This window comes from Lycorma delicatula, chromosome 1 (assembly GCF_047948215.1).
Source record: "Lycorma delicatula isolate Av1 chromosome 1, ASM4794821v1, whole genome shotgun sequence".
In the NCBI taxonomy this organism is placed as follows: Eukaryota; Metazoa; Arthropoda; class Insecta; order Hemiptera; family Fulgoridae; genus Lycorma; species Lycorma delicatula.
In genome coordinates this window covers 70,071,505-70,327,170 of record NC_134455.1, presented here as the reverse complement: position 1 = coordinate 70,327,170, position 255,666 = coordinate 70,071,505, and the positions used below count along the sequence as shown (strand labels likewise).

General features: G+C 32.2%; 3 protein-coding genes across 7 annotated transcripts; 2 read left to right on the top strand and 1 right to left on the bottom strand.

Moving 5' to 3' along the window:
• The first annotated feature begins 24,527 nt into the window (after positions 1–24,527).
• LOC142319235 (G-protein coupled receptor Mth2-like) lies at positions 24,528–75,734 on the top strand. The gene is made up of 6 exons (XM_075356278.1): positions 24,528–24,836; positions 48,814–49,923; positions 56,561–56,642; positions 61,216–61,361; positions 65,548–65,710; positions 72,440–75,734. The coding sequence occupies exons 2-6, from the start codon at positions 49,125–49,127 to the stop codon at positions 72,753–72,755; spliced, it is 1,506 nt and encodes a 501-aa protein (XP_075212393.1). The 5' UTR covers positions 24,528–24,836; positions 48,814–49,124; the 3' UTR covers positions 72,756–75,734.
• A 2,511-nt stretch (positions 75,735–78,245) lies between these two features.
• Positions 78,246–153,576, bottom strand: LOC142319211 (testis-expressed protein 10 homolog). 5 transcript variants are annotated; one of them, XM_075356257.1, is made up of 13 exons: positions 153,425–153,564; positions 148,755–148,822; positions 142,635–142,834; positions 131,376–131,582; positions 128,556–128,877; positions 124,572–124,750; positions 122,867–122,945; positions 120,791–120,900; positions 111,148–111,412; positions 103,895–104,120; positions 90,549–90,703; positions 85,162–85,354; positions 78,246–78,362 (listed from the first exon to the last, which is right to left on the bottom strand). In XM_075356257.1, exons 3-13 carry the CDS (start codon positions 142,824–142,826, stop codon positions 78,266–78,268), a joined length of 2,025 nt encoding a protein of 674 aa, XP_075212372.1. In that variant the 5' UTR covers positions 142,827–142,834; positions 148,755–148,822; positions 153,425–153,564; the 3' UTR covers positions 78,246–78,265. The 5 variants fall into 5 exon arrangements, with proteins under 5 accessions (XP_075212372.1, XP_075212358.1, XP_075212381.1 ...); XM_075356243.1 differs by lacking the exon at positions 148,755–148,822 and having other exon boundaries at positions 153,425–153,576; XM_075356266.1 differs by lacking the exon at positions 148,755–148,822 and having other exon boundaries at positions 103,997–104,120; positions 153,393–153,562.
• A 708-nt stretch (positions 153,577–154,284) lies between these two features.
• On the top strand, positions 154,285–178,272 carry LOC142318124 (uncharacterized). Its single transcript, XM_075354664.1, has 5 exons — positions 154,285–154,401; positions 155,792–155,954; positions 171,623–171,682; positions 174,544–174,747; positions 177,941–178,272. Exons 2-4 carry the CDS (start codon positions 155,815–155,817, stop codon positions 174,731–174,733), a joined length of 390 nt encoding a protein of 129 aa, XP_075210779.1. The 5' UTR covers positions 154,285–154,401; positions 155,792–155,814; the 3' UTR covers positions 174,734–174,747; positions 177,941–178,272.
• Positions 178,273–255,666: the final 77,394 nt, after the last annotated feature.

Genomic DNA, 255,666 nt, shown 5'->3' with positions numbered 1-255,666 from the left:
CAACATTCAGGTAGTAGTGATAAGTGTAGCAGATGGGGAAAGGCCAGTTTAGTTCTGCTGGCCTTTGTGGCGTGAGGGGTAGGGTCTTTGCCTTTTATCTGGAGGTCCCGGGTTTGAATCCCGGTCAGGCATGGCATTTTCCACATGCTACAAAAAATTATCATTCATTTAATCCTCTGAAGCAATATCTAACCCAGAAGTAAAAAAAAAAAACCTAGTTTGATTCCGAAAGGAATGAAATAAAGATCTGGTCTATTCCATTTTCTTTTCAACTTATTTGTAGAAGAAGTAATACAGTAATTGACATTTGAGTAATCATCCAAGGAGAGAAAATAATGATTAGGAAGATCATTGATGGCATTGTTCTTTGGGCAGAAACCAAAGTGACAGGATTACAATTTGATGAACTGATTGAATTCGATGTGGTCATAGGTGTAACTGTTTTGTTGTTAATTGAATGTTTGATTTTAGTAGATTAATTTCAGTTGTTAAGTGAAAAATTGATTTTTTTTATTAGGCAGTTAATTCTTTATTGATCTCACTGATTGTATGTATCTGCATTCAATATTGTTCTAGATCTTTTGTTTCTTGCCATTAACATAATCTCTTGAATTTAGTCACTGACCTCAATACTGATCTGTTATTAGAAAGTGATCAATCCCAGTATTTACAGTGAAATGATTCTTATATTCCACTCACTAATCATGTACTGAAATTCTACTCAATAATAAACCCACCTTCCTATTATAAAACACCATCTTATCACAAATAATACTCCAAGTTTTCTTATAGTTTTGTTATGGCTACTGGTAGTAGTCTACTGCATTGGCACAATAGTCAGTTCAGTAAAATTGGTCGAGTCCATTCCAGTAAAAGGAGGAGTGTTAGGTTTTTTCATGAATATTTGAAAAAAGTTATCTATAGAGTTGCCACAAAGTCTCTTTCCATGTAAAGAAATAAACATGAAGATAAAATAAACATTAGATTATTTAATATTTTTACTCTTGAAACTTGCTTTAAATTATATCTGTTTGTGCTCCTCCATTGTCCGCATACAGCTTTATTAGTCGCCAAACGCATTTAGACATTCTCTTCCAAGTTAAACAATCAAACTGATAAAAACAGTCTCTGGCAATAGTTCTCAGCTCATCAACTTACATTAGTCGGAAATATTTTAGATTATGCCCCAAAGGAAATTTTCACTGGTTAGTAAATCAAGACATCTGTGCAGTCCCTGAACTTCGTCTTACTAATCCACCTCCCTTCAGAATTTTCATTTAAAAAATCCTTTATCCAGTGAGCCGAAGTTCCATCATGACATAAAAGGCAGTTCATTCTACACCAACTAACCCAAGTTGAGGAATAAATTAATTTTCAAACACATAAAGGTATGAAATGCTGTTAACACTTTGTTCAAAAACGTTTGGTCATATCAGATATGCTGCCCCGATATCATCATCATCATCATCATCACATCATTACATGTAGTTGATGTTCTCTGATTTTCTCATAAAATTAGGAATTCTGTTTACACCAGAAGTATATCTTCCTAGATTAATTAATCAAGAAATTGGGACATTCGTTAGAGAGGAAGATTGCGAAACCCCTTTAAAAGAGCTTTGCAACAAGCTTCCCATAAAATCATGTCCGATTTAAAACAAAGAGTTTTTTAATTATTTTCTGAATTGTTAAACGGGAAATATTTAGCTCTGGAGACCTTTTTCTGGTTTATTTAAGAGGAAATCGTAAACAGGATTCCTTAATTATATCAGAACTACTCAGTCGACTGGAAGGATGTCCAGATAATTTCAAATCGAGGACTGACCTGGTGGAAAATCTTTCGAAGTCTTACTAATGACGATTGTACTTTCTTACCGAAACGCTGAACGATTCTTTCTCTTATGTTTTCGTATGTTTCATTCGTATTTGTACGCTCATGGACCCAAAAACTAGTTATAAGTCTTTTTTCAATTGAATACTCGTTCGTGTGTGCCGTTTTAAATTAACACTGCATAAATCAAAATTCTCACTGAAGACGTGAAAGTAAATCAACTTCTGACAAACTTGGCACTTTGTTGAATAAATAAAGGCATCAGATTACCTTAAAAATCACCTCGGGCGTAACCTGATTCAGTGTTACCAACCTGTATGTTATATCATTGAAAGGAACATCGTGGCTACTCTGTATGTATTATTGTTATATTAAGTAAATTTTTAACTTGTAAAATCTACTCACCGTTATTATTTAATGATCTGGAAATATTTAAAGGTTTTGAACACATCCATTGTATTATTGTTCAAAATATATATATATTTTATATATATATATATATATATATATATATATATATATATATAAAAGATATATATATATAAAAGACATGATAACAGCAGATTTTACTATCATTATAAAAGACTAATGTTCTCGTAGTTTGAAAAAGGTACGCCTACTGTAATATTACGTTCCGATTTGATAGCAGTTGTATGTAATGTATTATTTATTTTAAATAATATTAAAAAAGAGCAGTATCGCTAAATTTAATTGTGAGAGAAAATAAGTAGAAAGGGAATATAAATTTACCGGTTGAAAATAACAAATAAAATACAGTGATTTACAAATTCAATTTTTTAAGTATTTCTTTGCATGAATTATTTAAGTTTACAGTCATTTATAAATCTGTCATACACGTTCAATGATTTTTTTATATGAAGTGTTTTTTTTTAAGATTTTGTTTGAATTAGGAAGCAGTTTGCCTTGCTTTGGTTGGTATATAATTTTAACTTTCTCTTATGTATAGAGAGTAAGAAAAATGTAAATAAATAAATAAATCTTTATAAGATAACAATTATAATGCATCTTGATAAAATTAGGGTTGTTTTTTTGGAAAAGGTGTAATAGTTATTCATGACATATCTTTTGGTAAGATGTAATAGCTAGGAAAATATAAGATGGATCACAGAAAAGGCCCGTTCGTCTTTTCCGTGCTTTCCAATGTAGTTCTTCATTTAGAGTGTGCCTATAGATAGGTTTTGCAAGTTAACTCGCCATAACAGACACAAGATTTCTATGTTATTATTTAGAATATTGTCTACGAAGTGAATAAGAAAAATTGAATCATGAAATCATTGTTATTATTATTATTACACTGTTAATATACGTAGTCTTATTACAGGGTAAATTTATCAGCAATCTAAACTATTTATCGACTCATTATAAATATGCAATTGCTATAAAACCACATCCTGCAGTTTAATAAATAACGTTAGTTAAGTGGTATAGTTTTCTTTATCAAGAATCAGATAATAGCAAAAAAACGTTTCATACAATAAAATCCATCTACATGTAGAACTATCTGCAAACCAGGTTACTATATCAAATACAGTCCGATGAACTTGAAATTAAACTACATACTAGTAAATGACGGCAAATATTTTATTTAAAATTAAGACGGTAAGTCTTTTATAAATACTTAAAAAATATATTTTTTATTAACAATAAAGTATGTTATACGAAAAAATACAGCTAGCTATAGAAAAATTTTGATTTTTTTTCTTAAAAAAATTTAAATGAGAAAGCGTTTGAGGAATCATAATCTTTCCAATGGAAGGGGGGGAGGACATCAATCGCCTTTCGCGTGATTCTAAATTTTTTATGTTTTCATTATAGATTTTTTAAAGATTTTTCAATTTTTTTTAGTATTTCTTTGCATGAATTATTTAAGTTTACAGTCATTTATAAATCTGTCATACACGTTCAATGATTTTTTTATATAAAGTGTTTTTTTTAAAGATTTTGTTTGAATTAGGAAGCAGTTTGCCTTGCTTTGGTTGGTATATAATTTTAACTTTCTCTTATGTATAGAGAGTAAGAAAAATGTAAATAAATAAATAAATCTTTATAAGATAACAATTATAAATATAAATCATAAATTATAAGATAGGAAAAAGTTGATGTGATTTAATTTCATATTAATAAATGTTTGTATTAGGTTAGAATCTGAATAAGATGATTTTATTTTCATAGTTTTGGATTGAGAATGATTTTTAATGTAACTGAATATCCAAATACATGTGCTTATTCTCCAGTTTTATAATAAATTAAAGCCATTTTCAATTTGCATTGGTAATATACCAAAAGAGAATGGATTTGTTTGGCCTGGCGAGCTTCAAAATTTTGTGTCAAACCATCAGGGATCTCCAACCAAGGTTGATGAAATGTGTGAACATCATGAGATCGAAACATTATGAAAAATTTAACTAATTATATATGTAGTAATTACAAAATGGTGCTAATTTCTAATTATGCTAATTTATGTGTCTGTAAAATGTAAACCTCTAGACTCTAGATGATAATTTATAATTGCTGTAATTGATTATTATTTATGATTGTAAATAATTATTGTTTTTGATTTATTAAACATATATAAGTAACAGAAGTGTATTGCCATTTACTTTTTTTTTAAATGGTCCTTAAAAAAATGATACCATCAAATCACGTGTAAATAAAACGTTAAATAATTACTGAGGTTCAAGGGTAATAGAAATTCTCACGTTTCCTCAAGGCTGTTTACTTTCATGAAAATGTATTTGTTCTTACATTTATATAATCAAGCAGGCATCCAAAATTGTCAGAATGTATTTTAAAAAGTATTTTATTTAAAATTTAACAAAAATTTATACAAATATCTTAAAGTACACTAACACACATCAGGGTAGACACACTTAGCAAAATGTTTTTTATCAGTAAGGTCAAAGTATTATATTTTCATTTCTTACTCTCTGCGTACTTGATATATACTTTCTGTTATTCTGTTTAGTGATTTTTGGTCTTTAGTATAAAAAATTTGTGTAAATATGCTAATGATCGTTTTCATTTTGTTTTGCTGGGTTTGGAATTCAGAACACAATCAAGAAAGTCAGGTTATGAAATTTTGCTATTGCAGCCTGACAGTACTACTTCTGTTAACGGATTACATCATAAAATAAGAAAAAAGGTCTATATATTAATAATATACTCGTATTATAATAATATAATTATTTATCATAATTTTTATTTTTATTTATCTTAGCCAAACCTTGATACTGAAGGTTACATTTGCTGTCCTACTTCGAATGCATACTGGATTAAATGCGGCTTCTTTGGTTTTTTAAACTATCCTATTTTGAGTAATGGATTTGACCCGTTTCAGCAAAGTTCTGTTTCTTAGTATTTAGAGAGTTTTATTTTATTATTATCACTTATTTTGTAAACACCCAAATGGTCGAATAGTTTATTTCATCCTCAAGCGTTCATTTGAATGGGTATTCGATTAACATAATTAAGGTGAGATACTTTTTTTCGTCGGAGGAGGGGAAAGCCGCCGTCCGCTAGCCGCCATCTGCCCGCACAGACGGCAGTGTCGAGCTCTCACCGACTAAAACCCCTCCCCCCTATACAGCATGTCCCAATTCCTGCCTTTCAGTTTTACTTAGAGGCATGCTGCACTCTCACAGGACTCCTGCGGGTGGTTTGAAGAGTTTTGAGCGCATCAACAGCAGTCCCTAGGGGCTCCCAAATACCTCCCTGTCCAGACTGTTCCCTCCCCACCCGCATTTTTCTGTTCTGTTGCCATTCCTCGCGTATTTTTGTTTGCAGTATTGTTCTGCTCATATCTGCAACAGCCTTCCAGAAGCACACGTTCTCCTGCAACACCTTTTGGTTGGTAACGGTCAGCCTTCCAGTGACAGCTGTGTCCACCTGGCGCATTCAAAAGAGGTGTGCTTGACTGTGTTTTCAAAGCCGTGATCGTCTCGCCTTTTCCTGTTCTCCAGGCGTTGCAGGAGCCATGTCCTCAAGAGCTGGATGAGCCTAAAATTAACCTCTCCATGCCCCCGACCGATCCACCTTCTTTAGTCAGGAATGACTTCATAAGTACATCGTCCGGATGAGATTATAAAGGTGAAAACCTTTATAAGGTTAAAACCTTTCTAGTTAGTCCGCTAACTAGAAAAGTCTTCGGAACCGTCTTTAGGGTCTCTAAAAGTTTTTCTACGAACGCTGCACTGTAATCACCGCGTTCTACTGCCGGCTCTTAGACAAACTGAATTGTCCCGTCAGCCAGTCAGAGATGTAATTCTCCTTCACTACAACACCTAGTCTCATACAACGGTTAGCACTAGGGTTAAATTGTACTAAATTTACTGGGAAAACCTAAGAATATCCTCCGTATAGTCCAAATTTATCCCTCTGTGATTTTATTTTGTTTGGGCCATTGAAAGAGGCACGGGGAAGATACCGATTCCAAAGAGAAAACGAAGTAGAGGAGTCAATGCGGTATCGGCTCGTGACACGTCCACAAATCTTTTATGAAAAAGAGTTCCACAAGCTCCTACACGTTGGGAAATTTTTGTAGAAGTTAAGAAAAACTACGGAAAAGCGTTAAATATGGTTTGTATCTTTATTCTGTACTAGTAAATGTTAAAAATAAAAATTCTGTTTGTATTTGACCGATCTAGTATATAAACTTTGTTTTTCAATAAATACCCGTACTCGTATACTATAATACCTTTTGAAAATATTTAGAATATATTCTAAAATATTACAATATTTATCAAATACTAAACAAAAATATTTACCCCAATTTGTAAGAATAATTAACGTGAAGAAATTATAGTATAGGTAAAATCTGAAGGCCGGTCCTCCCTGCAAACTGCCTCTACTTGCCTCCTCTATTCCACTCATACAAACCGGTATGTGGAACACGCGCTATTGGTTGCCACAAAAGTAATGCGTACGTGTTATTTAAAAATAATTTTCGTAAATAACTACGCCACGTCAAAAAGAAATCATAACATTCTATAATAAATAAACAACTCATATCATATACTTTTTTATTACGTCATTTTTACTGTTTATTTATAGCAAAAACTTAGGTTAACATGCTTGAAAAAACATATACTTTTAATAAATAAATAAATTTCTTCATATACATCTTAAACAGAATATTAGGTAAATAATTTGATTTATAATAACAAATTACCGGAACATATTTCGTTAATATAAGAGTGACGTCATAATTAGATCTGTGCAAGTCATCGCAAAGTAATTGGTGTGACTTTGGGAAGAAGTCGCTGAGCGATGTAAGAGCAGTGGAGGGGATGGCATAGCTTACCATGGATCCGCCTTCAGATATTAAATACACTATAGTAATGATATTGAGGATATAACGATAAACTTTAAAAATCTTAAACAGAACAATTAAAATTTTAAATATAATATATATTATGTTAAAAATATGATCTATTTGTTGTGGAAAGCATTTTTTGGTAAAGAAAATTAAATACATTTTATTTATAGAATGTAAACATGAATAAAAAAAAAGAAGGTATTACGGTAAAAATTCTACGTTTACATAATAGTTTTTACAACGTAATAATTTTTTTTACAAAATAATAATTATATTAATGTTTTCATTTTTGGAATTACAGAATTTGATTTTGAATGAAGGTTTAAATATATCTTTGAATTGATCACATTTAACTGAAAATGAAGGTAATCGAATAGTTGTACAAAATATCTAACCGTTCTTTATGCGCAACGGTATAATTTACAATTGTTGAATAAAAGGCACGAAAAAACTAAGAATGCTTTCAAGGCCTCATAATTAATTTTTAGTTATATTTTTCACAAATCTTTCCGAAAATTAATCCGTACAGACAAAACAAAACCAGAAATTTGAACCCATATATATACATAACTAATGCAAGCGTAAAGATTTACATAATGATAAGAATTTAGCATACTCATAATAGAGAATTAAATTTAACCCAAACTAACTGTTATGTCTTAAAATATTAGTCTCTAACGTATATACCCAACCTTTATAAATATTCTTCAGTGTCAAAAAACACAAAACAAACCATCAGTATATGCCTATTTTTTGGTCTTAACCTATACATTTCTGGTCCATTTCTGCTTAACTCTCACATCCATATCAGAATTTAACAGCTCGGTGATACTGTTAGAATGATATAAATAATACATTGTAAATAAAATTGATTATCTATACCGTAACCTATCTTTTAATACCTAAAACTATTCAAAAAACCTAGTTGTGACAATACACAACTACGGTTGCGTATTATCACTTCTTTCGTTCAATATTTATTCTGAAACAATTTTTAGGAAGTGTTGACGGAGGAAAGCAGAGGGATCATGATAAATGTAAAGGTTATCAACAGCATCAGGTTTGCGGATAATACTGTTTGTCATAGCAGCTGAATTACCTACGCTTCAACCATGATAAAAGATTTAGTTCAGAGCGGTGATGAGTTTGGCCTAACTGTCAATGCTTCTATGACCAAGTTTATAGAGTTCTGTAAGAAGAATATCCGGGCAACCCTTTCAATAAAGGGCAATAATATCGAGCCAGTATCCTCCTTAAAATACTTGGGCACTGTGTTGAATGAGCAGTGTGGAGAGAGATTTTAAAAGAAGCAGTAAAAGAAAGATTTTATCTTTCTCTTACCACAAAAGAAAGATTAAATCTAGAATAGAACAGGCTAGGGGCAACGAAGCGACTTTTTTTAAGATCAGTTCTTAATCGGCAGCTGAGAATCCGAATGATTTGTTACGTCTTCTCCATTTTTCTCTATGGATGCAAAAGCTGGACTCTTGATCAAAGCGTGGAGAAAATAATTGATGCTATTGAACTGCATCTGTATCACCGTCTCTTGCTCGTACTTTCGGTGCTGAAAATTTCAAATGACAAAGTTCTTCACCGGATAAGGAAGCAAAAAGAACTGCTGCTCACTATAAAGAAAAGAAAGAGTCAATATCTAGGACATTATGAGAGGCGAGAGGTAACAGTTATTACTACTCATAATTGAAGGGAAGATACAAGATAAAAGATCTGTTGGGAGGCGGAAGAATTCGTGGCTGAGGATATTCAAAGACGGTACAACTGCACGTCGGAGGAAGCTTTCAATGCTGCAGCATCACGTTCGGAGCTGGCTACGTGGACCACCAATCTTCGCTAAGGAGAGGGCGCTTAAAAGAAGAAGAAAACTATACCTTCAAATATAAATTTTTTGATAGGTATTAATGTAAGAGCTTAACGTATGAATCGGTTAAAATTTTTTTCACAACTAAAAAACGTTTCATTTAAAAGGTGATTGTGATCCGCAATCATGTCGACGATTCCTTTTAGACTGAGTTTTTTTGATTACCTACATTTCATGTATTCCCACATTGTACAGAGTGTGCTGAAAAACCGTATCCCCGCCAGAATATGGAATATTAAATAGAACATTAACATCAGTAGTACGGAAATAGGGATACGGCGCCAAAAAAGACGTCATCCAAGATGGCGTTCATCCGCCATCTTGGAAAATGGAAACCAAGATGGCGGTGATCGGCCATCTTGGAATGTGACGTCAGTGGCGCCGTAGCCCGCAGTGTTGCCAACCTGATTTTTTTATCGACGTTCCTCGAGGATGATCCTGGTCGTCGAGGCGACGACAACAAGGTTCTCGCCGTAGATCGGGCACCGGGAGGCGGCGATCATACACCGGGAGGCGGCGCCCCCCGCCACCCGGTATACAATCTACGACGAGTAACTTGTCGTGGTCATGCGGAGCGAGTGATGTTTTCCGTGTGGGTTGCGGCGTTCGACTGAAGATTCGACCGTCCGACGCGGACGTACCACCAGGATGATCCGCGAGTCTTCGTAGTCGTTGCACCAGGAGGCGTCGCCCACTCCTCGCTTGAGGTCTTCGTTGTAGCTCGTGCACGGGAGGTGGTGTGAATAAAAAAAAAATTAGACGTATCTCGAGGATGATCCTAGTCGTCCAGGCGAAGTTCTCGGGAGGCGTAACCGCTCGAAGGAGAGAGAGGTTCTCGTTGTAGATCGTGCACCGGGAGGCGGTGTCTACTGCGCGTGTGTTTGCGTGCGTGCATCAGCGGAGCGACGTACAGAGAGATGTTTACCGTGCGGGGTGCGTCGCTCGACTGAAGAATTGTGGGTCCGATGTGGTCTGAAGTTGTCCACTCGACCAATTGCAGCGTTAGAATTCGAATCGGCGCATGCGCACTAGCGGTAGTGTGTACGTGCGAACTGGATTGTCGTCGTTTCTAATAAGAGCGGATGCGATAAGGAAAATTTTTTTTATAATTATCGGATCACTAATACAAACGTGTGTGTTGTTGTAACCGGTTAAATCCAGTTGTGTTTGGATATAAGCGAAAAAAGGTTGTGTGATTTCATCATTCGCAATCTGTTATTGAAAGTGCACGCACGCATATATTCATACATACATACACACACACACACACACACACACACACACACAAACACATTGTTTACGCCAATACATATAGCAGTTATAAGTTAATTCAACTAGTTTGGTATTCGACTTATTTTCATCTAAAATTTAACAGTATTTCGATGTAATGAATATTTCAATTATAAATAAGAAATTTTTCATACACTGAAATTTATGCATTTATGCAACGTACATATAAACATATGCTCAGCTGATTTTTATTTATGCTTTTTGTATTGATAATTTATTAAGATTTAACTCTGTATTATTTCATGTTTATAATGTTTAAAAAAACCATAAATATGTTCCGTGAACTCAGCTCCTGGTAGTTCACTCGGTTCCTGATGATTCACACAGTTCCTGGTGCTTCACTCGGCTCCATCTACACTATATAAGCCTGCTCCCCACTGGAGTCTGTCTGTCAGTCTCTCTCAGTCTGTGTGTGTGTGTCTCTCTCCGACCATCGTGTCTCTCTCAGTCTGTGTGTCTCTTTCTGCCTCTCTCAGTCTGTGTGTCTCGGAGTGTCTCTCAGTTTCTTGCCTCTCTCAGTCTCTGACCATCATTCAAAGAATCATTAGTGCGTCTTACAATTCTAATATTGTTTAGTCAAAATTTACACTTCATGTAGTAACAAGTAAATTACACATATTATTCAACAATGAGTCTTTTTTTGTTTGTTAAAAATCCTTTAAACATTATGTTTGTGTCTTTTCTTCTTTATAATTGTATGATAAAATATTAAACTTAAAGGAATTTATGTAGACATATATAAAATCCACGATTGTGAGATTATATTTTGCGCAAGTGAATATCAAGATGTCAATGTTTTTCATTCTACTGTAATTGTCCGTTAAACTCTCTGTTATGATAATCCAGATTACATCCTGCGTAAGTGAATATCAAGATATTAATGTTTTTCATTTTACAGTAATCGTGTGTTAAATTTTCTATTATGATAGTTCAGATTACATTCTGTGCCAGTGAGTATCAAGATATTGTTTTCCATTAACAAAAAACAGTAATCGTCTACTAAATAATAAGGTAATCCTCTGTTAAATAATAAGATATTATAATTATACTCTGTATTGTTATTATATACTGTGTATATGTAAAAGAAATATTTAAGGTATTAAGGTTACTTGTACTTTACTTAAGGATTGTTGTAGATAAATATTGCTGAAGGAGATTTTGTGCAAAGCATTTGTCTTAACAAAACAATAATATGTAATAATGTATTTATAATTTTTTTTGTTTTTATGAATATGGTTATATAATTCTGATTTTCATTCTGTTAAAAATAAAGTCCAACTTTTTTTGGCAAAAACGAGCTCTGTAATTATATTTTTTGAAACTTTCCCCAACACACATATACATATATACAACCCACACACATACATGCATACACATTCACACACACACCTACCTACCTACCTACCTACCTACCTATACACACCTACACACATCTACACCACCCCCAACCTCCACCCCCTGTGGAAAAATGAAATATATTATATGTGACAGCTTGTTCTGCGCCACTAGTTCTCCTGATGAACACTAGGAGTGCTAGTGTCGCAGCCGCCATCTTGGATTTTTTCCTTTTTCCCGCATGGGAATTTCCCTTTTCCCTTTTTTTGTATTGAGTGAAAAATGAAATATTATATATGTGTATGAATAAAAATTTAGACGTACCTCGAGGATGATCCTGGTCGTCGTGGTCGTTGCACCGGGAGGTGTCACCCGCTACCTTAGGATCCGGTCGTGACTCGTTCACATGGAGACGGCGGCTGCTGTGGATGTGTTCGCGTGCGTGCGTTGACGTATCGACACCGAGTTGTTGACAGTCCGAGATGTGGCGCGCGACTGACGAACAGCTGACGAGCATGGCCTAAGGTTGAGCGTCCTATTTCGAACAACCGTTACAGTGGTAGGCGCGAAAGCGCCACAGCCTTCCGACCAATCACAGCGCCGGATTAAAAGCGGTTGCGCATGCGTAACACTTAGACCGTTACTGCTGCTACCACCACCACCACCACCGCTGCAGACACGTGCCTACATAAAACTTAACACTAATCACAAACATATGAATGTGCTGAATCATCGTAATGCATATCTCCCTCTCTCTCTCTCTCTCTCTGCGTGTGTGTACGTAAACTTCCACTAATATATCCCGTAAACATTGATTCAGCATTAAGACTTTTTTATAAAAAATGAAATATCTAGGTGTGTGTGTGTGTGTGTATGTTAAAAGAGTCCCACAATCGACAGTAGCGTCATACAACACACACACAATACTCTAACTTTGTATTATTACAAATAAAGTGGTAAATTTACACCCAGGAATTAAATATTAATGAAGAACACAAAAATTGCAACAATTAATTATTATCTGTTAAGGAAAAAGAAAAAATCTCTTAACGCCTCCCAACATCTAATATAAATGTGATATATAACATGTATCATTGTAACAGAAGAAAAAATTAGAAATTTTATTTTATTTAATCGATTAAGAAATAAAAAAATTGAGTTTATGTAGTATTAATAATTTTATATATATATATATAATAGAATTATCTTACAAATTTATTTGCACTAAAATATAATGATTTCATTAAATTTTATAGATCTGAAAAATAATTAGAGGTATAAATACATACCAGGTCGGATTGAAAGCGACCGTTACTGCCACTACCATTATTAAGTAAGTATGGACGTACCTTGAGGATGATCCTGGTCGTCGTGGTTGTTGTATCGGGAGGCGTCACAAGACGCCTATGCCGCTGCGCCAGCACCCGGACGTTGCTCGTCCACAAGGAGGTGGCGGCTGCGTTTGTGTGTTCGCGTGCGTGCGTTGACATAGCGGCACCGAGTTATTGACAGTTCGAAGTGTGACGCGCGACTGAAGAACAGCTGACGAACATGACCTAAAGTTGAGCTGGCGGCTGCGACACTAGCGCTCCTAGCGACCACCAGTAGAATTAGTTAAATGAAGCCACGCGTCATTTTACGAGTAACCTTGTACAGTGCAATTCTAAGAAACGATTATGCATAATCAGCACTTTTAATAGCGTATGTAACCGGAAACAGCATATCATGTTACACGAAATGTAATTCTAAGAAACCATGACTATCGTGTAATTCCAAGAAACGATCACGCATTGAGTATCCGAAAGAATTACACGATCGCCACAAGGATTACCCTCTTGCACCCGAACGATTAGTACCAACCGATGATATGTTGTCCCCCTATTTGAAGGACGTAAAGAGATGTCCCGTAAAGAAATTAGTGACAACATTGTACGACAAACAAAAATACGTTTTACATTACAGAAACCTAAAGTTGTACACTCGTCTCGGACTGAAAGTGAAAAACGTCCACAGTCTGGAATTCTCCCAGTCGCCTTGGTTGAAACCGTGCATCGATTTCAATACTGAAAAGCGTGCACAAGCACGAAACAGTTTTGAAAAGGACTTTTTTAAGTTGATGAACAACGCGGTGTACGGTAAGTCCTTGGAAAACGTACGAAACAGAATAGACTTCCAACTGGTCTCTAACGAACGTAAAATGGATAAGGTGATTGCAAATCCGAGAGTTAAAGCTTGGTACATCTACAACAAGGATGTCGTTGGGGTAACTCTGAAGAAAACAGAGATATTCCTCAATCGTCCGATCTACATCGGATTTACCTATTGGACATTAGCAAAATGATCATGTACGAATTCCACTAAGACTATATGGTGGAAAAGTACGGTCATAATATAAATCTTCTAATGACCGATACGGACAGTCTGATGTATCATATCGTGACCGATAACGTTTACAACGATATTCTTAACGATATCCATCGGTTCGATACATCAGATTACCCTCGCGATCACTTATGTTTTAGTAATACCAATAAGAAGCGACTTGGTAAATTTAAAGACGAGATGAATGGAAAAACTATTCGTGAATTTGTCGGACTTCGTGCTAAGATGTATAGGATTCTCGGTTTCAACAAGAAGGAGAAGAATGTTGCAAGGGGTATTCCTAGAGTATCCATTGCAAAGGATCTTAGAGATACGATCTGTGCAAAAAAGTCTGTTTAATGATTCCGTTACGTACACAAGCGCGTACGGAATCATAGGCACAATATATTTTCTATTAACAAGTCAAAGAAATCACTTTCGGCTTACGACGATAAACGTTACATATTAGAAAATAAAATCAACACAGTTCCATACGGGCATTACAGAATAAACAAAAAGAAACGTAAACTCCCACCCAACAATGACGACAACACTCCAACAACAAAAGAGACCAAGAACCGTAAACGATCTGCTCATAGCCCACGGTCATGACTATTGTAATCCAAGAACCGTAAACAAAAACCCTAGTAGCTCACGACCATAATTATTGTTTTTTTTTTATCATGCGGATATATATATATATATATAGCCTTTCTTTTATTTAAAAAAACCATTATGTTTTAATTTTAACAAAAAAAAAATATGTATGTAATATAAATAAATTATTGTATTGTATTATATTTTGTGTTATTTTTTCTTAAGTAAAAAGAACCCTACATAACTCCTCATCTAATGTCTGAGAAATAGTACATTAAATTCCACTATAGTTTCTGATAAATATTTTAAAATAATTTGATTAAATTCTTTGGTATTGCCGTGCAGATATTTGAGTAATAATTCATAACATTCGTTTTCCATGTTGTCCCAATGAAGTGTTAACAGTGAATGCTATATATAACGTTTACATCAGTAATGTAAACTTGTTATGTCGGTAGGCGTTTCCGTTAAAAGCACTTGTATATTATATGTTATCAATTTCTGCAGTTTTAATTACAACTGCAGTTTTGTTATCGTATATATATTTTATGCAGTTATTTTATTTACGCAATAACAAGAAAAACAATATTTTTTCCTTGTTCATTTTTATAATAGTTTTCCTAGTTCAGTTTTAATACCTTTTACACTATTATAAGAATCGGTAATAAAAAGATTTTTGTTCCAAAGTGACCTTATATAGTAAATTATCTATTGTACCGATTGAATCGGTACAATAAATAATAGATCGGTACAAGTGGTGAGGCGGGTAAAATAAAGATCCTTTTTCTTCCTATTCCTATTCAAACACACAAAATACGGTCAGTGGAACAATGAACGTCAAGGCGTCAATAGCTAAAGAGCTCCATCGTCAGGCGCGACGACGAAACTACCCCACAAGACGCATTGAGTTGAAGGGAATAAACGATTTATATCAAAGTGATTTGGTAGAGATGATACCACATGCTAAATCGAACAAAGGTTATCGTTATATACTGACGATGATAAATTGTTTTTCTAAACTAGCATTCGCCATTCCGTTTAAAAACAAAACCGGTACGGAGATCGCTAAGGCTCTCAAACCCATATTGGATAAACACAAGATGCGTCATTTTCAAACTGATTTGGGGAAAGAGTTTTACAATCCGTCGGTTAAACGACTATTACATTCGTACAATATAAATCACTATTCCACACATTCGGATAAAAAAGCATCGACAGTCGAATGATTTAATCGAACACTGAAAACGATGATGTGTAGAAAATTTACCGAACAAGGAACTTACAAGTGGTTAGAATTACTACCAAAATTGATCGCAAAATACAACAACACCAGTCATCACACTATCAGAATGAAACCGAAAGATGTAAATAAACAAAACCAAGCCGCTGTTTTACAGCGATTGAACATGGTACTCTATCGAAAGCCTACTTTACCGAAATTCAATGTCGGCGATCGAGTGCGTATAAGCAAATTTACAAAGACATTCGCCAAAGGAAATTTACCGAACTGGTCGAACGAAATATTTATCGTACATAAGGTACACGATAATACGCGACCGTGTACTTTGCGATTATACGCCGATGTGTTCGGATTGAAGTACAACGAACGACGGGATCTGTTTGAAATTCAAAACGAAGATTTTCTGCGAAAATGGTGCGATAATGCAGGCGCGAAACCGGACGAATTTTGGTTGTTGAATAGCTATCTGTTGCATTTACATTCGGAAGGAGAACGTCATCCGATCAGACGACTTTCCACACGATACTTGACAAAGGTCCCACAACGCGATCACTCAACGGTTGTGGATATCCCGCTGTGGGTTGGAAATGCAAAAAGAGCTGTCGTCGTTAAAGACACAAACGTAAAACTGTTGATACCGTCTATTGATCAGGGTGTTACGCAATATTACCGCGAATTGTGCAATACTAATCGCCGTTTGGTGAGAATGAATATTTCGTTAATCGATGTTATACGTTTCCTACGCAGAAGCAAAAAACATGCAGTGTTCTTTAGATCGGTCGAACTAGGATGGTGATCGACTGTTTTCCGATCATTCGTAACCTCGATGTCGAACAAGAACGAGGTCGATATGCCATCGTCGTCGTCGTCGTCTGCGAAGTTGGTATTGGAAATCGATAGAATACGAGATTCGATTAAACGAAAACATCGCGCTATTACTCAAGGATTAACGGAATCGGAACAAGTTATGGAAAAGCATTTTAAGCCTATTGTCGATCCGCTTCGCGAACTAAATCAATCGTTTAAACAAAAGTACGATGTTAAAAAATAAGAAGAAGAAGAAGAGGATGCAAAGGGAGTGGGTGAAAAGGAGGAGGTGGAAGAGACACCGATGGTTATGAGAAGACTCTTTAAAACACCGCTGTCGGAAAAACAGTTCGTCAAACCTGTAGACCCGTTGACACCGAAAACGTTGGGTTTTCGTGCAAAAAATTTTTTGGATCTAGCCGTAACGGATAAAAGTAAGAAAATAGCCAACGTCTACGGAGAGAAAAACATTGACATGAGAGAAAAACATCGGTTTTGTTTCGATCAATGAATGATCGGAACAAAACCACTCGTTTTCAAAGGAAATAAAATAGTTATCAACAACAAGACGTATAGCGGTTCCAAACGTTTATATCAATTGATTTTTTTGAATGAACCAGTAGATTATACAAGCAAAGATTTAAATATATATAAGAAAATATTAGAAAAAACTGAGGCGCATAAAAGTCAAAATACCGGTCGCATAATTTTCAGTCGATCATTAAAGTACAAGAATATTATCAAAAGACTGTTTCCTCGATCGTATCTTTCATCGGAAAGCGGACAAGACGACGAAAGTCCAATAACCGGATCGGGTCTGTTAATGAGAGCGAAGAAAACGGTTAGACCGGATTACGTTTACTGGGAATATCTGAACGAACTTTGCGATAGACTTCGTCTATTAGTAGCCTCTAAGCGGTCCGGTCATACTGGTCATGATAACTAAATCGTGTCCATTGTAGAAGAATTGCAAGAAAGTGGATACATAAAGGAGGGTAGAGGAAACATTTTATTTTAATCAGTCTAAAGATGTGTATCGACAAGTTCGGACGGCTTCGTGGTGGAGCGTACGGTGGTAATAGACCACCGCGCACACGGATTGTTGAAACGTTTGACAAAAGAAGTGATGGGAATTTTGATATAAAAAACGTAGGTTATGCAATGTGGGAAGTCCAATAGAGGATGATGATGTTACTACTTTTGGTTTTGTGAATAAGATTTACGTAAAGCGAAGTGATTTGTACTTTATATATATTTATACTTGAAAAAGATAAACTCAATGCGCCGCGGTTGCTACCTCCTGGGTAGTGTGGAAATGCGACCATTTATTTTTATTTACGTACATTTTTTTATACACAGAATACAAGTCTCTTTATTTTTGTTCGGAGTAATTTTTATAGTATCCAACTTAATTTTTAGCTTATATTTTAAATCATTTGCATTTTTTGTACGAGTGTTTTGTAGGCCTATTGGGGAGAGATTTCACTCTAAAAATAATCTCAACGCGCCGCGGTTGCTACCTCTTGGGTGGTGTGGAAATGCAATAACACACTATACCCCCATTCAGTAATGTAAGATTATTTTTTTATAAATAAAATTTAGTCGATCGGCATTACTGGATGAAGGTTCCAAGGCCTCCGGCGTATTTCGACATCACATTCACCATCTGTTGTCGAATTACACTCGCGAATGGTGAGGAGAGTGTTTAACACATAAATGCATTTCGTAACTTTTTTCTTTTACAGAACCAGATACAACTGGATTTAACCGGTTACAACACACACGATTGTATTAATGACTCCATAATTATTAAAACAAAGTTTTCCTTATCGCATCCGCTCTTATTAGAAACGACGATGATCCAGTTCACACGTACACACTAACGGCTAGTGCGCATGCGCCGATTGGAATTCCAACGCTGCGATTAGTCGATTGGACAACTTCAGACCACGTCGGACCCACAATTCTTCAGTCGAGCGCCGCATCCCGCACGGTAAACATCTCTCTTCCTACTTCGCTTCGCTGACGCACGCACGCAAACACACCCGCAGCAGACACCGTCTCCCGGGGCACGATCTACGACGAGAACCTCTCTCTCCTTCGAGCGGTGATGCCTCCCGACGCCGTCGCCTGAACGACCAGGATCATCCTCGAGGTACGTCTAATTTTTTTTTATTCACACCACCTCCCAGTGCACGAGCTACAACGAAGACCTCAAGCGGGGGATGGGTGACACCTCCTGGTGCAACGACTACGACGACTCGCGGATCATCCTCGAGGTACGTCCGCGTCGGTCGGTCGAATCTTCAGTCAAACGCCGCACCGTGCACGATAAACATCACCTCGCTCTGCACGACCACGACAAGGTACTCGTCGTAGATCGTACACCGGGTGGCGGTGGGCGCCGCCTCCCGGTGCACGATCTACGGCGAGAACCTTGTCGTCGTCACCTCGACCACCAGGATAATCCTCGATGGCCGACCATCGCCATCTTGGCCACCATTTTCCAAGATGGTGGACGGCCGTTATCTTTGATGGCGTCATTGTTTGGCGTCGTACCCCTATTTCCGTACTACTAACATCATAAGATCGCGCACAGGACATTAACATTGAAAATTGGAACAAAGGAAGTGGACGTAAGAACTTCTTACGTAAGAACTGTCCTCCTTTGAGTCACGTGTAGTTCCTCCCCCTCCTTTTCAAGCTCCAAACTTATATAGGTCACTGTAGACGTTGGTGGGGTTATTTTTTCGTGGCCCACGCTGAGATAGATAGCTTATATTTATGTACAGTATCAGGTTTTTAACTTCGAATCGTCCTATTCATTCTTTCTCTCTAGTCTTTAAGTCATTTTATATGAGCCTGTTTTTTTTTTAAGAGAACGATCTCTTGACTTACGAGCAGCGTCTTTTTGTTGTCCTGTTCATATTTCCGCTTAAACGAGGTTACAAAACTAAAAAAATAATAAAATAAAAAATTTTTTAAATGAAATTGAACTCCATGTACTTAGGTGTATATATTGAACAAATCGCGCCGGCATCGATGTTCAATGAAATCTTTAGCTTGTTGATTTATGTGATTATCTATCCAAGTAATGGAAGTATGCGTACATAAGCATTATTTTTTTATTTTAATGTGATGAGTAATTGTTATAAATAATTTTCAAAATACAACAGTTATATAATATGTAATTATTTTCTGAATAAGTTGACACTTCTCGTGATAATTATTTATTGAATAAGAAAATATTTAGGTAAAAGAGGTGGCATATTATTTCATTTCCCAGTCAGTTATCAGTTAACGTATGCCATTTCATGTAATTTTCTGATTTTTTTTTAACCAAAACTTTAATTCGTGTAAAATTCTAAAAATATTACCTATCTACTAATTAACTAAAAACTGGTAGGTTTTTTTTGTATAAACTGGATAAAAAATATAAATTACTCATTAAAAGCAATCATTATTACAACGGGGTTAATTAGCAATAGAAAAAAAATTACTTTAAAATGACTCACAGTTTACAGCTATGAAGAGAAAAATTACTGTAAAATCAAATAATGTTTCGTAACACAAATAGTACGAATTCTATTGTGGATCGTTGGTTTTGACAGTATACTGGGTAATCTTTTTCTTGCGAGTTATCGTATATTTCCCGCATTGACGTGAAATATTTAATCATATTTTTATTTACAAATATCAGTATACCCACAACGTAATTAATGTAGTTTTGTTGATATTTACTATTTTCTTACTTAATTTATCAAAACAAACATTCAGTTACTTTTTTTAAGCATGACTGAAATAGTTATTTTTTTTTTAAATAGCTATTAATTCCGAAAAACTGGTAGAAAATCGGCCATACTTCATGTGGATAATGAAATTTATCGTTTCAAGTAATCCAAAAAACACAAAAAATTATAAAAATTTCCACGGAAATGTATGTACGTTTGTATTGGCATGTATTTTGATTAATATCTATGATCTGGCTCAATATAAATTCTTCTTCAAAAACGGACAAAAAATTTCTGTATATGAAGAATTAATTGATGGCATTAAATTTTCTACAAAATTAACAAACAGGGTGAAGTAGTTTTCGCTACTTTTAATTTTTTACTTTTTATAGTGTGGTTGTAGAAAATTGAGTTTTAGTACTATAACATTTTTTTAAATTCTTAAGTCGGTGAGATTTAGTGGTGGCGGATATTTAACATTAAATTAAATTAACATTCTTCCATCGTCACGAACCAGTCATACTACAGCATGTTGTCACGTGACGAGGTTTGCCATATTGGAAATTCCCTTTTTCCCTGTGGGAATTCCTTTTTCCCTCACAGGGTTGCCAACCTAATTTTTTTCCCCTTTAAATATTAATTCGAATATTTCAAAGGTTGGTAGTACTAGATCATTAGTTGTTTGTTGTAGCGGGATATTAAATAAATAATATTTATTTTTCTTCTTCTTCTTGCCCTGAATAAGCATTTAACCTGTACCAACTTTAAACAGAAATCATAACTACATCTTCAGCGGTCTCCCCACACTTCTCTTTCCTCTTGGTTAGGTTATCATTATCCGATTTAGATATATGCTGAAGCCAATAATTCTCTTGTAATGCGCAGTTAATTCATTAAGAGAAAATATATCTAATTCTCTTCTTATATCATCGTTCTTAAATTTGTTCCATCTAGAACAACCTTTTACCGCTCTAAGAAATCTGATCTCTGTTGCTTGACCTTTTGACTTAATCCTCGCGCGATTAACCCGTACCTCACTTTCATATATTGTCAAAGAAACAGTCATTAGTTTATATAACCTACTTTATATTAATTTATACAACAGCCGCTACTTTAAATAATATTTGAAGTGTAAAAAAATATCTGGTTTGTGAAATCTCGAGCTAGATCGCCTACTATGTTGGGGAAGTGGGTGATGCATTAAGCCGCGCAGCCACACCGTCTCCATGATTCGCCACTTGATGATGCCATTTGATGATTCGAGTGAAATTTATTCTATATAAATCGCCGGAAAAATTCATTAAAACGAACATATTTTATCAAATAGCTAGTTAGTCCTTTACAGTGTTACACCTATCATGTTTAAACAGAAAAATGAGTTAAAATGAAACAATTATGTACAATCCATTTTGATCAAACATTTCCCTCCCTATTTCTACATAATTTGACAGCGAATGCTCACTTCATTATATTTGTTACAAACCTTGGAATCTTTTCATCCAATAACATGATTAACTATTATTGTAAAAAAAACAAAAAAAAAACAGTAGTCGAACAATACTGTATGGGTTTAACATAACTATTTAAAAATATATGGTGTGGACTCACCGTGCTACTCTGTATCAAATAAGTTAAAGTGGCCCAACCCAAACAATCTTGAACCTATCAACAGCATCATCGAACATCAAAATTGTACGGTTATGATTCAAAATACAATCTATTAGGACATCTATTTCGTACATAATATGTTTAGGTTCTCCAGATAATATGTTGAGGAGAATGATGTTCATGTTGATAGCACAAACAACTTGAGGAGATGATGACATTCTTAAACTATGAAACAAAATGAAGAAATTGTAAAAACTTCTGCTGTATTAAACCAACAGAACAGATTATTTCATGAACACCACTATTAATTTTAAATCAAACAATATTCTCGCCTTATAGTTATCAGAAGATGAGTAAAACTCTGAAAACTGCTGATTTGTAGTTCTCTCCCAAAATCCAAAACAGGAATGATGAAATCGTGTAAAGTTGAACGAAAAATTGAATTAAACCGGTACGAACGTACATAACCGATGTAGGGAGAAAGCTGATTTTAACCGATGCAAACATATCACACCGGACGAATGATCCCGGATGTGGGTGGAGGTCAATGTAGCTATAATAATAGTATTCACGATTTTTATACAGTTAAATTGTTAATTTCGTAGCAATAATACTGTCTGATTTTTTGAATTGTTGAAAGTCAAATAATAATAATAGTAATATTCATAATTTTTATTTAAAATTAAATAAATTTTAGATAAAAATTTGATTTTATTGTATTACTTTATTTTAAAATGTTGTTGAACGTCAAGGGACAGCGCCTGGAAAGTTTTTATAATCCTTTGCCAGCTTTTTTAATTTTGTTACACCTTTCTCCGAAAATCATCAGCAGGTTACAAGTAATGAAAAAGAGGTATTTAATTTTATTTATATCTTTTATTCATTAAGTTTTTTTTTAATTTCAGTAATGAAATGAGATTGCAAATATGTAAACAAAAGATTTATAAGTGATTAAAGTAAGACTTTCCTTGATTTTTTACCAAAATTTTGAAGCAAGTTATTAAACTTAAAATTAAAAACAAAATAATAACGCGCTAATTACGGTGTATAGAAACTACCTCACAATGTTAAAGGACTTTTTTTAAATCTATTTTTACATCTTAATTTCTTGAAATTAGAAAGAGAATTTTTCTTTGGGTAAATGAGAAAACGATATCAGTCTCTACTCTTTTTAAATACAATGCATTTTTAATTATAGAAATCTTAATTATGAAAAATATTTACTTATGCAATTTAAGTCTCACACAAATATTAATTTTATTCTTATATTTTTCATTTAAATTATCTTTTTGTAATTTTTTATGAATTATTTTAACGAAACTTACCAGTTTCAAAATAATATCTTATTTTAAAAATAAAAGTAAAGACCTGTTTAATTTTGGCTTAGGTTGACCACACTATAAAATAATTAAAACTTTACATAAATTAGGCGCATTTTTTCAAATTCGTAATTTATTATTTATATTATTCTTTTCCTAATGCGTACGTTGCAATCTGTTCAATTAGTAAACCATAAACTACCCCTCCCCACCATGGCCCAATGTGATGAGGATGATATGTATGACATGTAAATGAGGTGTAGTCTTGTACAGACTCAGGCCGACCATTCTTATGAATGGTTAATTGAATCCAAATCATCAAAGAACACCGGTATCCACGATCTAATCCATATAAAAGTAAAAGTAACTTTACTAGGATTTGAACCCTTAGAACTCTCGATTTCGAAATTAGCTTATTTGGGAAGACGAGTTCACCACTAGACTAACCCACGGGTTATATGAATTTAACTTTTAGACTTTCTTTTTCAGCTTAGCCTCTGGAACTACCTTAAGGTATTACTTCAGAGGATACATGAGGATGATATGTATGCATGTAAATGAAATGTAGTTTTTTATAATCTCAGGTCAACCGTTCCTGAGATGTGTGGTTAATTGAAAAACAACCACCAAAGAACACCGGTACCCACGATGTCGTTTTCAAATCCGTATAAAATTAACTGCCTTTACTAGAATTTGAATATATGATCTCAATAACTGGCCCAATATAACCTTAGGGGGTCACAGGTACTGAGATCAAACATGTTGATCTCAGCACCTATGACTCCGTGTGGAGAGATGAATCGTTCTATTGATTTAGAGACAAATGATATATCAAAACAATTATTATAGAAAGAAATAATAAACGTTTACGTAATTAATATTATGAGAATACAAAAAGTGTTCATTACACTTAACTTTATAAAATAAAGATATATATAAAACAAAATAACTTACGTAAAACTTTGTATTATGTCTTCATATTAGGCAACACAAATATGATAATGAATTTATTACACGATAAATAAAATTGATGTCTCATTTCTCTGCTACATATTCTTGAAAAAAAAATAATACTTTAAAATGTTCTATATAAATAAATAATATTGTTTACAAAATAAAAAAATTAATTAAAGAGTTGTTTTATCCTCTTTGAGTTTGTGCTGATCATCTACTGCAGACAACATCGAACGGATTTCAAGGAAAGCAACTTCTACTTTTAACATTATCATTATAACTTTACGTTTATTAATAATGTTGAAAGTATTCAAACAGTTTACTCTATTGTATCTGAGGTTGGAGTTTGTTTTAGTTATATAATATTATATAAACATTGCAATATTAATTTTTTAATTTATAAAAGAAAACAGGAAGTTTTTTTTTTGTTACTTGTGTTAAAAAAAGAAAGTTAATTTTTATACATTTTTAAAGCATTATCAGAAGTTTTCGCTATTTTGTTGTATTCCTGTAAAATGGTCCAAAATAAAGCCAGTGATTCTATGATCTCAGGTAAGTTTATATTTGTAATTATTACAAATCTATGTGTTATTCACTTTATTCAATAAGTTAGATACTCAAACAAAAATTGATGTGATATGTTTGGCTATCTGACAAAATTTTGATTCTGCTATCACTTCTGCTCTTATCTAGTAATGCTGAAATCACGTAAATTTTTATTAATATGAATTAGTAATTATTAAATTTATTGATTTATTGATTGATTGATTACGTCACTGTTAATTAAAACGAAATAGTTTTAACAGTACTGAAATTATCAACATATTATATTTTTATTTTTCCTCATTAAAGTATTTTTTTAAATTGTTGTCTGTTCTATTTTTATTCTTTAACAATTATTTTGTTGATATTTATTTACACACGTATGAATATGTAGATCTATGTTAACATTATTTTCTTTATTTCAAATATTTACACTTTATTTATTTCCTTTTTTTATTGTTTAATTATTTACATTTATAAACCATACCCTGAAAGTGGGCCAGACCTACTGTAAATAAATTATAAAATCAGCGCAACTCGACAAAAACGTCGATATTAATTTTTAATTTTATTATTTTCAAAAATACTTGTATTAAATATATATGAATTTTCAAAAGTAGTGAATGTAATTTACAAAAATCAGATACAACATACGTTGTTTATCGCATTTATTTGGAACAGGATACTCAGGAATGAGGGGAGGACGTTTCATTGATAGCGCCTGTAACTTATTTCATACTCCCACGACAATCGACTTCGTCAATCGTAAATTCGGGCAAACCAGTACCAAAGCGATACAATTTGCTCGCTATTTAAGCTATTCAGATAATATCTCATTTGTACAAAATTAGGTATTAGCCCGTCGACCATAACCATAATGATCCCGTAACATTGAAGTATTTTCAAAGTTACGCGATCATTAACATATTTTACGTATTCAAGATATAAGCATTATTGCTGCTTACAGAAATATAGATTAACCAAACTTAACCTACGCTCGCTAACCTCGACTAATTAACAGTAATGTTTTGATTACACTGCTAGACAAAAAAAAAAATGTTTAATATTTCTCTAAGTGTGATACCATTTCTTGAATTGCTTTTTTGCGTATACTACAGATCTTTAAATACAATTTTTCTATCACCTTTAGTTTTAAATAAATTACGCTTCAAAAAAAAAATTAAGGGAAAATAAAGTTAAAACCTGTAAAAATTATAATTTTTCATGGCCATACCTGTGTTTGAATGATTTCGCTGATGCTTTTCTATTACAAATAGCCTCAGGCAAATCCCAAATTAATGTCCAACAGTAATCGGCTAGCATGTTAGTATTCCATTTCCTTTTATAGCGGCTTTCCATCACCAAAATGTCTTAGTAGAAACGTTTACCATGTACGTCACTTACGTCTCCGAGTTTCCGGAAAAAATCCAGATATGAGTGGAAGAAATGTATTTTCAAAGACATATTACATCCCACAGCTCTGTATGAAGTAAGAATTTGATTAAAAATATCGCGGTAATTATCGGATTTTTGTTTGCCATGAAAATTTTTGGAAACGTCTTTAAATGAAGCCCAAGCTGCACCTTCTACATTATTTAACATTGAGTTAAACACATTGTCTTTGACCAACTTTCTTATTTACCAACAAATAATCCTTCTTTAATTTTTCCTTCGTTTACGTTGGGAAATTTCTGCCTGATGTACAAAAATCCGGGACTATCCTTCTTCACTGCTTTTACAAAATTTTTGATTAGTGCTAGCTTGATATGGAGAGGGGGTAAAAATATTTTTTTGGGTTCAACTAAGGGCTTATGAATAATATTTTTCCCATTTGGGGTTAAGTTATCTCGTTTCTTCCACTCTTTGGTTACTTAATGTTAGTAGTTCAGCTGTCTCTTTCGCAAAGAAAACACATATACTTAGTACAACCTAACTGCATGCCTAACAAAATAGCTATTACTTCCAAATTACCACATATGTTCCAGCTATGTTTTTTATAATTTATTTTTTCAAGAATGTCTTTTATCACATCGTATGTCTCTTTCAAATTTAATAATATAAACGATTGGTATCGAAGGATATTTGTTACTGTTGTGTAGTAGAACCACTTTTAAACTATACTTGGACGAATCTATGAAAAGGCGCCAGTCGTCAGGTTTATAAATTTGTCATAAGTGCAGTATAAGCTCATCAATAATTGTGCAATAAACCAAATTATTTTCATCAATAAAGTACTGAGAAAGTTCTTTTTATCGGCTTCGAAAGCTCGAAATTTTTTAATTTTTTGAAGTAAATTCCAACCTTGCAGTCTTGATCCTAACAGTTCAGCTTGATTTTTTGATAAATTTAAATCTCTATCCAAGTCATTTAATTCACCTTATGATACAAGATGTGGCTTATTGGAAGATAATTAAAAATCAAAATCATTGTTGTCTTCTTCAGTACTGCCTGATTCTACATCGCTGCTTTCGAAACATACATTCACAGGTGGCTCAGCAACTGGGATAAGCTCACTGTGACGTACAGGCCTGATTGCCGATTGCAATGAAGGATATTTTACAATATGTTTAGATTTTTTAGAAATTCCAGGCCCACTTGTTAAACAAAAGTAATCGGTTACATGATTCTTTGGTCCACGACAAACCAATAGGTACACCAAATGGTAAACTCTTCCGTATACCTTTCAGCCGTCCTCTTAAATATACAGAACAGTTAGTGCATACTATATCAGGACCCCACGTCTTATCCTAATCACCAATTTTACAAATGATTAAAGTACAAATGATATACTTTTTTAATTAAAGGTAAAATGTTTTTTTCTATTTGATTTTATGGTAAACTCACCACATACATAACAAAAGACATCCTCATCATTTACACAATTTCGCGGCATTATGACACTGCACTGTTAAACTTAAGACAGCAATAAGACTGAACAAAACCAATTCATTCCTAAATCCAGTGCTTAATACAAACAACATAGCTGAACTGAGTTTTATTATTATTATTATTATTCTCTTGGGCAAGCCCAGTAAAAAGCATCCTGGCCGGCCCAAAGGCAAGGCGCAGGAGCTGTAACTATTGTTCTGACATGCATTGTATATGGTAACATGAACTATTGAATACTATGGGTGAAATATATGAATGAAAGACAAAATACCAGACATAAAAATGTATGAACTGCCAGATGTTAACGGCCATTGTCCCCCGTCTGCAGTTCCATCTGATGACGATCAGGTGGCCCTTCAAGAACAAGCGTTATCTTATCTCGCTCGAGCTTGTGATGTACCGACGGACGAAGCGGCATGTATCCAGCAACACAGCCTTCTGCATTGGTCGGAACAGATTTGCTGGTGCTCCAACGGATCTTAATGAACCATGCAGAGAACGTGGAATCTCTTCCATCGCGCCCAAAACCACCGGGACCACCATTACGCTCTCCTGGTCCCAAATCTCCCTGACTTGTTCTGCAAGATCCCTATACTTCACTAGTTTTTCCGTGTACTTCTTCACTATGTTGGTGGACAATGGGTTTGTGACATCAATCAGGAAGGTGATCTTTTCCTGCTTCTTGGTCAGAACGATGTCTGGCCTATTATGCTCCACTGTCCTGTCCGTCAGAACAGTACGATCGTAGTACAGTTTATACTGATCGTCCTCTAATACAGGCTGAGGAGCATACTTAAAATACGGGACTGAAACGGCAAGGAGACCCAGTCCAAAGCGAGTCTCTGATGAAGTATCTTCGCCACGTTGTTATGTCGGACTGTATATTCCCTTGGAGCTAAAAACTGACACCCGCTAACGACATGTTCGATGGACTCGTTGGTCGATCCACAAAGACGGCACAGGTCAATGGTTACAGCAGGATCCTTGACGACATGCTTTCTGTAGCTGAGTGTGCTGACGACCCTATCCTGTGTAGCAAATACAAGGCCCTCCGTCTCAGCAAACAACTCGGCATACTCCAGCCAGGCCACAGACGCATCTCGATCAACCGCTTCATCCATAAGCGCCGCTTAGTACATCCCATGCAACTCCCTCGAACGCCACCTATCCATCACACTGATCTCGGAGAAGGTATCCTCATGGGGCTGAACTTTCTCATCACTGAGGCGCAGTGGGGTTAGACTACTGTCACTTTTTACTATAACCCCGTGGAGCAAGCTGGATTGGCTCTTCTCTGCGAAGTATTTCCGGAGATTCAGCAGTTGTTTTGCATGAACCTCCCGCAAATCAACAACGCCTCTTCCTCCTCTATTCCTGGACAGGTGAAACCGCTCGACGGAGCTGAGCGGGTGATGGGAGCGGTGTCGCGTGAACGATACACACATCATTCTATTAAGCCCTTCAAGGTCTGTCCGCGTCCAATTTATCACGCCAAAGCTATAGAAAATCAACGGAACGGCAAATGTGTTAATGGCCTTTACCATTAGAACCACTCAACTGGGAACTCATGACGGCTCTTACTCTACTCTTGAAGCCAGATGTAAGGGCCTCTTTCGCTCGACTATGGCTAATTCCAATATCCTGCAGGAAACCAATGTTTCACCACGCTGCATTGCATTCATGAGTGCAGGAGCATCCATCTGCGGCACTTCACACGCCTCAATCTGCGACCATTTTCCTCTCTTCATAGCATTTACCCTACACTTGTCAAGACCAAAACTCGTGCATATGTCGACACTGAACGTCTCGACTAATTTGACAAGTTGCCGGATCCCTTTTTCAGTGTCAGAAATAAGCTTAATATCATCCATATAGATGAGGTGGCTAAAACTGTACTGCCCAAGAGGAAAACCCTTCTTGGACTTCTGTAAGATGGAAGACAGAGGGTTCAACGCTAAGCAAAACCATAGAGCGCTCAAGGAATCGCCCTGAAAAATGCCTCGGTTGATCTGTGTTACTCCGACCTTAACGGGGTTCTTATCTGGAATAATCAACAAAAGATTTGTGCACCACTTACCCATAACGACACTTAGGCACTCAACGACAACGGGATCGGCTTTGTAGAGACGTAAGACCTCTATCAACCAGGATTGCGGAACCGAGTCAAAGGCCTTCCTGTAGTCCATATAACCAGTATATAGGCTGCCCCGACTCTTCTTTGCCGTTACAGAGATAACGCTATCAATCACTAGCTGCTCTTTGCAGCCCCTACTATCCTGACGACACCCTTTCTGCTCCTCAGCTAAGATCTGATGCCACTCAAGATGCTTATTGATTTTGGCAGTGAGAACAGAAGTAAAAAGCTTATATATTGTAGGGAGACAGGTAATAGGTCTGTACTTGGATGGGTCTGCCTTCGCAGTAAAAGATTTCGGGATCAGATAGGTCATCCCCTGGATGAAAAAGGTCGGCATTAGACTTGCATCTCGCAAGATGGCAGAGTAAAATTCTGCAAGACGCTTGTGAACAGAAGAAAAGCGCATATACCAAAAGTTATGCACTCCATCAATCCCAGGTGCCTTCCAATTATGGGTTTTCGTTCGCCTGAGGTTGTTGCTGAGGTGAAACCTGCAACCGCTTATACAGCTTCTTTTGATCGGTACGGAACAAGTGAGGTTGTTCCCGGCGCATGTTACTCTGCCGATACCGCCGTAGCCGACATGACAGTACCATCAATCGTTGCTTTAACAAATCCAGGATTTCATGGCCGGTGGTGTTTTCCGGGTTCTCATACGTTCGGATTATTGACTCCGCCGCCGATCGGACCCTTCCACTGGGGTTAGTAGATGTTAAGAAACTGGACAAACTACCAATCTCTTTTCTCAGCTTATCGACTTTCCTACACAGTCTCTCCTCCCAAGGTGGACGCTGGGGACTCTTACGCATTGCAGGAGCGACGATTCGCTGGCCATTCGATTTGACTGCCGTGATAGCACCGATGTACACTAACTCATGGAGCTTAGTTATGGAGGATACTAATCTTACCTTTTCTTCAAGAATCTCATTAATAAGGCTCACTATGTTCCGCAATTAACCCTCAGCCTTGGTATACGATGTCTGGCCGACGGATCCATACCACCATACAGCATCTCGTTCTCAGCAAATTGATCGGAGAGGGGATTGTCGGCTCTTATCGTTTCTTCTACAGCACTTTCATCTGAAGATGGGCTGGACAACAACCCTAACTCCCTAGAAGCATCAGCTCGGATTAACGCCACCACATCCGCAGGAACCCTATTAGACTTACAAAGGGATCTGCGCTGATCCAGGATGTTTTGGACAGACTTACATCGTAGCTCAGGGAACTTCTCAACCATCGCTTGGTGCAGCGGAACACTATACGGTTTCATGTCCGATTCCATTTTTGTTATAATTAGGTAGGTACGGTAAAGGAAGGCATTATGTTCATTTGTCCATTTAAACTGCTTCCTACCCCGGGGTTGTACAGCACTGGGTGACTGAACTTCAGCCACAACAGAAGCCACAGAAGACGTTTCAGGTCTTGTGGTACCATTAGGTGAGGCGCCGCCACTCGCTCCAGCACTCCTCACCCCAGACTGAACATCACGACGGCTCCGAAGGGTGTCAGCCCGCAACACCCTACCGCCCCGGCATTTATTCACATCGTTGTACTCCATTAATTTTCAAAACAAATGGGTAACAGGATAAGCTCCTGCGGGCAAGGCTCCGACACCTCTAGAAACGGCCGTCCCTAACATGGGAAACAGACGCCGACCAAACGCCACCCAATCTGGAACAGACACGTTGGATTTAAAGTACCTGTTATGGTCCGCGGGTGGGCCTTTGAAGAACACCACCTACCCTGTATATCTACAAGGCCTTCCTCTATCCACCACCTTGAGGACGCGCCCAGTAGGGGGACAGGATCCCCCCTGGGTTATTATTATTATAATTTTTTTTCTTTATTTTTACGGGCATCGACTACTAAGGTCATTAGCCCTCGTCACAATCTTAGAAAGAAATTAGTATCACCATCAGGATCGTCATATGTAAGGGTGTAAAGGGCTCTTACATTTTATTTAAAAGCACAAACTACACAGAAACATTAAGACACAAAAGACAAGGACAAACACAAAATTTACGGGGTGTAAAGGGCCCCGATATTAAAATTTGAGATAAGGTTCTCAAAAGACCATGAGATTAAAAATACAAGACATCAATATCATTTCCTTTTTTTTCTACGTGTCTCGTTTATAGTTTGTTTAAGCACCCTCGGGGTGACCAGAACTGCCGTTGAGCAGTGTATCAGTTGCGCCAGGGTGCCGTGGCAGTTGACTCGTCCTTATAAAAAGGCTACAGGCATCCATTGCACTTACCCATAGCTTCGCGCCCTCAGTTTACCCTTGAGGGTCCCCCATGCCATCATTGGACACACCCCGACTCACTGCTCTTGAATGCAGACGAGCCAGGATGACCTAGGCAAGAGGGCTACCTCCCGTTACTATAGGTGCCACGCTTCGAGACTCTCTTATATATAAATCTATATAAAACTTCCGCTTAGAGATTCTTTTATCACAGCTTTATTTTCATTTTTATAGACTTTTAAAGAGTCCACTGGCGTGTAAAAATGCAACTATCTTTACTTCATTTCCATTATCCAAATCAGCAACAATATTATTTCTAAGACGGAACCTCTTTCTGAGGTCCTCATATATGGTACACTCTTCTATTAGATGCTTGACTGTCAGTGTTTTATTACAAGCACCGCACATTGGTCTCTCTTCGCCGGTTAACAAATATGCGTTTGTTAATCGCGTGTGACCGATTCTAAGTCTGGTCACAGCTACTTGTTCTCGGCGAGTCAACTTAAAGTCGCTTTTCCATTTATATGGAGAAGTTTTAACAGATTTTAATTTTGTATTTAAACTCCTCCATTCAGTATTCCACTTGTTTTTAACTACGTTACTTAGACAGTTTTTAACAATCTGCCACTCTTGCAGGAAATGCATCCAAATCATCGCAGACTGTTGCCTTTCTGGCAGCTTCGTCTGCGCTCTCATTACCTGTAATACCAGCATGCCCTGGAGTCCATACAAATACGCATCGCTGTCCTCGTTGATTTAAAACGTATAAAATAGACAGGATGTTTGAAATTAGGACATCCTTAATGTTTTTGTTCCGAATTGCAACAAATGCACTTAGGGAATCGGAACATATTAGCACTCTCTCTTCGCAATAGTGTTCTATGAAGCGAAGAGCTTGCTGAATGGCAAGCTCTTCAATGTCAATTACGTCTAACTTTCTTAAATGCGACTTCCTAGCGGATGAATATACAATACATCCGTAGTATAGTTTTGATTGAACCAATGCCTTATACAGTCTCAACAATATCTCTTTATCTGAGCCCCAATTAATATTCGATAAACATTTGATAATGTTTAGGCCTTTTTTGCATCTAACACTCAAGTCCTGTATGTGTAATCCCCATGTAAGGGATTTATCCAATACTAGTCTTAAAAATCTCACGTTGTCTTTATATTGTATTGGATCATTGCCGACTGTCAACGTAGGACTTTGATGAGGAATTCTCTTCCTACAGAAGTGTATACAGCACGTTTTTTTCTGGTGAAAATTGGAATCCATTATTCCTCGCAACTTCATTTAGAGCGTTGATCGCTCGTTGCAATTTGTATTTCACCATAGCAGTCTTGTTGCTGGCATACACAATTGCCAAATCATCAACATAGACGCTTTTGCTGTTTTCTACTGGAATGGCTAATATCAGTTTATTAATGGCGATCATAAACAAGGCACCGCTCAACGGCGAACCTTGTGGTATGGCATTTTCCAAGATTTTTATAGATGAATATTCGCAGTTGACACGTACTTGGAAAGTACGGTCATTCATATAGTTGCTCAATAAGATTGGCAGTTTGCCACGAATGCCCCATTCATGTATCTGGAGCATTATACCATGACGCCAGATCATATCGAAAGCCTTCTGAAGATTAAAGAAGACTCCGACACAATGTTTCCTTGTAATAAAGCTGTTATATATAACGTTCTCTAAGTTGATCATTTGATCAGTGGTAGAATGGTATTCCCGAAAGCCTGCTTGATATGGTGATATCAGGTTTTCTTTTTCCAGAACCCAAACGAGTAGATTATTAATCATTTTTTCGAATATTTTTCCCATAGTGCACGTCAAGGAGATATGACGATAGCTATTGGGATCTGTTAAATTTTTATTTTTCTTTGGTACTGGAACAACATGAGCTTTTTTTCCACTGCTGCGGGTATATTCCATCCCGCCATATTTGATTATACAATTCTAATAATCTGTGTTTTGCAGTGGTATTCAGCTGCCTGATCATATTATAATGGATTTCATCCGGACCAGCAGCTGTGTTGCCTGCTTTTTCCAACGCTTTCACAAATCCTTCCATTTTAAATGGTACATTATATGAGTAATTATACTCAGTTCTAAAATTTAGTAGGCCTTCGAGTTCTTCTTTTTTGGTCCGAAAACCTTCCTCGTAGTTGGCCGTTTTGCTGGCCTTCTCGAAGTGATTGGACAATAGCTCTGCGATTTCGTTTGGAGTGTCCTTAATTCCATCTTCATCTTGAAGGCTAGATATGGGCGCAAAATGTTTACGCCCACAAATCGCCTTCACTTTCCTCCAAACATCTGATGCAGTAGTGATTCTGTCGATGGATGACACGTATTGCTGTCAGAATCGTTTCTTCGAGTCAATCATGAGACGTTTTGCATACGCCCTGTATTGTTTAAAGGCAATAAGATTTTGTTGGGTAGGACGTTTCTTGAAGGCGTCATACGCTCTTTTCTTTCTTTTAATAGCTTCACTTATTTCTTCGTTCCACCATGGAACGGGTCGTTTCGTAAGTTTCCCAGATGTTTTGGGAATGAATCTCGATGCTGACTCAAGTATCGCATTTGTTATAGCGTCGACATCGTCCCCGATAACTCCAGTTGTTTCAGGGAGTATCGTTCTAGCTGTGAAGCTCGTCCAATCTGCCTTTTCAAACAACCATCTTTTAGAGATGGGATATATTTTTCTTGTAACATCAGTTACAATTTGCACCGGGAAATGATCGCTTCCATGCAAATCGTCTAAAACATGGAAGCTGTACCTCGGTGCTATCGATCCGATTATCAGTGTAAAATCTATACAGGACGTCGATCCATCTCTGGCATTGAAAAGGGTTCCTGACCCATCGTTTAAAAGCATAAGTTCAGAATTCATCAGGAACCTTTCCAATTCTCTTCCGCGGGGATCTACTCGATCCGATCCCCAGAGAGAATTATGAGCGTTAAAGTCACCCACCAGTAAAACAGGTGGGGGAAGCTCAGAAATTAATCTGGCTATGTCATCTTTATTCCAATAAAAATTCGGCAAGTATGTGCTGCAAACAGTGACCTGAAGCGGACGCTTCATTCTAATGGCGACCGCTTGCAGGTTTGTATTTAGATCAACAGCTTCGGCGGTAGCTCTGGTCGATGTTAGTATGGCTACTCCACCTCTAACTCTAATATTTGGCGGTTGATCTCGCCGAAATGTATCATATCCTTTTAATTTAAAATTTTCATTTCGGCTGAATTATTATTATTATTATTATTACGAGCGGGACCCAATCGTCCCCTTACATCCGAAGACACTAGTGAATTTCATCCGTCGACACTAGTAGGAAATAAGAACGGAAAAAAGAAGGGCCATAGCTCTGAAGATAAAGAGGTTGCATAGGAGCAACAAAAATCTTCCAGAGGTAGCAGAAAAAAGAAAACTGAAAAAGAGGAAGAATCTTAGAGAAGCGATTCTCATTAAAAAAGACCGAGGGGAAATCGTATGCCGAAACGCTCAGTCAAATTCAGAAGGGGGTGAAACTGGAGGAGACTGAAGCAGAGGTAGCGGCAATAAGGAAAACTAGGGCGGGAGATGTTCTGATTGAACTCGGCAGCGCTACCAAAGACAAAAAGACCTTTAGCGCTGTCCTAAAGTCTGTCCTCGGAGAAGGAGCCGTAGTCCACAATCTGGAACCTAGGGAGACACTCGAAATCCGAGATCTAGACTGCGTCACAGAGAAGGAGGATGTGGAAGCAGCACTGAGAAGAGATCTCGGAGATATAGGAGACTGCCGAGTTAGTGTTACCAGTGCTAATTCCAGGGAGCAGAAAGCAGCATTAATAGAAATTGGAGAGAAGGCTGCTTCCAGACTACTCAGCCAATTCAAGATAAGGATTGGCTGGTTGTACTGTCAAATCAGACCCAGGGGACAGGTCCCACGGTGTTTCAGGTGCCATGGGTATGGGCATTTGGCTCGTGGATGTAAGGGGCCTGACAGAAGCCGGCTCTGCCATAAGTGCGGGTTAGGAGAGCACAAGGCTAAGGAGTGTTCCGCCCCCCAAGATGCATGCTCTGCCAAGAAAAAGGGGTGAACGCTTCGCAGCTGGCTCATGCACCTGGAACAAGGGAGTGTCAGGTCTTCCGGGCAGCCCTGGAGTTGGCGAAGAGAAGGCTTCGTTAAAATGTTGAACATAATACAGGCCAACCTTAACAGGAGCCGGCTAGCTGATGACTTGCTGCTGCAGCTAGCCAGAGACAGGGAGGCCGATTTGGTGTGCTGATCAGCGAGCAGTACCGGGACCGTGACGACTCCCAATGGTTCCGAGACTCGCTCGGGACTGCCGCGATATGGATTCCGTATTGCAGCAGAGCCCAAGTTCGGAGGCACGGCGCAGGCGAGGGTTTCGTTTGGATCTGCTGCGGTAAAGTGACGATTTTTAACTGTTACCTCACCCCAAATGATTCGATAGCGGACTTTCGCCGGAAAGTTGACGCGCTGGAGGATGTCATCCTGTCTGCCCCTGGTGAGATGGTGGTAGCTGGGGACTTCAACTCCAGGGCGGTAGACTGGGTTATGGCACATACCAACTCCAGAGGGAAATACATTTTGGACATGGCGGCACGTCCTGGACTCGTGATTCTCAATACAGGGAACACGACGACGTTCTGCGGCCCAGGATATTTGGAAACCATTCCTGATATTTCCCTCGCCTCCGAAGGGCTGGTCACGCTCGTTCAGGACTGGAGAGTCCTCGAGGATTATACCGGTAGCGACCACCAATACATCTCATTTAGAGTCCTAGATGGTACACGGTAGCGCCCGGGGCCCCCACGGCTGGTGAAAAGATATAACGTCAACAAAATCGACGAGAATAAATTCAACAGAAAGATCTCCTCAGGGGTGGTAGCCCCTGAAAACTTCACCAACGGGGGGGACGCTGGCGCTGAAGCCGTAGTTGCTACGACTATGCGGCTGATCGCTTCTGCATGCGACGCTTCCATGCCCCACGGGGGGCCGGGGCACCAGAAGCGACCCGTGTACTGGTGGACACCGGAGATTGTGGGGTTGCGCCGAGAGTGTCTTCGACTAAGACGGGTGGCGCAACGTGCGAGGAATCGCATAGAAGCGAACGCCAGGTCAGCCGAGTATAAGACGGCAAAGAAGCGGCTCCGTCGAGCCATCAACGTGAGCAAGGCACGCTGCTGGAGAGAACTGACGAAGACCGTGGATGCAGACCCTTGGGGGCTAGGTTACAAGATAGTAACTCGGCGATTGGCGGTCTCGCGGTCACCAGCTCCACTAGACGAGGCTAAAGTGGAACACGTCGTTAAGACGTTGTTCCCGGCCCACTCGGTCCGTACCGAGCGGGACTTCAGCTACATGGGCGACTTCCCGCTCTTCTCGATGGAGGAACTGGAAGGAGTCCTACGGTCGCTGAAATGCAAAAAAGCCCCTGGTCCCGACGGTACACCAGCCGAGGTACTCAAACTAGTGGGGCGCTGCAGGCCCCCCGTCTTCTACTAGACATGTATAATGCATGTCTGAAGGCTGGGTCTTTTAGCACCAGGTGGAAGACCGCGCGTCTTGTGCTAATTCCCAAGGGAAAAGAAAACCCAGAGTCGCCGTCCTCCTACCGCCCATTGAGTATGCTTGACACAGCTGGGAAGGTATTGGAGAAGCTGTTAAAGAAAAGACTGGTTACGGCGATGAATCAGGCAGGTAGCCTGTCACCTAACCAGTTCAGTTTACGGCAGGGTCGGTTGACCCCACACGCAATTCAGGAGGTTGTTGAGGCAGTGCGGCGTGCAGAGGACCACAATCATTTTTCGCGACGCGTTGTCCTTCCCGTTACGTTGGACGTAAAAAACGCGTTCAACTCCGCACGGTGGAGCGATATGATTCGGGCCCTGGAGCATTCGTTCCATGTGCCTCAATACCTTCTCAGAATGGTAGACGCATACCTGAGGAACCGCGGTCTCATTTACTAGACCGCAGCAGGCTAGAGTAGGACTACGTTCACGTCAGGGGCGGCGCAGGGGTCGATTCTCGGCCCCGACCTTTGGAACGCCGGAAGGCGTTCCAAAGGTCGGTTGGAGATGCCTGAAGAATCTGCTTTGGTTGGGTATGCTGACGACGTTGCGCTACTTGTCGCAGACCGCGACGTGGAGCGCGCCCAACTGAGGCTCAGTTGGGCCATGCACAGAGTCGGTGCCTGGCTGGACGATCATGGATTATCTCTAGCCCTCAGCAAAACGGAGATCGTAGTTCTCACGAAGAAACGTATCGACACCCTTCTCTCCCTGCGGGTTGGGGTAGAGGTTGTCAAGACCAAGCCGGCCACAAAGTACCTCGGTATGATGATTGACCGGAAACTCAGCTTTGCTGAGCAGCTTCGTACAGCCGCTGACAAAGCTGCGAGAGCCGTAACTGCTCTCAGCCGGCTTACGGCGAATGTCGGCGGATCGAAGGCCAACAGACGGCGATTGCTGATGTCCACGGTGCATTCCATCCTGTTATACGGGTCGGAAGTGTGGGTCCAGGCATTAAGAGTTGCGAGAAACCGGAAGCGGCTCGCGCAGGTGCAACGCACCGCAGCCTTGCGAGTCGCTTCCGACTATCGGACGGTCTCCGAGCCTGCAGTACTTGTGGTCGCCGGCGTCATACCCATTGCTACTTTAGCAAGGGAGCGCCAGGCGATCTACAGGAGGCAACGGACAGGCGAAGACCGGGTGACCATTGCCAACGAGGAACGCACTCACACGTTCCTTGCATGGCAAGAGACCTGGGACCACGAGACCAGAGGACGATGGACCGCAAGGCTTATTCCTCTGGTCAGACCGTGGACGGAGCGACGGCATGGAGAAGTGGAGTACTACATGACCCAATTTTTAACGGGTCACGGGTACTTCCACGCTTACCTCCATGTCATAGGGAAAGCGCCATCCCCCGACTTCCTGTATTGTCCCGGTGTACGGGACAAAGCTGAGCACACCTTTTTCAAATGTGCTCGGTGGGCGGCAGATCGAGGGACACTAGAGGCGAATCACGGAGCACTGAGTCCCCACAACGTGGTTACGATGATGCTCCGTGACCTGAACAGGTGGGAATGTGTAGCCCGATTCGTCGGCAACATACTCAGGGCCAAAAAGGTTGACCTGGACAGTCCTGAAAATTAGGTAGCACCTAACAGGCTAGTATAGGAGGACTCGACCGGAAGTAATGTGTTAAACGGTTCCGGGTCGAGCCCTGGTAGAAAGGGGGCTGGTTTTAGTCGGTAGTCCGCTGATAGTGATTGGATAATACCATCAGCGGGAGCCCGACACTCCGTGCGTAAATGCATTTCCACCTCCCTCCTCAAAAAAACAAAAAAAAACAAAAACATTATTATTATTAAATTGCAATAATTACTGAAATTTTTTTATTTATTCTTTTTTTTAACCTCCGGGTTTACCATTAGGTATTGCTTCCAAGGATAAGATAAATGATTTGTAGCGTGTGTGAAAATGCCATGCCTGACTGGGATTCAAACCGGGGTCTTCAGGATGAAAGGCCGAGACGCTACCACTCGCGCCAAGGAGGCCGACGAATTTATCATTTAAATACTAAAAACATTACTGTGTTAATTAGTCAAGGTTAGCGAGCGAAGCGAGCGTAAGTTAGGTTTGGTTAAATTATATTTATAAAATAAATAAATATAAATGGTAATATAATGGTTATATCGGGTGATATTAACAATATCTCAAAAGTTTATTTATTTGGTCGACGGGCTAATACGTAAGTACCCAAAATTACAGTTACTTACCATTGGGAATAAAATAAAATTTAATTATCACATATTACAGTTAATATATTTAAAAAAAAAAAAATGTTTTTGAAGATCATTTTAACACACTTTTAGTACTGGGATTCCTGTCAACCGTAACTAATTGCAATACATATTTATTTATCTTATTTGCAATGAACATTTCCAAATAAACATAATTTTTATTTCTGATATGTTAAAGTTTTTAAATTTTATAAAACAGTTTAACGCTTTCTTAGTTATAAGCGCCATAAATAATAAAAATAAAAGGGAAATTATGTTTAATTATAGAAAAAAATAATAAACTAAGCAATAAAAGTTACGTAAATCAATGAAATTAAAATTTAACTGAAGTGCAGCTATGTATAAAACAAATAGAAATAAATCTCATTATGCGTAAAAAATATTAACAAACTTACACGAAAAATAAAGTATTTTAAAAAATGTGTAATATAACGTATTTTTTTAATATAATTTTGTATTTTGAATGATCAAAGAACATGCAGAATGATTAAATCTCCCGGGCTGTATAAGTTCAATTGTCACAATTTTTTTTTTTTTTTGTTGGTACACATGTCTCTAACGTATATTTATATTGGTAGCCATACTGGATGTTTAGTTTATTGTTAGCTGTTGAATATGTTACACGTGTTTTGGTATGATCAGCTATTTTAACTTGTGGAAAAATGGAACAAAACATTTGCTTTCTGATTGGAATAAAGTGTAGCACCGCATTGGAAACGTTACATTTTACTTTTGGTGATTCATCTACCAATAAAACAAGCGTTTAAAACTGGTATAAAGTTTCCAAACGGGCAATGAAGACGTTGAAGATGACGAGCGCCCTGGAAGTCCCAGCACAACAACCGATAACAACGTCGAAAAAGTGAAGAAAATTATTAGGGAAAATCGCTGAATCACTATCAGAGAGGTTGCTGATGATGATGGCATATCATTTGGGTCATGCTAAGCAATTTTTTCGGATGTTTTGAGCATGTATCACGCTCAGTGTATCATCAATTCTTGCCATAACGTCGTTCGGTCAATGGACTTTCTTTTTCCTGTTTAGCCTCCGGTAACTCTTCAGAGGATGATATGTAAAATAGTGATGAGTGTAAATGAAGTGTAGTCTTGTACATTCTCAGTTCGACCATTCCTGAGGTGTGTGGTTAATTGCAACCCAATCACCAAAGAACACCGGTATCCACGATCTAGTATTCAAATCCGTATAAAAATAACTGGCTTTACTAGGACTTGAACGCTGTAACTCTCGACTTCCAAATCAGCTGATTTGGGAAGACGCGTTAACCTCTAGACCAACCCGATGGGTTACGGTCAATGGACTACTACCTGGAAGTTCTACGCCGTTTGCGTGAAGCAATCTGAAGAAAACGCCAAGATTTGTAGCGAAAAAATTTATGGCATTTGTACCTGCTCACACTTCACTGGTTTTTTGTAAATTTTTTGCCAAAAACTACACTGTTACGATGTCTCAGCCTCCATATTCACCGGACATAGCCTCTTGTGACTTCTTACTATTTCCCAAGCCGAAAAGAACCGCGAAAAGACGATGTTTTGCCAATATTTAAGATTTAAAGACAGAATAGCTGAAGCAGCTAAACGCCATACCGAAAATTACGTTCCAGAAGTGCTACAAAAATTCGAAAAAGCTCTGGCACAAATGTATTACATCTGAAGAGAAGTACTTTGAAGTACTTTTTGGCAAAATCAATATTGATGAATAAATAAAGATCTTTTGAGAAAAATAAAAATTCCGCGTATTTTTTTATTAAACCTATGTATATAATATTCTACAAAAAAGCAAACTAAAATAAAGAAAATGTGGTTACCATTTAATTACACGTTGTTGTTGCAGAATGACCATTAAATTTTAGATTTATTTTTTTACAGCCAGTTACCGTTTAATCTTGCTTAAATCATTTCACTATTTTTAACAATGATACTCTCCCGGTTGTTGTAATTACTAAGACTTTTGCAAAGATAACTTTAAAATATTAAACAAATTAAATTTATCAAAAAATACATACTATAAATAATAGTTTATTTATCACATTGAATACATTTTAATCTCAACTATTTTTATTAACGTTTATCTAAAAACTTTCGTCCCCTTAATAATTTTATGGAAATTTCGGTTCCCTAAATTACAGTTATAAAATCTATGAATATTCATTTATTATGCCGCTTCACTATTAGATTCGGCACAATCCTATGAATCCATCTGTACTAACAATGAACACGTGAGGGCCGTGACTTCACCTATTGAAGCAAAAACATCTTACAGATGTTTTTGCTTCAATAGATCATTTTTGCTTCAAAAGCAAAAAAATCTGTAAGATTAGCATTGCAATAATTATCTTACATATCCTTTTAACACAAACAGAAAATACAACTTTTAGGTAAACTAGAAAGAGGTTTCACAATAATGCCGGCCTCCGTCGCGCGAGTGGTAGCGTCTCGGCCTTTCATCGTCCGGAGATCCCGGGTTCGAATCCCGGTCAGGAATAGAATTTTCACACGCTACAAAGCTGAAAATTGCCATTTCATATCATCCTCTGAAGCAATATCTAACCTGATCCCGGAGGCTAAAAAAAAGTGTGACAGTACATCATTTTATTAAATTGTGGTAATATGTGATGAAATAATTATGAAATTAATAATCCATTAATCCATTTAAAATGTCATTGCAAACCTCCTTAGATTACATGTTGTTTTATTACTATTTTTACTTCCTTGTACGAAGTAAAGGAAGTATTGTAATCGCGAAAAAGTCGGTCTTCAGATTTAAACGGAAATATCCATTCTGACCATCCCTGAATCCATTTTGACTAGTTTCGGCGTAACGTCTGTATCTCGCATAACAAAAAAATTAGCCGTAGGATGTTGAAATTTTGGATTTTGGATTTATTTGTAACAGCTAGTTATGCACCTTCCCTTTTGATTGCAATCAACTGAATCAAAAGTATCCATAAAAGCCCAAAATCAAAAAAAAAATTGGATTTTGGACTTTTTGTTAACCGCAGTAATAAGCACTTTCAACATTTGCATTTCAGCATTTCCATTGATAGCTTTTCAACGGTATACAAAAGTGGTACTTATTTTCATTGGCAACAGAGTTATAGCCAAATAAAATTTTAATTAATGAAATATTTGGATCTTACAAAGGCTACCTATTGTAATGGATACCGCGATTCGATTTCCGGAAAAGTTCGACATATCTTCGTGTTTCACATACCCCAGACCCCCCAAAACCACCGAAAGTTCAAAAGTTTATATATACATTTATATATATATATATTTCATTTTCTTGTGGACGATAACTACCGTAATTTTGCGCCAATCATTTTCAAGTTGTTACATAAATACAACGACCCAAAATCACGGTCGGGTTCGTTAATGGGCAAAATTAAACCTTGGGGGAGCTTTTTCGAAAAAAACAAAATATCGCTATAACTTTCTAATTAATAAAATATCGAATTTGTTTAAAAATCCTACTATTCTTTGGATAAGAAACTAAAAGTTATCTACGTAAAGTTTTTTGATATCACCAACCATTGGCTCAGGGAGTGGAAAAAATAGGGTTTCGAAGACCTTAATAGGCACAATATCGAATCGGTTTAAAGTGGTCGTTAGTCCTGTAAGCATTACTTAAAACTTTTGTCTGAAACAATTTTTGATACGACCAACCCTTACGGCAAGAGATGATCAAACGTGCTGGAATTGTAAGAAAATGGGGCTTGTCGTATGCTAAACATGTGAAACTTTTTCACATGCAACCATTGTCGTATTGTGTAAATTTGAAGTTTTTCTTAACTTTAAGGTGGAAATCTTTTTTATCCCCCCCTACTTAGCACCGGCGAAATCTACCTCCGCATTCCGGCATGCCGAAAGGTATTTTTTTTTAAAAGGTTCCATTAACTGTATTTTTAGTAGTTTTCAAACAATATCGGAAAAATGCAAAATATTGCGTTGAAAAAATAAACTTTTTTATGTATGGCGTTAAATAACTTTATTAAATGAATAGGTAGTAAAAATTTAAATTTTAAACAATACTTGTTCTGAGTAAAATGGTATGAAAAGAGCCAATAGAAACTAATTATCAAGGTAAGAATTTTCAAATCCATTATTAACAAAACATGTTAAAACGGGCAGATTTTAAAAATTAGGTGTAAAACGAAATAAAATGTTCAATATTATAAAATTAAAAAAATTAAATATTTTTGAAATATAATCAAAATTTACAAAGTTGGCAAAATACTGCATGACTTTCCCTGCTATTATTAATAACAATTAAAAGTTACAGCTTTTTTAAAGGTGGGGAAAAATAATTTTTAAAAAACATTTTTCTAAAAATATTTATATACAGATTAAGCTTAACAAATTTGCTTAAGTAAATTTTCTTCTAAATGTAACACCCCTTTCAATAAAGGGTAAAATAAGAAAAAGAAAATTTTCAAAAAAACTTTCTGGACTTAAGGTCCTCACGTAGACTAAAATTTAAAAAAAAATTGTAGACATCTCTTGATACTTTCTATAAAGACTACTGACTTTCAAAAAATATTTTTGAAAAATATTTAAACGAAGGGAGATAGAGAAAACAACAAAAAAATATATATTTCAGTTTTAATTGGTGAGGTTGATTTTTTGAAATTCTTTTGTTAATTATTGACATATGCATTGAAGCTAACAAATTTTCTTTAATAAAATATTTTCTAGAATGCCTTTACAGAAAATCGAAATTGGGGTTTTCCACGATATACCCCACTCTTTTAACGAATCTTGAAAAGAATTAATATTACCCCCTACTTCCTACATCCCTAACAATTTGTTTCCCATATTCCAAATGTTGCCTGCCTGCAAAACGTTTCTCATCTACCTGTCCCTCCAATATCAAAGCGACTATTCCAGTATGCCTTAAGATGTGGGCTATAAGTCTGTCTCTTCTTTTATTTAGATTTTTCAAATGTTTCTTTCCTCAACAATTTGCCGCAACACCTCTTCATTTGTCACTTTATCCACCCATCTGATTTTTAAAACTCCTAAAGCACCACATTTCCAAAGCTTCTAATCTTTTCTTCTTAGGTACTCCGATCGTCAAAGTTTCACTTCCACATAAAGCTCCAAACATATACTTTCAGAAACGTTTTCCTGAATTTAAATTAATTTTTGATGTAAACAAATTATATTTGTGATTGAAAGGTCGTTTAGCTTGTACTACTCGGCTTTTATATCACCCATCTGCTTCGTCCATCTTTGGTAATTCTACTTCCGAAATAACAAAATTCTTCTACCTGCCTAGTCTTAAATTAAACTAAAATTGAGGACATCGTTTTTAAAACTTGACGTATTTTTTAATGAATTTTCATTTAACTATGAACTTTTTTATATTCAGTGGACCATCTACTTTATTTTATTACTTTCATTTTGTTCTTGTTTATTTTCATTCGGTAGTTCTTGCATATGACTTCATGCACGTCATTCATTGTTTCTTCTAATTCTTTTTTACTCTCGGCTAGAATTACTATATATCATCAGCAAATCGTAGCATCTTTATCTCTTCACTTTGCACTATTACTCCGAATGTAAATTGTTCTTTAATTTCGTTAACTGCTAGTTCTATGTAAAGATTAAAAAGTAACCGGAATAGGGAACATCCTTGTCTGATTTCTTTCTTTATTACTGCTTCTTTCTTATGTACTTCGATTATTACTGTTGCAGTTTGGTTCCTGTAAATGTTACCAATTGTTCTTCTATCACTCTACTTGAACCCTAATTTTTTTTTAAAACGCTTAACATTTTATTCCAGTCTACGTTATCAAATACCTTTTCTAAGTCTCTAAATGCCATGTATGTTGGTATGTTTTTCTTTAAAATTCTTTCTACTATTAATTAATCTGAGCGGTAAAATCGCTTTCCTGACTTATATAGTACTTTTCCAGAAACTAAATTAGTCTTCTCCGAACATTTTTTCCACTCTCCTCTCAATTCTTCTGTACAGAATTCTAGTTAAATTTTTTGACGCATGAGTTAAGCTAATTGTTCTGTATTCTTCACATTTACCTGCTAGCACTAGATAGGGAAGTATGGAGAGCTGCATCAAACCAGTCAAATGCCTGAGACAAAACAAAATGCCCAATGCTCCCATATATAAAAATATTTTACCCAATTTTGAAGAAAAGCGGTTTGTCAGTCCTGAGAATAAGGCCAAAAGAAATGCGACACACATACGTTCGCTAATATGCACATACGTATGTTTTTTGATCTAGATGAACTAGTCGGAATTTGAAACGTAAAGATTCGCAAACAACCCGATACCCTACTTTTGCCACGATCATCATATTTTCCCCTTTAGTACAACAATTTTAGTTATATTCGCCGGGAAAGTAAAATGAAAAATCAAATAAAAAAACACTTCACATAAGACAAAACATTAATCAAATAATTTATTAGACTTCTTTAAAGGTAATAAAGATTAATTTTATTTAAATTTATTTGAAATAATTTATTTCATAAGTTGGTAAGACTGTTTCCGACAATTAGGTTTTTGTGCTGCATTTGAACAGCCACAAACATTTAAATAAGTGTATGGAATAGTGCGTGTATGTCATTATCCAATAATGCCTTATAAATTTTCCAATAAAGAAAAAGTAGATATCATTTTTGTTTATGGGTTCTGCAATGGAAATTCGAGAGCTGCACAATGAGAATATCATCAAAAATTCCAGAATAGGAGGATTCCAGGCCATAGAACACTTGCTTCAGTATTTCGGTACCTACGTTTCACTGGATACTTCTTCTTCATATATTCTACTGAATGGCAAGAATAACATCTTGTCGGGAAGAAGCAAACGTAATTCATTATATTGAACGTAGCGCAGGCTCAGTACCCGAAGAATTTGTTACCGCAATGGTTTAACACAAAGTAAGTTATAGAGAATAATTCGATAAGATAAATTCCATCCTTTTAATCTACAAAAGATAAAAAAACTACATCCTAGAGACCTTTCTGTTCGTTTAAATTTCTGTCACTGGGTTCTGGACAAGGTTAATAACGTAAATTGTATTTTGCTTACCGATAAACCCTCATTTACTCAGTGGAATTTTTAATTTAAAAAAAAGTAGCATATGGAGTCATGAAAATCCACTCGGCGCCGTCGAAACTGGATTCCAGACAGGTTCCACGTAAAGGTCTGATGCTGTATTATAGACAAAAAAATATCGAGATCATTTATTTTCAATGATAATGTTTTGGGTGCTTCATACTTAAATGTTTTTGCATATTATTGAAAAGTGTTACTCTGAAACAAGAAGGCAGATAATTTTCCAACACGATTGGACAACTCCAGCTGTTTAGTGATGTCTAGCAGTTAAACAAGAGTATTGGACGCGGCGGATTTATCAACTGGCCTCTAAGGGCCAGAGACTGATTTAACTAACATCTCTCAGAACTACTCACTAACTAATCATTATTATATCAATAATAATTTATTTCAAGAGAAGAATTACTTAATAGAAATTCAGTGCGGTACAACTAATACAAAAAAAACACTGTTGAAATACGAAAAGCCCCAAAAATAATGTTCGTCGGGCAGAATGCTGTAACCACTGTGGTGAAGAACATTTGCAGCAGTTTATTTGATTTTTTGTAAGTCGGTTGCATTCTTTTAGTTTGTATTTCTAATTTTTTTTAAATATTTATTTTTTTATATAACTTAGAAAATTTTTTTCGTTTAATACCTAGGTAAAATTTGCCACAATTTTATGTTTTGTTTTTAATAAACTTCGAAATTCTTTCGTTTGTATGTAGTTTCTGCGGACTTTATCCATACCGCTTTACTCAGAATCAAATTTTTACGAGTTTGTTTGAAACGTGTAAGTGTTGATTACCTATCCATTTAATAAAGTTATTTTACGCAAAATAAAATAAAAAAGTGGTTTTTCGACCACAATGTTTTGTCTTTTACCCCAGATTTCTTAAAAACTACTCAAAATACAGTGGATAGCACCTATTTTTTCAATTTTTCAGGTCAGATTTCACATAAAACCACTAAATTTACCTCTTAATCTGGGTACCAAGAATTACAGTTCTCTTTCTTTTTCTTTTTAGCCACCGGAACCACCGTAAGGTATTACTTCAGAGGATGAATAAGAATGATATATATGAATGTAAATAAGTGTAGTCTTGTACAGTCTCAGGTCGACAATTTATGAGATGTGTGGTTAATTGAAACCTAACCAAAAGAATATCGGTATGCACGATTTAGTATTCAAATCCGTAAAAAAGTAACTGCCTTTACTAGGGTTTGAATCTTAGAACTCGACTTCAAAATCAGCTGATTTGCGATGACGAGTTGACCACTAAACCAACTCTCAGGAATGGTCGACTTAAGACTGTACATGACTACACTTCATTTACATTCATACAAATCATTCTCGATCAGCCTCTGAAGTAATAATCCCTTACGGTGGTTCCGGAGGCTAAACAGAAAAAGAACAGCTAAACCAACCCGGTTGGTTTAAGAATTACAGTTTGGCTTAATTTTACTGAAGGCGCACAAATCAGAGTGAAATCTTTCGCAAGTCGACACTCGTTAACAAAGCGTTTCCGAACGCTTTGATGTTCATATGTTTATATGAACTTTATTCTTTATTTTCACCAATAAAAATGAAAATTTGTTAGATTTGTCGTGGATCACCTATATGTGTATGTATTGAGGAAAATTAACCTAGCAGTATAACTAGCTTATTGATATTTAAACAAATTTACTATTTCGTTTTTTATTTTGTTCTTGTATAACATTATTCAAATTTACTGAATAATTTTAAGGATTTTTGTAAGAATAAAATATTCATAAATTTCTTAAAGTTGTATGCATGTTTTGATTACAGGTTAAATACTTAATAAAAAAAAACCTGTTAGAAGATGCAGATATAATAAAAACGTAAAAAAAGATCGAATATGTTAAAAAGGCATAAAATTAATAATATATAAAAATAACTTACGAACAAAAAAAAAAACAAACAAAAATTACTGTTCTATGCAGTAGTAAACAATCGAATACAGCCATTCAGTTTAATTATTTACTAATAGAAAATTAAAACTATTTTCATTCAATCGTTGATTTCGAAGATTACAATAATATCTGTATAAGTTACACAGAAATTAATTTTTATAATACAAAGGGAAAAAAATTGTAAATATGAATAAACAGTTATCATTGTTTATCTTAACTATAATTCTAACTAAAGTTTTTAGTGAAAGTGATGGAAGACATTCTTGTAAGTTGTGGACGAGTACTGAATTACACAACGATACAACAAACAACGGTATTATTAATTTATCAAACGACGAGATATGTTCTTCTGATTTTACGTTTATTTTACGTCAGTGTTTATTGAATAAATGTTTAAAGAAATGTTGTCCATTAGGTTATTTAAAAGATGATGATGGTTTTTGTATTTTAGATGATATTTTGAACGATTTAAATAAAGATTCATTAACAAATACGTCAAGTTTTAAAAACGATATCCTCAATTTTACATTAATTTATACGGAAACAGAATGTGATAATTGTTTTTTTATAACATATTCTGATAAATATAATATCTATATTAACGAAACTCTTTTAATTAGTTTATCTAATGATTCTTTTTCTACATTCAATCTGGAAAATTATTGTATCTCGTGGATTAAAACAAGTGATATTGTTTCACCAGTCATATTTACCATAGAGAACCCGTTTTACCATAATAACGATAACTTTGACAACGACGTTGACAACGATAACGAATCGTCGATTAAAAATGTCAATATCGCCATCTCCATCATATCATTAGTACTTCTTTTAATCACTTTTATAACATATATCACAACACCGAATTTATTTAATTTGTTTGGAAAATGTTTATGTAGCAAGATTGCAAGCGATATTATACACCATGCTTCTGAAGTGATAGATTATTTTCAACTGGTTAAAAATACGTTTAGTTCATATACAAGTAAGTTAATTCCATAAATATTCTCTTTTAATAATATTAATTACTATGTGTTTTATGTATTTCATAATTTTTGTGTTCTCACCTACTTAATGTTGACCTTTTACTTTCCCATCTAGCGCTATAGCAGAGCTGTAATTCTAGAAGGAAAATTATTGTAATCGATCCGATTTCGGCATGTATAGTTTTCACCGGATTTTGACGTTTTGACACCTAAGGAACATAAAAAACCGGATGGAAATTTTTCGGATGTTCGTGTGTGTGTGTCCGGTGTTGCCCTCTAAATCTCCTTATATCTCCAGAACTACTAGACCGATTTTGACCAGAATTGGTCAGATAACTTCTATATATGGGGCACTGATGCCATTAAATTTTCAACTTAAAAGGTCAAGGGAGTGAGGCTGTAAGCAAGGTCTCTCTGTATCTCGAGATTTCGCCTAATTAAGGTTATATTTTTCTCAGGCATATTTGTTAAAAATTACAAAATAAGAATATTTGCAAAAAATATTTTTTTTGCAAAATCGCATCTCCATCCCAAAAAACGCTTAAAACTAGTGACTAAGAAGGCATATTCCGTCAATAGTGCCCCTTTTCACCACAAAGAACGATAATGTAGCACTGATGTACAGCTGCCGTAGTCGTTTGCTTTGTTGTGATCACAGTGAGCTGTAGAATTACCAGCAAATAAATGAATAAAATTTAAAATTTAAAAAAGTAAATCTCGTCTGGCTAACTCTCAAACTCGATCGCCCGGTTGTTTCGGTACCTGGTGCGTTAAGCCTTGGGGCTACACCTGTCTGCCGACCGCACAAGCAAAATTTGTTCTATGTAGGTTGTAAAATTACATTAGTTTCGTTAGTGCCGACGTCGCCGCCACTACCGCCACACCCGCGCGAATTAAATACTGTAAGCGTGTGCGCTTTAGTTAGAATCTTTGAATTAAATAAACAAAAAAAATATTATATTTATATAAAATAATAAATATTTTTAATTAAGTTGTATGTGTAAGCTGTACATCGGAAAAACTCACAGTTGCACGACTTTCCTGGAAAGCGGCTTTAGCCGTGTGACGGGAAAGTCCTACAACTGTGTTGTCAGGGTTTTTATGTTTTATCATTTCCATCTATTCTACATTAATATCAGCATAATAGTGCATAATGTATGTATTACCTTACCGATTGGGTTTAACGCATTCTTCAGATCATCTTGTTGCGCAAAATTACTAATGATTATACAGAGTGGCACACAATAAATTGATTTACTGGAATTTTGGATTACATATTTATTTTTAAATGTAATATGATTACCACTTTACATACCAAATACAGTGTTTGTAGAAAGTTATTTTACTGTATGACATGTTCAATATGCGCGCCGTTACGCATAAAAACCTCTGATGACTCTGTTTCTGATGACTCTGCGACATAAGACCTCTTGAATTTCACACAACTAAACTATCCGTGACCGCATTTCCATAAGGTTTGCCAGTCTTAACGGGAAACGTCTCTCTTTTAAATATCCACATAAAAAAGTCACAAGGATTTAAATCCGGGCACAAAGGTGACCAAAAGAAACATCCATTGTGGCGGTCTGGCTAGCGATTTGAAATTACGCGATTACCAAAAACTGAATTTAAAAAATCAAACACAACATTAGCGGTGTGAGGGGTTTCACCATCTTGTATAAAACATTGAGTTTCTATAGGCAATTCAGTATACAAAAAAATTATTCCTAGACATATCCAAATAGCGTAAAGAATTAACTGTACGTCGAAATACACTGGCCCTATCAATCCGTCACTAGATAAAGCTGTGCAAACGGTTACTTTAGAGACGAGAAAAAACAGTGAACTTTGTAAAATATAATGAACTCATTTACTTGTAATCAAGTATTTTGTATTCTTGCTTGACTGTGAATTAAATATATATTTTTATACGCATCGAATTAAGAATCTTCTTTTTTTTCTTGAAATTGGTTTAAAAAGATTATATTTCCAGTCCAAAGCCGAACGATAAGTTATGATTGTATTTATTTTAGATCACGTACATTCGATTATCCACAAACCTTTTTTTATTAATTACACCCTTCTCTCTTAGCCTGTAAAGTAAATATATTGTAATTATTAACTTAATACATATACATAATTTTAATAAATTGATCAAACTGTAAATGCCTGAAGATATGAAAAGAAAACACACACAGTGACTGTAGACCACCTTGTAGAAAAAGGGGATATACACATACAAAGATATTAGTCATAACATGCACATAATTGTCATAAACTCAACACATATGAAAAATTACAAGAACAGTAAATGTTATCTAACAAAAATTTATCTACAAAATGAATAAATATAGAGTCTGTCCTGAAAGAAAGGATAAATATAGAAAACACACTTTATTTGACAAAATCTTTCAATACACTTATTATTCGTCAAAACACGAACCTTGGGCATCGACACAGTGAGCCCAAAAAGTTTCTCATTGTTTTTAGGCGTCTTGAAAGTCTTTTTCTGGAATCTCGTTGAGCACCTTTGTCGTGGTCCTTTGGGCGTCTTCCATGGTGTCGTATCCGTGTCCTTTCAACGCGCGTTTCATCCTCGGAAATAGGAAGAAGTTACAGGGAGAGAGGTTGGGGCTGTATGGTGGCTAGAGAAGAGTGGTTATCCCATGTCCGGTGAAAAACTCCCTGACAGCGAGCGACGTGTGTGACAGAGCGTTGTCGTGGTGCAGAACCCATGATGTCGGATTTGCAAATGTTCAGTGACAATTTCATGAATTTGAGTTTCCCTAACTCTTCTACAATCATACGGACACTTAACGTCGATCAGTGTTCAATAAAACACCCATACAAGTAACATGAGCGTCTGTAACCGTCGTCGACGGGTGTCTGGACCGATGCTTGTCGTGGACGTTTTCTCGGCCGTCTGTAAAGGCTTTGTGTCACTTGAACAGTCGCGATCCGCACATTGCATCATTACTGTATAATGTCTTGATCATGTCGAATGTCTCGGTAAGGAACTTCCTCAGTTTAAGGCAAAACTTCACCGCGTAGCGCTGTTTCAATGTTCGCTCCATTGTTGCCGTAACGCAGCGACGAAACAGGGGTACACTCTCAAACCCACCGGGTTGGTCTAGTGATGAACGCGTCTTCCAAATCAGCTGATTTGGAAGTCGAGAGTTCCAGCGTTCAAGTCCTAGTAAAGCCAGCTATTTTTACACGGACTTGAATACTAGATCGTGGATACTGGTGTTCTTTGGTGGTTGGGTTTCAATTAACCACACATCTCAGGAATGGTCGAACTGAGACAAGAACTGTACAAGATTACACTTCATTTACACTCATACATATCATCCTCATTCATCCTCTGAAGTATTATCTAAACGGTAGTTACCGGAGGCTAAACAGGAAAAAGAAAAGAAGGGGTACACTCTCAAGCCTGTCCACTCGTTCAGACGGTTTGAAGCCAACTTAGCTTGTCCCGTTGTGAAGCTGAAGGTTCCGCCACCTTCCCCCGCCAACGGTTTCCCAATAGCGCACGTGTGCGCAATGCTACGATTTGTCTCCATACTTTCAGGACAGACTCTGAATAATACAGGAAAAATCTTATATTTTACCACGTATTGAAATTAATGATTTTCCTAAATTTAAATGAGCACTATCAACATCATTGCCAATTGCAATAATACTGAGAAAGGAACTGCATTATATTTTGAAAGAATATGTTCAGGTATTTGAAACCGAATTGTTTTATTTAATGTTTTATTAAAAAAAATAATAATAAATAAATCATTAATTTATTTTACATCATTTAAGAAAATTTCATCCAGATTATTAATTGTTGAAGATCTACAAAAAAATACTTTACATTTATAACGTATTACAATTATTACGTATTTTACAATTTTCAATTTTCTTAGATGAACATTTACTAGTGTAGAAAAAATATACAAAACATATTTATTGCTTTTCCAAGTAATCCATCTACCTAGGCTTCTAAGTTTAGTTTTAGTACTTTAGGTGTATTAGTAACCTGACAAATAATATTCTACGTAGTTTCTCTTAAGTCCTACACATTTTTAAGATTCCTTCTTCACAAAAGGTTTGAGGACGTATCAGGAGCGATTTGTGTACAATCTTCTAATATTTTTTACTTCGCTTTTCTCTGGATTCGATGTTCTCCTAGAGCCTATTTTAATAGCCCAAACAAAAAGAATCGCAGGGAATAAATCTGGACTGTGTAAGGAATATTATAAAATCCCCAGTAAATTTTGTCTAGTTTAATCCGTATGCTAATGACTGTGTGAAGCCTTATGTTGTGAATACGATCATATATCTGATTGACTAACGACCCGTTTATTTCTGTATAGGCGCCTTTCATTTCGTCCAAAAGCTGACGGTAGTAGGAGTATTTACAGTAAGACGATTGTGGAGAAAATTGACGAGCAATACTCCTTTTCAATCCAAAAAACGACTGTGAAAACTTTTCGTCTTTACAGGAATAGGCTCTTCACTTCTACGTCATTCCATACTCGCCGATTTATACTCGGGAGGATAATAATGAGTCCATATCTAATATGCAACTATTCGATGGTAAAAGTTATTTCACTCTCGTCAAAATATATTCAAAAAATTTGTCAGTTTCCTGAATCGACAACATTTGGATCGATCAAAAATTATCATCAGTCAAATTTGTCCTTGAAGCTTGAAGCTTAGGTGGCTCATTTTCTACAGCTTCACGCCCTCTTTTAAATTTGCTGGCCCAGTAGTTGATTTAAATATGTGACGTCATATTCCCGAACTGTATCTGCAATCTAGTCAAAATTTTGCAGAGTTGACGTCCTCAATCGTGAGAAATTTTACGATTACACGATGCGCAACCGTCGATGACCAGAGACCTCGACATACGTGTCGAGGCGGCTGAAGCTTCCTCATCCTCTTCCTATATTTTTAACGTCAATATCACTCCACCGCAGCCCTCATGTTCGTACGCGATTCGTGGAAATAAAACAGGTTTATATTTGACTGATCCTCCTATCTACTCAGAATGCATAATATTTCAGATGTGTACATTTTACATAATTACGATCACAAATCAGCAGAAATAAGCCATGTTATCTGTCAACAAAATATCTCCAAACTATTTTCAAAAACTTTTAAATCAGTTTATATAGTTTAAAACAGATATTAGGTTTTTACTCAGATTAGTATACCTTCTAACTCTACCAAGATTAACAAATAAAAAAATTGCAAGAAGTTTTTATTTTTTAAACATTTAAATACTTTCACTGTCAATATTTATTATAATTTTGGTTATTTTAACCTAACACAAATGATTTGATCTATCCTAAACCAAATGTATATGTTTTAAATGAAATACATCTGTAATACTTTAGTAAATATAACAAAATTCTATTTGTATAAAACATCAAAATTTCTATTTATATCCTCTGTACAAATTATTTTCATAACACAACAAAGAATGGTAAATTATATAATACTATCAAAATTTAGGTCCCAAATTAAATGAAATTTGTTAAATAAAATGTTCATATATAAACCCTTGCAGTCACTTCAGTAGCTGTTGTTGACTTCTGTATGCGCTAATGTTATTTCTGGCAGTTTGTTTTTCACTAGACAGCTGAACATTTGGTTAGACATTGTCTATTTATTAAATATATCATTCTTGTGTTCGAATATTTCATAATGTTCAGCTATCTTAAGATGTGATCCCTTTCTAGGTGAAGATAGAATATCACAGATGTTAATTGCTGTGAAGTTGTGATTTGTTAACTTGAGATGGTCAGTGGATTTTCAATTGACTCTGTATTGTTGTAGAAAGCTTTAAAATGTTCACTCATTTTATCTTTTTTTTTTTGAAGCTGTATTCTCTTTAAACAATGCAGAACACTGTGCAGTCAGTTTTCTACATTCCAGAGGCATTATTTTACATTTCCATCTAAAATTTTTAAATATGACCTGTAGTCTACAAGAATTTATTTAGGAATGTTGGAGTGAGGTATGTTTTTGTTTTGTTTGTCTTTACTTTCATTTTATTTATGAAGAGCTATGTACTTCCAAACCAGTATCGTATAAGGTTGAGTTCTCCTAAGTGGTCTTCAGGTAACTTATCTGCTGACTAGTCCCTAGATTTCATTCCTAAAACTTAGTTTATAATAGGTTAGGTGGTTAAAGATATTGTGATTGAAGATGTCTATAATTGTTGATTTTCTTATATTCTGAGGGCTTGTTTTTGTTTGTGATTGTAAGAACAAGAAAATTTTCTTATTTATTCTGTTTGAATTCAACTGTAAATTTTAATTTGAGATATATTTTTACATTAATAGTTGTTCACATTGTAGATTATTTTGTTGCCTTGTATAACTACACTGCCTTATATATGATAGTAACATCAGTGTATTTGTGGTAGTATATTATTTTGTGCAAATAGGTGTTACCTCTATGTGTTGCAGAATTATTTATGCTAGGATGCTAAAAATAGAAAAGCCCATAGGAACCCCAGGCTACGAAAGTATTTGTTTTATAACAATGTTTATTACATATTTATTATTATTAAATAATGTATTTATGTCTACAAAAATGTAAATTAAAAATTAATTCTTCATTAATCTTTTCCAGTAAATGTTCCTGCATTTTTTGGTTTTATATCAAGCTACTTCTGGATTAATGTGATGTGCTACATCATTTGGAAAATTTTTAGGTAAAATAGTCATAAGATTATACTCAAACTGCATCACAGTATTACCTACCCAACTTAGGTTAACCTAGGGCATAAAAATAGTCATACCAAACACTGATAAAAAATTGAAAGCATGTTTCCATTACACAGTTAATTACCAATTCAAATAATTATCCTAAGGAAGAAGAAAAATTTCAACTGTTTATATTTTGTATTTGAAGATAATATGAAAAAAAAGTTGTACAAACCTATATCTCTCATTCTTATTGCCACATTTTTTTTTCTTTGTTGATATTTTTTCAATATAAACTAAATGTACAAATATGATACTAATATGAATAACTTTTCAATTTTTAAGTTTATTCCAGTTTTTGTAAAGAATAAAAAATAATTACTAAGAATAAAAAATGTAATAGAAATACTTAATATTTTCATTACATTCATATGATCAACAAACAGTTTTTCCAATATAAAAACAATTTTTCTCATTAAATTATTCTTTGCTACTCAAGAGGAAGCAAATTATTTGAAACAGATTGTTTTTGATAAAAATGTGGTGGGGGAATTTCCCCTCTGTTATTTCAGATTGTGATGAAGGTTGTGGTGTATCAGAATTACATAATCCTTTGTTTATCACCATCTGGTGTTCTGTCTGGTGGCAGGTTTCTTACGGCACTACTTCTCCATCCATTAGGTCCGAAGCCTTCTGTTTTGTCCCCTCGTAGTTTCCAATCTTCACCTCATCAATTAACTTCATCCTTCTCTCCCGCTTCCTTTTGCCTTCTTCTGACCCTTCCTTTTAACCACATGTTCTATTCTTTTTTGTACATTCCTCTTAATCACTCTTTATTTTTTAATTCTGTTCATAACTTCTTCATACCTCATTATTTGTCTATCTTACCATACCAAGAACTCAAAAGTCTTTATTAACTCCCTCTCCTGCTTCCTCATCATCCATGCTTCATTCCATATAAAAAGACACATCATACACAGCATTTGGTTAACCTCTTCCTTAACTCATAGTTCAAACATACCACACTATAATTTCCCCTTTTCACTGAAGGCTTCCTTTGCTATTGCTATCATCCTTTTATTTTCATTGTGCACTTTCAGTCCTCTGTCACTATAATTCCCAAATATTGTAATTTTATACTTTTTATTTATAATTAAATAAATTTTTTTTAAATTATTATATGTAGGTTTAAAGTTCTTTACAACTTCTATTTAATTTAAGAGGACAAGAAGGCTAGAAAAGTTGTCGCTGAATCATTAAGCCCAAATTTGGAGAGCAGCTGAAATTTTTGTTGATGAATAAAAATTTATTATTTTTTATAAATATTCTACATCAGATGGTAATGTATTATATTCTCAGTAACAGTCCAGTCAATACAATAGAAATCTACAAAGTGCACAATAGCTGTTATAACAGAAAGGCCTGATTTTGTAGTGGCAACAAACAGATTTCTTAAACAAGATTTTTAAAATCTAAATTCAGTAATTAAGCTATTCTGCATTCTTCTGTTTGTTACCTGTTTCAAGGAAGATCTGCAGATTGCTGAAAATACCTTTGATTTAACACAATTAAATTTAAACTCTTCTTTACTACTTATCTACCAAAAAATATGTGTGGTTAATATAGACCCTACAATTTTTATGGGTTTTTCTAAAAAATATGCCCAACAGTTCCCAGATTAAGTTCAATAGTTCTTGAGATTTTCTCATTTATACAAGGCATGTTTTTTTTAAGTGCCTTACTGATATAAAAATGAAAACCAGTGTCAGAAAATACTTTGTTGCATTAAAATAAATTTAATTTAATTTACATGTATTTTATATTTTTATACAGTTACCACGCAATGCAATGCATTTTCATGTAATTTTAACAGCTTTATTATTCTGCATTTAAAGTTTTTTCCTGCCATTGATTTAAATTAATTAGTTGCTTTGCCTTTCAGATCCTCATCATTTTCAAACTTCTATGATGGAAACAAGTCACTGTTTTAAATAATTAAAAGGTAATAAATAGTGGAGAGTGAGGTGGGGACTGTTCAAAGATTTCATAGAGGAAAGTTACTTTAATTCTTTAACTAATTTTATTGCATTGTGCGGTTGAGCCTTGTCATGCGGAAACAAAATCTCATTGAACAGGTTCCTTCATATTTTGTTCTTAATGGCTTGTTGAAGATTTTTTAACAGTTTGTAAATACTGTATAGCATTTTTCAATATTACTCAAGTTCTATTACATTATTTTAAATGAAGATAAACTTTATTTTCAATTCATGCAAATATTACATGCAATAATTTTTAAAACAGTTGTATAGTCATTGGAAAATGTTGAAACTATAAAAAAAATAAATACTTATTTAATATTATTAATAATTTGTTATAACAAATTAATTAATTAATCATGCATCTAAGATATCATCCTGATAAACTACAATAGGTTTCTACACATTTTATAACTGCTGTAAACTGAACCTGCAGCATGTATAGCTCACTTAAAAACTTAGAGGATGAGAAAGAAAAAAATAATTTGATCAAAACAAGAAATCATTCATCTAGTCTTTCAATTAGCATGAAGAGATGTTCTGTAAAATGTGAGAAAGAATGAGTTTATTATGAAAGGATTTTTTTTAGAATGCTATCCTAAAATAGCAAAAATTTAAAAATCAACTCGTCGACTGCAAAGCATATCCGGAAACAGACATTGATAGCGACCATAATTTAGTGATAACGAAATGTGGATTTGTAGAGTGGGGTTTAAAAACCTAAAGAAAAGGTCTCAGACGAATCAGTGGAATTTAGAGAAGCTTGAGGAAGAGGAGGTAAAGAAGATTTTTGAGGAGGATATCGCAAGAGGTCAAGTAAAATAGATAAGGTAGAAAATATAGAAGAAGAATGGGAGAACATTAAAAAGGAAATTCTTAAATCAGTAGAAGCAAATTTAGGCAGAACAAAGAGAACTGGTAGAAAACGTTGGATATTAGAGATTATATTGCAGCTGATGGATGAAGTATAAGAATGCTAGTGATGAAGATAGTAAAAGGAACTATTAACAATTAAGAAATACTATAAACAGAAAGTGCAAATTAGTGAAAGAAAAGTGAATTAAAGAAAATTTTTCAGAAGTGGAAAGAGAAATGATCATTGGTAAAACAGACAGGGCATGCAGGAAAATTAAGGAGAATTTTGTGGTTCATAAGTTGAAATCTAATAATATGTTAAATAAAGATGGTAAATCAATTTATAATAAGAAAGAAAAAGTTGATAGGTGGGTGGAATATATTGAAGAGTTTTATGGAGGAAATGAATTAGAAACTGGTGTTGTAGATGAAGAAGAGGAGATTGAAGAGGATGAAATGGGAGACGATGTTGAGATCTGAATTTAATAGAGTATTAAAGGATTTGAATGGCAGAAAGGCTCCTGGGATAGACGGGATACAACAGTCTTAATTCAAAATTTCAACTTTCTGCGGCTAATTGTTTTTGAGTTATGCAAGATACATATGTATGTACGTACAGATATCATGCCAAAACTAGTCAAAATGGATTCAGGGATGGTCAAAATGGATATTTCCGTTGAAATCTGAAAACCAAAATTTTTCACGAGTACAATAGTTTCTTGTATAAAGTACAAGGAAGTAAAAATAGGGCGATAAAAGACTATGGAGGAAGAAGAAGTTTGTTATTTCTGAAGTAGAATTACTAAAGATGGACGAAGCAGGAGCAATATAAAATGTTGAATAGCACTGGAAAAACAAGCTTTCAGCCAGAAATATAATTTGCTTATATCAAAGATTATTTTAAAAATCAGGAAAGCATTTTTGAATGTATATGTTTATATGTTTGGTGCGTAGCTTTATATGAAAGTGAAACTTGGACGATCGAAGTACCTGAGAAGAAAAGATTAGAAGTTTTTGAAATGTGGTGCTATAGGAGAATGTTAAAATTCAGGTGGGTGGATAAAGAAACAAATGAAGAGGTTTTGCAGAAAATTGATGAAGAAAGAAGCATTTGAAAAAATATGGCTAAAAGAAGAGGCGGAATTATAGACTACATCTTAAGGCATCCTGGAATAGTCGCTTTGATATTGAAGGTACAGGTAGATAGGAAAAATTGTACAGGCAGGTAACATTTGGAAATGTAAAACAAATTGTTAGGGATGTAGGATGTAGGGGATATACCGAAATGAAATGACTGTCACTAGGTAGGGAATATTGGAAAGTTGCATCAAACTAGTCAAATGATTGAAGACAAAAAAAATCCTAAAATATAAAGATAAATTGTAGTATCTATGTAAGATAAATTTATATTTTAATGGTAGTCACTAGAACACTGACTACGGAGTAGTTATAGTGTTCTAGTGACTAGAACACTACAAAAGTAGTTTTTATTACTTTTGTAGAAATTTGTTTCAATTATATGTGTGATTATAATCGATATTTCTTAAATCCTGTCTAAATAATTTTTTGATTAAAAAAAATCAGTCATTAGTAAAATAAAAGATAACTATTGTTCAATTTTGTTCTAAAATGCTTTTATTCCATTTATTGTATGGAGGAGATAACTAAACTACCAATTTTTTATTTACAGGATTTCAGAATGCCACAAATTAAGTAAACAAAAGGAGAGGATGATTCTTCTATATTATTCAATTTATGCTTGGGGAATTTCACTCATATTTGTTATTGGAAGAAATCTACCAGATGCCATAACTGAAAAATATCTATCAATATATGGTAAGATAATTGATTAATTAATGTAACAATATTTGTTAATTTATATTGTTTAAATTATTCTACATTTATTTATCCAATCCCAAAACTCCCAGAATTTTTCTCTAACTTATCTCATTTATTCCTAGGATTTTAAAAGCAGCTGTATATTGACAAAGCATCAACTAAGTTAGATTTAAGTATGCTAAATAACTAAGGTAATAAGTTACTGAATTGAAAAAATCTGGATTCAAAAGGCATTAATTTTAATTTAATAATTTATTCAGGACTGAAATGGCAATAAACAGAAAAACAGTTTTATGTAATGACCATAATACACTAAGTTATGCAAAAGTAGCCTTGTCCATTAAGAAAATTTAAAAAACTAATAGACTTTTATACTACAGCAACAAACATAATACATCTTCAAGTTTAATTCTTAGACATTAAACATGTTCACTATTGTGTAATAATACACCAGGTGTCTCAGATATAAGCAATTTCATCTTAAATCATATGAATTACATTTGCAACTTTGGTTCCAAATAATTCTGTCATCTGAACCTATAACCTGTAACTAATCTAAACTTATAGCATGAGGCAAAACAAAATCATTATATTTAATTTAACACAAAGAGAAGTTCTGTGAAATGTTAAATTGAGTAACCAGGTTATTATTTTAGCCCAAGTGATCATTATTCGACCAAGAAAGAGGTAAATAATGATGGCAGTATGTCAAAGCACCATTTTATAAAAAAATTCCCAACTCACATTGCTAAAATAGTGAAATTATATAGTATTTAAGAAAGCACAGATAAATAATGCAAGTTGATGTTGGCTCAACATTAAAAAAAAACCATACCTGTATATATTTAAAAACTTAACATAAAAAACATTTATCTTTTGTGAGTCCCTTATAGGATTCGCTGTTTCACTAGTCATCTGGATTGTTACCACCGCGCACTCTAAATTAAAAATAATTTTTTTTTACCATTAAACAAGAAAGAGACTTCATCATAAAAAAAAATTACCATCAGTAATGTTTTAGTGAGTCACTTCAGCAAAAATTCATGATCCAAAAGTTGCATGAAATTACATTTTTTAAATTCTCCCCCACTTAACTTCAGTAATATTCATTAATAAGTTTATTCATTTTTACTAATTTAACATTGTATTTGTGGAATTAGTAAATCCACACCATATACTTTGCAATAATCTTCTGGGGACATATAAAGGTAAATTATGGGGCTTGTTAAATTATTAAAGAGAGAAATAGCAACAGTAGAAAAACAATACCTAATAAAATAAACTTTAAATGTTTTAAAACATTATTACCTACCTCTTTTGATTATTTCAAAATGCCAGCTGCACTTGAAATGTGTATTGTACAAGAACAATAAAATGTATATGCTGTAATAAAATTGTTTTCTCTGAAGGTGTTAAACTCGCCAAAATACACTCACAGTTGTTAAACCAATGGGGTAAAATGAGTATTAACTGTACAAATTTTTATAAATGGATTGAATAGTTTTAAATCGGGCAGAACAAGTGTCATTGAATTTCATTATAGCAGAAGACCAATGGAAACTTCAACTGGTACTTTGCAACATCACCTTAAACATATTATTCCCAAGAAAAGATGCATAAAAATTTGAGAAATTGCTGAAATTTGTAGTCCGAGTATCGGCACTGTACATTACATAATAAAGTAAATTACTGCAAAACTTGTTGAAGTGAATTCTAAAAGTTTACTCAAAATTACAAAGACATCTGAATTCACATTGCGCCTAACTTACACAATGGTTTTTAATGCTTTTTCAGATTGCATAACAACTTGCAATGAAATTTGGATTCATAAATTTGAGCTGGAATCCAAACATCAGAGTATGAAATGGAAACATCCAAATTGACCCACTAAAAATCTCACATCAGCAAGTAAAGCGAAGAATGTTTTGGGATTATAAATGCCCAATTCAGTGTGATTATTTCCAAGAACAATGTACAATCAACTGTGAGAATTATTGTGAGATGCAAGAAAATAAAGTGAAACCTGCAATAAGGAGGAAATGTCGGTTCTCACTCAAAAGGCATAAGCTACTACATGATAATGTTTGCCTCCATACTGCTCAAAAGAAATGGGAAGCTCTTTAAGACTGGTTGGGAGGTGTTGCCACATCCTCCTTACAGAACCAATTTCGCAACAGCAAATTTTTATTTGTCTGATCCTCTAAAAAGGTTTTTACATGGCCACAACTTTGACAACAATGAACAGGTCAAGAATGGCTCAAACATCAAGGTGAACAATTCTTTAGTAAAAGAATACTCACAGAGATGAGAAAAATGCCTAAATATAATTATTGGTAATGTTTAAAAGAAGCAATAGCTTCATTGTCAAAGAGTAAATAAAAATTTTTCAACATTTATTTCTCACTTAATATTGAACAACCCTTGCAAATAAGTTATCTTGTAGCTAAATTAGAATATTATTATTAGAATTATCTAGAATTAGAAAAGATATAATTATAAAATTTAAGGATTGTATTTCATTGTAAAATTATGTGTTATATTGTATTGTATTATGAATTATATTTCTTAATAATAGCAGTTTTACTAATCCTTGCAATCGTGTGTTTTTGCCTTTGGAATCCATATGAATCTAGTTTTTGTGCATGTTTTTGTTTATGTAGTACATATCTACTGTTACTGTATACCACTTAAGATAAGAATCGGTCTACATATTCTAGTTTACTTTTACTATATTTTGATATATTAGCAATTTAATTAATTTTGCCCATCAAAATTAAAGCCAAAGTGACAGTCGTCATGATCCACTACTCCCCACGTGATGAAACTGCACACCTATCATCATCCTTGCTGCTGTGTAAAGGGCATTCAGAAACTTCATTGGGGTTGCTGTCTGTCTAGTAACAGTAATTCTGCTTGTTCATGTAAGGCAGGAATGTGCCTCATCCGACAGCCACATCCTGTCCATAAATTTGTTTTCCTTGTTAATATTTGTCATCTTGTCCAAATCTTTTGACAGAAATCAAAGTGGAACTGGGGATTATTGTCCTTTAGTTCCTGCACGATCTGTAACTTGTAAAGATAAAATTTTAAGTTTAAATTAAGAATTCGGCGAACACTCTCTTGGGACAACCCAACCACAGCTGCTTGTTTACGAAGTGAACACCATGGGCTCTGTAAGATTGAAACGCATACAACCTCAATATTGTGTGGAGTATGAACACTTTTTAGTTGCCCGGTTGGTTTCTTTTTCAGAGCAGATACATTTTTTTCAAAGATTTTAATCTACATATTTATCACACGTTTTGATGGAATTCGCCTTAAATTGTAATGCCATTGTAACTCTTTCTGTGCACCTTCCAAACTATCATTGGTTTTTTAAGACACATTTTGTGAAATAATTTTGTCGCTAAATTGATGTTTCAATAAATCAATTGTTTTGGTAGCAGTATGAGGTGTGGCACCATCCTGATGAAACCAAAACTGTTGCAGGTCGATATCACGCAAATTTGGAAAAAAATAATCACTAATCACTGACCTGTAACGGTCACCATTGACAGTAACATGCGCTCTGAGCTCATTTTCGAAGAAATAAGGACCAACAATGCCTACAGCATGTAACACACCATACAGTGCATTTTTCAGGATGCAATGGAGACTCATAAATTTCCATAAAGTCATCAGTACATTGTTGACTGTTCCATGATGACCGAGTGGCAAGGTTATCTCTGCATAAAACAGAGCTGCCAACTGATATGGCTGCACTATGTATTTCAAAAGTGCCTGTTTCTTTGTTTTACTAGGCAAAGTTGATGATTGTAAAATAATGCTTACAGTTTTGTTTATTTTATTTCAATATTAATGAAAAACTGATGAGCTTCTAAATCTGTGCAATTTTTAATGTCTTTTTAGTGTTGAGAATTTTTTGGAAGCAAAAAAAACTTTTGCTGAATTTTTTGTTCTGTTTTTCTTTATAATGTGTATCTCTACAGAAAGTAATTATGCAATACCACTGTTACACATACCAGAAAACAACAAATAATGCAGATATGACCACTGAAGTACTTTCATTGTAATTACTATATTTCATTTTGATATGATCAAATTATTAAAGTTAAATGAAAATGTAGCTTCACAGAAACATAGAATATAAAATTATTACTCTTTTATTTTGTTTTGTTTTCAGATAGTATTTTCAATTACACATACATTAGTATTCTTCTAATACTGAATATTCTCAATGGACTAATGTTTATTTCTGCTTCATACCTAGTTAATCAAAATAAAAAACACATGAAAAAAATGAATTCGAGTGAAAGTCATTGTGCAAGTGCGCTAGAGAAAAAGGGGTAAGATCCTTCATAATAAATTTAAGATTAGATTTATACATTTATGCATAAATAAATGCACAGTTTGGTGTTGCAGGCAAAAATTTAACTATTGGATAAATTTTTCCCCTGCTTATCTGTACCTGGTGTTGATTGACTCAATAATTTCTCAAGAGTAAGCAATTTTTGATGCAGAATAAATTTGAACAGGTCAATGTAAAATAATTGATAAATTATGCACTTTTCTAAGAGTTTAAAAATGCCTCAACCTCATGAAGCTTAGTGGGCAAGATGGATCACTTAGTGGGATCATCAGTTTCACTCTGGTTTTATGTCACAGCGCAGTTTCTTTGAAAACAATTCATCATTTCCCACCAATACCCCTTTCCCCTCCAATATTAATTGTGTAGGTTTAAGTCTGACCCAGATAGGGGTTCATCTTGAAGATGATAGAAGTCAATATATTCTTGATATTGTCTCTAAGTAGTCTGGAGAATTACTGCTGCAGACTGACTTGGGCACTCTTGTTCCTCTCCAATGGCCACATAATATGCTTCCTGTCTCAAGCATCTATCAGTTAAACATGAGTCTACTAGGAACTTGATTATTTATGTTATCTAGATGAACTATGTATAGTACAAAACAAAAGTTTTATGAATAGTCTGCCAGATTTTCTCCTCCTTTCCTTTTCATCTAAAACCTTTATTTATATCAACAAACTTACTTAATTTAAAATACCTCCAATAAAACCACATTCCAACAGCCTTTCTTTTCTTACTGTTGTAAGAAAATGTTTCATTATCACACAATGCTATGCTTAAAACAAATATTTATTAGAATTTTTTCTATTTCTTATAAATATGTGTGATATAAGAAACCTTATTTAGTATGATAAAAACTTCTTTTTCGTACCAGCATGCTTTAAATTTCTATCCTTTGCAATTGTACTATCTAAATAACAAAAATTTAGCAACTTCCAATATATATGTCTTGTATAGATTTGAATTAATTTGTTTCCTTATTTCTCAGTCCAAGTTTCCTTTTGACTTTAAATACTACATTTATTTTCCAGGTCAATGAATTACATGTAGATTGCTTTATTCTTGATGTATCTAACTGTTAATATTAGTCTTGACGGCTAGAATGGCCTCTTTTGAATCCTCTTCTGAAATGTAATTGGTCTTTAGCAAATGAACCTTTTACCACATATTCTATTTTCCTGTAAACTATAATATTCTTTATAAGATTGTTAGATTGGTAGTGCAATAGTACCATTGTTTAACTGTCACTCATGCTTTCCTCATTATAGTATCTGTTAGGCTTTTTTCTTAAGTCTGAGCATACACCTGTAGTTTTAAAAATTTTATACAACAATCTATTCATCCTAATCCCTCTAAACAAGAGAATAATCTTGTATTTTATCATTACTCCTACTACTTTACTTTTATTTTAATCTTTTAAGATCTATCAAATTTAGATGTCAAAACAATCGGTTGATTTATCAAACTCCAGTCTGTAAATAGTCTCCAAGTGGTGGAACTCAGATTGGTTATCAGAAGTGAGTTCAAATCCCTAGAATAATCTGGCAATTTTTTACTTACCAATTCATCCATCTTAAGAGTACCTATCTTATTAAAATGTAATGGGTGTTTCTTTTAGAGTGATAGAACTTTGAATTGAAATAAAACACATAAAAAGGTAAGTTTGAAGTCAATTTTGTTTTTATCTGACATTTAATTTTTGAAAATAATTCCTGGCATATATCCACCATGACCAGCTTTAATTAACCAGATTTGATCAGTCCAATTTTGTACCACTTTTTCAAGTAATTGGGGACATATTTTGTTAACAACATGAGTTATTTTTGCTTCCAAAGCGTCAATTGTTGGTTTATCAGCACAAACCAGAGATGCCACACATCTCCAAAGAAAATAATCCACTAGCGTTAGGTCACATAATCTCAGCGGCCAATTCACTGGAACATTTGTGAAATAATTTTGTCATTAAATTGATGTTTCAATAAATCAATTGTTTTGGTAGCAGTATGAGGTGTGGCACCATCCTAATGAAACCAAAACTGTTGCAGGTCGATATCACGCAGATTTGGAAAAAAATAATCACTAATCACTGATCTGTAACGATCACCATTGACAGTAACATGCGCTCTGAGCTCATTTTCAAAGAAATAAGGACCGACAATGCCTCCAGCATGTAACTCACCATACAGTGCATTTTTCAGGATGCAATGGAGACTCATAAATTTCCTGAGGATTAGTCTTACTCCATATACGGTAATTGTGCTTGTTGACATAATCATTTAACCAGAAATGAGCTTTGTTGCTAAACATAATTTTTCAATAAAAAAGTAGATCAGTTTCCAGTTGATTTAGGCACCATTTACCAAACAAACGATGCTTATTATGGTCTTGTACCAATTTCATTTTGTATGGGTGTAGACCAAGATCTCTGTGTAGAATTTTTCATGTAGTAGATGGTTGTTGAGAAAGACGATGAATAGACACATTCAGATCTTCTTCAACACTATCACTGACATTTTTGTCTGTATGTAAAGATCCCTCCTCTATGAATCATGAGACCTTGCCGTTGGTGAGGGGGCTTGAGTGCTCAGGGATACAGAGTAGCTGGACTGAAGGTGCAACCATATTGGAGAGGTATCTGTTGAGAGCCAGACTAAGGAATGATTCCTGAAAGAGGACAGCAGCTCTTTCAGTAGTTGTTAGGGGCATGAGTCAGAATGACTTAAACGGCCATATCAACATCACTCAGTCCTCTGAGTACTGCGCAGCTGAAAGCAATGGAAAATTACAGCTGCTTTTTTTCCAAGAAAATGTGGCTCTGCATTTTCATGTAGCAATGATGGAGGCGCCTTCCTTGGTAAAATATTCCGGAGATCCGAACTAGTCCCCCGTTCGGATCTCCGGGTGGGGACTACTAAGGAAGGGGTCACCAGAAAATTAAAAAATAACATTCTACGAGTAGGAGCGTGGAATGTTAGAAGTTTAAAAAAGGTTGGTAGGCTAGAAAATTTAAAAAGGGAAATTGATAGAATATGTAAAACAAATTGTTAGGGATGTAGGATGTAGAGGGTATACTGAAATGAAACGACTAGCACTAGATAGGGAATCTTGGAGAGCTGCATCAAACCAGTCAAATGACTGAAGACAAAAAAACAGACAAAAAAATGTAGAGATCTTTGTCTTGTTGGTTTTTCATTGAGTAGAGTAAATGTTTTTCAAAATTTACCAATAGTTCAATGAATAAGTTGCTCTGATGGATGATTACGTGCACCATAAAAATTACGAAGTAATTGTATTGTACATCATTTTAGTACATAATTATACATGATAGTACATCATTTTTTGTACATAATATGTTTGGCAAACAGAACATTGATTTTGGAAATATATTCAATAATTTGTAAACGTTGTTGCAGCATCAGTTTTTCCATGATCATTTGCCATTGCTCACTGATATGAAATGACGAAACAAAATGTTATCAAAACAAACAAAATGACAGCTATCTCTATCAAAAATTCTATCACTAAAAAAAAACACCTGTTATATATATTACACTAAAAGTTTTATATTAAAATAAAAAAAATAATTTCTTTTAAATCTTCATCAATTTTTTATTCCTCCTCAAACATTCATCTAATAATTTTCTCCTGGTAAAGTCTCTCTCTATTTATTCTTGTTATTTATTAGCTCTATTTTCTCTCCTTAAACAGCAATTTTGGTTTACATCCCTTAAATATTTTGTTTATATTTCACAAACCTTTCTATAAATACATCTACTTTTCCAGTATACATATTTAACTGTCAAACAATTTTTCTTCTGCTGTTTTACAATCTCTATAAATTCTATTTCTAAATAGTCTGTACAGTTTTCCTTATTCAGTACCTCTTGAACTTCCTACTTTAAATCATATTTTCTATTTTCACTCATCAGTTTTAATTCATATCTCATTACCCATAAACATTACTAATGTTGATTTTCTGTTAGTCAAAAAAGAAGTTTCCTAACTTAATTACTTGAAATTTATAATGAAAATGAAAAAGTCTTACTAAAGATTATAACCATAATAAAAGATAAAGAAAAATTAAAATCAAAATATATGTATAGTGTTTCATTTTAATCGCCCCAGGCAATTTTCTTGTAAACCATGCATAATACAAAAAAATTACCTAAACAAAAGTTACTCAGATTGGAGGAAAACACCACATGGTGACTTTGGTCATTATTTCAAGGTTAACATGACTTTTTCAAATGGAAGGACTTATTTTTGACCCCACCAATGAAAAGAGCAGAAAATTTGATCTATTATACAGGTGATAGTGTTATACGAGTTACACATTTTTGAAGATCATACAATATTCCAGGAATACTTACATTCAAGGCCATTTATTTATCTCATATACTATGGGAAAGAGCATAAAAATGACTAACACTATCTCTAATATGACGTTCAATAAAGGTCCAACATCATATGTGTGACCATGTATTTCAATGTAAGATACTTTCCTTAATGAGATAATCACCTGGTGATTAAAGTGAAACACTCTGTATGTATGTATGTATGTATATGTGTGTGTGTGTGTGTGTGAATATATGGAAAGTTTTTTAAAGTGCATAAAATCATTTAATATTATGAATTATATTATCATTTTGATTAAAAGGTGTTATTTATATAATTCAAAAAATAAACATGCATTTTCACTTTTATTAAAAGGATTACAACATTCAATAATAAAGAAAATCAAAAGAATTAAAATTACTTAATGAACAGGTATGGTTTAGTAATGAACACACAAAACTGGAAAACGTATTTAAAAGAATGTTTATTCTACTAAATGTTAAACTACTTAATTAAATAAACCATTGCACATTTAACTTTTAATAAAAATAAAAGACAAATGTGCATGCATGCTAGGTATTTTAACTACGATGGCAGTTGTTAACAAGCCACAAAATAAAGTCATGCTCTAAAATGATATAACCATTCCCAACAATATGAAGGAATAACCATTCTTATGCCAGACTTACTAAGTAAAGTTTCTCTTTGTCTTTTAGTGTGCCGATTAAAATTGCTACATTCAATGTGTCAATGCAGTGAAATGTAGATAATATTCAGCTCAAAAAATTACGCCTTTATATTGTTCACCACAGGGACTGGCCAACACCCTCAATAAATCTAAAGGGATTGACAGAAGACTAAAAAACACGTACAAAATAACAAATTTATTCAAATTATTGTGTTTATTATAAATAAAAATATTTTTACAGAAAAAAAATGGGATAAGTAAAAGAGATCCATACCCTATGTGACCAATGTACTCCATCCATCTCTGTTCCAGCCCTTCTCCTGCATCACCTTGTAACACTCATCCAGATAAATAAAAAAAAAGTTTCCAGTCTTTACCTCATCTATTTTCCTCCTGTTTAGCCTCCAGGAATTACTATTCAGGTATTACTTCAGAGGATGATATGTATGAGTGTAAATGAAGTGTAGTCTTGTACAGTCTCAGTTCAACCATTTCTGAGATGTGTGGTTAATTGAAACCCAACCATTAAAGATCACCGGTATCTACAACCTAGTATTCAAGTCCATATAAAAATAACTGCCTTTACTAGGACTTGAACACTGGAACTATCAACTTCCAAATCAGCTGATTTGGGAATATGCGTTCACCACTAGACTAACCTGGTGAGTCAGACCTCATCTATTAACTTCATACTTTCTTCCCCTTCTAATGCAGAAGTCAAAATTTCACTTCCTCTAAATACACATCCAAACCAGCTTCTTTTGTATACTTACTGCATAAGTGCTCTTTCTTCTTTAATCTTGTTCACTACTTCCTCATTCCTCACTTTAACTGCCCATCTTATTTTCTCCATATCCATATCTCAAAAGCCTCATTCAGTTTTTCTTGCTCTTCCTCATCATTCATGTTTTACTCTTATACAAAAAAAAAATACACCATACATTTGGCCTACCTCTTCTTTAACTCTTAAGTCCAAACTTCTCTAAATAATAATTCCTCTTTCTTACTGAAGGTTTCCTTTGGTATTGTTATCCTTCCTTTTATTCCCATTACGCTCTTCCAGTACTTTATCACCAATTTATCCAAATATCTAATTTTCCACCTTTTCTCTTCTGCCTTCAATTGTCCATAACATTAAATCCTACTTGTTTACTTCCATTATTTTAGTTCTTCCTGTACATATACATATATATATATATATATATATATATATATATATATATATATATATATATATGTGTGTGTGTGTGTGTGTGTGTCAATTCATTCCATACTCTTCTTTCATCCCTTCCTCCAGGTGTTATCTTTGAAGCGATTGTGTGCCATCAGCTAGAATTACAATATCATCAGCAAACTTTACACATCTTATTTTTTGTTCTCCTATACTTATCTCTTTCTTGTGATATATTCCTGTATAAGCCATAATACATATTATGGCTTATTAAAAGGATTTAGGTTATTTTTGAAGATAGAAGCTCAGGGAAAACTATAATTTCTATATAGTTTATGAGTCTCAGACTTATAAAATAATTTTATAATGTGCCTAAGTCCCAAGATTTTTATAATTTGTATAAAGCTTTAGTATCTATTTGTTACCTAATAATTAGAAACTGAACGTTTTAACAAGAAACTGAATTATGTAAGTTATTATAGTTACTGAATAAATTGTTTTTATTTTAATTTCAGGATGTATTTGTATTTTATATTTTTCTTCATTATGGGTATGACTCGAATACCAGATGGAATAAGCCTTATTTTTGCAATACAGAACCTGAACCTGCAATGGATAAAGTCAGTTGCATCTATTGCAAGCTTAATCATTACAATGGAAGGAATAGCAATTTTTATTATATTCATTTGTAAGCCTAATGTACTTAAAATACTTCGTGACAAATTACTTCTATTAATGCCCTTCTTAGAAAAACCACATGGTACATTTACATCATACCAAACTCCTTCTACTGAATCGAAAGATATTAAAACAAATGAAACAAGTAAGTGAACTTATTAAGACATCAAACAGTAAAGGTACAGTTTTTTGCAATAAATATTGTTCAGTTTAATAATATACTTAATATACTATTTACAATATGTATTATACAATATATATGTTTACTATGATATGTATTTACAATACACTAAGTTTTTTAAATAACAATTATTTTATAAAAACTCTGTAATGATAAGGTGCATTCTTTCACCATCTTATTGCAAGGTATACATCAAAATTTGGAAACTTCCTTCAAAATTATATTTTTTGTTTATTTCAGACCTATGTTCATATAAATGAACTGGGATTAAGGAATTTTTTTTGTATACCAAGTAATAAGTATCACAATTTGGAAGGCCAAGTGGCAGAAATATTTTGGGTTTTAAAAACTATTAAAAAACTGCTAAAATTCTTAGTATTAGTTCTTTATTGAATTACAGTATTAGCTCTAATTGGAGCCATGATTTGAGCTTTCTTTTCTGATGACTGAGAAACAACACCTAAATTTTATCCTAATTAGAGATTTTAATGGCTGAATAGGATTCATTTTGCCAGATACTTTTCATTATGTCAAGTTACTTTTAGGTTTGCCAACTGCCATTTTTAAATCATATACCAATCACCATGGGTTCAAAATAGACTGAGGTTGAAAGAAAAGATCATAATTTGCCATTAATTCCAGAACTTAGATGAAAAATGTCAGATAAAATTACATATCAGCAGAATGTTTCAAGGTTAATTGCAAGATACAAAAATTGAGATTTACATCTAGATGTATATATATCCTTTTATGTACAAGGTAGTATGTATACAAATCCAATGGACAGAGTAATAATTATTGGAAAAATCCAAAATGATTTGCAGAAATGATTTGATTCTGAATGCTGGAAGCCACATGAAGATTCCATACCTCAGCTGTCAAAGCAGTATGTAAACATTTTGAAGTTATGCATTTTAGTAATTACGATTAACACTTATTTGTAAAAACAATTTAAGACCAACTCTGATGTCATCAGGGAGAATAAATTACAAATAAACTGTAAAAAGAAATGTAATTATTGAAATATATTGATAGTATATGTTAAAAATTCTTGTGAATTCTGGAGGACTCTTCTGGAGGATTCTTGTGATTCTGAGTTTCAGCAAATTTTTTTGTGCAATCACAGGCTGGGTATTGAAAGTCCTACTCATCAAGAGACAATACTGCCACTCTAATGAATATAAGTAAAATTAAATTACACTTAAAATGGCATGTATTATTTTTTAAGTTTACAGAGTATGTAATATCTACTAAAATGATCAGCACTTTAAAATGCTTATATACCAGTTTGACAGCTACAATCTGTATCTTAAGGACTAATCCGAGTGGTTCAAAATAGTAACTGGCACTAAGCAAGGATGTTTCTTTAGCCCTTTGTTATTTTCATTGTTTATCAGCAATGCAAAAATTATTTAGATGGTGGAATTAATACAAGCAGATGAATTATTCGTCTGTTAGCATAAAACAGACTTACACTACAGAAAATGATCAACTACCTCATAATCTATTGTATTGAAATGTTCCTACAGTTATACCTTGAAAATTAAAAAAAAAAAAAAACATTGTTTAGAAATCATGGTAGAGTTTGCTTGGGAAAAAATAAGATTGAAGTAGGTAAAAAATATAAATACCTAGAACCTGAACAGGTATGAATACCTGTTGTTTTGGCAACAAATATATCACTGAAAGGACATTTTTGGAAAAAAGCTACATTTACCTAAACAGTTTTACAATAAAATACAAAATAACATCTCATTTGATGCTAAACTCTAGGAACTTAATGCAGTCTCAAAGTCAATTCTGTACTATGGTGTTCGATTTTAAGAACAAGTGTAAGGTGTATGATACCATCAAAGCTGTGCAGTGATTGGTGATCAAAAAATGTATTCATACTACCTAATTATACACTTTCTTACACCTTGAGTCAAAAATAATTCCTATATTGCAGTCATTGAAATAGCACTTGCAAAATATTCAGAAATTTCATAATTTAACATCGAACAGATATCTAAAAATATTTTTCAAAGAAATTATTAATAGGAAAATTTACTGGTAAAAGAATGGGAGTACATATAAATTTTGCTCAATGTCCTATGTGTATAAATTATACTAGGAGCTATACATTCATTATGTATAAAGCTATTCATTATGTTAAAAGTAAATTTGAAGATAATTTTAAATTAAAGATAAGCAATAATCAAACTCAATTAAAGTACAAGGAATAAGCTTTTTATATGGATGTGATTCAAACTGATAAGGTATTTTTTTTAAAGCAACAAAACAGTCAATATACTTGAATAAATACTCAACTGCTGGTAATAATATAATTTGTTCATTATTTAGTGCGTTTGAAAAGTAAGATGTGATGCACTTCATTACAGGATGCCTGGTTCTAAGTTTTCAAATTTTAATATTTTAAAAAAGATATTCTTACTGCTGGTAAACAAATACGTCTGAAGGGCAATAACTGTACATATAAAAGTTATTATTATAAATTGATATGGCAATTTAGATACACCTTATATACCTAATTATATATTATTATTATATATTAAATTCTGATTATTTTTTATTCATTTTTTATAATACTAATTTGTTTTTGTCTTTCAAATACACCCTCATTGTAATCTGTTTAATTCTATGTAAGTGTGAGTTTTGTTGTTATACACTAATGTACGATGAAAATTGCTATTTTGCCTCTATTTTGACATATATAATATTATTTGGTGTATATAGTCTTATATTTCTTTTATCAGGCTATATAACTTTTAAACTGGAATACAAATGGGTATGTAGAGAATGGGAAATCGTTTGTTTTTGTTGTAGATTGGAATGCTTTCCAATCTACACTTATAAATTTCCTTTTTTTATTATTATAAGTCTTGTAAGTTCTTGTACATTTATATGTTCTTGTTTGTATTATATATATATATATATATATATATATATATATATATATATATATATATCAGTAATTATATCAGTAGTTCTATTTATTTTTCATTTTAAATATACTATTTTCATAATCACAAAGAATATAGAAAAAAAAAGAATGTATGAAATCAATTCTTTTATTGTAAATTGTAATATAATGCCTATGTATTTTCTATTTTGAATATTATAAGTTTTATAAGTTCTTGTGCTTAATTTTTTTTACTAAAGATTACTGTAATTATATTTTATAAGGATTACATAATAGGTGACCATCTCTCAGATGGTCTTTACTGAGTAAACTGTAAATTATTACTGGTCAACTGTATTAATTATCTATTAAGTTTGTAAATATTTTATCTGAAATTCAATTGACACATTATTATTATAATATGCATAATTTTTCAAATTACTAAACTGAACTAACTGCATCTGCCTTTTTTGACTCCACAAACCCTTCTACTTGAGTCATTCTATCTCATTTGATATTTTCCAAAACCTACTTAAAATTTCTAAAATTATAGCTATACAAAAAACAGTAACTGAAAAATGACATAGTTCATCAGCCCCTTACTAACAATTTCATTCTGAACACAGCATAATAGTCATTATTATTCTTCAAACATTATAGTTCAATTTTCCTAAATCACTTTAATTTCTAAAAGGGTGGGTTTTGGAATCTGTCATAAATTAATTATTAATTCCTTTGAAAATAATAATTATGTTGTTTTGACCTTTGCAAGTTATTAGAGAATTTTAATGTAATTGTAATAATATAGGTAATGACAACCATAAAGGATCATTACCTATTAGGGTAGCCATGAATTAAAATTATTTTAATTCATATCAGATTTCAGGCAGCAAGTGGTATGAATTAGCAAACAAGTCTTAACGCCAATGTGAAATCCAGGAAGGATGTTTTTCTTTTGATAGCGAGATAAATTATTTCTCCTTAAAAGTATCACTTTGATCAGTACAAGGATAAGGATGAAATGATTTTATATAGTTGAGCTTAGAATAATAAAGAAAATTTTAAGTCAAGTTTGGCTCTCATGGATATTAATTTTGATCTAAAAGAATCAATAAAACTTTAATAGACATTAAATGGGTTTTTATTTTAGATTGACTCAGACTACATAAGTTCATTTAAACATCTAGTGTAAATTTACATATACTTTACAGAAGCTAATCACTAATGTGTAGGTTGCCTGTCAATCTACACAAGACATATGCCAGTTTATTTCAATACCTAATAATCTATCCATGCTAATAGCAACATATATTCAGGAGGTTATTGTGTTAAAAGCAAACATGTTAGAATGTAACATGCTAGAATAGAACACATGTTAGTTAACATATGTTAAAATTTATATGATAAAAGTGACTTTATATACTATAAAATACGTGTACTTAATAAAATGTTAAGTTTGTCATCATTTGTAAACACTTTTTTATTCTTCTGTATATTTTCATAAGAAGTAGAATATAATCTCTTGGGGCTACCTCAAAAAGTCAGAATGAGTTTTTCAGGATACAAACATGAAATCAGATCATTAATTTATATTTATAACTCCGCAATGTTTACTAAAAATAATAGTTGCTTATTTGTATAGAATAACAATATCAACCTCTATCAGATCAGGCAATAGAACTGTTTTCATGAAACTCAACACAATACTTTACATTCGTTTACAAATATTGTTATTTACTTTTAGACTTATGTTTCAGTATCTGTTAGAAAACGTTTCTTTCAAATTGGATTCTATTATTCTTATGTTATATTACTTTAATTCTCAATGAACGAGAAGTATTTTTAACATAATATTTGTTGTTTTATGCTTTAACTTTGGTTATGGCTATCTTATATTCTAAATCTGTACATTATTACTTTACATTATATACGTATATTTATGGTTTACTGCATTTAATTCTCATTAATAAAATTATTTTTATATTTTAATTTTTCTTTAAAATTATTTCAAAAGAGTTTATGGTAAAACGAACAACAACAAAATTCTACAAAACAAGAAAGAAAATATGTTACCTGTCTCCTAGGCAGATATTTTGGTTAAGAGGATTTAGACAGATATTTCAGGTTGAAAGTTATGCTTGGTGTGGAATGTACATTCTACTTAAGAATGACCATCCCCATTTTGGAGAGTCTGTCTTGTGTCATGTCACTTACTAGACGGTTGTGGGTAGCACCTAACATGCATACATACAGAATATAAACTGACCAAAAAAAATATAAACTCAAAATGACCTTAAAATGTCAAACAAATAAAAAATTATTTTTTTTAAAACTGTTTAATAACCAATGCCAACTGCACAACTGAGATGGATTTTTTAATAATTATTTTATGAAAATCAATACAGCTTGACTTACAGAAACATAAAAGTATATATATTCTAAATACTTTACCCTCATCCAGAAATAATTGGATGAAAACAAATTATAAATGATAACCATAATTATAAGTAATGCAAGTTTTTTCCTCCTCCCAATGACATATAAAGAACATTAACACCAATAAGATCAAATAAATCTTTATTATTCAACTGTTACAGACCTATTATTTATTACTTTTTGCCACCAAGCTTCATTCTCAAACAAAATTTTAAATTCACCTTCTTGATCCTTCTGAACTCTGAAAAAAATCACAATAGTTTATTGAAAAAAACTTACATTTTAGTAAAACACTTAGAAGTCTTCAGTAACAGTTTACTTAAATTGGAAGTTTTTTTAAGTTTTTAACAATAATTAAGAAAAAAGCGCCTTTTTTTATTGAAAAAATAAAAAAAATGTGTGTCTCTCTGTGTGTGTAAATACAGTAGATTCACTTTTTTATTGATAATTCCATTATTGTAATTTGCTTTATTTTTTAATAATATATTTTTCTCTTTCTAAATAATATTAAATTAAGACTGATATGTAGAACTTCCATAATTAATTTAAGAATTTAAGATGCAATAAAAAATTACTAATATATGTTTAGCCAGCACGAGAATACAGTTGCGGTATGAGCCATGTGGAAGGAAGTAATAGTCCCTTTGTCAGTCTGTCTTTCTCACACACATGTATGTAATGTCTGTCTCTTTCACACACATGATAGTAGCTCACCGCTACTGCATTCTTTAGAGCTCTGTTCTTGTTGTGGGCAAAGTCTTCAAGTGGATCATTTATTTTATTTTTTGTTTATTTTTTTACATTTAAATTACATATTAATAAATTTGGTTTACTTATTTATGAAGTAACTGGTACTATTATTATTTTCAATTCACTTGAATAAATTTTATCATTTAATGTCGTAAATAACTCAAAATAGTAAATATGTCATTCCATAAAAAATAACTGTTGCTAAAATGTAGAAATCATTAACAAAAAAATTACTATTGTATATAATAATTTTTTTCCACATATTAAAAAATATTCGGTATAAGTAAGATAGTAAGGAAGGCTTTTGGAACAATTATACACTGAAAAATATTTCTGTATATTTTAAATTAATTACTGAATTAATGGAAAATAAATTTCAAAATAGATAAAATAGTTGACATTTTTATCCCATTAATTGATTTTCACTTTTAAATAATTATCAGAGTAATTATTTTAAGTTAAGATTTAGTTACTTATATCATCAATGTTTGTGAAACACTTTGAAAGTAGATGTTATGGTCATGCTTACAGAAATATGTCTTATGATAGTATTATAACCATCTTTTAATTTTGAAAATTACTTTTATAAAATAATAAAATTAATCTAAATAATGTAAATTACATTATCAGGTCAAAGACATAATTCTCTCATGATCACTGAAATGTAAAGTACACAATTCATTCTGAAATTCAGTCTTACTTTTCTTATTTTTTACTCTTGTTAAATTTAACATTATCATTATAAATACAAGCATTTGATCTATGATTGTAGATCATACAATATATAAATATTATTAATTATTACTAATAATGCAAACAAAATTAAATTTTACTATTATTATTATTATACTCATATGAATATCAAGAAGTCTCAAGACATCCCATGCAGCTTTCTGGATTCAGGGCGCATAGGCAGCTGCATCCCTTGTTCATAACATGTGAGTGAAGTGTAATCTTGTATAGACTCAAGCCGACTGACCATACCAGAGATGTGTGGTTGATTGAAACCCAGCCAACAAAGAACACTGGTATCCAAGCTCTAGTACCCACATCCGAATAAAGGCAAGTGTTGCTACTGGATTTTGTAAAGAACACTAATTATGTTATTAATCAGTCCTTAAAGAATTTCAATTCTATATTGCCAGCAATTAATTAGATTTTGTGCAGTTCATTAAATAAAAGTGTTGAGTATTTATGCAATTTTTAAAGAAAATTGCTCCTTTATGAAAAATAAGTAAGTAAGTAGGTAAGTAGTAAGTAGGTAAGTAGGTAATAAGTAAGTAAGTAAGTAAGTTATGAAACATAAGTAAGTAAGAAGACATTCCTCACAGCATCACGTAATTCTTCTTTTGTGGAGTAGCGATGTGTGCCTTGATAATTCCCGATAATGAATTATCTGGTATGGTGAGATCATGACTTCGTGGTGGCCATGATAACTAAGTTTGTGACGCTGGAGTACTGCGGCCAATCCAACATGATGGAAATTTTCCATTCAGAAACATGCGAACTGATAGAATAAAATATGCAGGTGTTCCTTCCTGCTAAAACCATACTTGTTCCACAAGATCCTTCACTGAAGCTGTGGAATTAACCATGCCTGCAGCAACTCCAAAAGTTTGTGCATTCACTGGCCCATAAAAAAATAAGAACCAGAGAAATGATGAGCTGTCATTCCAACCTATATCAAGACGTCCAGTAGATTTCTTTCCTAGTCTGTCACATAGTAAGGATTTTCTTTTGCCCAAAATAACACATTTCTGGCACGTGAACTGCGACAGATTGCGCATTTGTAAGTAGAAAGCACCTTTCCATGGTGCACTGCAGTGGGCAATTTTTCTAATAAAGCCCAGCAGGATGCAGTGCGATGTACCATGTCTGCATCTGATAGTTTATTGATGAACATTGGATGAAATGGCCTAACTTTCAAGTCCTTTTTCATAGGTTTTGCATTCTTCTCCGGGGTATAAAAAATTCAGCTGACCGTTTATGAGTTGATTTCATTGGGGATTGTTCAATGGAAACTGCAACAGCAGCACATGTTTCTAACCGCATTAACCATGTCCACTCCACAGCCTATCTTTAATACTGCCTAATTCAAATGCACGTTTATCCCAAGTCAACATTTGCTTTTCGTTGTAGCGACTTATTATAGTGTTGCCAAAACATATCACTAATTAGCTTCATTGTTTGATTTGTATGTTGTTGTTCATGAACCCACACAATTGTCACTAACTGCTCCTCGACGCTGTAACTACTCATGTCAGCTATTTTAGCAGAACTATCTTTTATTCAGTATGTGTGTGATGCTGTAAAAAGACTCTTGCCAACCAACCCGAACAAAAATACCATATGTTCTAAACACATATCCTAACTCATATTTTACCCTAACTTTAGGGGTACGGTGACTTCTCGGCCAAACTGTACATCCAATACATCTTATGAATGAAAAAGAAATGTTTAATGAAAGCTTATTAACTACCCACATAATACAACTAACAAAAAGATTCTCAAGTATAATCCCAAGAAAAATAAAGTATACCAACAAACAAATTACATTTAATTATTTAGAGAATTAACTGATCACACACCCACACTTACGTTTTCGTAGTAGCATAATCATCTTGGAAACAGCATCCAATAGTAGGGAACAGGCACTGTCTCTAATTTTAAAAGTTTGTTATTGGGTTTTGTAAAGCATCTAATTATGTTATTATTAATCAGTCCAAATGTCGAGATGATTCTTAATGAGATAAAAACTGAACAATTGCATCAATTGAAAAGACTGTGATCTTTTTTTTCTTCTTGGTTAATAATCTTCAAATTGGTTTGTGGTAGTCCTCCATTCTGTTCTACTCTGCACTCTCTGATTCATCTGCTCATAGGAGTTACATCACTCCTCATTAGTAATTTTTTTCTTATGCTCCCATCGTCACGTTTCACAACCATAAAGAGAGCTACACTCCATATGTAAAACTACAGAAATCTCTTTCTTGTTTCCAATGTTAAATTTTCTGAGGTTAACAGCTTCCAGTTACTATTAAAAGCAGTTTTAGTTTGCCTGACCCTACTCTTAATATTTCTTACTATTTCCATCTTTGTTAATTTATTTCCTAAACAGGTATACTTTCTAACTTCTTTTTCTTCCTCGTTTCCATTCAACCCCAAGTTATGTACACTGCAGACCACCACTTTTGTTTTACTAGTATTTATTCTCAGATTTTATAACATTGTCTGCTCAGCACCTCCTCCATTATTCATAATATTTAATTTCTCTTCGCTTTCACCCATGATGGCAATGTCATCCGCAAAAGGTAACATGTTAATTCTCCTTCCATGTATTTTTACATCACCATAAATTAATTCATTCACTTTATTAAGAGCATTCTGTATATATAAATTAAAACACGTAAGCAAGAGACTACAGCCCTATCTTACACCTTTCTAAATTTTTGCCTTTTCCTTTGCTTTACCAGTATTTATTACAACTTTCTCATTTTTATATAGCTGTCATCTGTCATGATAGTTTACACAATGGTTTTAGTATTCTGAACAACTTCTCCCACTGAACATTTTCAAATGTTTTTTGTATGTCTATAAAACCAAGGAATGTCTGCTTTCTTTTTTCCTTTCTTCTTTCTATCACCATTCTCAAAGCAAGTACTGCTTCTCTCATTCCTCTCCTTTGCCTAAACCAAAACTAATCTTCTGTAAGCATTTCTTCTATTTTTCTTTCTAATCTTCTACGGATTATTGCAGTAAGAACTTTGGAAATGTGAGTAAGGAGACTAATCATATGACATTGTTAACATTTATTTGCTTTGTTTTTCTTTGGGATAAGTATTATTTTACCCTTTTCAATGTCTTCTGAGACAATTCCATAAATGTAGATATTGTTTATAATGTTATATAATCTATTTTCTAACCATTTTCCTTCATTTTTCATTAGTTCTGAAGGGATTGCATCAATTCTACAGGCGTTATTAATCTTCAGTCTTCCCACAGCTTCATCAAAATCTCTTCTCATGATGAGTTTTCAATTTTCTTCTTCTTCCTGTGGTTTAATTTCATTCTTTGATATATCTCTTCAATGTACCTCTTCCATCTATTTGTTATTTGAGTTTCCTTGAAAAGCACAGCTTCCCTTTGTCAATCACATTTCCACAATAACCTGGGTTTTTAAAGCACATTTTAACCAACTTATATCCAGCTTCTATATTCCTTTCTCCTTACAATTTTTTATTTCTGTACATCTTTCCTCAATGTATTTCCCTTCAGCCTCTTTTGCTTTCTGGTTTGCAGCATTTATTAGAATTCTACATTGTTTTTGATCTGCAGGATTACTAAAACTTTTTAACTTCCTTCTCTTTCTATCATATTTAATATCTCTTCTATTATCCATTCCTTCCTAATAGTCGATATTTTCTTTCCCACCATAGCTCCTGCTGTTTCACAAATGCTGTACTTCATTCTTTCCAATTTTTTTTTAATGTCTTCTATTTCTTTCCTTTCCTCTGGCATTTTCTCAATTAGTGAGTCTTGATATAGTTTAGCAATTTCTTTATTTTTGAATCTGTTTCAATCTACTATTTTTTTGGTTTTCTCTTTTGTAATGTCTTGAGAATAAACCTACATTTCACCAATTTTTACTAGATTGTGGTTGCTGTCAGCATCTGCAGCGATTATGGTCACTGTTACTGTTGTTACTCTGGTGGTTTCTAAATCTACTCTCCAACAATGTAATCAATGTGGAATCTTCTCTTATTCCCTGGCATTTTCCGTGTAACCTAACATGATGAAGAACATTGTTTTTTAATGCACAAGTTATTTCTTACACAAAAGTCCACCAACTTATCCTCTCTCTCATTCCTACTTCCAAGCCCAGAGTCAAACCTCATTTCTTTCTCTTCCTTCTTCTAGTGCTGAATTCATACCTCCCATAATAATTAAGTTTTCATCTCCTTTGAGACCTTTTATTAACTCTTCTATTTGATTATGCATACTTTCTACCTCTTCTTCACCATGACTAGTGGTTGGTGTATACCTGTATTGTAATAGTTTGCTTTGGGGTTTTTCTATTCTGATTAGTATAATTCTTTCACTAAATTTCACACAGCTCTTAATCCTTTTGCCAACATTCTCGTTCATGACAATTGATACTCTTGCTTGCCATGGTCTGTCTTCTGCTGCTGCTATATTTACTATTCCACAATTCCTACTCTAAAAATCACTATTCTGAGGCCATCATATTTCTGACAAGCCTAACAGGTTTATCTTCAATCTCTTCATTATTGCTTTTATATTTTCCACTTTTCCATAAATTAACATTAATCTTATATTCCATGTTCCTATTCATAACTCTATTTTGCATTTCCTTTTGTCCAGAGATCCAAGTGCAGGTTTATTACTCCAAATTGTGTTACTAAACAGCCATCAATCATGAACTACCAAAACTGAATGTTTTAAAGACCTTTAATGGAATGGTTTTCAATTGCCTTCTCCATCCTACAGCATTGGCCACTTATGGGTCATCCACCTACTGAATGGTTTCCCTCCTCAAGGGCAAGAGAATGCCCTTACCTGCAACTGTTCTTCTGCCTTCCAAGATGACCATTGACACTTATTATAGGGATCTCCTTATCCCAGTAGATATTCGATCCATGCTTTTTTAGTTAGATACATATAATGCACAGATTATTGTGAATATAGATTTGCTACAGGCACACCCTCATGGTTAACTGGCCACAGAGCATAATGCACTAGTGTTTGATAACAGAAAATAATTCACCATTCAGTGCAAACCTAATGTTAGAAATAGCTACTTTGTTCCCAACATGAGAAAAGTATTCATAACATAACCTAGAATGAAACGTCTATTCTCTTTTTAATCTATGAAAATAAATTAAATAAATTATTCAAGTGTGTTAATTCAAATTTAAAGAAAAAAAACAAGCAAACATCTTTGAATTCAATTGTAAATAACTATAATTAACTCAAGACAGCTGCTGCAAGCCATCACAATAAGCCTTAACCATAAATCATCTTACTTACTGGTATTCAATTAAATTGCAGTAAGACTGGTCATACATGTTTATTCTCATTTTCATTTTATTATCCCAGATGATGAAGAGTGCAGCAAAAAAAAAAAAAAAATAACAACAAACATAGACAATAAACAGAAACCAAAAATATATAACACAGGTGAGTAAACAAAAATTTAAAATAGAAAAAAACACTACCGTATCTAATCAGTCAAAATATTGAATTAGAAATACATAAAAAAAAAAAATTACCTCAATAATAAAATATCTATTAAATGAGAAGTAAGTTCAGGTCCAAAGAAACAAGTAGAAACAGCCTTGCCAAGACTTTTTACAATTTCTTCATCCCAATCACTGACCCAGTAAAGAAGGCTAATGATATCCTTTTTGCCAGACATTACTTCCTCTCCAGAAGCACCTTCTATACTGATAACAACCACATTATCTACAAAAAATTTAAATCACAGCAAAATTAATCATACAATTATTTTATTTTTACATAATGTTTACAAAATGTTTTACAATATGTTTATTTTTCTCACAAATGATTAAGGCCTAAATAATCTACTCTGGAATTCACTAAAACTAACAAATTTTGAATAATTAGAAAAAGTGAATTTTCTAATGTCAACAATTTTTCTGACCACAAACAAATCTTTTGGTCCACAAGGTCCACAGGTCCACAAGAAAGAAGGAAAATATTAATTTATTTCTTTACCCATTTTTTCTTTTAGCTGTGATGGATGTAACGCATCTGTGGTCTAAGAAACACTAGTTGTAGTTGCTGTTTCTGAAAGTAATAATGTTTGCTATACAGACTGATGTTGCCGTAAAAAGAGTGAAGATGTCACTAGTGGGACTGAATGTAACTCAATATTTCAGTGAGCTTGGTATGCTGATGTGCAGCAGTACAAATGATCAATAAACAAGGAGGAAAACCACTTAATTTCTCACTTCCCAGTAAGCCTTAGATGGAATTCTCTTTTTACCAGAAAATAACAATTCTATTTTCAAGAATAGCTGATTCTTATTAGGTTGCTTACAATCCTTATAGAACCAAACATCTAAGACAACACAACATCTATCTTTATCTTTATATTTAACCCTTTTTTAAGACCAAGATTTAACATACCTAATTTTTTTTTTTTTGGTTGTTTGTGGGCGAAAAATGCTTGGCGTTATCATCGCCCAGTACTTATTATTAAAAGGGTAATATAACTCCAAAATAATAGGCTATACAAGGTGTAAACGTAATATTAATCATATAATAAAAATTTACTAAAACAAGCCAAGAAGGCAAAATAAAACCCAAAACTAATATCACAGACAAAGCTGATAAAATATTAAAGATAAAATAATAGAATAAAAAAATTATAAAAACTTACCTAACTCTTTGAAAAAATCAAATCGAAAATAAAGGTTAAAATTATTAAAAAACTCTCCTTACAGAAAAACATATACATTAAATCCTTTGCTGTAACCCAGTACTATGCAAAAGAGAAAAATTCGCTCCAAAACCCTGCTATCATTGTCCAAGAAATCACAAATGCTTCTGGGTATATTAAACTGACGACGCAACGCCGCATAACATACGCAGTCCACGAGAATGTGGTGCACAGTCATGCGGCAGTTGCATCGTGTGCACAGGGTTGGGTCTCCTCCTGACATTAGATATTCGTGTGTGATCCTTGTATGCCCCAACCGTAACTGGCAGAGGACCACTTCTTCATGACGAGAGTCCCTGCAAGAGGAGCCCCACGGCAACACTGAGTCTTTAATCCGTCGAAGTTTACTATCGACAGCAGCCGTCCAGCCACTTTGCCACCTTGCTCACAGTGATTGTTTTATATGATTAATAAAATCAAAGGTAGTAACTCGGGTGGTGAAAGGAGGCTGAATACACGCATCTTTCGCAGCAGAATCACACACACAATTTACGATAGCTTAAAGTATTGATTCTCAAACTTTTTCGCCCACCACCCACATTGAGAATCAAAAGTTTTCTAGCACTCCCGAAAATTGTTTAACTTACCATCTGTTAAAAATAATAATTGCAATTGCTGTTTTTAAGATGCGCTCTTAAAATATTCAAATTTTTAAAACTTTTCTTTTCACTGATTTTTTTTCTTTAATTTGATGATTTTTGAAATTTGAAGTACATAGTCAAAAAGTTGAGTACTCAAGCTTTAATTTTTTTTTATTCATCTCTCTAAACCTCTTTGTTGCAAAGTTAAAGTAGTTTGAATACAATAATTTTTATGATAAAGTATAGGTTTCCCTTTAATTTTTTGCACTAGTGTACTAGGTATTCAAACTAAAATTAAATACCATCTGCTGGAATAACACATTTTGAAAATCGATTCCCCGGTTTCGTAACTCAGGGATAAAATACGTATTCAACATCGCAATGTAACAATCAGCTGTTACAGTTACGGCAGCGTCATTTTCTTCAAAAAAATATGGTCCAATAATACCGACCTTTCCTATTGCACACCAGACAGTCACCTCTGGACTATGTGGCTAGTGGTCTCTTGTGAAGTTGATGTGGGTTTCTTTCTGCCCAATACCGGCAATTCTGTTTGTTGATGAAGCCATTCAGATGAAAATGGGCTTCGTCACTCATTAACAATAACAAATTTTCATTTTCTTCAAAAATGGTAAGCATTTGTCGACAAAATTGTAATCGCTGCGTGAAATCTTGCTCGTTTAACTGCTGCATGGCGGCTATCTTGTAAGGATGGAAATGCAGGTCTGTATGCAGAATTTGTCTTACCGTACTTGTGCTCATTTGAAGCACTACTGAATGCCTCTGAATAGAGCGGTGTGGGCTTCTGACAATGGCTTCCCTTACTTGTTCGATGTTCTCTGGAGTGCTAGCAGTTCATCGGGGACCCGGTGGTTTTTTCTTCAATATTGAACCACTTGTTCGAAGGTTATTTACGCATCGCAATATTGTGTTACGAGAAGGGACACTTTCATTACGATGGATATTAAACTGACTGAGGAAATCTCGCTGAACAGCAGTTACGGATTCGTCATTTCGCACAAAACTGTCATACGCGTACAGGCATTGGTGAAGCGTCCACGGCTCCATCTCAACGATTAAAATGTAAATGCTATGAACAAAGGAAACGTCAGACACCTGCCACGTGCCCCTCCCACCACGAACGCCCGAGTACAACCCACTTCAAAAACATCCGGTTCCCGTGAACGACCCTGTATATACATGTAAGTTTTGAAAGCAAATGTTTACTTTTTTTATAAATAATCTTGTTCAATCATGTTACTACTTTATTACAGCAACATTTTACAGAAGCTATTGAGGAATACTTATTTTAATGAACTATAAACTAAAACAGCAAATCTTGTTACCAAATTCCATAAATAAGTTTTCTTAAGCGACAGAATTTTTTTTTAATTCGAGCAATATCATTCTGTTAAAATTTCAATATATGATTCTTTAACTACAGTCCCAATTTAATTGACCTATGCTTCCAACTCTATAAATATCTGCCCATAAATTTAAACGATGAACATTTAAGCTCTTATTATTTTATTTCATGAGGATTTGAGTCGCACTATGTATTGAAATTATCATAATGACTCAGTTTTGAAAATAGTCTCATTTAAATGGGTAATTAATTTATTTTGTAAAATTTGGTTTCATCTGGAGATAGAAATTATCAATCATTCTGAAGATTCTAAACGTTTACGTTCATCAAGAAATGAAAAATCTTATTATGTTTTATTAACAAATGTGTGTAGCAAGTCTTTAATTTCAATCATTCTGAAGTACGATATATACTAATGCATGAAATAACCAAATTATAAGATGTTTTTTGTGAAGCCTTAACAAACAATTGTTACATTTTTATTAAATAAGGCTGTATTAAATAAGGTCACCCATTCCCTGGTAAATCATATACATTTCCACTGACCTCAATTTTTTTATTAAAGTAATAGATAGCTTGTGTAGTTGGCAATGGATTATTATTATTATTATTATTATTATTATTATTATTATTATTATTAGGAACTCATTCTTAAAATAAATAAAACACTACACCATTATTTATTTATTTTTTTTCACTAAAACTGTAAGATAAAACTATGCTGTTCTGTTTTTAGTTTACAATTCACCATTCACAAAATACAACAGATATCTCCAACAATAATCAAAAAGAAAATCTGATTTTACACAAACACAAAAAATCCTGGTATTAATGGTAACAGTATATTTCTGCATATAAGTTGAAAGTTTTAACTAAAAAAATTTAAATAATCAAGAGTTTACTTATAACTAGGGCTAAAGTAAAAATATAATTTTTCAAGGTGCGGGATATTTAAACAATAATTGTAATAAAAATGCTGTAGCAATATTTTGTTACTAACAAATAGAATGAACAAATGAATAAGAAATGCATTGTTGTATAATTGAATATTATTAATTTTAACATAAAAATAATCTGATGATTAAGATCTTCATTATATTATTAAGTGTTGAGGACATCTACTTGAATGTGTATATATCTCATTTCTATATATATTAAATAAAAAGCATACAAATGAACTCTTTGGAACTTACAAATAAAAAAAGTTTTTGTAATAAAAAATAAGTTTTTTTTTCACCTTCTATCATCATAATTATAATGTTTCACCAGCACATACACCACCACACAGTGCAGTGTACTATAAAACACCAGACGTACTATAAGATAGTATGTCTGGTATTTTGCAGTATCTTACACTATCAGTGTTATCTATTACAGTACATACTATAGTATTACAGTGTAGGAGGTACTATAAGATACTATATCCAGTGTTTTATAATATCTTACAGTATGTCCAGTTTATTATAGTACACCACCACATGGTGGTGTATGTGCTGGTGAGACATTGTAATCGTGATGATAGAAGGTGAAAAAAACTATTTTTTACTACAAAAACGTTTTTTTATTTTCCAAAAACAGTTCATTTATACTATATATACATATTTGTAGTATAAGAGTACGTTTGATACTAGCAGTAGTAGAACCAGAAGATAACTTTATATTAAACTAAAAAATTAGCAAACATGAAAGGACCAACCATACACTGTCCCTGGTAAGCAACCCCACCATAAGGTGCCAGCAGGTAGTAACCAACATGTTTTATATCTAATAGTTTAAAGTTAAAAGGGTTTGGATTTTGTGATGAATTTTTTTTTCATATTAACACACTACGATTCAAATTTAACACAGACGTCATAAAAAGATACATAATCTCAATCCTACTAAACTAAACCACGCTAGACAAAGTAAATGACTAAACAAAATCATTTATCTCATTAATTTTTTTAGCATGATTTTGACAATAATTAAAAACTGAAGATGAATTTAAGAAGTGAAAGATTAGAGGAATGTAATATTCTAGATGAATTACAGATACAAGAAAAAAATTTGCCAATCAGTCCCATATTCATATCTAAAACTAAACAGTATTTTGAAAAATATACCCATCATCATTCAAGATCACTTACACAACATTTTTTAATATTTATCCATTTAATAAAAAAACCATAAAAATAATTTTACATTATCTTAGGAAAATTCAGTATAAACTGTTAATATGGAGTAAGAATGATTATAAAAATTATCTACCTAATATACTTTCAATCCAACCATCCAAGCTGTTATTGAAAGCCGGCATACAATGAGTGCCGATCTCAACAATTTTTCTGACAGTAGAATAAGAAATACTTGGAAGTGTTAGGAGTTCAGGTAATGTCCCCAACCACGCTTCAAATGTCTCTTCACTGTAATAAAATAAAAACTTATTTAAAATTTAACAGCTACAGAATTTTATATTAAAATTAATAAATACAACAGTTGTGAAAAAAAAAAAATAAAAAACATATAGTTTTAAAAATATGATAATAATTACGAAGTATAATCCAGTCTATTTCAATTTGCTAGCAGCTATCAGATGCACAGTAAATAAGTAGTGGGAAATGGATTCATTGGGTAAATTTTCATGTTACTATGATTGCAACTTGTATAGCCATTTTGCCTTGTTTAAGTACAGTAACAAACAGCTTTAAATTATGGTAAGTTACCAAATTAGTAAAATGTAATTCACTTTTATAGCTAGAATTGATTTATTTATTTATTGGTAAAATTATTTCACAATTCTTAGAATATTTGCAAAATTTTTTATTCAGTTTAGCCCTAATAATTTATTTTATTTTATACTCTCAGATTTGCATTTTAAATGAATTAAGAGGTTGTACTTGGCAGGCATCTAAGTACTTGCCTTTGTGTGCAACCCCTTGGATAGAAGCAGGGCCTGGGTAATCCTGTTATGATAGATGGAGCCAGGTCTGACAGTTGACACAATTCCCATTGTACTTATTTAAGGAAGAAAGGGTGAAGTATATGGAAAAGAGAAGAGTAGAGAAAGAAGAAATAAACCCTCAGAAGGACTGCCTCCTCTTATTGAAACCTAATTTTACCCATTTTTTTTTTTTATTTACGACATCCTAAATTAATTGTTTCATATAATTCCTTTTGTTTTCCTCTAAATGTTATTCTATTAGCAAATTAATTAAACTTGCATATCTTAAAAATATATGTTCTACCACCAACCTAGCTCATCTATTTACAATATTTTACCATATTTCTCTACTATTTTATTAGCATTAATCCTCTTCCGTTCAAATCTTATTGACCTATTTAATTTTAACAACTCAAATAAATTTAACAAAAATTAAATTTTCAATTTTAAACAACTTTTTTAACACATTTCAAAAACCTGTATTTTTTCCTTTCTATGTTTTCAATTGTTCAAGTTTCACTACTATAATAAAGTCCTACATCTTATAAAAATATTTCCAAAAATGTATTTATCATTTGATACAAAAATGTATTTATCAGTTGATACTTGCAGTCTTTTTTGTATGAAAGCTTTCCTTTCTGCTTTTGATAACCTGTCTTACAAAAACCCCTGCCGTCTCACAGATCCCTTTGTTTTTTGTTAGTGGGTATACTGGTGGTCAGCTGAATGGCTGAATTGAGGTGGACTTGGTCAGCATGGCGGCAGTTACAGAGGTTGAACTGCAGGATCGACCTAGATAGAAAGGAACAAGCAAGAGTTTTTTTCATTGAGGGCAGAAAAATTTATAAGCTGGCTATCATCAAATCCAAAAAGGATTGTTGAAGGCAGCTGCGCAAAGATATCAATAGTGATGTCTGAGGGTCGGAGATACCAGATCGTGGCTAAGAGATTCAGGTGCAGACTGCCTGTCACTACGAATGATCAGATGTGTAGTTGTATGGCTCTTCCCAGCAGGTGGTGACATTAGAATAGAAATTGTCACAGATTACAATCCTTGGTTCAATTTGGAGAAGTTAATTGCTGCCAGCTGGAGAATAAAGTCCAGGAAGAGTCCTGGGCCTGATTATATTTCAATTGAAATGATCAGGATTGTGGTTGAGGTGCACCCTATATGGTGCAATTCAACTACATCCTTATCAATGAACAGATACTGAAGGTCTGGAAGGAATAGTAGACTGGTGCTGATCAGGATGGAGGGACATCCAGTTGATGATCCATCTGCCAATAGACCTGTTTGTCTGATCAACAACTTTATGAAGTTGTTTGAGAAGATGCTAGTGGTGAGGCTTACCAATAACAATGGCAGATGTGATGGACTAACACACTGCATCATTACAGATTTCAAGCATGCATCTTGATGGTGGATGTGGTTAACAACATGATGAGCATGGTGGACAAGGCAGCAGCTCGTCTAGATACAGAAAGAATATTCCAGCACTCATCTTCTTCGACGTCAGGAATGCCTTCAAGGTCCTCTTGTGGTCGCCTATCTTCAAGTTGCTCGCAGATAAGGGGATCAATGCCCACCTGAGGACAGTGTTGCAGTCCGATCTCTATTGATATTCGGCCCTATCGCCTTCCAGGCGCAGGGTGTATCTGTACTTCCCGAAACTTTGGTGAAGTATCTTGAGGTACGGCTGGATGGAAGGCGTTCCTTTTGGAGACATATATCCAAACCACAATGAGGACAGAGAAGATGATGACTGTGCTGAGCAGGCTTCTCAGTAATGCTCAAAGTCCGTGTTTATTTGAGTATCATAAACTTGGCAATGCTTTATAGGCCTCCTTCTTGGATAAGGGTCCTGCTACTAATCATGCCAGGCTGATCCTAGAGCAGCTTCAGAGAAAAATGTCTCTGCTCAGGGTACAGGACTATTTTGTCCGAAGTGACGTCCATTATTGCCAGTATGCTGCCAATGTACCTGTTGGCCAGATTCAGGGATGACTGTTATCATGGTGTGAGAGGATAGGACCATGTCATATGACATTCTTCTTAATTGGTGGCAGACAACAGTAACGAGTAAGTGGACGTTTAGATTAACTGATCATCACACCGTGGATCGGCAGGGGTTTTGGGGAAGTAGTCTATTTCTTAACCCAGTTCCTCTCGGGTCATGGCTGGTTCAGATCATACCTGTTTGCATACTGGTGCAATAAGGACAATTTGTACCTGCATTAGGCCACCGTTAATGATGTCAAATGTGTAATTTTTGAGTGCAATAGGTGGATGGATTTAAAGGTGCAGTGTGTGGCGGTGACAGGCCATCCTGTCATGAACAACATTGTTGGTATAATGTTTGAAAAGTGGTACTGACATGATGAGGGATATTATCGTGGGAAAGGTGGCTGAAGGGTAGGATAGGGGAAAACATGCAGGGATAAGGGCGCCTGTCCACATATCGATATGGATGTGCATTCTCTGTTAATGCCTGTGGGACTCCACTGAGTTCCTACCATCCCTTTCTGACTGATGACCATGCTGCTCACATCATCGTGATGAACATCAATGCAGGGGGGGGGGGCAAATGTGGGATGGATGGTCAGCCTGAAGTGGGTAGGGTGGGGTGCATTTTGTTTGTGTCTGATTGTGGATGGGTGTCTCTGTTGATCTTGTAGGCTTTCACAGTTTCATTTGATCCTCCTTCTGGCATTTGATCCTGCAAGTACCACCAGAGATTGTGTAATGCTTTTTGGTGGCTTCAGTCTTTGTGTGGAGGGGTTTTAGTCATGAGAGTCTGACACTATCATCTATCACTATGGAGAGCTATCAGCTCTCCATAGATGATAGTAGAGAGCATCGGAGAGCATCTATGGAGAGCTAAAGTAAATTGTTCTTGAGATGTCAGCTATCAAATAAAAAATGTTATTTTAGTATGATTTTCTTAGGTAGATAACTGGGAATTTTGAAAGTTGTGTTGGTAGCTGTGGCCGATTGGTACCACTTGGTAAGTGGCGCCAGCCTCTCTAACCTAACCTGCCATTTAGTTGTCATGGATCCTTGGAGTGGTGCACAACGTGCATTTGTTATCAAAGCGTTTTACAAAAACAATGACAGTGTGGAGGGAGCGCGTAGAGAATTTCGCTGTCATTTTAATCTGGGATGGCATGACCGTGTTCCATCAGCACATGCAATTAAAACATGGATATCTAATTTTGAGGAAACTGGTTCGGCAATGAAAAAGAAACCTCCAGGCCGTGAGCGAACCGTTCGTACACCACAGAATGTTCAAGCTTTACAAGATGCTGTCACACGAAGTTCACATCGGTCAATCTGTCGTCTCTCAGCATTTTTACAATTGCATAGTTCAAGTGTTCGAAGAATGTTAGTGAAGGACTTGCAATACCATCCATACAAGTTGCAGATCGTCCAGGAACTGAAACCGAACGATGCAGTTGTGCGAGCACAATTCTGTAATGTAATGCTTCAGAAGATAAATGATAACGAAGAGTTTGTTCATGAACTGTGGATGTCAGACGAAGTGCATTTCCAACTCAGTGGATTTGTTAACAAGCAAAATTTCAGATACTAGGCACAAGAAAATCCTACGCAGCTACACCAGCGTCTGTTGCACAGCCAGAAAGTGACCGTGTGGTGTGCTATGTCATCTTACGGTGTTATAGGCCCTTATTTTTTTGAGGATGACAACGGTCTTGCGATTACAGTGACGTCGGCTCGTTATGTAGCCGTGCTTGAAACCTTTGTTGTGGAACAAGAGATTTCCACCAATTCTTAACACAGCTTGGTTTCAACAAGACGGAGCAACGTCACATAATGCACGAATATCGATGGCAGCTGTACGCCGATTGTTTGGACAACGTGTCATTTCACGAAATGGTGACATTAGATGGCCTCCCAGATCGCCTGATCTCTCAGCTTGCGATTACTTTTTGTGGGGTCACCTTAAAAGCAAAGTGTTCCACAGTAGACCTGCTACAACGGAAGAACTGAAGGCAAAGATCTGAGAAGCAATTGCGGAAATTCCAGTTGAGATGTTACAACAAACCATGAACAATTCAACAAAGAGACTTCGTGAGTGTTTACGTAGAAGAGGTCACCTGCAAGATGTCATCTTTAAAAAATAAACTAAAATATATGTATCCTAAAATGGCAACATTTGTACAATTACATGAAATAAAATTCAATTTCTAAAAAAATATTTTTCATTAACGTTATTTAATTTTTTAAATATCCCGTTTCTTTGAATCACTCTATATAATGTAATATACGTATATTATATAGTAATATATATAATTAATGTTTAACAGAGGAACATTTTCTTCAAGGTTTTATTTCAATTTGTGCCAATGATCACAACTTGTGTACATTCTACAGTTTTTTATACCATTACACATGAATGACATAATCTGTGTTCATGAAACTTGAAGAATGAACTCATTTAAAAGAACTGATACACGATTGAAATTTTAGCAATTTCTGCAATCTTAACCTGAAATACAGAATGAACATAAATTACTCAGCGCATTTTGGTGTTAATAAAAAAAAGAACAAAGAAATGTAGTGCGCATTGATTTTTTATAAACATTATTGCAGGTACTAGAGTTACTGATAACCTGTAATCAACATGCCAGCGCAATGTAAAAACAGAGGGTTCATCAGTAGAGCAATGGCTACCGTGCAGGAGAGAAATGTGCATGCTATGGTTTCATGAAAACAAATCTGTTATTACTGTTTACAGATTTATTCATTTAGAGTACACCCATGATCCTCCTAATACTATATTAAACATTGTAGCAGTAAGGATACAGAAGTATAGTAAACAAAAAAGGTGCTGGCAGACCTACTGTTCCAAGGAAGTTGTAGATCAAGTAAGAGAAACTTTTCAGAGAAGCCCAGGTAAACTGACTTGCGTGCAAGTTCAGAACTGGGGATACTGCAATCGACAATCGTGAAGATCCTAAACAAGTGCCTAAAACTTCATTCATACAAAACTCAGTCAGTGCAAGCAATTGAAGATGACAATAAACTACAACATTACAATTTCGCTGTGGACATTCTTGATTAATTGAACAAAGATAAAATGCATTTTTAGAAAAAATAATCTTCTCCAACAAAGCTACGGTCCATCTACCGTCGTTTCTGGTCACATTAACCATCATAACAATCAGATTTAGAGTAGTGAGAGCCCTCATGCTGTTCGATAAACACAATGTGACAGCCGAAAAATTAACATTTGGTGTATGTTAACTGCTTATGAATTGATCAGACCATTCTTCTTTGCCAAGCCAACAGTTACTAATGCTAGTTATCTAGACATGTTACAAGAGTATGCAGAACAATAAACTGAACATCAACAACCCAATGTTTACTTCCAACAAGATGGCGCACCACCACGCTGGGGTTCACATGTTAAAACTATTTACATTAACAAGTTCCTCGACATTGACTTCGCCATGATAGACTAATTCCCTGGCCACCTCGATCCCCTGATGTTACATCACTCAATTTCTTTTTTTGACAGTTTGTCAAAGACAGAGTGTACACAATAAAGGTTAAGTTGTCAACATCAATGAATTGAAAAGAAGAATTGAAGGTAATTAATGGAATAACTCCAGATATTCCTAGTAATATGGCATGGAATTGAATATAGTCTAGATATTTTACACATCACAAAAGGTGGTCATGTGGAACTTATATGAAATTAATAAGTTTTCAATAAACAACAATAAAAAATTATATTTTTTAATATAAAAATGTTTGAAATGCTCTGTTAAACAATAAAACATGCATGTAAATACATTGCTTTGTTATTACTTCCTTGTACTTAGTACTCGTAATCGCAAAAAATTTTGGTTTTCAGATTTCAACGGAAATATCCATTTTGACTAGTTTTGGTGTGACGTCTGTACGTACATACATATGTATCTCGCATAACTTAAAAATGATTAGGCGTACAACGTTGAAATCTTGGATTTAGGACTGTTGTAACATCTAGTTGTACACCTCCCCTTTTGATTGCAATAGACTGAACCAAAAGTGCCCAAATTCCAAAAAATTTGAATTTTGAACTTTTTCTTAAGTGCAGTAATAAGCCCTCATTGAGAGGTTCTAACGATATATAATAAGTGGTTCCTATCTTCATTGGTTCCAGAGTTATAACCAAATTAAATTTTAATTAATGAAATAATCTTACAAGGGGAAATTAATATAAATGATCTTTCAAGGGGAATGCACATCAGTTCAAATCAGACTTCATCTCCTTTTTTTTAACTTTTTCTTTTTTTTAATTTAAATATATTGATTTATTAATAACTAACCTCTGATTGCAAAAAAAAAAAAAATGTGTACATGTAATTTAATAGGCGTACAAAGAAGTCATGTGATGTGCACATCACATTGTTTTTTTATTAACACCTAAATGCACTAAATAATTTATGATCACTTCCTAACAAGCTACTACTCCTTCTTAATGAAAAATATTTTTTTTGTGTTTATTTGTTCAGGGTGAAGGTTATAAAAAATTTACTTTCCTTCAGGTAAAACCTTTTTTTTTCAATCACATGCTCCAGATACTTTAAAGTAAGAAATGTTAATTGATGAAGAAAGTTCTATAAAACTTAAATTATAGTAACAAGAATTAAAGAAAAAAAAAAATTTAAACCAATTTTTATACAAAATATTTTTTGAATTCTGGCTAAAGATTTCCTTTTAATTAATAAATAAGATCTGCAACCTAAGGAAAAACAGACAGTTTAGCTTGTCATTTACAACTTAAAAAATTAGAGCAAACTTTTAATCTGAAACAAGTAACAACTGAAAAAAGTAACTGCTTTTTCTAAAAATTATCATTTAATATATTAAATGAATCGGTCAATATAAAAAGGGCCTCAGTCACAAAAATGGGAAAATTGAGATAGAAATTTTCTTTGTTTTGTACAGTCATATTAGACTGTACAAAAGAAAGAATGTTAGCATTCTACACTAAAAAGAATTCAGTCAGATGCACGGTTTCATTAGAAGTGGTTGCTAAGAAAATAACATATATTCCAAAAGGGCTTCAGTCATTGACTGAAGCTCTTTTAGTACAGATGGTTAGTACACCTGATACAATGTTAAGCAATCAGCTGTGATTTCAGCTACTTGATCTGATTTTATTCTCAAATGTGAGTTGTATTTTGTTACTGGTCAAGACAGTATTAAGTTTTAAGATGGATTTAAATGGTGAATATACAAGAAGAATAAGAACTGTATCAAACTGGAAGATATAAAATAAAAATGGAAAAGTTAAAGGAGTACAATACATTAATTACAAAGGAAAAACAGTTCCTAGTGTTAATGCTATGCTAAATTGCAGGTATGGTATTACTATAAAATGAGTGAAATGGTTGCAAAGCCTCATGCTTTTGGGTAAATCCCCCAAAAATATATGTAAGACATTAGGTACTTATGCAATACCAGTAGAAACTAGAAATTTAATCAGACAGTATACTGAGTCTTTTGAAGTGAAAAAAAAAAATATTCTGGAAAAAATATAAAACATGTAAACTGTAAGCAAAATTTAAAATAATGTATAAACTGTTTAAAAATAAATATGCAGGTATAAAAGTAAGCTATCATTATTTTAAAGAAAATTTCTACTATAAATTTGGGCAACCACAGATAGATTGTTGGGCAGATTGTGAAGTTTTAAAACTTAAAACAAAAAATCCATATCTAAATGAAGCTGCCAAATGATGTGCTGCAGGAGAACTAATGGTTCATAAATGTAAAAGTCAAAAATTTTACTCAAAATTGAAAGGTGAAACATAGTATTGTGCTAAATTTAAAAAAAGTTATCTTAATGCAAATATAAAAACGAAACTCCACCAAAAAACATATACAAGCTCTAGCTTTTGATTTCATGTAGAATTTGCAGTTACCAATTGTACCCGTCCAAGAGGCTTTTTACTTAAGACAGCTGACTGTTAACCTATTTTGTATTTACAACATACATAAAAATAAGATCACAATGATTTTTTACCATGAAGGGTCTGCTACATAGAGTCCAAAGTGTGTACCTTTATGTATCGATATCTTTGTAATGTACCTCTTCATTACACTGAGTACTCCATCTTTATTCCGATGATTGTTGAAGTCAAAACAAAAATTATGTAATGTCAAGATTTTTGCTAGCGTTAACAGATACAGGAAGATTTAAAAAAAATTGTATTCTATTATCCTGTGTATGGTCATTCTTTCTTACCATGTGATCATGACTTTGTTATTATTAAAAGAATGTTAAGGCACCACAATAGACCGTACTCTACCCATCAGATTACTGAATTAATCATTTCATCAAGTTCAGCTGGTAAATTTACCAGCTAGAGTAGAGGAAGTAGATACAAATATAATTTTCAATTATAAAAATTGTTGGCAAACATTTTATAAAAAAAACATGTTTATGATTCGAAAAAAGTGCCCAAAACGCAAAGTATTAATTTTGGTATAAGTTCTATATCACATTTTTCATACAATCGTGAATTAAAAAGTATTATCATTGCAAGAAATTTTACTGAGGAGATCATGTTACATACTTTCCCTGTTGGCATGGCAGGAAGGCCAAAGACACAAATCCCTTTAAAAATCGCATACCCTTTAAACGTAAGAAACTAGACAACATTATGAAACTTTTGTTTATAATCCAGATGAATTTAAGGATTTTTATGACAAAGTAAAAAATTGGCAAGCAGGTGAGGAAGACAATAACAATGAAGATGTTTATTTTGGGGAAACCGTGAAAGCTAGGGCAGTTGTGGTTATCCTATGAGTTTTTTATATGCTAATGAAAATTATTAAGTATATTAGATAGTTTTTTGTACTACTGAGTAAAAGTTAAGTATTTAGTTTTTTAAATGAGTTATTTTTTTCATGAAAACCTTCAGCTTGTGCAAAAATTGTCTCAGCCAGGCATTTCAATTTTTTTTTATATAACTTACACGTAAAAAATTAATTCAATAGTGCATTTCATGATCTTAGAGTTACGGTAAATATATACTGTAATTTTTACAGATTTTTAGGATTTCAGTTTGGAAAACTGTACTAAGTAACTGAGGCCCTTTTTGTATCGACTGATTGATGGTTAACACATTTGGTACTTATGTTATTTTAAAGCAATTCTAACAATTTTCCAAATTGTCAACAACCTGTTTCTTATGCCTGTGACAGTCAATCTTACAAATAATAATGTAATTTCTCAAACAGTATTTCACTTCAAATCTTTTGTTAAAATTAATTTTTGAATGAGATGAAAGTTTATGATTTGGTTTTCATCATTATCAAAATTTTTTATGATTAATTCACTGCATAAATTTGAAGCTTATAATTGTATGAAAGTATGAAACTGAATTTTATAATATATGAACACCATAAAACCTGATTTGGATTTAAATCAAGGCCTACTGAATGAAAGACTGGAATGTTATTGGACTGACTGAAATATGAACATGTGAAATACCTCTTTTAAATGATTGATTCAAATTTATTTGTATCTTTTTTAGCTGGTCGTTTAATTTTTATTTATTTATTTTTTTTTTTTTTAATAAGAATAACTAACGGATTCATACCAGATTGATGAATAAATTATCTTTTTAATTAAAATAAACCTATCGAAAATAACATTTATAGTAAAACATTAATCACTATGTCACAAAGGCAAGTTTTTGCAAAAAATTAATTTAAAAAGCAACTATGCTGAAAATTTTATGTAGTATGACTTTTTACTTATATATTAGTAAATTGTACAAAAGTTTAATTAACATAATATTTATGTTTTATTAATAAATACTGCATGTACTATATACTGTTTATTGATGTGGGAAAACAAATTATATTTTTATAACAAAAATAACTGTGTAAACATTCAGCATGTTAGATATCACTGAAAATAGTTTCTGAAAAAATGGTAAGATTTAAAGTTTAAAATTGGCAGTTTATTGAGAATGAAAATCTGTTTTGAATAATCACAAATCAACATAAAAGTTGTACTCTTATTAAGATTTTCTCTGCAAATAATTTAAGCACAACATTAGTATTTTCCAAATATAATAATCTACTTTTAAAAGAAATGCAATTAAATTAAACTAACCAAATTCTACACAGTCCATAATTATTCATTTTAGTACAGAATAATACAAAGAGGCAGAAATAACTCTGAACAAAAACAAAATTACTTAGTTTAAATCATTATAATGTGAGAAACAACACAATATTTAAAAAAAAAAAATGGAATGTTAAATAATACAATACCCAGTCTAATATTACAAAATAAATTTAAACTAACATAAGACAGCTGAATTTGCAGACAGAAATATATCTTACAAAAATGTAATTTCATTGTACCAATATATTAATACATAATTTATGAGACAAATACAAAACTTTGATTAGAGAAAGTTTGAATTGAACAATTAGGATGCAGCAGCACAAAAATATATAATGCAGCACAAACACATATCCATTAACCTATTAATTTTTCAGTGACGTGGCAATGTCATTGAAAAATTAAGCAATATGTTTGAATTTTTTTAAACTGATTCAGTCCATCTGTGACACATCTTCACCTGTGCTACACTGATTTTTTGCAGGTGGTATATAGCAAAAAAGCATTTGCTTATTCATTAATTCTAACATAATTTTATTAGTTTTATCATAGAAGCAGCACAATTTTAATGTTTAAAAATAAGAAAATAAGATAACATACATAAAAAATTGCAACACTGAATTTAAGGAATTGATAATCAATAAATTATTAGATTGGAAACATAAAATTTCTGCAAGAAACAACACAATATCCCAAAAGTTACTGTTAAATTTGTTGTATACAAAATATTACACAAATTAGCAACATATAATTTCTTAGTGCATCATTAGTACACAACATTAAATAAAATAAAATGTATAACAAAAACCCGTGCCTTTATAAAGTCGTTAAAATCCAATACAAATGGTATTTTAATGCATTTTAGGTAGATCCACTATAATGACATAATTTGAAATAAACATTAAAAATATATAAAACAGACAGAGTATTTCTCTTTTAGTCACTAAATTAAAAGTGATTGTATGCTCAATAAAATTATTACCTTCAACATTGCAGATGGCAGTAGCAGTCTTAATATAAAAATATAATTTTTAAAATGAATTATAAAAAAAAATTATTTTTGTAAAATTAGATTAGAACTTTCTTGTCTGAATAGAGTTTATTACTTAAAAAATGTTCTCCCATGTAAAACTATTTTACTTATGTATAAAACCCTAATAGAATCTTTAATAAGATTTGGTGTGGAGGTATGGGGTTTGGCAGCTGATTTACATTTAAATATTATAACTAATATTCAAAAGGGCGCTTAAAGTGGTTTCAGGCTTTTCATCAACTGATCCAAATTTAAATCTTTATAAGCATTGTAATAATTGACCAGAGAAGTCAATTATTTTCCATTACTTTCCATTATTTCTCCCTCTGTAAGTTATTTTCCAAAATAATAAATACCTAGTAAAACGCAATGTACCCCTTTATTTGTGACATAAGAGAATGAACATGACACCAAATTATTTTAATCTATATGGTAAGATGATTTTAAAAAATCAAAATTCTAACCATTTTTAATAAATTTTCTACACATATTTTTAGAAATAGATAAAAAGAAAATATTTGAAAAAGAAATTTTTAATTATATGTTAGCGGAAATTTCTTAATAATTATTTTTCCTTTTATTATAAAATATTTTTTGCACTATGCGTTAATGTTGTATATTACGATGTACTACACATAATATTTTAATATTTATTTCAATAATTAACATTATTTACTATTTTTGCACTATATATATATTTTTTTTTTATACTCGTATATTACAATCATTATTTTTGTTTTTGTTATAAAATGTGTTATCTATGTACTATTTATTTTTGTATTTTATATTATAATATATAATCTATATACACAAGAACAGTCAAGTTTAGAAGTATATATGTATCTTTATGTAAACTTTTTTCAAAATTAATTTAAGCTTAAAATATTAGATTTTTTTACTGAAATGTAATATAATAATGTACATTAATCACCTATTTAATTCATTTTTATTTACTTTTGTACTTACTCACCCCACCTTAATTAAGTATTTGATAGAATTTGAACGTTACTAACCTAACGGATTACCTAACGGTAATATAAGAATATTTAACATTATATTTTTTGTGTTGTGCTATGTAAATAACTTGTATTCAATTTATTTTAATACAGGAACCTGCTGATAAGAATTATGTCTTAGCAGAGGACCCTATATTGTAAAATTATATGAAAATATAAAAATAAATTATTATTATTATTATTACTGGAATAATAAATGAAAATTACTTTTAATGTTAAGAATAAAAGTATTGATAGAAAATGATCTAACTCTAAAACACATCCTTCCAATGGTAAGTTCTATATTATTGTATGTAATTAATTAATCTATTAATACTGATATTGATAATCAATAAATAAAGAGAATAATATGATTGCATTGTTTTAAAAAAAACTGGCTAAGTAAATTAATTCATCAAATCTAAATTAAGTTATTATGGAATCACTACATTAGTCAACAATAGTATAATGTTTACATTCAAAAATACCTGTGCAGATGTTTTAATTTATAATTTAAAGCAACACCAGTAAGAAACTCGAACAACATGCAAGAGAATGGTCGATCAAGTAATTTATAATGATCCCATAACCTTGTAACTGATTTCAACATCGACTGGGAATCAAGCTTACTGTTTGCAGCACAAACAGTTTCTAAACAATTCCTTAATAAACAGCACTGTTCAGCATCTAATGAACCACAATTCCGTAAACAATCTGTAAATAAAATTAAGCAATAAAAAAAAGATTACAATTTAAAAGTATACGAAACATAAGTTATGTTCTCCCTTAAACCTGATCAATCTGCAACAGCCAAAGCCATATTTAATAAAATTGCTCCAATAATTCACTAATATAAGTTCAATTATATAATGATGGGTGCAGTTACCATTTAGTTTGATAACTGCATATTGAAGGAAATTATTACTTACATGTAATCTGGCTTAAAATCTACACCGGAAGTTTGAGTTATAATTTTATAAAATATATAATATGTACCAAACTGTTGTGTAGTATTTATTTTATTAGGAACTCATCTAAATAATTAAAAACATATCAAATATATTTTCAAAAAGGTTTTTGTGCATGCATTTTTGAGGTATACGACTTTCCCAAAACAATTACATAAAATATGTTATTTATAAATGTTAAAATATGGACCTTTACCACCCCATCAAATGTTACATTAATTGACAATTATTTGAAATATGATAGGTCTTAAAACACATATATATATATCTGGTTATCATAAGAAACTGATTATATTTTTAACAGTAATAATAATAATTCTATATTAAACAAATGTGATTATTCACAAAATTAGAAACAAACATTTACCAAAACAAAAATATCTTTTAAAATATTTGTACAGATTCTGAAATTTTTGATTTAACGGAGAGAATAAAGTACAATCCACTGTACTGTATAAACTGTAGATTACCAAATACATACAATCTATGAAAATAATTAGCTATTATTATAACAAAATATATTATATTTCATCAAGTATAATACTAAGACTGTACTCATCTATTGCAATAATACAAGAATTGAAGTAAACCTGTTACAAACATGGCTGCCATGCAGATCAATTACCCTTCACCTTGTTGAAGCAGTAAATTATTAATGAATAAAATCCCTAAAACTGTATGTTTAGCAATATGTTTTATCAAATATCATACATATTAAATTAGAATAACAATGAAGGTAACAAACTTTGTCTCCTGATTGCACATCGTATAAATCCAAAGTTAATATATTTTAACAAATCAAATAACTCAAAAGCAATGAAGATTACTGATCTGAAATTTGGTAAACATAAGGTAATAGTGTAAATAGTATATGTAAAAATTTGAGCATTAGTCATGTGGTTTTTTTAGTAACAAGAAAAGACAAGCTACATAACAGAATGTCATTTTTTCATTCTCACCGTGATAACTTACTTAAGAAAAATCAGTAAAAATATATAACTAATGTCATCCATATGCAGAATAAATTAATTTGAAATATGATGCAATTTTTTTCGAAGTCAATGGACAATTTTACTTTTATAAAGTTTTAAACTCAATTCCACATACTTTTTACACTGAAGTAGATATTCAGGTCTGAGTCTTCATTGTAATTTTAATTTGATTATAGTATTTTATAAAAGTTATCAATAACTTGAAATTTTTTTAGATCTTTATCTGGTGTTTTAATTCTTGTAGCATCTGGGCCAGATAGAAGGAAATAAGCATATTCCTTCATTACAGATAACTTGACCATTGTACATCAAAGCTAAACCTGTCTTTTTTTACATTATGCTTGAACAAGTAAAGTGCACAGAGTTCTTATGACATTTAGATGAACCTGACAAAAACCTCTTACAGTCATCTAATTAGCAATATTATATTCAAACTACCACTAAGTTTATTTCATTTATTGTTAGAACAAATGTAATACATAGATATAGAAGTACTGCACAATAATAACTTATTTTATTATGTATAAATGTTGAAATATTCATGTGAAATAGAGTAGTTTAATTCTTCTAGAAACAGTTTATAAAATATAATGTCAATTGTCCATTTATATTTTTACTTCTTCATTTGACTAATCCACCAATTGATACGAACTAGTTCTGAAATGAATATAGAATTTGGTTGCCAATTTGTCAGCAATTCATAGAGGATATGGTGCTTCATCAAACCCTTTAAATGTTTCCATTTCATCCTGTTTCATTTTTACATTTATATACCACATTATAAGCATCTTTACATTTTAATACCTTACTTACATCCATTCCTTTAAATCAAAACTCCTTACCAATGTTTTCTTTGTGTAAAACAAATATCTAACATTCAAAACTAACATCAGCTGACGATAAAAATGTTTCTTTTGAAAAAGCCACATACTTTTTTCTCTTATTATAGTAAAAACCAATTCCTCTTAAACATTAATAGGAATAAAAAATGTAATAAAATATTTACTGATTTAATAAAAATCATAGTCTTCCTGTAATTCTAACCATTTGTAATAAGTTCACAAGTAATTCAATTAATTAAAGAGAAAAACTGCTCTGGAGTTAAAACAGTTTGTTTAAACACGTAACATTTTTTCCACTTTTCCACACAATCTCCAGCAAAATTAATACACTTGTCCTGCCTCTGAAACAGTATATTTATGTCTACTGCAAAGAAATCTTCGTCTTTATGTCGAAGCCAATTTAGCACATTTTGTTTGGCATTGTCATTGCCATTAAACTTCTTAACACAACGTGCCTCCTTGAATGGATCACACAAGTTAAAATCCAATGGGGCTAAACAGGACTGTGTGGAAGTGGGATAGTACTTCCCAAAGCAATATGTTGAAACTTTCTTAAGTTTGAGCTGTGTGAGGGTGTTATTGTGAAGCAGAATGATGACTGTTCACTGAGATCCAGGGTGTTTTTTCAAGTATTCACTTTACTGATGTCTGACAGTACACAATGTTTAAAGTTCACTTATCTTCTAGAATATCTAAAAAAATCCAGTCCTTTTGCATCCCAAAACACTGCAATCAGGATTTTTCCTGATGATGGTTGGGTTCAGAATTTTTCTTTACAGCTGAACTTGTGTGCTTCCGTCCATGTACTGTCAGTTTGATTCGGGTTCATAATGGTGAATCCATGTCTCATCACAAGTTAGAATGCTGTGAACATGCAAAATCTTGTCTCCTTATGGTGATCAACTCTCTTGGAATCCATATAATAATGTTATAAACTGAACCAACATTTACTTAAATTTTTCAGCAATAATCTCTACTGTTCTGTCGGTCTTCTTGGATGAGAAATCTAAGTGAGTTTCAAACACTGGAATTGAAACTTCAATTGGACATCCAGAAAGATGCTAGTCCATCTTTAGTTCAACCATCTTTAAATTTTTCTACCCATTTGTAAAAATTTTTACAGTTCATACAACTTTGATCATGAGAAAGTAAATGTTAACCGATTCAACTATGGAAAACAAAAAAAAGATCACCATTCACTATTCACCTAAATCACAATGTTAGAATTTACCATCATACAATTAGATTTTGAAATTATAAAGAAAACAATTTTACTCAAACAGCTGATCAAAAGTCATCACAGGTTTAACAACTGTTTTGCCTCCACAGCTATTTTGTCTTTACTTATGGAATGACACTCGTAGTTGTAATAAATATTGGTTGTAATAAACCTTTCTAAGTGCATGAATTGTATTTACTTTCAATCATTTTCTTTTTCATTTCTGCAAAATCCCGCTATTGTAGTAATAAACAGCTTATTAATCATTTAAAATGTATAACTACTGCGATTAAATCATTATTTTTATAACATATTTATCTGCAAACATTATGAGATAACTGGTAATTATAACAGAATGATTCATAAATTCCTACGTAGACTATTGACATTTTTTTTATATTTACATACTTATTAATATTCCTTAAAACCCAAATTCTAAACACAAAACAGATTTGTTAGTACTTTTTACATTAATAAATTAATTTACTTATAGCACAGTCAACATAACTAGTGAACAACTTGGTTCTTAGAAAGAGAGATAAATTTGCTTTAAGTGATATTTGTTTTTTCAACATAGAAAGGGAAAATGCAGTCACAAACGAAATCCAGCTTACATCATATAACAAAATGTATTTGCATTAGTTTAAAAGATTAGAGCTAGAAGAAAGGAATGTTAGAATATTGTAAAAAGAAATCAACCAGGTTTTACATACACAATTAGATAATAATAACCATCTGTATAATGTTAAAAAAAAATTATTTATGAGTCTTCATTTTCAAGTATCCTCCTATCCACTGTTGTGGTAATACATTGCATTCTGAAAGTTGCTGTGCATTGGAATTCTGGAAGTGTAATGATGAAACTTTCTTAATTATTACAAGAGTAAATAAAATATAAACAGGATTTTATTTATTTTTTTAAAATTATTTATTGAAAAATAAAAGGCAAATATAATTTATTTTTCTACAGTTTCCTGCTTTAGAAAAACATTTTTCCCAGCAAGTAGGAAAGTTTCTTGTCACAGCATCGTAGAATGAAGCTAACTGCATTAGGAGCAAATTGTATATGAATCCCTCCACACCCTCATTTTCAAATCATTGCCCTCCTAAATTTTCTTAAAGCAGCCCAAACAAATAAATATTGCAGGGCGATAGGTCTGGGCTGTAGGGAGGATGATCAAGTTGAGTCCATGCATTTCTTCTAGTGTTGAGGCCGTTAGAGATGCAGTATGGGGCCTGGTGTTGTCGTGGCAGAAGATGGCCTCTCAAATCAGCGATATGAAGCCCTCACCTTGTTCAAAAGCTTGCAGTAGTAAACAGCATTAATTGTGCTTTGCACATGCAGAAAATGAATGAGCAAAATACCTTGCCGGTCGAAAAAAATAGTTGAAAGAACCTTGCCAGCTGACAGTCAAGTCTTGACTTTCAATGGGGCTGCCTCCCCTTTCTTTCACCACTCTATACTGGCTTGTTTCGATTGGGGAGTGTAGTGGTAGACCCACATTTCATCTCAGGTGACGATCCGACTCAAAAATGTATCACCTTCTTTCATAAACCTTGCTGTAAGCCTCTGACCTCCAAATGTTTCAACTTCTGATCTGCAGTCGAAAGGCGAGGGACCCATTTGGCATATACTTTACGGAACTGTAGGTTGTCGGTGATGATCGCTTGACAGCTCCCATAACTTATTCTGACCTGTTCTGCAATTTCAGAGTCTCACCCATCGATCATCTTCAAGAATGTCTCAAACCATGCGAAAGCATCTGTAATGCTGGTCTGAGGACAACAATTGTGTTCCTGATTTTCAATTCATTCTTGCCCTTCCTTGAACTCTTTATGCCAGGCAAACATAAGAGTCCTTCACAATGTTTGATCCCCAAACTGTGCAGTCAATCTCAAGAAAATTTCCATCACTTGAACACCTTCATGAGCAAGATATTTTATAATTATGCATTGTGCAGTGGAGGGGTGCACCTGTTGCTCCAACATCGGAAGCATTACTGACACATTGGTTGGGAGTGTGGAATGGCCGCTCTCCCCACTCTTAATGACCCCACCCAAGCATACTAGAAGCACGAGCCCAGTCCTACCAACCATAGACGCTCAGGAATAAAAATTCCATTTATAATTGATTTATCATCGTACTTTGTATTCTTATTTCATTATTTTATAGAAACGGATATTACAATAACTGGAACAGTTATAAAAAGTGTTGGAAATGATCTCCTCTGACATCAATATCAATAAAACTCTGCACACATTTCAATTTGTTCTCAAACACTTCAACCAACTTATGTATTGGAATATCTTGTACATTTGCATTATTGTGGTTTTTAGTCATGCATGGTCTGTTGTAATACACTGCTTGTTTTGCTGCCACTTAGAAATTAATCTGGGGGAGTCAGATCATGCAGGCCACAAACCCCTCAAAATAATTCAACAATCAACAATATTCTGTAAAAAACGTCATTGACCTTTTAGCTGTGTGCACTGCGGCACCATCTTGTTGGAACCAACCATGATTGATTTCTGTTTCTGTTAACTAACAAATGAAGTTTGTTAAAGCAGGAAAATAATGATCACTATTACCTGTATTTTCAAAAAAGATTGGACCCACAATTTTCAATTGTGGATCAACCCAGACTCCAATTTTCACTTTATGTAAAGATTTTTCATGTAATTCATGGGTTTTAGTTGTTGACCATAGTCATGTAGTTTGTGAATTAATATACCCTCCCAGATGAAACCACACTTTAACTATAAAAAATTTAATGTTGAGGATATGGAATTTTGGTCAATAAAATGTTAAACCATTGACAATAATTTATTCTTTTGGCATGATCTGTGGGCTTCAGTTCTTGAACACACATTACTTTGTATGGGAAAAGTTTCACTTCTTTTTTTACAGCTTTATGTGCAGTAGCAAGTTCGATATGTTGCTGCTGTGCTAACTTACTCATTGACTTTGATGGACTTTCAGCCATAGAATCTAAAATATCAAGTAGCTTCTGTTCATTTAGTTTAGGTGGTCTTTCAGTTCAAACAGCATCCTCAATAGAGCCTGATGCTCAAAATTTTTCAAGAGTTCAAACTATACTGCAGTAAGGAACAGGAGAAATTTTTCAGAAAAATTGTGCTTCACTAAATCGATACACTTGTCATGTTCATGAACATGAAAGACGTGTTCAACGAGAAAAATGCATTCCTCTACTGAAACAACCATTACATTTTTCACCACTACTGATTTTGATAAATGAAAACACAAAACAAAACAACACACGTTCAATCTCAACTCAACAATTGACATCTTGGTTTATTACTGAGCAATGGCCAATGAACCCACATGGTAATCAACCTAACATTAATAGAAGAGAATGCACCAAATAATTCTAAAGGATATTGCTGCACAGTATAAGAACATTTCTCTAACATTGATTAAGGTAATTTGTAAAAGAACTATGAATAAGAATAAGAAAATGTTAAGCCAAAAATATAAATGATAATTCAAAAGTATCATTTTTATAATTTTACCTCTAAAGTATGCCTTTATTTTTCAAAGTAGGGCTTTACTACCAATAAGTCTACGCAAAATTTGGATCAATCAGATTCTACCTTAAAATTTAATTACATCTAAATAGTAGATAAATGTATTTAACTGATAATTAAAAAAAAAATTCACGCAAGAGAATTTACATAGAATATTATACTGAATATACATACTTTTCAAATAAATTATGACACTGTGACGTATTTTAGCATTCGGTTCAGTTAGCAACAGAACAAGTTGTGAAAGACCAAGGTTCTGCATTAAGCATTGTCCGTCTATATTCTGAGTGCCTTCAACAGCTGATAACAAAGCAGATATTTCTTTTTTCCATTTTTTATTAGCAATCTTAGCTTGTAATTGCGACGTTGTATATGGGAATCTTTCTTCAACAAGCCTTTTACAAATCATTTTAGAATACATCTGACGAAACCAAAGTAACTAGAAAAGATATTTACCAAAGATAAATAAAATCTTAAAACTTATTATAAAAAGAAAAATAAATGGGTATTTTATCTTAATGCATAAAAAATCCAATTATAGTAATATCCTTCCTAAAATTCAGGATATATTTTGCAATACAGTACTGTCTGAGTAATCTGAAATAGTACTGAGTAATCACTTAAAAACTTAGCAACTCAATTATTTTGTTAACAGAAATACTGATACAAAATAATATTAAATTGATGAGAAAGCTTTTTGTACCTGAATTTTACAAGATAATGATAATGATACTTTTATTAACAAATGTTTTATTAAAACAGAGATGTAATGAAATAACATAAAAAAAACTTTTAACTTTCAAATTATAAAAATCAGAACAATATTACACTAAAATATCACAATAAGTTAAGCTTTATTTCAAATACAGTTTAACTTCAAATTACAAAAACATATGTACAAAATAATAAACAATTTACTGTTAAAGAACAATGCTGTTCAACAATACAAAGTTCTTATATTACAGTTCATGAGATAAACATACTTTTACACAATTATCCAAAATAAAAATTAATGTTCATATATATTCTATATAAAGATCAACTGCATTAAAAGTAATTGTTTTTGGTGTTAAATAAACAATATTGAACAGAACTTAATTTCAGTTTATTACTGATTTTAGTAACCAAAGTTTTTAACAAAACACCATTATATTGATAAGAAAGCTTTTGTTACTGAAGTGTTTCTTATGTGATTCTTTCGTATTCCCCATTTCATGCCAAATATTTAACTATTATTAACTTAGTCTACTTTTTAATTACTTTTAAAATACTTCAAGAACTCTGTAAAATATAAGAAAACAAACTAAAATAACATAATATCACTCAAAAGTCGCTAATACTAAACTATTTACATTGTTATAGTAATTAATAATGTCACTGATATTCCTTATTCCATAAATGAGTAATTAGTTATAATTGAAAGTGATTAGTTGTTTTATCCATTTTTATCATATACTTATCACTGAAAAATTACTTATTCTTATTTTTTTAAATAATTTTGGCTATTTTAAGAATTATGTTTCTAAGAATATTCAGTAAATTTTAGTACAATAATCACTTATTTGGTCCTACAGTTAAATTGAACCCATTCATTTTATTTTGTAAATTGATAAAATCAAAACCAAATTATAACCATTATAACCTGAGCATTTATTCAAAAATATTACCTTACTATAATAAATAACACAAAAAGAAAAAAAACGAAAAATGTTTATTTAAGAATTAGATACATCTACTTAGTGGTATTTCAAGCCAATCAAAATTTGCCAAATTTAAAAAATTTAATTGTAAACATATTTATTTTATGTAAGTATTTATTATATCAATAATTTATTTGGAACAAATTATTTTTTCACTTTTCTTATTTATCAATTAATAAAATAGTTAACACTAAACATTCAGCTGGATTTCTAGATTAATTAATCGTTACAAGTCCAAGGGCCCTAAAGATTATTGCAGATATACATTTATGTATATGTATGTAAGGCCAAATTAAAGATTTTTCATTTTCAAAAAGAGGTTAAAGAATCTAATTTAAAAGTTTTTGAGCAATTGTATATTTAAAAAAAAAAATATAATTAATTTTTTTGTTACTTTTGCTTTTTATTACTGTAAAAAAAAAAATGCATTTCTATATTGTTTGATACAAAACATTATTGTTATAGTAACACATAGATTATTTTAATAACTGATTGAAAGTATCATGGTGTATAAAAATGATTTTCTAATTATGAACTCATGATTCTTGAATTTGGGCGAGAGTAAATTCACTATGACTCCAATTTTTATAATTACACAGTGGATGAGAAGCTACATATATTATACAAAAGTACAGGGTGTCCCATATAAAACGCAACCCAATCTTATATTGGTAGGTATTGAAATAAAAAAAAAGCATGTGTAAATGTAAATGTAATTTTTATTATTACCATCCATTACCTTACATTTAGAGTAAATGTTGGAAGTGGCCGCCATCTTCTTGAATTCAAGCTTCAATTCTTTTTACAGCGTTTCTTGCAACTTTTTTCAAAGTTTGTGGCTGGATATTTAATACAGCTTGTTCAATATTGACTTTCAATTGTTCAAGTGTTCATGGTTTGTTGCTGTAGGCTTTTTCTTTGAGGTAACCCCATAGAAAAAAATCCACCGCAGTCAAATCTGGAGATCTTGGTGGCCACAAGCCTCGACCGATAACACGATTACCAAAGAATTCCTCAACGAAATCAGAAGTTGAACCTGCGTACTGCGATGTCGCACTGTCATGTTGTAGCCAGAGCAGTGTCTGTCTTCCTCTTCCAAGAGTGCAATGAACTGAAATAAAATATCCTGATATCGTTATGCATTAATGGTGTACTTGAAAAAAATAGGACTGATTATTTTCTTCCGCGATGTCGCGCACCACACGCCCAACTTCTGCGGGTGTAATTGTTTTTCGTGATAAACGTGGGGATTTTCAGCACTCCAAATTCTACTGTTTTGGCTGTTTACATAGCCATCCAAATGAAACCGTGCTTCATCTGTGAAAAATAACGAATCCATAACATTAATTCCCTCTTGCAGAAATCGACGGAACCATTGACAATATTGTAGCCATTTTTCTTTGTCAGCCTCAAGAACTTGATGAACCGTTTGAATGCCATAAGGTTGTAATTGTAATTGTTTGGTCGCCTGATGAACAGTTGATTTAGACAAATTAATTTCAGCACACAAACGTCTGATCGATTTATTTGGCGAGGCGAGTAATCGGTCTTTGATTTCAGTGACTGTATCTGTATTCAACACTGATTCAGATCTTTTGTGTTCCTTGTTATTAACAGAACCAGTCTCTAAATTTTGCAACTAATCTTAATACAGATGTTTTGTTAGGAGCTGGTTTATCTGGGTACTGCGAAACAAATCTTGCACTGCAACCACTGATTTTGTACTGAAGTATGACTCAACAATGAAAACACGTTCATCTAGCGAAAACACCATCTTGTCTCTAGCAATACACTGAACGTTATGATTGCATTGTTGTTACTATCAGTAGTGTTCTACTGCGTCGCCGCAATGTTCAGATGTTGGACGAGTCCATTTCTGTAACAGGTAGGGGAGTAAGCTTGACTTTTGAAATTTCATGGATGAGTGATTGATGGGTTGCGTTTTATAGGGACACCCTGTAGATGTGGTTAAGGAGACAGACATGGTGTTTATTTGAATTATATAAATATGGAATACCATGTTACTTAATAAAGACCAAGATGCGGCAGAAGTAACTCCCACATTTTGAAGATAATTTTAAAAAACTAAATGAGTGTAAAAAAAAAAGTCTCTATAATCAGAAAACACATAATGTAGATTTTTTTAATAAGTATTGAAAACTTTGTCCCTCAAATGTCAACCGTCACTGACAGTACATTGTTTAAGCCTTTCTTGAAAGTTATTCAATACTACTTTCAGACACATTTCAGGAGGAATGGTGGTGACTTTTTTGCCATATCTAAGTATCTGCACAGAAAGAAATCACAAGGAGTCATCTTGTGAAAATCCATTCTAAGAATAGTGTCCTTTGTGCCCTTGCTAGGGAAAAACCCATACTGGTCATCCATCAGCATATAGTTAGAAATCAACCTACTATTAATGTGGAGGTACAAGACCTTCTTGAAAACCTTACCTACTATAGGCAAGAGCATCAGAGGCCGGTAAGAACTTACAGTGGGGTCCTTGTTGCCACTTTTGAAGAGCAGTTTCAACTCACCATGTTTCCAACATACTGGGAAATATCCAGCAAAAAGCATTCTATTAAAAACCCTAGTCAGGGGACCAAGAATCACTGGCAACGTGCGAACAAGGAGTTCCACTGTGATGTAATCATATCCGGGGGCTTTATTCCTAGCCAGGCTACAAATTACTTGGCAGACCTCCGCCTCAGTAATCTCAGAGTGAAAACCTACTACTTCCTTCAAACACACTGATAAGAGATTTCACCAACCTCAGCATCATCTGGAAGCAGATCAGAAGAGTGAGGACATGATCTTCATCTATTACAACTCCATCCTGGGTTGAGAGAGCCAACAGAAGAATGTCTTTTTTCTTCTTATGACCAAGAACTCTATTATGGACACCCCCCTGCTCTTATATAAAAGAACACCACAAATCATGCTTAGAATACCTAACCTTGTGAAAATACTCAGTCCTTTTCCAATGATAGTCCACAAGCAGGGCTGCACACTGATCAGGAACACCCTCATGCTGTGCTCAGGAGAGCTGGTCCACAATCTACCTCCGGCTTGTTGACAAACAAAACCTTGGGTTTCTTGGCCAGACTGGCTTCATGCTTACCGTGTACTACTTCAGCATAGCACCTGCACTGTGCTGGAGCTGGAAACGCTTTTTGAACTACCTTGACCTTCTTGGGCTTGGAGACCAGGGTCTTGTAGCTTTCTGCCAAGGCGAAAGCACCTCTTTCACTTTGATCTGATGAGGAAGAACTATCTTCCTCGCGCCTGAGCCAAGACGGGGTGGTCCAAGAATTCGATGAGCTAATCCAGGTCGCCCTGGGCTGCCTTGACCAGCGGGAGCAGAACTGCCAGGTCTTCCTTCACTTTTTTGAGCGCCTCTATTGCTGAAATGGGTTTACCCTGGGTGAGTGTCCCTGTATCCATATCCAAAACCTCAGCCTCTGATAAAGTTGAAGGTACAGGCTCCAGATTCCTCTTTCGCCTAGACTTCCTGACCACCTCTTTGAATCCTTCCATGGCTAAAGATTCCCTAGCCTGACTAGCCATCCCTAATGAGATTCTCACTGCCTTGCTCCTAAAGCCCACTGGTGTGACAACTACCCACAGCGGGCAATGGGCAGCTGGAGACCTTGAGTATTCTCCTGTCACTCTATGCACCTCTTCGCCACTGCTGGATCGATAGGGTGCAGTACGTATACTACATACAACATGAAATCACGGATTACTGCCCTCATTCTTAAAAGAACACGAATAGGACTAAGGGAGATCCCTTTACTCATGACAAGGACTTATGACCAGCAAACAAAGAGGCGGATGAGGCGGATGCTCAAACAAATCTCACCTTGCACTGCGTGAATAATTCAGATAGATGAGCCTTAATTAAAAGCAACGCTACCATTGCTGAAGCACTCAATCAGAAAACGCTCAGAATTATGGAAGGTACACACACAACCACAGATCAAAACACAAGACTAAAGAAGGCTCAATCGCAACGTAACTTTGTTCGCATCAAAGGGCGAAAGTCTCTGAATCACCACCACATACAGCACAGTGACATTTCAAATGTGGAAGGTACTTCTGCCGCACCTTGTAGATAAAGAGTATGAAGTGCACTAGACCAGCCAGACAAGTTAATCCTGTGTTGAATGAACAGCAATTGCTGCACTAGTTGTGTGAACTCGATGAGTTATCCAGAGTTAGTCAAGCAGCAAACTGCAACACTAACCGAATGAACTAAACTAACTGATCTAGATACTTAAATCTCCAACTAGGGAAGCAAACTGTAGGTTCAAGTGAGTGAGATCAAAATAAATATGTTAAATCTAACTTATCGCCAACATTTAGAAAAACTGATAAATAAAAAAAAAAGTTAACTTTAGTTATTTCTTTAAATATGTAGAGAAATATATTTTTCACATAACTTTTCAGACTTATTGAGTAATTATATGTGAAGTAAGTATGGATTCGGCTCTACCCAAAATGCTTTTATAATAACTTTTTGAAATGGTGTTTATATTTGTTATTTTTTTGCTTCAAATATACCACACAGCTGATAGATTATTAAAAAAAATCCATCATGTTGATTTCTTTAAAACTAAATTTAAAAAATTGATACCTTTAATAAATTAATACTGGTTAATTTTTATTTTTATAAAAGCAATTTGTGGGGCTCGATTTTCCTGTGCCAAAATTTTTTTTTAGAACAATGATTTTTAGAAGTTCTATTGTTGACGAGTTTCAAAGTAGAGGTGCAATCTTGTATGTGGTGGCCCTGCATAAGTTGAAGAAATGAGCTGAAGAGGAGATATACACTTTTATGTTTCACAATTGCAGTTTTATCTATATAATTCCCCAGAATTTCATTTTCCTCAATACTTAAATGAACCATAAATGACAGAAACCTTTGGGAGAGTAACTACTTCAGGAAGTTATGAGAAATAAAATCTACTGTTACAACCAGCAATGCAGTTAGGCCTAAAAATTCTGGTTTGTCTTATGATATCTTAAATCATAGTAATTAGGGTAAAGGTAAAGTTACAATCAATTGTTATAATTATTTACTGATTTAATGAGATAAAATTAATTACTTTAAATAAAAAAGAAAGTAAGTTAGTTGATGAGGTTAATATTAAAAACAATAATAATCAGCCTTTTCAGGAAAAGATATATTTTAATCAACCGTGTAAATTTATTAACCTAGTTGTCAGCTCAAGTATAGGAGACTAACTACCATGATTTGTAGAAAACATCAAAAACATGCTTTTTTTAACATTTAAGGTTAGTAGATGTTCATCAAACAAGCTTTGACACCCTCAAGACCTTCTTCAGCTGATCTTATAACCTCATCCCATGAGAATCAAGGCAGTGTCATCAGCAAAAGAAGTAGTAGTTTTTTATTTTTGGATTTAGTAAGTTATGTCAATAAGAATAAGATAGAAGATAAGACTGATACCTTGGTAGGCCATATTCAGTCAAGTGCTGTATGCTAGTATTTGTATTGTATTTGTATGCTGTATGAAAGTATTGTCGATCATCATTTAAACGATGATATAATGAACTGATAATATAAAAACCTTAATAACTTTCAAATTATAAAAATCAGAACAATATTACATTATAATATCATAATAAGTTATGAGTCATTTATTTCTAACACAGTTTATTAACTGTGTGAGAAACACAGTCTAGCTGTATTTATTTCTAACACAGTTTAACTTAAAATTACTAGAACACATGAACAAAGTAACGATGAATAACATAATGTTAAAGAACAGCTCTGTACAACAACACTGAGATCTTATTGTTTATGAAATAAACATACTTTTTCAAAATTATCAAAAATAAAAATAATGTTCATATTCTATACTGATATACATATTCTACATAAATACCAGCTGAATTAAAAGTAATTATTATCGGATATATGTATACAGCATTTTTTCACAATTTTATTTCAGTTTATTACTTATTAAAAAATGAAAGTTTTTAACAAGAGACTAAAATTGTAATGATGAGTAAGCTTTTGTTGCTAAAGCTTTTTGTATCAGAATTTTTATTACTGAATATCCAGATAATAACATTCTATAAAGTGTCAGTAAGCCTCCTAATTTGCTAAATGAAAAAGAGGTGTAAGATTTGGACAACATTTCATTAAACGTAGAATAAAAACCCAATAAGAGAATTTTCTAGCATTGAAAACAAGGCAATTAGTATCAGGTTAAATGTTGTTACTTGGATGATTATCCAAAATAAATATCAACATTATTTCATTTATTCAAAAAATATATTTATCAATATTTTTTAATGTTTAAATGTGCGCAAAATTTATTTTTAACTAATATGAAGAGGTTTTCTGTACAGGCTTTCATTCTATAGGGGTCTCTGTTATTCATGGTTAAGGCAACCTGCAATAGGTCTTAGAATGTGCCAAACACATGTTCAACAAATAAATTTGTAAACTATAACAGTTTTATTCCTAACTAGTTAATTTTCATCATAATTAGTTTATAAGATAAAATTTACACACTACAATTTTTCACAAATAACTTTTAAAAAATTCACAATATATAACATTTTTGTCAAAAATTACAGAAGAAAAACAAGAATATTTTACAAAAAAAAAAGTGTTAACACAATTTCCAACCTATTACCATAACCTTTTTTTTAAACTAATTTGACAGTTTAGTAGATAAATAATTTGCATACAGTAGCATGCAAATTAATCAATCGGAATTTTTTATCTATTTCTATGTAGTGGCTACACTGTTTGACCTCACCCATTCTTTAAGATATCTGTGTAATGTTATGTAAATATTATGAGGTTATTGTTTTTTGGTTATTTAGCAATTTTCATATTATAAATACTGTTTTGTGAAAATTTATTTCATTTTTTATTATAAAATAATATTTTCATATTTTTTTTGTTCTGTCTTGAATATGTAATACTCTGTATACTATATAATACTAAGAAAGCGTTTGAAAATTGTTTCTCTTTCTCAGCGTACCAATATGACACAAAGACAAATAGCTTCTGAGTGTGATGTTGGACTAGTGACAGTGAATGCTATTTTAAAACAACTAACTTGTTCCTTTTCACCTTAAAGAAAAGACAAATGTAGCTATAAAAGAAAAAATACTCCAACACAGGATAGGTTATTAGTGGGGAAAGTAAACTTGACCAAAATTACCTGCTGCAGACTTAAATCGAGAATTAGCAGCAAGTGGAACAGATTTACACATACAAACTGTTAGACATAGACAAAGACAACTGTTCTTACAGCTGGATGGAAAGCTCGTTGGCCGACTAAAAAGCAGCTTTTAATATCAGTAATGTGCAAAAAAAAGATTTCTTGTGGGCCAAAGCACATACTAACTGGATCAGAGAAGATTGAAAAATGTTATTCTTTCAACAAGTCACATTTTTATGTTCAGGGGCAAAGGGTTTCACACATTAGAAAAGCATCAGATGAAAATACATCATCGGCTCATAAGCAACAATCAAATATCCCCAGATATAATGTTTTGGGGTTGTTTTTTATTTGAAGGCCTTTGTTCATTACTTCCAGTACATTCTACAACAAGTAATGGATGTATCAAGATTCTGAAGGAAAGGATTGTGACACAACTTCAAAACAAATCCCGCAAGACAGTGGAGTTTTCCAACAAGATTCGATGCCATTCCATACTCCCAGAAAAGTGGAAAGAATTTTCAAATAAAACAAAATATTAAAGTACTCTCAAGACCAGGCAACTCCCCAGACTTAAATCAAATTGAACATTTTTGGGCAATAGTCAAAAAATGGCTCTCAAAAATAAACGATACCACAAAAATTGACCTCACTAAAGCAGTAATATTAATATGGTTTCAAGATGAAGAAATAAAAAAAAAATGTATACTGCACTTGTTGAATCGATGCCAAACCATGTATATAAAATGATTAAGAATAAAGAACATATTAATTACTAGATATAAATTGTACAGGTATAATTTGTTTCTAAATAAAGTTTCTTTTATTAAATAACACTTGTGTCTGAATTGCACCCTACTGTAGGTAAACATAAAAATTATGATACCAGAATAAATTGTTTATATATACCATAGCATCTTTGTCATCACATTCCTGAAGAAGTTCCCAAAGTATCAGTATAATGTCAACAATACACTGCAGTAGTATGGCTCCTTCAATAGGAATTTGATGTTGATTTTCTATAAAACACAACCAACATAATCAATGCATGTATATAAATAAACATGTATATTTCCGAAAATAAACAGTTAAACAGGAAAGGAAAAAAGAAATTTAAAGGTGTAATTTAATCATGATTAATTAATTATATGTATTATAATCAATATGATTTTATTAATTAAAAATATATTTTATTCCAAAGAAAAAATATTTCAATTTTTTCATTAGTAGATAGAAAATAAGATAGCACAAAAAACAAAACATTTCCAGTTACAGGGTTGTAATCCTTATCAGTGACTAACAGGTTACTTGTTTTTACCTTTTATCTCAAATAAATTTTCTGCAGATAAGTTTCTCAAAATTGGAAAATACTTAACTAGAAAGTGGTTAAAATGTATTAGATTTGAAATGGATGAACAGCTCATTTAGCAAATTAGTCTGTTGTATTTTAAACTATTATGCATTAAGATTTAATAGTCCTGTTAAATATTTAGAACAGCTCTATACAAAGTACAATATATTTTAACACCAGATAATGTGTATGCTCTTAAAAACAAAGTTATAAGAATAAATTTAATTCTGATGTCAAACAAAACCACATTTTAATTCACTAAATATAAAAATACATAACAAACAAATAGTAAATAGGCAGGCAAACCTCAAATTTTATATATTATTTGAGTATTTTTATATCAGAATGAACAACAGGGGCAACTTTAATTTTTCTTTTGCCACTTAATTACTGAACTTTAAGGAAAGTTTTAGGTACAAATTTGTTAGATAATTTCACTATTAGGTAGGGCTTGTAGCAGCAATAACATATTATATTTTACATTCACTTTTCAGTAATAATATTTTCATATCAAAATCACGTTTTCTAAGTTAGCAAAACAGTTCTTGTAAATGAACTTTAAAACAGACTGAACTTCATTTGATATATTTAAATTAAGTAAACCACTTTCAAGACATTAAAAATTTAATGAAAATGTTATTTGTAAAGTTTTTTGTTAATTATTTATACTTAAATTTTCATAATTTAAAAAAAAAATTAATAAATGACCATTATGCCATATAGTCCTTAGAAATGGAAATAGGATGAGATTAATTTTAATTTGTAGTATGCAAAAAACAAGATTGACTGGGATACATACAGAGAACCTTCCAGATGAAAGGTGAAGATGCCAAAAATATTTGGATTATTTCATTAATATCAAATTTATATAAATAAGTAAATCAAAATATTCTACCATAACCAGATTTTGGCTATAAAATAAATAATCTGAAAATTTTTTCTACTTACTGTTATTATAAATGTAATATCTACATTAATCTATTGAATACAGAAAATAAACAAACTGAACAGCCCTAACATTGAACTACGCTGAATCTTTTATTAAATTTAAAAAACTTGCTTGATTTGATATTTGCTGATAACTTCAAGTACTAAATTTTTTAAAGCTACTTTAATTTATATCTAAACTAGATTATTTATACAAATCCTGGACAAAAGTAGTACACTACATATAATTTTAATACTAATGGTTCTACAAAACCTGAAATTTCTCTGGCAGCAGCACCTTTGAGATTATAGTGATATGAAGCAAACCAATAGTCCAAGTCATGCTTGATAACCAGTTCCTGTTGATGATTAATTTAAATAAAGCATAAAATTGGATTGATAACTGCATGCTGTTGGTATTTTTGATAAATGCCTTTTGCCATCAATGTACATAAAAATGAAACTTTTTTTACTATTTTTTAACACAAATGTTTTTTTTAAACAAAATATAAAAATGATTAATTCATGAAAAGATGCCAGGCCAGCTACTTAGCCGTTCTAGGTGTATGAATTCCCATTCCAAAACTATTTTAGGTATAAAACACATTTCTGATACAACAGATAATTACTACAAAAGTCAAATGCACTAGATGCTATATTATGAAACATTCACATAAATATCAATATCAGTGATCTGTTATACTTACGTGAATTATTATCTTTTTTAAATGGTGCAACCTCCAAAAATGTAGCCAAAAGTAATGGAATTAATATTTCAGAATATTCCTGTACATAAAAAAATGAAAAATAGCTAAAGTTAGAGAAATGCTTTAGTTGTAGCATAAGTACCATACATCACAGTTATTATTATCATAATTCTATCATAGTTTTGAAAAGATCTTTTAGAAAAATATTTCAAAGCATTTAGAAAGTAATTTTTAAATTTAAATTTTGTAAAGCGTGACAACTTCCTGACAATATGTTTTATTTTATAATAAATATGCAGATTTTAATAAAAGTATGAAAACCCTTAAATAATTTTTCAACCAATAAACATCAAAATAATTGACCTTTAGCAGCAAATACTCCTACTTCAAAATAATTTATTTTTTGCTTGAGATCATTACATCCCATCTTCCCATGAGAGAGGAACACAGAAATTGTAAATTGATAGGGTAGAATTGTGACATCTACATTTTAAAGGGCATTAGAAAACAAAAATTCTTATATAAATTTTAGGCTATGACAACCCTTCCCAAAATGGCAACTATATAATAGTTTACATAGTTTCAAAAGCGGCCTACAATACACCTGAAATAATAGTGTCATACTACAACATTTTGCTGTGAAAACAAAGTAATCTATCCATTCACTTTAAACAATTCCCAATCAGTCATTTACCCAGTTTTAATGAGAAAAAACTATACAGAAGGTTGTATACGTCAAGTGGGTGCCCAAAATATTGGTCAATGAACACAATGAAAACATCTTGCTGCAGCTCAAACATTTATCCAGCACTACCAAAATGGAGATGTACTACTTAACACTGCCATATTGTGATGAAGATTTGGATATCGTAAACTATCAGTGAAACTTAAACTTCTTAGGCCTGGAGATGTTAAATGATGCCACTGTATTGATTGCTGCTTTGTTTCACTGTTTAACATCTCCAGGCCCAAGAAGTTTAAGCAACAATATTTAAATGCTTTTGATCACTATATTTTGGGAAAAAAGATATACTGCATATTGAGTTCCTTGATTGTGGAAGTATTGCAAACCTCATTAAATATTGTGAAGCTTAAAAAACTTTGAAATAATATTAGAACAAAGGACAAGGGAAGCTGTCCAATGGGATTTTGTTTCTGCATCACAAAATCACATTACAACAAAGTCAATTCAAGAAGAAAAAGTGACTTCAAATGGAAAATGTCAATCATCCAAACCGTACAGTTTCAACCCTGAACCTAGCGATTATTACCTTTTTCTCCATTCAAAACAATGCCTTGCATCACACAGGTTTGAAAGTGATGAGGAACTGCAAGATAAAACAATTAATTGTTTAATCAGTAGTCAAAAAATCTTAATCTAAATCTTTAACCTAATTTTTTATTATGATTGAATTAGTAGATTTAAAAATTTTATTTATGAATTAGGCAAAAAATAATTTCGCCTGTTTATCAAAAACATATCCTTTTGTAATTTAAATACAAAGTCATGGTTGTGTATAAAACAATGCAATTATTTTCTTACTTCTTTAGGCAACTGCATTTTATTTAAAATTATGCAGATTCAATTGAATCCTGATTCTTACACCCAAGAAAAAATTAGCAAAATAATTGTTTTTCCCTACATAAATAAGAATAAATTAACAGTAAATAAAGCAATAATAAATTAATAAAAACTGAAACAAACCTGTGTTTTTAACTTTGACTGTTTAAATTGATCAGGGCTAAAACTACCAATTTTCCCTAAATTCAATGTTGCTGGTTGAAAATAAATATCAGTATAAAGAGGAAAAAAATTTTTATCATCTTTAGTCCATTTCAGTATTTTTATTCCACTTTCTTTATTAATTTGACCTTCATTAGGAACTGTAAAGAAAATTATATACGATATAAGTACGAATATATATTATGACAAAATGTAAAGATCCAAATAAATACATCTACAAATTAAAACACAGTTTTTTAAACATTAAAAAACCACACTTGTGAAAAGGTAGAAAATCAATAATAAAACTGTTAGTAAACTGGCACTTGTCATCTGGTCTTAGTGCAATATCTAACACAAAACTGTTGAGTACCTAAGGTTTCATCGTACTATAATTTTACAAATGAAATATTAAAAATTCATTATGTTATCTACAAGATCTATTCCAAACAAGATTATTCCAACTTAACTGATTATTATTCTGGTTCTGTATGATCTTCTGTACTAATTAGATAAAGGATAATTATTCCTTAACAGCTTAAAAACCATTACTCCTTTCACTCAACATATTTCTTAGACAAAAGCTTTATCTAATCACTAATTTGAGAACTAACTCTAAATAATTTGTTTTAATGTCATAGAAGGAACGGCACCAACATGCAATCAACACTAAATAATAATAACAAATATACTGAACAATATTAATAAAAAGAAACTCTGTAATTACAAATCAGCTGTGACATTTTTTACTTTTTAACTAGGATCTACCATTAAATTGAAGGAAGTATATGGATGCTGTTACTACATTCAATTTTAATAACACTCTACAACAAATAGTTCACTTACATGAGGTATGCCTGGCATTCAGCTTTCTGAATTTCTTCAAATATTTTACAACAAGAATACAGTAAAAATTTAAAGATTCAATCCCCATTCCAGACCCAGAACAACACCTGAGAGAAATCCCACAGGTGTCTAAAACTACTTTTATATCACATTTTTCAGAATGGGTACTATTGAGTATTGAGTATTCAGTATTGTAACTGAGTATTCAGTATTGAGTATTGAGTATTCAGCAACTCAATAGTACCCAGCTCAGCTAGATTCAAACTGAAAGATATGCTTGGTCATTCAAAACATCTAAAGAAATCCATTTATTTACGATTAATACATTTTTAATTATAAAATATTATATAAACAGCAACTACTTTGTTTTTATCTTAATTTGTCTGATTATTAAACCATGACAAGTAAAATATATTCACATCTACAATTTTAAAATTATCAAAAATGCAAGTTCTGAAAATAAATATTTCTTTAATTCGTTAAAGTCTTATTATCAACAAAGCATTACAAAACAAAACAAAAATGATCCACTCTTTAAGTAATAAATATTGTAATCACGTGTATTCATCAACACATCTGTAAAAAAGTAATAAAATTTTCAAAAACAGTTACAAAGTAACGTAAAGAAGCATATCAGGTGCGTAGGAATTTAGCAAGAAGCCACTTCATCTACAGAAGATGGCTTGAGTAAACGAATTCTAAACCAAATTATGAAACTCAAAAAATGTTGTTTATTTTTACACTCTTACTAATCATACATCCTCTTCACCCAATAAGGACTGAGTGATTTATAGTTGTCAGTAACAACATAGAATTCTTGGAATAGGCGAGGCATTAGGGGATCTTGAGCCTATTGTTAAGTGCCCCTTTAATACCTGAAGGAAAAGAAATTTTTTGCAGCATAAATCTGAAATAATAAATATAAAATCAAAGATTAATAATTAACTGTCCCCATCCTGAATAGATTCTCAACATATGAGGAATTGTGGATAAGATGTGACATTGTGCTCAATGTTTGAGGGGTTCTTGAAGCATCCCTTTGATAGCATTGTTCTCTAATTTTGTAGCTTTCTAAGGCAGATCACTCTCTTCACACAATCCACTCTTTCCTTCATCTTCCATTTCTTACTTACTTACTTCCTAGTGGTCTTCTGTGAAGTTGGATTATATTTGCACTAAATTTGTGCTAAAAGTTGAGATCAGTTAAAAATCCTTAGTTTTTGTCTATCAAGACACTTTCATTTATGACTCCAGAAATAATTTAGTGGGGATATCTCCACTTATAGACCTACCTTGTGACTTTTTCTTTACTGGTTAGAGCTGAACCTCCTAAACTCCTTTAAAGAAAGAAATTTTATATCCCACAAGCTGTTCAAATTTTGTTAGTTTTCAGACAGGAAAGAATATATTTACCATACTTTAAGAGAGTAAAATGGAAATAAATTAGGTTATGTAATCTTATGAATATTACAGAAATTTCCCATGCAGCTTTCTAGATTCTGGACAGTTAAAAATTAGGAAAATTTGTGTCTGTGTCTAATTTTTGCATTATAATATCACAATACTCAACTTGGCGATCATCTTCTGAAACTTCTTGCACCAGTTGTAGCTTATAAGAGCGAAATTTATATGTTTTAAGAATTATTTGAACAGAAAAATAATTAATGTCAAGTTGAACAACAGCTTTCTGAATCGATGAATGAGGGTCTTTAACAAAGGTCGTCTGCAATACAAATAATGACTTTGCATCAGTTGTGACAGTTCTTGGTCTAGCGGTGCGAGGATGTGTCTTTATAGTACAGGTTTCTTCAAATCACTGTACTGTCTTGTGACCACAGTCAATTTACTTATGGGTTCTCTGTTTGGAAATCTGTTATTAAATAAATCACATACCTCTGGTAAAGGCCAAACTCTTGTCACCATACCCGTACATCATCAACAGAGTTATTCTTTTGGTTTCACTTAAAGAAGGCATTATTATATGAAGATCTATTATTTAATAAAACTAAATAAATGAACGAAGAAACTAACAATAAAACTTCACCAAAAAAAACAAATTTGAACTACCAGGCCTACAACTTAATTTTTACTAACACTGTCAAATTTTGCCATTACAAATATGTTGAAGTAAAAATGTGAATGAGGAGTTAATAAGTTACATTATTTGAAAGTAATATAAATTCCACTGTTGTAAATTAACAGCTCATTTACTCAACTAAATTTGTAATATATTTTTTAAGTAAGTATTTCCAACTGATTTATTTCATTTACAAGTAATAAATAAGTAGTATAAGTAATAAATATCAGCTGATATTAACACTGGAATTTAATTTTATTTAGAAAATGATATCAGTTGATATAGCCACTTAATTTATGTTGTTGATTATTAGTTATTATTTATTATTATCTGTATCACAGCACTGTTTTTAAAGTTTGTTGTTGTATGCATTATGAATGTAAAATGCAATAAAATTGTTCATGCAGCACATTTTACATTGTTTTATTGTTAGCACAATTTTTCCATCAATGCAAATATGAATGCTTATACTGTAATAACAAAGGCACAGGCAAAAGAAAATCGGAATTCACCATTATTTTTCTTGTTAAATTTTAAATTGAAATCATGTGCCATATGTCCACCTTCCTATTTAAAAAAATTAAGTTTGATCATATATAGTGAATCCAAGAAGGCAGATAAAAATTAAAAATCCACCATAATGCAGATTTTTTTTAACTACGTAGTATCCCATTTCTTTCTGCCTGCAAATATCTCTAAGATAAAGCTGTTCCCATACTTAAATATCACTCTGTATATAATATACTTGCCATTTAAACCAATCTAATAAATCTTTTTTATTCTAATTAAACTATAATTAATTTAGTAAAATTAAAAAACATTTTTCCATCCAAATAAAAATTATCAGATTTCTGTGTGAATGTACTCAATGAAGGCACAAAAAAGAAAAACAGTAAAATGAACAATTTTAAAATTAATTTCACTAAAATTAGAATGGTTGCAAGATGCTTATTAGAATAATTAATAAACTAAATTATTGTATTAAATTAATTATAGTATTAAAAAGATTCTGATAAAGTAAATAAAAATTTATTTAAAATTACCTCTTTTATAAGAATAATTTTTAACTGCTTCAAGTAACTTTTTAAGACGATAAAATACACGAGCACGCCATTTCTCAGTTGTTATTTTCCCTTCAAGATGAAGCGACAACACTCTGCTGTCACCACTTTTATGAGAAATAAGATCAAGAAAACGAGGCAACAGTACATCTACTTGACTAGCAACTAATTGAGGAGCACAACCGAGTAAAGTGTCCAACAATTTAAGAGAATCCTCTCTAACAGCAGCCACTATATGAGTCATAGCACAAACTAGGTATGAACTCAATACTGGAAAAAGTGGTAACATCTCATCTACAGTAACCTACATAAAAAAATATCAATTATAAGATATTCAGAAGATTAATGATTACATTTACAGATATCTTAGAAATACATCTTATTAACTTCAATAATGCTACAATCTTATCGATCCATAAGCACAATCACCCAGAAATGTAATAACCATGTTAAATGCAAATGTAATAATGTTTTCAAATAACTGCTTGCAACTGCCTGTTTCACAGACAAACCATAATATGAATCACATTTAGGTAGAATAATACACAAATACAATTGGTTTTATGGAGATTACTTATGATGAAAGAGGCTTCTATAACACAATTAGGGAGAAGCACGTATTTCATTCAATGATAATGCAAGAAGATGTGAGGCAACACAACCTTAAAAATGTGAGCTGAAACTGAATGATTAAAAAAAAAATTTTAGGTTTGCAGTTGAAAGTGAATGAGGTAGGATATATTCGTGAATGTAAGATATTAAGATAACAATTTAAGCACATTTGGTGCCTAAAATAAAACAAGTTTTAAATACATGCATTTTTCATAACTTTTTAAAATCTAGCATCATTCACAACAAAATTAATTAATTTTAGAATGCTTAAAAAAAATGTTTAGAATAGTTCTCATTGAAAGTAAACTCCCAAAACTTTGTCTTTGAATTTTAATCTCCTAAAAGTTTGGTAAATCCTGGTAAGTCCTAAAAAGATTTAAATGGCAGAAAGGCTCCTGGAATAGACAGAATACCTGTAGAATTACTGCGCAGTGCAGGTGAGGAAGCGATTGATAGATTATACAAAACTGGTGTGTAATATTTATGAAAAAGGGGAATTTCCGTCAGACTTCAAAAAAAGTGTTATAGTCATGATACCAAAGAAAGCAGGGGCAGATAAATGTGAAGAATACAGAACAATTAGTTTAACTAGTCATGCATCAAAAATCTTAACTAGAATTCTATACAGAAGAATTGAGAGGAGAGTGGAAGAAGTGTTAGGAGAAGACCAATTTGGTTTCAGGAAAAGTATAGGGACAAGGGAAGCAATTTTAGGCTTCAGATTAATAGTAGAAGGAAGATTTAAGATAAACAAACCAACATACTTGGCGTTTATAGACCTAGAAAAGGCATTCGATAACGTAGACTGGAATAAAATGTTCAGCATTTTAAAAAAATTAGGGTTCAAATACAGAGATAGAAGAACAATTGCTAACATGTACAGGAACCAAACAGCAACAGTAATAATTTAAGAACATAAGAAAGAAGCCGTAATAAGAAAGGGAGTCCGACAAGGATGTTCCCTATCTCCGTTACTTTTTAATCTTTACATGGAACTAGCAGTTAATGATGTTAAAGAACAATTTAGATTCGGAGTAACAGTACAAGGTGAAAAGATAAAGATGCTACGATTTGCTGATGATATAGTAATTCTAGCCGAGAGTAAAAAGGATTTAGAAGAAACAATGAACGCCCTAGATGAAGTCCTACGCAAGAACTATCGCATGAAAATAAACAAGAACAAAACAAAAGTAATGAAATGTAGTAGAAATAACAAAGATGGACCACTGAATGTGAAAATAGGAGGAGAGAAGATTATGGAGGTAGAAGAATTTTGTTATTTGGGAAGTAGAATTACTAAAGATGGAAGAAGCAGGAGCGATATAAAATGCCGAATAGCACAAGCGAAACGAGCCTTCAGTAAGAAATATAATTTGTTTACATCAAAAATTAATTTAAAATAATTTTGAGAGTATATGTTTGGAGCGTAGCTTTTATATGGAAGTGAAACTAGGACAATTGGAGTACCTGAGAAGATTAGAAGCTTTTGAAATGTGGTGCTATAGGAGAATGTTAAAAATCAGGTGGGTGGATAAGTGACAAATGAAGAGGTGTTGCAGCAAACAGATGAAGAAAGAAGCATTTGGAAAAATATAGTTAAAAGAAGAGACAGACTTATAGGCCACATACTAAGGCATCCTGGAATAGTCGCTTTAATATTGGAAGGACAAGTAGAAGGAAAAAATTGTGTAGGCAGGCCACGTTTGGAATATGTAAAACAAATTGTTAGGGATGTAGGATGTAGAGGGTATACTGAAATGAAACGACTAGCACTAGATAGGGAATCTTGGAGAGCTGCATCAAACCAGTCAAATGACTGAAGACAAAAAAAAAAAAAAAAACGTTTGGTTTACACAACAAATATTAAACAGCATGATGATCACAAGACAACTGTGTACTTAATATTCAAGCAAGCTTTCTAACAAGTGAAAAGACAAAGCAAACATGATTCACATTTCTGGTTCTCATTTGTGGAAACAAGGAAAATTAAATTTTTAAATGGCTTGATTCAGTAATTAAAGCAGAAGTACAATTACAAATTAAGTAATAAAAACAAAAAATCATTAAAAAAATAATTAAGCATAAGAAAATTATAAAATATTAAAAATAAAATTAAAGGTAATGATTTTCAGCTTTCTTTAATTTTAATATACACTTTCAATTCAAGAGCTAAATAAAAACATTATTCACCTGACTTAATACAGCTGATAAAAGTTTAAGGGCGTCCTTACGTATCACAGTTTCTCTGTCAATGGTAAGATTAGCAGCTGCTTCGAGCAACTCTGGTAAATGCCTCTTAAGTGCTTCTTCAGGATAAAATTCCACGACCTGTTTCAAACCACTCAATGCGTCCTGCCTCATGCCAAGATTATGATGATTTAAACGAGATACCAACTCCTGAAATCAAATTTCATAAACATTTTAATCATAATCTTAGAAAAAATGCAAACCTTCCAGACTTATCTAACTGTAAGATTCGTTACAAACACACAAATAAAGAAGTTAAAATATGCTACATAAATCTATGTGCATGAGGTTATGTGCCCATACTAAACAGAGTTTCTTGATACATTAGCAAGGAGAAAAATTATGACATAATAAACTCAAAGACAAAAATTCAGCTCTTATTCTGAGATGAAATTATGAAAATTAAAAATTTATCACGTAGAATCAGGTTCTCCTAACCTAGAGTCTTGTGACTATGGAAATTACTACCTACATTTTTCTAACTTACCAATCAATCAATCAAGTCACCCAAAGCTGGAAATCCATGTGTGCTATTATTAATCAAATTTTTGTCCCTCTCTTTGTATCATGACTTAAGTGAACTGAGGAAAGCATCTGCATCAAATTCTTTGAGAAACTCTGCTCCACAGACAGTTTAGGAAACATTTCGTGTGGATACTATAAGAACACTAGAAATTAGAATGGTACAGATGCCAAAGTGGCACAACATCAGCTAAGGAATCTTTTGACAATTATTCAGCAAGGAGAAATTCAAAAATGATTAAGAAAATGCCAAATTAACTGATTGTATTTTACCAAATCACTACCAGAGAATGACAGTAAAAACAGGGCTTACAGTTACTTCTGTATAGGCAAATGCCCAACCCATATTCGGGCATTTCCTAACAGAAGTAAAATTTGTCCTAGAACTTAAGCATGTAGACAGCAGGAAATCCATTTCCAGGTTTACACATGATAGAATGAGTAAGACAAAACTCAAACTAGAAGAGGTGATCTAGTCAAGGATGTAAAGTCATTACTCCACAATCAAAATCATCAGATACTAGCACATACTTCCATATTGTGCCATATCATTAGGCTGTTAAAAATTAACACTGCTAGTGACTGAAGCAATTAGATTAAAAAACCAAAACCCATATGATAAGGCTCAATATCATGTATTGTGCAACTCCTGTCCTAATTCTCCTCCTAGATAAAAGTACAATAAAAATAAGCCAAATAGTATGTAACAGAAAATAATTAAGGACCATTGACTTTTTTATTTTACATGTTTAGTTTTATTCACTTACTAAGTTTCTTAATTCACAGCAAGTAGTGATCAGTGAAGTGTACAGAAGGGAAAAGGGAGGAAATGGGAGTTTTCTGCAAATACATCCCATTAATAGATACAATTTTTTATTGAGAATTTTATTAAATGCAGAATATGTTATAGAGAAATATGAATATAAGCAGATATTTTTCATTTATCAACAACATGATATACAATTCTTCTCCTCACTATCATATGCCATTCAGAATCTCCATAAATACAGTGCAACCAGATCCTGGAATAAACATGACCTATCATCCACTATTTGAACAAGAGAGGGTTCCATTTGCCAATGCAATCTTCATGGTGAGTAAACTATTAAGCATTAACGATTAAGCATAAACTAGCAAAAATAAAATGAATAGGTCTGTTTATTTCACAATTTTAGGAAAACAGGTTCACTATCTAGCTCTAACTAGCACTACCTAGGTAGGTACTAAATATGTTCATATCAGCTATGAATGATTTGTCCAACAAGATGATGTTATCGATGAAATTATTATTGGTGCAGTTCAGTGCAGTCCAGGCATCAGTACACTTCTTTCTTTTTCTGTTTAGCCTCCAGAACCACCGTACAAAGGCTGAATGAGGATGATATGTACAAATGTAAATAAGTATAGTCGGGTCGGTCATTCCTGAGACGTGTGGTTAACTGAAACCCAACCACCAAAAAACACAGAACTTATATCCACAATCTAGGCATCAGTACATGTCTTTCTAAGCAGATCGAAGTTTTACATTCGATGGTTTGGAGGATATTAAAATAAAACATGTTTTATTCTTATCATAAACAGCAAGTTCAACATGTACACCCAGGTCCACTTCACTTGGAGTTCAACAACTGGTGGAATACAAATTGTAACTCTACAAGTATGATTTGTTCACTGACGAAGTAAATTTCACTCAAGATGGCGTCAACAACTTACACAATGAGCATACATGGGCAGAAGTCCTCATGACACGGTGGAAGGCAGTTCCAACATCACCGTTTGGACTATTCATATTATCTGGCTGCTTAAATGCTGAGGTCTATTTGTACTTTTTTCAAGAAGAATTGCCGCAGCTGTTTGATGTTCCTCTTGTAGAAATGCAAAGTATACGTCCAGCACGATGGACATCTCCTCAGTTCTCTTGTGCTATTTCCATTCATCTTCATTTCCCTGAGAAATGGTTCAATTGTGAAGGTCTACATTCCTGGCCACCAAGATCACCTGATCTTACACTTTTAGATTTTTGAGTCTGGATGGATGAAAATTATTATACACAAAACAAAAATACATTCTTGTGAGGAATTAATTATCCACATTACGGATAGGGCTGAGCAACTTATGGGCAGCCCTGAAGAACTAAAAGGAGCAAAAAAAGCAGTACAGAAATGTGTTGAAAATGGTGGGCACATTTTTTAACATTATTATTTATTATGTATAATAAAATTTGGTGTAGTGTACTGTATTTAACCTTCTGGTGGGGGCACGCTGTTGTAAATTTTACATCGATGATTTATTGCATGGGCAGGCAGATTCTGTGAATTTGGAAAGCCAGTTGACACACTTATTCCTTTTTCTTATCTTCTCCCACCACCCTGGAGGGGAATGGGGTGAAGGAGTACTGGATGAACTCCACTCCTCAGTTCTCAAGATACCCACTTCCAGGAGTGTGTTAAGTGACCTATACTATTTACAAGCCTACTAAAGTGATATTTTTCGCTTATAACTTAAGTGATTTTTTTATAAAATCACAGTTTTATTGTTTGTTAATGTTTTACTCTCCCTCTATGAATCATGAGACCTTGCCGATGGTGAGGGAGCTTGAGTGCTCAGTGATTCAGAGTAGCTGGTCAGAAGATACAACCATATCGAAGAGTTATCTGTTGAGAGCCACACTAAGGAATGATTCCTGAAAGAGGGCAGCAGCTCTTTCAGTAGCTGTTAAGGACACAGGTTAGGAGAACTTAAACAGCCATATCAACATTACTATATCTTCTGAGTACTGCGCAGCTGAAAGCAATGGAAGACTACAGCTGTTTTCCCAAGAAAATGTAGCTCTCTGCATTTTTATGTAACAAAGATGGAGTTGCCTTTCTTGGTAAAATATTCCAGAAGTAAACTAGTCCCCCATTCTGATGACTGGGTAGGGACTACTAAGGAAGGGGTCACCAGAAAATTAAAAAAATATCATTCTACGAGTTGGAGCGTGGATGTTAGAAGTCTAAAAAGGTTGGTAGGTTAGAAAATTTAAAGAGGGAAATGGATAGGTTAAATATAGAAGTAGTAGGAATTAGCGAGGTTTGGAGGGAAGAGAAAAACAACTTTTGGTCAGGTGATTTTAGAATAATTAATTCAGCTTCAAATAAAGGGCAGGCAGGAGTAGGTTTTGTAATTAACAAGATAGGGAAGAGAGTAGAGAATTTCAAAATGTATAGTGATAGAATCATTGTAATAAGGATAAAATCAAGACCTAAGCCAATGATTGTTAATGTCTACATGCCTACAAGCGCACATGATGATGAGGTAGAGTGTGTATACGAAGAAATTGACGAGCCAATTGAACACATAAAAGGAGATGAAAATTTAATAATAGTTGGAGATTGGAATGCAAGCATTGGAAAAGGCAAGGAAGGAAATATAGTGGGTGAATATGGGCTGGGCAAAAAGAATGAAAAAGGGTACCGACTTAGAGAGTTTTGCAAGAAGTATAATTTAGTAATTGCCAACACCCAGTTTAAAAATCATAATTGAAGAATATACACATGGAAAAAGCCAAGTGATAGTGCCAGATATCAGATAGATTATATCATGGTTAAGCAAAGATTTAGAAATCAACTCTGACGACTGCAAAGCTTATCCTGAAGCAGACATTGATAGCGACCATAATTTAGTGTTAATGAAATGTAGATTGGGGTTTAAAAACCTGAAGAAAAGGTGTCAGATGAATCAGCAGAATTTAGAGAAGCTTGTGGAAGGGGAGGTAAATAAGATATTTGAGGAGGACATTGCAAGAGGTCCGAGTAAAAAAGATAAGGTAGAAAATGTAGAAGAAGAATGGGAGAATGTTAAAAAGGAAATTTTTTAATTAGCGGAAGCAAACTTGGGTGGAACAAAGAGAACTGATAGAAAACCTTGGATATTAAAGGATATATTGGAGTTGATGGATGAACGTAGAAAGTATAAGAATGCTAGTGATGAAGAGGGTATAAGGAACTATATCGACAATTACAAAATTCTATAAACAGGAAGTGCAAATTAGCAAAAGAAGAATGGATTAAAGAAAAGTGTTCAGAAGTGGAAAGAGAAATGATAGTTGGTAAAATAGACAGAGCATACAGGAAAGTTAAGGAGAATTTGGGTGGTACATAAATTAAAATCTAATAATTAATATAAACAACGATGGTAGACCGACTTATAATACAAAAGAAAAGATTGACAGGTGGGTGGAATATAGAGTTATACGGAGGAAATGAATTAGAAACTGGTGTTCTAAATGAAGAAGAGGAGGTAGAAGAGGATGAAAAGGAGATATAATATAATAAATATATAAAAAAGGAGAATTTAAGAGAGCATTAAAAGACTTGAATGGCAGAAAGGCTCCTGGGAAGATGGGACCCCTGTAGAATTACTGCACAATGCAGGTGAGGAGGCGATACACAAATAATACAAACTGGTGTGTAATATTTACGAAAAAGGGGAAGTATTGTCAGACTTCAAAAAGAGTTTACTGTTATGATACCAAATAAAAAAACAATTAGCTTATCATGCATCAAAGATCTTAACTAGAATTCTGTACAGAAGAATTGAGAGGAGAGTGGAAGAAGTATTAGAAGACCAGTTTGGTTTCAGGAAAAGTATATGGACAAGGGAAGCAATTTTAGCACTCAGATTAATACTAGAAGGAAGATGAAAGAAAAACAAACCAGCATGGAAAAAGCCAGCTGATAGTGCAAGGTATCAGATAGATTATATCACGGTTAAACAAAGATTTAGAAATCAACTTGTCGACTGAAAAACTTACCCTGGAGCAGACATCGATAGCGACCACAATTTAGTGTTAATGAAATGTAGATTGGGGTTTAAAAACCTGAAGAAAAGGTGTCAAATGAATCGGTGGAATTTAGAGAAGCTTGAGGAAGAGGAGGTAAAGAAGATTTTTGAGGAGGATATCGCAAGAGGTCTGAGTAAAAAAGATAAGGTAGTAAATGTAGAAGAATGGGAGAATGTTAAAAATTAAATTAAAGATTAAAGTAAAACAAACCAATATACTTGGCATTTATAGACCTAGAAAAGGCATTCGATAATGTAGACTGGAATAAAATGTTCAGCATTTTAAAAAACTAGGGTTCAAATGCAGAGATAGAAGAACAATTTCTAACATTTACAGGAACCAAACAGCAACAGTAATAATTGAAGAACATAAGAAAGAAGCCGTAATAAGAAAGGGAGTTCGACAAGGATGTTCCCTATCACCATTGCTTTTTAATCTTTACATAGAACTAGCAGTTAATGATGTTAAGGAACAATTTAGATCCAGAGTAACAGTACAAGGTGAAAAGATAAAGATGCTATAATTTGCTGATGATATGGTAATTCTAGCTGAGAGTCAAATGGATTTAGAAGGAACAATGAATGCCATGGATGAAGTCCTATGCAAGAACTACCAAATAAAAATAAACAAGAACAAAACAAAAGTAATTAAATGTAGTAGAAATAACACAGGTTGACCACTGAATGTAAAAATAGCAAGAAAAAAAGATTATGGAGGTAGAAGAATTTTGTTATTTGGAAAGTAGAATTACTAAAGATGGACGAAGCAGGAGCTATATAAAACGCCGAATAGCACAAGCGAAACGAGCCTTCAGTCAGAAATGTAATTTGTTTACATCAAAAATTAATTTAAAATAATTTTGGGAGTATATGTTTGGAGCGTAGCTTTTATATGGAAGTGAAACTAGGACAATTGGAGTACCTGAGAAGATTAGAAGCTTTTGAAATGTGGTGCTATAGGAGAATGTTAAAAATCAGGTGGGTGGATAAAGTGACAAATAAAGAGGTGTTGCAACAAACAGATGAAGAAAGAAGCATTTGGAAAAATATAGTTAAAAGAAGAGACAGACTTATAGGCCACATACTAAGGAATCCTGGAATAGTCGCTTTAATATTGGAAGGACAGGTAGAAGGAAAAAATTGTGTAGGCAGGCCACGTTTGGAATATGTAAAACAAATTGTTAGGGATGTAGGATGTAGAGGGTATACTGAAATGAAACGACTAGCACTCGATAGGGAATCTTGGAGAGCTGCATCAAACTAGTCAAATGACTGAACACAAAAAAAAATATATATTTATAAGTGGCCTATCTGAATTACATTATATTTTATTATCAACTGTACATTTTGTTTTAAGTGCATTAAAGATTATACATTTATACTCTTATCCCTAATACACACACACACACATTTAATATTACATATAAATAATTAATGTGCTTTGGTAGTTAAAACACCAAAACACATTAATTATATAAGATAAACTTACCTTATTAAGCTCCAATAACTGGTTTTCACGGGATCCCACATCTTCAGTTAGTATTATTACATTAAAACTTTTAATGATTTGTCTTTTTTCTTTTTTTGTCAAAAATTATATTTTCAATTGTAAAATTTTAAATGATATTACAAATATAAATGTATGTACTTGTGCTGTCCAGTACTGCAATACTTTAATCTTTAAACCATAGTATTTTCCTTCATTCTATTGTCTTTATTGCCAACTGTTAGATTGTATTTTTATTATAATGTTAATTAAATCATATCTTCGAATGTGATCTGGCGATTCATCATTTTACATTATTGTTTATATTTATAAATATAATATCTCAAGTATATTAATTTTTCCAAAATATCTAAGTTGTTTTTGCAATCTGTAATACTATGTTTATATACTACTAGATGGTCAGCTACATTACATTACCACCTCCTTTTTTTGTATGCTGTGTAATGTTCAGTAAATCTTTTTTTTAAATGATGTATTGGCTTTACTTATTCTATTATAAATACTGTTACATTTGTTACCTTTAATTATACAAAAAACAATAAAAAGAAATATATGAAATAAAACAAAAAAACAATAAAAATAAACTCAATAACAAAGTGTATGAAATAAAACAAACAGCAATTTTTAATGATTTCAATAGTGAAATTACAGAAAAAAAATGTATAAAAAACCACAATAAAAATACCAATATATTATACTAAAATACAACGGAAAAAAATAACACAAAGATTAATAATAGTTTAAAGCTAAAATAAAATTAAACAAATAAAATAATAGAAAAAGTTATTAATGTATGTGATAAAAATAAATATAAAAAGTTTTTTTTTTTTTTTTTTGTCTTCAGTCATTTGACTGGTTTGATGCAGCTCTCCAAGATTCCCTATCTAGTGCTAGTCGTTTCATTTCAGTATACCCTCTACATCCTACATCCCTAACAATTTTGATTTACATACTCCAAGCGTGGCCTGCCTACACAATTTTTCCCTTCTACCTGTCCTTCCAATATTAAAGCGACTATTCCAGGATGCCTTAGTATGTGGCCTATAAGTCTGTCTCTTCTTTTAACTATATTTTTCCAAATGCTTCTTTCTTCATCTATTTGCCGCAATACCTCTTCATTTGTCACTTTATCCACCCATCTGATTTTTAACATTCTCCTATAGCACCACATTTCAAAAGCTTCTAATCTTTTCTTCTCAGATACTCCGATTGTCCGAGTTTCACTTCCATATAAAGCGACACTCCAAACATACACTTTCAAAAATCTTTTCCTGACATTTAAATTCATTTTTGATGTAAACAAATTATATTTCTTACTGAAGGCTCGTTTAGCTTGTGCTATTCGGCATTTTATATCGCTCCTGCTTCGTCCATCTTTAGTAATTTTACTTCCCAAATAACAAAATTCTTCTACCTCCATAATCTTTTCTCCTCCTATTTTCACATTCAGTGGTCCATCTTTGTTATTTCTACTACATTTCATTACTTTTGTTTTGTTCTTGTTTATTTTCATGCAATAGTTCTTGCGTAGGACTTCATCTATGCCGTTCATTGTTTCTTCTAAATCCTTTTTACCCTCGGCTAGAATTACTATATCATCAGCAAATCGTAGCATCTTTATCTTTTCACCTTGTACTGTTACTCCGAATCTAAATTGTTCTTTAACATCATTAACTGCTAGTTCCATGTAAAGATTAAAAAGTAACGGAGATAGGGAACATTCTTGTCGGACTCCCTTTCTTATTAGGGCTTCTTTCTTATGTTTTTCAATTGTTATTGTTGCTGTTTGGTTCCTGTACATGTTAGCAATTGTTCTTCTATCTCTGTATTTGAACCCTAATTTTTTTAAAATGCTGAACATTTTATTCCAATCTATGTTATCGAAAGCCTTTTCTAGATCTATAAACGCCAAGTATGTTGGTTTGTTTTTCTTTAATCTTTCTTCTACTATTAATCTGAGGCCTAAAATTGCTTCCCTTGTCCCTATACTTTTCCTGAAACCAAATTGGTCTTCTCCTAACACTTCTTCCACTCTCCTCTCAATTCTTCTGTATAAAATTCTAGTTATGATTTTTGATGCATGACTAGTTAAACTAATTGTTCTATATTCTTCACATTTTTCTGCCCCTGCTTTCTTTGGTATCATAACTATAACACTTTTTTTGAAGTCTGACGGAAATTCCCCTTTTTCATAAATATTACACACCAGTTTGTATAATCTATCAATCGCTTCCTCACCTGCACTGCGCAGTAATTCTACAGGTATTCCGTCTATTCCAGGAGCCTTTCTGCCATTTAATTCGTTTAATGCTCTCGTAAATTCAGATCTCAGTATTGTTTCTCCCATTTCATCCTCCTCAACTTCCTCTTCTTCCTCTATAACACCATTTTCTAATTCATTTCCACCGTATAACTCTTCAATATATTCCACCCATCTATCGACTTTACCTTTCGTATTATATATTGGTGTACCATCTTTGTTTAACACATTATTAGATTTTAATTTATGTACCCCAAAATTTTCCTTAACTTTCCTGTATGCTCCGTCTATTTTACCAATGTTCATTTCTCTTTCCACTTCTGAACACTTTTCTTTAATCCACTCTTCTTTCGCCAGTTTGCACTTCCTATTTATAGCATTTCTTAATTGCCGATAGTTCCTTTTACTTTCTTCATCATTAGCATTCTTATATTTTCTACGTTCATCCATCAGCTGCAATATATCGTCTGAAACCCAAGGTTTTCTACCAGTTCTCTTTATTCCGCCTAAGTTTGCTTCTGCTGATTTAAGAATTTCCTTTTTAACATTCTCCCATTCTTCTTCTACATTTTCTACCTTATCTTTTTTACTCAGACCTCTTGCGATGTCCTCCTCGAAAATCTTCTTTACCTCCTCTTCCTCAAGCTTCTCTAAATTCCACCGATTCATCTGACAACTTTTCTTCAGGTTTTTAAACCCCAATCTACATTTCATTATCACCAAATTATGGTCGCTATCAATGTCTGCTCCAGGGTAAGTTTTGCAGTCAACGAGTTGATTTTTAAATCTTTGCTTAACCATGATATAATCTATCTGATACCTTGCAGTATCGCCTGGCTTTTTCCAAGTGTATATTCTTCTATTATGATTTTTAAATTGGGTGTTGGCAATTACTAAATTATACTTCGTGCAAAACTCTATAAGTCGGTCCCCTCTTTCATTCCTTTTGCCCAGCCCGTATTCACCCACTATATTTCCTTCCTTGCCTTTTCCAATGCTTGCATTCCAATCTCCAACTATTATTAAATTTTCATCTCCTTTTACGTGTTTAATTGCTTCATCAATCTCTTCGTATACACACTCTACCTCATCATCATCATGGGCGCTTGTAGGCATATAAACGTTAACAATCGTTGTCGGTTTAGGTTTTGATTTTATCCTTATTACAATGATTCTATCGCTATGCGTTTTGAAATACTCCACTCTCCTCCCTATCTTCTTGTTCATCACGAAACCTACTCCTGCCTGCCCATTATTTGACGCTGAGTTAATTACTCTAAAATCACCTGACCAAAAGTCGCCTTCCTCTTCCCACCGAACCTCACTAATTCCTACTATATCCACATTCACCCTATCCATTTCCCTTTTTAAATTTTCTAGCCTACCAACCTTTTTTAAGCTTCTAACATTCCACGCTCCGACTCGTAGAATGTTATTTTTTAATTTTCTGGTGACCCCTTCCTTAGTAGTCCCCACCCGGAGATCCTAACGGGGGACTATTTTACCTCCGGAATATTTTACCAAGGAAGGCGCCTCCATTATTGATATGTGAAAATGCAGAGAGCCACATTTTCTTGGAAAAAAGCAGCTGTAGTTTTCCATTGCTTTCAGCTGCGCAGTACTCAGAGGACTGAGTGATGTTGATACGGCCGTTTAAGTTATTGTGACTCACGCCCCTAACAACTACTGAAAGAGCTGCTGCCCTCTTTCAGGAATCATTCCTTAGTCTGGCTCTCAACAGATACCTCTCCGATATGGTTGCACCTTCGGTCCAGCTACTCTGTATCCCTGAGCACTCAAGCCCCCTCACCATAAAAAGTTTAAAAACCAAATAATCAGATAACAAAATATTAAAAAAATTACAATATTAAAAATAGCAGAGAGGAAATAAGAGTAATATACAAAATTATATGCAATATATATATATATATAATGTAAGTAAAACCAATAGATCATTTAAAACAAATATTTACAGAACATTAAGCAGCATACAAAAATAAAAAAGAGGTATATCTAATGTAATTTTAACTACTTATAAACATAAAAAAATTAATTTATAACCTAACAGAAATATTATTATATGAATTACCTTTATATTAAGTTTTTTTCTTGATAACAATTCTGATGGCCCATGTTCCTTTAACTGTTCTTTAATTACAATCTTTTTTACTTTAAATGTTGTATCTGTTATATTTAATCCTTTTGGAAGAAGTTTATTCCCTTTTAATTTCACTTTATTCTTTTCTTTTTTAACGAATCTCTTATGTGATGTTTTAACCATTTTATTATCTAAAAGAGATTGCAAATTATATATAGAACAATGAAATATATATATGTATATAAATAATACTTAAATAAAACAAGCATAAATTAGACACACTATAGAGTATCTTTCATGTGCAGGATTTGGGTTCAACTTTAATCAAGCATGGCATTAATCTGCATTACAAAAAATTTGTTTTTATCTCAAAAAATACAATACAACTGCAATGGTATCAGATTGTTTTAATTTGTTAAATAAATAAGTAGACATCTTTTCATGTTATATTCTTTTTATCAATTGACAAGATTTATTTTATGTAACCATATTAAATATAAACGTTTTCAAACAAAAACTTATGCTTCTTTTATTCTTGACATATGTGGAGTGTTACATAAGTCTATGCAAAAATGAAGAAATAATTTTCCCAGGAAAGGTTTTCTTTATTTCTCAACGTAATATAGTTTCAAGATTTTTGATCCCATCCCTATAGTACAATTATCAGTCTTCAAAATAGGCAAGTATTCCAGGAATAACTTCATAATTTCACGCCACCTTTTCATGTTTGGAAATAAATAATAGTCCAAATTCTAAGTTTGGCAAGTAGGAAGAAGCAGAAGAATTTTGCTACGTAATTCAAACAATTTTCTGTCACAATCACAGAAGAGTGAGCTGGTGCATTGTCTTGAGAAAAGAACCTTATTTGTTAAATATAGTAATTTTTTTCTTTATTTCTTCATTTAGATGACTCAACAAAGATGCATAATATTAAATGATTTTCATTTTACCCTTCTTCATAAAATCAATGAATATTTGGTCATCAGCATCTCAAAAGGCAATAACAATCACCTTTCCTGCAAATGTAACACATTTTACCTTCTTTGGAGCACATTTTTCAATTGCAACCCAATGTTTTGGGATTTTCTTGGTTTTAGTTTGACAGTGATGTATCCAATTCCTCTTATTACATTGATACTGCTCTACATAGGATTACTTACTTGTTCATTTTTTATCAAATGTGAGCAAACATGTCACTCATCTTGAGGGCAGTTTTTGCATATGTAAATGTTTGAATAAGGTATGATGCACTCTTTAATTGAGATACCTGCCTTAGTAATCTTGCACACTTTCAATCTTTTATCCTTCAAAACAAAATGAAATGCAAAGATATCAGGGAGGATATTCCCTAACCATCACACAGCTTGGACATTCCCTTGCTGATGGGGTTTTCTTATTATTGGGTAGATATTTGTTATTTAATAGCAGTTAGGTTATAGTTGAAAAATACTCTGATAAAGATGATTCAGTGGATGACGGCATAAGTTTTAGCAGAAGTTGAATCAAATTAGGAAGTTCCAAAAGAAATTCATCAGCTGTAACCATTAAAAAAAAATTTTGTCAATAAATACTGATGACTGCATTGGAGTTTTTTCAAGATATTTTCCTTTTTCACCAATTAGATGAAGAATTAAAAGATGATAAAAATATATTTTCTACCAAAAATATTTGCAAAATTTCAAAGTTCCTTTTATCATGCTATGTTACTAAACTCATTACTTGATTTTTCGTTTCAGCAACCTCTTACACACCTCTACTCAAACACATTTATATATAACTCTTATATGTATGTATGTAAATGTATCGTATATGTATGAGTTAACAATTGCAAGAAAGTTGCTAATTTTATTGATTTTTCAGTAAAGTATTCATCAAATATATTAACTAAAGAAATGCTTTCTGTTTTGACTCAAGTCACACCAGTAGAAGTTGTTAGACCGCTAGTCAAAAATAAGTCAACACAGAAAAAAAAGAACATTAAAAGAAATGAATTGGAGATGAGTGATGAAAATATAGAAGAAAGACAAAAGGATAGTTTTCATGATGAAAACAATGTTTTTTTAGTAATAATTTCAATGTATATTATTACACTAATAAACTTAACCTTAAAAACTAATATTAATTTAATTAAAACTTTTTTGTCTTCAAAAATTTAATTTTGTACTGTTTTATACTTACTTTTATACTTAAACAGAAAATACTTTTATGTTTATGTACTTTCATTTTTGTTTTTTTGTTTTTGTAAACTTTTTTCCAGCATTATTTGTTTTAAATATAATTAATACTCTACAAATATAAGTTTTTCAGATGCCTTTTTTAGTTGGGACCAATAGAATAGCCATCTGAAGTATTAGCTATTACTTACATTTTACAATTAAACTTTTGATATAAATTTTATAGAAGTTTCATAACTCAATTTTAAATATAAATATATGTATTTCATAAAGTGGTAATTTTTATTTAAGAATGTTAATGTATTTTTGAGTTTTGGGTAAAATAGTTAACATAGATAACTTGATACTTTCACAACATCGGAAATGTTTTTCCATTTAAGACTCTAAGACAGAATGTTACTCTTTGAGTAAGTTTTCTGAAAATTGAAGGGTTTAGAGTATAAAGTAGAATGAAAATAGTTCAATGAAAACTATGTTCAAGTAATTCCTGTTTTATCCTAGATCACCATATCATAAATTCTTTTTCCATATTATCAGCAATATAGCCACAATAGGCTACCCAGACCTCTCCAGAATCTTATGATTCAGCATCATTTGTGCTCAAATGGCCACTTCGAAAATAACCGAACTACTTGTAAACCGTTTTTTTTTTTAATCAAGAAGCTGATTCATCATAATCTTATCCAGCTTGGCTTTAGTTTCCTGTGCAGTTTTTCCTTTAAAAAAGTAATGTTTCATTACCACATAAAACTCTCTTTCACAAATTTTTCTATAATCACAAATCCAATTTGTCCATTTTCACAAATCACAATATTTAATTTAATCAAACAACTGCCAAAATAATTATGAATGTATATGATTGAAACTTTGGTATATGCTCAGAGTGGAGGTGCAGGAACAACCTCAACAATGTGCTTCAAGTGTAGACATCTTGATTTTGCACAGACTTATCAAACACCCCTAGTAGTTTACATTTCAAGATTATCAAAAATACCAGTTACAAGAATGAAAAAGCTGTAAAAATCAAATTACAGATTCTTAACTAAAAAACTAATTTATCTTTGAATACTTCAATGTTATTACTGGAAAATAATTCAATCTTAATTTTTAATAACTAGAAACAGCTCAAAAAGTAAAGATATAAAAAATAGATGGTCATCATCCCAACCCCATACGGGAAGACACCCCCGCCTTGTGATGCTTTTGGTTGCCACACCCCCCCCACCATTTCCAGTGTTTATGATCATGAGTAATTTGACTGATATGATATTATTTTACTTATTACTATTTTTATTATTACTTTTTTGTATTAATTTAATACTAAATTTAATTATAAAAAACATAGTCAGAGATATTTATTCCTTAACTTCATATGGAAAAATGCGACATAAAAGAACATGAAAGTAACATATGAGGTGCGACAATAAAGTAATGAGACTGATTTTTCTTTGCAAGATGTGGCAACCCTGCAGCTTGCGTAGGCACACCATCTTTGACCTTGGTCTATAAGCTACTTCTAGTCCGAGCGGCACATTGATGTAACTGCTCAGGCGTGAGTTGTGCTGTAATAAGTGAACATGTGTTTGTGTCTGTCGTCACAGAAATGAAACCGCAAAATATTACGCAACGGTATGCCATTTCTTTTTGCGTTTAAATTACATTTTTAGTGAAGGCAGAACGAATGTTGAAGATGAAGACCACAGTGGACGACCATCAACCTCACGGACAGATGTCAACTTGACCAGGGTGCGTGAAATTGTACGATCTGATCGAAGATTATCTGTGAAGATGATTGCAGAAGAACTCAACATCAATCGAGAAACGGTTCGTCTAATATTAACTGAAGATCTAGGTATGAGAAAGATTTGTGCAAAAATGGTCCCCAAAATCTCACACAACAGTGAGAAACACGGAAAAATGTGGCAGCCGATCTGTTAGAGCAAACGGAAATCAATCAGATTTGTTGAGCCATGTTATCATTGGTGATGAAGGTTTGTTTTTTTTCAATACGATCCAGCGACAAAACGCCAAATTTTGCAATGGTGCTCAAAGGGATCACCCAGACTAAAAAAAAGCTGGCATGTCAAAGTCAAAAGTGAAATGGATGCTTGTGTGCTTCTTCGATTCCAAGGGAATTGTTCATAAAGAGTGGGTGCCTCCTGGACAAACAGTTAACCAATATTTCTACAAAGAAATTTTAGAAAGACTTCGTAAACGAGTTCTTCGTGTCCGTGCCAACATTGCTGATAATTGGATTCTGCATCACGATAATGCGCCATCCCATACTGCTCTGTCAGTACAGCAATTTTTAACCTCAAAACAAATTTCAGTACTACCACAGCCACCTTATTCACCAGATATCACTCTGTGCGACTTTTTTCTATTTCCCAGAGTCAAAATGGCGGTCAAGGGACACCATTTTCAAACAACACAAGATGTCCAAAAAGCTGTGACGAGGGTCTTGGAAGATATTACAGAAGATGAGTTCCAGAAATGTTACCATCAATGGCAGAAGCACTGGAATAAGTGTGTGCAATCAGAGGGGAACTACTTTGAAGGAGATAACACTAAACATGACTAAAACAGTAAGCAACATTTTTTTTTACATCAGTCTCATTACTTTATTGTTGCACCTCGTATGTTATCATAATTGTATAGTAATAAATAAATACATAAATAAAATCACACATTAGAAGCACAGAACAACTCAAAAAATCAGTTTAAGTGCATAAACTAGAATCAACATGGATGAAATTCTTCACTGATTAACAAATACATCTATGCTATTCCTAGAAATTCTATAACAACTGACAATTCAACTATAAAAATAAAATTATAATTTACTTTTTCATATTATCTTATTTCCTAATGAAATACCCTAACCTAAATACTAGCTGCTACATAAGAACCACAAAATTGATTTAAGAACACAGCTCTTGTACATACATTCGTTGTCTGATGCTGTTATCATCATACCATAACCAGTTAATTTTCTTTATTCATTCACTGCATTGAAACCCATCAGGTTATTGTGTTTATAATATAAGGCGGTGTTATCCATAATGCTCAGCAGAATTGATATTACAAAACAACTAATATTTTTTTTAAAACCCACCATACTACAAATTTATATTTAACGGGCTTTTCTTTAATGAATGTCAGAGTACTGTTGATCGTTCTTATAAACTTCATCCATAATAACAATTACTCATCAGTTGAATGTTAATTATCTTTGGTTTGCAGTTAAACAGAGTCAAATAATATTTATTTTATCCTTTCATAACAGCATATTAGAATCTTCTGATTAATCACTGCAGTATGTGTAAGAAGTAAGAATTACCATGTTAATTCTTACCACTCCATAAATAGTATACATATACATGAAATATAGTGTAATAATAGTTTAAAAATGTTATGTAACATTAAAATTTTTAAAAAGAACAGTAAACACTTAAACACTTTACTGTGTAACTAAGTCTCGCTTATCAAACTCACTGGGTTGGTCTAGTGGTGAACATGTCTTCCCAAATCAGCTAATTGGGAATTCAGAGTTCCAGCATTCAAGTCGTAGTAAAGGCTGTTACTTTTATAAAAATTTGAATACTAGATCATGGATATCAGTAATTCCTAGAGGCTAAACAGGAAAAAGGAAGTCTCTCTTGTCAAAAAAATCAGATTATACAGAGATCCATTTTTGTAAAATATATTCATATCAAAATCTCAAAATAGTCTCAATCAAAAATTTTCACAACATAACTGTAAGTTGGACATGCACAAACTACTATTAAAATAAAATTAATTTTAAATTAAATATTTTATCTCAGAATTTATGTTAGCTACTAATGTAAAATGCAGAATGATTATTTTTAAGAAAAGCTGAAAAATATTAATACTTTCCTTCATCAAAAAATTTTCAGCTACGCATGGGGGTACTCACTTTCGGTAAATCACACTGTGTATTAGGTTTTGTCACAAAACTAACCGTTTTGTATGTTATTTAAAGGCCTTCAACAAGAAAATACAAAATAATTCTCATCAATATTCTGTTTTATTTTTAACCTTACCATTACCAAAATTAAAATACATTCATATGAGGTAAGCTGCAAGAATAAGGATAAGCAATTTAGGCGGCACAACAAATTTCAAGACATCAAACAGGTAAATGAATTTTTATATTCGATTAAATGTGAAAAGAATACAGGAACCAAATATAAAAATAGAACAAAATTTATAAATATAGTAATTTTATGATAGTAATGTTACAATAAGAATTCTACAACTACAATATTTATTATATCTTTACCTGTGTTTTAATTGAGCTTTTTTTAACAATTATGACTGGGTTGAAACATAACATAAAGGCAACAAATAAAAACTCAACAGTATGACAAAACATGATAACATTTATAATTAAAAATTATAAATAAATCATTTTAAATTATAAAGAAACTGTTCTTCCACAGAACCTTGCAAACTAATTAAGTAATTTCTTTTTCATTCTGGTAACCAGTGATCATGTTTTATTTATGCCCTCTCCTGAAAACATTACTACATCAAAAAGTAACTACACAATTACCTTGGCATGGCTCTACAGAAGAATAATTTCCATAAAATCTGAGTCTATATATTTTTAATACTTTAAAACATAAGTAATAATTTATTTTACGTGTGGACTTCTGCACTGAACAAAAATTAATTTATATTATTAATCTACATTAAAAAAAATCATCATGTGAGGTTAACTGAAAGACCACCAAAATAAAAATCTATGCTAACTACATTAAATTAATCCTAAAACTCAAAAAAAAAGCTTCTGTAAGAACAAAGAGAAATTACAAATAATTGGTTACTTTACGGACTGAATTCAACAATTCCATAATTGTTGTTCCATGTAATTTTCTAATTATTTCTTTGGATGTTTGTTACACAGTTACAGCCAAATATGTTTTCCAATTGTCATGAGATTCTGCAAATTAGGTTCCTTACTATTTGCTGGAATATTGTGTATAAGTTATGACTTTAAGTATAAAAGTTTTAAAATGGCAACCAGTACAAATAGAGAAGGAGCTCCTGTGAGGTGTTCTTGTATATACTGTGCTGCTTATAATGTAGTTCTGCAGATCTAATCAACTTAGAACTGAATTTAGCAAATTGGGCATTACAATAAATTGTAATAAAAATTAAAATACAATATAACACAGAATTGTCAGTTGTAATTGATTTAAGTTCCACTGCATTCCCATAATCGATATTTCAAACTTTTTAAATATAGTATATATATATATTAAATATGCAACAAAGTTAGTTTAGTTAATTAAGTTGTATGTACAAAGACCATCTACCACCAGTGGCTCAGAGTTAATGGTCAGTGCTTTTCCCACAAGTAATAATACTGCTCACAATGTTGGAACACAGACGATATAAAAAATTGTTTAACATTTATCATTCTGTCTTAATACCAAGGAACCTTACTGCAAAATTTCATAAAAATCAAGAGTACATTTGGTTACAAATATACAGAATGCAAAAAAATAGAAATATGACTTGCTGCAGATAATCAATTAATTTTGTTGATATTTATTGTATAGGCTATAGGTTAATTATAAAATATAACACATGAGGAATATTTTTTTTTTAAATATTTCCTCAATAGTTACCAATCAATTATGCCTGGTGTACCTAGAAACAGTGATCACAATAATTTTATTTCACAGGCCTTCACTAAATATTACAACTACCACAACTTAAAAAAAAAAAAAAAAAAAAAGAGTTCTTAGTATGTGAAAAATATTGCTAATACGGTACGATTATTTTTAGCTACGGCTAAACCTTTCACAAACAATTATGATCAACAGATCCATTTTATACTTAATTTTAACCTGCACTCTAAAAATTTAATTTTGTATGAAAATTAAATTAAATTTGAATTTTCAAATTCAATTTATTGTTGATAACACAAAACACAAAATAAGCAATTTTGACCATTAAAAGAACCCTGCTACTTATAAGTAAGGTTACATTAAATAAATGCGAATAAATGGAGCATGTTTTCTAGAACAGAATGTTTTTTTTTGCAAATTCACTTTTAAACCTGATTCAGATTACTATATGTACGAGACAGAGAGATTATATGAGGACCAGAAGATTATGCCACGATCACTTTTTGTTTTATAGTTTCGACCAAGTTTGAGATCTGGTTACAATTCTTTTTAAACTATTAAACATTCAAGCTAAATTATGCATGCAATCAAAATATCATCAAAATGTTCAAACATTGAAAATATACATTTTCAAAGCAATGGGTTAAGTATAACATGAAAATGGAAAGCAGCTAATGGAAAGGCTATTTATCAATAAAGCTAAATGATCATTAGAATATTTAATAATATTTAAGTGTTGAGTTCAGGTTATGTAACTTTTTACAGTAATTCTCATTTTCAAGATTTATATTAATAATTATGAATGATACTTATTGAATTCCTCAGAATATTGTGTTGTAGCTGATGTATTTTTTAAATAGTTACCATTTTATGTGAAATCTACTATAAACCATAATGTTGATACCATTACAGGTTTGCCTTAACAATCTTCAAAATTGTTATATATTTTTGCTAGGATGTAGTAATTTATTTATTTTTTAAATTAATTTCACCTTCTCACAAACACTACAAAATGCTTTTCATTTTATTTTAAATCTTACTGTTTTTTTGTTTCTTCTTGTTACACTCGCAAACAAACAATGAAACTGCTGTTAAACTCACATAAATCCCACCTTCTGCGATTTAACACTTCACAAAAAAAAATGCAAACTCAACCATAATCACAGCTAGATAAAACAGGTTGTTAAAAATAAATAACTTCATGACTGAAATTTACTCACAAAATTCCATTACGGAGGAAAAATTAGTATTCTATAGGGAACTAATATGAACTGTAAGATTTTAAAATATGGAAAACACAAACTTTAATAGAAAACTTAAACAAACTGTATTTTTTAATGCAGTATTTGACATATTCAGCAAAAATAATTGAATAATACCTTTCTTTCTTTTTCCTGTTTAGCCTCCAGTAATTACCTTTCAGATAATACTTCAGAGGATGAATGAGGATGATATGTATGAGTGTAAATGAAGTGGTAGTATTGTACAGTATCAGTTCAACCATTCCTGAGATGTGTGGTTAATTGAACCCCAACCACCAAAGAACACCGGGATCCACGATCTAGTATTCAAATCCATGTAAAAATAACTGACTTTACTAGGACTTGAACACTGGAACTCTCGACGCGTTCACCACTAGATAAACCCGGTGGGTTGGAATAAGTACTTGGAAAAACATATCATTACATTTTAAAATGAAAAGCTCTTGTTTCATTTATTGATAAGCTTATGTAACTCTTAACAATGGTTAAACAATGTCAAACCTCACCTTAACTTAAAACACAAAATCTTTTAATATAGTATAAAGACTAAACCATTCATGCATACATGAAATAAATCTAATTTCTTTTTAGTACAGGGGCCAACACCTATTTCATTTGTACATTTTTTACAGTAATATTATTTGCAAATGACATTTATGTACAAAATTTGGATTGTAAATATTTAGTTTCATGTCTTTATACAAAATTATTTACTTAATTACAATTTTTAATCTTAATATTTAATATATGTAAAAATAATGTATTTACTACTACTACCTTAATTAAAATCTAAACAAACTGCAATTGTTACAAATACCCAAATTTTTTTTTACTTCACTAATTACACAATTAAAATCTATAATATATTTCTAAAATAGAACCAATTATTTTACACAACTACCTTAATCGTGTTCTTATCCTACATCTCAAATAATTTATACATTTTGTATTATTTGAAATTGGACAAATGAATCTTAGAAGATTCATTTGTTTTAAAAGAACACATTTCAACTACCAAAAAGTATTTATTCATTTCGTCTAACCTGAAACCATGATATATGAAAAGCTAACTTTTTTACTACTATAAACCTTAAAGTTATGCGGTAATCGATTTATATCTACCTATGTGGTTCTTACACTACGTCTACCTGCGTTCAAATTTTAACTAAGTTGAAATACAGCATGAGCCAGAAGTTCAATTTTTGTATAACTGCATTCTTTTCTTTATCTAGATCGATTCATTTTTCACTTTTAGGTAAAATCTAACACAAATTCATTTAAAATGTTTAGATCTTCACTAAAATAAATCAATCAACATATTAACAAGAAGAAACAAAAACAAAATTTAAAATAAAATTAAAATCATTTGATAACGCTTATGAGAAGGCTTAATTATTATTCTTTTTAAATAAATACCTATATTCTAAGATCGAAATGTAAAGACAAATCAGAAAAAGTAGAATTATTTTTTTTGCAGATTCAAGATAAATTGGTAACCGTTAAAACGTACAGCTAAAACAAAATATTCATAGGCATTCAAAAATCATTCATAATTATTAACACAGGTATCTGGAGAAAATAAGATTTACTTATAAAAAGTTGCATAACCTCAATTTAACACTTCATTATTATATTTATGACAAACTAACATACACGTAATTAATATTACTTTTTTCGCAACTAACATTTTGAAACCTCTTCTCTGTACTATAAAATAGTAAGAAATTACAGAAAAAACAATAACACAAATTATAAACTCGATAACCACGTTAATAAATCACTACACGAACCACGTGCACAGCTGAATATACAAAAACAATCTATTGCAGAAGCTAGATTTATACAGTGCTACCAAAATTTGCAGTAGAACTCGTTACTCCATATATAACTGTAGAACTGCCTTCCATATATAAGCAGGGTTTCTTTAATATTATCTCTACTCAATAGAAAATATATCAAAAATAACCTGCCCAAAATATTTCCACATTAAAACACTTAAAATTAAATTAAATCTGCTGAAATACTAACAAAAAATAAATTGTATTGTCATACTACTAGATGTAATATAAAAAAAATTAATTCCTTTACATGTCTAAAACTATTTAATAATCGTAGTTCATGTAAATCGTAATAAAAGCAAATGTTCTGCATAAAATAACATAGCTTTCGTGTGCTATCAAGTGACGCTATCTGTCGTAACAATTCACTTCAAGAGCTCTTTTTTCTTTTTCCCGCCTTCTAGATAACTGAACTCATTTAGTAATAAAGAAAAACAATTTTTAACGTAACCTTGACATAATCACTATATTTAATTATATCCATAAAAAAGGAACAATCTGATAATTTAAACAAAACTAATTAAATTTAGATCATCGGTTTATAAATAAATTTTTATTATCAATCTTTTGATAAAAAAAAAATATTATTGTTTAAAAAATTTCACTTCCAGTTAGAACAGACATACAATAGTTGAATTATTTAGTTACCGGATGTGTAAAGGTTAACTCATCTGATAATTTTTGGTATTTCATCGAGTTGACTTAATTTCTTTGAAGAGTCAACTTGATTTTTACATTTTTAAATTACAAAAATTGATTCTGGTCTGTTCAATCTAATATTCAATTTTCAGTATTTGTAGTTTACACATTTCCACGCTTTCCAGGTAAATATTTAAGTCTATGTTACAAATTGTTAATTAAAAGAAAACATATTTTGATGAAATCAATCTCTTTATTATTAGGTTAGGTTGTGAATGATTTAATGTAGAAAGCAGTCTTGTATGAGCTTTAAATCTATAAATTAAAACTGTAGATTTAACAATTACCTACTTTTTTTAACAATGAGAACATTAGGTTACAATTTTTATCGACTAAATTGTAATTACGTTTTATTGTAGAATAAGTTTGCTTGGAACAGACTATGGCATATTTGTTCATCGGCTACCTTTAGCAGCTGATGTTTATATTTGACACAGTAAATGAATTTTCAAGTAATATACATGCCTTTTTCTGTCATTTATACGTGGTTTATGGCTGGATTTTTGTATATTTTAAAAAGATTGTGCTTATGGTTTTTGTTTTAATGGTAATTGTACAGAATAATTAATATGTTGTCAACCTCGGATTATTTTCATAGTTACAAAATACTTAATTTCATTTCTCTGTAGGAAAATTCAGCAGGTTTTTCTGTGGCATTCAAACGTACTTTTTGAGATATTTACATTAGAGCATTAAACAAATCACTATTATGAACATAAAAGTATAATTCTATTGTCGATTTTTATCATTCTTACAAGCTATAAAAGCTTATTCAATTTTTAAAAAAATATAATTAAAATCAAGATCTAATGTAGATGCAGCATTTTATGGTTAGTTCTGTTCACCATCGAATTAACCTATTTTATCGAATATTATTAATCGATAGTTATGAAATCCATAATGAAACGATTTTTAATGTGTATGAACATTTATTTCGTCGCTAATTACTTTTGATCATTCACATCACACTGATTTTTCTTTAGAAAAAACATTTAACGTCAGTTTTTAACCTACCCACTTAGTTATTTGAAATAAGTAATTATGTGTTAAAAGTTATTAACATGAAATATATTAACGATGTTGTCGACTATATAATAATATTTGGGATACATTAATGAGACAAGAATTTATTTAAAACAAAAAGGTAGTTTTGAGTGTAAAAATGAAAGCTTGTAGGTGAATTGTAATCCAAACAAAAAAGTATGTTTTGTGTTTTGAAATTTACTTGTCTTGTTATGAAAATTTCTCTTCATATCTGTCTTCTTTATTTAACGAGTTAATAGTTAAAGTTTTGTGCATAACATTAATATATATTTTAATGATTAATAACAAGACTCAAAATAATTATTCTACATGCGAATACCCCTGATATAACATGGGAGCAGCTCACGAAATCAAACGTGTTACTTGGGCGAGGAAGCAATGTATTCTGAAAACTGAGATGAATACCAAAAATTCTTACATAGCGTACAAGTGAAAAAGGATACTGTATTTTTTATTTTTGTTTTAATGCAGGCAAGTCTTACTAAACTAAATCAATGGCGGTTTGGAGGAGATCTACGAGAAGAAAAGGCAGCTGCAGCAGCAATAGTAGTGCTGAGAGCGGTTATAAGCCTAATTCGCCGACTCAGGCTTCAACCGCACCGAGCAAAGCCAACCTTCCATTGAATAATCACAGGTAAACAAATTCGAAAATATACGTCTATTAAATAATACATACATTACAAGAGTCAAAATATTTTATTTTTCTGGTAATCAGGCCGACGTTCGTACGAAAGAGAGATGACTTGTTCTTAAATATGTTTTTGTTATTTCATATTTTTACTCCCGATACGTACACTTCTTTTCTGCATATCGCGCATAAACACTGTCGGGTGAAACAGAACATTATTAATCGCACTTTAAATATTTCTAATGAAATTAACAATGACATATAATACAAATACAGAGTGATTACAAAAGATTCATCGGATTTTAAAAATATTATTTTAAAAGTAGTACACAAAAAATTATCAATGATAAATGAAAATAAACAAACAGGTTAGATTCAGGTTAGTTTTAAAGTGGTCGCCGACAGGTAGCAGCACAAACTCGGTTTCTAAAATGGCGTCTATGAAACAGAAAACACTGAGTGTGAGAAATGTTTATCCGTTGTTACCGTACAGCCTTTATTCCGGAAACTGTTTGAAGCACACCCCAAAGCATTCTAAGACGGTATCGACAGTTTAAAGACACGGGTTGTTTCTGCAAAGGTAAAAGCACCGGATGCCCAAGCGTTTCGAATGAAACAGTCAGGGCGAGTTTTGTTCGTAGCCCAAAAAGTCAACTCGACGCGCTAGTTGTGAACTCCGTATTCCGCAGCCAACTGTCAGGAAGATTTTTCCAACTTAATACGACTGAAACCTTAAGTTATTACAAAAGTTACAACCAACCAAATGACCACAACCAATACAAATTTTATAATGACATGCAAGAAGTTATGGGGGATGACGTTTTTGCTAACCGTCTGGTGTTTAGTAACCAGCCGTCATTTCACTTGAATGGAAAGGTGAATAGCCATATCGTCGGGATATGGAGTACTGAACAACCAAATTCTGTAGAATGTGAATATAATTCTCCAATTTCCGTTTTTCTTCTCTGAGAATTCAGCGACAAGTATTTCATACCTCGACATGATGAAGTTGTGGTTTTCTCAATTGAAAGACGAATCCATGTATTCCAACAAGATGGGGGTCCGCCTCACTGACATGCTGAAATACGAGGCTTCCTGAACGAAGAATTCCCGCGCCGCTGGATCGAACGATGTGCAGATGATGACATAGCGCTCTTAAAGTGGCCTCCTACATCTCCTGATCTCACGGTTCGTGACTTTTTCCTTTGCTTTTGGCCGAGCTACAGGAACGCATTACAGCCATACCATGATACAGGGACATGTTAACGCGTGTGTGGGCTGAAATGGAATACCGCATAGATGTCTGTTGTGTTAAGTGGGGGCCACAACGAACATTTATGAAGGTATGACTGAAACATGGACAGTTTTTGTTTATTTTCATGTGTCATTCGTAATTTTATGTGTACTACTTTTTTAAATACAGATTTTGAAAATCCGATGAATTATTTGTAATTACCCTTTATGTCGCTTAACTGAAACGTTTAAGTTTATTAACATATCAAACGATATCTATAATCAGACATAATGTAAATAATTTTGAATACAATGAACGGGTAAACTAAATTTTCTTGCTAAATGTTTATTAAACTTAAATAATTGACTTATTAGATTTAAGTTGAAGCTAAATACGCTTCAAAATCACCATTAAAATTGAATGAACTAATTTTATTCCCCAATATTTCTGGTCTTTTCTGTTAATCCCTATCAAATCTTAAATTTTTACTGTTTGTAATAAAAAATGTAATTTTGTACGGAAAATTTTTGTAAAATAATGAAAAATGTTTAAAGGATTTTATCATGGAAAAGGAAATATGCTCAACTATTACGGTCTAGTCCGTCTAAAATCCTTTTAATTACAAGCACAATTCGATTTTTTATACTAAGAACTTTCACCTTAATCTTACTCTTAACACCTTGTTGTAATACAAAAAAAAAAAATAATTAGAAGTAAAATAATGTAACTGAACTAACCTTTGTATCAAATCGTTGAACGGAAAAACAAACAAATTCACATGATATATGTATAAAAATAATTACTACATTAATTTTTTTGAATAAATTTTTATTTTTTTTTTGAACAATTTATTGACAAAATAATAAAATTAAAATAAATTTCAGATCTCAGCAGATCTTTGTTTCGTCTTTTTCACATTGATTCGACTAGCTGGGTGTGTCCCTGTCGGCGGTTCAACAAAATGTTGATAATGATTCACCGTCATGTGGCGCTAATTCGTGTTAGGAATATTCGGTACACCGTGATGAGAACGCCTCATATCCGCTATGATAGTTGTGGCAGACCTAATCGATTCACGAATTACGAGTGCATTGTGTAATATCGGCGATGTACGATCAAAGATCACGTACAAAAAGAGCACTCCTTTGTCTCGCACCAAACCCTGCCCAACACCCTTTGCTGCGAGAAAATTCATTCTATGCGTTATTGCGGTTCGCGTAGCAAGATTCTCGTCCTATTTTAACTGTGGTGATCGGATCGGGTATTACTGCTTGATTCTGTAATAAACTGTCCGCGCACATCTCCTGCAGGTAGTTTATCCAGTCGATCCAATTCATTTCTAATTTCTACGTTCAGTACTCTTTACCTTTCTTAGCTACATTCTTTTATTATATGTTAATGCGTTTCGGAATAACTCGATTATCAAAACTTATTGAACTGGTAGTTTTAAATTTCTGTTAGTCTTTATACGACGTTTAATCAACGCCGCTACCTTTATTTGGCATGCCTTTTTTTGCCTTCTTCTTGTTGATTTGTTATTAGCGGTTATATTTATCTTTTAATTTTATCTGTTTACTGTTTTCGGTAAATTGAGGTTCTTGAAAAGGAAATCCGCTTGATTGTTGATCTGTTCACTTATGATCGTTTTATTGTTACTTTCTAATTTGAAGAATTCTAAAATTTTAACATTTTAGGGAATTTAAAAAGACGTAAAAGAAGTATGTTGTATAAAGACTAATAGAAATTTAAAACTTCCAGCACAATAAGTTTTGACAATGGAGTTATTTCAAAACGCGTCAACGTATAATAAAAGAATGAAGACAACATAGAAATCATAGTGTTATTAAAAAAAATGTATTAATTATTATCTTAATAACAATAATCACTCCTAATTCTTCGCCACTAAAGCTGGTAATATGTATCCTTTCGTGCAAAATAAAATAAATAAAACTATGTTGTCGAAAGGTAATTTGAAATGGTGAAACCAAGTACCGTTTCTCAGACCGATTTCTCTCCTGCAGCCGTCATCCAGCAACAATGTATTCACTGAAACGCTGGAGATTATTTTCCAGCATACTTAGAGAAAGTGTTTAAGTTTGATAAAAGGAAAACATAACGAAAGAATTACTAAAACATCTGAAATGATGTACTTACATTATAAAGTAAACCATTCTGAAAAGTTTGTTGATCTTTGTTCTGGTGTGAACTTCCTAATACAGGATAAATGCGAGTACGGTACAACTAGGACAATGATCGGTCCAACTTTGAGTTTTCATGGAGATTGCAGTAAAAGGGTCTTTTATCCAAAAGAACAAATAGTAGAAAATATGTGGTGTTTTAAACGTAATTTCTGCAGAATTTGATTCTGAGTAAAATGGTTCACAGAAACTAATAACAATATTTTATTGCTTTTTGTAAAAACAAGTAAACCTATTTTGAATTCGCTTAGTCATTTATCGTAGACTACGGTACGTAAAATTTAAAAACGAACGAAATTTTAAAAAGGTACTAGGTGCCAATTCCAAAAAAAGACTTCAACTCTGAAAATACTTATTTGCATTAATTTAAATTTGATTCGATTTATAAAATATAAAAATGTGAAATATTGATCTTTTAACTTTGTGTAGATCTTACTTTGTATTTAATTTGATTAAATAAAATTTTTTTTCGTTTTTCCAGTAACTTTTTCTAATATTATTCTTATGAAGAAAGAAAGTATGAATTCATTAAAGAAATTTAAACCTTTGTTTTTTTAAAATTATTTTTAAGTTTTCAATATTTCACAAGTATGCAACACGGTACATTTCCCTACAAAGCCGAAACAGAATAAACATAATGCATTGTTTTTCAACAGATAAGGGTAAACTAATTTAATAACTACCCGAGTATTTTTATATGACTGTGACGCATTTAAACATATGATATAATCAGTTCGTTACTTTCGGAAAAATTAACGGTCTATTATACAACTAGTTCTTATGGCGAACAGTGTGGATGTGTCACCTGTAGGGCCGAATAGCTTTTGAATCTAGATGGGCTTTGTACGTTGTTATGCAAATGTGAAATCCGCCGAGTGAAAAATGCAACGAAAAATCACTTCAAACCTCGCTTTACTTAGTAGACCGGGCATGGAATATTTGTTATTTGTGTGAATGATTGTTGTTTTTTCTAATGACTGTATCAGAGCACCAATTCTACGCCACAGCATATAAGAATATAGCATTTAAATATTAAAATTTATGATGTGGGAAGAATAGTTAATCAGAAATAGCCAGCCGGTCAGGGCTCGCTTCGCTCACCCAATCGTGAGCGAAGCGAGGTTTTCCCTGGAACCTCGACGCGTTCGTATACTCATGTTTGTGAGAATATTAAGTGTTTTACAGAAATATTTGTGTAGAGAGAGAATATTTTTCTAAACATTTTGGTGTTTTATATTTAGCCTTAAGGAAGTGAGTAGGTATAGAATTTAATAGTTTTTAATAGAAATATAATGTTTAACGATAGCCGTATTGATAACAGGGAGTTGGCTTGGAGACGCCGCGCCGTCTTCTTCGTTTAGTCGTGTGTGTATGTGTGTGTGTGTGTGTGTGTATGTGTGTGTGTGTGTGTGTGTGTGTGTGTGTGTGTGTGTGTGTGTGTGTGTGTGTGTGTGTGTGTGTGTGTGTGTTTTCATGCGAGGTTGTGTTAGTTGCCAGTCCAGCTGCTGTTATTGATGCAGAACGACCACGTATGTGCGTCACTCCCGCTAAATAAAGAATCCTTTCTTTTATTAATAAAATTAATAAATAAATAAAAATACAGATGTAAATAAAAATAATCTACACTTATAAATCAAATTAAATAATCTGAAAATTGACAATGGACTGCTTCTAGCAGGAGAGAGTCGCCGTGAGCAGTCGCCCGGCGCACCACCATTGGTTAGCTCTGCGGCAATAGAAGCTAAAATAAAAATCGTGAGCACATACAACAAGCAAACCAATCCACACACCATCCTTTTTCATAGAGTGATGTGCGAGAGAAGCTAATCTATTAAATTTTACCACTCTTATATTAACTCGCTGTTGGGCTATGTATCTGAGATTCATGGTACAGAACCTTTCAATCGAATTTTGAAGCGCTTCCGCTTATCCATTCGCCCTGAAATTTTGCATAAAGGCATTCTCCTGATAACACATCTCAATATTTTCAAGTCCCTAAGATGCCCCTAAGTTGCTAAGTGAAAAGAATCCCTCTTGGACTTATGCAACCTCGTTTACATGCACATTTTCTTAGTGAAAGAATTATCCATGTTTGTGATATTGTTGTTTCAAATGATTAAATTGAACGAAAGCATCTTTCCTAAGGCCGAGGCAAAAATTCAAATTTCATATAATCGCTCAAACCTGTGCGCCAGCTCAACTATATAGTATAAACTTAAGAAGACAAAAAGTAGAAAATAAAAAATATGTAAAAACTTTCTTTAAAACACAACTTAAATTAAACGCACTAAAAGAGAAAAAAGTAATTTTAGGACAGTATCTAAGAATGGATTTGACAACAAGCTTTTGATGGTGATATGCAAGATTATTTTATTTAAAAGTTATAGCTTCAGATTAAAGATTTGATGTTTTTGCCAATTTTTTAATATGCGTGATGAATGTCCTGAAGAGTGAGATGCAAAGATTTGTACTTTGACATGAGCTCCCCATTCTATGCCATTTATTCACGCTTATGAAAAAGTTGGCAAAAACATCAAATTTTTAATTTGAAGCTATGACTTTCACATAATCTTACGCTTGTTGTCAAATCCATTCTGAGATATCGTCCTAAAATTATTCTTTACCTTTTAGTGCGTTTAATTTAAGAGTGGCGTTTTAAACATTTTTTACATATTTTTTATTTTCTAGTTTTTAGTGCATTTAATGAGCGAGTGGTTTTTAAAGCTGTTTTTTTTTTTACATATGTTTTATTCATTTTTTATTAACGAACTCATTAAGTTCGTTTTTATTGATATCTCATTAACCTGTAAATAAATTTTTCTGTATATTATATTACATTCTATTTGGTATAATTTTTTATTAAATAAAATGTCCGTTTGATTTCCTTTAGGAACGAGTCAAGATTGTCTGTACATAGAAACTCAAAAAGTAAAAAATGTAAACTAAATACTGATATGATCAAAAAACGAGGACGGCCGCTACAATCCCTTGCCGGAAATAATTTTCTAAACAAGCAATTTACCAAAAAGCGAGGACGGCCTCCTAAATTTAGATCTATCCCTAAATTGAACGACAACGATAAATGCGGTAATGTAAAAAAAGAACTTATCAAAAATAAAAAACTGCCGTCAAGAAAATTATTAATCGTAAACAGATCTAAAAAATTTAAAAATGGAGTAATCAACAAAAAGCGGGGTCGGCCACCAAAATCCCTCTTGTTTGTTCATCAAATTACAAATTTTAAATTGGAAATAGTTAAAAAAAGAGGTCGAAAACCTAAGCCTGCTGTAATAAACAGGAGTGGATGGAATAAATTAAAAAACGGATTTGTAGAAAAACGAGGGAAACAATTCATACGAAAAAAAATTTCGAAAGAAAAAATTCTTCGGGGATGGAATCATGTAAAAAATGAGATCATTAAAAGACGAGGTCGCCCACCAAAAAATACAGTGAATCAAACTGTGCTAGATAATTTAAAAGATGGAATTAAAAAGAAGAGAGGACGACCACCAAAAAAGGAACTGAGCCGTGCTGAATTTAATAAATTGAAACACGTTCGCACAAAACATCGCAGTCTACCGTACGAACGAGGATTGATTAATCGTTCAAGGTGGAATGACAAAAAAAATGAACTTAGAAAAAAGCGTGGACGTCCACCCAAGCGTACGATCGATAATAAGGTTCAGAATAATTTAAAAAATCATAATGTCAAACAGAGTTCTTATTCATTGATGTGTATAACGGATCGTAAAGAATGGAGGATCGGTTTGGCGGATAAATATATAAAAAAACGGGGTCGTCCGCGTAAAAATTTGTTGATTACGGATTACGTTTGTAAACATCAGCATCATGATCTTCAAAATAATTTTAAAGAGCATGGAAATAATTGTCAGGTTTCAGCGTCACTGAACGCACAAAATGACCGATCAGAAATGTCTGATTATGAGAAGCTGCGTTTGCGGAGACGGGAGGAAATATTGTCTATGTTCAGGTTGGTGTTTTTATGTTTCTTTTTCATTCGTATTAATGTAAAAATTAATTCTATATTTAGTCTGTTTTTATATAAATTTAAATAGCGTGTAATCTTTTTCAAAATAAATAAAAACAAAATATTTTTTTAATTACATTTATTACACGAAAGTTGTCTAACAACGGTATTCAGATGAGGCGGCAGCATTAATTTCATTTTGCGTTGTTCGAGAGAGAGGAAGGGGGAGAAAGAAGAGATGTCTTTTTCTCAATGTGTATTATATTTTTATGCTTTCGACTTTATTATAAAAAGTGTCCCGCGAAGAAAAGAGGAAACTTTCAGAGCATGTTCTATTGGTGAAAATAATGAAAAAAATTCATAGAAACATACGTCTGGAAACGATTTGTTTTCGAGTTACGGCTAGCGAAACATTTCGTTCGGATTTCAGCTCTTCTAATAAAAATAAGCCCTACTGTAATTTTTGAGACCTAAATTAAGCAGTAAAGTTGGTGATTTCTGTGTAATTTGAGCTTGGAAAATAGGATAAAACTGGTCCTAGAACTGTTGTTACTAAGTAAAGTTAGTTGGATTAAGATATCCGACGAAAAACAGAAAATTCGATATAGAAAACAAGTTTTTTTTTTTAATGTTTGTAGTACCATAGCTTTGTTAAGTGACTAAAAAATGCGGAAGATTTTGTAAAAGAACTTTTAGAGAATTTAATTCTTATAAACTTAATGTAAATACAGCCGATAAAAAGTAAACAAAAACTTTAATATACAAAACATATTATTCTTTCTGTACCTAATAAACATTCATTTTTAAAACATTCTTTTAAGCATCTTTTTAAACATTCTTCGGTGTATCAGCATTTACTAACGAAAGGTTCATTAACAACGTTTTCATTTTCTGTTGAACGCCAAGTAAATCATCGTTTTATTTAGTACATTCACCGAAGCCCAGGAACTAGAATAAGGCGAATTACATGACGCACTGGTTTGTCAAAAAACAAAGTGTGGCGCATCCTACGGAAGGAAAATCTTTATCCTTTCCGCCTGCAGAAGTTTCAAAATTTGTTCCAAAAGTTTTACCCGCAGTGGTTAAACTTGTCATTGGCTTCTAGACAATGGTAAATTCAATTTTATTTACTGATGAAGCCACTTTTACCAGAAACTGAGTCTTCGATTCTAAATTTCAATTTATGGAGTGAAAACAATCCATATGGTACTGTGGAAACTAGTTTTCCACGTAGATTTCACGTTTATATTTGGTGTAGCATTATTTATGACAAAATTCTGGATCCGTTTGTTTTCAATGAAAACTGTACGGAAGATGTATACGTTCATTTCTTGAAAAATAATTTGTCGGCTTTTTTGGAGGATGTAACTTTAAAAACTAGGTAGGTAGCAAACAATTTTCCAGTAACGATGGTGTAACGCCAAATTTTTCTTTAGTAGCTAGAAATCACTTGAATGCTAATTTCTTGAACTGGATTGGACCAACCGATTGGCCACCACGATCAACTGACTTAACGCGTCTAGATTACTTCATTTGGAGCCGTATGAAAACGGTAATATATCAACAAAACCTTAATACTAATGAAGAGTTACGTATTAAAATACGAAATGTTTGAATTTTATATGAAACGTTCCTGAGATGATATCGAAAGCCACCGGAAATATTTTACGTCGTGGAGAGTTCTGTGTACATTGTCAAGGAAGGAATTTCGAACAATTACTGTAATTGAAATTTATTATTCTGTTATCATTTATTCATCATTTCATTATTTTTTTTTTTTTTGACATGCTGTAATGCTTGTTAGGTACGGAATGAGATTTTCTGTCTACTTTTCATCTGTTTTGTTTCAATAAAAAACCAGATTTTAAAAATCGGGTAAAATTAGATTTCATTTACTTTTTTTAGCTGTAGTTTCTTTCTTTTTCCTGTTTAGCCTCCGGTAATTACCTTTCAAATAATACTTCAGAGGATGATATGTATGAGTGTAAATGAAGTGTAGTCTTGTAAAGTCTCAGTTCGACCATTCTGAGATGTGTGGTTAATTGAAACCCAATCACCAAAGAACACCGGTATTTACAATCTAGTATTCAAATCCGTGTAAAAATAACTGACTTTACAAGGACTTGAACGCTGGAACTCTCGACTACCAAATCAGCTGAATTGGGAAGACGCGTTCTCCACTAGACTAACCCGGTGGGTTAATTGGCTGTTGTATTACATTAATCTTACAAAATCTTCTGCATTTATTAGTCGTTTAACAAAGCTGTTTTACTACAAATAAAAAAAAATTGTTTTTCGACACAGAGTTCTGTGTTTTACGTCGGATATCTTAAACACTACTGAAGTTATAGTTCTGGAACCTGTTTATCGTGTTTAATGTTTTTTTTCTGTCCATTTTTTTTGGAATCTATATTTTATATTTAATTTTTGTTTTCTTCAATTCATAAGTTTTCAGTTTTAATTGTATCATATCTGAATTAATTTTATTTCCTTATTTGAATTTAATTTATAGCTCCGACAATTTTTCTTATTTTTTTTTTCTATCGTTTCAGTTTTGTTTGCTGTCGTTCGTTGAATTTATCCAAATATTTTGATTCTATTTTTGTACTTTCTAAATTATCAGAGTATTACTACATCATCTTTATTTTTCTGTTTAGCCTCAGGAAACACCTTAAGGTATTACTTAAGGATGATGTGTATGAATGTAAATGAAGTGTGGTCTTGTACACTGCCATATCGACCATTCCTTGGAAGTGTGGTTAATTGAAATCCAACCACCAAAGAACACCGGTATCCACGATATAGTATTCAAATCCGCATAAAAGTGACTGCCCTTACTAGGATTTGAATCTTAGAACTCTCGACTTTAAAATCATCTGATTTTAGGGTTGGTTTAGTGGTGAAGTCGTCATCGAAAATCAACCGATTTCGAAGTCGAGAGTTCATATCCTAGTATTCGGATTTGAATACTAGAATACGTAGATGCCGATGTTCTTTGGTGGTTGGGTTTCAATTAACCACACATCTCAGGAATGGTCGACCTGAGACTGTACAATACCACACTTTATTTACATTCATACATATCATCCTCAATCACTCTCTGAAATAATACCTTATGGTGGTTCCGGAGGCTAAACAAATAAAGAAATAATGCTATATTCATTACCAGTTTATATTGGCAGTTTTCCCCGCCGCCTACCTGTGGTATCTACTTGCCTTTTCACCCCCACTATGACCCAACTCTCTTCTTCCACGTGATCGTCTAAAAATTTCCGCGAAAAAAGTGCCTTACTTTCGCTTTGCAGTGTATTTGTGTATGTGTTTTCTTGTTTGGGTGTGCGCGCGCACCTGATTTACGAAGTCAGAGTATAATGTTTATTGTTATTTTCAACATTTAAAAAACTTCCAGTGATGCTTTTCGTTAGTATTTTTCCAACGTTCAACGAGCTACAGCAGATGCTTTTTGTGTTTCTCGCAGAACTGTCAAGCGAATTACTGCAGAGGGTAACAAAAGTGCTACCAGAAGGCTAAAAGGCCAGAAAGCCGATAACAAAATAAGTGTAAATTCTTTTACGATAACGTAACGTGACAGATGTGAATGATTTTAGTAAGGACGAGATCCGTAGAACCGTCCTTGAGTTCTATGACCGTGGGGAGTATCCTACCATTAATATAAAGTAAAACACACATTACAAAAGAAAATTAAATACAGTTGTAGCGTGATGTCTTTATGGAGAATTTTTAAAGATCTTGGATTTCCATTAAAGAAATGTACGATGGGAGAAAGTTTTTAAGGGAAAGGCAAGACATTGTTTATTTCGGGGTGCTTTAATTCAAAAATGCATAATATTCGAAACAAAGAAAATCCACGCCCTAATATTTTAGATGAAACTTTGATAAATTAAACTCGAAAAATTATATTTGTCAAAATTCGTCGGGTACAGATAGCTTGAAGGTTCCTGTCCGTAGATTGCCGTTTAATTTTGTGTAATGCTGGATCAGCGGGTATGGTTTTATTAATAATGCCAGACTATTGTTTCAATCGAGGAAATCTGGCGATTTCCATGACGAAATAAGTGCAGAGGTTTTTAACGATCGGTTTACGGATTAGAAGAAGAAATAAGTCATCATGGATAATGCAAGTTACCGTTCCAGATATAAGGAAAAGGTGCCGACAATCAACACAAAGAAATCTGACATAAGGGAATGATTAAGAGAAAAACACTGACCCTGGTTCTTCAGTCACTAAGCTTGATCTTCTAAATATTGTTCAACAACAGTAGAAAATACTGAATTTACGAGGTTGTCGAGCTGGCAACAAGTATGGGTCACCATGCCACTGTCAATTTCCCCAATTGAATTTATCTGGGCCCAGATTAAGAGATATTGCTGTTAGAAACTGTAATTTTAAAAGATGTTAATGTTCTAAACAATGCCATTGAATGTGTAACTACTGACGACTGGGTTAGATGCGTTAGTCATGTTGAAAACTTAACGAAGACGATTTTGTCAAAGAAGAGCTGCGACAAGAAACAATGAACCGTTTTCTTGTAAATCTTCGTGATGACTAAGAGAGTTAACCTGATGATTTGCCAGAGTAATCTTTTATTTTTTTTTTTTATTTTAAGGTTGTAAAATAAACCAAATTTGTAATTTTGTAATAAAAAATTGTAATTTTTATTATTATTATATTAATATTATTATTTCAGTTTATATTATATATTATTTATTGTATGCTGCACGCGCAACCCGCCGATATTTATAGTAGACAATTTATTATTACATTTTAAAATCGTTTTGAAAGTACTTTTATTATTACGAAATAGTTAAGTAAATCATTAAAAAGTGAATGTATCAGTAAAGGATATAAATTAACTATTTAGTACTACTTCATTGAAAATCGATCCAGAAGAGGTCCATTCTGTTCTTGTTTTTTTTTGGAATTTAGTTTTAATGTAAACGTCTCTCCCTGTGATTTCGTGTATTTCTATCTTTGCTTCTTTTGATCTTTGACCTGTTGGAACCGATTGGCAGTTGTATTTCTGTTGTTTCCTTGGTCAAAGATTTCCTTAGCTAGTCTGTTTTCGTCCATTTTCATCAAGTGTCTGTAGAAGACAAGGTTGCATTTCTTATGGCGTCTCGTACTTTGACCATCTGCTAAAGAGCATTGTTTTTTTTGTTTTTTTTTGTAATTTCTAATCATCTTCTTCCGAGTGCTAGTATTTGCCAAGAAATAAAAATTTTACAATAAAAATATTATTTATTGTAATAATTTTAGAATTCTGTAAGTGTATAAATCATACGCAGCAAAAAAAAGTCTAATGTAGCACGCTGTAAGCAGAATAAAAGGAAGGAATGCTTCTTCTATATATAAGTCGCATTATTTGTATAAAAGTTTTTAGTCAAAAACCGATCAAATGTCTAACCAAAAAAAAAAAAATATATACAGTGTATTGAAATGAGAGCTGCACTCAAGTAACCTATTCAAGACAGATAACAGCCACGCTATACCGCTACTAACGTATTCCTTTGGAATTATCAAATGGAGCGCGACAGATCTCTCAAGCAAAGATCTCTCTCCACATAATCCGGCCAATTTTAGATAGTCAGGAGAGGCACATCATCCAACAACCCCACATAGACACAGATGTATCCTAAAAATAGCTGCAAAGGAGAGGACTTTCCCGAAACAAAAAGATTTATATTAGCAATTCAATCGAGGACCAAGTCATCTCCGCAAGAAATTACCAGAAACACATTCTGAAGGATTCACAATCCAGGAAATGAAACGATAGACCATATTACCGGAGGATGTAAAATACTGGTAGATACACGTACAGAAAGGCATGATATAACTGCAAAAATAAGTCGCCAGCAAATCGCAACAAACTACAGTTTAGTTGTCACAGAAACTCCGTACTACAAATACACCCTAGAATCAATCCTAGAGAATGAAACGGCAAAATTATACCCGAACAGGACACTATTCACAGACATAGGAGTAATTCGTAAAAGTATCCATACTCAACGACTCCAACCTACAGCAGAAAGAAGAGAAAATTTTAAAATGTATAAGCTTAAAGGAAGAAATAAATATATTTAATTCTTAATTAATTTTATGTTTAATTTAACGCCATTTAAATTAAATATGCTGTAAATTTTTTTTGTTCGACTCTCGGCTAAAAGAAAACGTCTACCATTGACAAACACTGATTGAAAACGTTTTTAAATAAATTTAAAAAAGAAAACTATTATAAAATATAATTCCATCTATAATTAAAATTTATATTTTTAAATAATAAATGTTATACTTTATTTAATAGGTAACATGTATATTTGGGGTAGTGATACTTAATATAATCTGTTTAACGGCACTGGAAGAAAATTAAACAAATTTGAAACCGCCTTACCTATTTGTCAATATGGAACTAAATCCTAATAGAATTAATATTTCATGCCCAGAGAATTTTGTCATAATTCGGTGCTTAATGGTTCAGCCGGTTTAGAAATAACAAAATCTTAAAAAACCTTTTTTTTTATATGGCGTACCCCTTATTCGGATTGTGGCCAAAATTTAACAGAATTTAGAACTTTTTTAATGTAACTATTATTTTTTTTTCACACTTTCATAAGTTTTTAGTGATGATAGTTTTGAAAATATGTTAGAAAAACCCTAAAACAAATTAATTATATCACCACCTCTTAAAAGTCCGATCGATTTATAATTTCAGTAATATTCATTCATATAGTAAACAACACATACCACTGCACCGAATATCAAGCTCATATGATGTCCCAACAAACAGTTGAAATTTTAAAATGGCGGTAAATACCCCCACCCCGTAATCTGATTTAAGTAAAAAATTTAACGGTATAATTCCCCATATATAGAAGAAATATTTGAGCCAAATTTCAAGTTTTTTAATGTTCAGATAATCCAGAGATATTTATAAAAATACGGGAAACGTGTGTATACACTTTCCGAAACTATCCATGGGTGTTTCTTGTTTTCCGGTTTTAGGGAATCGTGAACTTTTGAGATTTGCAAAAATCTTCATATCCGAAATAATGACTGATCATCTTATTTTTCCCTTTTAGCTGTAGCCGAAAGGATAAGTTAATGATATACTTATTGTGTGAAAGTAAATAAACATTAATCTAATTTTTCTAGACAAATAGGTAATAAATACTAATTAAGAATAATAAAGATAAGAGTTTAAGTTTTGTGAATTCTTTATTAAATTTAATGAGGCTTACCTTTGATTGAGAAAAAAAATGTAAACTTTAAAAATAAACAGTGAATTTAATATTAGAAAATAGCGTTTTATATAGTCGGGTATTAAATAATAACAAGAGATAAATATTAAAAAACAACTGCAAAAAAAAACATTGCTGACAAATATTATTATTTAATATAGGATAATTAAAGAGCGTGCGATGACAATTTTGTATACATTATTTTTCAGATTTCTTAAATTGATTTAAACTTATTTATTTCATACAGCCCATGACACTCCCGGTAACGTAAGGATTCCAATGCGGGTCATACGTCTAATCTGTTTAGCCATTGAAATGCTGCGGTCGATCAAACAAACATACATACATACATACATACATATATTACACTCCTTTTTGGGCGGTAGTGTAATAAATAATAAATAGATTTTACTACTTATATTTAAAGGTATAATTTAAATGGTGTTCGCTATACATTGTTTATTTTGTTCACGACAGTCGACAATAAGAAAACGTTGTCCACCATTGACAAAACCTAACTAAAAAAGTTTTGAAATAAACTATAAATAAATAATAATAATAAATAAATTTTCAAAGAAGATCCATTTGTAGTTATCAAATATTATATTTTTAAATTACAAAATTTTATATTTATTTAACAGACATTTATTTGAGGCAGTAATACTTATTCGAATGAGGTAGTTTGTTTAATTTCACTCTTCATTAATTAATTTTTCTTAATATTCTGAAAAAATTGACCAAAGTTATTTATTTTTATATATACGTAAACTCCGATGATGGCGTTTTTTTCTCTTTTATAAACTGCAACAATGAAAAGTGTTAAAACCCTCATTTAGATATCATCACATACTGAAAAAAAAATAAACTGAGATAAAATAAATATTATTTTAATAAAATTGAAATAATTTAATAAATTACATATACTATAAGTAAGTTATTGTATCAGAGTAAAATTTATATTGTTACACATTTTTGTATTTTTTTTTTTTTCATATAGAGAATTATTTTCCGTGGAAACTGACGGCACTTTGAAATCTGATGAAAATAATTCAATGAAGTAAGTATAAATATATATATATACTTTTTACTTAATCTACTTTTTATTTATTAAAAAATAATACATTCTGATAAATAGCGTTTCTCTTCATAAGTCTGTTACGTAAGGTCATTTACAGCAATCGTTATGCCCGTAACCATTATACGCACCGTTTTCAAGCGCGTTGAAATTTACTGGATTATATTAATGTTGAACTGTAGTTTTTCTCAAGGCGGGTTACCCCAAAAATCTGTTTTCTAGAATTTTTTGTCTCTTTTTCCTTTTAATATGACGCCTTGTGGGAAGAACGTAGTTAGCTAATATATTTGTTTTAAACTCATTTAGAATTTCGTCCAAAAACGTTTCCTATATTTTACGTGCACGACTTTGCCTGAATCTATAGAATAAAAGTACGAGTAGTATTCTTGGAGTGAGAAAAACAACGAAGTCACTCTATTTAAAAAGCCGGTTTGATTTGCCTTCCACAAGTCGCAGAAAAATTTAGTAGTGCTGTTACAAATATTCATTTGTTGACCGCTCGATCGCTCCGGAAAATTAAATGGAAACTTTTAATTCCAGAAGTAAATATACGTTGTTTTATGAGCAGGATTGTGGGCAAATTTCCATTATTTTACCATCATATTGGATACCGGTTGAGAAATAATTTAACTTACCGGAACAAGAAAAAACATATACCTATAGCTGAAAAATTTGAAATTTATCACCGTCAATGAAAACGGCTAGCATTAAAAGCTTTTAATGCGATTGATTTTAGGACCGACTGGTGGTGATACTTGATCTAGAATTTCATCCGGAAATGCATTTTATGAAGTATAACATCTGATTTCAGCGGTTTTAGAAGTCAAACTATTGAATATCAAGGTAAAAATGTCTCTTTTTAAAATATGTAAAAATCATAAATTTAATAATACCGTGATGTGTGCGTCTTAAGACGTTTGTGTTGTCTCTTCTTTGGAAAATATGAAGATAAACCTAAAGCTAAACCCACAAAGCTAAACGCTAAAGCTAAAGTGAATCCTTTAGAAAAGCCGGCATACGTAAAGTAATCTATAAATACAGTTAAGATGTGTAGGAAAAACTAAATGAAAAGTAGAAACCAAATTGCAGGAATTTTTGATTCCTTGCATATAGAACAATCGACAGCGGCTAAATATTGCTTTGAACAGAAAGGACTGAGCAGTAGCATTAAATCGTTCGATGCACTGATGACGAAAAAATAACTTTTTTTAAGTTCATGGCACAATGAAATCTTCACTACGCTTGCCCCTTTCATAATACTTTTCAAAACATTGACTTTACGTCAAATTATTTTTGTTTTGTATCATTGTTATGACCTATCATTGTTTGTTGTATCATTGTTTGTACCTAGATATGAACATTTTCTCAATAAAGTTACCGTATCGCAAAACATTTTAACCAAAGAAGCAAAAGGTTGTTAGTTATTATCTTGTTACTAATTATTAATGTTTGGTAATGACGTAGTAGGCGAACTATCGCTGCAGTTAGTTCTTAGATGGGGCCACTGAAACGCTATGTTGAAATAAGAAAATAGATTAATAAAATTATAAGTATAATCTAATCAAACTTAACCTCCGCTCGATTCGCTCGTTAACCTGGACTAGCAAGTGTAGGTTAAGTTTGGTTAGATTATATTTATAATTTTATCTTTTTATTCTTTTTTCAATATCTACTTCATCAATACCTAATATATTTTTCGTATTAATTATATTCATACAGACTTTGTTTATTATAATACAATAATAATTTTTTTATTGTAACAGATTGAAAAAATGTGACATATTTTTTATAAATTTTTAAGAAAATATACCAAATAAGTAGGTGTGTATGCGAATGCGAAATATATTTGGAAGTACTATATACTAAAGTGAAAATAATTCGTGTACGTAAAATATTGTATGCACTTAATCGCTACCGAAGTTACATTACTTATTGTTCAAAGAAAAAAAAACTTTTTGGAAGAGAACTTACAGGTAAATAGTTAACTAAGGTTATTGAACCAAAGTCGAATAATAAAATTTGCTGTTTAAATTTTTAACTTCACCAACGTTTTTACAACTTTTGAATAATCTTATAAAACCAATACGGGTCTTATTTTGAATTACTGCTGAATAGAGAGTAGTGAAAATTTTAGTTACTTCCAAAATTGAAATTTCATATAAACTACGTAATTCCCATTTATGAAATCATCGTAAATTATTTAATTTGAAAGTTACAGGTACTTAAGGCTAAATTTTAAGAATTTATTTAGTTTCAGTAACATATTGTAAAACTAAAAGCTAATTTTAAATGTAGCCTTATGAATGTCATTTAAAACAAGTAAAATTTTCATCGCTTATTATTTATTAATTAATGTAATTAATTTAAAGCATCACATTATTTAGCTTCCAAACATCCATTACTAACACGTATAAAAATTAATTTTTATAATAAAAGTTTGTAATGCAGTTTTTTCCAATCTGTTTGCTTGTAACATACATTCGCGTGATTCGTCTGTTATGTATTCAATATTTGTAATTAATAAACTGTGAGAAATTTTTACCCAAAATTTTACAGAAAAAATATTGTATTTGTCAGTGTTGGCATCGAAATTATGTAGAATAATGATCCGCTTTTCTCCCGACAGACTTTTCATTCGCCATAATCCCAAGTACAGTTTACCACGATTGGCTTATCCCTTTACGCAGGTAAAGGTGAGGATGTATTCTGGAACGAAAGTAATTACTAATAATTTGTAAATGCTTTAAAGGAATTTTTAATTGCATATCTAATAGTGTAATTATAATCGGTAATGTTGATGATTTAGTTCAGTAATATCCTATAAAATTTGTTAATAATTTTAGGCGCAGAAAGTACTGTCGACGGCCACTTCCTCCTTCCAGGCCACGCTCTTTACGTCTTCAGGGATTATCTCCCGGACAGCGACCGCTAAGAAATCGAACGCGTAGTACGACTGGCCCACGATGTCTCTGCTGTTGCATGCTACCTCAGTGTAATCGTATTCGCAAAAATACTAGTCTTTGTCAAGTATAAATGAAACGACTCAGGTATTGTAAATAAGGAAATTATTTCATTTATTAAAGATTTTTTTTTTCATAAAATGAAATTAGTTGATTTAACATACACAGAAATTTGTAAAATGGCCATTGTGACGTTATAAAAAAAAAAAATCTTGCAAAGTAGTATACAACGTGTACAAGGAAATTCATTTTGTGAATGTAATATCCGGTGAGAATAAAAAATTGTAAAAAACAAATTTCCGGTTCGTAGATTTTTCAGAGTGAAATAATTCTTAACCGTGTTTAATCGAATAGATGTAGTTTACAAAATAAAGTAGAATAAATTTTTTAATCCAATTTTTGTTAAAATATTGTTTTCATTTGATATTATTTTAAAATAAAATCATAAAGTATGTAACCAATAACAGTGTGTTTAATCGATTTTATTTTATAATTAATTTTTAATGAAAAATGTATTACTTCGTGACAAAATCAAATTTTAAATATTATTATGATACCGGTTGAGCAATTAAAAATCGAACCGAGCCAGCTCGTTACTTTATCATCATTTTTAACGCTAATAACGTCGATTTTTCAGTTATGTTTTTCTAAAATGCATTATTCGTTCGAGGAAATAGTTGCTACAGCAAAAAATTACGTGCGTTCTGGATTACTTTGAAGAAACGCTTCACATATTCGAGGAAAAATTTCAGAATGCTAGTATCCCAGAAAAAATATAACGTACACGGTTTGTTTAAAATTTGGCGCACATAAGCAGCAACCTTCCGTTAGGATTCCAGAACCTTCAGACGATATTCAAAGAATTTCTGTCGGTCCGAAAAATCTGTAAGTTATCACGGTATGTTTTAAAGTAGTTAATGTAATGTGTGATGTGTAATATCTTGCCTCAAGATTCTTCATGCTTTAGATTTGAAGCCGTTTCATGCATTAACTACACAAGTTAAGAAAATAGACAAACCGAAAGGTCTTTATCATTACGACTTACTTCTCAAAATCATTGACGATGGAAAATGACGCTATGTTGTATTCATGACGGAAGGCACGGTTACATTTATCTCTGCAAGTTAATTCGGCTCAATACCAATAAAATAGACGAATGAAAATACTCATCAGATGTTGCAATGTCCACTTTATTATAAAATATATGACTTTAGTGCAGAAACGTATCGTATAATTAATTCTGCGCTTGTTTAACAGATCGTGACAAGAGTACGGCGTCTTCGAACAAGACTGAGCACATCAAACGAGTCACTAGCACGCGTGTATGAAGCGTTTACAGAAGAACGAACTGTCAGCAGAGGATTGTGGCCTACGCGTTTCCCAGATTTGTCTAATTGTAATTTTTCCTTTAGGGCTATTTGAAGGATAGTTTATCGGTCAAATTCCCACACTATCGATGAACTGAAGAACATTCAGTAAGAAATCGACGTCATTGGCAACGTTTTGCGTCAGATGACTGAATAGATCACTAGCACAAAAGCGCATCGCTGTGCAGAGTGCTCACTTGAACATTTTTTTGAAAAATTATGATAAATATTTAAACTTATTCATTCCACTCATAAAATGTTACACGTCGAAACTTTGTTCAGCCTTTTGATTTTGTGGCCCACTCTGTATAATGAATACAGATGTAATAAATAGAAGACTTTTAAATATCGTAAACAAAATTTACCCCGTTGCTTCCGTTTGACTGGAATCATCCCCCTCATAAAAAATTACTTTTCTTGAAATTAAAAAAAAATATAAATATACAACGTAAAGCGTATCCTGACATAGTCAATTAGATTTTTCTTCTAAGAATGAGTATCAAAATAACTACAAATAAAAGAATCTCTAAATCTATTAATTCCAAAAAACCAAACTGAATATAAAATACTATTTATTTTGCAGGTTTATTAGCTAGTCAAGCGTTAATAGTTACTTTATTTATAAGGACGCGCTGAACATTGAAGCCAGCAAATTACCCCGCAAAGAAAATTCTGTTTTAAAGAAAGTTAATGCAAGTGATGTAATTTATGAATTAAATATAATACAGGTGATACTCAAAAAAATAATTAGATTAAATGAATGCGGCTTACACATGCGGTTATATTTTAAAACTGCTAAACTCTTTCACTGCTAAAATATAAAAAAAATTGTTAAAGAAATTACAAAGACGCTTAAGAATAATATCAACCAAGTAATATCGATCGTATTGAGATCAGTTTTACAGTCATTAGATATTGTTGATTAAAAGGTAAAATGTAAATGACGTTTATGAACGTAAGTACAAAAATTATTCAAATTTTTCCTCATAAATATACTGCGTTATTATTTTTGTAAAAATTATTTTGAGTTAATTACGATAAAGTTTGATATTGTACCTAAACCGGTTTCTAATCAATTTTCTAAATTTGTTTCCCATTCAAGCTCACGCGCAAACTCTGAACGGTACCGGCGACCGGCAAACAATATATGGATGTGGGTGAAAACAAACATAAACGGATATCTTTAACGTAAAGCGCAAACTATATATAGATGGATTTAATGTACCGGGTGATTCAGAAAGGACTTCACAACTTTAAAAGCATATAAAAGTTTATTTAGATTACTCACAGAGTAATCTTAACACATTAAAGTTCCACTCGTGTAGTTCAATAGTACCAAATTCGGCCACCACTGTTGTTAAAAACGGATACATTTACTGATAACGGTTCGTGCTCGCTGTGGTTATAGTTTCACGATTTTCTTTATACTCAGTTCCCAGGTCGGTGGATCGGTCGTGAAGGTGCAGTTACGTTGTCTGGCCACCCCGCTCCCCAGATTTTTCATTAGATTTTTTTTTCTCTACGTTTAAGATGGCTTTTACGTACTACCTTTGCTTGCTGATCTTATTGAGCTAAGACTTCGAATTAACGCCGCAACTGCGGAGGTAACGCTAGAATTGCTGGTGGCTACAGTCTGGAATGAAATCGACTTCAGGTGGAATATTTGTCGCATTACAAATGGAAGACGCCAAAGAATGAATGTCGGGTGACAAAGTTTTCTCTTTTTTTTGACCCCAGCCGTAAGTTATCTCAATACATTTTTATGTGCTTTTAAAGTTATGAAGTCCTTTTGGAATCATCAGGATATTATGAATTAAATTTAAATTTTACAGATATTTAACTAATTTATTTTTATCATATTTTTTTTTTTTATTTTAGGATTTCTTAACTGATATTAACTTATCTGATTTTAGGAAACGATAAAAAAGTTTAATAATTATTTCCTGATTTCATCACTAATTTGACTTCTAATCTTAGTTCACAAGATAAATTGCGGTTTGTGAAGAATGTAAATGATTTTTGCAAATAATAAAGCCTCTATCAAAGCTATGTTATTAATTTTTCATAAAAGTGTACAGAAATATGTATATTTAAATTTATGGATAAGCAATGATAGTGAAATTCTAAATACACTATACTGGTTTTATGTTTTGTGTGAAACCAGCAGTCCAAATAAACTAAGTTTGTTTCAAATAAAAAAAAGTAGTATAGTTTTTTTTATTCATTTATTTAATATAAATAATGTTTATAATAATGAATATTATCCTTAAGCATGAAACATCTAAATTAATATAATTAAATAAGATTAAATGTTCATGATAGTTTTATTTAACTTTAGAAAAATTAAATTGGCCTAACTATTGTAATAATACCATTGGTTGTATTGTACTAGGATCATAGATTTTATAAGCTTGTAATATTCGTATATGTATATTTTACATTAAGGTACAATTATAAACCTTAAACTCTCTTATTAAACTTTCTTTAATTTTATAAATAAAATAAACTTACCTGATTTACCAGTTTACATTCTACATTATTTTATTAATCATTTAATCTTATGTCATAAGAAGTAGTAGTAGTAGTAGTCGCTACAAGAAAAATGAGATTTTAAAAAGGTTTTAACGACTAATGTATCTTCAATTCTTGACTTTTAAATTGGCTCTCCAAATTAAAAAAAGACACCCCAACAACTTGGTAACCTTCAATCATGTGCAGACTTCGAAAGTCAAAATCTAAAGAAGTCAAATTGAATACGTTTTAGAAGAGGTTTTTTCGATTTGGCTATATTGGACTATTTCCTTACCGTTTTTTCTATTTTTTTCTTTTCTATTCATCCATTTCATTTCACTATGACATTTCTTGTTATCGGTTTTACAATTATTTTTTTTTGTTATATATTTCGAATTTAATTTTGTAATTTCCAGGTTTCGTTCTCTTTTTATTGATCCAAAAATTTTTCTTAAAATGCTTCATATTCTTTTCTCCTTTACTGTTTACATTTAAAATATTCCGATGCGAAAAGACCTCTCAGGTTAAATTAAATGTTATTTTTGTGTTTATTTATGGAAAGATTTTTTTTTTTGCTTTAGAGCCTTAGTTTATTCCATAACCTTTCTCGTACAGTATTTTTAAAAAATATTTTAGGCTTATAGAAAATGCTGCCACTATCAAACCGTACGTGTTATACAAGAAACTCAAAGGTAAAAATCCGTTTGCCTGACAAAAATAATAAAACCAATGTACTAGAACAACGTAAAAAAATCCATTAATTATCGTGTGAGCTAAGATTTTCCAGAATATGAGTAACTTATTTTTTACAATTTAATTTGTCCAATTAAGTTTCTTTGTCGCATCCAAAAATACCTGGAATACCAGAATGTTAGGATTTAAATCATTAAAAAGCTACAAAAATTAAATATTAATAACAAAAAAAAAAGATAAAAATTGATAAAAAAAGATGAAATATTTTTATTTAATTGCTAAAAAATTAGCTTCATACAATATTTTAAGTTTGTCTTTATTAACTTTATTACATCGATTTTCTTAAGTTTCATTAAAAAAAATTAAAATGAGTGTGTTTTAACAGGCTATTTGTTCACGTTCTTTTCATCACAACGTATTAATTGTGTATAAGAAATTTTATTACGTGATACTCGAAAGTGGTTGGCGGGTATTTTTTTATCAACAGAAACGCAGATTTTATCATTTACCCTTACATAAAGTATTATTACAAATTAGTAGGAATATGAAAACGCAACTTTTTTGATAGTGTAAAAGTTTAATATTTTTATTTTGAAAAAATGTTTTATAGTTTTATTTCAACGTCTCTACATATCAAATTACTTTATGTATAGGTTGGGGTGGCTAAAGTGCAAGTTAATGCATTGCAGGATTCCTAGGGTCACCGTTGCTGTTGCTGGGGAGCTCGTGATGGATTGCCAGCGTGACTCGTATCGTATTGATCCAGCCGCCGGTTGTCCTGAATGCTCCGCCCACCGTCATTACAGGGAAGGGAGTTGCACCCTCACAACTTAACTCACAATATATACATATATATATTACACATTCACACACATATATACACACGCGCGCGCACACACACACACTACTAATTCTCGATGTTTCATTGTTTGCTTCCTTTCACTAAATATCCTTTGATAAGTGAAAGGAAATTATGGTGCAGTTTTGTTGCTTATATATTTTTATGGATATATATTTTATTTTCAATGATGTTACGAGTTCTTCTACACAATAACTTTTTTCTTGCATTCTTATACTATACAACTGTATTTTATTACCTTCAAAATTGATTATTTTATCGTAATATATGAAAAGGATGTATCTCAGCTATTTTTCTTTTAGAAAAAATTTCGTTTTATTAAAACTATATTATATTAAAAATATAAATTTGTTGCGTTTTATTTTATTTTATTTTATTTTTTTTTGTTACAAGAATACAATAATGTTTACCTTTGTACTTGTAGATTTATATTGTACCAGAAGAAGGATGTGTAAATTATAAGTTGAAGGTGATTTACTATAGTCAAAAAAAAGAATCTTGCTGATGGTTTAAAGTCAGCCAAATTTTTGCTGCAGTTCCACACAGATAGGTATTATCTGTGTAGAGAAAGTTCGAATAGTATTCAATCACCCAAATACCTAAGGTCTTAATTAAAAAGTATATTATTGTATAAATATTAACTACGTAAAAATAGTTTTTAAAAACTATAAATAGAAATTTAAAAAATCTACAAACAGAAATTTAAAAAATCTATAAACAGCAGTTAATAGACGCTGGTTAAGCTTATTCATCAAATATACCGTGTACAATTTTCAAATCGTTTGTTTGTCGTGTTATTTGTAAAATGTACACCAAGAACTAACTAACAGTATTACAACAGCAACAGTGTGGTTGCATCTACAGTATTTTCAAGATGGACGCCGACTGTTTTGAAACCCACATTCTTAGATCGCTCAAAGTTCGGGTCTTAATTTTGTTTTGTTTAGCCTTTGGAACCGCGTAAGGTATTACTTGAGGATAGTATATATTAATATAAATGAAGTGTAGTTCTGTACAGTCTCATTCTTGAGATGTGTGGTTAATGGAAACTCAACCGCCAAAGAACACCGGTATCTACGATCTAGTATTCAAATCCAGTTAAAGAACTGCCGACCCATAAAAGGTTTGGGTCCTATACTGGCCTAACTTTTTACTATGTAGAAATTACAATATACTGTTTTTTTACTTCCTTGTACGAAATACAGGAAAGTATTGTAATCGCGACAAATTTCGGTTTTAAAATTTCAACAGAAATATCCATTTTGACCATCCCTGAATCCATTTTGACTAGTTTCGGCGTGACGTCTGAACGTACGTACGTATGTACAAATGTATCTCGCTTAATTCAAAAACGGTTAGCCGTAGAATGTCGAAATTTTGATTTAGGACTTTTGTAACATCTACTTGTGCACTTCACCTTTTGACTGTAATAGACTGGACCAAATGTGTCCGAAAAGCCCAAAACTCAAAAAACTTGGATTTTGGACTTTTTGTTAACTGTAGTAATAAGCTGTTATTGAGAGCTTTTCAATAATTATTTACTTACTTTCACTGGTTCCAGAGTTTAGCCAGATAAAATTTTAATTAATGAAATATTTGGATTTTACAAGGGGAATGCACATCAGTTTGATCCGGCTTCACTTCCTTTTTTTATTTTTATTTAAATATATTGATTTATTAATAAATTATTAACCGCCGATTGTTAAAAAACTTTTACTATAAATAATTCAATAATAATAATAAAAAAATTAAAAAAATAATAATAATAATAAATATGTATGAAAAGAATCAGAAGTTATTAGTGAAATAAAATTTTATGTACTTTTAAAAATTTGTTTATGTTATTTAATAGGCGTATACAAGGAAGTTTACATCAATTTTTTTTTATAAGTTGAGCAGGCTTTAATTTTTAGTTATCATTATTATTCTCACAAGCATGAGTTTAATGAACAGTGCGGGTCGAAGGGGCAGATCCCTCTGGCTAGATGAGAAGGGCGAGCGAAGCGAGTCAAGACCGGATCTCCTGAATGCGATGGGAAACGCAAGTACCATATAGCGACGGGGATTCTAATTTTTCTAAAAATGAGTAAAAAGTTTAAGATGTAAGTTTATTAAAAAATATTTCTGATAATGAATTATGTCATCTCGCGAAAAGATAATATCAGAAATATTTTTTAAAGAAGCTTGTACGTGGGAATGTGGAATTGGAAATTATGTAGGCGTACGAATAATGCCATGCCTGACCGGGATTCGAATGCAAGACCTGCGGTTGAAATCCCGAGACGCTATCTCTCTACCACGGAAATCGGCTGTTTATGGATTATCTACTTTAATGGTACAAAAATGTTTAATTCGCCAATACCATAAGTATAGAGTAGTATTATCTTTTTCAATATAATCTCAAAAAGTCGCTACGATTTCACCGCTCAATATTTCACGATTTCATAATTCGGAGACTCTCGTTTTAATGGCAAAAAAAACCAAAATGGGGTTTTTTGGGAGCTCAAATTTGGTGCTGGGTATTTTTTTCTCAATATTTATTAATAATCTGAATTTAGCTAATTCAAAACTGAAAATTATGTGTGTAATACTTGTCGCTAAAAACGATAAACAACGCTTGCACGCTTATGTATAAACGATGCTTACGTAAAATAAACTATTAATTCTTTAAAATAATTAAACAGATTTACAAAAACATATTTCTTGTGTTTTATTTTAGATTTTACTTTTTGTAATTGTTGTTTTAATTGTTGTGTAAGAATTGGGGTCTTCTAAGATCTGACGGAATTTGCCGTTAGTTGTGAAGATCTAAAATTACGTTAAGCATAATTAAGTTATTTGTGCCGTACGGCACAAATAAAGATAGTAAATAATCTTTTTTTCACAGCAAAACCAAACGATTTCTAATGACGGGATTATTTAGTCAGTTATGCCTCATGAATGACTGTAATAAATGAAGAGTTAACGTTTTTTTCTTTTGAATTTTTTAATTTCTAAAATTTAAAAATATATTTTTATAGAATTTTCTATATTTAAATTTAAATCTAAATTTATTTTAAATTATCTGTTCATACTTATTGATTTAATTATTATTTAAAATTTATTTTCATTAGTATTGTTAATATTATTATGGTAATTTGAAATAAATTATATATTTTTATCTTCCCGTCTAGCGCCATAGTTTTAGAAGTAAACGTATTGTAATCGGTCCAATTTGGGCACATGCAGTTTTCAACGGATCTTGACGTTTTGATACCTAAGAAACCAAAAATCTGATGGAAATTTTCCGGATGTTCTTATGTACGTGTGTGTGTTCGGTGTCGCATTCTAAATCAACTCTTCGACCGATTTTGACAAAACTTGGTCAGATTACTTCTATATATGGGACATTGATGCCATTAAATTTTCAACTTAAAAGGTCAAGGAGGTGAGGCTGTAGAGCAAGGTCACCCTCAGTATCTCGAGATTTCGCTTAATTAAAATCTTACTGTTCTAAGGCACATTTGTTAACAATAAAAAAATAATATTTCCAAAAAAGTTTTTTTATGCAAAATCGCACCCTCACTCAAAAAATGCTCCAAATAAACTAGTGGCTAAGCGGGTATACTGCGTCATTAGTACCCCTCCTCTCTCACCACAAGGAGCGCTAGTGTAGCACTGACGTACAGCTGCTATAGTTGTCTTCTTTCTTTTTCTGCTTAGCCTCAGGAACCATCGTAAGGTATTACTTCAGAGGATAAATGAGAACGATATGTTTGAATGAAGAGCAGTCTTGTAGAGTCTGAGGTTAACCATTCCTGATATGTGTGGTTAATTGGAACCCAACCACCAAAGACCGATCTAGTCAACGATCTAGTATTCAAATCCGTATCAAAGTAACTGCCTTTACTAGGATTTGAAGCTTAGAACTTTCGACTTCGAAATCAGCTGATTTTCTATGACGAGTTCACCGTTAGACCAACACGATGGATTGTAATATAGTCGTCTTCTATGTTGTAACGTTACAGGTGAGTGGTAGAATTAAATAAATGAATAATATTTCAAGTGTAAAAAAGTATTTAAAGTGAACGCGCGTATGTGTGTGTGTGTGTGTGTGTGTGTGTGTGTGTGTGTGTGTGTGTGTGTGTGTGTGTGTGTGTGTGTGTGTGTGTGTGTGTGTGTGTGTGTGTGTGTGTGTGTGTGTGTGTGTGTGTGTGTGTGTGTGTGTGTGTGTGTGTGTGTGTGTGTGTGTGTGTGTGTGAGCAGTGCATCAGAAAAAATCCGCATGACGGGATAGTCCTACAATTGTTGGACAATGTTCCGAAATTTGTAGAATAAATCATAGTTTTATTCCAATTACCAGAGAAAGAGTTAATAAAAAATCATTTATTAAATGAATAAAATCATAAACAAAAAATAATAAAATAAATGTTAATTCATTAAGTGACTTAATTAATTAAGTGACTTAATGTTAATTCATTGAGTGACTGAAACGACAGTAACGGTCTCTTAAACCAAAATATAGTAAATATCGGATACTCTTAATGAAAGAAACTAGTTTAAAAAGAAAAAAATTATTTGTCAAATAAAAACTACATAATTATAATTTGCATCTTGATTCCACAAGTATCACCAGTAATATGAAACAATATGTTTGTCAGCTTTTTTTTAAATTTATTACTATTTTCTAGTAATATTTATTCAGAATCGTGTAACTGTAACCTAAATGTAGAAATTATATACATGTGATATCCGTCATTTCTTTTTTATTTATTTATTTTTGTTTCTAATTGTCACATATATTATTGGTGTATATTAATTATCATTTATTTTGATCATTTTAGTAATTATGACGAATAATTTGATTCCTATTTCATCTGTAGAACTCTTTGTAGTTAATAGGCAAAAAACAATATCATAACAAATAAAAATCTACGCACGTTTTATATCTTTTTACTACCGTTTTCGTATTAAACTAAAATTTCGTATTTCAGTCAGTGTTTAATTTTTTATGTCAAGCTATCTATTAAAAGTGTAAATAAATTATTTTCATCATGAAAAAAATAGATGAAAACCAAACTATTGTGATTTTGATGGTGAGATATTTTACCAGAAGTGGATATGGAAGTTGTAAAAATTTACATACTTAATAAAATGAGCTTAAAGATAATAATAAATAAAAAATAATAATAATGAAAATGTCTTAAAAAACTGTCCTAAAAACTTAATAATTTTTCAATTTTATTCTTTAAATTAATACTTCTTGAAGTCTGAAAAAAAAATTAAGGGTTAGTACTTTGTTTTTAATCTGGTGCAGACTTCAAAATGATGGAATTTAAAAAAACGAATTGAAGAAAATATCTTTTTTAGTTTGTAAAATACTGCTTATATGTAAAGATCCCGTTTGCAAGAAACGCATTGCAAGAAACCGGTGTTTAATAAGATAAGGAATGAAAAGTAACAACATAGAGATTGCTAGCGAGTGTAAACTTAACCTCTCTGCAATAAGAGATACGCATTTACCTTTCATTGTGAGTTCTGCATCTAATTTTCTTGTATTTTTATGTAAAAATATTTTGAATATATTAATAACATCGGTATCATTACGCTTTAATAATTTAATACGCCGATCTCCATGATTGAGTGATACCTGCCTTTATCCAGAAGGTTCTGGGATCAAATACAATCTTGGCATTTTTGTTACCTAAAAAATTAATCGTATCATTCGAATCTGTAAATGGATCTCAGCCTGTTTTTTGTTTAAAAAAATAAATAAATAATGAATAATTACAGAGATATCCCTCTTACCAGTAGCATATAAAATTTTCTCTAAACTACTATTTAATAGATTACAAATTCAAATTGATCTAAAGTTAGGTGAGTTTCAAGGGGGTTTAGAAGGGGTAGGTCATACTCAGAATAAATGCTTGAAATTAATCATTAAAAACCGGATGTTAACATCAGAATCGATGTTCACATTCGTTGGATTCACCTGTGATTCTATAAAACGCTTATACAGGAAAAAACTTATAGATACGATGAAAGAACATAAGAGTCGATTAGAAAATGATAAATTTCATAAAACTAATTCTAACGCATATCAAAAATAAAAGTTTTAGACGAAATCAGCGATTCTTTTGAAATTAAAACAGGCCTGAGAAAGGGTAATAACCTTTTTCTCTATACCCTTTTACCTATTATTAGATAAAATAATGAAAACATTTGGAATGTTAACAAAACTGCTTTTGGAATCGGGGTAGGGAAAGGAAAAATAAGATTAAATTGTTCAGCTTTTGCAATTGATTTGGTAACTTTACTGAGATTCAGAAAAAGAGGCAGTTTCTGAAGTTGAGAATTAGAAAATAATTGCCGATAAAGCTGGTTTAAAAATCTCTTTTTTATTTATTTTCTGTTAAATTATAAAATCCTACTCTGTTAATATTTATTTAATTTAAATGAAATTTTTTTTAAATTATCGTAATAGTTATTTAGCCTTAATAATTTCGTAAGTGATAATTTTTACTACATTGTACGATGTAAAATAAACTACACGGAAATTATATTTTAAATAAAAGTAGACAAATAAATTAAACGAATAAAAATAATGATTATGAGGTTATTGAATAATAGTAGGTTTTATTTCTTCTAACGAATAGAAAGGAATAACAGCCAGTTAACGGTTGAAAATAATCGACATGATAGAAAATTATTATATTATGGAGAGAAGTATAGGGCCGAAGTGAACTGTAGTGGTACAAACAAGTTATTCTACAACGGAACGAGCAGTGCGTCGGTCTTGTTAACGTGGCAAGCAAGTTGTGCTACCTAGTGACAATATCATGAACTAAAGTATGGGATTACACTTAGCTCGCGTAGCGTCAATACTCAACCCGACTACTGAGCGTGTCGTTCCTCCGTAAATTAATAAAATGTTTTTAATCATTTTTTTTTTTTAATTATTATTAAAATCACGAACAATTTGGATACTTTCTCTGTATTATTATAAAATGCGTAACCGCAAATTCAGAAGTAAAAGTAGAAATGTACTGAATCATTACTGTAACAACATGTGAATACAGAATGGATTTGTTGCACTCAATTAATATTTGTATACTTTAAATCGATTGAAAACTATAATACAATCGGGAAGAAATGTGCTCAGTAGATTTTATTTTTGGCTATTTTATACAGATCAGTTTCAAACACAGTCTTATTTACTAGATTATATTTTAGAAAAACTTAGGATAACTGGTTTATTCGAGTAGGCACTTAATTTATTAGATTTGTTGTCCTTCCAGCTGATAGGAAACAGAGCTCCTAAATTGATGGATGCATTGATTTTAAAGGTTTCACAGAAACTTAAAACATAAACTCATCCGATTCTGATTGCAGAAAATTCAAAACTGTCATCAGGAATAATGAAAATGGGTGTAAGAGGAAAAATATTGATCAACCTACGAAGCAGCAGAGAAACAAAAGTTTCTTCTAGGATGATAACTCAAAAGTCCTTAAACCATTCGTAGCCCGTTAGAAGATCAGGATAATTTTATACAGATAGGAATGGGAATTTACTGATCTTTGATTTTGGTTGACCAACTTAATTAAATGTATGCTAGAACAAAAAAGTGTTTTTCCTTAAAAATGCAGTACCCAAAAATAGTTTTAAATTTCCAAAAAAATAATAATTTCCAAAGAACTTTGGGTTGTATGGTAATATCAATTGATATTTACATTTGAAACCTATTATAATGTTTTTGTTTTTTTAGATATTTTAACTTTTACAATCAATTTTTAGGCTATTTTCTCTGTAACTGCCAATTTCTTCTGTTGAAATTGTACATTAACAGAAACAAGGATTCAAATTAGTTTAAAAGAATTTTTACGCGCATCTGTAATAAATGAATAAATTTTAAAAAATGATAGAAAAAGATCATTAATTAAAAACTTAAATGAATGATATTTCGAAATAATCTTAAACTGAACATCGATTAAAATAAAAAAGTTAACGTAGTTTACTAACAACCATAACTTATCAAATTTCAGATAATATTTGTCATAGTTTTGAAGCAAACAAATGAAACAGAACGTATTTATTTTTCTGCTCGTTCATGTACTATGTTCCATTTAAATTTTATAAACAAATTATTATTAAAAATACAAATTTAATGGAAAAAAATATTCATAGACTGAGGGCGTAAATGATTAAGCGTCAGTTAAATGAAATTTTTTTTTCAAAATTCTTCAAAAATGTGATTAATCATAATTTATTATCGTAGGATATTATTCTTAGAATTTAACATAATTTTACTTATTTACTTATTGGTCGGCGCTACAGCCTATGAAGGATACTAGTCTCTCATATTAGATTTCTCCATAAGAGATAAATATTAAAAAATACAACAAAAAATATAACAACGCTGACAAACATTGGTCTTTAATATAGAATAATTACTAATATAGGATTGTGGGGGATCTTAATATAAGATCCAAACGCTGGATCGCCGCTAAATCAGTTCAGCCATTGGCTGCTACGATGGAACAAACATACATAAATTTCGTACGTACATCCTAAATACATTACACTCCTCTTTGGGCAGTCGAGTAAAAACATTAGTAAAACAATTTCACACGTATGAGGTAAGACGTTTCCGAATCGTTCAGAATGAAGCGTTGAAATGCAAATTATTCAAACACGACTTATTCATTTTGTAGATTTTTCTAATTTTTTAAAAATACAAACATATATATATATTTATTGTATATATGTACATATTTATTTAATATTATTTTATTTTATTTAACGTAAATTTAATTCTATTATTTTTGTAATATTATTCATTCGATTGATTCGACCTGATTCTGTTCCGTTCAAACTCAGCTCACACAGTGATAGGGGCTCACAGTTCACAGTTTATTAAGGTTTGGGATTCAACCTACAACATATATATATGTAGCCTATGATACTCCCGGTAACTAAGGATTCCAACGTGGGATCATACATCTAAATCGGTTCAGCCGTTCAGCTACTATGGTGGAATAAACAAACAATCAAACAAACATACAAAAATACATACATACACACATACACCCTAAATAAATACACTCCTTTCTAGATAGTCGTGTAAAAAATCCGGATCCTCAACAACCCTTCTCCATCTCTTTGCTGTTATCCTAATGTGAAATAATCTATCAAATGATAGACCTTGATAGTTGTCTTCATTCTTTTATAGTAAGAAAAATCTTTTATGACGATCCTCAATAAGCATTGTTTTTAAAAATAACAATAAATCGATTAGAAAGACAGCATTACCTGTAAAATGGGGAAACTGAATAATTTCTAGCCAAATACGCTATAATTATTGAATCATCTTGTTTAATTCTCCAAGATATGCTGCAAAAAATAAAAAACTTGATGAGCTAAGTTTTTCTGCTTATTAAAAAAATAGCGTACCATGTATTTATATGTGATTTGATTCACATAAAATTAAAATTATGTTTCTACATCGTTATGCAGCGACTATGTTTATCGGATTGCTGGACTGGTTGTTTTTACTCTTTTAACTTCAGCCATCTTTCAAGGAGCATGCGGATAGCTTTACTCCGGCCACGTATTTAATAGATGTACTTGATTCTTATAAAATTAGAATCTGGTTATAAAAATAACCACACAAGTTAGTTTATTTAGTATTCAATATGTTTTGCTTTTATTTAAATTAAAATCGGAATAAGGTCGATTATATTACAATATACGGAGTATATCAGGAAGAAACTGAAAGAAATTTGGATTATGTTCTACAACTGAAAATAAAGAAAAAAATTCATATAGGTTTGCAAACGCTTTGTTTTCGAGTTGCAGCTTGCAGAAAATTTCGGCTTAAAGAATAAAATCAAGAAAAAAGTATCTAAAAAAAGTAGTGGCAAGAATTTTCCACGGAGTTGAAAATAATACTGATACATTAACAAAACAGCGATCCATTAAATTTTAAATTGGTTGGAATATTGTGCAAACAGTGAGAGAGGACATTTTGAATAATACGCTAGTAATAATAAATTCAAGACTCATCTAAAACATTTTCAATGTAAAAAACAGGACGTCAGACAATATCTTTTACGAATTTGGACTACTTCAAAACTAATGATATTATCGCTGTACTTAACTCTGAACTAGATTGTCTTATTAAAGTTTTAGGACTGATATTTAACTAGTTCCCCGTCGCAGCTTCGCCCGCGCTATATGGTTACTTGCGTTTTTCGTAGCGGTCAATCTTTTTATATTATGTTAGAAATTAATAGAAGCATTCAAACTAATGATTAAACGCTCCATTTCCTTACCTAAAATTATTAAAATTTAGTTCACGGGTAGTAAATCTAATATTTGTAAAAATATATCACTGAAATGTATTACTTTTAGTTTTTATACTGCTAATAATGATGATATTTCTCATATAAAGATAAAAACATCAACAAAAATCTACAATTTGTAAACTAGGTCGTTCTAAAGTTCAAAATTTATTAAAAAAATTCAATCGTCATTTTTTTAAACGTTTGCTCGAAGTGACAAACTGATATTGTGCTGCTCGTAATCAGAGCCTTATAATCAGACCTTGTTCGCTAAATGAATAGAAATAATGAGCATAGTATGTTTATCCACTGAAGTTAGTATTTTTACCCGTGAAACTGATAAATTTACTAGAAAGAATTGTAAAATTGCACGCTAGACAGTGTATGTTTCAGAAGATTATTGATTGATTTTAATGTTGTTATTACCGTGATTTTACTGTTGTTAGTATAATACTGTTCTAAAAATAGGTTGCAGAATTATCGACACTAAGTACAGTAATACTAAATAGTTATATTACTGTACTCAGGACATAACCGACGAGTTTGTAAAAACCATAGCCGATGAAACTGGTTTTTAGTAGGCATTCTTGGACAGATTCTTTGCTCTCGAGAGTATTACGCTGAGTTCAGCGAATTTTTAGACTCACTTTTAAAAGTACCACACTCAGAAGAATAAATTTTATCTGCTTATTTACTAGAGGGCAGAGATATTACTTTTGGACTTTTTACAATGTAAAAAGTGAAGATTTTGATCCCTACTCAGTTAAATATAACAGTCGGTCATAACGTTTAATACACTGTCTTTAAATTAGAAATTAGATCAAGTATTGCGTTACTAAATCGGGTAATTTTTCTATAATAGTATTGATTGAGTAGTTAAGCATAATAAATTAGTATTTAAACTCTTTGAGAAAAATCGAGACTTAAGAATGAACTAAAATAAAAATTAACAAATATGAAAAATAATTTCCATAATTGAAATTAAATAATATAATAAAATAACGGCAAGATCGGGCGGTATAAATTATAAATATACGGTTTCTTATTTGCGCGATAAATGATTTAACTAATGAAAATTTGGATGACGAATTCCCCTAATCTCGGAAAATATTATCGTGATCACATATAACGTTTTATAGGATGTTATTAGCAAGTCTTTACATTATTCGTAATTATGAACGTTTTAGACGACAATTTTAAGTGACCTAATAATAATAATATTAAAGGCAACAGATAATATTGAAATGAAATTCTTCACTACATCGTATAACGTTTTTCAAAGGCAGATATTAATAAAATCAACATCTTTCACTATTGTTCAGTAGCACATATATCAGTCCTAAGAATTTACCGAGACATACTAGTTCAGAGTTAAGTACTGGAATACTGCGATGATATCATTAGTTTTTGTTGCAGTGTAAATTCGAAACAGATACTAAGTCTGGCGTTCTGCATTTTTAAATTGGAAATGTTTTTGAGGATTGATACTGTATCAATGCTTTTTGATCGGTGCTTTGATATCCCTGCTTCGATCGGATATGCGATCTTGCATTATGCAAAAATGTGAAACCCACATCCCCTAATGGTCAGACGAAAATTTCAATCTTTTTATCGACTTTTCAAAAAAAAAGTACGGTGTTAGTTTCGGTCGCACGGTGAAATTGAATTTTCTTTATATTTTAAGGTAAGAGGAGTACGAAAATATCATTCTCTTAAAATGTAATTTCCTTATATATACATATATAGCCTATATTTAGCACATACGTAACATTTTTTGGTTGGCTCTCTCCAAAACTACAAACAAATTTCATTGAAATCTAGATATGCAGTAGTAGTATCTGAAGTTATGCACGTTAAAATTTTATGAAGATTGGATGAATAGTTTTTGAATTACGCTGAATTTAAGGTCGAGGGTTGTGTGAGTTTAAAGTTTGTGTTTGTGTGTGTAAGGGTCTACTCGTTAATAGAACGTATTTAGAGCGTTGTAATCTGAAAAATCAGCTCGTTTCTGACTGCGAAATAGTATGGGCGTCGGAAACGAAAATTCGGTCATCTTGCATTTTTCCGGACCCTTATTTATATGAACCTTTTTCTTTATTTTCATTTGTAGAACGTGTCCTAAGATTATTTTCATTTTTTTTAGTTTGTTTTCTTTAACGTTTTATTCATCAATTATTATAAAAGATTCTATACTAAGTAATTTTTATGTGACAAAAAGCGGTAAAAATGGGTGGCGTAAAATGAAAAAAAAAAAATGGAAAGCTGAAATGGTGTGCATAAAAATATAATATGCATGCTATAAAAAAAAAACAATAGAATTTTTCGATTTATAAATTGAAATAAAATAACACATTAAAACAACTAGCAAATAAACCTTGTTTTTATTTTATATTTTACGAGTGGTACTCGTAAAAGATAAATGTTGTCACATTCACTTCAATGCCTATTATGTAATACCCGTATAAAAGTACTGAACGATGTGGGAGTTATCAGTAGAAAATTACCACGGTTTTTACTATCTGCAGTAGTAAACTTCGTTAATACCTTCCTTATTTCGCTTAGTAATATTTAATAAACCAGTGTTATTATAACTATAAATGAAACAGTTTAGCTCTAATTCTAACCTTACGATAAAATTCAACAGCCCCTTCACCAGTACGGAATGAAAAATAAATTTTTAATGATTACTATTGGCAGTAGTTCTGCCAATAATTTATGTTATTGGTAGTTGGAGTAAATTACATATATTAGAAAATAATTTAACTTAAATTTATTTTTAACTGATACTTGGTTTCAAAATACCAGGAAGTTTTCAATTTGACCCGTGTATATATATATATACAAAGATATATAAGGAGAAAGAGGAAGAGTTTTTTTGTTCGGGATAAACAAAGAACTACTCGACCTACCGCTATTAAATTTTTACCCATTTCTTGGCATAACTGAGAAGGGTTTTGGAATATTTCATTTCGAAAAAAAAATTATATGTGGTAGCGGAGGTTTGCCGGTTAAAGAAAACTTTAATGAATTGAATTAATGAACTGTGAACAGGGTTTGAACTGTGGTTTACTAGTCATCGCAAATCGCTGATTTAGAAGTCGAGAGTTCTAAGGTTTAAATACTAGTAAAGGTAACCTTACTGGTATGAAGGTACTAAGGTACCTTAGGTATACTAAGGAACCTATTACCTTAGGTAGGATACTAAGGTACCTGTCCTCTTAGGTATACTTAAGTACAAAGGTACTAAGGTATAGTACTAAAGTACTAGTAAAGGTACTTGCCGGTAATTGGCAAGTTGCTTGAAAGGCTGGTTGTGGAACGGCTCTGGGAAAGCATTGAGGTGAACTATTTTCTAAAGCGAGGCCAGTGTGGCTTCACGAAAGGGGTTGGCACCGAGGATTGCATCTTAAATGCTCTTGCCGAGGTAGAAAGCGCTGACTGTAAATATGTTTTGGCACTTTTATAGACATAGAGGCATCATTTCCTTCCTTGTGTTGAAGTTCTGCCCTCTATGAGTTGCCATGTTCCTGTAGCTCTGCAGGCGGCTGTGTTTAAAGATGTGCACCTAGCTGTGGAAAAATCCGTCATCAGGGGAAGCCCGCAGGGTTCCGTTCTTGGTCCCTTGCTGTGGAACCTGATATTTGATGGGTTTTTGGGATTGAGATTCCCAGAAGGGGTCACGACCGCAGCTGGAAGATCGAGCGCAAGCGGCCTTGTCAACCGCGGAGGGCTGGATGAACATTCAAAATTTAAAGATTTCTGTGCCCAAGACGAAGTATATACTTCTCAAGGGTGCAGACAAATTATCGTACAGCCGAAATCCCCACATTAAGTATAAAGGCTGTGTAATCAGTTGAGTGAGAGTTCATAAGTATCTAGGTGATCCGTTTGATGGGAAGTTGCTGTTTAGCAACCACATCAGGCAAGTAGTGGCGGACGCCGTCTCAGTGATGCACAAATTTAGGAGGATTGTTCAGAAGGACTACGGGTTGCCTGGCCGTTAAATATACACGGTGTACCGAGGTGTCTTCAAAAGCATGAGTTCTTACGCGGCGTCCGTTTGGGCGCATTGGTTGGATACAGCACTTCTTCAAAATTTAAGGAGTGTCCAGCGTAGAGCCTTAATTGTATGCACTGGTGTTTTTAAAACAACCTCCTTCGAGGCTACCACCGTATTTTGAAAGGCTCTCCCAATCGCTTTAGTGGTAAAACTTCGAGAGATTGCGAAGAAGCTGTGAGGCCGAGGTATTTGGGATGCGGTATCGGGCCGGGCCAGTACCGGAACGGAACGGTGATCACAATGTACCGAATCTAAATTTCTTTCAGTTGCCCATCTCCGCCTGCGGAAGAAGCTGCAGAGCCTCGCGATGGACGCATGACAGCTGGAATGGGAGACTACGACTAAGGGAAGATCCCTGCATAAAGTTTACACGGGATCTGGGAGCACGGTATGTCTCGAGTTCGTTATTAAGGGCAAAAGGTACCCAGCTACTCACCAACCATGTTAATTTGAACCAATATCAGTTCGGTTCCGCCTGGAAGCTTATGAGTTGTGTATCTGCGGGGAGGTTCAATCAAATGAACACCTGATGTTTGACTGCCCTGTACTTGGAGGGGGGTGGCAGAGATCGGACCACCCTGGATCTTAGAGATCAGGGGAAAATTGGCCACTCACAAGCGACGAGTTAATATGGCGAGAACCGCATTGTCGGACCGTGTGGGAGTTCCTTGATGCGGTTGCTTTGTTCAACCGTCATCAGTAGTTTACTTAAGGGAAAGACTCCTACTGCACTACTGTGGGAAGCTAACCTAGATAGCCAATATGGCTGACTATCGGCCAATTAAGACTCCAAGCGCTTTAATATGGAGAGGCACTTGCTGGCGTTCAGCTACCTAGGCGTGGCAACGAATTGCTGTCTAGACGAAGTAAATTTCAATTTATGGATGTCATATATATTTTTTTAGTTGACGGGGTGCGCCTACGCATTTTAGTAAATATATGACAAGTGAGCGGTTGCCACAGTAAGCTGGTGGTGTATGCCACCGCGCTTAGTCCGCTCACGCTGTTAGGTAAGCTAGGAGTTATTTAGGACCGAATAGGATGGTGGCGGGAGAAATGCCAAGTAAATCAATATTTACGAAAAACATAAAATAAAAAGATTGACCTCTACGGGAAACGCAAGTAACTATATAACGCGGGCTAAGCTGCGACGGGAAGCTAGAATATATATATATATACTAAAACTTATATTTTTTAATATACAGTGAATCCCGGCTTTAACACGATTGGCGAAGGAACACAATGACACGAATCATAGCACCGACCGCGTTATAAAAGTTGTCAAATCTTTTACGACTATTAGAAAATAGAAAAATTTATTGTGGTGTATTGTAATTTTTCTGCTAATTGGTTTTATTACTAAACAATAAACTTGTAAAGAATATAAAAAGTGACAAATATAAAAAGATAACTCATACTTTCCACTATTCGGTACGGAGTTTGACATATTAATTCGCCATCTGTTCTTTCTTTAATTAGGCCTACAATCGGCTGTTTGTTTTTTATTGATAATTTTATACTTAAAAGATGAATAAATAAAACATTTTTAGATTACAATGATAAGAAATTTATTTTAAAAGTAAAAGAAGAAAAATTGTAATTTAATAAGAAAATCCTACACAAAAAATTATATTTAAAATATAAACAAAACAAATTCACATAATAAATAACCAATTGCGTTTAAAAATTCAATTTTTCTATGGCTGTATTAAGGTTTCAATTATGCCGCTGGAATCTATATCATAATGAGGATGATTTTGATACAAGTATTCAACCAATCAAAGCCTACTCTTTTTAATCACTTACCAATCAGAAACGGGTATTGTTTAATCTATCAGCTATTTTTACTTCCTTGTTCAAAGTAAAGGAAGTATTGTAATCGCGAAAAATTTCGGTTTTCAGATTTCAATGAAAATATCCATTTTGACCATCCCTAAATCCATTTTGACTAGCTTCGGTCTGACGTCTGTACGTACGTATGAATGAATGTACGTACGTATATATCTCGCATAACTCAAAAACGATTAGCCGTAGAATATTGAAATTTTGGATTAAGGACTGTTGTAACATCTAGTTGTGCACCCCTTTTAATTACAGTCGAATGAACTAAAAGTGTCCAAAAATGCCCAAAATCAAAAAAAGTTTGGATTTTGTATTTTTTCTTAACTGCAGTAATAAGCCCTCATTGAGAGCTTTTCAACGATATATCGTGGTACTTATTTTCATTGGTTCCAAAGTTACTGCCAAATAACATTTTAATTCATGAATTATTTGGATCAAGTGGAAGGCACATCAGACTTCATCTCCTTTTTTTTTCACTTTTTATTTTTTTAATTTAAATATATTGATTCATTAATAATTATTAATATAACCTTCGACTGTAAAGAAATTTTCACAATAAATAATAATTCAATAAAAAAATATCAAAAATTATTAATGAAATAAAATTTTATGTACCTTCATTTAAAAGAAAATGTGTATATGTAATTTAATAGGTGTACAGTATATACAGTAGGCAGTATATATAGGTGTACAAATTGTTCTTTTTAACTTAGGACCAACAAAAGACGAAATCTACAAAAAAGATTTAGTTTTTACATTATTAAAAGATAGAATTAGTGAATTTTTTTTGTTATGAAAGAGCGGGCATCAACAACTATGATCATTAGACCGGTGGAAATCAGTAGCGTATGAAAAGACGCCGTATCTGACCTGGATTCGAACCCGGGACCTCCCCACGAAATGCCGAGACTCAACCTGCTACGTCACGGAGGTCGGCATTTCTTCTTTCCTTGTGAGTACGTTACAATCTATTCGACTAGTGAACAGGAAGCCCAATGAGATGAGGAAGATATGTATGATACGTAAATGAAGTGTAATCTTGCAAAGATTGAGGCTGATTATTCCTGAGACGTGTGGTTAATTGAAACCCAACCACCAAATGCCGACCTCCGGACTATCCCGGACCAATGCTAACCTTCGGACTGTCCCGGAGGTCGCATTGAAATATTTTTATCACTTTTTGATAGTGTTTATATAAAATCGATATTACTATTATTTTAATGCTGAATATATAAATTATCTTTTCATATTAATAATAATCAAATTAAGTAAAATTAATTATATTATTATTTTTATCACGTGTTATATTTTTTAATCGATTTCAATACAGTCAGAAGATTCTCAATTCTTTCGGTTTATTTTTTTTATGCAAGTTCAAGTTAAATTCTTTCCCAAATGGTTTGATTTTTTATAATTTTTATTTCGTACTGAAAGTTGCTATAGTTTCCTCAGTCCAAATAGCATTTTTCGTTAAAATAGTCACTCGCTTAACAATAGAAAAATTAAATTGTCTATATAAAATATTTCCTGGAATAATTTTCACTTTTCTGTTGACGCCATTTGTTAATACTATATTGTTATAAAGTAATAATACATATATTCTGATGTCATTCTGATATTCTAAGCATTTTCTATCGAAGATTCAAGAAATTTTATGAGAAATTACATTCAATATAAAGTAAAAAATAACCGTAATCCAGAAGGTAAACTTGGATAATTACAAAGTAATACTTCCATATTACGAATTCTTGACAGCTAATAGATGGATAATTTGGTCTGTTTCTTAGCAATCTTTCTTCATTTTTATAATTTTTTTTTTCAATCTTATTTAATTTTTTCGCATTGGCCATTTCTGGACCGGGTGAACAAACATTTTTCTCTTGAGGATTTAATCTTCCGCCATCTTTGCCATCATTTGTTTTTAAACTTTCTCTGAGTTCTTCTCTTGTTTCCTCATCTGTCTTGAACCACATTAAATCTTTTAAACTAAGGTACCTTTTTCATGAAAATTTCCTTGTCTAAAATATTTTCTCTTGCTCCAAAATCTTGGAGATCCTTTTCTATCTCCAGAAGCCAACTGTTTTCACTTTTCAGCTTATCAAAGAAGTTGAACATTTTTCTTATAAGTTTTGCTTAATTAATTCTCTTTTAAGTGACGTAAAACATTATTTTCCGTTTTTTAATTGTACGAATATTTTATAAACTTTTCTTTAAATTCTTCGTTTGATTTAAAAATATTTTTATTATTTTCACACTTAGTGTTTAATATCTTTCTTAAAAATATTCTCTATTCTTCCTTGATTATTTAATGTTAAAGTTAATGTTTCGTAAAGAATTTTCAGGTTTTATATCTGATTTCGAAGACGAGAGTTCCAACGTTCAAATCCTAGTAAATGACTTTTAAACGGATTTGAATGCTAGATCGTGGATTGTGATTAGAAACGGACCGAACTATATACTGTTAGCTATCAGGTATGAGGTGAAGAATTCGTAATATGGAGGTACTACTTTGCAATCCAAGTTTACCTAACGGATTACGGTTATTTTTTATTTTATACTTAATGTAATTTCTCATAAAATTTCTTGAATCTTCGATAGAAAATTTGTTCTTTGGTAGTTGGGTTTAAATTAACTACCCATCTCAGAAATGCTCGACTTCAGACTGTACAAGACTATACTTCACTTTCACTCATACATATCGTCCTCATTCGTCCTCTGAAGTAATACCTGACAGTGATTCGCGGAGGCTAACCAGGAAAAAACGAAAGGTTTTATATCCGTGTTGAAATGTCTGAATTTTGTATTATAGGAAATCGATGTTTTTTGTTGTAAAAATGTTTGGTTAAATGAAAACATTTCACTTTTATTTTCCGATTTTCTTAACACATCTAGTCCATTTTTCTGTATTACTTTGGCTTGATATTTAAATTTTTCCACGACTTTAATTTTTCCAATTTTTTTTCTATTTCTTTGAGTGTTCTTTTAGGTTTGTCATTGCTTCAATTTTTCAAATAAAATTTGCAAACCAGTACTTTTGACGATTTATTCTTCAAAATATCGATTTGTTTTTGGCTGTGTTTAGGTGATCAATGAAGATCGCTAGATCATCTGCCAAAAGCACAGCAAACGGTTGATATACTTTCACGTTTTATTCAGACTCTTGTGATTAGAAATTTTAGGTTTTCTGTTTCTTTTCGGATTCACAAATTACTTTATCTAAAATACTGTTTATTAGAAGTGGCCTTGTTTCATACTTTATTATTATTATTAATTTTTTTTATGAACGTCTCTTGCCTTTTCGTTTCTTTGGAATGGCGGTTTTTGTGGGTCTTTTACGGGTTTATTTTTTACGTAAAAATACAAATAAAAAATTGTAAAATAAAGTAATAAAGATATAAAACCGGCTTTAAAAAATTTCCAAAAAAGTTTTAAAAGAATCTAGTTTTACTTTCTTGTTCGAAGTAAAGGAAGTATTGTGATCGCAAAAAATTTCGGTTTTTCTGATTTCAACGGAAATATCCATTTTGACCATCCATGAATCCATTTTAAGCATGTTTCGGCGTGATGTCTGTTGACGTACCTACGTATGTATCTCGCATAACTCATAAACGATTAGCCGTAGAATGTTGAAATTTTGGATTTAGGACTGTTGTAACATGTAGTTATGCACCCCACTTTTGATTGCAGTCGACTAGACCAAAAGTGCCCGAAAAAGCCCAAAAGCAAAAAGTTCGAATTTCTCTTTCATAAAGTTTTGGATTTTCCTTTGAATAAGCCCTCATTGTGAGATTTTCAACGATATATCATAAGTGCTACTTATTTTCATTGGTTCCAGAGTTATAGCCAAGTAAAACTTTAATTAATGAAATATTTGTTTCTTAGAAAGGGAAGGCACATCGGTTCAAATCCGACTTCATCTCCTTTTTTCTTCAACTTTTTTTTTAACTTTAATATATTGATTTATTAACATCTGATTGAAAAAAAAATAGAATAAATAATAATTCAATAATAACAATAAAAACAAAAACGAAAAAATATCAGAAGTTATTAATGAAATAAAATTTTGAGTACTTTTCATTTTTTTTAAATGTGTGTGTAATTTAATAGGCGTACAAGGAAGTTGTGTAGTGTCCAGATCAGATTTTTAAAATTTAAATTTTTCAGTAGATGTCAAATTAATTGAGATCGTAATTCTTTGGTTATTGTTTTATATTTGAACCGATTTCTAAAAGTCGAAATTTAAAGAGAAAAACTATTTTTTAAACATTTGTAAATTACTTTTCTAATTAATCGAACTTCAAATTTATTTTATCAATTATGTTATTTATTATGCGTAAAATTTCCATGTGTAAGGTTACAATGAAACTTTACAAATAAATAGACAAAATTTCTTTAAAACTCTCTTTATAAAGACATATATTTGATATCACAATAATATGTTTAAAAAAGTTATTATGTTATTAAAAAAATATTGGGTATTATTTTGAATTTTTCACATTATTTTCAATGTCATTAGCCCAATTGAGATGAAGTTTTTGTTATATATTTCATCAAATTCGATAATAGAAAGTAAATATCCCAATTAATTAAAAGATCAGAAGTGTTTCTTATGGTTAATGTATTTATTTATTTTTTTAAAATTATTAATACACAAAAATTAAATTAAATTTTTATTTTTTAAATTTTACAGATTGTATTTATTTATTTTTTAGAGATAGTAATTTTCCTATGAATATCTATAAAAAAATGTTACTTAATTTTAGTCCGATTTGGAAAGTAATATAATAAAAATCTATAAGCTCTATAATTAAAATTTCGTAAAATGTAACCCAAATTTTGAAGTTCTCAACATTTCAGTTTTTTTTTTAAATATTAAAACTATTATTGTTACCGGCTAAGTTATTTCTTACATATCCGTTAGAAACTTCTAATTTCTAAATATTCTAAAAATCCAATATATAATCATTAATACAATATAGATATATTGTATTAATGATTATATATTGGATTTTTAGAATATTTAGATGCTGCTTCAAATTAAACATTATGAAACGCCTATTTTATGCAAACCTTTTAATTAATAAAAGTGTTTACTATATATATATATATGGGAACCTGGAATATGGAAGGGCTTAAAAACATATGTAGCGTTGAAATCAACGACAGTTATTAACGCTTTTTGTTGTAACCAACTACAGCCAACTAATTGCAATTCACATATTTTAGTTAGCTTATCTGAATTTATTTGATTTATTTGTAAATGCAATTATTTTATTTTTTTATTTTCCTCATAATCTTTTACGGATGATATTTTGTTACAATATAAATATTTTACTAATATATCTGGTTTTCTTTACTGATCGGAGTAATAGGTTAATAGCCTATCTTAAAATCAAATAAGAATAAATTGGTGTTTAAATTAATAAATTTTTTATGATGACGTAGAAAAATTTATTACACCAAAATAATAATATAAAAATATTTTATTTGATTTTCGCAAAATTTATTTAATAAATCACAGTTTTTTAAATAAGTTTCGTGAAAACCAAATAATATATTTTGTTGTTTTATTTTTATGATGGATTTCATCAAATAATGGATTCATCCATCGAACATTTATTACGCCTGTTTTATTTAACTCACCGTCCGGCTTCTTTACATATAATGGGTTTTTTTCTGGAAAATCATCTGTTTACAATATTTCACAGCGAATTAGAAATAACCATAATTAATGATTTAGTAATGTTATTTTAATAATAGTCCCAGCGTATGATTTTTGTACATTATTCAGCAACCATTTTATAACTGGTTAATATCTTTAGTCCAGACACACAGGTTGCGTTTGGAGGGAGTTCAGATGGTCCATGACGTCATATGTTGTACAAATGACAGTTTATGGCAGAAGGGCGCTGCCATTGGCCTCCGGCCACCCCGTACCCCCTCGCCACGCCCTTCTTCATCACCCTGCTATCCAACTTGTCTCATTCAATCCCTCTCTGCAACACCATATTGAACCCTTATTAAACACCCTATTATATGTTCTTTTACACACAACACGCCATATCGGATCACACGATAGGCTAGTCATGTTAATACGCGATATATATATATATATATCGGGAAAGTAAAATTTCATTTGTATCAGTGTAATAATACAGATAATGGTTTATTTATAGTATAAATATTTTGTTGTAAAAACTAAAAAAAATTGCTACTTCATTTAAAAAAATTTAATTCAAGCAGTTAATTGCCGTAATTATTCTATTAAATATAATTTTTAGACTACAACTGAATTTATTTTGCAGATAAAATAAATGTAATAATGGGAATTCTATAAAAATATTTTAGTGTTTATAGATTTTATTCATTTTTTCTAATTGCGGATGATGCATAAAGATATAGCTCATTTATTGTAATATTTAATACACGACTGCCCAAAAAGGAGTGTGATATATTTAGGGTGTATGTATGTATGTTTTTTCCACCGTAGCAGCTCAACGGCTGAGCCGATTTAGATGTATGAGCCCGCGTTGGAATCCTTACGTTACCGAAAGTGTCATAGGCTGTATAAATATGTATTTACATATATGCGTTTAAATAAATTTTAAAAAAAAGAAGAATTTATCAGATGAATGAGTCGATTTTGAATTACTCGCATCTCACGTATGAGATATGAGGTTTCCGAGTCTTCAGAATGAAGCATTGAAATGCGAGTTATTCAAAGACGACTCATTCATCTGATAGATTTTTAAAATCTATCATTTAATAAATCAAATGTTCAATCTTATTCATGTAACTAGAGTTTTTGTTCGACTGACCAAAAGGGAGTGTAATTGTTATTGTTTATATATGTATGTATGTCTGTTTCACCGTAGCAGCTCAACTGCTGAACCGATTTAGATATATGACCACGCGTTTGAATCCTTATGTTACCGGTAGTATCATAGTCTATATATGTTTAAATAGATTTAAAAAATTCGAAAAAAATATACAAAAATGTCACCGCACCACACGCTCTACATTAAAGGACAATATTTGTCAGCAATTTTTTTTTTTTTTTGGCAGTTGTTTTTTTATAATTTAATGTATAATTAAATAAACTAGTTAAAATTTGTTTTAAATATGATTTATATTTGGTTAAAATTTATTCAATATTCAGTACACTTTGATATTCTTTACATACATACATATGAAAAAGAATGTTTAATGCACGATTCATTAAAATTAGCGTAACAACTGCACGAAAAGAATTAATTTTAAAGAACCTCTTAGTATTTTAAATAAACCTCCATTGGTATGTAACCTATAGGTAAACCTGTAACCTATAGATATGTGAACTTAATATTTTTATGACTGTTAAATAATGTAGACTAATGTGTTCGAAATAATTTTCTTAAAATCGCCTTATTTTTACCTAGTTTAATCATTTTTATCATTCTTTTATACATTTAAAAAAAATAAAATTATGATGAATTTTATATTGAAAAAAAACCTGCAACAAAAAAATAATTGTTTTAAGTCATAAAAAAGAGAATCTTTTCAGCGTAATCATGTGAATGTTTTTTTAACTTTATTTTTTTAATTATTAATCCTAACTTTTCCTCAAAGGAACTAATTTCTATGACTTTTTTGTTTCATAGTGAAGAAATTTTGGCAGTGCCGTTGTAAGTTTTCCGCGCTTAATTACGTAATCACTCAATTTTTAAATCAATATTAGATTATTATATCGTTCCAAAGAGCCTTAGCTCATGCTTAATAGCAGTTTCTTTTTATTATTTATTTTCAATCTTTATTAAGATGCTGGTCTTTTAACTCATAATTTCTTAAAAACGATTTTTTATCATAGGAGACTTCTCTTTTTCTGGTCTTATTTAGGAAAAAGCGGGCCCACGGTCAGCCGCGAAAATGTTATATGGTTTGTGTTTCATTATACAATTGTGTTAAGTTTTTGCCAACTTTAACTAAAAATAACGTTCATGAATTTAGCGTATAAACAAGAAAAACTTTTACAACGAAAAGCTGCAAAATCCTGAAAATTTTTTGTTTTCTTGAGCTGTGATTTTTTAACACACCTCTAACCCTAATTTTTTACTTTTTATTCCTCAAAACATAAATATAATTTTAGATAAATCGTTTGCATCAAGATAAATCGTTCAAACAAATGAATCGTTGGAGAAATATAAATCGTTGAAATGAATGAATCGTTCGAGAAATATAAATCATGGAATGAGCTCTCATATTCAATATCTACATAAATTCTTTAAATATGACAAAGGTCTTGATGCAAAATGGAAATTATAGCTTCAGTATTCAATACCTAGTAAATCTCTTTGGATGAACTAAAGTTAAGGTGCAAAATAGAACTGAGGTCAGGCTCCACGCTTTTCATTGTGGTCTTGCGAAAATAGACAACTTTGCACGTATTATTTTGTTGAAAACAATATTATGTTCTATTTCTGTTTACTGGGTAATCCATTTTTTAGAATTTTTTTAAATGGACGTTTTAAATTTTTATGGAAAAGATGTAAAATAATAATAAACATTTCCAAAGTAAATAGAAAAAAATAATTAAACCCGACCTAAAAAAACAAACCGCTGTGGAAAAAAATTAAAATTTCTACAGTTCGTATATGAAGTTGTCACCAAATTAAGAGTTAATTGTTAAGGTAAGCTGTTGCCAGTTGTAGGTTTATAATTTGGATCCGAGTCATAAAGTTCGCAATTTAAAAAAGTATTATTAATTTTAGCGAAGTTTTCCTAGTTGGTTTTAAATAAACAAACATATATTATTAATAATTAAAAAACCTAATTATCAACAATTCTTTTATGCATACCTTCAAGCGCTTTCAGAATCAAATCCCATCATCAGAAACTTAAAAAATGTATGTTATAATCTTAATAAAACTAAAACTTCTTCGTCATGTAAATTTGTTTATGTAACGTAATATAATAGTGGTCATCAAATGTTTAAAATTATGTCGACTTAACGTCCTGTCATTATGAATGTCTCCACCGTGATCATAACGGTGGAGACATTACGTTATCATTCGGAGGTGGACAAGAAAAGAATTGTTGGTAAGTTGGTTTTTTAATTATTAATTGTATACCAATGTGCCATTTTTGATAAAAGTATTATAAAACATATATTATTTTGTAATTAAACGGGTATTAAAGTAAATGATGGAATTTAATTGGTTGAGATGTCTGGGCAATTAGCAATGATTGTTTCGTGTTTGTCTTATTTATTTGATTAAATGCGTTTTATGGTTATATAACACAGAAAGTATTCAATTAATTGGTTTAGTCAATGAGTTTTTCCCCACAAAGTTTCTTTTTTATTTATTATTATTATTTAATTCTCATATAACCGTAAGAACGTTTCGGAATTATTATAGAGACTTGTGATGAAGAAAGAAGAATTTGGAAAAATATAGTTAAAAGAAGAGACAGACTTATTAAGGCCACATATTAAGGCATCTTGGAATAGTCACTTTAATATTGGAGAAACAGGTAGAAGGAAAAGATTGTGCCGGCAGGCAACGTTTGGAATATGTAAAACAAATTGTCAGGGATGTAGGATGTAGGCGGTATACCGAAATGAAACGAATAACACTAGATAGGAAATCTTGGAGAGCTGCATCAACCGATCAAATGACTGAAGACAAAAAAAAAAATAGAAGCTGTTGTTTCTTCTTTAATTTTTAATATAAATATTTATGTTTCTTTGAGTTTTAATAAATAGTAGCAATGACGCCATTTCTAAATCATCCAGTATCAATACTCAGTTGTTTAGCTTGGACTATTCAACTTAAGTAACTTTTGTCTGAAGATATTTATTACCTAACAAGATGTGTCAGAATGAGGATAATTAAAGTACAGTATTTCCAGCATCGGTTTACGATTGTCTGCAGCGGCCAAAAATAATTCTTAAATTTCTAATTATTTTTTACGTATTTAAACTAAATTTTACAATCAAGCATCAGCAGATCGGACGTTACATAATCAACAAAAAACACTCCTTATCGTCGATTCGCAAAAAATATAAGATAGAACAATGCATTTCAAGTGTTTTCTTGAAATTATGATTAATTTTCCTGAAAACCTTATTAGAAAAACTTATTTTCTTATACTTCTACTACAATTGCATAATAATGCATAGTATATATTAATATAAATTTGAATAAGTTAAACGGCTCTTGTGTTGCATTTTTTCATTCATGTTTTATAAAAATACGTCAAAGTTAAAGTATTTGCTTCACGCAAGATTGAATAATCTTTTTCTAACTGCTCTGTGCAGACATCTTGATTGGGAGATAGTTTGGCTCTGCTCCAATCCATTACTCTGTATTTTACATATAATTGGAACGACCTTGGTTTAATCCTTATATAATTTGTCTTGGTTTATAATTTATAAACTATTCTAGAAGAAAAATAAAGATATTTATTTTGAAGAGACACAGTCAAAACGTAATAGTTATATTACTACCTGTTTAAAATACAATGTAATTAAATTTATTGCAAGTGAATAAATATTAGCTAATGCTAACATTTACTATTAAAAAGTTAAAATAAATAATTCGTAAAACTTGAACAACGAATGAAGATTTTTGAAATGTTTTAATGTTATATATTTTTAAATTGTTATAATTATATTTTTCAATCAACTAGTGTTTATCGTAAGAGGGGAAAGAACAAAAAAAATATTTTAATTGAAAGAATGCTATGACTAATTGACTACACTTGTGTGTTATGTAAAAGAACCCAACGGTTTATTAAAATATGACGTCACTATTCCTCGACTGCTGTGGTCACGCTGAAAAAAAAACCCTAGTTGATATAATTCAGAAAATAAAATAATTTTTCTGTCACATGTCAAGTTATCCCTCATGTAATTTTACAGTAAATATCTCCATTATTACGAGTCGAATTTTTTTATTTATTCACGTCGTATAATTTAATAATGATTTTTTTTTGTTGTAAATATAACTAGTGCGAACGTTCGTTTGTAGATTTTTTTTGAGGTAGCGGTAGTGTTATGATTATCACTAAATTATACTAGATTGATTGTGATTGTAAAAATCACCTTCTTTCACAATCCAAATTTATTCTGAGGCAATCGGCAGAGGTTAATCTAGAAAATGTTTAAAACGGTAGTTAATATTTTTCAAAAAATGTAATATTTCCACTAGTATTATCATAATCGATCTGATTGTTATTTTCTGCCCTTCCTAGCATTATCACTCTAATATCCGTACTTGACATAAGAGTATCTCCTTTCTCTAAACTACTTTTAAAACTCACTTTTACAACTTTTAACACAGTATTAAAAGTAGTTTTGAGAATAAAGCTCTTCCGAAACGCATCAACTTCGGATGTTAGGAAGGTCAGAAAATAACACTCAAATCAATTATGGTAGTTACTGTGCAATAAAACGCTAAAGAAATTTAAAAAAAATGACAAAGTTTGATAGTAGATGTACAAACTTCATTTAATTGAAATAGCAAGATTAGTTAAATATTAAAAAAAAAAAATTATTTTGAATTTTTAACAAATATTTTTCCATTTTTTTTTGACATTAAAAATAAATATTTTTCATTTTGTTACTACTTAAAATTCCTTTTCCTAGTTGTTATATTATGTCAGCACTCTCACAGAAAAAAATGACATACGATTGAAAATCATTGCAGCTATTTATGCTCTAAAGTTTTGGTTCCCTATATTTTGACGCTCATATAACTTATTTATGCGGGAATAATCTAGGGATTTGGTGAGAAAATTTAATAACATAAAAATACTGCACATAAAATAACAGTGTATGGGCGATGCAATAGATATAGCAAATGTTGGCCTATGTGGTAAGGCAAAATTTAAATAAAAAAAAAAAAATTATATATATAATATATGTATATAGTTTCTCGAATGTGTTGGCGAAACTTAAGGAACTAATTATACATCAAAATAAGCAAAAAACCAAAAAAAGTTCATCTGGACAAATGACTTATCTCAATTCATTTTTCCTTTATTCTTTATTTTGTGTTTTTTTTAAAGTAAAATTGATATCATAAGAACGAATTGAGATATTTTAATGAAATTTGCTTTAAATGTACTCAAAAAAATCTTCTATATAATAAATGAAATGGAAATTTTAAGTTTCAAATTGCAGTATGAATCTTTGTTTCCAGTTATTCATTAATAACTAGGTAAATCTTAGTTTTATCGAATATTATTTATAAGTAAAATGTTAAACTTGTTATTGTATCCAAAATAATACCATATTTGTTGAAATTGGTCAAGAAATAACTGAGATATGACTGAAATTGTTAAAAGTGAATCGCAAAAGTTATGCGTGAAAACAGGCAAAAATATGTTAGACTGCAATTGGGTCCGGTTGACGATAGTATTACGTTTCATGCGGAGCTTAGTTTCCTCCTTTATTTTATTTAATATGTATTTTTTCTTTATACATTCTTGTGTAGAACTTGAAATGAATTACAAAGTATCGGTCATTCTGCTTTAAATCTAATAGTTCTTAACATTACAACACTATTTATTTTATGAACATAGATAACTGAAAAAATATGTTAGGCAAAATAAAATATAATAACTGTAAAAAAGAATTAATAAGATAAAATAAAACTATAAATAATTAAGTAAAATAATATAAAGATTCCACGGTACTTCAGAAATTCAACGGATTGTTATGATCCGATGATTATTGTTAATCCAATGTGATTCATATCACATATGATTGTGCTGTACTTCTTTAGATATAGGTAAATGTTTGTCCAATTGTATCAATTAAATACAAAATTGAGAAGTGGAAATACTTGTCTAAGGAAAGCTGAAAATTCGTTACTAATAACTCACCCATGTTAATCGGTAGTTGCCGAATAGAAAACATTCTTTGATTGGGGTCGTCGAAAACCGTAACACCTCTCTAAGACTGTAAGAGTCAAGAAAAAAGCAGTAAAATTAATTTATTAATATAAATAATTTCAACTCTAGAGGTTTTTAACTTTTAAATCGAAAAGAATCTGTCATAATGACAGATAAGATGATGTCATGAAATACCTTTATTTCTAATTTTGTAATCCAATTCAATCGATGGCACTTAATTTAAAATTATGGAGGTGCTCAGAAAAAGGTTCTCATAGCATTATGAAACGTAAACAACTTAATAAGTTTAGCGAAGTTGTAATTTTCACAGTTTAGTAAAACTTACTCTTAAAATAGTATGTACATTAAAACAAATTTAAAAATCTAACTTAAATTTCCTGTTAAGTTTCTTTTTTAAAAATATATATTGTAAGTTTCTAAACGTTTAAATTATTTTAATTACTGTATTAAGAAAGAGAATTTGTGTTTTGTGAATTCCCTGTTGAGTTTTGAATGTAAATCTACATTCGACGTTTATTCATTTTTTCCTCCTTAATACAAGGAGTAAAATATCAAACCATTTTTTTTTCATATGTGTGATTAATCGGTAATATTTATTCTAAAAAGTGTGCTAATTTTTAAGATAATATGAATAGAAATGTATCGAAAGAATTACACAAATAAAAGAAAGTTTGGAAATACAAAACTAAAAAGTAGTAAAAAATTCACATACATATAATATATTATTTTTATTTAAAATATATGCTTCTTTTACTTACCGTTGTCTGTCAGACATCAATTAATTGGAATAAATAAAATAGAATAGCTTAACTCATTACTCTCTTGTTTCCATTACTGTAAGATTGGAAACAAGACATAAATATTAAAACTTAAAAAACACGACTGCCAAAAAAAAAAATTTTTGCAAAGATTGCTATTTAATATAGGATACTTAAAGAGCGTGCGGATGACAATTTTATAAATAGTATTTGTATATATATATATATATATATATAGAGAGAGAGAGAGAGAGAGAGAGAGAGAAATAGAGAAAGAGCGAGAGCCTGTGACACTCCCGGTAACGTAAGGATTCCAACGGGGTCATAATCGAAATCTGTTCAGACGTTAAGCTGCTACTGTGAAACATACATACATTGTATAAATACATTACACTCCTTTTTGAGCAGTCGTGTAAAAACACTAGTAAGTCAACTTCATACGTGTGAGATACGAGTTTTCCGAATCGTTCAGAATGAAGAGTCGAGATGCAAGTAATTCAAAAACACTCATTCATTTGATAGACTTTTCAAATTAAAAAAAAAAAATTAAACATATATACATATTTATGTAGCCTATGACACTACCGATAACGTATGCATTCCAACGCGGGTCATACATCTAACGGTGCAGCCGTTGAGCTGCTACGGTGGAAAACATACATACACCCTAAATACATTACACTCCTTAATGGGCAGTCGTTGGGCATATTAATCATGCTGAAGGGCAACATTTTGTCTTTTCGTTTCGTCTTTAGCTTTCTTTAAATTTTTCATCAAACTGACAAGTGGAATTATTAGGCAATAAATTAAATACAAATAAATAAAGCAGTAGTCATGTTAACGATTGTAAAAATAAATTCACGAAGAAAAAAGAAATTCACTGCTTAAAAAATGAAAATCTAAAACTAGATGACCCTTTGTTTGTGATCGATCATTTATCATAAGCGTATACAAAGGAATTATTGAACGTAAACTCAAAAAAATAAAAAATAAATGAAATTAACTTAATAAATCAAATTGATTATTAAGTTAATAAATAATTTGATAAGAAAATAAATGATTATTAACAATAAATAAAGCTGTAAAACTTGACAGAATGACTTTTACCGTGTTACTGTGCCGTAAAAATAATCGTAAAAAAAGGCATTACATAAATAGGATCATCAATGTTTTCTGTATAAAATGCTGTTTTCCATTTCTGTTTTATTAACGTGAAAATAGTTCAAGGGATTTTCAATAAAATAAAAATTAAACAGCTATTAAAAAGTAACAGATGGCGATAAACGTTTTATATTCTAACACGTTGTTCGCTTAACTCCTCTTAGTTACTCACTCTGCCAAGCACCAGTTTGTTTAAAAAGTTTTTTTAAAGTCCGTATCTTTTTCTTTTTTCAAACGAAGCTTGATTCGGAATCTTATAGGGTATTTTGCGATAAATTTTATGTAGTTTTAACTGCCTGTATATCATGAATTAGGCTATAACAATTTTAAATTGAAATAAAGTGATAAAGACGCGTGATGTTCGTAGATTTTAAATTAATTATTTTATGAATTAAAAAGGTTTTCCTGAAAAGGCAGTTCTCCCATTCAAATACTCACTTTTCAAATGTAGTTCACAGGAGTTTAAAAAATTAATTAAAAAACCATACTTGCGAGATATTTCTTGAAAAATGTATTCCGGTGTTTATTTTTTCTGTTCCAAACCTTATTTAAAATCATAACCAAACCAAACATTATTTAAAAATCGGTTAAATTTACATAAACCTCTAGTAAATTAGATCAAATCCCAACTCACATGATAAGGAGTCCTCAGCGAAACTCCTCAAAAATTACCCACTAGTGTAATAAAAAGTTCTATGACAAGCACATACAATTAGTAATTATAAATGACACTTAACATTACTAGAATAACACAAAGCAAAGTAAGATATAATAAATAGAAGTAAACAAAAATAATGATGAACCCAACGAAGAAAAAGAAAATTATATGTAACAATTTTAAATTAAAAGTCGAATACATAATTCGCAGTATTCATATCCAAGTTAACAATAAACACATTAGAAGGTTAATCCTTCAAATGTCATCCCCATTATCTAGTAGGTTTACTGCCACGTAATTTGTGTGATAGTTAAGCCGTTGTTATTACTTTGAACGGAGACGTTGTATCTCCTCCTGCACAGACCGAAGTCCTAAGTAATCCTAGATCTCATTGGTCCTTGTAAACCAAAGTGACTCTATTATACAGCTCGCTATCTTATACTGAAACCGCTATAAAATGTCGGCATTAATTCTGTTCGCGGTACCTTATAGTTCGATCTCGTAAGTCCAGATAGGTTTTAGAATTGTTGAGTATACCAGGAATTTATTAGACAAGGACAAAGGAGAACGTCTGCCCTACAACCGGAACATTTCCTTAAACGTTATCTCCAGTTGTCTTCTCTTCTCTCCTATATGAACTTTCCGCGTTAGTCGACGATCGAGGTGTAGATCTAGGCATCTTATCCTCTTATTTTGCGGAATTACAACCTAATCAAGGTGGGCGAGTGGGCAGTCACCTTTCCTTAGCGTGAAGGTCACATGGTTCGATTTTACTTGGTTAACGCATATTTTACATGTACTCAACCACCTTTTGGTTAAATCTAACTCAAATTTTAGGCTATTCTATAAAATATTTGGGCTGGCATCAACATCGATAAAGATGTGTCATCCGCAAATGAAGCGACAGCAACCTCGTCGTAGTCGGGAAGTTTTTGTAGTAATAAGGTCTAACATCTCCCTCGGGTCGTCTGTGTTCGTTCTACCCTCACGTTTGACCTCCGGTGTCGATCGCTCTGTAGGATTGAGGTCAAGTATTGCCTCGCGTTATCGATATCATCGAAGGATCTCAACCAAACAGGCACTACCAATTCATCCTCAATCCAGCTACGGTACGAATTCCAGTCTATCCTGTTGTTAAGTAGTACCGGTGACATCGCCTTCTTAATTATTAACGTGCTGACAGTGAGCAGAACAGCTGAGTAGACAGATATCGAATCGAAGTTATCAACTTTGATGTATACGCGAAATTCTCGAGGATATAAAAACGTCCAAGTCAGGGATCTTATTAGGATTCGATCTTATTAGGATTGGCTGCATTTCGGAGATCACATTCAGATGCATGCTAATAACGTAGTCCTTCAGACCCCTACGTCCAGATGAAATTAGTCGAGATCCCCAGAGAGATTGCTTAGCATTCCAATCGCCGTCTACAATAAAACATTTACCAATAATTGAGAAGAAATCGGAGAAAGTGGCAACCGTCGTCAACTGTCGAGGAAGACAGTATTCAGCAGACACTCTATGCGGTCTAAGACAATCCTGGATCTGTTCCGAGCTCGCCTGAACGTGATCTGTTGTGTACTCTGGCAGTCGATGATGTTTTACGACATGTTTATCTATAACCGCAGTACCACCGAGTGTTCTGCCATCTGGATGGTTAGTACAGCAGAAAAAATAACCTCAAACACGAAGGAAATTCCGATTAGTGAACTGCGTTTCTAAAATCAAGGCAAGGCAATGTCTAAAGATTCACTAATCAGTAAAGCTTCTCATTCTTTTCTTTGATCTGCTAGTCTATTAATATTCACCATTGCAACTCTCAGAAATTTAGTCATTAAGAGAGTTTGTAATTACTTTTGTAAGAAGTCCTATTAGGTTTCCTATTTGTTGCAGAGAAATTCTATATTGGATGTTAGTTTACCTAGCTTGTCCTCAGAAACATTCTGGATGTCGTGACCAACAGCCATAGCATAAGATCTTGGACGAGTAGAAGAATTCGCGTCTGGATCACCACTCGTTTTCCTACCTAATGGCGGAATGGTTGCATTATCCAAATTGAAGGAACCTGTCTATCTTGATTTCCAATAGTCTCCTAGTAGATGTAACTCTTTGCCTTTGATTTCTCTCCATGATCTCTTTGTAAACCTTACATCTTCGGTAGTTTGCCGGATGGTTATCCTGGCGTAACGCGCACAGCTGGAATGCCCTATATTTAGTGCAATCAGCAGTCCTATGTCCTTCACCGCAATTTCATACATCGATAAGGCTGCATGTAGTTATTTTTCGTATGGCCATTCTGTTGACATCGCATACACTGCATCAGTCAATGACAACTCTAAAACTGGCGATATATTTTAACCCACACATATCCTTATTGTTATTTCTCGGCTCAAGATTTACATAGAAATTTAATATCGGCACTTTTTCAATACGGTGACTCACGTTGGCAATGCTATGGAATGCATGACCGTATCTTTCAATTTCTTTTCTGAGAAGCTCAATTGGAACAGAGAAATGTAGGTTCCTCACTATTATACAAAAGGCTCTTTCATCCTTCCTGATGAAGGTGTGGTCGATCAATTGGTGTTCCCTCACCAAGTCAATTATCTTTTTGTAGGCTGCCACATCCTTTGAAACGATTCGTAGTTGTTTGGAGCTGAATATCTAATAAATAATATAGTTGCAGCTATCGACTATTATTTCGATTAATTCATATAGCCTCATAATATCATTGATGGCCCGTAGAGGACTATAGGTGGTGGCCTTATTGCGTCCTTCCGATCGGTTTCCTCCCTCGGGAAATCTTGAAAACGAGTCGATAGGGGTAATTCTCCAGTTGGAACTGTTATATAGTTGTATAGTTATATAGTTGTATGGAACTATTATATGCGGGTCTGCTTTGTAAATTTCGGTTTTCTGTCATCAGATACATCAAATATAATATCACCTCTGATAAATTTGCGTCGAGACTATTTTCTAGGATCTCTGTTAGAAGCTGACAAGGATCCATGCTTTCTAGACGACGATGGAATTCTCATCGATGGAAACAGCCGAAGGCTGCTGACCCATACTAGAAGCCCTTACTGGATTTATTAGGTTAACCCAAAGTTAGATTTTGCGCTGAGAAAAATAAAATGTTTATCAAACAATAAATAGTAAATATATAAAATAACACCCTTATAACTCGTGTAGTCCTACAGTTAACGTCCACTAGAACAACACACTGAAACAAAAATTCAATAGCAAAATGTAAACTGTTGACTTAAAACAGATGATTCAAAACCATAAACGTTTTTATAATAAAACAAACCCTTTGAAAAATACAATCAATTTCAAAAAATCCTTACTAATAATAATAAGAACAAAAATAATAATAACATTTTTAAACGATTTAATTAACCAGTTATAAAACCAGTTAATTAACCGTTTAATTTTAAAAGTATTGATTCCTGATATTTTTTTAAAACGGTTTTAAGTTGTTTATTTTTTTTAATACATTCATTTATAGAAAACGCAGTTCATTTACAAAAAAAAAAAAAAAAAAAAAAAAAAAACGTTATCTATAAACGGAAAAGGTGATAACCCTGTATCCTGATAAAAATTTATAAAAATATCTTGACAATAAAAAGAGACTACTACCAAATGTAATGTGTATGGAAACACATTTTAGAGTTTGGAGTATGTATTATTAAGTTTTTTAAACACTTTCAAAATATGTTTCTTGAATATTCGCAAAAAAAATATTAGGTAAATCAAAATTATGTAAGGCATAATATATATAATAAAATTAAAAATTTTAAAAACCCACAACGAAAAAACCTTAAAAACGAGAAATAATTAAATAACTGTATTTTTGCGTATAATTCTCTGTGACAGTGTAGATTGTTATTAATACAATAAAATATGAGATTCTGATTAAGTGTGGTGCGTGACCATGATGATAACTAAAGATTATCTATGCCGGCCGTGGCGCAAGTGGTAGCGTCTCGGTCTTTAATCCGGAGGTCCCCGGGGTACGAATCCCGGTCAGGCGTTGGATTTTTCACATGCTACAAAATATTCATCTCATCCTCTGAAGCAATACCTAACTGGTCCGGAGGTTAAAAAAAAAAAGTTTATGCAGTCTAAGGGTCATGCACGACGGTCAATCAAAATGTTAAATTTTATTGTCTTAAATTTCGACAGAATATTAAATTTTACTTAGATTATAAGGAGTATATATCATTTCTTAATTACCGATTGTTTTTTATTTACTTTATTAAGACTGATAAAAATATTTTTATCAACTTTCATAAATATTGATTTTTTTATGAAATGAACAAGTAAATTATTTTTACTTTTCGAAATTGCAAAAATGGATATGGATAATTTATAGAATTTTGTTTACAATTAAAAATTCCAAAAATTAAATTTTCAGTGAAAACAGTTCCACTGATTTTTATGAATACGATATGGCATCAATCTTAATGCATTAAAATTATGTATATTTTGCCAAAATGAAGATTAAACAATTTATTCGTAACATACTAATTTATTTATACTAAGTGATGTTTAAGATATTTTTACTGTAAAAGTCATTGTTTTAAATTGAAAAATTTAAATATTTTATTTATTTATTTTTTGGTTGATGAAAATACATTAAAAAAACTTTGAAAAGCTTGCGCGTGGAATTTGGGAATAGAATTTTGTGGAATATAAAAAATGCTATGTCTTACCGGGATTCGAACCCAGGACCTTCGGATAAAAGGCCGAGATGTACCACTTCGCCATGGAGAGATCGTTTTAAACAAGAAACACTGAAAATGTTAAACCTGTAATTTATTTATTGTATTATTATTAATTAGAATACACATATTATTTTATCGAAATGTAGGTTAAACAGGAATGTTTCATAAAAATAAAATTTACACAGAATTCATAGAACTTGAAAAATATTACTTAATATTCTTGAAAGCTTTACTCTCATTTCCGTTAGAGAATTCCGCCATCAGATATCAAATGATTTCCGTCTTCTCTTCTACCTCAATACTCACATGAATTATATGTAGATATATATATTTTTCTAGTTTTCTGCAGTATTTAAAAACTTAGCATTAAGACCTACACTACACCTATTATTTATATTTATTATAATCTATAATTATAAATCACTAAGTCTACAATTATCATTACCTCTAATCACACTAGAGAGGTCAAATTTGTTTAAAATGTAGAAATTCATCTTTTTTTTGTTAAAATGTTTTGGTCCCAGTGGTTTTTAATTCATTATTAAATATTTAGGTTATTAATTTTTTTATTTTTTAAGTTGGGTTGTTGTGAAATACCAGATTTCATTAATCTAATAACTTTAATGCTACAATTCTGTTTTACAATTATAAAATCAAATTTTTTTTTCTATTCTTTAATTAAATACATTATGCTTAATTTTCAAGAAAAGTTTACAATTTTTTTGTCAAAAAAATTTTTGTCACTCCACAAACACACACCCGCGCACGCGCGCATATATGTATATTTATGTCTGCTGTAGCAACATAGCTATAAAGAGAAAGTAATGCAATCGAGTAAAATTTTGGATGTCGGATTTTTTTTTATGTCGACGTTTCAAGATCCCCTTAATTATTAATAATAATAATAATAAAAAACTCTTGCGCAAAACTGCGCAAGATCGACTTTTGTTAAAGGTGCCCTCACTCTTTTGCAGAAGAAACGCACTGATTTTCACAGTACAACGCACTATATATGTTCGATTAATTAGTAGACCCTGCACATAAATATCAAGTTTAAACTCATTCACCACTTTTGTAGTAAATTGTAAGTTTCTGTACAGCAAATCTTATAAATATTATTTATAAAACTACCGGCTATTTATGCCCCACCCTGTTGTATTTTAAACTGTAAAATTTATTTTTAAATGTAAGAAGTTACGATTATTAAATTACTCTCATTAATGATTTTTATTTTAATATAGGTGTAAAAATATATTCTACGATTATAAAAATTCTTGAGACCGTTGTTTATTTTTTCTAGAACTTCTACTTAAAAGTTTAAAACGATATCAAATAAGCTGCAATTTCAAATTAAGTAGAAATATGTCAGGTAACATTTCTAATTATTATTTTTGTGAAAAAAAGGAATGTGTAGCCTAATTTATCTTTCGTGTTGAAAAAAATGATACTTATTAAATGAGTTTTCATGTTTTACAAGTCTAAAAACCTATTCAATAAAAAAATTCAAATATCTTTAAAAATATTTTATTAAGATTATAAATTATTGTTCTTTCCCGTTATTCACTTTACGTAAATTATATGTTGAAGCAAGATGTAATCAGTCATGAAAGCAGCAGAAGAAAGTTTTATGAGTGCCGTTGTAATGGGTTAGTCAGTAAATGTGTGGAAAATACACTTAATCAAAAAATTTAATATATATATATATATATATATATATATTAGCGTTTACTCCCCCCTCCAAATCAATTAAACGTAATTAAATAAGTTATTCTTTATTTAATGAATTATTGTCTTCAAATATGTTGTTTGATTGACTTAATATAAATTATAAGGGTTATCACGGAAAGTAATAATATCTTCTTGACAATCTGTGCAAATGATGTCACTAGGTGCCAAGAAGCATTGACCATGTAACATCAGGATGCAGATTCCTTATTCAGACCACCTAAGACGGTACAATCAAGTTGTCCATCAGAAGGTAGCCAAACGTGAGCTGATATTTCGAGGCTTTCTTTTTGTGCGACCCTTAATACATTTGTATTCTGTATTGAAGAATTATCGCTTTAAGTTGTACTTTGATTCAGAAATCATGACCGATTGAAGAACTATTAGCCACAACAGACTAAATATCACGTTAATTAACAAGATGAAAAATATGTACGTATTCACAGATATCGCCGTCCACATCATCAACAACCTTATTACTTTACTATAATCGAAAAAAAAAGTCAATTTGCTATTGAGATTAAGCGTTTGTAGAATATGTCATCGGCGATTGTAGTACCATTAGTTGTCTAGCGCCGGAGTCATATCGAAGGAACTTTTGGAAGGATTAAAATTCTTAGGATTGCCGGAGGTGCTACACAAATCTATGCAAAAGGATGTAATATAGACTATGTAATAAAGACATATAGAACGGTTTTCGAATTAATAATTCAAGAGAACGGATTCTCATTAACTTAATTAAAGATTTAAATACATTTTTATATCATCAAAGATTTAATATCAATTTTTCAATAATGAGACAAGATTTTGTCCTTTGAAAGACAGATATCTGGCTTTCAAAGGACAAAATCCTTTAGCAAGCAAAAAAGTTTAGCAAGTTTTAAAATTATAAATTTTTTATTTTAATTTTTTTATTATTTCCCGTAGATCAGCGTTTCTCAACCTGGTGTTCGCGGTGATATGAATGGGGCTGCGAAATTAGCTTACAACTTTACCCGTAAACAATAAAAAAAGTCATTTATTATTAACACTTTACTTACATTTGTAAGTACACCTGTAAAGAAAATAAATTAATTAGGTGGTTACGTTTGTTTTTCGTTTAAAAGTTTCTCGTACGTGGATGTGTTAGAAACATACAAAATCAAATTGCTTTCAAGTGTTCGTAAATTTAGTTTTTAGCACAAGCATATATGAAAAAACAACACAACACAACGGCAAGACGAAGCGAAAGGGATTAATATTTTCAATGTTACTGTGACTAAATTTTCATATTCACTTCGACGAGCAAGCGAGAACGTTTTATCGGCATATATTTCGATGAGCTAGTCATGAATCTCAATCGGTAACTCAGCAGTTGCAACAACTTTTTCACTAAATGGATTAAGTACCCTTCTCTTCGAGAAATCATTTTTATCTTCTGGGAAATGTTCCGCGAGTTGGATTTTTAGTTCACGCAAATGCATCTTCATGCTATCCAAACTGCGGTGAATAATAGTGACTTCTTCATTCAAATTTTTCTCAATGTAATCGGATGTAAGTAGAGACATATCAAAACGTTTGCATTTTAGGACGAATAATCCAAATATCAATCTTTTTTAATGAAAGAGTGAACATTGTCTTTCATTAATAAAATGTTTTTTATCACGTCCTTCTAAATTCACATTCAAGTCGTTTAAATGCGAAAATACATCAGCTAAGTAAGAAAAGAGCAACGTATACTAATTTATTCTGTAAAACCATCAAGAATGACCTTTGTTTATCCTGGAAAAATATTATAAATTCATCTCTCAATTCCAATAACCGGGAAAATACTTTCCTCCACAATAACCATCTGACTTCTGTAAGGAAAAGAAGAGATTTTTTCTTTTCGTCCATCTCATTGCGCATTTTAGCAAAGAGCCGCAGCTAAATAGTTTTAACTAGGTTTCATTGGGTTGGAATGTCGCGAAATATTCATATGTATTTTTTTTTACTTTTTCGGGATCGTGGAGCTAAAACGGCATTGAAAATTGGATTGTTTTAATACCTATTATTAATTATCTATCACAGCAGTTAATGATACATAACTACTGTATACGTTGAAAACAATTAAATTTTTTTTTTTACTTTTATAACTGTTTTTTCATATTAAAAAGGAGTCTTTAAACTACACTATAAAAATCTGCTTAAAAATTATTAACTTATTCCGCTTCCTTTTTTATTAATATGATTATTAAATCGTAGTTGATTTTAGATATATTATTGCTTATATTTCCACCATAAACTAGCAGTTTAATGAGCTACAATGCAGTTTAATTTATGAATGTCCTACCAATGTTAGAAGAAATAATAACTTATTTAAAAATATAACAAGATTCATTGTATCAAAGCGATAGAGAAACTGTTAACGTATTACTCGACATAATTCTTCGGTTTAGAAAATACAGCCTTTCGCTTTCGTAGGAATTTTTAATAAATTGCCGAACCATAAAAAGTTTTACTGTTTGTTTAAAAACACAATTAATAGATTTTTTTATGGAAACAATATTACTCTGTCAATGAATTTTTAAGTAATATTAACTAAAAAATTTTTAAAAACTTCGATTTTTTTGTATCCCGTTCAACGAGTGTCAGTGTACTATTTAGTCTCCCGGACCACCGTTAGGAATTGCTTCAGAGAATGAGATGAAATGACAATCTTTTTAGCGCGTGCAAGTGCCATACCTGACTGGGATTTGAACCCGGATGTATGGCCGTGACGGTACCACTCCCGCCACGGAGTCCGGCCCGTTCAACTTATGGTATATGTTTAAAACAATTTTTAATTGTTTTAAACAAATTGCCTTCTAAATTGTTTATTAGTTTTAGTAATCTTTTTATATTTAATACTTACCTTAATATTATTTCATGGTTTTAAACTCTAAATAATTAATATGGACTTCAATTCATTACATCTATCTTTATTTTATAATTTCAGTTTTTATGTTTATAATTTATCTTATAATAATGTGATCACGTGATCATTTACTGATCACAATAAAATATTTATTTATTTGGATAACGGTTTGCTAATGAATTACATGTAATAACTATTTACATGTAACTGTTTAATGATTCTACATCGCAAATAATTGGTGATCAAATTTTTTTTGACTGAAACAAGGCTGCTTTACAATGGTTTGATTGTGTGGGATGGATTGGGAAATAATGAATAACTTCCAGAAAAAAAAACTCAGCCACTATTTTGTATCTCTATTCATCTTTAGTGATAAAGCCTATACAAAGACGTGCGTTAATAACGTAATTATAACACAAACAATAAATCGATTTTTCTCTCATGTGGGTACATTATTCAGTACTTTTTAAGAGTTGTGGACGATTTTTTCTAAACTGGCTGACATGATTGATTTATTTTGTTGATTTCTGACTTTTTAATCAGCCGTTAATATATATTTTTAACTTAAAAACATTACAGTAAATTATTAATGTATCTCAGGAATTTTTCTTAAACGATTTTTCTTTTATCTCTCTTCCATATATATATATATATATATATATATATATATATATACATAGAGAGAGAGAGAGAGAGGAAGAGAGAGTGTGTGTACCACGAGGTTTTCCCGGAACTTTCATAATCTATTCTACGCGTAAAAATAATAGAAAAAGTTCATATAAATATATGTCCTAAAATGCTTGGTTTGCGAGTTACGGCTAGTGAAAGATTTCGCTCGGATTTCAGCTACTCCGGTGAAATGAGGTCGTACCATAATTTTTAGGATGTTAATTAAGAGGCAAAATTAATGATTTTTTAAGGTTTTGAAGTGAAAAATCGAATAAAAAAGGTCCCAGAACCGTATCTGCAGTAGTTTTTGAGAAATCTGTGATGAAAACCAATAGATTGAGGTAAAGCACCCTGTTTTTTTTTTTTATGTTTGACGTACAAAAAAATTGTTAAATGGGTGATAAGCACATAAAACTTTTAAATAAAACTCACAGAAAATTTAATTCTTATAAAAATGGTGTACGATAAGCGAATAAGTAAACAAAGAAAAGTTAGAAAAATTTGAATTCTATTTAGAAACTGTTTATTACTACATTTGTAAGAAAAGTACGTATTTAATGTAAACAAAAAACAGATTCTTTTTTTGGTGGTGTCAATAATTTGTAAAAACGAAATCTACTGTAAAAAAATGTTTAAAAAGAGAATTATTGCATTTTCGTGTTTTCAGCATTTTTATTACCAATTTATATTACAGGGAGGATATATTATTGCAGACGTCTATTAATAAGTTATGGAAAAAAGATTACGCAATTTGTGAAAAAATTCTGGTAAACGTCTAGGTACCATAAAGACTTTAAACGATGTACTAGGAAAGTTCATAGCCTTACATACCCTAGAAAGGTCATCGGATATTCCCATAAACTTCCTGTGAAGCTGAACAGGAGGAAGGTATGAAAAACGGGCTCAAAACTAACTCTGCCACGAATATCTCCTGATCAAATTGTTTGATTATAATGAAACTAAGAGACAAAATAAGAGATTTTGATTTTTCAAGTGAAAAATTTCCCTCGGATTTCAGTTACGCTGGTGAAATGAGGTCGTACTGAAATTTTTATTTATTATTTTTTATTTTATTTTTATTATTATTTTTAGGACGTTAATTAAGGACCAGAATTAGCAATTTTCCTTGTTTTTTGACCTGAAAAACCGAATAAAATAGGTTCCAGAACCGCATCTGCAGTATTTTTTGAGAAATCTGGGGTTAAGAACCAATAAATTGGGGTAAAAAACCCTGTTTTTTGTGGTTTTTTTTTGTTTGACGTACAATAGTTTTGTCAAATGGGTAATAAAGACATAAAACATTTAAAAAAACTAGTAGAGAATTTAATTTTTAACAAAATGTGAAATCGTGGGAAAACCCGTAGGAAATCACTAATTCTGGCCTTTAGTTAATGTCCTAAAAATTTCAATACGACCTCATTTCACCGGGTAGCTGAAATCCGAGCGAAATCTTTCACTAGCCGTAACTCGCAAACGAAGCATTTTAGGACATATGTTAATATGAACTTTTTCCATTATTTTCACGAGTAGAATAGATTATAAAAGTCACGGGAGAATTTCGTGATACACTCTGTATAAAAAGATAATAAATTCTAGTCTAGGAGAATAAGATATTTTTAGTTGTAGACGATACGTAGTAAATTTCTTTAATTTATTTATTTGATTTTTATTTTATCTAACAATAAATTATAATTTTTATTAGTCCTATTATATATGGATAATATAATAAATAAATACATAAAATTGTAATAAAAAAAGTATACACAAAATATTTTTAAAAGTAAATAAATGCAGTACTATATCGTTTTATGTACGAGAATGTTGCAAGTGAAGGTTGTATGTAGTCAATGTTAGTTTCGGTATTGAGCGAAAGAACAGCAAGTGGCGCCAGAGCCACATCGAGTTTGGCTGGGGCCCAGCAACACTCCCCTCACCGCTTTCCGCTCTTCATGATTCCCCTTCCGCCACCACCCTGCTGACTTATTAACTGCGGTGACTGCTCGCTCAGCCCGATTCACAGTATAACAAATATTACATCCTACAAATTTTATTATTGTTAAATTAATAAAATAAATTCTTGATACTAAAATTTCTACACTTTTGTACCTATTATTGTATTTATTTTCAGTGAAATTGTTAAAGAAAAAATAATAATTTCAGAAAGTCGTGCTGAAAGGGATTAAAAAAATTATTAATCCCCATTTATAAAGATATCTTACGATAAACTTAGGTAAGATATATATTATTTAGAACATTTATGCTAAAGCTAATGTATAAGTTATTAATAAAAAATTTCAAGCTTTAGCTTGGATCGTTTTCTAAATAAGTTATTTAAGCAAACTATTCAAAGATTTCGTTACTTGTTTCTAAAAGATACCTCCATCCCAGATTCCAGATAGATAATGTACTCATAAAAATTGACTTTTATTAAAATTTATGAATTTCACAATATTATTGTCCACCCCTGTAGTAAAACTATTTTTCATCTAATATTTACCCTTTCAAATAAAAAAAAAGAAGAAGTATATTAATCGTTTTTCTGAATGAATTTGGTTTTATTAAATAATTGTTTAGAAAAAGAAATTAGCAGAGGAATCACATCTATAAAATACTAGTTTTTATAATATAGCTATATTTATAGGATAAAAGAAACACAAGACGACCTGGAACGACTGAACATCTCAGAAGAAGAAATCAAGGAGAGAAAGAAATTTAGGGATGCAATTAGGAATAAGAAAACTGAACAAGAGCAAAAAGAGAAACATATGGAAAAAGATGGACGAAGGAGAGGAAGAAAACGTAGTGAAAAGGTTGTGGGAAGAAAAGAAAAGAGAAGAAGGAAGTAAAGCCATGATTGGATCAAGTCACGCGCCCCCTCATAAAGGGGAATAATCGTAAATAATAAACCTACATTTATATCGGAGTTTTAAGATGAAGTTAGGAAAAATCTTGGAGGCGTGCGTTATAATTAGTACTGTAGATCGGTATGTGGAGTGATGAATACTTAAAAACTTGTATCAATTTTCTAACATAAAAAGTAACGTGTATTAGGTATCAGATCCAATTATCGTCGAGTGTACCCGGATAACATAGCTCAACTAACTTCTATATATAAAAAAATCCATGTTGCCGAAATATATGAAATTATAACTTCATTCTTCACTCCTTTCTTGATAAATCTCTCGTTGGAAAAGGTTTTATTTGGGGCGGTTGAGAAGGCCCCAGGTCATAATATATGACATTGAGTGGAGTCTCCCTGATGAGGAGTCTCTCATTCGAGTTTTGTCTCTCATTCGAGAGCAAAACATCGACTTGGACGAGGCTTCGTTCAAGGACCAGTGTAGGTTGGTCTTCAAGACTGGCAAGCATGATGCCCCGCGACATCACGAAGTCTTTGAATTAGGAACTCTCCACCATAAGTTTGTGTCGGAAAGACGAATCTTCTTGGACATTGCATCTTGTCGCGTCAAGGAATACCTTGACATACAGCGGTGACATCCCAACGAGGCCAGGCTTATTACTATGAGATATAAAAAGTCACAGGGCAATAGACGACTCCAGTTAAACTTCAATACGGCAAGGATTAGGGGGGGGGGGGGGTGGCGACCGGAACGTCGCTAGGCGGGTGTCTTTCCCTACGGGGTTGGGATGTTATGAAACAGGGCAACTCTGGTCTCCTTAAGTGCGTCCAGAGTTCCTGTATTTTGGTCTATTCTCAGTAATTTTTTTGGCTGCTGGTTGTGTGTGTACCTTCCAGCAGTATCAAGGCTTCGCTGATTATAAGACTGTGCACAGTTAGCGTTTCTTCATTTTAGGCTTATTATTTCTTATTTCCACCGGGGTAAAAGGGTTGTATTTATACTAGGCATACCCGCATCATCGCGGCTGAAAGGTGGCAACGACTCCTGGTCGTAAGTGCCTTAACAAGCAAGCGATTTTACCTAGTCCTACTTGCGCTCTTTTCAGAGCGGGAACCGTAATCTGTGGTTTCGTGCCGTAAGTTTCAATCCAGTAGCGGCCAAGAGGTACAAAGAGTGACAGGGCATACAAAAGGTCCCCACCTGCCCGTGCTCGCTGCGGACAGTCGTCACGTTTGTGGGCTTGTCCAGAGTTTCAGATAAAAGGAAGACAGCGAGAATCTCTTTAGTTCTTGTTAGGGTAAGGAAACTTCGGCTATGTCCGAATTCCAGGAGGTCCGCAAATCCAGGCGGAAGCGTAAGCCTGAGCCTGTGTCATTGAGCTCCTCTGAAGACAGGCTCAGCGCTGTGGACAAGGAAGCACCCACCCGGATCAAGGCGACACCGGCAGCCGAGGCATTTCGTAATGCGAAGGAAGACCTGGCAGTTCTACCCCGCTGGCTAAAGTAGTCCAGGAGAACCTGGACTACTTGTTTGACTTCTTGGCGCTTCCCGGCGGCGTTAATGTTGGAACGAGGAAGACAATTTTTCCCCGTCTAGCCAAAATCAAAGAGGCGTTTACGGTGGTTGTTGACGGTTTCAAACCTTTTGCCTCCAAGCCCAAGAAGGTGAAAGTTGTCCCAAAGGTGGTCCAAGCCCCAGCGCATCCCAGGCGCTACGCTGAAGTTCTGAAGACCAAGCGCGAGACCAGCATGGCAGCGAAAAAGCCGAAGGTCCTTTTTGTGAATCGGGTAGAGGGCTCGAAGACCACGAGCCAAGACTTAAAGCGAGATTTCAGGGCTGGCCGTTGTGGTGATCGGAGTGGTGATTCGTGTGTCTTGAGAGAGGCAGTTTCTGTGATTGCCGGCATTAAACCCCTTGCTATTCTATCTACGGAACGTAGCAAGCGGTACATCTCCAAGAAGGAAGACCTTCTTACTTCTGGGCATATCCGAGAAATTGAAGACCAAGGTTTTGAATCTTAGCAAGCTAGGCGGAACGATTCTTCTACTGGTCGGTACATGCATGGTATCTTTCCAAACATTAGGGAGCTGCGAGCAATTAGTTGGGTCTTCCCCAATCAGAACACAACTCAATTCATTTCAGGTCATGGTGCCTTTAGGAATAGTTTGGTTTGGTTGACTCCGGCTTATGTCCGGAGTGTAGGGTCGATGATACTGTGGACCAAGTCCTATTTTTGTCCCCGGTACAAAGCCGAACGTACCAGAGTTGTTAGGGTACTCGAGAGAGTGAACTCCTTCTTTGATGTGCGAGTCAACTGGAAGACCCGCAAGGAATAGACAATTTTGGCTGGCTTCCTTCGCTTCCTCGCCCTGAGCAGGATGGCCGAAGGGGTACAGAGCAGCACCCCGGTGGCTAGGGACCGCCTGGGCAGTTGATTGGACGAAGGTAGGCGTGCTGGCATCGAGCTACGGTAAGATTAAATTTGTGGTGATTATTTTGACTGTTTAGCTGTCGGCGGAACGGCGACTGCACTGCCGAAGGCATGGATCCCATGCACCCGTGAGATGTAGCGGCATCTCGACGATGGTCGAAATTAAGTAAGTGTCACGCGGGACTCTGCGATGGAACTGAGTGGGAGTAGAAGGTCTGTCCGCCTCTCCCTCGTAGACCAGACTGAAGTCCATAATGAAAGTCCATAATGAAACCAAGTCAGGGGTATGAACTGAAGTTGAGTTCACTAAGGGAACTAGGACTAAATTTTGTTGTTGCGAACAACATTTCTGGTGGTTTTTGTTAAATTGCCTCGTATTTCAAGACATTTACAAGAAATTGGCTCAAAGGTAGAACTAGGCACGGGGTTCGTGCTTTCGCGAACTCGGTTAGCTAGTTCAAAGGGCAACGATGCAGGACATTGAAGATGTCCAGACGTGGCCTACAGCGAAGGCAAAAGCTGAGTTTGAAAATCACTGATGTAAATGTCTACCGAGGGATTTACATCGGTGGCATCCCAACGAGGCCAGGCTGATTACTAGAGATGTAAAACGTTAGAGGGCGAAAGACGACTCCCGTTAAAGCCCATCAGGGGTAGGAATGGATGGGGGAAGTGTGGTGATCGGAAGCATTACAAGGCGGTTGTCTTCCCCTACGGGGTTGGGATTTTATGAAACAGGTTGTTTGTTGTTCGCAGAGAGCATCTCAGCGTGAGAGTGATCCGAAACGGTCCTTGTTGGCAAATATCATAGATTTCGATGTTTTCACAAAGTTCGGATAGCGAAGAGGGATTCCTGGCGTTCCTTTGTGCGTGATCATGGGAACAAGGATCTCCGGGAAGCTGTGTATAGTGTCTTGGGACACAAACGACAAAAGGACGTTCTTTTGTCCGCTCTATCGACCTGGCTCGGTGTAATTGCAGACATGTCTGAAAGTTTGCACAGACTACTTGACGATTTAATGCCTGATGATACTGAAGTAGGTAAGACCGCATACCATCAGCGGGTGAGGCGTGCGGTTGCTCAGTTTCGCGGGGGTGTAGTCTCCTTGGAGAGTACTGAGGCCGAGGTGGGTCAGGCTATCTGTAGTCTAGGTAGAGGTAAGGCTCCTGACTATGATGAGATGACGACGGGGCTCCTTGTTAGCTCGTCAGGGGTAAGTGTGAGAATTATCACATGGGTTTTTAATAAATTCCTGTTTGGAAGATAATTCCTAGTGTGTTATATAAACGGGATTGTGAAATTATTATTTAAAGTTGGCGGCAAGGATCTTGTTGTTAGTTCTGCTGTAAGCAAGGTTGACCTCGCGGGGTTTACTAATGGTTAATCAGTACGGGTTTCGTCCCGGAAAAGATACTGTGGACGCCATACTTCGTGTGGTAACCTCCAGTTGAGAGGAATGTGTCTTGGGAATTTTCCTGGTCATTTCTAGTGCATTTAATAAGCTTGGCTTATTGCTAAATACCAATTACAGAAAAGATATTGTACTGTTACTGAATTGCAGGTTATGCAAAGTTACTTTAGTCGTCGGGATGTGCTGCTCCGTGAGGGCAGCCATGAAGCGGGGAAGAGACTATCAATGGGTTGTCTGCAGGGCAGTGTGTTGGGTGCCTTATTGTGAGTAGTAAGGTTTGATTCACTTCTGTGGCTGAGGTTGTCTAGCGGGTGTCGCAGCGTGGCTTATGCTGATGATAGGCTCCTGCTGGTCGAAGGAGTTTTGCGAAGGGGCGTTGAATTCCGAGCCACTCAAAAATGCTGAATACTCGAGCTGTGGGGTCATCAACATAAGATGACGTTTAGCCCGGAGAAGACCACGATGATGCTCCTCAAAGGCCGTTTGGTTGTGAGGCGGCGAGTCCGCGTATCGATATCAAGCCAAAGTATTAGATATGTTCAGATTCAAAAGTACCCGGGAGTGTTTCTTGATGGGAAATTGCAGTTTAAGAAGCACTTTTAATACGTCGCGGGAAAGGCCTATAATGCCTTCTTCGGAATTCGACTTGTGATCAATCCTGATTGAGGTCTTAATTTTAAGAGTATGAGTATCTTGTATAAGGGCGTCTGCGAGGCAATTATGCTACTTGCGGTGCCTGTTTGGGCGGATAGACTAAAATTTAAAAGCTATCAGGATAGGCTCAACGCCTAATATTGCTAACAGTAACCGGTGGTTACTGTAAAAATTCACGGGAGGCAATCTTGGTGATCGTAGGTGTAAAACCGATAGACTTGATTGCGTCTGAGAGGCAGCAGAGATATATTGCTAAGAAGTCAGGTGAATTGACTTCGGAGAAAATAAAGGGGATAGAACAGCATATTGTCGTCCTGTGGCAATCCAAACGGGTTGAACCAAAGTGTGAGCGTTATACGCATGATCGTTTCTTTAATTTTTTTGATTTGCGGGACGCCTATTGGGTACACCCAATAAGTGTGTGACGCAATTTCATTCAAGATATGACGCTTTTGGGGATAGATTACAGAAATTCTGCCTGGCAGACTCTGGTATGTGTCTGAAATGCGATTGTTGTTGGACGATTCTTATCATCTGATATATGATTTTGCTAGGTATGACTTAATGCGTACAGAAACCATTGATATTATCGGGTTGACACTTGATCTCCGTGTTAATTGGAAACGCCTGGCCAAATGGGTGATCGTAGAAAGTTTTATTGAATATTTGGCGAAAGACGAGCATATTTGTCGCGGAAGGGGTGTGATGTTCTTATGGACTTTCCTTCTTTGTGTTTATGTTTTGTTTTATTGTTATTTTGTCGCTGATTTTGTTTCTGTTTGGTTATAGATTTTTTTTTGTTTTTCGTCGGTTATGTTACCCTACATTATTTATTGTTATTGTTATTCTTTGTTAGTGTTTTTGTGTTTTATGATTCGTTGTGAGTCGAAATCGTTTTTGCCCTTCGGGTAGGTAGAGTTCAGTTTCTTTGTTCTTAGAAAATCATTCAGTCTTGTTTGAGACTTGGCTAGATGTGTTTTATTTCAAATTTATGTTAGTTAGTAGTACACCGATGGGAATTTCATTTGGCATTCGTATCGGTGGTATCCTGGCTGAGCTTTACTGAAAGATGTCATTGCCAAGGTACTGAAGATGACCTCCGGTAAAGCCCACAGGGCTGAGTTCGGAGGGGGTGGCGTGACGACCAAAACCATCACGTGGAGGGAATTCTCCACTACGGGGTCAGAATGATACGGACACCACAAAAAATGTGATGCAATGTGGTGGCCCACCACAATGCAATTGCGTAACTGTCCACTTTATTAAACAATTGGAGGATCGTATCTCATTTTCAAGTGAAATAAATTTAAATGAAATGCGGCAAAAAATGTTTATATGTAATTTAATAGGCGTACAAGGAAGTCATGTGATGTCCACATCAGATATTTTAGTTATATGTGTGGACTGTTGCTCTCAAAATTATCGGTATTCACAACTTCCCTTCTCTCTTTTCTTTTACTCTAAGTAATGTCATTTGAAATAAGGTATTGTACTGTCTAGAATTATCACAGAAATGTTTAGATAAAGATATATTCCCAAAATCAAATTTTAATGAAATTTAAAGTATATTGAAGTTGTTCAAGTACTACTTTGACCCCAGCACTACGAAATCCAGGAGTTTCATCATTCCAATTTTTGGCATGGTAGTGGTCACATATTTTAATCGTGTTACTTGTTTGAATTTCCTTCAAATTTTGATAGCCAATTTCAGGGTGATAATCAAAAGCTGATTTGAGATCGAAGACATTTCTCGAAGGTTGAGCTCGATTTTAAACCGATGTATGCGTCGCTTTTCAAGTTCTTGAGAACGTTCTGGTGTAGATACACATTGTCTACGATCATAAATTCTAGTAGCCTTAGAAGTCTTTGCCCTTGCCGATCTAGGTGTTATGAAAATATAGATATCAAACTGATAGTCGAATCTATGCCATTATTTGTATGGAACTTCTTAGGTTATAAAATTTTACGATTGCTTCTTCAATCGCGAGAGGATGAGTTTTCGTGAGTTGCCGCCAGATTAGAAATGACTTTAAATTTAGTAAAACACATAATATATTTCTAAAGAAGTCGATATTGATATCGAAATATTCCGTATTCCTCAAATCATCAAAACTTTATTGAATGTGTAAATAATCGTGTGTCATTTAATTTAATTATAAAACTAATTTGTTTTTGCTTGTATAATGATAGTAATATAAATTGATTCTTTTTAGACAATGTCATTAAATTTAATAAATCACATAATAACTGTTTGAAAAAGTCGATGTTGATATAGACAAAAACCGAATTAAGTTTAGTAAAAAAATCTTAGGTTATTTATTTGTACTTTTTTTATTTATGATTTATACAGTAATGAGATTGGTGAGATTTGAACTGTGGTAAACTTTCCCGGGGTCGTTATAAAACTACAATTAAAATTCGTAATGATTGGTTCAGTAGTTTTCGCGGTTATCGGGAATAAACGAAAAATCCGTCTGTCTATAGAAGTGAAATAAAGCTTAAATATAAATAAATTAATTACTGGAGCTAGAAATTTTAGTGTTTGTAAAATCCTTACTACAAGTCACGCTTATTTTTCCACTTAAAGAAAATAATATGTACTACAGAAAACATCTAATAATTGATGTAAACTAGGTGTTATAATTTTTTTTTATTATTGTTTCAAGTCTTTTACTTGACATGTAAATATATATCATACTTATTTATTAGAAATAAATAAATAAATAGACAACACCTCTCAAACCCGATTGAAATCAAAAACACAAATATTACCAGATATACGTAATTTTTATTTCTGAAAAAGAAAGTAAAATAAAATTTAACATTCACTACTTATAGAGACAAGTGGCTACTAGAAAAGTTACCGAATAAATTAATTAAGAATTGGACATACTAAATCTAATTTCATCATTAGTAGACTGGGAGTTCGTAAGTTGAAACCCACCGGGTTGTTCTAGTGGTGAACTCGCCATCGCAAACTAGCTGATTTCGAAGTTGAGAATTCTAACGTTCAAATCTTAGTAAAGGCAAACCTTTATACGGATTTGAATACTATATCGTGAATACCGGTGTTCTTTGGTGGTTGGGTTTCAATTAGCCACACATTTCAGGAACGGCCGACCTGAGACTGTACAAGACTACGCTTCATTTACATTCATACACATCATCCTCCTCATTCATCCTTTGAACTAATACCTTACGTTGGTTCTGGAGGCTAAACAGAAGAAAAAAAAAGTTTCTAAAGTGATTATGGAGTTGAAGAACAAATCATTACATTTGATGTGTAGAGTGATTTAAGGAAGTTCCTTGAGAGGAATCTTTATACGATAAAAAGTAATTCGTCTTAATTAAGGCAAACAGAATTTTTAAACTCCTACGAGGCTATCCTTTCATTTACCTATAAGTTAGTTACCTATTTTGGATAAATTAAAAATACAATGTAGAAATTAATAATCTATTAGAATTATTGTGGTTTAAAAAGCTAGAAAATTTCATAATTTTTCTCTGGTTACAAAGGGCTTTTCCAGCAACTTTTCTGTCAGTTGAGGGCAAAGCTGTTTACTTAACTGTTTGAATATTGATAACTACATCATTATTTGCATATTAAACAAAGTTTTAATAGTTTGAGGAATATTTTGATACTTTTGATGATTTGAAGATTAAGTCGAATATTAAAGTATATAAGTATGCAAAGAAGAGAATTATTTAAAAAGTTATTCTACCTTTTAGTCAAATTTTGAGAAACGAGACGAATGGTGACCGTATCTCCTTACACTCTTGACTAATTGCAATCAAAACTAAATAACATTAACTGTCTATTTTCAGAAGTCAAAATTTCATAAATATCGGTTAATACAGTCTAAAATATCAAGCAAAACAATGTTTTAAGAAAAACATCAGAACAATCATGCTTATTATCATCCACCCCGAATGAAATTCCCCAAAATGACATACTAATATAGTAGAATCATCTAATCAATACAAGAATCTGACTTTGAATCGAGGAACTACTAAAAAATTTAAAAAATAGTTTTTTCTTCCCTTTTATAGTTTTGGAAACTCTAAGCAGCACCAGAAAGTACCTTAACTACCTGGTGGGGGGGGGGGGTGAAAAATCTTAATTATGTGTAAAACTTTACTTACTCTTTCAATAAACGTTTGAGCTGTGAGCCTTGTAAAGTGTGTTGCAAAGAAAAAGCCTTATGGACATAGCAAGAAAAACTAAACTCCTTTCGGCACTCCGGAAGGCGGTGGTAGATTTCACCGGTGCTAAGTAGGGGATAAAAAAGATTTCTAATTTCTACCTTAAAGTTAAGAAAAACTTTAAATTACTGAATACGATAATGGTTGTATGTGAAAAAAGTTTCACATGTTTAGCTACGACAAGCCCCATCTTCTTACAATTCCAGCAATATTTTTGTCATCCCTTGCCGTAAGGATTGGTTATATCAAAAATTGTTTCAGACAAAAGTTGTAGGTGATGTTTAGAGGACTAACGACCACTTTAAATCGATTCGATACTGTGCCTATTACGGGAGGTATGATTTTTTTTGTCTTCGAAACCCCATTTTTTCCACCCCTTGGGCCAACGGTTGGTGGTATCAAAAAACTTTACCTTGGATAAGTTTTAGGCCCTTATCCAAAGAATAGTAGGAACTTTAAACGATTTCGATATTTTACTTAATAAGAAAGTTATAGCGATATTTTGTTTTTTCGAAAAAGTCCCCCCCTTCCAACCCCATTGTCCGATTTTGCCTATTAATGAACTCTACCGAGGATTTGGGTCGTTATATTTTATTGGTTCTGGTGGATGTGAAACGTGAAGATATGTCGAAATTTTTCGGAAGTCGAATCATGGTACAATTACAATAGGTAGCTTTCTTATGATATCTACCTAAAACAGACCGGTTAACATACGTACATAAATACCACATACTTTCGTACTTACGTAGAACATACATCTTTATGTAATTTTTCAACGCAAAAATTATGTTTGTTAGTTCGAGAAGAGACAAGAAACTTTAAGGTCTGAAAAAACTCCATGTAAAATTGGTTCTGATTAACATACTCTGTTGTGCAATAAGTTAAATAAAAAAAATCGAAAGTTCTTTATAAAGTTATCGTGTTTAAAACATAAATAAAAACAATAAACAATAATTGAAAAATAAAAGTAAATAATATTGCATTACGCAACGAGCCTATATAATGATAGCCAGTGATGTACGAGCGCGAAACTAAATTACGACACGGGCCTTGGCGAGTATCATTAATTTCTCAAGAGTACATAAATTAGAGTAATGATTTTTTTAAAATTAGAGACTTGTTTTTTTAACTTTAGTAAAGTGTTATTTTACTACGAGTTATTTTAATTATTTTGTTAATGTTTAGCTCTAAGAATAAATGTAAAATCTAATTTTTTCTCTCGCTAAAATTGAGAGTTCTACTTTTTAATCGATTTTCATTTCGTGTTAATTTTTACTGGCCGGATCGCAACATGTATTTAGCAACATATATGTAAATATAGCCCGATGAAATTTTAAAGCTTTATCGAAAATTCAGTAAAATAAGATAATACTGGTTGGCGCTACAATCATCAAAGTTTTTTTATTTATTACTGAGTAAACAACCTATTCACATATAATAATCATAATTTGGTAAACTTCTTCAAAATGAGAACAAAGAGTGTTACTTATTGAGTTCTACAGTCTTACTTTAAGAATTCTACACTTATAAATCGAAAAACTATAGAATGCAGATTGCTGAAAATTTTCATTATTATCTAAATAAGAAGTTCAAGTCAGGTTAAAAAAATAATGTCATGTTTCTGCAAAGAAAAAAAAATCGACTTTTTAAACTTTAATCGACTCCCCAACCCCCAGTATTGTTCCCAATGTATTTTTTGAGGTCGCTTGCACACTAATATGTGTACTAAGACTTTAAAATAAATTCAGTTAAAAAATATGTAATAAGAAGATAGCTTTTTTTTGGGAAAGGGGGAATTTTGGGGTAAATTAATAAAATGGTAATATAAGCAAGCACCATGTACTAAGCTTAACATAAAGTGGTGTTATGTTTGCAAAAGTTTGAGAAAATTGCCCACAAAAACGCTCATCTCACCCCCTGGAAATAAACGAGTCTGAACAACATTTCATAAAAATTGGTTATTCCAGTCAAAAGTCATTAATCTTCAAACACGCCAACGCACGAACATTAACCTATTTTTTGTTTTTTGGGATCACTAGTTAATGAAGCATCGAGAAATGATACTTTCTTCTTGAAGTATAAATCTAAGATACGATGCCAGGCATTTAAACTTTATGTAAAAAATATCTTATAATGCCCTGACACATTGACAGGTAGAAAGAAATTTATGCATAAATTTACAATTTTAAATTTAAATTTCCTAACAATAGAATATTCCTTTTAGAAAATTTGAAGTTTTTAAAAATGAGTAATTTAAAACATAGATAAAAAAAGTACCGCATTGCGTCTCAACGTATAGGATGTCCTTATATGTGAGATTTTTTTTGTTTTTAATCAGCCTTGATTTTAAAAATCAAATTCACAATCTAATGAGAATGAAATTTACGATATGTATCCAATTCTTAGTTTTTAAATAAATGTAATGACTAAAAAATTTAATAAGAGTTATTTAAATTCATAAATTACTGTTATCATTGCTAAAATAAAGGAAACAATTTAATTTTTCAAATTCAAATATTGAAATGAGTGTCGTAGTAAACAGCAAGCAAGAGTCAATTTGAGGAGTACATTTCAGACAAATATGAAATGATTTATTTTCTTTTTAAAAATTAAATGGTACAAAATTAATATGTTCGTACAAAGACATTCATTTAAAATTTAAATCCGTATTAGTCCTTCAAAGTTTTTTTTTTTTTTTTTATTGACCTTGGCATAAATTAACGTAAACTCAGTTACGCTTAAACACAGTTACTCTTCTAAGAGTTTTTTACTTTTAGTTATATTAACTTTTTGTGTTATATTAACTTCTTTGTTTTTCTTCTAGAAGGATCTTAGTTCGATTTCTACGTATTTGAGCTCATACTATGAATAAATAATCTGTTTAAAAAAATCATTCGTACGATAATAAATACGATATTTCTTAAAATTAAAAAATATATTTTTATATATTTATGTAACATTATTTTTTTAAATAAATTTTACTTAAATGTTGCTGTAAAATTACTGCAGTCTTATTTTACTTTAAAGCTAGTAATCTAAATAAACGTTTAGAGCTTTAGAGTGCGATTAACAATAGACCATTTAATCATAGAATAAATTGGAAAATAAAAAAAAATTACGGAAGAGGAATATCGTTCGATAAAAGGAGGTTGTAAAAAATACTACTTTAAAACTTTTTTTTACAAATATAGCGTCTGATAGAAATGAAACTATTTTCATGATGTTATTTATTATTGATATCATTATTATTATTTATTTTTATTGATATTTATTATTGAATGCCCTCCTTATTTCGTGATTGTAATATAACTACAAATATGTCTGAATAAAATAAATTTATGCCGTTAAATATCTTTCATATCTTTTTAAGATTCTATAAACACAATGCTCTTTGGTACAAGAAGAGTCGCCAGTATTTTACAGTAACGCAACATTGAAACTCATTTTAACGGGAAGGATAGCAAGAAATCTTTGTGGTCGATTACTTGATTCTCTTTGATGCTAACTAATTATGTCACCAATACAAAACACATTAAAGTTATTGGACTAATAAATTCAAGGTTACTACTCTTCTTTGTCCATTTACATTTAATAAACAAACTGAGTATTTTACAATCAGTTCTACATTGGACTATTGAAGGAAAAACAATGAAATCTATAAAATAAATAACCGTTAATTATTAAAAATCATAAATCATAAATAAGTTGTAAGAAAATTGTATTTATTTTTTATTGTTTTAATTTTTGCTTTAAAAATTAAATGGCATAAAATTATTATATAAAAACATTGATTTAAAATTTAAATCCGTATTAGTTCTTCTAAGCTTTCTTATTACTTTTTCTACTGATATTGTTCGAATAAACCTAATAACAATCAACATACTTTTACTTAAATTTAAATAAATTACAGAATATAAATCATTATTAATTAAACAACATCAACCGACCATGTGAGGGCACAAATTTGATCATCGGATGGAATTGTCATCACAATAAAACGATACTTATAAAAGGAAAATGTAAAAATAATAAAAATGTGTTTAACTTAAAAAAAAATCGTAGAATTTATGAGATAACCATTATCAACATTTATAAACATTTATCAACAAAAAATATGCAACAAAATAAAAATTTAAATAAGTTATAAAATTTAACAAGAAAATTAAAGTCGACGTATAAATAAATAGATTTATTATTACAAAACAGAAAACTTTAGTTGATTAGCTTACAAATCCAAATTAAAGAAAATGTTTTCCATTTTATAATACAGTATTTATTTTTATAAATTAATAAGATAATAAATAAAAATAAGATGAGATAATAAATAATAATAGTAATATAAATAAAAGTAAATAAGATAATAAGCAGATAATAAATAAAGTAAATCAATTGTCTTTCAGTCGTTGAAATAATCTTACAACACATGTTTATTATTAATTATAAAAATCATTATCTCAAATTTTTTAAAGAAATATCCGATTACAAATTTCAGATGTATAAGTACTTAAGACGGCTTAAGAACCTTACAAATTTTAAATAATAGATTTTTAGAGTAAAGACTAAATTTATCTTCTTTTCTTCTAGGCGAGTGTTACAGCTATAAAGGCCGTCTCTCGCATCCCAACCGGCAAACTCTTCTAACCCGCCAACTTTCCTCCTCCAAATTCCTTCACCCATCTTCTCCATCACTCCAGACATCCACTGCATTGGAGGTCGTCCATGTTTCCTCTTCTTCCCTGGAGTCCAGTCCAACATCCTTCTAGGCCATCTATACTTCTCCATTCTCCGAACATGCCCATACCATTACAGCCTTCTTCCGTCCAAAAACAATACTGTACCGGTTACCCCAATTTTTCTTCTGATCTCCTCATTCCTCACGCACCGCATTCTAGAAACTCCACAACTCCTGCGCTGTACATTCATCTCCACAGCCAATAACTTTCCCTCTTTTTTCTAATTCCCCAAGATGATGTAGATCAGATGCAGTTCCCGTATTTCAAAATTTTACTTAAAGGGTTAAGTAGTTTTTTTTTATATATAATTTAATGAACCTTAGGTAGGTAATAATACTTCTGATGGTGTTTTATTTTATTCACACTCATAAAAAGATCGGGAAGGAGTAGTAAAAAATAATTTTTTCTTTTGTCGTTTCTAGACTAAAAATCGCTTTTTTTTAGTAATAGTATGGTTCTATTACATTATTATGTCGCTTTGGTTATACATTTGGTCAATTTCATTTGAAGCTGGAGGAAAATAACGTTAATTTTCCTGCTGTTGTTTTGTTTGATAACTTGATACTACTTCATACTGTAGTAACAGATTTTTACGAAATTTTATATGATGACTTCTGAATACGAGTCACTGATGTCATTAAATTTCGGTTACAATTGGAGACGGTGGGAAGGTGAGTACGTGAAGTGGGTTCCGTATAACAAAGAAGAATAACGTTTTTACGCAATTCTTTACTCTATACTTGTTTACTTATGTATTTTAATGTTCCACTTAAATTTTTTCCTAAGTGATAGTCTGTAGCGGGTGAAGTCCTTGGTAACAGTAGATGCATAATAGTTTACGAGGACGTCAGAAAGTTTATGCAATTCTCTGGCGCTCTTTCATAACAAGAATTAATTAATTAATTAATTAATGTGGATTATGAATGAATTCATAATCCACAATGATCCAGAATGTTTGTGGATCTCTTCTTCATAAATGTTTTTTTACAAAGATGCTCCCAATATGTTGGGAAAAATTTGTAAAACTTCAGGGAGACTATGTAGAAAAGTAATAAATATGTATTGTATTTTTATTCTGTACTAATAAATGTTAAAAACTTTAGTCCGGTTTATATTTGGCGTAATATTTTATATCACGTAAAAAATGGATGTTAAACAAATCTGCATTATCCTTATTTTTATTTATATATTTTTATTTGATATATATATATATATATATATATTCCTTATTTTTTGAGTACCAAAAATCCAAAAATCTCAAGGTATGAAGAGAATTAATTTATTTATTTTGATCGTACTAAATCGTTCTATTTAATCTAAAATTACGAGATAGAACAATAATAGGGTGTATAATTTTTTCCTTCGTATGATAAGTTCGGAACAAGTAAAATTCTCTTTCCATCGGAGCGGGAAAATCGTTTACGGGCACGATGTGTTCTCGTACCCCATAGTAATGTAGGATTCTCCCTTATTGGCCATCGCACCAAAACTCCTCCCTCTTTACAACATGTAATCCCGGGTACACCTTACGATATTATAACAGCATCCCATATCTTATCTCCATTGCTGGCCTCACGCCTCGAACTCACCGGAATCCTGCGATTTATTTTCTGTAACCTTGACTATGGGCCGGGGACCTGTCCCAAAGGAGATTCAGAGGTAGTTATTCACTCCTGGACATCTTTTGACAACTTTGTTCGGTTGATCTTTACCAACATCGTGAACAATACATATCACGATCATTCGTTGTGTAGCATAGTTCCAATGATTTTCGCTGAAGTAAGCACGCCGATTTCTCTCCTGCATACGTCTTTATGTTGCAGGAACCGATCACACACGAACACCGTGTGTTTTGCGATATCTTCCTCCTCGCAATAATCGCATTCCATGGAGGGTCTCAGCGTTCGCGCGCACAAGTTTATCTTAAAACACCCGTGATCGATAAAGAACTGTTCCCTTACCCCAGTTCCCCGTGTTTTCGGCACAGCCATCTCTGGAAGTCCGGGATTAGTCTGTAGGTTCATCTATCTTTCGTCGACTGATTCCACCTCTCCTGCACACTTACAGTGATTAATAAAAGAAGAAAGAAGGGATATAGGATTTAGGATTAAGGGATATAGGATTTTTGAAGAAAGAAATTAACGGTGAGAATAGATCACTTAGTTGTGGAAGGATTGCTCCAGTGGATGTCCAGATTAATCATAAATGAAAAAAAAATTTAGTATTATCAAGAATTTAGAAGCAAGTGAGAATTTGGTGTTTACAACTTAAATATATTATGCCCCCTTCAAAAAAAGGAAACTTAGTTTCCTCTAGAAATTAAAATTATCCGAGAGAACGTTTAGAATTGTCATACACATCGACGAAATATCAGCGAAATTATGTAATAGGTACGTGCATCCAACTTAATTATGAACTTTTAAAAAGATTAAGGTACGTTTAGATAGAAAAGAGCAGAATGGGTAGGGACTTCTAGAAATAATAATCCAATCCCGAAATTTATGGAGCATTAAATGCTGAAATTTATAAGCAATAATTAGATTTGTATAGGTAAAGAAAAATTATGTCTCATATACTTTTAAGACGGAATATATCTATTAATATATAGAAGAATATGAAGGAAGGAATATCATCCCTCTTAAAAAATAAATGTTTTATTAAATTTTACAACAAAATATTACGTTTATATTTTTTTAGTAAAGAACATTAAAAATAGACGAAGATAAATCGTAAAGAAATATAATTTGTGTTAACTACCCGAAATATAAACTTGTATGGAAATATTTTAAGGATCGTTGGGGTGGAGTTTGATTGTATTGAATGTGAACCGGTGTTTTCACTCCCTCTTCAACTTGAAGCCGGATGGATAATAATGACAATTGCTCTGTGCCACGGGTGAGGGGAGACCCCCGCAAGTTCTGTGTATTTCATTCTAGCTCTCATAACGCTGGTTATAAACTTTCTTCTCTTTTCTACTTATAATATAACAATAATTTTCAATTATTTTACGATTACCCTTTAGAAACTGCTGTAATCGTAAAATTTATAAAATAAATAATATACATATTAATAATGTTCTATAATTATCAAAAGAATTATAACTTTTTTTTTAATCATATTTAGCCGACTCGTAATTCATAATATAAACTTTTAAGTACTCGTATCATATTATTTTATGTTGACAATAAAATCTAGTTCAATTTTAGTTGCGGTCATGTTTTATGAAACATAAATTTAAAACAAGTATCTTTTAAGTATCTAGTATTTTAAGCGATACGAGTGTTATTATTTGTTGAAAATATTGATTGTGATCGGAATTTAAAATTAACTTAAAGCTTCCTTAAAAAAACACACTTCATTTATTCAGTATTCTATTTTATAGTCAGATAACCTGAAGACTGCGTAACACCAAAAAATAAATGGCAACTTTATCAAAATTTTCTGGATAAGTAGTAACTTAAATTTAAGATTTTTACGAATCGAAAATTAAAATACAGCAAAACATTTGAAAAATTATATTTCAAGTAATCTTTATTAAATTATTTTAACAAACATAAAAGAAAGAGAAAGAAATAAACATTTTCAAAATATTAAGACACAATATTATATAAACTATATTGATGGAATTAAATATAATATCGGACAGATGTATATTCATCCATAAATACAAGAAACATACAGAGTGGCTCACGAAATGATCCGATAATTGGTTTTGTTAAAAAATATTTAATTGAATCTCAGTAGGGAAAAGTAAAACACAACGTGTTTACTATATACCTGGAGATTATGTTCTGCTAATCACATGTTCAATATGACTGCCATCACGCCTAGCAACTTTTTCAACACGGAACTCCTATGTTGTTAATAATTCAACGACACATATCCTCGCTTATCTCGTTGCACGCCTCAAAGATCAGCACTCGCAGTTCGATCACTGTACGAGGATGTTTAGGGAAAATATTTTCCTTTAGTAATCCCCAAAGAAAGTAATCACACGGAATCAAATCAGGACTGTTCGGAGGCCAGTTCTGTCCATATGCAAAGCGATTAGGAAATCGGTTTGAATTGATATTTGCGTTAAATGTTTCGTGCAGAAAGTCTAAAACAACATTAGCTGTGTGTGGTCTGGCTCCATCCTGCGTGAATCATTCGTTTTCTAACTGAAACCCTTTTCCAAGAAGCTGAGGAACAAACGACTACGCAGCATGCTTAGATAACGTTCACTGTTCACTGTCTCTTCAAAAAATAATGGCCTTATTACTCCATGACTTGAGATAGCGGCCCGTACCACAATTCTTGGAGCGTGATACACCTTTTCATGAAGCACCGGTGAATTTTGGAAGCCCAAAAACGCACATTTTGTTTACTAACAACCCGTCTGCGTGAAAATGTGCCTCGTATGAAAACCAAACATTGTTCAACGATACGTCTTGGTTCACAACCCGTTCACCAAATGTCATTCTTTGATGTTTCTTGTCAACCGTTAATTTAGGCAACATTGTTGTTTTGTACGGTTATAAATCCAAATCGGTTTATAAAATTTGCTGCACAGATTGTCTAGAAATCCCAAGTTGTGGTGCTGCTTTTCTTGTTGATTTTCTCGGGATCCTCAGCAACGCTGCTCTGGCAGCTTCGACATGAACATCGACAGGCCATTTGCGCTTACTCTTAAATACTGAACCACCGCTATTAAATTTTTCGTAAAGTTTACGTATTGTTTCAAACGAGGGCGACCACCGAGATTAAAAATGTATACGAAATCGTCTTTGCGTAAGCACCACACTTTTCGTTTCATTAAAAAACAACACAGACTTTACGCGCTTTTCAACAGTCAGTCTTCCTTTGGTAGCCATTTTGAAACGATACCCAAACTGCGCACTCAGAAACAGAAGAAACTAATATTCATGAACTGCTGTCACTTCTGTCAACATAAAACATATTAATAATTATTAATCTAAGCAATTATTGCCGATACAAATGTTGGATCATTTCGTGCTTCACTCTGCATATAGCTACACATAACAGCAGGATTAACATTTGCAAATCAGCTCATTTAAATAAGATATACAGACGAAGACATTAATTACAGCATAAAAATTTTAGAAACGCGCTAAATTTGAAAATTAAAACACAACATAATACAAAACGAACAGACGTAATAAAGAATGAATGTATTATTAGATTATTTATTTGAGAAATTAGTTTACCATTTAAAAACGTGTGCAATTTCTAAATTGTTGATTTCCATATTGAATCAACCTTCTTTTGTTTTGTTTCACTAAATTACAATCGTGTATATTTGGTTAGAGACCAAGGGATCCACTTGCAATCAGGCGTTAAGAATTAAAATTGGAAGGAAGAATATATCGCCAAGAAGAAAGACTATTACCAATAGCAGGTAGATGTATTAGGATGGCTGGAATTATCCTTTATGGGTCTTCCCTCCTGGGTTATCTGCGAATAACGTGAGGTATACTGTTAAGGTAATACATTTTTGAATGAGGAATCCTAGATAGTTTAAGCAGTAGCCAATTTATAGTGGCGTTGAACAGCGTTTTTAAGATACAGTCCGATTACCTGAATGTTGATCTCGACGTTGGTAGAACTACCGTGAAGGAATAATATTTTAACCACAATTTTTTCAGTTTCTTTTTCATTCTAATTTATTTTATATTCATTTAATCGAGCCCGAATCAATTATTAGCTCACTCAGTGTTCATATATTATAGTTTTTTACCAAAATTATTCAACACTATTCTGACAAATAAATATCTTAAATTAACTGCTGGTAGTTAGATAAAGTATTTTAGTTACGCTGGAAAAAGTAATAATACTATTCCTATTGAAATATTTAGTATGCCCTACTAAAGATGGTGCTGGTACTTAAATTTCTACATCTTTACATAAATAAATTACGAATTCTTTTTTTCCCTGATTTTTCCCATTTCATTTGAGGTCGCCTTCCTAATTTTCCTTTCCCTTTTTAACCTATCATAATAATTTCAATATTATTCCCGTATTTTTTTTATGGTTCTAATCCTGGTAATCGGCCACGGCCTGTTTTGGTCTCTTTTATAGAAAAAAGACTATATATGGTATCAGATCGACGCGTATCAAAGTTTCACGAATGTATTCATCTCTGATCTTGTTAAATCTTCTGTACCCGTTCAACAGACGCATAGCTGTGGTAGGCATTTTTTTGTTATAAAATTTTCGTATTGCCTCACATAAAACAAAATGCAAATAAAAGTAGAATCATTAATAGAATCTGTAATTATTTCATTTAAAATTAAATGAATTTTATTTAATAATTATTAGCTTACGTGTTACTGACGTAAAGGGGAAAGAAAAATATAGTTACTTTATGTAATGAATTTTTTTGGAATCTCAATTTAAGAATATAAAAATAAAATAAAACCTACAATAGAAATAAGTAATCTTAGGTTACAGCACAAAACTTTATGGGTAATTTTTTTATAATTATAATTATATTTGACGCAACTAAATAAATTTTCGAAAACATAGTACTAAAATCTAAATTACTTTTTTCTATTTCATTGTGATAAGAGTCTGTCATTAAAATATTTTTGGAAAACAATAAAGAAATGAAATAAATTGTAAGAAAATATTTTTAATAAAACTGATTTAAAAACGACTAAAAATTATGAAACATTTTTTGTATTTTTCGTTAAGTTAAGATTTTTTTAAGTCGGCTCTTAATTAACAACTACAAAGATCTTGGCTATCTGTAATTTAATTTGTCATCAACTTCAAAAAAAATAATTTAAAAAAATTGTATTAGTTTTTGCTTTTTAAGGCTTTTTTTATAATCAAGTATAAATTTATTGGATACATTTAATGTGTATTTTATTTCACATACGAATATTTTAGTTAAGTTTTTTTTTTAATATGGACTTGGCTACAAAAAAACCTTTCTATATGACAGCATTTGCAAGAAATGCAAAAGTAGAAAATTTACAGCTTGATAAAAACAAATGATAAAAATATATTGCTACCGAGAAGGAATTGAGCTTCTTTGGAATATAGGATTAAATACGACTTCTTATCCAATTTTCCCGATAGTTTTTTATCAATAGAGAAATACAATTATAAACAATGATATCAAAAATATCTTCAAATCTTTTATCTGGATAGCATATTTTGTCGATAAAGAAATCGGTATTAATATAATAGGTGATCTACCGCTGTAGTTAGTAAATTAATTCTTAGATGGCGCCACTGAAACGCTATATTGAAATAAGAAAATAAATAAAATTATAAACATAATCTAACCAAACTTAATCTAAGCTCGCTTTGCTCGAGCGTAGGTAAAGTTTGGTTAGATTATATTCATAATTTTATTTATTTATATTCTTATTTCAATATTTGTTATTTCAGTGGTGCCATCCAACAACGAACTAACAAACTATAGCGGTAGATCGCCTACTACATTAATACCAAAAAATCTTACACTTCAATTTTGCCTTTCTCTTTTCTTTTTCTGTTTAGCCTCCGGAACCACCGCACGGTATTACTTCAGAGGATGAATGAGGATGATATGTATGAATATAAATGAAGTGTAGTCTTTTGCAGTCTCAGGCCGACCATTCCTGAGATATGTGGTTAATTGAAATGCAAACACCAATGAACACCCACCGGTATCCACGATCTAGTATATAAAGGTAACTCTGCCTTTACTAAGATTTGAACCTTCAACACAAAGATTACGGGATGGAAAACGCTATGTTTGCGTTGCTGTAAATAGTCCTTAGACCATCTTCTACAGATAGATTGTATAAATATTTGAAGCGTCAACGGCCTAAGCGATTAATTTTAATTTTTTGGTAATTGGGTTCAGGCAAGGAAGTGAGTGGACATCCTATGAGAAAGTGTTCTGGAGATAGAGGTTCTGGATCTCTATGATCTTTTGAAATAGCGAAGATAGGACGGGAATTGATAGGACGAGTTGTTAAAACTGTCTATAATTCCTCAAAATTAAGGATAGTTTGTCCAATTACATGACGCATATGAAATTTAACGCTTTTAATTGCGATTTCCCGTAAACCACCAAAATGGGGTGAAGAAGGAAGAATAGATGACTAGGTTATAGGTTATACCTTGCATTGTTGTGAATGTTTGAATGTCTGATTTTAGTATTTCTGAATTTAAAAACCGATACAAATTATAAAGTATATTTTTGGCGCGATGGAAATTGAAACCGTTATCAGAATAGACTTGAGTGGGATACCCCTACGTGATATAGATATTTTAAATGGTGCAATAAACGACTGTGAAGTCAGATCAGAAACTAATTCTAAATGAACAGTTTTAACATATAAAATGTATGTGAACATACTATGTGAACATATGTCAAAACAGTTTTTGACATATAAAAAGTGTTATATAAGATTTACTTAAAATCTTAGATCTCTACCTGCCATGATGAATCATAATTGGACTGCCGTAGTCTTTCTTTCTTTTTCCCTTTTTAGCCTCCGGTAACTACCGTTTAGATAATACTTCAGAGGATGAATGAGGATGATATGTATGAGTGTGAATGAAGTGTAGTCTTGTACATTCTCAGTTCGACCATACCTGAGATGTGTGGTTAATTGAAACCCAACCACCAAAGAACACCGGTATCCACGATCTAGTATTCAAGTCCGTGTAAAAATAGCTGGCTTTACTAGGACTTAAACGCTGGAACTCTCGACTTCCAAATCAGCTGATTTGGGAAGACGCGTTCACCACTAGACCAACGCGGTGGGTTGGACTGCCGTAGTCTACTGCGCATGTAGATAACGGTCGGAAAGGAATAACTGTGGAAGATGGTAACTGACCAAGCTGCTGTACATGGCTGTTTCCATTATATCGAAAGCGTATCATACATTTACGAATGAGAGAAGAAATAATTCTCTTGCCATTTATAATCCAATATCTCTAACGTAAAGAATGATGTGTTAATTGAACACCTGAATGCAAAAGATGCAAGTGCACAGAATTAATAATGTTTTTAAGATTATTTGTTTCGTTGCTAAAATGCATGTGTTGCGATTGTTTAATAAAAACCTTAAGAGTATGATTTAATTCCTTTGTACTAAGTGACCAATGATTCGTTCTGTTTTATTTAATTTTGCATTATGAAAAAATCTAAAATAGAAATTAAATGTGCGAATTAAAGTGTGTAGTGAAGAAAATCGTTCTGTGTAATCGAATGCAACAGTAAATACAAATGATGTTACAATATATTTTCGTTTTTCTATTAAACATTTGGAATTCATATTACAGTTATTAAAAGTGATATTATTATCTTTTGGGCAATGGATAGAAGACTGTGAATGCTATTGAGGACCACGCCACCAAAGTGAAGTTTTAAGTAATTTACTTGATGTACAACCTCTAGACCATACGTCTGTTGGATTATCAGAGGATTTGACATAATGCCAATTAGCATTTGAAGTATTTTTCTGAATCTCAGAAATTCTATTGCTGACAAACATTTTCCAGTTTGATGGTTGTCCATGAATCCAATGTAGTGCTAATGTATAATCTGTGTATATCTCATCAAAATGTATGTTTAAGGCAGTATCTACCTTTAATAATAAACGAATAAAGTAGTAAATATCGACAAAGTTCAAGTCTAGGTAATATAATTTGTTTTAAGGATGATAATTTTGATTTAGAACAAAGTAAATTAGAAGAAGTTGTACGGTTGGTGCATACAATTCGTATCTAAATGCAACAGTCTTTTATAAAGGCATCGGAGAATCTATGTATTTGAATAGAATTAATTCGATTATCAATGTTACATTTGATGGAACGATTTACTTTAATTGAGTCAATCAAATGCAACTGGTTGTTTAAATTGAGTCATTGTGTTAGTAACATGGTCGGTAATATTTAGTCCCAATTAATTTTAAGTTACCACAACAATTGAATAAAGTCTTTATATGAGAAGACAATAGAACCAATGAATTCTAAAGGAACAAACACACCCGTCTATAATAGACAGAATATTTCTTTTAGAACCATTAGAATGAGTAATTTAGAAAAGTAGCGTGTCTGAAGAATTATTCAAAAGAATTCCTAAAGTACGTAAATTCTGTTCTTGTTTTGAAGAAATGGAAGAATTGTGTTTAGAAGAAGTGGTACTATTACTGGAAAACCATTTGTGGAGTGGAAAATCATGTTGTAATAATTAAGAAATATCAATTTTCAATTGAATAACTTGATTTAAGTTATCTGAACCTGCTATGAAATCATCGACATAAAAGTCATTTCGAATGGTCTTAGAGGCTTGTGGAAAATCATTCTCATTTTCATTAGCTATTTGAATCAGACATCTAGTAGCTAAATATGGTACACAAGCGGTCCCATACGTTACGGTTCGTAATGCGAAGTGTTTTATTTCTTGATCTGGAGAATCATTCCAAAGAATACTTTGCAAATTGGAATCTCTAGGTTTAACTAATACCTTTGAAATAAAAAAATAGCAAAAATTACATTTTAGCTGTGTCAGACGAATGACGTTATTATGGATTCTGAATCTGAACAGTATGGAAAATAGATCTTGTTGGACTACAGATCCGACTAATAAAATATCATTAAGGGATAGGCTATTAGTGGTTTTAGCTGAACGATCAAAGACAACTCGAATTTTCGTAGTTAGACTAGAAGGCTTGAATTCTGGATGGTGGGGTAAATCGTAGCACACATTCGATCTGTTAATTAACAAATCATTGGAATTTAGTAATGACATGTGACCTAATACTAAATATTCCTGAATGAAAGCGGAGTGGTTCTTTTTAAGGTTGGCATTGTCATTCGTTTTCTTTCTAAATTTAAGAATTTATTTTTAGTATTAACAAAAGAATCACCGATTCGTGTATTATTATCTTTGTGTGGTAACGAGACGACATATTTTCCTTGATTACTTCGAGTAGTGTTGGCTTGAAAATTTCTTTTACATGTAGAATTTTCCAAAAGTTCTCGAGTATGGATGAGAGATTTTTGTGAGTGTTACGAGCAAGAAAACATGCGACAGTATTGTTGCCCTTAGCAATAATACTTGTTATTAGGAAGGCGAGCACTGAGTAAATATCCTAATTTAGTTTCCTCAATAATAGGATATCTGGAATTTCTCAGGCAAGGTAAGACTCAAATGGAATTGAGCTCCATCAGTATGTCAGTGTAATTTGCTATGTTGAACTTGTTTGCTAGAAATATTTTACGAGGAAGATTAAGATTGGAAATGTCAAACGTGGTTGATGGAAGGCTGTCTCATATATCATATAAAACAGCACATTGCACTTTGAATGAAAAGTTCTTATACTGAGACTGTAATGTAAATGTAACGTCGTATTTGGGTTGAGATAATGAGTTACTTATGCCTGAAATGGGAGATCATCTTTAATAAATTTAAGTCCTAATTTTTGGAAAATTTTATATGTGCAAGACTTTGCCTGGCTATCAAAATCTAAACAGATTCTAGATAAGTGGTGATTACCATATATATCACTGGTGTTACATATGGCTGGTAAAAGTGTATTTTCGTTCGACTGATTATTAAATGCACAAGTATTACCTTCAGGCTTATTGTTATCTAAATTAGAATGATTAATTTAGTCCATATGAAGGAGAGTATATTTTTACTACAAATCATAGATAAATATTTTGAGTAACACTCATTAATAGAATGGCCTTTATTAAAATAAATATAACAACAATTATTGTGCCTCAATAAATCTCTGTGTTCATTGATAGGCAAATTTTAAAATTCTTTACATCGTTGTAAATGACGGTTTGAATTACAAAATAAACATTGCTTAGACTTAAATTATGAATAAAAACTGGCGTTATTTCCTTTACTTGTTATGATTCGAGGTAAAGTGTTTATTAAAAGCTTTATTAGAATTGTTATGACGCTGTCCATTTTTGTTACGTTTTCTGTTTTCAGTGAATGCATTAATATTTTCTAGAATTTGTCGTCTGGAATTAAGAAATTCGAAATTCGAAGAAGTTTTTAAAGGTAAGAAACCTTTGATTTGACAACTTTTCTTTTCATAATCCTGTATTGTAGTCCAATCTTGATGTTAGAAATTGGACGACAATAAATCCATATTTGTTTACAGGAAGTTGTTTGCTTCAAGTGAATCCACATATGAGGAAATTTCATTAATAAATTTAGGTAAGTATCTAGGGATTCTCTTTTTATAGAATCTGAATTTTAAATGCGCTTAGCATAATGAAATGCAATTATATATTTGTTATCAAATCGTGTTTTAATAATTCTAGAACACTAACATAATTTTCATTTGCTATCGGCAGATTTTTAATGACAGCTAAGGCTTCATTCTTCAAAGAGGAATGTAAATAGTGTAATTTTTGAATATTAGATAAATCATCTCTATTACGTACTAAATCAATAAATGTATCAAAATAGTGCTGCCACTCGTAACACATTACCTCGAAATAAAGGTATATTAATGGGTTGTATTTGTGTTTGTTTAAATGTTATATTTGAACTAAATTCTTGATTAGATGATTTTTGACTATTATTTATTAAATGTCGCAATTTGGATTCTATAGTACACAAGTCTTCTTCGTCTTGTTTACGATCCGAAATTAAAACCTCATTAAGATTCTAATTAAATTTCTGATTGAATGGTGTCATATTTGCTTTGCAATTTAAGTAGATTTCTTATTTGTAAGGAAGGAAAATCACTTGTGAAGGATCATAATTTTGAGTAAATGCGCTAATCCTAGTTATAGCGGCTTTTACTATCCCTCGTTGCCTAATTGATTGATCCCTTTCCATAATAATAGTTAAAACTTAAATAATGTGAATTATTAACAAAGTAAATTAAATATGAAATGAATCATAAATTATTACATAAATCATTTATCTTATTACATAACTAATGAAACAGTGTAAATTAAATGTAATAATAAATTAAAAAAGATATTACGCAAATGATGTAGATCAAATGAAATTACGGCAAGTCCTGTTAATATAGTAATTTGTTGAACATTAAGATTCTTGAAAATTTTAGATTATACCTCGATTTTGGTAGATCAAGATGATGATTGTTAAAAATTTCAGATTTTAACCGTGGTTCTGGAAGACTAAAAATGGTGATTCACAAAATTGCTGTTTATATCCGCGGCCAGAAAACCAGAAATGTTGAATAATATGCCGCTTTGGTTCAATACCTCGGTTAGGTTTAATTATTCTAAATATTTATTATTCGCTGGTTCAATCAAATAAATAAAGGTCTTTATTTCATTTAGAGACATAATTATATCTCATGCAGAGATATAATAAGAGCATCCCATTGAACCTTCCAAAACAACACTCCAGGGGCCTCTGTTTGTTACCAATTGATGACGATTGGTCTAGCCTCGTACCTACCTCGCCACTGTAGCCTCACACTCGTACCCTCGGGAAGCCCATTATTATCTAATCGAGATTTTTTAAATTCGTCTAATATATTATTTAATATAAATTAATTTGTTTTATTTTTGTAATATTATTCATTCGATTTATTCGAATCACAGTGAAATACAATTTGTCAAAAAAACAGCCAAGCGGAGAAGGATAAATAGGATGAGTACTTCTTTAATAATAGGATGAGTACTTCTTATAAATAGCTACAAGAATAGAGGTGCATTGATGAAATTTCGTTGTAATGAACTCATTATACACCTGAATGGCAAACGTAAATGTGAAAATTAAACTTTAGGAAAATAAACTGTATACATTTAAGGAAGAAGGATGTAGTGTTTGTGGTTATCAGTTTTATACCCCCCCCCCCCCGCCATTTCCCCCCGATTGCTCCCCACACTTGGGTTTCACGATACAGTAATTTTCAAACAACTGTCTACAACACGCTGTGTTGTATTCATAACATCAAGAAGATTCTAATTTACAAATTAGTTTACTTATATCGTTTTGTTAGAGAAACCAGTAATAAAGGGTTGATTAAAATATTTAACCAACACACCATATATTATTTTCTGTAGAATGCAAAAAAAGGTCACCATTGTATTTATATGAGTGTATGTTCTTATAAGAAGATAAAATAAAGCCAAAAAAATGTAGTATTTTTAATTAAAGAAGAGTATTTTAAATCTATCAGTATCACTATCAGTATTAAACCTATCGTGTATATATATATATATATATATATATATATATATATATATAATAACAAGACATATTTTACTTAAAAATGTTATCTTTATTAATCTCTTGGGTTAACCAATCAAACATACAAACTTATAAATCAAATACACTACGTTTCACTTAGAATTATCTAAGCTTCCTTTGGTGACGGTACACATTCATACACACATCATACAAAATTCTCTTACATACTGTATGTAAGAGTTCTTCTCTTCTCTACGTACTGTATGTATTCTCTTACATACACACTGAGTATGTAAGAGAATTTTGTATGTGTGTATGAATGTGTATTGTTATCTGAGGAAGTTTAGAGAATTCTAAGTGAGACGTATTGTATTTAATTTATAAGTTTGTATGTTTGATAGATTAATAAAGATAATATTTTTAAGTATAATATGTCTTATTATATTTAATTCTATCCAATCAAGAGGAAAATATACTTAAATAAATTACATTTAAGTTAATATTCGTGTGTGTGTGTGTGTGCGCGCGCGAGTATATATATATACTGTTGGTTTTTGTCTGTTCTTTTTAATTTATTTATTTATTTTTAATTTATTTAACTAAACATTTTTAGTTTAATTATTTTTACTTTCCTGTCTAGCGATATAGATTTAGAAGGGAAAGTATTGTAATCGGTCCAATTTGAGCACATGCGGTTTTCACTCGATCTTGACAATTAGACACCTAAGAAACCCATAAAACCGGATGGGAATTTTCCGGATGCTAATGTACATGTGTATGTTGTAATAATTTGTCAGATTAACCCGAATCCTGGTAAGATTAGAATTTATACTTCTGGATGACCAAAAAATCAGAATAGGTGTTGGTAAAGGATAGGATCTTTTCCTATCAAAATGGATAGTTGGATCAAAATCACCTCTAAATCATCTTACATCTCCAGAACTACTCGACCGATTTTAATCAAACTTGGTCAGATTACTTACTTCCATATTTATGATTACTTTAGTTTTTATGATTATTTTCAATATTTCTTGATCTAATATTTCAACCTTTGTTAAAAAATAATCACTAATTCTTAAATAAAGCTGACAACACAGTTGTAGAGTTTTCCCGTCACGCGGATTTTTTCTGATGCACAGCTTATACACACAAATTAATTTTAAAATATTTATCATTTTATTTAAATATAATTTTTTTACAGCTGTACGTCAGTGCTACACTAGGGGTCCTTGTAGTGAAAGGAGGTACACTATTAACGCAGTGTACCCACTCAGCTTCTATTTATTTAGTGCATCTTTTGGGGTGCGGGTACGATTTTGCAAAAATTCTTTTTTTGCAAATATTATTTTTTAATTGTAAACAAATGTGTCTACGAAAAGTAAGACCTTAATTAGGTGAAATCTCGAGATACAGAGGGTGACGTTGCTCTACAGCCTCACCCCCTTGACCTTTTAAATTGAAAATTTAATGCCATCAGTGTTTCATATGCTGAAGTAATCTGACCAATTTTGATCAAAATCGGTCGAGTAGTTCTGGAAATATAAGGAGTGCGACACCGAACACACACATGTATATACGAACATCCGGAAAATTTCCACCAGATTTTTGGGTTTTTTGGGTTCCGTAGGTATCAAAACGTAAAGATCCAGTGAAAACCGCATACGCTCAAAGTGGACCGATTCAAATACTTTCCCTTCTAAACCTGGGGGAAAGTAAAATAAAATATTTATCCCTACTAAATTAGACAGTAATACGGTTTTCTTGCCTTCTGCTACACAATTCTTTGGCTTATGAGAAGTAACTTTTGTGATTTCATTGCCGTTTTTCATAAATTAAAAAAATCTTCCTATCAATTTAACGTGTATATACACGTTCTTCCGTTCAACTTGTATATAAATATGTGTTCAAATAATTTTCATTAAAGTTTACTGATTTGTGAAGTATTTTTTAATTTTTTTAAGATAATTTTTATCTTCATGTAGTTTACTTATTATTATTTCATGTGTTCACATTTTAATTAATATGAGCTTTTTTAATTACGTCTATGTTTTTACCTTATAATTAATTGTACTCATTCCTGATGTGATTTATAATGTATTATTAAATACCAATCAGAACAAAAGATTAATTTTTGTATTTATTGTTAGAATACATAATACATTTCTGGTTTTAAAAAAAGTAATATGTTCCAGGAGTTTAAACAAAAGTAATAATAAATAAATAAATAAAAAAAGTATAAAAAAGGTTTTAGCAAGAAAATAGTAATAATAGATAAACTAAATAACGAATAAATAAATAAAACGAAATTTGATTATTAAATACAATATTTTTGTTCTTATTATATGTATTTTAATCATTTCATATGTTATAATAATTATCGTAGTTTTTTATTCCTAATGTGTACATTTCAATCTGTTCAAATAGCGAACAGTAAGCAACCCCTCCTCGCCACGGCCCAATGAAATGAAAATGATATGTATGACAATTATCATAACTAGGGAATAAAAATAATTTGTTGTTTAAAATTAAATTAACTTAAATGTTTTTTTCTTTGTTTCGATTTCATTCTTTTCTTCCATTATTCTTACATTCTTTCTGAGGCAGTTTTCCTTCTTCCTTCCGACATCTTGGATCCTATTTTGTCCGAAACGTTTTCTGTAAATTTTAAGTCTTCGTTTTTCTTTGTCGTTGATCTTTTGTCTGACGGTGATGTTGTTTTCACGAATCTTTAGTTCTTTTATATCTTCTTGAGTGTATTTCAACCAATTTTTTGTGGATTTTTTGTGTTAATGAAGAAGTCGAAAATCAGTTTAGCAGTCTGTTTTGATTCATCCATTTATTGTAGCAGTAGAAGCTAATTCTTTTCTTCCTCACTGTGCGAGTTTTTGAATTTCCTGTAGAGTTCTTTGTTTGGTATCAGTTTTGTTTCGTCGTTTTGAAATTTTATTTTTTTCATAAAAATTGTTTATTATTCTTTTTTTTTAATATTATATTCTACATATTTTTTTTAAATAAAAAAGAAATCAGTTGTATATCTTTTCCACCTCGTATTTCCGTTTGTAAATCGACAAAAAATAATTTATATAAATAGTTAAAGCATGCGTATCTTACAATAAGCGCATATCTCAGTTTACATTAAATAGGGGATCCCAAAAAAAAGCAATGAACAAATGAACACGCAAACTATAACTTGAATACCGGTTCACACGAAACATGTACAATAAAAAAAATTCATCTCCATCAACGCCAAGATCCAACACTACACCGTCATTTAACCTGAATACTTTTATGCCTGGTATCGCTAACAAAACGCGATACCCAAGTGATTGAACCGAAAGAAAAGAATATCCTCAGGAAAATACTAGGTCCAAAGAAAACCTATGATAACTAGAAACTCCTAACCGACAAGGAACTCTATACACACTGCGAAAAATTCACAGG

Bases quoted from the DNA above. Each gene is read 5' to 3' on its own strand.
- LOC142319235 (XM_075356278.1), top strand. From the start codon at position 49,125: ATGAATAAACAGTTATCATTGTTTATCTTAACTATAATTCTAACTAAA. The intron at 56,643-61,215 runs GTAAAATAGTCA...TTTTATTTACAG, and splicing joins ATCATTTGGAAAATTTTTAG to GATTTCAGAATGCCACAAAT. The intron at 65,711-72,439 runs GTAAGATCCTTC...TTTTAATTTCAG, and splicing joins AGTGCGCTAGAGAAAAAGGG to GATGTATTTGTATTTTATAT.
- LOC142319211 (XM_075356232.1), bottom strand. From the start codon at position 153,426: ATGTTAGTTGCGAAAAAAGTAATATTAATTACGT. The intron at 142,835-153,392 runs GTATGTTAGTTT...AATCTCTTTTAG, and splicing joins AAAAGTAATATTAATTACGT to ATAATAAAATGGTTAAAACA. The intron at 104,121-111,147 runs GTATGTATATTC...TTTTATTTACAG, and splicing joins TGTCATAATTTATTTGAAAA to ATTGTTTACGGAATTGTGGT.
- LOC142318124 (XM_075354664.1), top strand. From the start codon at position 155,815: ATGGCGGTTTGGAGGAGATCTACGAGAAGAAAAGGCAGCTGCAGCAGC. The intron at 155,955-171,622 runs GTAAACAAATTC...TTTTTCATATAG, and splicing joins CTTCCATTGAATAATCACAG to AGAATTATTTTCCGTGGAAA. The intron at 171,683-174,543 runs GTAAGTATAAAT...TAATAATTTTAG, and splicing joins GATGAAAATAATTCAATGAA to GCGCAGAAAGTACTGTCGAC.